This window comes from Rhinatrema bivittatum, chromosome 2 (genome assembly GCF_901001135.1).
Source record: "Rhinatrema bivittatum chromosome 2, aRhiBiv1.1, whole genome shotgun sequence".
NCBI lineage: Eukaryota > Metazoa > Chordata > Amphibia > Gymnophiona > Rhinatrematidae > Rhinatrema > Rhinatrema bivittatum.
This window is the reverse complement of record NC_042616.1, coordinates 634608229-634847639: the sequence shown is the minus strand read 5'-3', so window position 1 is coordinate 634847639 and position 239411 is coordinate 634608229. Positions and strand designations below refer to the sequence as shown.

General features: G+C 43.6%; 1 protein-coding gene across 3 annotated transcripts; it reads left to right on the top strand.

Moving 5' to 3' along the window:
- The first annotated feature begins 19895 nt into the window (after positions 1-19895).
- On the top strand, positions 19896-194715 carry TCEA1 (transcription elongation factor A1). 3 transcript variants are annotated; one of them, XM_029591277.1, is made up of 11 exons: positions 20216-20294; positions 43032-43094; positions 45981-46070; positions 75719-75824; positions 114617-114704; positions 123178-123326; positions 142373-142429; positions 149719-149873; positions 155053-155199; positions 182018-182089; positions 194418-194715. In XM_029591277.1, exons 4-11 carry the CDS (start codon positions 75734-75736, stop codon positions 194424-194426), a joined length of 768 nt encoding a protein of 255 aa, XP_029447137.1. In that variant the 5' UTR covers positions 20216-20294; positions 43032-43094; positions 45981-46070; positions 75719-75733; the 3' UTR covers positions 194427-194715. The 3 variants fall into 3 exon arrangements, with proteins under 3 accessions (XP_029447135.1, XP_029447134.1, XP_029447137.1); XM_029591274.1 differs by lacking the exon at positions 45981-46070 and having other exon boundaries at positions 19927-20294; XM_029591275.1 differs by lacking the exons at positions 45981-46070; positions 182018-182089; positions 194418-194715 and adding an exon at positions 150489-150679 and having other exon boundaries at positions 19896-20294; positions 155053-155189.
- Positions 194716-239411: the final 44696 nt, after the last annotated feature.

Here is a 239411-nt window from a genome sequence, read left to right as displayed (position 1 = left end):
AGGAAACCATGCTCTCTGGAGTTACTCTCAGAACACTGCGCCAAAGATCTCAAACAAATAGACCTCTCAGACGCCAACACAGCCACCACCTCATGGATCAAACTCACGAACAAAATAGCGGATCAACTCTGTCCAACCTCCTCAAAAGTAATCCAATCGGCACGAGACAACAGAAAACCATGGTTCACCCCGGAACTCAAAGCCCTAAAACAAAAATTACGAAACAAAGAACAAAGCTGGAGAATCAACCCTACACCCACATCCAGACTGGACTACAAAGCCACACTCAACACCTACAGAAACGCCATACACAAAACAAAAAAGGACTTCTATGCAAAAAGAATTCATAACTTCATCTTCGACTCTAAAGCGTTATTCTCTTACGTATCATCTCTCACCAAACCGACACCACCATCCATTCCAGACCAACTAGCGCTCAGCAAGGCCAACGAATTAGCCACCTACTTCAAAACAAAAATCTCAAACCTCACTAGCTCCCTCACAACCCATCAAACTCTACCAATACCTCATAGCTCATACCAACCCACTCTGAATTCTAGACTAAAGTCATTCGAGCCCACATCCGCCATGGAGATTGAAAATTTACTTAAAAAAATTAAACCATCTGCACATCCATCGGACCCACTCCCTACCAATCTGCTCACTGCCATCCCTAGCACCGTCGCAAAACCTATTGCAGAAATCATCAACACCTCTTTGGCCATGGGCACAGTTCCTAACCAACTAAAACTCGCAATCATCAAACCCCTACTGAAAAAACCAAATGCATCACTAACGGACCCAGCTAACTTCAGACCCATTGCAAACCTGCCCCTGATCTCCAAATTGATGGAAAAAGCCGTAAACAAACAACTTTCCGATTATCTCGAGGAATACAACATTCTCTCCCCTGCACAATATGGTTTTCGAAAATCACTAAGCACAGAGTCTCTTTTGCTTTCTCTCACTGATAATTTACTTTTGAACCTTGAGAAAAAACAATCATTCTTACTGGTCCTACTAGACCTATCCTCAGCGTTCGACACGGTAAATCACTCACAACTCTTGGAACAACTATCAAACATAGGAATTAAAGGCACAGCTCTCAGTTGGTTCAAATCATTCCTATCAAACAGGTTTTACCAGGTCAGAATTAATAACAAGGATTCTAACCCCATCCTATCAGACCAAGGTGTACCTCAAGGTTCTTCCCTCTCTCCCACCCTGTTCAACGTCTACCTCCTCCCCCTCTGCCATCTGCTATCACAGCTTAAACTTACTCATTACCTCTATGCAGACGACATCCAGATCCTCATCCCTATCACAGAATCTATTCAAAAAACCTTCGCCTACTGGGAGAATTGTCTTCAACCAATTAAACAAGTACTCTCCAGCCTGAACCTGATTCTAAACTCCAGCAAAACAGAGTTGCTACTGATTTCACACAACCCGAACACCCACACACCTAACCTGACACAAACCACATCTTTAAACATTGAGCTCTCTGCTGACGTCAGGAATCTAGGAGCATGGCTGGACAATCAACTTAACCTAAAAAAATTCATAAACACAACCACCAGGGACTGCTTCTTTAAACTACAGGTCCTAAAGAAACTAAAGCCACTCCTTCACTTCAATGACTTTCGCCTCGTACTTCAATCCATTATTTTTTCGAAACTTGATTACTGCAACTCAATCTTACTTGGCCTCCCCTCCAACAGCATCAAACCCCTACAGATAGTACAAAATGCCGCAGCCAGAATCCTAACTAACACGAAGAGAAGAGACCATATTACCCCCATCTTGAGCAACCTCCACTGGCTACCCATCAAACAGAGAATCCTATATAAAACATTAACCATCATTCATAAAGCAATTCATAACGTCGCACCTATATCTCTACAAACCCAACTTCGTCCACACTTATCTTCCAGACCCATCAGAAGCGCCTACAAAGGCACATTAGCTGCAGCTCCTGCCAAATCAACACTAAGAAAAAGAGCACTCTCCACTGCGGGACCACACCAATGGAATGCGCTCCCACCAGACCTTCGACTCGAATCCAATCTACTAGAGTTCAAAAAAAGGTTAAAAACCTGGCTCTTCAGGCAAGCTTTCCAATAGGCACCTCCTCCTGACTTTCAGATCCAACCATTGCAGGGTATCACCAACACCTTGCCACTTAATTTTCATACCGTAATTGCTTATTCACAATTCTAACAGTCATTATTCACCTTTATATAACCGTCTACTGCAGACCATATTCGCTACTAAAGTTCCTTGTAAAAAAGGTTAAATCTGTTAAACGCTATTGTTACACTCTATGTTATTTGTAATAATGTTCAATGGTTTATTGTTATTGTTCCATGTTCTATGTAAAAAAAACCCAGGTCTAACTTCCCAGACCAGGGCAACCTCTTTCGTTACTTGTAAACCGGACTGATTTGTATTGCATACAGGAATTCCGGTATATAAAAATTTAAAATAAAATAAATAAATAAATAGTGCTCTATTTCAGTACTTATATGCAAAATTTTGTTGGTTTCAACATTTAATTTTGGGGTTTAATACCTGATCTATATCTAATATCCTAAGTGTTTCTTTTGGTGCATTCATCATGACAGGAAAGAATCACATGATCAATTTTCCTTGATCCTTTGTCAAGCAGCTAATGAAATCATCCCAAACATGGGAAACATCAAACAAAGCTGTAGTCACAGAAGACAAAACTCTTCAGAGGTTTAATGTAGCATCAAACTGTGCTGCATTTAGAATCAATTTTATAATTTTGGAATATAAGCTTTAAAAGTTTACATTCAAAGAGCCTCAACACTTGCCATTTCACTCAGAAATAACAAATGCTCTGCAAGTAAATTAGCCAAACACAAAATGACCAACTTGCATTAATTTACCACCAAAAATGCTTCAACATAAACAGGTTTTCACTATGCTCATGTCTTCTCTAGTAATACACAACTACTTGCAAACAATGCATTGTGGAATTGCTGTAAGAGAACATAGGAAGAACAAGATCTCTACTTGCAAAGAGAGGGGGACCATCAGAAGTTGTTTTAGATATCTCTGCATTTTTGGAATCTAGTTTTAGCGTCCAGACAGATGAATCCAGAACAAGTGGGTTATGCACCTCTACCAGTAGATGGAGATGAAGCAAACTGACATGTTGATATATATACTCCTGCAATGACATCAGCTTGCCAGTATTCTGTCTCTACCAGATGGTGGATGTGAATCTCCCTACTGGGTATTGCTTCACTTTGTAAAAGGAGAATTAAGAATATTATATTGCCCCGCTCTCTTGTGATAATATCAAAAGGTCCCTCCCCAGTTGAGAATTCTTGAGATGATTTCTGTGGTGCCTTGGGTACGGTAGCTGTTTTTCAGCCAGTGTAGACTTAGCTGCTTAAGCAGCAGGTGCAGGAAGCAGAGTACAGTGCTGACTGCATATGCCCTCTCCTGCCATGGCTGGAGACCACCTCTGTACTTAGCCAGGTAAGGCTGAGCTTAGGTGTTTAAAAAAAAAAAAAAAAAATTAGAGATGTAAAAGGCTTTTTGTAGTATAGGGCTTCCTATTTTTTTCTAGGTCTCTGCTCAGCATGCTGTTCTGATATTTGTCCTGCTCTGTGGGAGGTCAAGGGACATGGGCAGGTTGAGCAGCCTCTTCAGGCCATGCCCTGCTCAGGCTTTTTTGCTGCGAGGTAGACCGCAACGGCATCTCATGCACTTTTCTTAGGTTGCCCTCTACAGGATTGTCTGTTCGGCATGTGCATCTAGCAATGCATCCAGTTTTTGGACGCTTAGTCGGGCCTTGTATTCCATGCGTCTAAGCAGCACCTTAAGTGGCTGCATGCTTACCTGTGCACTTAAATTATTTTTACAGTGCTTAGTTTTGAGATGCCTAGGATGGATGCCTAATATTTTTGGACATACAAAAAAAAAGAAACCAACTAGAGGCACTGCTCTGGCTGCAACTTAAGCGCACTGTTGGCCATAATGGTGCCTATACCTAAGAAACCTAAGTGCCTTTCTCTTTGCACTGCCTGTCATATTTGGGCATCTCAGCCAGGAGTACCTGCTAACTTGTGTCAGTGCTGTTTGGAGGCTCAGGGAGAATTGCCTTATTTCACTAAACCTGGTTCTTCCCAGCCAGATATAGGCCTGAGTACAGATGGCTCAGGTGGGGTGCCTGACTTTGGACCTCCCCTAAAAGGTTCCTCAGCAGGGGATGTGGTAGCTCAATATGTATATCTCAACTGCTTCTCTAACTTTTGGTGGCTAGTTTGCTCCTGAAGAAATGATTGCAATCCTTGGACAATCTTCAGCCCTCTCTAATACTCTGAGCAGAGTCACAGGTATGAACCTTGCTGGAACCTACTGTTAAGTGTCAGAGTACTGCAAGTGTGGCAGCGGGACTTCATGATGGCCATCCAGATGGCACAGATGACACTGCCAAACCAGACTCCCTTGAGGATGGTGAAATTTCTCTAGAACTAGAACCGACTAGAACTATGCTATGATTCTGTCATAAAGATGAGCTAATTTCTCAGACCTTGAAAATGCTCAGAGTTCCTGGAGCAGACACTGAGCCAAAGAACAATCCCATTTTGGTTTCCTTGTGTAATGCCTCTAGTTTTTCCCCCGTGATGGATGCCATTCAAGAATTAATTGGAGTGGGGTGCCTCAGAGGCTAATTTCAATGGGGAATGGGTTTTGAAAGGCATGTACCCTTTGGATCCAGTTGCAAAAGAGGGTTTGTTTTCCAAAAGTAGGTGTACTTGTGTGTACAGTCTCCAAGTGGACTACTCCTCCCAAGGAAGGAGGTGTGGCCTTGAAGGATGCTCATGATAGGATTGAGACTATCCTTAAACAAGCATTTAATGCAGTGGCAATGACCTTGTAGATGGCTTCTTGTTGTTCCCTGATGGCTTGATCTTTACTTTTCTCCCAGGAGGTCAATGACTCCTGGGTGCACTCCAGGGTAGTTATGGAGCCAGGTGCTGCCTTTTTAGCAGATGTGGGCTGTGAGTGGCTTCCATTGTAGCGGCCAGGCTGAGAAATTGGTTGGCCGATGCGACCTTCAAGGCTAAACGTATCAAATTGCCCTTTAAAGGCTTGCTTTTGTTTGGGAGTGAGTTGGAAAAATTGGCCAGTAAGTGGGGCAAATCCCTAGTTTGTCTGCCAGAAGATAAGCAAACACCAAGCTCCTTTAACATGAGGTTGTACTAGAGGATCCAGGCATCTTAGTCCCTATTCAGGAGCTACCTTTTGGAGAACTCAACCTTTTTGGTAACATAGAAGTGACGGCAGAAGAAGACCAAGGGCCCATCCAGTCTGCCCAGCAAGCTACGCAGTTTATCCATTTTTTCCCCCCCCTTTTTTCTCCCTCCCACCCGTCTCTATTGGCTTCCAGCACCCTCTGGCCCCAATTCCCTTCCACCCCTCCACCAATGCAGAGAGCAGCGCCATCCTAGTGAACATCCAGCTCAATCAGGGGTAGCAACTGCCGCAACCAGCAGGCCACACCCCTGCCCCTTACCCACCCCTGTTTTGTTTGCTTGTTTGTTTTTTTTTTTATTTTTTGAGATGGCAGCCCTCCATCCTTCCGCTCCGTGAAGGTGGAACACCAACCACTGGCCACTGGCATCCCGCTCCGTGAATGCCTCTGTGGCTACTACCGCTCCGTGCAGTGTTTTGCTGCTTGAAGGTGGAACACCAACTACTGGCCACTGGCATCCCGCTCCGTGAATGCCTCAGTGGCTACTGCCGCTCCGTGCAGTGTTTGCTGCCTCCTCTCTATTTATGCCCACTAGACTTGATGGATCCACAGTGTTTATCCCACGCCCCTTTGAAGTCCTTCACAGTTTTAGACTTCACCACTTCCTCCGGAAGGGCATTCCAGGCATCCACCACCCTTTCTGTGAAGAAATACTTCCTGACATTGGTTCTTAGTCTTCCTCCCCGGAGCCTCAGCTCGTGACCTCTGGTTCTGCTGATTTTTTTCCTACAGAAAAGGTTTGTCGTTGTCTTTGGATCATTAAAGTTTTTCAAGTATCTGAAAGTCTGAATCATATCACCCCTGCTCCTCCTTTCCTCCAGGGTGTACATATTTAGATTCTTCAATCTCTCCTCGTACGTCATCCGATGAAGATCCTCCACCTTCCTGGTCGCCCTTCTCTGTACCGCTTCCATCTTGTCTTTGTCTCTTTGTAGATACGGTCTCCAGAACTGAACACAGTACTCCAGGTGAGGCCTCACCAAGGACCTGTACAAGGGGATAATCACTTCCCTTTTCTTACTCTATATTCCTCTCTCTATGCAGCCCAGCATTCTTCTGGCTTGCAGACTTCATATCATTAGACACTATCACCCCAAGGTCCCTCTCCTGCTCCGTGCACATCAGCCTTCCCCCCCCCCCCCCCCCCATCAAATAACAGTTCATTCGGATTTCCACTCCCCATATGCATGACTTTGCACTTCTTGGCATTGAATCTCAGCTGCCATATCTTCGACCACTCTTCCAGTTTCCTTAAATCCCGTCTCATTCTCTCCACTCCTTCCGGCGTGTCCACTCTGTTGCAGATCTTAGTGTCATCCGCAAAAAGACAAACCTTACCTTCTATCCCATCCGCAATGTCGCTCACAAAGATATTGAACAGGACCGGTCCCAACACCGATCCTTGCGGTACACCACTTAAAACCGCTCTCTCTTCAGAGAAAGTACCATTTACCATCACACATTGTGTTCTGTCCGTCAACCAATTTGCAATCCAGGTCACCACCTCGGCACTCACTCCTAAGCTTCTCATTTTATTCACCAGTCTCCTGTGCGGAACTGTATCAAAGGCTTTGCTGAAATCCAAGTAGATGACATCAAGTGCTCTTACTTGATCCAATTCCTTGGTTACCCAGTCAAAAAAGTCAATCAGATTTGTCTGACAGGATCTTCCCTGGTGAATCCATGTTGCCTCTGGTCCATCAATTCTCCGGACTGTAGATATTTCACTATTCTCTCTTTCAGCAGTGACTCCATTACTTTTCCCACCACTGAAGTGAGGCTAACCGGTCTGTAGTTACCAGCCTCCTCTCTGTTCCCACTCTTGTGAAGCGGGACCACCACTGCTCTTCTCCAATCTCTCGGTACCACTCCTGTTTCTAGGGATCTATTGAACAGGTCACACAGCGGACCCGCCAGAACATCTCTGAGCTCCCTCAGTATCCTTGGATGAATCCCATCAGGCCCCATGGCTTTGTCCACTTTCAGATTCTTTAGCTCTTCCCATACATTTTCTACTGTAAAAGGATTTTCATCTATTCCACTTCCCTCCAGTTTCTTGTTGTGTAGAGATGGTCCTTCTCCAGGGTCTTCTTTAGTGAACACAGAACTGAAGTATTCGTTTAATATTTCTGCCATATCTTTGTCTCTCTCCACACATTGATCATTACCACCTTTTAATTTCACAATACCACTATGGACTTTTCTCTTTTCGCTGATGTATCTGAAAAAGGTCTGTCCTTTCAGCCCTGTCAGCCAAGAAGGGGGAGTGGGTTCAGGTAGTGGAACCTTCTGACCCTCCCAATGAAAGCTTGCCGAACCTCCACTAGGAACAGGAGATAGGGGGATGCCTCTCTTATTAGAGGTGGGCCTAGATCACATCGGATCAATGAGCCCTGGAGGTGATACGAGAAGGATATGAGCTGCAGTTTCACAGTGTTCCTTGGTGTCTCCCTGCAACTCACCACAAAAACAAGCAGTAGAAACATTTACAAGGCTCCTCAGTCTGAGGGATGTTGTTCCAGTGCCCAAGTCTCAAGAAAATATGGGTCTAAATTCCACTGATTTCATTGTGCTCAAGAAGGACTCCTTTCATCCCATCTCGATCTCAAAGGTGACAACTATCATCTGCGAGTGACACATTATCGTTTGGAAACACTGTGCTTGGTAATAATGGCTGTGCAGTTGGAGTTTGTGACCATCTCCTTGGATCTGTCCGAGGCATACTTTTCATATTCCCATCAGACTAGAGCATCAATGCTTTCTGCGGTTGGCAGTTCTGGGACACCATTATAGTTTTGGGCGCTGCCCTTTGAATTGGCCACTGCCTTAAGGAGCTTTTCCAAGGTAATGGTAGTAGTGGTGGCAAAATTGACAAAAGAATCCTTGTACATCCGTATTTGGACAACTGGCTGATTTAAGCCAAGTCTCTGGAAGAGAGCTGCAGAGTGACTCTCAAGGTGATATCCCTGATGCAGGAGCTTGGCTGGGTGATTAACTTAACCAAGAGCAGTCTTCAGCCTTCTCAATCATTGGAATACCTTGGGGTTCGGTTTGACACGAAGCAGGGCAAAGTTTTCCTGCCAGATGCGCACATTCAGAAGTTGATGTGCAACTCTGTCTTTATTAAACACTCTGCGCCTGACCGTTTGGTCCCAACTGCAAGGACTTGGCTTACTGGTGGCAAACCTGGAAGTGGTCCCCTGGGCAAGGGCACATATGCGTCTTCAGTGCTTCCTTCTGTCTCTGTGGAACCCACAGTCTCAGAACTATTCAATTCAGCTCTTTCTGCTGATGGAAGTCTCCTCCCAACTGCAGTGGTGGCTGTAGATGGATCATCTAAGGAAGGGAGTTTCCCTAATGCCACTAGACTGGCTAATACTGATAAGATGCAAGCCTTCCTGCTTGGGGAGATCACCGTCAGGAGCTGATGGCGCAAGGGCACAAGAATACAGAGAAGTCTCTCTGGAGCATCAATGGTCTTGGAAGCCAGGGTGGTCAAGTTGTCATGTGTGCAGTTCTGTGACAGGCTGCAGGTTCAATCAGCCTGGATAATGTCTGACAATGCAACTAGTCTAATATGCAGCAGTGAAATTTACTATGGATCAGTTTTGATGCTGAAAAAGTGTTTGATAAAGCTGATTCAATTTACTTGATGAAATCTGAAACTCTGGTTTGAAGGTTAATTTAAGTATTAGCCCTTTATTCTTCTATAATTGCCTCAGTTTTAGTTAATGATTCTTTTGCTGGAGAGAGTTTGTTAAAATAGAGGTATTAGACAAGGATGCTGGTTTTCCTATTTCTTCTACTCTTAGACCCTCTTAAATCTAGCACCAATTTCATGTTGGATGTTTTCCTTTGAAATGTGTTGGGTGATGCATTTCATGCAGTGGTGCTTGTCTGATTGCGCTTCACTGCGTCGGGGCTCTTACGGGCATACCCATGTTTCATATCTTCTGCTTTGGCCTTCGGGAATATTATGGACTTACTGGGAACCAGTTTCAAGGATGCCTACTTCTGTTTCTCTGATCTGCTGGGTTCTCGTCCCAGCAGAGCACTGGGTAGGGACATAGGAACCGGAGGCTTTCAATTCCCGCAGTCTGGCGATCTTCATCATTCTTTGCTGCTGGGCTCTTGGTGACATCCTGCCACAGTCCCAGCAGGGTGCTTGATCGTTGTTTGGCCCAAGACATAAATAACAGTGGGTATGTTAATCTGAGCCTGACATGATTTTGCTGCATTAGCAAAATTTAAACCCAGGAGCTTTAGGAGCCATTAGGGTGCTGAAAAGTGCCATTTGGGTTTCACTCAAGTGATTTTGAGAAAAAGAGAAGAAATATAACGAGAGAATAACATAAGAACATAAGAAATTGCCATGCTGGGTAAGACGAAGGGTCCATCAAGCCCAGCATCCTGTTTCCAACAGAGGCCAAAACCAGGCCACAAGAACCTGGCAATTACCCAAACACTAAGAAGATCCCATGCTACTAATGCAATTAATAGCAGTGGCTATTCCCTAAGTAAAATTGATTATTAGCCATTAATGGACTTCTCCTCCAAGAACTTATCCAAACCTTTTTTGAACCCAGCTACACTAACTGCACTAACCACATCCTCTGGCAACAAATTCCAGAGCTTTATTGTGCGTTGAGTGAAAAAGAATTTTCTCCGATTAGTCTTAAAGGTGCTACTTGCTAACTTCAGGGAATGCCCCCTAGTCCTTCTATTCGAAAGTGTAAATAACAGTCACATCTACTCGTTCGATCTCTATCATATCTCCCCTCAGCCGTTCCTTCTCCAAGCTGAACAGCCCTAACATCTTCAGCCTTTCCTCATAGGGGAGCTGTTCCATCCCCTTTATCATTTTGGTTGCCCTTCTCTGTACCTTCATCGCAACTATATCTTTTTTTGAGATGCGGCGACCAGAATTGTACACAGTATTCAAGGTGCGGTCTCACCATGGAGCGATACAGAGGCATTATGACATTTTCCGTTCTATTAACCATTCCCTTCCTAATAATTCTTAACATTCTATTTGCTTTTTTGACTGCTGCAGCACACTGAGCCGATGATTTCAAAGTAGTATCCACGACGATGCCCAGATCCCTTTCCTGGGTTGTAGCTCCCAATATGGAACCTAACATCGTGTAACTACAGCAAGGGTTATTTTTCCCTATATGCAACACCTTGCACTTGTCCACATTAAATTTTATCTGCCATTTGGATGCCCAGTCTTGCAAGGTCCTCCTGTAATGTATCACAGTCTGCTTGTTATTTAACTACTCTGAATAATTTTGTATCATCCTCATCCGCAAATTTGATAACCTCACTCGTTGTATTCCTTTCCAGATCATTTATATATATATTGAAAAGCACCGGTCCAAGTACAGATCCCTGAGGCACTCCACTGTTTACCCTTTTCCACTGAGAAAATTGACCATTTAATCCTACTCTCTGTTTCCTTTCTTTTAACCAGTTTGTAATCCACGAAAGGACATCGCCTCCCATCCCATGACTTTTTAGTTTTCGTAGAAGCCTCTCATGAGGGACTTTGTCAAATGCCTTCTGAAAATCCAAATACACTACATCTACCGGTTCACCTTTATCCACATATTTATTAACCCCTTCAAATAAAGAAGCAGATTTGTTAAGCAAGACTTCCCTTGGGTAAATCCATGTTGACTGTGTCCCATTAAATCATGTCTTTCTATATGCTCTACGATTTTGATCTTGAGAATAGTTTCCACTATTTTTCCCGGCACTGAAGTCAGGCTCACTGGTCTATAGTTACCCGGATTGCCCCTGGAGCCTTTTTTAAATATTGGGGTTACATTGGCCACTTTCCAGTCTTCAGGTACAATGGATGATTTTAATGATAGGTTACAAATTTTAACTAATAGATCAGAAATGTCATTTTTTAGTTCCTTCAGAACCCTAGGATGCATACCATCCGGTCCAGGTGATTTGCTACTCTTCAGTTTGTCAATCTGGCCTACTACATCTTCCAGGTTCACAGTGATTTCGTTCAGTTCTTCTGACTCATCACCCCTGAAAACCATCTCCGGAACTGGTATCTCCCCAACATCCTCATTAGTAAATATGGAGGCAAAGAATTAATTTAGTTTTTCTGCAATGGCCTTATCTTCCCTAAGAGCCCCTTTAACCCCTCTGTCATCTAATGGTCCAACCGACTCCCTCACAGGTTTCTTGCTTTGGATATATTTAAAAAAGTTTTTATGAGTTTTTGCCTCTATGGCCAACTTCATTTCAAATTCTCTCTTTGCCTGTCTTATCAATGTTTTACACTTACCTTGACAATGCTTATGTTTTATCCTATTTTCTTCAGATGGATACTTCTAATTTTTGAAGGATTATTTTTGCTAAAATAGCCTCTTTCACCTCACCTTTTAACCATGACTGTAATCGTTTTTGCCTTCCTTCCACCTTTCTTAATGCACGGAATACATATGGACTGTACCTCTAGGATTGTATTTTTAAACAATGTCCAAGCCTGTTGAAAACTTAACCTTTGCAGCTTCACCTTTCAGTTTTTTTTCTATTTTCCTCATTTTATCAAAGTTTCCCTTTTTTAAATTTAGTGTTAGAGCTGCAGGGCCCCTTCCAGTTATTAGTTTAAATTTGATCATGTTATGATCACTGTTGCCAAGTGGCCCCACCACCGTTACTTCTCTCACCAAATCTTGCATTCCACTAAGAATTAAATCTAAAATAGCTCCCTCTGTTGTTGGTTCCTGAACCAATTGCTCCATGAAGCAATCATTTATTACATCCAGGAACTTTGTCTCTAGCAAGTCCTGATGTTACATTTACCCAGTCAATATTGGTGTAATTGAAATCTCCCATTATTATTGCACTGCCAAATTGGTTTGCTTCCCTAATTTCTCTTGGCATTTCATTATCTGTCTGACCATTTTGTCCAGGTGGACAGTAGTATACTCCTATCACTATACTCTTACCCAACACACATGGGATTTCTACCCATATAGATTCTACTGAGCATTTACTCGCTTGTATGATCTTTATCCTGTTGGACTCTATACCCTCCCGGACATAAAGTGCCACACCCCCCACCAAGTTGATCCTCCCTATCATTGCGATATAATTTGTACCCTGATCTAGCACTGTCCCATTGGTTATCCTCCTTCCACCAAGTCTCTGTGATGCCAATCTCATCATTTGCTGCTAAACACTCTAACTCTCCCATCTTACTTCTTAGACTTCTGGCATTGGCATACAGACATTTCAAAGTGTGGTTTTTGCTTGTTTCAACAACCTGCTTTTCAGTTGTTTGGGATAATTCGGAAATCATTAGCTTTGGTGATTTTTTACATATAGGCATATGAACTATGTTTGCTTTTAAATGGAACCTCTCTGTTGGGATACCCTAACTCTCCTATTTCATTAGTATCCTTCCAGGATACATTTCTCTGAACCATGCACTGCTGAGTGACTGTCTGTTTTCCCCCTTGTTCTAGTTTAAAAGCTGCTGTATCTCCTTTTTGAAAGTTAGTGCCAGCGGCTTGGTTCTGGTTAAGGTGGAGCCCATCCTTTCGGAAAAGTCTCCCCTTTCCCCAACAGTTTCCCTAGTTCCTTACAAAGCTGAATCCCTCTTCCCTACACCCTCGTCTCATCCACGCATTGAAACAGCAACCACTGCTGTGCAGGAACACGAAAAACTGAAGAGACACAGTCAATCGCATGGGAAGGCACTGCGCAGGTATACAGGAGTAAAGTTTGAACCTTCTAGGACAAGTTCCTGCACTAGGCCAGGGCACACACCCAGAAAGCATGGCTAATTCAGCCTGCTTATCTGACATTTTCCGTTTTATTCACCCTTCCCTTTCTAATAATTCCCAACATTCTGAATTTGTTTAGATTGCACAGAATAAATGTATTGTTTGCCAAATTATTCAGCTTAGCAAATGTCCCAAACAGATTTTGGAACAATGCCAGCCTTGTATTTTTTTTTATTTTTTTTTAATATTGGGAAGTCTCAGAAAAACACTGCAAGATTAAGTGCCATGAAAAAGTGGAGAAATTACTTACCTGATAATTTTGTTTTCCTTAGTGTAGACAGATGGACTCAGGACCAATGGGTATAGTGTACTCCTGCTCGCAGTTGGAGACGGAGCAGATTTCAATCTGACGTCAGCCCCTAGTACATATACCCCTGCAGGATGTGCAGCTCTTCAGTATTCTCCTCGAAAAGCATTGTGGATATATATGTGACTGACTGACTGATTAACTTAATAATTTGAGTAACTTCATAACTTGGTTAAAACTTGATTAACTTGAACTGGTTGATTGACTGTAGCTGGAGACCGCCAGAGCATTCAACCGGAAAGCATAGACACCCATCAGGGTGGGTGCCCTAGGTAAACAAAAACGTGGCTTAACCTTGAATCATTTGAAAGACCATGCGTAATGGCAGCCAAGGGTGGGATGCTGAGTCCATCTGTCTACACTAAGGAAAACGAAATTATCAGGTAAGTAATTTCTCCATTTCCTAGCGTGTAGCAGGTGGACTCAGGACCAATGGGATGTATAAATGCTACTCCCGAAGCATGTGGGAGGCTGCCCGTGACCCACTTAGAATTGTCCTTGCAAATGCCATGTCCTTCTGGGCCTGAACATCCAGATGGTAGAATCTGGAGAAGATATGGATGGAGGACCATCTCGCCGCCCTGCAGATCTCTGCAGGCGACAGCATTCTAGTTTCTGCCCAGGATACTGCCTGGGCTCTGGCTGAATGGGCCTTGACCTGTAGAGGTGGTGGCTTGCCAGCTTCTATGTAGGCCGCCTTGATGACTTCCTTGATCCAGCGGGCAATAGCCTAATAGGCTGCAGAAGCATTTATGTAATCCATTTCCAGGTATCTGGATAGGAGTCTGCCGAGGTTGAGGTGGCGTAGACTACGGGCTTCTTACGAATTCGTCAAGCCATCCATTGGTGGTAGCGAGATGCTCTGGTTAAGGTAGAAGTGTGAGACCACCTGGGGGAGGAAGGAGGGAACCGTGCATAGTTGAATGGCTCCCCGGCAGGACGGTTCTTGTAGTTCTGAGAGGTGGCGGGCTGAACAAACTGCCAGCAAGAACACAGCCTTTAAGGTTAACAGGTGGAGAGGCAGTCCTCGGAGGGGTCTGAAGGCGGTTCCCGCTAGGAATTCCAAAACGAGATTGAGATTCTACAGAGGTACTGGCCACTTTAGGGGTGGACTGATGTGTTTGACTCCTCTTAGGAAGCGTGACACGTCCGGGTGAGAGGCTATGCTGTCTCCCTCGCTCTTGGAGCCGTAGCATGATAATGCGGCCACCTGTACCTTGATGGAGTTGAGGGACAGTCCCTTCTGTAGTCCATTCTGTAAGACTTCCAGGATCACGGGAATTTTAAATGAGCGTGGCTTGACGTTGTGGTCTCCGCACCAGGCTTCAAATATTCTCCAAATCCTTATGTACGTTAACGATGTGGAGAACTTGCGTGCTCGGCGGAGGGTGTCGATTACAGCCCCCGAGTATTTGCTCTCTCAGGCAGGCCCTCTCAATGGCCAGACCGTAAGAGAGAATTGAGGTCGGTCCTCGGGGAGGATCGGACCTTGTTGTAGTAGGTCCCTGTGTGGAGGCAGGGGTAGGGGGTTCCCTGCCAGCAGTCTTCTCATGTCTGCGTACCAGGGTCTTCTTGGCCAATCTGGAGCCACCAGAAGAACTAGCCCTCTGTGTAGTTGTATCTTATGAATGATTGTGCCCAATAGGGGCCACGGCGGGAAGGCGTAGAGCAGGGTCCCCGGTGGCCAGGTCTGTACCAGGACATCGATTCCTTGGGACTGCGGTTCCCGCTTGCGGCTGAAGTATCTGGACACTTGGGTGTTGGATCTGTTTGCCAGAAGGTCAATGTCCTGTGTCCCCCACCGATTCACTATCATTTGGAGGGCTGCGGATGACAGCTTCCATTCTCATGGGTCTAGACTTTCCCTGCTGAGGAAGTCTGCCGTGATGTTGTCTTTCCCGGCGATGTGGACGGTGGACGTCTCCTAGAGATTTGCTTCCGCCCATGACATCAGGGGGTCTATTTCCAGGGACACTTGTTGGCTTCTGGTTCCCCCCCTGTCTGTTGATGTAGGCCACCGTTGTGGTGTTGTCTGACATTACTCTGACCACTTTGTCTCGAAGTCTGTGAGCGAACCGCAGACAGGCTAGTCTGACTGCCCGCGCTTCTAGGTGATTGATGTTCCATCCTGCCTCTTCTGCGTTCCACTGCCCTTGGGCGGTTAACTCCTCGCAGTGTGCTCCCCATCCTCGTAGACTGGCATCTGTGGTGAGAAGGGTCCAGGTTGGAGAGGATAGTCTTGATCCTCGGCTCATGTGGTTGGCCTGCAGCCACCACTGTAGCTGGTCCCGGACTCTGCCTGGGAGTGATAGGCGTATGGTGTAGTTCTGGGACCGTGGGCTCCACCCTGATAGAAGTGAGCGCTGTAGGGGTCTCATGTGGGCTTGCGCCCATGGCACAACTTCCAGTGTGGATGCCATCAGCCCAAGGACTTGCAGGTAATCCCATGCTGTGGGACGAGGATCGTTCAGCAAGGTCTGTAACCGGTTCCACAATTTTGATCTTGTGGGGGTCAGGCTGACCTTGTCTTCTTTGGTGTCAAATCAGACTCCTAGGTATTCCAGCGACTGTGAGGGTTGTAGGAAACTTTTGTTTGTGTTAACCACCCATCCTAAGCTCTCCAGTAGAGTTATCACTCTGCTGGTTGCTTGGTGGCTTTCCTCCGATCAGCCAATCGTCTAGGTAAGGGTGGATGAGGATTCCTTCCTTCCGCAGTGTTGTCGCTACCACTACTCTTACCTTGGTGAACGTCCTGGGTGCTGTGGCTAACCTGAAAGGTAGTGCCTGGAACTGGTAGTGACGGTTCAGAACTTTGAAACGTAGGTAGCGCTGGTGTTCCTGATGAATTGGGATGTGTAGGTAGGCCTCCAAAAGATCCAGGGATGTGAGAAACTCTCCCGGTTCTATCACCCTTATTACGGATCGCAGGGTTTCCATGCGGAAACGGGGAATCCTCAGGTGGCGGTTGACCGACTTGAGGTCCAGGATGGGCCTGAATGTTCCCTCTTTCTTGGGGACGATAAAATAGATGGAATAATGTCCAGTATTTATTTCTTGTGGAGGTACTGGGGTTATGGCCTCGAGGGCCAGTAGTCTGGAAAGTGTAGCTTCCACTGCACCCTCTTGGAGAGGTTGTGGCAGGGGGACTCCACGAACTTGTCCGGAGGGGTGCGTAGAAAATCCAGGTAGTACCCCCTCCCAAATGATGGCTAGGACCCACTTGTCCGAAGTTATCTTGACCCATCTGTGGTAGAATAGGGCTAGTCTGCCCCCTATGGCTTCTTCCTTTGGATGGGTCAGCTGAATCTCATTGTGGGGTGCAGCTGGGGCCTGTACCCGAGCTGGTACCCCTCTTATTGTGCTTGTTCCGAAATGACTGGTTCATGCTTGTAGGGCGGGGTGCTTGATAGTTGCTCCTGTAAGGATTGAAGCGCTGTGAACCTCTGCCCCTGGAGGACCTGGGAAAGGGTTGCTAGTTTCTCTTCGTTTTATCCTCTGGCAGGCGTGGCACTGGGGACTCGCCCCATTTGTCGGCTAATTTCTCTAGTTCACTACCAAACAGGAGGCATCCTTTGAAGGGCATCCTTGTGAGGTGCGTTTTGGAAGATGCGTCGGCCGACCAGCTTCAGAGCCAGAGTTGCCCTCTGGCTGCCACCGCAGATGACACTCCTCTGGCCGCTGTACGCACGATGTCGGAGGCAGCGTCCGTGAGGAATGATACTGCTAGTTCCACGTCTTCTCCCGGGGTGCTGTTCCTGGTTTGGGATAAGCAGGTACATGTTACCACTGTGCAGCAGGCCGCAATTTGTAGAGACATAGTGGCTACCTCAAATGACTGAGGATGGATTCTAGATGCTGGTCATGTGCATCTTTGAGCGCTGCTCCTCTCTCTACTGGAATAGTGGTGCGCTTAGACACCGTGCCGACCATGCCCTCAACTCTTGGGCATGTGAGAAGATCTTTGGTGGCCGGGTCCAGGGGGTCTATGGCTGCCAAAGCTTGGCCCCCTTTGAATGTAGACTCCGGGGCATTCCATTCCAGGTCGATCAGCTGTTGTGCCGCTTGTAACAGACGGAAATGGCGAGAGGTCTGATGAAGACCCTCCAGCAGGGGGTTCGGTTTAGGTTCCCCTGAAGTACCTGGGCCCGTGATAGCGAGCTCCGTCAGACATTGGGTGACCAGGTCCGGGCGCTGGTCTTCTGTGAAGCGTCTCATGGTTCGATGAGGCTCTGTCCCCGGGGCCTCGGCTTCCTCTTCAGAGATGTCTGTGTCCCCATAGGTGGGGCTTCTGGCTAGTGGAATCCTGTACCTAGTTCTTGAAGGGCCTGGGGCCCAAGGGTCCTCCGGTGGAGCATGTGGCTGACCAGCCGGAGGTTCAGTTTGCCTTTGAACAAAGGTGTGAATCCCCTTGAAGAACTCAACACATGAGCTTGACGCTGGATCCAAGCTGAGGGGCGCTGGGTCCCTGGGGGTCCCCGTCTGTGGGGAGGGCCCACTGGGATCTGCTAGGTGCGGAGTACTCCCTGAGGAGCTAGTACTCGGCCCTCGGTGGGACTGGCCCTGAACTGGATCTCCCAGGGCCTCCTCACGCTGTGTGCACAGGGCATCGGCCTCCTCGCTTTGTGCCGCTCTGATGTAGCATGCTGGCCAGAGGCCTTGAGCTTTTATCCCTGTTTCTGCTGGTGCTATGCTTTCGGCACGTAAACTCTGAGTTGTGTGCGTAGCTGTGTGTCCAGCCATAGATATGCGCGCAGCTGTGTGCGTGCAATTTATGCGCACAAAGTTTTATGCGTGTGTAAGTCTATGCGCACAAGGGCTTTGTGCACTCGGGCCGGATGGGGAACTGCGCGGCGAAATGGGGACGGTGGGCAATAGGGTGACCCCCTTTGGAGGGTCTCCATGTGCGTAGACCCTTGGAAATAACCGGGGCCTGGCCCTGCTAGGGCAGATCAACCCGGTGGCCCCAGCCCCTGGCTTGTGCTTCTCCTCTATCCTCGGAGACCGGATTAAAATAGAAGATTTCTACCTTACCTTGTTTTTGGGGCTTCCCGGGTGGTCTCTGGCTGGGGGGAGAGGGCAAATACCTTCACCGCCGTGCTCGAGGGTGCACCCGCTGCCTTTCAGCCTTGCCCGAGGATCGGGGGGGCTAGGTCCTCGCCGTGATTCGGCTGCCGGACCGAGGCTTACCTCAGAGGGACCATGGAAATCACCTTGGGAATCTGGGGAGGGACCCGAGGGTATCACCGCTGGAGAGCGGGGCTCGTCTTCAGGTAGGTTTCTCCTTTAAAATTTGGTTTTCTTCTTTGCATTTGGTTCTACGCTGTGAGAGCGTGCAGATAGTCCCTGATGGCGATGGAGATGGAAAATACTGAAGAGCTGCACTTCCTGTAGGGGTATATGTACTAGGGCCTGACGTCAGATTGAAATATGATCTGTCTCCAACTGCTAGCAGGAGTACACTATACCCATTGGTCCTGAGTCCATCTGCTACATGCTTGGAAGTTCTCTTTCCACCCTGTTGGAAAAGGAGCATTGTGGTTTTTTTTATTTATGTAAAGGTTTTTATATACTGATAACTGCACATCGTATCTGTTTGCAATTAATGTATAAGGAAGATACATCGAGCAATTTGGTTACAAGGCATGATAAGGGAAAGGTGCATAACATAGTAAGCAGCGTGTACAGAACTGTAGAGGGAGAAATATCTAAGTATGTGTAAGCGAAGCTTTGTACATACACATTGGTCATATATGAAAGCAAGTTAAAAGTTATGAGATACATGGCCTAGTAAAGGAAAGTACATAACGTAGTCTGCAGAGAGTACATAACTGATGAGGGAGAAATATATAAACACAGACCTCAGATGATAACAGCCAGTGTAAAGTCATCCCATCACCTTGAATGGGCCGTGCTCACAGCACTCACCAGCTGAGCGTCCTAAACCAGGGCAGGTCATAGGAGTGGTACACATTGTAGCCGATCATGATAATCGGGAAGCATTTGATCTGAACGCACATCACAATCATCATGCCTCGCTGATCTCAATTGTGCTCCTTAACTTCTACTAGGCAGTAGAAGACGGGTTACAACTACAATCCACCCCTTTTTTGCTTTAAAATTAAATAGTTTTCATTCAGCAATTCTTATGAATTATACCAATATTATAGAATCTAGGCACATCCGTGTAAGTTGTTTGATTTATATTCAGCTTCTCAGGAATTTCAAAGCGGATCACGTTCAGCTACAGTAGTATTTCAGCAGCTGTAGAGGGTGTTATGGTTGCATCTCCCCGATTCCTGACCAGCTGCAGATAGAACCCGAATACAAGACCTTACGCTGTGGGCTTTTATCTGGCCACATCTACTTTTTAAATAAATTATCGCCAGTTCAAAATTTGTATATTTTCTCCTATTTGGGGTGAGGGCAGTTTAACTTAAGTAAAGCGACATGCTACATGTCCCTCCCCGAATGAAAATGGCCCTGCGGCAGTCAACACCTGTCACTGAAGCACAAGAGTTCTCTCAAGGACTATTCAAACGCCACACCAAAGAGCTTTTTCGAGCACACCCAGTCTTTCTCGTGCCACGCAGGGGAGCCCCGGCTGGGCCGCCCCTTCACTCAATTCTCTGATCGAGCTGCAGGGCTTAACTAGTGCGGTCTGTTTTCACAAATGGGTAATTGATTAAGGCTGCCTGCCGGAACTGCAATTGCTGCTGCTACCGCCGCCGCTCCGGGCTGGGAGCGCTCCTGGGCTGTCTGCTGCTGCAGCTGTCCCCACGCCGCCCTTCCAGCTACAACCCCGGCCATGAACAGCAAGGAGGAAGAGGAGATCCTCCGGATCGCCAAGAAAATGGATAAAATGGTGCAGAAGAAGAACGCGGTAAGGACAGCGTGCGGACACGGCCGCCGTTTTCGTTTCTCCCCGCAGTAACCTATGGCCTGGGCAGAGACGCGTTGTACGGACGGGCACGGTTCTTGCTATTGCTGCCCGAGCTTCGCACTTCTGCGCCATGTCTGGCGTGCAGAGACGTCCAAGATCCGCTACTAGCTGCCGCTGGCTTTCTACTTGGCTGAGGGGGGCCCAGCGTCTGTCTCGCGCGCCGCAAGCACTGCGCATGCGCGGTGCGTTCCGGCATTGAGTTTGCGTAGGAAGGCTGTGAGAATCGTGCGACCCTCGAGTATGTTTTAACTTTACCGCCCGTCGCGTCTAGTGAGTGTCCCGGGGATGCTTGTGATGATCTTGGAATGATGTGCTGTTGGGCCAAACGCCGCTCCTCTTGTAGCGCAGGCACAGAGGCCTATTTGCAATAAGACATGAGTGAAAGAGATGTGCTTAAGTGCACATTTTCATTACTTGCTTTGTAATAAATAAAATGAACTCTCGATGCAGTAAGTTAATAGCATACAAATACATCGAGCGTTAAAAGAAGCATTAAACTTAAAAATATGCAAAAAACAAATTAGTGCTTATAAATGATATTTAAGGTACACAATTAAACATGATTTATGCCCATCCCATGATCTAGGGTTATAAACATGGTTAGTGCACTCATATAATATTTTATGCAAAAAAAACTATAAAATTTTATGTAAGGGCTGATGTAATTAAACCTACGCTAAAATTGGAGTTAAATTTTAGTACTGTTTTTATGTAATACGTACATTAAAAATAGGGGTCCCCGCAGGATTCATAAGCTAATGGAATCAAATCAAACAGGAGTTAAAGCACGCTAAAATTCAAGTAAAACTGAAAAATCTGCACTAATGCAGAAAAGTATTTTAAAACAAAATAAACCAGACCCAAAACGTGCAGAAATCAAGAACTCAACAAAAAATAATAAATATTCTGCTGGTAATGTGAGGCTCTTATCACATCTCTTAAGAAAAGTATAAAGTGACCTTCATATAATGTCTTTGTGCTAACGGCTTATGAGGAAGCCTTAAGATACAGAGACTGGTTTAATCATTGGTCACTTATACTATGTTAATGAATTCTCTTGACTGTGGCTGAGAGTGCTGTACCTCTGAGTGGTGCACAATTATTGAAGATATAATATAATGTGCCCTTATGCCTTTGAGTAGTGCACAACTATTGAAAATATAGTGTGCACTTATCTCTGGCAGACTTTGATGGTCCTGAAGACTGGCCTTCAACAGTGCAGGGTTTCGGAGTACACAACTCCTTCTTCAGGGAGCTTCAGGAATATGGTGCTGCCTGTGAGTAAAAGTTATTCTGGTGTGGACAGCTCGCCTGTCAATGCTGTACAGAAAAGAATAAAGATGGGAATGAGCCTGTTGCTGTAGCATAGGTGCTTACAAGTTAATATATGGCTGTAAGTAGGAAGGAAGGCACTTACAAAGTTCATTGGATATGGTCAGCTATGTGTGCCGGTCTCAAAAGTTATCCTCACTACATAAATACAATACAGAGTCCTTATAATCATCTGCAAAGAGTTAAATGCCAAAAGGTGGAGCCCTTTTGTAAAACTTACGTCTGCTGAATAGCATGCTGTGTTTCTCCAGTACCTCTTCTACGCAGCTGACAATTTTTCCGCGTTGAAAACGCCGTATTTAAGGGGAATCTATCGATGGTTTCGTGACAGTAGGAAATGACGTCTGCCGGGGCATATCTTGCTATTATTGATGGAGTTGCCATATGAATGCTTGATAATTTTCCTGAATATACAGAACGTTTGAAATTCTCAGTGGATGAGAGTTTTATCCTGCACCATTGTGTCTGGGTAATTGAAGTCTCCCATTATTACTGCACTACCAATTTGGTTAGCCTCCCTAATTTCTCTTAGCATTTCACTGTCCGTCTCACCATCTTGACCAGGTGGACGGTAGTATACCCCTATCACTATAGTCTTCCCCGACACACAAGGGATTTCTACCCATAAAGATTCAATTTTGTATTTAGTCTCATGCAGGATGTTTATCCTGTTGGACTCTATGCCATCCCGGACATAAAGCGCCACCCCTCCTCCCGGGTGCTCCTCTCTGTCATTGCTATATAATTTGTACCCCGGTATAGCACTGTCCCATTGGTTATCCTCTTTCCACCATGTCTCTGAGATGCCAATTAAGTCTGTCTTATCCACTGCTATACATTCTAATTCTCCCATCTTACTACTTAGACTTCTGGCATTAGCATACAGACATTTCAAAGTTTGTTTTTTGTTTGTATTTTCATTCTGCTTTTTAATTGATAGGGATAAGTTAGAATTTTTTAGCTCAGGTGAGTTTTTAGTTACAGGCACTTGGACTACTTTTCTAATTATTGGAACCTCACTGTTGGGATGCCCTAATTCTAATGCATCATTAGTATCCTTTGAAGATACCTCTCTCCGAACCATGCGCTGCTGAGCGATTGTCGGCTTTCCCCTTTGTTCTAGTTTAAAAGCTGCTCTATCTCCTTTTTAAAGGTTAGCGCCAGCAGTCTGGTTCCACCCTGGTTATGGTGGAGCCCATCCCTTCGGAAGAGACTCCCCCTCCCCAAAAGGTTCCCCAGTTCCTAACAAAACTGAATCCCTCTTCCTTGCACCATCGTCTCATCCACGCATTGAGACTCCGGAGCTCTGCCTGCCTCTGGTGATCTGCGCGTGGAACAGGGAGCATTTCAGCGAATGCTACCCTGGAGGTTCTGGATTTAAGCTTTTTACCTAAGAGCCTAAATTTGGCTGCCAGAACCTCCCTCCCACATTTTCCTATGTCGTTGGTACCCACATGTACCACAACAGCCGGCTCCTCTCCAGCACTGTCTAAAATCCTATCTAGGTGACGCGTGAGGTCCGCCACCTTCGCACCAGGTAGGCATGTTACCAGGCGATCCTCACGCCCACCAGCCACCCAGCTATCTACATTCCTAATTATCGAATCACCGTCTATGACGGCCGACCTAGCCCTTCTGGGCAGTAGGCCTTGGGGAGATATCCTCAGTGCAAAAGGACAATGCATCACCTGGAGAGCAGGTCCTTGCTACAGGATCCTTTCCTGCTGCACCTGGTTGGTGCTCTCCCATCATGAGATGTTCTTCCTCCAAGGCAGCACCAGGGCTGTCAGTCTGAAGTTGGGACTTGACTACTATGTCCCTGAAGGTCTCATCTATATACCTCTGTCTGCCACTCTAGCCTCCAGAGATTGGACTCGTTCTCTGAGAGCCAGGAGCTCTTTGCATCACATGCACATGTACAACTTCTCACCGGTGGGTAAAAAATCATACATGTGACACTCTGTGCAAAAGACTGGGAAGCCCCCCTCTTGCTGCTGGACTGCTGCCTTCATCTCAGTTTTGATCAGTTCCTAGTTAAGTTTTAGGTTGCTATGGGAGTAGGAATGTGTCTAACGTCCTTTAAATGTATTAGTGAATTCACTATGTGTCTGGTAGTGGTCTACCGGGGTCTGATCGAATTCTCAATAAAGTTTTTATTGATGGGTTTTTTTATTTTTTGTGAAAGTGGCACCTACCTATAAATTAAGGGATGAGCTAGGGGTGGGTGGGTTGGCAAATACAGTCTAACTTCAGTTAGTCAGCCAGAGTGACTCACTGCTCTCTTGATTAACAAATGTTGGTCCCTATGCAAACCCAATCACACTACCTCAACACCTTTCCAAGGTGAGTAACTGAGCTGAACTATTCAACTTTTTTACTTAGGTATACACTGCTCCTAGCTTATTTCTAGCTTCTGGCTACTTTTGCTTTGGGGGGGCATTTTTTGTGGGGGTTTTTTTTTTTAATACAAACACTCAGTTCTTTAAAAGTCTGCAGAACACTCAGTTCTGCAGACTTTTAAAAATAAACACACTACCTACTGCTTACTAGCTCCCTTATTGACTGACTATTTAAAAATACAAACAGTCTAACTTGTTTATTCACTGCCTTTCTGACTATTAAAGGCACAAACACACTAATATTCCCAAATAGTTAACTTTGCCCCAATACTTTTAAAAAAGACAATGTCCCAAGCAAAAACTTACTGATTCCTTTCAGCCACCAGCAAGGTGATCCTCTCCTCTCAGTGTTCCCACTGGAATAATACTACTGTTCAAACTGGAAGTAATTATGGAATAATATCAATTCTGTGATGGTAATGAGAAATTCTGAAGGGATGCGTTGAGGTCTATTTCTACACTGGAAAATTTCTTCGGCTAGAAGAAGCGCATCTTTTTATGGTACATTGGTGTATAACGGCTCTACATCCAGACTGACCAAAAAAATGACGATCGTGTATGTCTTCTAATTTAGAAAGCTTGTTGAGCATGTCAGAAGTATCTTGGATGTAGGAAGATGCTTTGCGAACTACCGGCTGTAAGAACGTATCAATGAATTTGGCTAATGGCTCAAATATGGATCCATTGGCAGAAACTATGGGTCGGCAAGGAGGTTTTGATAATTCTTTTGTGGATCTTAGGAACTCCATAGATGACAGGTGTATGTGGAGATGATACATATAGGTAGTTGTGTTCCTTTGTGGTGATGAAACCTTCTGTCTGTGCGTCTTGTAGAATTTGATGAATTTTTTGAAGTAATTCTATTGTGGGGTCATTTTGTAATGGAGTATATGATATGTGCGATCCTCTAATTGACGCAGTATTTCTGATAGTCACTGGTGTTCATGATGACTGTGGCGCCATCTTTATCCGCTGGCTTTATGATAATATTGTCATTTGCTGCTAACGATTTCAATGCTCTGTTCACTGCTGAGGGTAAGTTGTAAAACGTATGATGTGATCTTGATTCAATTTCAGCAATTTCTTGTAAAACTAGAGTTTGGTAGGCTTTAATTTGGTTGTCGACCATCCCTGGAGGTTGCCATCGGGACTTCTTTTTCACTATAGATATGTCTGGCAATGTTTCTGAATGTGAGGAGAAATAGAGCTTGCTCATCAGGAGTCGAAAAAATCTGTGTAATGCTATTCGACATTGGAATAGGTCAGGCTTATTGGTGGGAACAAAAGATAACCCGTGATTTAAAACTTGTGCTTCATGTACAGAGAGATTGTAATCGGAGAATTTTTGAGGTTGGAAGGAAGGTTTGTGACCAAAATGACCTTGAATGCAAAATTGGCACAGGGCATCCCGACTTAGGGACAATTTTGAATGTAAGTCCATTTTGTTCACACTTCTTCCAACTTCAAGTGCTTACCTCCATACTCCTGGTTTAATACATTTAAGTGGAGTAAAGGTTAACTCACATTTCTGGTATTCATAATATCCTGTTGCTGTGCTCATGTGATGGTGTCTTTTTGCCAGACTGGATGCAGCAACAGAATAACTTTGGCCACCAGAAATGTGAGTTTGTTCAGACCAAAGAAGGCATAAACTCTCTTGTGCTTGTATCTACAGCTTCACAAAACACAAGGTCTTTTGGGAAGGCACCTTCAGATGAATAGTATGCACATGGTATTGTGCATCCCAACTTTGAAGTACCATTCAGCTGTAGGTGCCTGCCCCAGAGAGGTAATATTGGAAATGTAAGTTCCCCTGGGTCTGAGGTGGAGTACTATACTGGGCACAGCATTTGCCACCAGAAATGTGAGTTTACGCCACCTCAGCCCAGGAGTTATATTTCCAATGTAAGCTCTCTTAAGGCAGGCACCAGTCACAAGTTTTGTTTTTCTGGATAACACATGCACATATAGTGCTAAAGCGTGTATTGTTTAGCTGTTTTTCTTGCCCAGACAGCCTATACTTTGTTTATCTAACTGTAGGTGTGTTCCCCCATAGAGCTTACGCTTTTATTTTACTTGCCATTTCTTGTCAAAATGGTCTTGAATGAGAGAATGTACCCACAGGTTGGGATGCACAGAACCAATCTCAAATGCAGTACCATTTTGGCAAGGCATGACAAGTCTAATCAAAGCATAAGCTCTCTGGGGAAGGTATGGTCAGCCAAACAGCATACACTTTGGTGCTGTGCATCCAGTTTTGGCATCCTGTTCAGCTTTAGGTGCCCCTCCCCCCAGAGAATTTATGGTTTATTAAGCTAGCTGTAGTTGACCACCCCAAAGAGCTTATTCTTTGATTTAACTTCTCCTTTGAACCGCCAACTCAGATATTAACCAAACCTAGACAGTGCTTTCCCTTGAACCACACTGGCTCCCTAGCTTCCTTTCGTCCTCTACCTATTCTACCCTTCCACCCCCTGCGCCTATCGTTTTTGTGCATATTTGTATATAGCTATTCCAGTTATTACTTGCCCTCTGCATGTGTTATTTAGTATTTTAAATTGGTTATCTGTCTCCTTCTCCTCTTACTCTCATTCCTTCCTCCTTCGCTTAACTGTTATTTGCCCTTGCCCACTCCTCCCTTTTCTAGCCTGCCCCTTCTCCCCCTTCCTCGTTCATTGTAATTTCCTTCCTTCTTCCAGTTAATTGTAAACCGGTGTGATGTGTCCTACAAATGCCGGTATATAAAAGTTCATCAATACATAAATAAAAAACTTGACATTCTCTGCCAAAAGGGGCTTGGATGCAAGAATTTTCTCTTTGGAGTGCGCACTTGCTGCTAGCTGAACAAAGTGTAAGCTCCCTGGGGTGGGCATCTATAGATAAACAGTATGCCAAAGTTGGAAGCATTGTTCAACCATAGGTGTCCTCCCTGAGAGCACCGGAAATTAAATTCTTGGTTCCGAGGTACAGTAAACTCACACTTCTGGTGGCCAAAGTTATTCTATTTTTGTGCCTAGTGTGATAGAAGTAGCAAGATATTACCACACTGGCATCAGCAGACCACCAGAGTGGCCACCAGAATTGTGAGTTAAATTTTACTCCTGCTCTGACCAAAGAGTTAAATTTCCAGCATTAATAAAATGTGCTTTAAGCTGTCAGCCCTTTAACGTACCTCCCTGCATAGTTGAGAAGTAGCTAATGCCTTCTTTTACAAGGGATTTGCATGCATGTACTCTTAAGATTTGAACACCCAGAACATAGGTTAGAATCCAAGTTTACTCATAAACATTGTGCATGTTTTATGCATCAAGTACAGGTTCAGTCCCATAGACTATAACACTAGCAGTAGAAAAGTTACTTCACCTCTGATCAGGAGTTAAATTTCCAGCATTAAGACATGAGTAAAGCATATCACCTCTGCACTGGGAAGTAATAGTTAATGTCTTCATTAACATGGGTTTCGCATGGATGAGTGCTAATTTGCGCACATTTTTTTGTGCATAAAATGCCTTGTTTCATCTGGGTATGGTCTACGCATAAGAATGTATGCAAAACCACGTGCTGATGTGTGAACGCAGCCTAGTGCACCTTATTACATCAGAGATTGAATAAGTAGTCCTCGCCTGCTGACCACTGTTGTGGACATTCTTGGCCTACAATAGGGATGTGCACTGTACTGTATCGGCCTGCAAGAGAGGAACAGGTCTGGGGGCAGGCTCGAACCGAGCTTCCCAATGAGAATGGACCGACCCATCTACAGGAAGAGGAAATAGGGGGTCGACTTTCCCTCTTCTTCCAACGATGGGTCGAAATCATGTCGGACAAATGGGTACTAAACATCATTCGAAAAGGTTACTCTCTGGAGTTTCGCAGCATCCCTCGGGACAAATTTATGATATCACCCTGCCATTCCCATTCCAAGAGACTGGCAGACCCATCTTGGACCTCAAGAACGTCAACCATCATCTGCGGATACTACACTTCCGCATGGAGACTCTCCGCTCCCTAATAATGGCAGTACAACCAGGAGAGTTTCTAACCTCCCTGGACCTCTCCGAAGCCTACCTTCACATCCTAGTCCATCAAGACCACCAGCGTTTTCTACACTTTGCAGTACTGGGACACCATTACCAGTTCCGAGTGCTACCTTTCGGCCTGGCAACCACCCCAGAACATTTTCCAAAATGATGGTGGTCGTGGCAGCAACATCGAGGAAGGAAGGCTTAGTGCACCCTTACTTGGACGACTGACTGATCAGGGCAAAGTCTTCGGAAATGAGCCTGCAGGTAACCAGCAGAGTCGAGTACCTACTGCAGGAACTCGGTTGGGTCGTGAACACGGTCAAGAGCAGTCTGCAGCCCTCTCAGTCCTTAGAGTACCTGGGGGCCTGTTTCAACACCAAACAGAACAAGGTCTTCCTCCCTCCCCCGAGGAGGAGAAGACTGGAGCAATTGCGACGATTGATGACCCCTACGCGCCCCAAGGTATGGGACTATCTACAAGTACTCGAGCTCATGGCATCAACCCTGGAGGTCGTACCACGGGCAAGGGCTCACATGCGAGCACTTCAATGCTCCTTACTGTCACGCTGGAGCTCACTGTCCCAAGACTACTCAATTTGCCTCCACCTATCAGCAGAGGTATGTTCTCAGCTTCAGTGGTGGCTACAGGAAGACCACTTAAGCAGAGGAGTAAGCCTATCCCCACCGAACTGGATCATGCTCACCACAGACTCGAGCCTCCGAGGGTGACCACCCCTAAAGTGGCCAGTTTCCCTATGGAACCTCAATCTTATATTGGACTTTCTAGCGGGGCTTTATTCAGACCAATGCGCAGTCTGTCACTACGCCTCTTAACATTGAAGATGGTATTCCTGGTGGCAATATGTTCAGCCTGTTGCATCTCTGAGCTACAGGCACTATCCTGTTGGGACCCATTCCTTAGGTTCACTCCAGGAATGATACAGCCTTCTTCGCGATCTAAATTTTGGCAGACTGCTAGTACGATACTTGGAACAATCTGAACCGGTGCGCAAAACGGATCGCTTATTTGTTCTCCTCAGCGGGAAGAATCAAGGTGAAGCAGCCTCGCGAGCGACCATAGCTCACTGGATCAAGGAAGTAATCAAGGCAGCCTACATAGAGGCAGGAAGGCCCTTACCCCTGCAGGTTAAGGCTCATTCTACTAGGGCCAGGCAGTATCTTGGGCAGAAGCCAAACTGCTGTCGCCCATTGAGATCTGTCGAGCGGCGACGTGGTCCTCCCTACACACCTTCTCCAGGTTCTACCGCCTGGATGTCCAGGCCCGAGAAGACGCAGCCTTCGCAAGGGCAGTACTAGGTGGGCCACGGGCAGCCTCCCGCCCTGTCAGGGAATAGCTTTTGTACATCCCACTGGTCCTGAGTCCATCTGGCTATATGCTAGGAAATGGAGAAATTACTTACCTGATAATTTCGTTTTCCTTAGTGTAGACAGATGGACTTGGCATCCCGCCCACGGCTGCCCAGGAAAAGCACCAAGGAAGAACCTGAAAAGCGAACCTCGATGCTATACAAATACGGGTAAGCTAACTCCTACCCCTAGTCCAGGGCACCTGCATTATGACTGGTATTAGCGTTACGCTGGTTAAGAGCACTGGCGGTCTCCACGTTGAATCAAGTTTTAATCAAGTTTGTTGTAGTTAGCCAATATATATATGTCCACGATGGCTTTTCGAGGAGGATGCTGAGGTCACTACAGGGGTATATCCAGGGCAGGAGTGGGCAATTAATTTTCCCATGGGGCCGCATGAGAAATTGGGATGGTTTTAGAGGGCCGGACTAATATAATTAACTCAGTTCTCAATAGCCCTACTTATGAAAAGACAGCAGTTTACCACCAATGCATGTCCTCTGAGAAAACGCAACAAATAAGACCGATACAAACGCTTACATGCTAGCAAACTATCTCATCTCGGTAACAGACACAGAACCGACCTAACATACTCCCAGGATATGTAGTAATGCACATAAACTAATCCGCACACAGTTACACCTGTATTATGGAATACACTCAAACAGGAGCAACCCTATCTATGAAAAGGCAACACTACAAATATTAAATCAGGTCCTAAAAACCAATACACCTCTTATTAGGAAAACAGAACTAGCAAGCACTATAGATCCCCACACAGAAATAATTGTAAAACTATACTAATAAGCAGAATAAATGTTTCAAAACAGCTATGAACAGAATAACATCCAACAATTAAAAACTCATAAAAACTATTAAACATTCTCCAAACACCAATAAAATATTTCAAAAAAGCAGACATCACACAATTAAAATGGCAGTCAAGAAAAATAAACTTAAAGCCACCTTTACTTACCCCCTCCAGCAGCTCTCCTACTCCCCTTCCCTGCAGGCCGTGGCACACACCAGAAGCAGCAGTAGAAGCTAAGCTCTATACTTATGGTCCTCTTCCTTAGTGCCCATGTCTCTCACACACACACCATACCAGTCATGCCCCCATGACCAGTTTCTGTCTCTCACACACCAATCATCTCCCAAACAGTCTTTGGCACACACACACACCAGTCACCTTCCTGAACAGTTTCTCTCATGCCATACACACACAGGCTTCCCACGCCCGTGTTCTACTTACATATATGGTCTTCTCACTCTCATAATCACTTTCTCTGTCTCTCTCTCTCTCTCTCTCTCTCTCTCTCTCACACACACACACACACTCACTCACCAGTCTCTCACTCCCATGCTTGTTCTCTCCACATGCACAGGCTTCTCATTTCCATAATCACTTTCTTTCTCTCTCTCACACACACACCAGTCTCTCACTCCCATGTTCTCTTTCAGATATACAGGCTTCTCCCTCCCATGATGTGTCTCACACACACCCAGGTTTCTCACTCCCATGCTCACTCTTCACATGCACAGGCTTCTCATTCCCATAATCACTTTATTTCTCTCTCTCTCACACACACACACACACACCAGTCACCTGATCTCACTCATGCATACACACCCACACAGGCTTCCCACTCCCAAGTTCTCTTTCAGATATACAGGCTTCTCCCTCCCATGCTGTGTCTCACACACACCCAGGTTTCTCACTCTCATGCTCACTCTCTTCACATGCACAGGCTTCTCATGCCCATAATCACTTTCTCTCTGTTACACACACACCAGTCTCTCTCATTTCCATGCTCACTCTCCACGTGCACAGGCTTCTCATTCCCTGAATCACATTCTCTCACATTCACACACACCAGTCTTTTTCTCTCACACAAACAGTCACCTTACCAAGCAGTCTCTCTCTCTCATGCATGCACACTCACCCAGGTTTCTCACTCCCACAACTCCAGGCTTCCTTAGCTCATGCTTTCCCACATACCCAGACTTCTCACTTCCATGCTTTTTCTCTCTCTCACACACACACATCAGTCACCTCCCTGACTAATGTCTCACACTCTCACATACACATCAGTCATCTCCCTGAGCAATCACTTTCATTGTCTCTCACATACACACACACACATCAGCTCTCTGACCAGTCAATCACACACAGGCTGGCTGGCTGCTTCTCACTCTCTCTTACTCACTTCCTCTTCCCCCCCCCCCCCCCCCCGAGCACAAATGGGAGCTGCAGCAGCCCCCGCAGGCCAAGAAAGAAGAATCCCATCGGTCGCGGGAGGCTCATGCTGCTGACTTCTTTCTCGATTACAGGCTGCTTCAATTGCTCGGGGACCGACGCTGCAGCCGACGCGGCACGGCTCCGTGTATCACTTCCTGTTCCGGGTCACGGGAGGGGGGGGTGCAGGCGCGGGAAGAAGAAAAGGCCAGCCGCGGGTGCCACAGCTTCTAACACCGCTGCCGTTACCGCTGGGCTTGAATGTGCTGACAGCCCAGCGGCAACGGCAGCGGGAGAGACCGGGAGCGCGCGCCGCGGACCGGCAAAAAACTCCCACGGCCCGGTCCCGGTCTGCGGACCGGTGGTTGGGGACCCCTGAAAAAAGACCACGAAAGGCGGAACTGTGACATACCATATTTTTCGCTCCATAAGACGCACCTGACTATAAGACGCACCTAGGATTCAGAGGGGGAAAATTAAAAAAAAAAAAATTTGTGCTAAACTGGCTCTGCGTCTGGGCATCTTATGGAGCAAATTAGGGGAGTGCATAGTTTTGTTTTTTTTCTCCCCATTTTGTTTTCGGGTCTGGGGAGGGCCATTTCGGTCCACTCCCCAGATCAGAAAACTTTTCTTTCTCTGGGAACCCCTCCCCCCCCCAAAAAAAAACCCCATCCCAACCCTTTAAATTAACAACCCCCACCCTCCTGACCCCCCCCCAAGACCTGCCGACTTAATTTACTACAACCCCCCACCCTCCTGACCCCCCCCAAGACCTGCCGACTTAATTTACTACAACCCCCCACCCTCCTGACCCCCCCCAAGACCTGCCGACTTAATTTACTACAACCCCCCACCCTCCTGACCCCCCCCAAGACCTGCCGACTTAATTTACTACAACCCCCCACCCTCCTGACTCCCCCAAGACCTGCCGACTTAATTTACTACAACCCCCACCCTCCTGACCCCCCCCAAGACCTGCCGACTTAATTTACTGCAACCCCCCACCCTCCTGACCCCCCCAAGACCTGCCAAACGTCCCTGGTAGTCCAGCTGGGGTCCAGGAGCGGTCCGGGAACGATCTCCTGGGCTTCGGCCGTCGGCTGCCAGTAAACAAAATGGCGCCGAAGGCCCTTTGCCCTCACTATGTCACTGAGACCGACCAATAGCAGCGGTCGGTCCCAGTGACATAGTGAGGGCAAAGGGCCGTCGGCGCCATTTTGTTTACTGGCAGCCGACGGCCCACGCCAAGGAGATCGTTCCCGGACCCCCGCTGGACCACCAGGGACGTTTGGCAGGTCTTGGGGGGGGTCAGGAGGGTGGGGGGGTTTGTTAGATTTTTTTTTTTTTTAATATTCGCTCCATAAGACGCACATACATTTCCCCCCCACTTTTGGGGGGAAAAAAGTGCGTCTTATGGAGCGAAAAATACGGTATGTAGGAAAGAAACTCGAGCGAAGGCATGCTGTCCGATTGGCCGGTGCTTGCCCAGCACCGGCCAATCGGGCAGCGTGCCTTCGCTCGAGTCACTCCCTCCCCCCCACCGGACGCTGTAAAAAAAAAAAAAACCAGTTCATTCTCCGCTCCCTCGCTCCCCGATTGGCCGGCCAATCGGGGTGCGAGGGAGCGGAGAATGAACTGCTGCCTTCCCTCTGCAAGGGAAGGCAGCGTGCCTCATTCCCCGTCTGCTCTCAGCAGTGGGCGGGCCGGTCACAGACCGTAGGCGGGCCGGATTCAGCCCGCGGGCCGCCCCTTGCCCAGGTCTGATCTAGGGTGATGTCAGCTTTGAAATCTGACTCCATCTGCTAGCAGAAGAGCACATAACCCACTGGTCCGGAGTCCATCTGTCTACACTAAGGAAAACAAAATTATCAGGTAAGTAATTTCTCCAGTGTAGGATAGTATACGCTGAAATGGGAAAATGTATGTTTTACTGTGTGTTTTATTATGTAAACCGCCTAGACGGATAGACTACTACCCCATGGTGCGGTATTTAAAAACTTTTAAATAAATAAATGTGGGCTGATTTCATAGAAAAGCATTTCATGTAATAATATTTGTGATGTAAGGATAGAGAAAGAGATTGTAGAGTTATGGGTATTGATGCCACCATAACACCGAATATCCTGATTATCTGTGAATTTTTCTTAGACCCATAAACTTCCCTTAACCTTTTTTTGTTTTTACAGTAATCTTGGGAATTTTCACACAACTATATTCCTATAATTCATTTTTTGTGAATTTCTACCCTTACAGTGCATCTTATCAAGAAATTGTCTATAATATTTTTTTTATTTGTGTACTGTTTTGGTGGCCCTTTAAATATAACAATTACTCTGGCAATTAAAATACCATTAGTAAGTAATATGAACATAATATGTTGATATCCATAATGGGGCGGATTTTCAGAGCCCTGCTCGCCTAAATCTGCCTAAATCCGGGCGGATTTAGGCGAGCAGGGCCCTGCGCGCCGGTGCGCCTATGTTCAATAGGCCTACCGGCGCGCGCAGACCCTGGGACTCGCGTAAGTCCCGGGGTTTGGCGAGGGGGGCGTGTCGGGGGGCGGGCCCGGTCGGCGCGGCGTTTTGGGGGCAGGCCCGGGGGCGTGGTTACGGCCCGGGGCGGTCCGGGGGCGTGGCCGCGCCCTCCGTACCCGCCCCCAGGTTGCGTCCCGGCGTGCTAGCAGCCCGCTGGCGCGCGGGGATTTACGTCTCCCTCCGGGAGGCGTAAATCCCCCGACAAAGGTAAGGGGGGGTTTAGACAGGGCCGGGTGGGTGGGTTAGGTAGGGGAAGGGAGGGGAAGGTGAGGGGAGGGCAAAAGAAAGTTCCCTCCGAGGCCGCTTCGATTTCGGAGCGGCCTCGGAGGGAACGGGGGTAGGCTGCGCGGCTCGGCGCGCGCCGGCTATACAGAATCGATAGCCTTGCGCGCGCCGATCCAGGATTTTAGCGGATACGCGCGGCTACGCGCGTATCTACTAAAATCCCGCGTACTTTTGCTTGCGCCTGATGCGCCAGCAAAAGTACGCCATTTCGCGCGGTTTGAAAATCTACCCCTAAATTATAGATTTTTGCTGGAGTTTTTTGGCAGCTAGTTAAAGCTAGATATCAGGCTGTCCATTTGCATTTCTCTTCATAGTATCTAGTATCTTTGTGGCCGCTCTTTTATAATTAGGAAAGGCATGGTTGCTTGAAGGCAAGTTACATTCACTTACAGTAGATATTTCCCTAGGGCTTACAATTTAAGGGCCTGATTTACTAAGCTTTTTCCTGTAGACACAGAAAGGGAGAAATACCTTAGTGAATTCAAGCCCTGTTTGACCTTGAATCAGTGGAGACTGACATGACTTGCCCAAGGTGACAAGCATTAGTAGCAGAAGCAGGATTTAAACCCTGGTTTTCCTAGCTTATAGCCAGATGGACTCAGGACCAGTGGGTTTATGCTCCCCTGCCAGCAGATGGAGATGGAGCAAGCTGATGTCACAGTATATATAACCTTGCAGTGACCCCAGCTTGCCAGTATTCTGTCTCCGCAACACTCTACATAACAAGGACACTGCTCGTTATGAGGACATTTGTGCGGGCGCCGATCCTGAAGCAGTCTTATGTTCTGACTGCTCCCCTATGGTCGGCTCCCGTGTTTTATTCTTTATTATATATTCAAATCCGTATTTTATTTAGTTTTTATTATTTTACTAAAAAGGCCACTGCCCAATTCCCTCGACAGTCTCACCCGTGTAGCAGACCGACCCTTCACCTTAAAATTGTTTAAATGTTTATATACACTTGCTGAATGAGTTTTAACAGCTAGATCCAGTGAGGTTCAGGACAGGTCTGCCAGCCCGACACGGTCCATGTTTCGGCGGTTGCCTGCTTCAGGGGCTGCGGGGACTGGACTGGAACCGGGACTTTCTATAGACCTGTGGATACCATTATTATTATCTCTTAACTAAGAGATCTAACTAAGACTACGGCATCATACAGAAGGGGCTCCGCTAGTTGATCACTGGCGGGAAACTGGGCACTCTATACAGGATTTAAAAGTGGCAGTCATCTTTCAAATTAAAAAGCATCCAAGGGGAGGGGATCTTAATTTGAAATTGGAACAAATGGAACAGAGGTTCATTCATACGTGGAGCACAGTGGCCCCTCAGGGTTTGAATAAAGAAATAAATTGGTCCATTCTATGATAATGTAAATAATGGTTGGGCACGGCACGGACACGGACTTGGGCGAAGGTAAAATTGACAATCCGAGTTATTTACCCCGTAGTACAATCAACACAGCAGATCCGGGGGGTAGTCTCTTCCTTAGAGACTAGCGTGACTCACCTATAAAAGGCTGGGGTTGGTCCATAATGAAAATTAGGAAAATCTATCTCACCAGTAATGATAGTATGTACCACTCCAGCCATAGGTAAATAAAGTGATATTGTATAAAATATAAAATATACTATAAATTTTACAAATTTACAGATTTAGCAACAGTCAAAATAAATACATGTTTCACACCATATTAATAGTGATAAAAAAGCAATATCACACTTTTGCAAGCATCCTAGTGGAGCTTTCAATAGCTTCAATTATATGAAAAATTCGAAGTTCCTATATAGGTGATGTCACTTCCCCATGGCAGTAGAGCACCCTTGGTGGTCACACCGAGGATCGCAGGGAGACATTGTGATTGGCCCACGGTTTGACGTCAGAGGGTTATAAAACAGCTGTGTAGAGAGAGACGCCGGATTCGTAAGTGAAGGCGCCGCTCACAGGAATGAGATCACGGAGAAAAAACAGTGAGTACTTGATATAGCTCAAGATTGAGGTACCGAGATATTCAAACAATTGTGCATGAATTTCTTAGTTAAGAGATAATAATAATGGTATCCACAGGTCTATAGAAAGTCCCGGTTCCAGTCCAGTCCCCGCAGCCCCTGAAGCAGGCAACCGCCGAAACATGGACCGTGTCGGGCTGGCAGACCTGTCCTGAACCTCACTGGATCTAGCTGTTAAAACTCATTCAGCAAGTGTATATAAACATTTAAACAATTTTAAGGTGAAGGGTCGGTCTGCTACACGGGTGAGACTGTCGAGGGAATTGGGCAGTGGACTTTTTAGTAAAATAATAAAAACTAAATAAAATACGGATTTGAATATATAATAAAGAATAAAACACGGGAGCCGACCATAGGGGAGCAGTCAGAACATAAGACTGCTTCAGGATCGGCGCCCGCACAAATGTCCTCATAACGAGCAGTGTCCTTGTTATGTAGAGTGTTGCAGAGTCATTACACAAGGCAACGAGGTTAGTTGATATATAGTATTCTGTCTCCAGCAAATTGTGGACGTGCATCTCCTTATGGGGATTGCTTTGAGCTTTTTGAAAGAAATTTGAAATTCTAAATTCAGGAAAAGAAAACCCCAGCTCTCCTGTAGTGATACCTAAAGGTCCCTCCCACAGTTGAGAAATCCTGAGGCGATTTCCATGGTCCCTCAAAAGTGTTTTCCCAGTGTGGACTTAGCTGCTAGCTCAACTGAAAGGCAGCAGGTGCAGGAGGCCGAGCGCGGTGGTGTCGACAGATGCCCTCTCCCCCCCTGCAGCCGGAGACCATCTCTGTACTCGGCTGGTAAGCACTGAACTCAGGTTTAAAAAAACAAAAACAGCGTTTTACCTGAATTAGACAGAGGGGTTTTAGGACTTCCTCCAGTCTCCGTTCCCAGTGCGCCGTACCGACATTTGTTCCTGCTCCCATTCGAGTTAGGGAACTGAGCAGCCTGGCGGGTTGAGAGGCCCCTGGTGGGCTAGGCCCCATACTTAGGCTTTTTTCTTGCACACTGTGTGGTAGGCTACGGCAGCCATTTTTGTGCGCTCTTGTACGTGTTCTGCTGGCTGTCTTGTGTGTGCAGTGTGTTGGCTGTGTGCATGCATTGTGCGCTCATTTTTTTTGGGTGCACGTTTTACGCGCACAAACATTTTTACGTGCTTAACTTGGCGCACAGGTTGTGCATGCGCATTGCCGTGCTTTCTTCTAGGTGCTTATTTTTTGGGCACATTTTATTTTTGAGTGTGAGCTGTTCCAAGACTCGTTTACCGCAGCGATGGCGCCGGTAAGCAAGAAGCCTAAGCATCTTCCTATTTGTGTTGCCTGTCATATTAGGGCTTCTCAGCCTGACCTGGCTCCTAACCTGTGTCAGCACTGCTCAGATGCTCAGGGAGAGTTGTCTTCCTTGGATTTTGCTAAGCCTTGTCTCTTCCCATTTTGATGATGGGTTGGTCACTGCCTTGACTGAGGGAACGCCAGATCTTGGTTCTCCTTTGACTGGCTCCTCCACTGACAAGGGCAGTTCTGTGGGACCAGCTTCAGTTCCTTCTGGGCTTGGTCTGGACCCAGCTGCTTTTCCTTGGGTGGAATGTTTTCAAGGCTTACAAGCTTTTCTTCAGGCGCAGTCCTCCGCTTCCCCCATTTCTGTTCGGTCAAACCCTCAACTGGTGGCTCCTACCTCTTACAGTCCTTTGCTTAAGCACCAGGGTTTGCCTCAGCTCCCTGCAGGTGTTCCCGTCAGGAATCCGGATGGCACTAATGATGAGGTTGATCCTGATTCCCTGGAAGATGGGGAAATTCTTCCAGAGCTGGAACTGTATCGAACCATGTTGTGGTTCTTTCATAGAGATTTATTTGTTGAGTTTTATATACTGTCATTCGGTGCAGCCATCACAACGGTTTACAAGATTCAAACAGAATACAGATAATTAAACATTTGCTGATCATTGCAAAAATAACAATGGGAGGGATGTTGGGGGGGGGGGGGGAACTGGGGAAGAAATGGAAAGAAAGGGAAGGAGGATAGTAACGGTATTGAGATTTATTAATCTTAGAGGCAGTCTCTTTGTGTTGAGATGAACTACCGGCCCTGATTTCCCAGACCTTGAAACAGCTGGGTGTTCCTGGTTCAGAAGTTATGTCAGAGCTGAGGAAGACTCCCATTTCGGTTTCCTTACATAAAGCCTCTTGGTTTTTTCCCGGTGATGTATGCTGTCCAGGAATTGATGGATCTGGAATGGGATGCCCCAGAGGCAAATTTTTAAGGAGGGTCGGACATTGGAAGGCCTGTACCCCTTGGATTCAACTGTGAGAGAGCGTTTGCTTTTTCCCAAAGTGGATGCTCTGGTATGTGCCATGTTTAAGCAGACGACTATCCCCGTAGAGGGAGGAACAGCCTTGAAGGATGTACATTATAGAAGGACTGAGACTATATTCTTAAGCAAGCCTTTGAGGCAGTGGCACTGAATTTACAGATTGCCTCCTGTTGCACCCTAGTGATGAGATCTTGTCTGCTTCTCTCTCAGGAGGCTGAGTCTGGAGGGAATTCTGGAGCAGTTATGGAGCCTGCTGCCACCTTTTGAGCAGATGCAGGCTGTGATTTGCTCCAGACCTCGGCCAGAGGAGTAGTTTTGGTGATAGCAGTCAGGCATCAACTCTAGTTGCGAAATTGGTCAGCTGACACAGCTTTCAAAGCCAATCTTACCAAGATGCCCTTTAAAGGCTTACTCTTCTATGGGAGTGAGTTGGAGAAACTGGCCAGTAAGTGGGGCGAGTCTCTGGTGCCTCGGTTGCCGAAGGATAAGAAACAGTTACAGCGCCCCTTTGGTATGAGGGTTTGTTTCTGGGGTTCCAGTTTTCATCCATTTTGGTCAGTCTCAGGCCTTTTGTCCCCGGCAGCCCAAGAGAGGAGTGGGCTCGGGTGGTGGACCTTCCCAAGCTTCCAAATAAAGGTTTTCCGACCGACCTTCTGGAACAGGAAATAGGGGGACATATCTCTCTCTCTCTTATTGGAGGTGGGTCGAGATCCAGTGGGTCCTGGAGGTGATACACAAAGGGTATGTACTGGAATTTTGCAGTGTTCCTTGGGACATGTTCATGGTGTCCCGTTGTCACGCCCCACAGAAGAAGCAGGCAGTGGAGTTCATGCTTCAAAGGCTGTTCAGACTGAGGGCTGTGGTTCTGGTGCCCACATCTCAAAGTATGGGGTGATATTCCATTTATTTTGTTGTGCCCAAGAAGGAGGGCTCCTTTCATCCCATCTTGGATCTCAAGAGGGTCAACCGTCACATGAAGGTGACTCATTTTTGAATGGAAACCTTACACTCTGTAATAATGGTGGTGCAGTTGGGAGAATTTCTGACCTCCTTGGATCTGTCAGAAGCTTACCTTCATATTCCCATCCGATTGGAATACCAACACTTTCTACTCTTTGCGGTTTTGGGGCGCTATTCGGGTGCTGCCTTTTATTCTAGTCACCACTCCCAAAACATTTTCCAAGATTATGGTGGTGATAGCGGCGGCCTTGAGAAAAGAAGAAATCCTGGTGCACCCGTATTTGGATGACTGGCTGATTCGAGCCAAGTCTCAGGAAGAAAGCTGCCTGCTGACACTCCTTACTGCAGGAACTTGGTTGGGTGGTGAACCTGACCAAGAGCAATCTTCAACCATCTCAGTCACTGGAGTATTTGGGGGTCTAGTTCAACAAGAGACAGGACAGAGTTTTCCTACTAGAAGTTCGGATCCAGAGATTGATGTCTCAAGTGTGTCAGTTGATGAACACCAAACGCCTGACAGCGTGGTACAGGTACTCTGTTTGATGGCAGCTACCCTGGAAGTGGTGCTGTGGACAAGGCCCCATATGCTTCCTCTTCAGCGCGCTCTATTCTCGTTGGAACCCACAATCTCAGGATTATGCAGTTCAGCTCCATTTGCCGATGGAAATCTGTTCCTGCCTCCAGTGGTGGTTGCAGGAGGATCATCTGAGAAAGGGAGTTCCCTTGACCTCTCTGGTCTGGTTGGTTCTCACAACAGATACGGGTCTCCACGTTTGTGGGGCTCACTATCTGGAGTTAACGGCTTAGGGGCGCTAGAATGCCGAAGAGTCCCGCTGGAACATCAATTGCCTGGGTGCTATGGCTGGCATGCTTGCAGTTCAGCCACAGGCTGCAGAATCAAGCAATTTACGTGATGTTGGACAACATGACGACAGTGGCCTATATCAGTCGACAGGGAGGAACCAAGAGCCAGCAAATGTCGCAGGAAATAGACCAGCTGAAAGAATGCATAGAAGGTAATCTGCAGATGATCTCAGCCTCTCACATTGCAGGAAAAGACAACGTAAGAGCGGAATTTCTCAGCAGGAACAGTGTGGATCCAGGAGGGTGGGTGTTGTCAGCCGAGGCATTTCAATTGATTGTGGATCGCTGGGGCCTTTCATTCCTAGACCTGCTGGCGACTTCTTGAATTGCGAATGTTTCTCGCTTCTACAGTTGCAGGAAAGATCTGTGGTCCCTGGGAATAGATGCTCTCGTATAGGTCTGGTCAGAAGGTAGATTGCTTTATGCCTTTCCTCCGTGGCCCTTGCTGGTCAGGATAATTCGCTAAATCAAAGGCCACAGGGGGCTAATACTTCTGGCAGCCCGGACTGGCCCAGGCATCCATGGTATGCAAATTTGCGATAACTCCTCGTGGAGGCCCCCCTTCGTCTTCTGCTGCACATGAATCTGCTTCATCAAGGACCGGTTCTTCACAAGGATCCTACTCGATTCTGTCTTATGGTTTGGCATTTGAGAGGGCTCACCTGTTAAAACGGTTATTCCACTGCGGTGGTTGCCACTTTATTAATCCGCACTCACAAGTTCTCACTTCCTTGGCTTATGTGCAGGTTTGGAGGTTGTTGAGGCCTGGTGTGAGGAGCGGGGTGTTCTTCCTCATTTATTTAAGATCCCTCTCATTCTGAATTTTTTGTAAGATGGATTGAATAAAGGCTTGGCCTTTAATTCCTTGAAGGTGCAGGTTGCGGCTCTTGCCTGTTTCAGAGGCCTGGTGAATGGTGTTTCCTTGTCATCTTATCCTGCTTTGGCCCGTTTTTTGAAAGGAGTGAAGCACCTTAGGCCTCCCTTGAGGTTGCTGGTTCCATTGTGAAGCATTAATTTGGTGCTGGACATTTTGGCGGGCCCTACATTCTGACCACTGCGTAGCCTTTCCTTACGGTTGTTGACCTTGAAGACTGTGTTCCTGGTGGCTATATGTTTTGTGCATCAGATTTTTAAGCTACAGGCCTCGTCTTGCTGGGAGCCGTTCATTCGGGTGACTTCAGGGGCGTTACCGCTGCATACTGTTCCATCCTTTTTGCCCAGGGTAGTCTCGGACTTTCATTTGAATCGGTCCGTCTCCTTGCCATCCCTGGATAAGGTCAGAGATGAGGAGGAGTTTTACCTTTTGCACTCCTTGGATGTTAAGTGTCTTGTCATGCAGTATCTGGAGGTCTCTGAGTCTTTTCAAAAGACGGATCGCCTGTTTGTTCTCCATGGTGGGTATAAGCAGGGTGATCCGATTTCGCGGGTTGTATTAAGGGGGTGATCACGGCCGTGTGTTGGAAAACTGTTGCCTACATAGGTTAGGGTTTAATCCACTAGGGCTCAGGTAGTGTCATGGGCGGAGGTTAGTCTGTTGTCTCCTGTCGATATCTGCCGAGCTGCTACGTGGTCCTCCTTACATACTTTTTCCAGGTTTTATTCGTCTGGATGTGCAGGCCCGGGAGGACGCAGACTTTGTACATGTGGTGTTGACTGGACCCACAGGCAGCCTCCCACCCTGTTGGGGAGTAGCTTTGGTACATCCCACTGGTTCTGAGTCCAACTGTCTAAACCCTAGGAAATGGAGAAATTACTTACCTGATAATTTGGTTTTCCTTAGTGTGGTCAGATGGATTCAGATTCCCGCCGTCTGTTGCTGCATGAGTGTGTCAATAGTCCTCCTGTGGAGCTCTGGGTCTCACTGGTAAGTGTTCATCCAGTCCCTAGCTTGGGGTACCTAGAATCTTATGTGAGTTCAGTGTTTATGGTTGGTTGAGTACAGTTCTGGTTATCTGTAATCATGTTTTTAATCAAGTTTTTTTTGCTAGTCTGTTCACAGTTGCTTTTGAAGAGAATACTGGCAGGCTGGGGTCACTGCAGGGTTGTGTATATATATATACTGTGAGGTCAGCTTGCTCCATCTCCATCTGCTGGAAGGGGAGCATAAACCCCCTGGTCCTGAGTCCATCTATCTACACTAAGGAAAACGAAATGATCAGATAAGTAATTTCTCCAATCCCTAATTCTCAGCCTGCTGCAGTAACCACTAAACTACTCCTCCATGGGAATACTGTGTTGAATACTGGAAACCAAAGGGAAAGATGAGGTTACTTAGAAGACCAGTGCAAGGACAAAGCTTGAGAATTTTATTTTATTTCTGATTTAAACAGTTTCTATAGTTTACTAACATCTAATCTATGGTTTACAGGCTGGGGCTTTGGATCTGTTGAAAGAGCTTAAAAACATGCCCATGACTCTGGAATTACTTCAGGTATGTCTCTGTTTTGCTTATTCATTTGATATACAGACATGATTGTACCTGTGACAAAATTTAGCTCCTGAAAAGGGCTTTGATCTCCTTTTGAGATAGCTATTCAGCATAGACCTGCAAGGCCTTTTGATACATTGTCAGTCTGGTTCAGAATCTTGCAAAATGCCTGATGTCCATCCCCTTCCCTCTGTCTATCAAGTCTTCTAAATTTCCATCATGTAAACATTAGTTGAGGGTTCTAAGGAGCAGGACCTCCACCAAAGATTAGGAAGATTAGGTGATTGCCTAGGAAGGCATAAGTTTCTGGGGGCTGCAAAGAGCAGCAGCTACAGCAAAACTTCCTGTGGTCTTGACAGCCACATAAAGTTCCAGAACTATTAGCTGTTTTAATCACTTTGCCATCACATTTTTCGGTGTACGATGACTTTGTTTATTTTTGTGTTTTTAGGTTTTATGTTTCTTTTGAAGTGTAGACTCTCTTAGTGTCTATACCTCTGATAGGACCTGAACTTTCAGCTTTGTTTCCAGGGTTTAGCCTGTAGTACGGGAAACAGGAGGGGAAGGGGTGAGGCTGGAGCTGACAAAGTAGAAAAGCGCTACTTTTCTCCCTAATCCAGCCTCTTCCCTTCTGATGTTTCCTCTCTCCTCCTAGGTAGTAACAGGGAATAGAAGGGGAATGGGTGTGGCTGGAATGAATGACAGAACAAAGAAGAATTCACTTTTTGTCTGCAGATTTGTTTCTAGCTTGTGGTATTTGGTTAGGATTTGTCTGTATTCTGTGTGTAACCCTTACATGTGGGGCAGGGGGAGGCTAGGTCCCAAGGGCACACAAACTTATTTGTTCTCTTCAGGGCATACATCTGGCTAGCACCTACTCCCATGCTTAACTCCCTATCCCAGGGTAGACTCTTTCTGTGGGGGAAGCTTTTGCTTATGGCCCAGACAATGGTGTGATATTCCCCATGTGATGTAAGTAGCTGCATTCCAAGGCAGGTCAAATACATACACAGCAAGGGTTTTTTATACAGGAAATACTAACAATAGGTAATAAATCAAATACAAAACCTGTGTATATATAGTATTTTATCGTTTTTTTTTATTTTAACAATATCAAAAGACAATTCATTAAACATTCCACATGGTTTGTAATCTGCTAAATGTGGAATTTGTCATCTGTAATGTCTTTATGATGAGTATGAATGATTTGTAGGTATGTTATATTGTGTATGACATTATATTAACAAAGTTTTTTAGTGAATTGTCTTTTGATATTGTTAAAATAAAAATCGATAAAATACTATATATACACAGGTTTTGTATTTGATATATTACTTATCAGGCAGGACCAGGCTCTGGGTGTTAAAATAAAGTTTACTGATTTTGCAACACATAAGTTAAAGTCCAATTTGTCCATAATATTGAAGTTATAGCTGACTTCAGATGTACAGATGCGAGTTCCTTTTTAGGTAGGTGTCCTTTATTTCAGGCTTGTGGGTGAAACTTCCCATGGTGGTGGTAAGTGCACCCAGTGGCTAAAGAGGAATCCTATTGGAGGGGTCTCCCTCAATCACAGAGAAAACAGTCCTTCCTGAATCTATTTTATTCTTGGACACCCAGCCTATCCTGGTCCCATAAGCGGAGATCCGATTGAGGTCTCTCCATCTTGATGATCTTCTTAGTTTTGTTGTTGGGGACTTCTTTTGCAGGAAAAGTCATTAGAAAAAGGGGACCAGACTATTTCGGCTTTGGATTCCCTGGGGGAGGGGTGAGTCAGAAAAAATCTCCACACGAAATAATTGTTCAAAATAAATTTCTTAATGAAAAACTGGATACTTCTTCAGCCATCAAAATCTCTCTCAAAACAAGCTGTCGCTGTTCTTGCTCACCTAGAGAAGGAGAGTGGATCTTCCGGGTTTTCAGTCCTTTGAATTGAGAGCCCCGAAGGGGATGCTGGCCTAAAATCTCTCTAACTAATAGAAGAGGAGTGCACGATGAAGGTTCTCTTCAAATTTATGGTGCATGATGATGCTGGAAGGCCTTACCAGAGAGTTGTAAAAAGACATCCTCACTGATAGACTATCTAAAGCTGACCACCCAGGATACTAAAATGGCTGCACTAAATAGGATAAAGAGTGCAATCCAAGCCTTCCAGGTTGGGAGGGGCAGAGAGGGATGTGAGGGCTCTACACAAGGACCTAGGGCTATCTAGTTGCTGACACAAGGGGGCGCTACGTGTGTGTGTGACTGAAGTGAGGTATTCTGTTAATATGTTTCTGCCCCTTACAAGCATGCAAAATGTGGCTTTAGCTGGTCTTGAGTACCTTCAGTATGTCTGGGGTCTCACCAGACAGCTCTTTGATGTCAGGGTAGGGTCAGTGCGACAGAGGAACACCATTCCCCATTCGGGAGGAGTAAAGTAGCAGTATTAAAAATCTCTGCTCCCAAGAAGGTGAACTGCTGAGGAGGAGTAAGGATTCCAAGCCCTGGACTCCTGGTAGTCTTAGCGTCCTCTCCCATTGCTCTTGCTGAGAAGGTCTTAGAGAAGTTGAGTTAGAGGAGAATTCCAGGGTGGAAGTTCCTGGGAGAGCTATACAGGGGAGAGAAGATTCTTGCAGAGTTTGGTGGACCAGCTTACTGGGAGGTGCCATGACTCCATTGAGGGATCAAAGAAAGAAAAAAATATTTGCAAAGGGAAGGATTACAGCTGTCAGTCAGGTACTGGGAGGGACCAGGGTAGAAGAGGGTACCTTCCACGAAGAGCTGACCTGTTTGAGGGAGAGTTGGAAAGAGACTATGATTTTTGTGTTTGTGCTGTGGACTTTTGTTACAGTATTGGTGCGCTATCCTATGTGTGCTGATTTTTTGAACTTTGTGTTTTGCCACCAGTCTTGTCAGTAAAGTTTTTCGTTGAACAACAGTGCTGGACTGAGGCGTGATTTTTGGTGTGACTGACTGGTGTGCAGAAGATCCCCCAGAGTGAGTAAATCCTAAGGGCCTTGAAAACTTGTGTTCTTCCCCCCCCCCTGTGCGGGAACCCTGGGATGGTCATGGAACCTTGCATGGTGCGTAGCCCTCCCCGAGTGCCCCCAGGGCTCAGGACCAGAACGGGATGGGGTCTGCATGTAGTTTCTGTGTAAGGATCTGTAGCAGTCTGGCTTTTTCTGTTTTCCTAGTAGGAAGTGTGCTACACATACACTGAGTGTGTTTATTGCAAGGTTTTTATGTTACTTCACAGAGTACATGGTAATGAGATGAAGACAGGATCCATTTTAATTAAACTTCACTTATTAATCCTCCTTTGATACTTTAAATGTTTTCCTTCCTTCTCCCCAAATGCTTATTTGTCTCTGTCTTGACTAGATTGTAAGCTCCTTGGAGCACAGACTAGAGGTTTCCAGGATAGGAATCCCATTTGTATATAGCAGATTCCCAACCTTTTTGGAAGTGTGGACCCCTTTTCAACCTCCACAATTTCCACAGTCCCCCACATGGTTCTGTTTAATTTTTAACCACAGTTGTATGGCATATATAGAAAAGTTATTTATTTATTACATTATATTATGCACACCAGACTCATTCATAATATATAAAGCATTAAATAATGCTTACTAATATAAAATGAATACATATAGTTGCAAAGCACAGCGGTAAGTCTGCAATAATGTACTTGTGTTCAGTAACGTATGTGGTGTAATTACAAGCAGTCTACCCCTTGGGATCCTGCTAAGTATTTGTGACCTGCATTGGCCACCATTGGAAAGCAGATACTAGGCCTGATGGACTTTTGGATCTGACCCAGTATGGAAAATGTTAGATTCTGATATACCAATCACAACACAGAAGTCAAACCTCCTCTCCCAATATATAAATGATATAATATGGAGAGGGAAATTGTATTCCTAAAAATATTAAAAACAATTACCGTATTTTTCGGACTATAAGGCGCACATAAAAATCTACGATTTTCTCAGAAATCGGAAGTGCGCCTTATATATGAATTTTTCTGCTGCCACTCCTTTTATATTGTCTTTTTTTTTTGTTTCTTTTCTCTCCAACTTCTTCCCTCAAACACACAGGTTCTCATTCTCACATGCATTTCTCTCTCTCACACACACACAGGCTCTCACTGTCACATGCTGTGTCTCATACAATCATTCATATACTCAGTCTCTCACTCCCACATGCTGTCTTGCTCAAGCACAGGCTCTCACTCACCTCTAGGCCTCCTCTTCGCGGGTCGCCGCAGGATGGGCTCTGCAGTGGCCCTGCTACCGGGCCTCCTCTTCTTCTCGGGCCGCTGCGACTTGAGATTCGCAGCGGTCCGTAAACGCAAGTGCTGCTCCACGTCTGCACACACTGATGCTTCCCCTCCTTCCTGCCCACGCGGCTCCAGCAACGTTTACTTCCGGGGATGCACAGACAGGAAGGAGGAGGAGCATCAGTGCGTTTAAACGCGATTTTTTTCTTGGCGGCCGCCCACCCCTCGCTACGCCACTGCTGCGCCTTATAATCCGGTGCGGCTTATATATGAACCTGGACGCCTTAGCAGGCGCTCATTGATAATGCGCCTTATAATCCGGTGTGCCTTATAGTCCGAAAAATACGGTAATCAATATATGTAAATAAGGAGTAAGGTATCATAAGTAAAGTGCCTACTAGTGTCAATCCACCGTCTCCCGCCCACATAGGGCCACAAACGGTATCAGCTCTTATGGCACCATTAGTTGTAATCACGTACCCACTCTCTTATACATATATATTTTTGTTTTTATTTTTATTCTTAATCTTTTATATTATTTTATCTATGAAATCTCTAAAATTGCTCAGGTATAAAGATATTTTTCTTCCACAAGATACTTAGCTCAATCACTGGCGTATCGGTATCATATTTTCCGCTACTGTATCATAAATTATAGGTTGTTCCCAACACGGACCATGTTTCGGCTAAAAATAGCCTTCATCAGGGGATTTTCTTTCATCCAAATATTACAGCCTCGCCGCGATCCCTTCGTATCTCCATACCCTAAAGCAACGAATTACATAATTCATAACCAGCTTAAAATCACCACCACATAATAGTACCACAATCAAACATTCACACACAAGAGAAAATATATCACCAAAACAACTGAATAACTATATAGCAAACCGGCAGCCCAATAATCATGAACACAAACAATTTCTTACCTTATGCGGAGCACAAAAAACTCTCAAGACAGGGCGAACTTTCCAATGCTGGTTTATCAATGGCGCCAAAACGCTCGATGTTGCCCAGCCTTTCTTTTCGATTTAAAACCCAACCTAACCGGAAATTGTACGTCACTATTCATGTCAGTCCCACAGCATATTTAGCCAATCAAGAAGCCAAAGCGCTCAGTATTGCCCAACCTTTCTATTCACTTTAAAGCCCAGTCAAACCCGAAATTCTACGTCATCACCTCCTGTCAATCAAACAACATATTTGGCCAATCAGAACACTGACCAGTCCAATTTCTTGTTCAGCCCCTTAGGCGCCACAGTATCAAACCAATAAATCCATCTAAGTTCACGCTGTAACAGATGTCTGTCAAAATCCCCTCCCCGAGAAAAGGGTTTTGGTTGCTCAGTTACAGCAAATTTTTAAATCCTCAAAAACATGCCGCTGATCTAAACAGTGTTGTACCAAAGGTGCCTCTAAGCGATTTCTGACAATCGCACTACGGTGCTCAGTCATCCGTGTACGTAAACATCTTTTAGTTTTTCCTATATACAGTAATGGACAAGGGCACCATAAACCGTATATAACTCCTATTGAAGCACAATTAGTGTTTACTAGTAAATGAAATGTACCCACCTTAAAATGGGGAAGAATAGCTCCTGAGAAGGATTGTTCAGAAACCGAGCATATACCGCATGGAAAATGCCCAAGTTTAGTAGAGCACACAGATGCACCGTCACGAGTCTCTTCAAAAACTATGTCTCGTATGTTCTTACCACGTTTTAGAGCAAAAATCGGTAACTCAGAAAAGACATCATGTAACCCAAGGACGTGCCAGTGCTTTTTTATACTATTTATTTTTATTTATTTTATTTGTTTTGCATTTTTATATACTGACATCCATTTGCACATCGTATCTGTTTACACATAACTTGTGTAACTCTGACAGGAAACTGTCAGTTAAGCATAGCCTTTACAAGGAACCAAGTTAAATATGAGAAACATAACTTTTATACAGGAGCAGGATAAGCATGAGATAGGAGAGAAGATTAAAGAAATTATCTGGATAATACTATTCTGAAAACGATAAATAGAAGGGGGAAAAGGGCAACACGCATACTGGGCGATTAGTCTGATTATCCAAATTCTTCTTCTTATTATTAGGCTTCAACAATAGAGACTCGTGACGGTGCATCTGTGGCACCTAAGGGGCTGAACAAGAAATTGGACTGGTCAGTGTTCTGATTGGCCAAATATGTTGTTTGATTGACAGGAGGTGATGACGTAGAATTTTGGGTTTGACTGGGCTTTAAAGTGAATAGAAAGGTTGGGCAATACTGAATGCTTTGGCTTCTTGATTGGCTAAATAGGCTGTGGGACTGACATGAATAGTGACGTACAATTTCCGGTTAGGTTGGGTTTTAAATCGAAAAGAAAGGCTGGGCAACATCGAGCGTTTTGGCGCCATTGATAAACCAGCATTGGAAAGTTCGCCCTGTCTTGAGAGTTTTTTGTGCTCCGCATAAGGTAAGAAATTGTTTGTGTTCATGATTATTGGGCTGCCGGTTTGCTATATAGTTATTCAGTTGTTTTGGTGATATTTTTTCTCTTGTGTGTGAATGTTTGATTGTGGTACTATTATGTGGTGGTGATTTTAAGCTGGTTATGAATTATGTAATTCGTTGCTTTAGGGTATGGAGATACGAAGGGATTGCGGCGAGGCTGTAATATTTAGATGAAAGAAAATCCCCTGATGAAGGCTATTTTTAGCCGAAACATGGTCCGTGTTGGGAACAACCTATGATTTATGATACAGTAGCGGAAAATATGATACCGATTCTCCAGTGATTGAGCTAAGTACCTTGTGGAAGAAAAATATCTTTATACCTGAGTAATTTTAGAGATTTCATAGATAAAATAATATAAAAGATTAAGAATAAAAATAAAAACAAAAATATATATGTATAAGAGAGTGGGTACGTGATTACAACTAATGGTGCCATAAGAGCTGATACCGTTTGTGGCCCTATGTGGGCGGGAGACGGTGGATTGACAATAGTAGGCACTTTACTTATGATACCTTTCTCCTTATTTACATATATTGATTAATTGTTTTTAATATTTTTGGGAATACAATTTCCCTCTCCATATTATATCAAATCTTAGATTCTTACATCTGAATCTGACTGGATCTGGAGCGACTGAGGGGGAGAGAGAGAATGGCAGGGTGGGAGAGAGAAACAGAATAGCAAGGATGGGACTGGTGGAGGTAGGGAGAGATACTGACCAGGATGGACTGGTGGAGGGAGGGGAGGCCAAGAGACTGGCAGGGATGGACTGATGGAGAGAGAGAGACTGGCGGAAATGGACTGCTGGTGGAGGGAGGGAGATGGACTGGTGGCGAGAGATAGCAACTGATGGGGATGAACTGTTGGAGGAAGACAGATCGTGACTGGCAGGGCTCTACTGGTGGAGGAAGAGAGAGAGACTTGTGGGGATGAGACTGGTTGGGATGGACTATGGAGCAGAAAGAGAGAGTCTGGTGGGGGAGGAAGGATATTTGAGGCAGGTTCACATCACTAAAAGGAAGAGGTGGAGAAGATTGCTTCGCATATTCCTTTTCTCCCTCCCCCTACATACATGCATGGTGTTTGGTTTTTTTTATTATTTATTTATTTGTTTATTTATTTAGGAAAATCGCCTGTGATTGGATAACTGCCTTGTTAGTTCAATCTTGGTAGGAGTCCAATGGCTTTCTCCACATCTGCCTCTTATCAAATTCCATGCACACAGAGACAGGACATCCCTGCTCATAAAGTGAGAGGCACCACTACAAACATTTTGTACCATTGTTGCAAGATTCTGGGCGTGCATGTCACTGTCTCTAGAGGGAAGAAACCCCTGGCCAGTTTCAACCATCTAATAAAACTATCACTAAAATTATTCAAGAGGATCAATCAATAAAAGTTCTTCTATATGGGAGTGAAGTCTGGAATCTATACAGGATAAGACAGAATCCCAGTATAAAACCTTTACCTCAAATTCTGCAATACCCTGCATTCACAGAAACTCCTGCAATAAAGTGTGCAGAGCAGAATAAGGACATTTCCCCTTACCGCTCACCATAGAAAAATAATATTCAAATTCTGATGTCACATCCATAATAGTAACACAAACTCCCTTCACCACCAGGAACATTGGATAATACAAAATGTTGCAAAAAATGTACTCAGTATCTATAGAAAACCTGCCACACCATAACACGCTAACTGTCAAACACAGTCACAACCAGACACAAATATTACACAAGAGCCTAAAACACCAATACGCCTCATTTTAGGACAACATAAAAAATCAGGTTGCTGTAGACCCTACATATAAACTACACACTATCAGGATATTTCACCTTTGTCACACAGACAGAGCTTCACCAAATGCAGAATAAAGAGACCACAAAGTAGAAACACAAACATACAGACAAACTGAACTTGAAACTTCAAGAAGCCAGATTTTGTATGCAGTGGAAACACAGTATTACCATTCCTCATAAAACATCAAACAATACCAACAAGAAAAAGACAACATCAATCATAACAGTAAAACCATACTAATAAAAAGAATAAATATTTCAAAGCAGCTGACAAATAGAAAAACATAAATAAAAACTCAGAATTTTTAAAAAATTTGCCAAACAACAATAAAATATTTCAAAACAACCAGACACATCAAATAATAATTAAAAGTAATAGGAATAAAAAAAAATCCTCCACTCTCTATGCCTGGGAACGTTTGATTTCTAGTCATCCTGAGGTCTTTTGAATTAGTGCTGGGGGGGGGGGAGAGTGGGGGGCACATAAACTTTATCCTCTCTCTCTGTCATATACATACATTCTGGAACCACACATGTTCATTCTTACACTCACTCCCCAATCTTTCTCGCACACACACACTCACATATGCTCTAGATTCCACAGTCTCACACACACTGTTACACACACTCTCTCCCACAGGCTCCCTCACACAGACACACACTCAAGTGCAGGCTCTCACTATCACAGGCTCCCCCCCACACACATATTCTCTCTCTCTCTCTCACACACACACACACACATACATATGATCTCAAACCCACAGGCTACCTTAGACACACACACACACACTACACACACGCTTTCAACCCCACAAGTTCCCTCTCTCGCACACATACATAGGCTCCAACTCTCCCACATACATTCTTTCTCAAGGGTTATCTTACACATACACACATTTTTCTCTCTCACACATACATATACAAGTTCTTACTTTTACAGGCTCACACACACATATGCAGGCTCTTTCTCATTCACACACACATTCACACTCTGGGCCTTCCCCTCTCTTCTGATCTCTTCAGCCACCGTGGCAGCCTGCAGGCCTTTTGCTGCTGCTGTAGAATGGGACCACCGTAGCAGCACAGACAGGCTTTTGATATGGGGAATTCCCTTCACTCCTCCCCTTTCCTTGGGCCATCTTAGTTCAGAGCTCACTTTTTCTGAGCAGCTGCATTTCCTACAGACCCACCTACTATGGTGTAGTGGGAACCACTGTTGTATAGCAAAGTCCCAGTCATGCCCCTGTTGTGTATAGCAAAGTTCGTAGTTGAGAGTTCAGATAGCTGTGAGTCTCTGATTGGAAGGCCTCACTGAAAAGCCATGCCTTGTGGGGGGTTTTTTCATTTTTTTTTTTCGTTTTTTTTTACCTTAAGGTAGCATGGTTTCAGGCACGGGATTAATGGTACTTTTTGTTCCAAATTTTTGGAGTGTAATAGCTGAAAATATTAAGTCTTGTCCAGGAGATCTGATCGAGGTCAGAGGAGGAGGAAGACCAGCGTTCAATTGAGGGAGTATAAGGAGAAAGAAGTTGGGAGACATACTTGGCCTGTTTATTCAAGTATTTGAAGACAAAGCAGATTGTTTTAAATGTTATCCTCCTTTTGACTGGAAGCAAGTGAAGTGGATGTAGAATAGGTTTAATGTGGTCACTTGTTTTTGCCCCTTTACTGTTATTGGAGTTGGAAGTGCTTTGTATTGTATTGTGAGTTGCAGTAGTCGATTCAGCTGGATTATTGTGGCAAGTTTGTGTTTAAGGAACCTACGAAATTGATGGATTTGATACATATACATGAAGGAGGACCTTACAACTTTAGTAATCTGAAGTTCGATTGTGAGGTTTTAGTTAAGTTGGATCCCTAGACTTTGTAGTGACTTCTTAGGATGTAAGGGGGTACCTGCTAGTGAGGGAAGCAAATCTAGAGGATAACCTTGGCAGCTGAGCCAGAGGAGTTTAGATTTTGAGAGGTTTATTCTAAGTTTGAGGCATTGTATGCAGATCTATCTCATGCATATTCATTATGGATATCCTGAATACCTGACTGGCTAAATGTGTTCTGATGACTGGATTGAGACTCCCTGTACTAAGCCATTGAACTACCTCTGTAAGACAGTTGTTGAGGTTGGTAACGGATGAAGTTTGGTCAGATCCCATTTTGATGCAGAGTTGGACATCATCCGTAAATACCGTGTTTCTCCAATAATAAACCCTACTCCAAAAATAAGCCCTAGCTTTTAAGTAGACGTGCGGTTCCACCCCAAGACTTGCCGAAAGTCCGGGAGGGGGGGCAGACGGGAGGTTGTAAAAAGAAAAAAGAAAAAAACATAAACCCACCCATCCCTTCAAATGTAGTTCATTGCATTCCCCCCCCCCCCCAAAAAAAAAAACTTGCCGAAATTCCCTTGTGGTCCAGCGGGGGTCCCGGGAGCGATCTTCTGCTTTCGGGCCATTGGCTGCCAGTAATCCAAATGGCACCTATGGCCCTTTGCCCTTTCCATGTGACAGGCTATCGGTACCATTGGCCAGCCTCTGTCATATGGTAGGAGCAATGGGTGGTCTGTTTTTTACAACCCCGTTGTAATTAATCAAATTTGAAGGGGGTGGGGGCAGCCAAAATAAAATTGGCCCAATCGGCCATGTGATAGTACCGTGTTTCCTCTGAAAATAAGCCCTAGCCATTTTTTTGGAGCTAAAAAAGAATATAAGACCTGTGTTATTATCGGAGAAACACGGTAGGTGGCATTTGATGTTGAAGGAATGGATGAGTTTGAAGATTGGATGCATGTACATTTTGAACATGTAAAAAGGCTGACCCCCCCTGACTAATTGACTCCATAAAAACCAGCTCTAAAAGCTCATAAAAGTGAGAGGTTTATTTATGGAGGAAGGCGTGGTTCCTCCAGGAGCAGAAGCAACACAAAACAAGTGGTATATAATTCTAAGCCTGATCAAAGATCTGTTCAGCAATTTAAGGGTTTCGTTCAGCCAATCAACATATGTCTGCAAATGCCCACCCATTACCTTATAGCCAATTAATACATTTTAGCATGTGTACGTGCTCTGTTACTATGAACAGGTACCTCTGGTGTAATTTACAGGAATTGACAGTATCGGAGAGAAAACGGAGTCCTGGGGTACTCCATAGATGAGTTCTCTAGGGTAGAACAGTTTGTTGGCCAATGTAGTTGATTGTGTTCTGTTGGAAAGAAATGATTCAAATCACTTTAGTATAGTGCCATCAATGCCAATGTCCTTTAAGTATTGAATCAGGAGTTGAAGATCAACAGTATTGAAGGCAGCCAAGGAGGGAGTCACCACCTTGGTCCGCATGAAGGTGAAAACTGTTAGTGATGTCCAATAGGACCAATTCTATTGCAAGATATAATATCCAATTATGTGTCACTATGACTGTTGAGTTTAATTATCAAAATCTCAGCTGAGGGGGAACACAAGGCTCCGGGTTCACCTAGGGTGCCTAATACCCTTGCACCGTAACTTGAGCTAAAACTTATGAAAACATAGTGATTAATGAAGTGTAGGAATCAAGGAATGGGACATGAAAGAGACTGAGTTGGTGCATTGCTTAGGAGAGACTAGTGGTAAATACAATTGATTCTCCTTAGCAAGTGAAAGTTTGTGGTGGAGAAGTGCATATTGAAAATGTGAAGTTGCCCATTAAGTATGGTGCAGAGAAGGGAAAAAGGGCCTTTCTTTTCATCACCAATGGCCCTGGCTCTTTGGACAGATTTTCAAAGGAGAGAAACAATGTAGAGTTTGTAACTTAGCTCTTATGCCTTAACTCGGCTTTGTTGTGAGTGAGAGGCTTAAGGTCTTTATTTTCTAAAGGTTGGCATTGTGTGCTCTAGGTTTTATGGCAGGCATGCAAGTATGGGGAATTTGTGGATGAATAGTAAGTGGTACATTTGGATATTTATTGTGATCTGGCTTTCCCTGTTACTAATAGCTATCTAGATTCTTTTAGAATGGGGAGTGGGAGGTTTTTGCTTTTTGCTTTTCAGAGCCCTCTCCTGGCCATGGATGGCCCCACCTCTTTGTGGGCGTTTTTAGTGGGGTGTAAAACCCTCTGGAGCATGCTTAGAAGTCCGAGGGTTAAGAGTTACTGCAAGGATTGAAAAGGGTCTTCCTCCCTGACAGCTGACCCAGGAAGGAAAAGAAAAGGAGTAGGAGCTCTTTATTTGAAGGAGGATAAGATTTTGCTCCTTTGAATATACTTTTGAAGAAGATTGAGCAGTCTGGAATGAAGGGGGTTTCCCTGGCATCCAGAAAGGCTGTATCAGAGATCGTTTTGCCTGAGCAAACAGACACAACAAGAGTAAAAAAAATTAATGGATTTTTGAGAAAAAACTCAAAATGTTTAAATAAACAAATAAATAAATAAATAAATAAGATACTTGAATACTTTTAAGAGTTTGAATTACGGTTTGAGGATTTTTGACCTACTGAGTTTTTTTGCAGGATTTTTGACCTGGGGAACTGTTTCCATTTTGCCCAATTTATGCTGGGGCTGCATTCTATTTTCCCTACCCTTCAAGGGAAAGGGATCTTAAACTTGAATTATGGTCAGGAAGGAATGACACCTGCCGGCTGGCATATTTAAAATGGAAAAAGACAAATCATGCTACGTTCTCTAGTAGTTAGCAATTCCAGCAGTTCATGAAGTTTCTTCTCAACGAATCAAATTATTAATTTAATCGGCTGAAGTATTTTCCCCTTTCTGCACTTGTGATCCAGATATCAACAGATGGTAAGCCTTCTGAGGATAGGGAAATACCTACAGTACTTGAATGAAATCTGCTTTGAAGTGGCTGAAAAGCAGAATATAAATCAAATAAAAACTTATCTACTTATTTGGCCACTTTTAAGATCATCAAATTCAAGCACCCCCAGATCCCGCTCTTGTTTTATGCATATAAGAGCTTCATCCCCTATACTGTACTGTTCCCTTGGTTTTTTGCAATCCAAGTACATGAACCTGTATTTTTTAGCATTAAATCTTAACTACAGGCTCTAGAGCAATCCTCAAACTTTACTAGATATCGCCTCATGTTCCCTGTACCTTCCAGGGTATCTATTCTTTCACAGATTTTGGTATCCTCTTCAACAAGGCAAACCTTTCCTGATAACCCTTCCACAATATAGCTAACAAAAATGTTGAATAGAACTTAATAGAGGACCAATCCCTGTGGTACATCACTGGTAACCCCCTTTCCTCGGCGTGAGCTTCATTTACCACTAAACTTTGTTGCTCCCAGTCCGCCAGTTTCTAACCCCATCAGTCACTTTAAGGCCCATACCTAGGATGCTCAGTTTTATGTATAAGTTGCATATGCAGAACCATTTCAGAGGTCTTACTGAAATCTAAGTACATTACATTTAACATTCTCCCATGATCTAACTCTCTAGTCACTCAGTCAAATACATTGATTAGATTTGACTAAGATCTTTACCTTTAGTAAAACTATGCTACTTTGGATCTTGTAATCTGTTGGATTCCAGAAACTACACTGACCTCTGTTTTAGCAGCAGTTACATTAATATACTTACCACCAAGGTCACCTTAACTGGCCTATAGTTCTTAGACTCCTCCTTACTTCTACTTTTGTAATGAAGAACCACATCTACCTGTCTTCAGACCTCTGGAACTACTCCCAACTCTGTAGAAACATTGAAAAAGTCAGAAAATGGAGCCACCAGAACTTCTCCAAGTTCCCTTAATAATGTCTAATGTAGCCCATCTGGCCCCATTGCTTTATTTACTTTTAGTTTTGTTAACTCTTTGCACATACAGACTTCTGAAAATTGATTTTAGGTCTACCTCACAGATCGATACTCTAAGGCCGCGGTAGAAACAGTGCGGCAGGGTCAGGCGCACCCTCGTTCCCCGCACGCACAGTTCTCTTCACCTACCACTCGATACTCTCTTCAAATTGCATGCAAATGCATGTCGCGGCTGCGAAGCCTTAGGCAAGCGTTAGGCCCGCGCAACCCATTTTACTGTATAGAGCGCCTATACAGTATCCTGGGTTCGCGGGCCTAACGCTTCACTGCCGCGCTGGTATCTGTCATTTCAAATGTCATTTCAAATGACATTTGAAATGACAGGTACCAGGAAGTGGACAGTTATGTTCCCCGATGCTCGGCAAACTTTCCCCGCTCACCTGCCCTGGCCCCATCCGGTCTCCGGTGCAGCCCCAGTCCTGTCTCCTCCTCCCGAAGCAAAAAAAAAAAAAAACCCGAAAAAGTAGCAAGGCTCGGGCCTGCTACGGTAGTCCCTTCTCCCTTCTCTCCTCCCGATTTCGGCGCTCAAGGCGGCCGGGTGGGCGTGCATTCATCCAGGCAGAGGGAGCTGGCGGCGAAAGCGGCCTCCGGCTCCCTCTGCCTGGATGAATGCACGGCCCCCGCCGGCAGTGAATGAATGCCCGTGCGATTTCAGCGCTCAAGGCGTTTTAAGAAGCGCTAAGGACACGTGAAACTGGAGACTGGATCGCCTTACGCGTCCGAATTGTGCGCTCCCAGCACGTTACAGACGGGAAATCTTCAACCGCACGTTACAGTATCGACCTGTAACATAGAAACATGACAGCAGATAAAGATCATATGGCTCATCTTGTTTGCTCATCCAATACAATCCCTACCACTCCCTCTGTCATCCCCTGTGCTTGTCCCATGTTTTCTTGAATTCAGATACGGTTCTTGTCTCCACCTTCACTGTGAGGCTGTACCATTTAGCTACCACTCTTTCTGTAAAGAAATACTTCCTTAGAATACTTCTCAGTCAGTCTTCTTTCACCCTTATCTCATGACACGTTGTTCCAGAATTTCCTTTCCTCTTGTGTATTGATGCCTGGAAGGTATTTAAATGTCTGTCATATTTCTCCTGTCCCATCTTTCCTCCAAGGCATATATGTTTACATATTTAAGTCTGTCCCCATACCTTTTACAACAAAGACCAGTGACCATTTTAGTGGCAACCCTCTGGATTGACTTCATCTAGTTTATATCATTTTGAAGGGGTGATCTCCAGAATTGTATACCATATTCCAAACGAGGCCTCACCAGGGACAAAATCGCCTACTTTTTTTTATACTGACCATTCTTCTCCCTTTGCACCTAATCATCTTTCTGGCTTTTGCTGTCACCTTATCCACCTGTTTGGCTACCTTGAGATCATCAGCTATCCCCAGAGCCTGCTCTTGATTCATGCACAGAAGAATTTCACTCCCTATACTCTAGTGCACTCTTGAGTTTTTGCAAGCCAAGTTATTACTCTGCACTACTTAGCATATAATTTCATGCATATTCATTAGGGGTATGCTGAAAACCCAACTGGCTGGTGGTCCCCAAGGACTGGTTTGTGCACTCCTGGTCTAGTGTGTAGACTGTAAAGTATCCTGCTGCATTGGCTACAAACGATCAGACAACTAAAAGTAATTACGTGAAGGATTTGCTATGATATTACTAATTATGCTCCTCCTGAACTTTATTTAAGTTTTCTGTTTTCACAAATAACTAACAATCTAAATTACTTCCTTATGTTTTTCTGCCAACCAATGCCATGTTATTCTGTGTAATCCAGCTTTCTAATTAGTGGGTTAGTCTGTATATTAAGGATGGAAGGTGGGGTGGGTGGGAGTGGGAAAATCAAGGACAGAAAAAAATCAAATAGCAAGGCCACCCTTTCCTTTCTAAAATTCCTCTCTATAAACTAAGTATTAATAATAACCCAGAAAAAACATGTAAAAAAAATCCTTTTTTCAAAAATAAAAACTGAAAAGCAATGAAGAAAAAATATCCCTTTTTCAAATCATTTCAATCATAAGTTGAAAAAATATCTCTGTAATTGAGCTCCATTCCTAATTGTGACAGTTTTCTGTGGCCTTAGCCTCTACATATTCTCCCCTTTAACTTCAGGTCTTAGAATCCCATTTTTGCACTTCCTCTTGTCACAAATATATCTTAGACTTGCCTCCCTCTTTTACTGTGTAGCTATTTTTCTTCCATTTGTGCCTTCTCGTTCCTGACTGCTTTCCCAGTTTCTCTTAGTTTTTCCAGATATTGTTACCTGTCTTTCTTTTTCCGTTATCTGCTGTAGTTCTGAATACTAACTTTTTCCCTTACCTTTTTTTGGCCAATTTTTTTATTTATTTTCCTAACAAATATCTCCTTTTAGTTTTGCCCACCACTCTTTTACTTCCCATAGTTTTTCCCATCCAGTTAATCCTTCCTTCAAGTAATCCCCCATCTTAAAAAAAAAAAAAAAAAAAAGTTAATTTTCCTGAATTCTAGGACGCTCATGGTTTTTGAATGAATCGCAGCTGGCTGTGATCTAATATTGAACCATACCATCCTGTAATCAGTGTATCCCAGGTAATCCCTCCAATATGACATCAGAAATACTATTTCTATTTGTAATCACCAGATCTAGCATTGCCCCCTCACATGTCAATTCTGCTACCAGTTAACAGAACAGTTCTTCCTGCTGACAATCCAGGACTTCCTTGATTCTAAATGATACCACATCTGGAATGTCCCAATCAACATCCAGTAGATTGAAATAACCTAGCTATGGCACCTCTCCTGTCATAGTAAGTTTGTGAATATCTTCAATTAAATATCTATTCATTTCTTCTCCCAGCAAAGGAGTTCTGTATATCGCACCAGTATAAATGGATGTTCTATTCCCTCTTTCCAGATTAATCTATGAAGAAAGTCTGTATATCACACCAACATAAATGAATGTTTTATTCCCTCTTTACAGATTAATCCACAGTACCTTCTCTCCCTGTAAGCCCTAAGAGTACCACTGCTGCTCTCTTTTTCTACTGTCCTTCCTGACTAGATTTATTTATTTATTTATTTATTTGGTGGTTTTTATATACCGATAACCGTTTACGCATCGTATCTGTTTACAAGGAACATTGAGATTATAACATATTGAGTTACCTTATATTCACAATGTTCCTTGTAACACATAAACAGATATAGCATATGAAACATTTACAATAAACATTGTGATTATATAGTATTGGATTACAAGAAACAAAGATGTGAGGAGGTCTAGCATAACTGAAATATAATGCAAACCATTTATATTTACATAGGACATTTTACATTTATATTTACATAGGACATTGGTAGCATGAAAGGAAACCAATGTATATGTATTGCGCTAAGCTACAATCATATTAAGAGGCGAGGAGAAGGAGGAGAAAAAATTATAATGGGCGCGAGGTAGAAAGAAGGTAGAAAAGGAAGGAAGACTAGGGCTGCAAGGCATGTTTAACACATGTTTAGGGTGAGGGCAAGGGGCATAAAGCAGGACAGGGAGGGGCAGGGAAGCAGTGAAAGAGCGGGAGGTAAGGTTATGGAGAGGCGAACAATAGTAGGAAGTCCAATAAGGGGGGGAGAGACTAACACAACATGAAGGGTGCTTAATCGAAGGCTTGTTTGAAGAGCCATGTTTTTAGCTGCTTCTTAAACGTCTGCGTGGATGGTTCGATGCGGAGGTCGGGTGGCATGGCATTCCATATGACGGGACCTGCTATTGAAAATGCTCGCTCCCTTGTTGAGGAGAGATGAGTAAGTTTAGGGGATGATATGTGGAGTGTTCCTTGGTAGGCGGTTCTGGTGGGTCTGCTGGATGTATGGAAGTGGAGGGAATCGTGTAGCCATTGTATGTTTTCGTTGTATAGGGACTTGTGAATTAGTGAGAGGCTTTTGTAGCGAATTCTTGAGGAAATAGAGAGCCAGTGTAGATTACTTAGGATGGGAGAGATGTGATCATTCTTGCGTGTATTGGTGAGAATTCTGGCAGTTGCATTCTGTAGCAGTTGTAGGGGTTTTGATGGTGGAGGCAGGTAGGCCCAGGAGAAGGGAGTTACAATAGTCGATCTGGGAGAAGATTATGGTCTGGAGGACGGTTCCGAAGTCATTGCCATGTAGGAGAGGTCTTAGCTTCTTTAACTACTGTATATCCCAGTCATGGTTCTGTGTGTACTATGTCTCTGTGACTGCCAAGGTATCCAAGTCCAGTCTCTTTCAAGGTTGCTTCTACATTTCCCCATACTGTGAGCATTAATGTAAATAGCTTTCCACATGTTGCCCTTTTTCCCCCATTTCTCTAACGGGCGGATTTTCAAAGCCCGGCTCGCGTAAATCCGCCCGTAAATTCCATAGGCCGCCGGCGCGCGCAGAACCCTGGGACGCGCGTAGGTCCCGGGGTTTTCGGAAGGGGGCGTGTCGGGGGCGGGGCCAAACGATGCGGCGTTTCGGGGGCGGGGCCGGGGGCATGGTTTCGGGCTGGGGCGTTCCGGGGGCGTGGCCGCGCCCTCCGGAACCGCCCCCGGGTCCGGTCTCGGCACGCCAGCAGCCCGCTGGCGCGTGTGGATTTACGTCTCCCTCCGGGAGGCGTAAATCCATGGATAAAGGTAGGGGGGGTTAGATAGGGCCGGGGGGGTGGGTTAGGTAGAGGAAGGGAGGGGAAGGTGAGGGGAGGGCGAAAGAGCGTTCCCTCTGAGGCCGCTCCGATTTTGGAGCGGCCTCGGAGGGAACGGAGGCAGGCTGCGCTGCTCGGTGCGCGCCGGCTGCCCAAAATCGGCAGCCTTGCGCGCACCGATCCAGGATTTTAGAAGATACGCGCGGCTACGCGCGTATCTTATAAAATCCAGCGTACTTTTGTTTGCGCCTGCTGCGCAAACAAAAGTACGCGATCGCGCAGTTTTTCAAAATCTACCCCTAAGTGTTTAGAAATTTACTTACCTGAGTATTTCTGCTTGCCTTAAGGCTTTGTCCACCCATCCACTTGGACCTGAAGAACACTGAATAGTTATAACAGCCACATTATGAATTCATAGAAGTACAGAATTTGAGGGCAGATCAGGACATTATGGCTAGTCTAGTCTGTCTAATTTTGCTTCTTTTTGTAATGCTATGGATCCTATTTTATTTCTTGCTTTCCCTTTTCCCACTTCTCAATTAAAAGCCCTCTGTGCTTATTCCATGCTTTCTCGAATGCTTTTGCATTCAGCACCTCTACTGGGAGGCTGTTGAATGTGTCCACTATCCTTTCCATGAGGAAATATTTTCTGATGTTTCTTCTGAGTCTACGCTCTGAGTCTCGTTTCGTGACCTCTTGCTGTAGAGCTTCCTTTTCTCTGTAAAAGGCTTGCTTCTTGTGTATTATTTGTACCATTTGAGGGATTTGAATGTCTCTATCTTATCTCCGTTCTCTCTTCTCTCCTCTAAGATATAAATATTTAGGTCCTTGAGTCTCATCTCGTAGGGCTTTAGGTGCATTTGGCACTTGGCAACTCTTATTTGATAATAACAACCTATAGTATTTCCCTGAACTGGATATTAGACTAATTGCCTGGTTCTGTTTTATAATAGCTCATAGAATAACACTTTCATTTCTTATATGCCTTTCCACAATTTGGGTCTCTTAAAACCTGGGATATTGATGTCCATACTTCTGAACTACACTTGCTCTAATCAATTCCTGAAAAGCTGAGTACAGTGGTTGTGCAGTTACCTCTGTTCTTTCCCATAATATTCTTAACTTTTTAGTTTTTATTAGTGCCTTACTAATTTTGCCCAGTTTTACAATTTGTACTTACTGCTTTTGTTTTAATACAAATTTAAACATGAAAGAAAAGGTGCAAGTTAAAATCTGTCCCTTCAGTATGGGGCCAGCTGTTTGCATACTGCTTCTACTGAACAGTGGTGTGAATGAAATCTGCAGCCAATGGAAATAGTTTAGCTGGGTATACAAAATTAAAGGAAAGCTGTACAGTGCAATTCAGTCCAGAGAATGGGCAGGGTTGAAAAGTCCTCCTTTTGTGCTTACAGTATTAGGTTGCAAATTTCCTACTGTAAATTATATTGTTAGTAGAATTTGTATTTGCTTCTGTCGACCTAGAAAATGTATGAATATGTACTAGATTACATATTTGCCGATGTGAATTGTTGACCTAGATTATGGATTTGAACTAGAATTTGCATTTTCTGTAATTTTGACCTAGAATAGGAATGTTGACAAAGTTTGTGAATGTTGACTCAGAATTTTAGTGCTGATTTTGTAAACTATTGTGATCTACTTTTGGAACAATGGTATATAAAATGCCTAAATAAATTATTGCATCACAATCATGACAAAGCCAGCTTTCTGCAGTACAGTATCAGTTATGCATGATGGTATTTTTGATGTGAGGCTTCTTCCTGTTTCCATCATCTGTTGACAGGAAGAGAGTATAATCTTTCTGTAAGTAGCTGGCACAGGAGGCAGAATTGCACATCCCCCTTGCCACCCGAAGGCCTCGTCTCATCTCCTTCCACCTCTCTCTCTGTAATCTCTTATCCACTTCTATCTTTTTCCCCATGATCTCTCCAAATCTTTCCCTCTCCTCTCCACATTTTCTCAGGCTGTCACTTCCCCTCTTTCCCTTTTGAATAGTAGGAGCCCATCTGTATCATTCCTGACACCTCTTCCAGCTCTTGCCAGTACAGAGTGCTCTGATTTTCAGTTGCTGCTTTCAGCAGCACAGGCAGTGCTGGAACATGATTTTTAAAAGTGAAAACTGAATTGTAGAGGTGTCAGGAGGGATGGGGGCAACCTCCACGGAATAATAGTTACTACCTAAAAAAAACAAACCTTGCGGGGCAGACTGGATGGACCACTTGGATCTTTTGTTGCCGTCATTTACTAATATTCAGAAAAGCAGCAAATGGCTAAGTTATCCAACTAAATTTAGCCAGATAACAGGTCACGGATATTGAGTGAGACAAGTCTCCCATGGAATACACTTGGCTAAATTTATGTGCGTGGGGTTACCCAGATAACTTTAGACTTACCTGGCTATATGTTAACATACAGCATATATTGAGAGCCACAGACCTACAATTCTTAAACCCGCTGAAAATATTCTATCAATATGAAATGCGGGTGTCAGTAAGCCAAAACATGTGACAGCTTAAAAGGTAACCACTGCTTTTCTTGGTCATGCACCTAACAATATATATTTTTTAGCCTTTGTTAAATGCAAGTAAAATACATTGTCCTCTTTTTTTTTTTCTCAGAAACATCCAGCCAAACGCTAAGACTGCAAAACCAACCCGATCGTCAGCTGATGTTCAGTAAGCACAAACTGCTTCAGGAGCTAGAAATAGTGAAACATGTAGCTTGAGCAGTGTTCTATATGAACGCCGGAATCTTTCAGTCTTATGCAGTCTCTTTCACTTAGACTCCGGTGTCTGTAAAGAACACCATTCAAGCCCTACTTCTAACCCCTGAAGCAGTTTGTGCTTACAAAACAGTTTGTCGGGTTACTTTTGCAGTCTTGGCATTTGGCTGGACATTTTTGAAAAAGAGGATAATGAATTTTATTTGCATTTGAAAAAAACTGAAAAGTATATATTGTTGGGTGCATGACTGAAAAGACCAGCAGTGACTGATTAAGGTCTCATGTGGTTACGGCTTGCTGACACCCGTATTTCATATTGTTACAATATTTATGGTGGGTTTAAGAATTGTAGGTGTTGTGGCTCTTAGTATATGCTGATATTGTAGTTTGAGGTTCACTCTTTTTTTTTTTTTTTTTGGCTTATATGTTAACATAGCCAGTTAAACAAAAAAAGAAAAACCCACACACAATTGGAAGACAGTAGGCCTGATCCCTCCAACCCCTGCAAAGCAGCAAGTTTAAAATAAATAAAAAAATAAATTTGGAACTGTGGTCCTTTGTCCCACTCCGAACACTTCATAATTAAAAGAAAAAAAAAAAAGGAAGTCCTGTAGGGTCATGATCCTTCTCTCTGCCCCTCCCAATAAGGTCTCCTTGTGATCCCCACCCACACCCCTCCCATGCTGGCAACTTATCCTTAGAGTCACCCAGGCAAAAGCTATTAGCATTGCCAGAGCAACGCTAGGATGCAAACAGGCAAGAGTACCAGGGTGTCGTCTTGCTGGCCTGCCTGTGAGACACTTGGGGGTGAGTTTCAGCATGGAAGGGGTGAGGGTGGGGATCATGAGGAAGGGGCAGTAGGAAGGATGGGGTTTCGTGACTCCGTGGGATTGTTTAAAAAAGATTATGGAATGTCGGAAGGGGGACAGGGGAATTGCAACTTTTTTTTTTTTTTAACTTGCTAATTTGTGAGAGTTGGGGGTGGAAATGAGGCCACGCAGCTTGTGTTGCTTTTTTAATTTAACTTGCAGGAATTGGGTGGGAATCAGGCCACCAGGGTGTGTTTGGGTTTGCTTTTTTTTTTTTTTTTTTTAAAGTTTCTTGGCTAACTTTAGGATTGCTCTCTGGCACTTATCCCTGTCCTGGAACGCCTCTAAGTTATCCAGTTAACAAATTAGCTGGATAATTAGGAGGCGCTACCAATGGCAGGAATTTTAATTCCATGTGAGACAATATATTTAAAACTAAATAATATCACTTTACTCTAGAGCAGAGGAGGGGAACCTCTGGTCCTCAAGTGATTGCCCACTGATTCGGTTTTCTAGATATCTCCTATGAGATAAATTTCTATGCAGTGTCTTAAGTGCATACAAATCTATCTCATACATACTCATTATGGATATCCTGAAAACTGATTGACTGAGCATCCCTCAATGTCCAGAGGTTCCCCACCCCTGCACTGGAGGGGTAGAATGGCATTGATTTCTAAATCATATATCCCTAATCAAGCTTGTTTGACATATGCTGTCCACCATCCTATACCTTTTACCTCCAGTGTCCCTTCTCTCCTTCCCTTTTGTCACCCCTCACTCACTATCCAGACACAACCCTTCTCCATCTCACCATCTCAAAAACACCTAACTCAGATACCAACCCTAAATACTCCTATCCACTATAGAAAACCCTGCCCAAGCGATGACCTCATCACAGCCATCACAAATGACATCAGCAAACTAGATTTAACTGACTCAGAATCTGCATTCTCATCCTGGCACCAAATAACGAGTAATATAGCTGACAAACTATGCCCATTACACTCCAAAAAAATCAACCTCTCACCTAACCCTAAGAAACCCTGGTACACCCCAGAATTAAAGACACTGAAATGTAACCTTAGAAAATTAGAAAAAACTGGCGAAAAGACCCTTCTGCTACACAACTCGCCAAATATTTATTTTTATTTTTTCTATACCAACATTCCTGTACAAAAATACAAATCATATCTGTTAACAATGAAACTTCAATTTCGCTCGAGGGCGGTACAAGGAACAATGTTGCCAGTTAAACAGTTGAAAACATGTCAGAACTCGTCTAAACCTAACCTGAAAACTCATGAAACTCATCTCAACATGAGAGAATTAAATACAACAAATAGATCATATCGGGAAACAGAATAAACTGGAGGGATGGTCGGAGGGGCAAAGAATGGAAGGAGTGGAATTGGGTTGACTGGTTGGAAAGTTCGTTTGGGGGGAGTTAGGTTAAAGGAAAACGGCGATTAGGTGTCCTGAAAGGCTTGGCTAAAAAGCCATGTTTGTATTTGGCTAAAAAGCCAAATACAAACAAGCCCTGCACATATACCATGAAAACATCTTAAAAAAACAAACGGGACTTCCACGCACAATGCATACACAAATTCCACTTTAACCCCAAAGCATTATTTGAATACGTAGCCAACCTAACCAAAACCTCCCCCCCACCTATCCCTGAGGAAGAAGCTGCAAACAAATGCCAGGACTTAACCTAATTCTTCCATGATAAAATAACAAAAATCATGACACAATTCCACACAACCCCGTCTTCATCATCTCCTAACACACCCAAGACCCACACACTAGCAACAAAAGCAACCATGAACTCCTTTGAGGACACCACCCCCTCTGAAATTGAATCATATCTAAGAAAAATGAAGCCATCCTCACACCCATACAACACAATACCCACTAAACTCCTCCTCGCTATCCCCATCCTTTAGCCCAAATCATAAATATATATCTCTCCCAGGGTCAAGTCCCCTCTGCTTTAAAGCAAGCAGTGATCAAACCCATTCTTAAAAAGCCCATGCTAAACCCAAATGAACCTACAAACTACCGCCCAGTCTCCAACCTACCTTTCATATCAAAAGATATGGAAAAAATAGTTAACCTCCAGTTTACGGAATACCTAGAAAGCAACAATATCCTATCCAATTCACAATATGGTTTCCGCAAATTCTTCAACACAGAAACCCTCCTCTTATCACTATCCGACCACCTACTCAAAGGATTAGATAAAGGCCACTCATTCATACTTGCATTTCTAGATATTTCAGCGGCCTTAGACACCATTAATCACAACGTACTACTCGATCGTCTATCTGAAATCGGTATCACAGGAACCCCCCTCCACTGGTTCACCTCTTACCTAAAAAAACAGACAATACAAAGTCAGAATAGGTAACCAAGAATCCAAGGCTTTCAATCTACTACAAGGAGTCCCCAAGGCTCCTCTCTGTCCTCTACCTTGTTCAACATTTACCTCCTGACCTTCTACAACCTCCTCTCAGATCTCGGCCTCAAACACTACATATACGCAGACGATGTACAAATTGTCATCCCAATCACAGACTCATTTCCTAAAGCCATCAAAACATGGGAAGCCTCACTTGCAACCATCAGCAACTTCCTCTCAAGTCTCAACCTTGGTCTCAATACCGCAAAAACAGAAACCTTAATAACTCCTCCACACAACTATCTCATCTCTAACCAACACAACAATCCTCTAAATTCAAATCTTACATCTCAACCTCCCATAAATTCAATTCTTACATCTCAACATGCAAGGAATCTAGGAATCATCATAGACGATCATCTAAACCACAAAAAATTCATCAACAACACCCTCAAGGGATGCTACTTCAAGCTGCAAACCCTAAAAAAACAGAAACCACTATTACATTTCAACGATTTCCGGACAATACTTCAGTTAACAATATTCACAAAAATAGACTACTGCAACTCGATACTCCTTGGCCTTCCAAAAAACACCATCTCCCCCCCTCCAATTGCTGCAGAATGCAGTTGCACGCATCCTCACCAACACGGGTAAGAACGAACACATAACCCCAATCCTCAAAGAACTACACTGGTTACCTATCCAACAGCTCATACAATACAAAACCCTCACAATAATACACAAATCCCTACACAACACAGATATAAACTGGCCCCATAGCACCTTCTCATTCCACGACACAAACAGACCCACCCGTTCACGCTACCAAGCAATCTTAAACATTCCCTCACCCGGAATCACCCACTACAATGCCACCAGAGAACGCGCCCTATCCATTGCCGGCCCCACACTCTGGAATTCTATGCCCGCTAACATACGCCAAGAACACTGCCTGAACAAATTTAAACAAAAACTAAAAACTTGGCTCTTCACACAAGCATACCCATGATCTCAAGGACACCACACTGCATCCTACTACACCACCCTGCTTCTTATAACACCCTTCTCCCTGCCCTCACAATAACCTACGCCCCCTCACTTACCTTATCACCTCACCACCACAGTAGCTCTCCTCTCGGAGAATACTAATCTCCACCTTATCCTAGTTTATCCTACTAAAAATGGTCCAGTCCACACTCACAATGATGATATGACATTATTTATACCAGTCACTTTAGATATATGTGTACATTATTATTAAATTATTTAGCAACCCTGATTGGTTAAATTATAAACCTGTTAATGCTGCATGAAGCAAATATATTCTGCTTAGCTGTTTTGTTAAAAATGTTACACTGTTATTATAGTTACTCTGTAAAAAGCTGTTAAATGGGTTACAATGTAAAGCTATGTTGCTGACTCCATGTTGACTGTAAACCGATATGATGTCCAACAACGAATATCGGTATAGAAAAAAAACCTTAAATAAATAAATAAATGCCTCTTTTATTAGTTGTTCACCCTTTCTCAGTCTCCGAGCCAACAGAATGGGATCTGTGGCTCACATGAGAGCTGTCCTTCAATGAGTGGATATTATCTTGAAATCCTCTGTTCAATGTGCAGTTGCAGCCAAGAAAGCAAATAGAATGCTTGGAATTATTAGAAAAGGAATGCAGTATTGTGTGTAGTTCTGGTCATCGCATTTCAAGATATAGCAGAATTAGAAAAGGTACAGAGAAGGGCAGCCAAAATGATAAAGGGATGGACAGACTTCCCGTTGAGGAAAGGCTAAAAAGGTTAGGGCTCTTCAGCCTGGAGAAGAGATGGCTGAGGGGATATTTGATACAGGTCTATAAACTGAGTTAAGTGGAATGGGTAAATGCAAATTAGTTGTTTACTCTTTCAAAAAGTACAAAGACTAGGGGACATTCGATGAAGTTACTAGGTGATATATTTAAGGCAAATAGGAGAAAATATTTTTTTTACTCCATGCGTAATTAAACTCTGGAATTCATTGCTCGAGGATGTGGTGAAAGCTGTTAGTGCTGCTGGGTTTAAAAAGGGTTTGGACATGTTCCTGGAAGAAAAGTCCATAAACCATTATTAAGGTGGACTTGGGGAAATCTACTGCTTAGCCATGGGATAAGCAGCTCGGAATCTACCATTTGGGATATTGCTAGGTACTTGTGACGTGGATTGGACATTGTTGGAAACAGAATATTGGGCTTGATGGACCTTTGGTCTGACACAGAATGGCAATATCTTATTAACTTATGCTCTTAATTGACTCTGCCAGCTGCAGAAACATCTTTCCTTCATTGGGGATGGGCTTCCTCTTGCACTTCCCTATTTGGGAAATGCCGACCTGTAAGCTGCTTATTAGTGAAGAGAAAAGCCTATTAAATTTTCAGCTGTTTCAGAGAGGCATTTCTCAGCAAATCTGTAACCATAGCAGTGTGGCGAAATGAAAACTGCTAAAACATGGGGATTTATTTATGCAGTCCATGAATAAAGCTTAATAGAATCTGTAACTAAATCTAAAGCACTGCTTCCCAAACTTTTATCCAGTATGACCTCATTTTAACACTCGAAAATTCACATGACCCCTGATGTTCTCCAAAATAGAAGACCACTCCTCAGTTTCTCCCTATCCTCGCTCACCTGAAGTGGGCATAAACTATCCAAAACACATGGTTGACATCACCCGACAGCAGTGACACAGACCCAGCCCTCAGAGCTCAGGAAATAATTTACTGAGCATGTGTGAGTATATCCGCACGCACACTTGCCTTGTGTGCCCCTCAGTCATTCTTCATCCGAGCTACTGCATAGATGTGTCCCTAGTCTCTGTTTAACAATTGCCCTTTTATTGCCTTGTGCTGCCTTTAACTTTTCTGCCTTTGCCTCAGTAGCCCTTCAAGCAGAACTTTTTCTTAAAAAAAAAAACAAACACAAAAAAGCCAGACTTAAGAATTAGAGTGTATGGAAAAGCTCAAGGCCAAGAAGTTTGCATCTGTGGGTGCTGGATGTTCATCACAAATATGCAGTCCGTCTGCTGTTGCTGCCTGGGCCCGAATCGTCATGACTCCTCCAGCTGCTGCAGTGGTAGTTGGATGTTTCCTAGGGCACAGCAACATCGCGCCTGAAGAATGGATGCCCTAAGGAAGGCACTGGCAATTAAGAGACCAAGTCCTTGGTGTGTAGCTGATCAGTGGAGTCACTCCTTGTCCAAGAAGTTGTTTGGAAATAGAGGCTTGAATTTTCCCGTCTCTCTCCTGAAAGCATGGGGAAGCTCCCCTCCTTGGCGCCATTTCCCATATCCATTTCAGGTCAGGGTTTGAGCATGGCATGAAAGCTTGCAGCACCAAGGAAGGTACTGATAAGAGCGGCTAAAAGTTGCAAGGCCCCCCCTTTAAGGGATATCTCCCTCAGAGCTGAAGAAAAGACCAACACCGTTGGCATAGGACTCTGCCGGAGCAAGACCTTTCTCAACCACAAGGTGGGAGATAGTCTTATTGGCGCAGGTCCCATCATACTATGATACTGAGCTATTTATTTTACCCTGACTCGGTGCCAATTAAGGTGCCCATGTCATTGGCATAGAGCTCACATTCCATGGTGCAGTCTACACACTCTGTGGCATGTGAAGGTGCAGTTAATGGTGTTGGAAAGAGCATCTCTGAGCACATGTCCGAGTCCCACTTGCTGGTGCTATGGTATGGAAAGAAACACCGCCAGTGCCATCCAGGGACCAATGTGCTATTTGGCAGTAGTTGGTGATGCAAATGCAACCACCACAGCATTAAGTACCACATCTGTGTTGCAGGCAGCCCTTAGTGAGGATGACCTGATCTGGATGTCTGAAGAGGATTTCTGATTTCCAACTCCAGGGCAGAGGATTCCCTAACCAGCAGGAGCCCAGCTATCAAAGCTAGTGAAAAATTCTTTGCCTCCTTAAGCCCTGAAGACTGGAGAGGGAGGTTGGAACCTCTCGAGTCCAAAATGCATGAAATTTTCCCATACTGGCACATATCTCTCCTCCAGAATTTTCAGTGTTGTCAGTGAGTCATCGTGAAATGGTGGATTCTCCTCCTCCAAGGGTGTCCCTTCATGAATTGGAAGGGGAAAAGTGGGATCAGTTTATTCTGAGTTCCTACTGGATGTTTCTGCCTCAGATCAGGGGAGATCTCCTCAGTTGCTCTCATCATTGTCAGGGTCTTGGCTCAGTGTTCTCCTATGGTTGTGGTGGTGGGGGGGAAGAGAAGGTTTCCATGGGGATTTCCTAAGCATACCTTTGTTGCCTCTGTTCTGGAAGATTTGTGCTACTCATGGTTTTTGGATAATCTGGCAGATACTGCATATCAGTGTCAGGAAGGGAAGAACAGATGTCTTTGGGCTTCTTCAGTTTCTTCAGCCTACAGTAGACTCTGTGACTTTACTTGTTCACAAACTCCTCAAAAATCTATAAATTAGGATATGGCAGACTTTGACATTGTTCCTTGTAGTATCAGAAGCTAGACCAGACTTATAAGGTCCAAGCCTCCCTGGGGTTTGGAGTGGTCCAGCTATCACACCATTTGTGATAGTGGAGTTAACATTGAAACATGCACTCATGATCGCCCTAGCGCATTCGTGAGAAGGATCCAAAAGCAGTGGATGTGTTTGGGGAAAAAGGTCTTTCAGGGATCTATGCTGAGTGCCTGAATTGCGACTCCCCACCTGTACATGATGCAGTATTTGCATGAATGCGTATAGAGCTAAAACCTTTAAAGGCATCATCAGACCTAAGACAGGCGGATTTCCATTGGGCAGTGGAGGATGTGAAGGAAGGCGAGAAGCATCTGATCTGTTCCATATATGAATTTTTGATACTGGGCCCAGGACTTCGGCTGCTTCTATAGAAGCCTGAAGATACTTGCCGAGTACTTGTAACTTGGATTGGCCCCCACTGTTGGAAACAGGATGCTGGGCTTGATGGACCCTTGGGCTGACCCAGTATGGCAATGTCTTATGTTCGTATGCATAGTTGCAAGTGAGTGGCCTTTTTGAAGATGTGCATGATCGGCTCACAGATATACCCTGTACAGGGGAAACTTGTTTAGCAACAAAGTTCAAGAGATGGTGGCTTTGACTAAGAAAAATCAATCTGTCTCTAGTCATTATCAGATACAGCGATGGATCAGTTGGCCCCCATTTGACACCACAAGCGTCTAGTCTTCCAAAGACGTCCCTTCTGCTCTTTTCAACATAACTGAGCTTCTCCCATTCCAGTAGCTGCCCGCTCAAAGTCAGCAGAAGTAAAAGCGTCAGCAGCAGTCACAGCCTAAGCCTGGGACTTGCCTCCTTTGGTGGGTGGGGAAGAGTACAGTCCTTCCTCCAAATGGTCCATATCACCAAATGTTTTAATTTAAAAGTTTAGCCCGCACAATCTGTAGTTCTTGGTAGCTTACAATGAAACATACATAATTCTAATAACATATAAACTAAATACAGTAAAACCAAAATAAAACATTATAGCAATTATAGTCCTGAAACTTGTGGCCTGTGACTACCACTTGTGCTTCTCTTCCTCCTCCGACCCAACAGATTTCAGTCTTCAGCTCCAACCTTTATCAATCTGCCCAGCTGCAGCTGGGAGGTAGTGTCACTCCTTCAGAAGACAATCAAGTTGTCCCTTCACAGGATTGTGGTTAGAGATTCCATTCTTGGTATTTTGTAATCCCCCAAGAAGTCAAGGAAATTGAGACTGGATTTGCAGAGGCTGAACAACTTGTTGGCTTGGGAGAGGTTCAAGATGAACTCCTGCCAGGCAATTCTGCCTTTCATTCAATTGAGGGATTGGATGTGTGCCTTGGATCTGAAAGATGCTTATGCACACATTCCCATTCACCCTGCCAATAGGAAGCTCCTCAGGTTTGTGGGTTTTTTACTTTTAGCTGCCTCACTGTTATGAAATGTATCTTAAAAAAGATAACCAGATAGCCTAATTAAACTATAAAGGTTATACTTAATTCATTTCAAACCTTTTATAGTATTTGTCAGGTAAAAAATTGTGTATTGGATTTCTTCCTTATATATAGATCAATGCTTTTCAGAACAAGGTGGCTTCTATAAGGACATCTACAGCCGTTTCTGCCAGCCGTCACTCCCAGTATATTTTGTCAGTATCCCAAATAATTTTAACTGTTTTACATTTGTTTACATTGACATCAAACGGTACATGAGTGCCAGTTTTCTTTTAAATACCACTTTGTAAATAAGTTCTCTCTCATTTAATCTTCAAAGATCTTTGAAATGAGAATTTTTTAAAAATTTGTGCAGGAAAAAAAAAAATAGCATTTGCATGCATAAAACAGCATATATGCGAGGGAATGCGATTTTAAAAACTGCAACATACACTTGTAAATCAGGGTCTGTGAGTAAATTTGCATGTGCTAAAAAAGGGGCAGGCTGAGGCATTCCAGAGAGGGGCCAATATTTACATGAGTAAGTTGCTGTTTTTTAACCTGTCAAAGTGATGCGCACATATTTACACTGGATCATTATCTGGCATGTGATCATAAACATTTTAAAAGTGAAAAAATGATTAGGTGGAGGTCAAGGTGAAATTGGGGTCTTCAGGCTGAAGAGCCAGGAGGGTCTTCATGAGCTGCAGATGGACTGGGTGAACTGGTAGACTAATTGGTAAAACTGGTTATTTCATACTTGCAAGCAAGTTAGAAAATCCCCTAACTTTAGTGTGTAAAACCTGACCTACAAGGGGGGAGAGAGGTACATGTGTCTAAACAATGTGAATAAAATCTTCTGTCATATTTCTTTAAAATTTGAAGGTCAAATATATGGTTATATCATTTGCACATACTTATCTGGCTAAATTACGACTTATCCAGCTAAGTAGCACCTTTGCTGTTACATGGATACATTTGAACTTATCCAGATAAGTAGTGCTTTTTTGTTTTAGACTTATCCTGATGACATATAGTAAAAGTTCGAAAAGCACTACTTAACCAGATAAGTCTGAAAAGCGCTACTTGTCCATCTAAGTGCTGCTACTTAGCCGGATAAATTGGAACTTATCCAGTTAAGTCCAAACTTGAGCAGCTTGTGGTTTTTACATTCATGAGCATTTGTGCATGAATATGTACTAATATATTTTATAACCCGTGCATATCGTATCCATGCAGGTTGTAAAATACAGTACAAAATTTGCATGAACCCATTTACACACGTAAAAGGGGGCATGCAAGCAGTTTTGAAAGTTATCTTACTTTTGATTTTATCAAGTTGCTCAAGAATGACCACAAACCCACTAGACTTTCACCTGTCTTTCACCACATCCCTGCTGGTGATTCACATTCCTTTTGCATTTATAGGTGGGCTGTGGTGGACAGATCTGAAGGGCACTGATAAACAATGTGTCTACTATAGTAACATCTTCCTTATTTCCTTGAGAGTCCTCTCCACTGCACATGTTGGGGTTTTTTTTTGGGGGGGGGGGGTTTTAATAGCTTTGCAGTGTTTGGTTAAAGTATGCAGGATTTCAGAAAGTGTTGACTAGATAAATAAAATCTGTATATTTTGTTGCATGCAGTCTGTTGATCATTGTGAAAATGTACTATGTGATACTTTCTCTTCTTCTGTTATAGTCTACAAGAATTGGAATGCCAGTAAACGCAATCCGCAAGCAAAGCACAGATGAAGAAGTCACATCATTAGCAAAGTCACTAATCAAATCTTGGAAGAAACTACTAGGTACAATTTATTTTGTGTGTTTGAGTATATTTTTTGTGTATGTGCAGTGCTTATGCTGAGATTCTGCAAACAAGATCCAGTTTTGCTCATCCTGGGAACATACATCACTTTCACTTAATTTTGACATTCAGCCCTGCTTAGAATGACCACTGTGTGTTACACAGTTCGTAAAGGTCACAAACAGGTTTGGTGTTCAGGGTAACCATGCTATGCACATTGACCTAGTTCTCTATCAACAAGCAGGTTTAAATCAGCTATAACCAGTGCAGTGTCATCATCCAACAGCACTGACACAAACCCAGCTCTCGAAGCTGTTAAGTCTTTCTGAGCACATACTGGAATTCCTGCATATGGATGTTGCCTTCTCAACATCCTAGCTATCACATGAATGGATTCCCACTCATTTATTTTTAGTATTTTCACTATTTGTCAGATTTGCAAGGTGTTTTTTTGTGATGCTGCCTTGGCAGTTTTCAATAAAAAAACAAAAAAATGAGATGAAAACTGATACAGAAAAATCTAAGTGTGGTGCCATATGTCTATTACGGGCACCCACACCATCTGCTACTGCTGACTGGTCCCAATCCATGATGTTTCTATTGTTTTGAGTTGCTGCAAGATGTTCCCATGGGTGCTCCAGACCAATTCCTGGAAGATGGAAGACCTGCAGAAGTCTGCATCGGATAAGGCCCCAAAACCTCAGCATGATGGTGGGCAGTGTAGCCACTCTGCCTCCCAGAGTGAGGCCCCTTTTGGAATCTCAGCACCAGAAGAAGCATTTTAGAGCATGCTGAGAGCTGACCTTCTCCTCTTCCCATACCTGGACAATTGGTTAATGATGGTCCCCTCCCCAGTAGGCATCTTGAAGTTCTTCCCCACAGGGATTCAGCTTCTTCAGTCCCTGGGATTCATTTTCTAAAGTCCATCCCAGAAGATGGACTTGCTTCAGGAGAAAACCTTCCTGTCAGTTGAAAGGGCCAGGACTTTAATGAGCCTTGTAAGGTCCCTTCTGCAATGGCACCATAGGTTAGCAAGATCTGTCCTTGTCCTGTTAGGCTACATGGCGGTGGTCCATGTTGTTTCTCTGACTTGCCTTCTCATGCAGTGGGGTCAGTTACTTTGACTGTTATCTCATCAGATGTTTGTCACTCCTGAGATGTGAATGTCTCTGCAGTAGTAGATAAATCTGGAAGTTCTTGCTTTGGGACATCCATTGCATGTCCCAGTGCATCAAATGGTACTGTTTACTGATGCTTCCACCAGAAATTGGAGTGAGCATACTGGCACTTCTTGGACTTAAGGAGTGTAATGTAGAAGGTCATCTGGAGATCAAGCTTGTAGAACTATGGGCCATCCCGAATGTATTGAGAGCTTTCGCTCACCTGCTCTCAACAAGAGAATCTTGATCCAGATGGACAATCAGCCATATTTTTATGTAAACAAACAGAGACACAGGCTCATGCACCCTCTGTGAAGAGGCCCTACAGATCTGGTCATGGTCCTGTCATGGCTATTACTTCCAGGTGACTTATCTCTTGGACATTCAGAATATGCTAGTGGACCAGCTCAGTAGAACCTGCAACCTCATGAGTGGTTTTTAGATCAGAGAGTTATAGACAACTTGTTCCTTCTTTGGGAAACCCTGACAATTGACCTGTTCGCATCAGAGGACAACTGGAAGGTCATTTGGATTTAGTTCGAGACTGAGCAGCTATAGATCAACTCCCAATGTTTTTGTGCTAAACTGGAGCATTTGTTTGCTCTATGCATACCCTCCAGTTCCACTCATTGCCAGAACTGTCCAGGAAATTCTACAGGACAGGGTGAGAGCTATTCTCATAGCCTTGACTTGGCTGCCTTAAGTGTGGTATCCTACCCTCTGACTGGATTTCCCCCAATCCAGTTGGTGGTGTCTTTGACTTTCATCACCCAGGAGGACTGAAAACTCTGCCACCCGAATATTCTATCCTTTGCCCTCATGGCATGTATTTTGAGTGAATAGCAGTATCCCCTTTGATTTTTCCCAGGGCTGTAAAGGACATTCTAATCTGAACTAGAAAACCTTCCACCAGGATACCTTACTGTTTCAAGTGGAAGAGATTCTCTGCATGATATGAGACCAGTCATCTGGACCCCTTCTCTTATGATCCAAGACACCTTCAATATCTCTTCTTCTTGTCGTCAGGCTTCAGCATTTCTTTATTCAAGGTACATCTCTGAGCCATTGCTGCTTATCACCAGCTGGTGAACAGAATTCATACCTCTTTCCTTCCTTTAGTGCCCAAGTTCATTAAATGACTGTGGCATACCAAGCCTCCAGTCAGTAAACCACCAGTACCATGAGACCTCAGTGCAGTTCTGGCTCTATCCATGAAAACTCCCTTCAAACCTTTCTTGGCACGGGCTAGACAATGACTGAGTCCAAAAGTCTATACAAAGACCAGGCTACGGCTGAAGACCAGGCAAAGACAAGGCTGATGACAGAAGCGGAGTTGAAGACTGGAGCCAGGGAGAAGCTGAAGACGGGAGCAGGCGAAGACAGGAACAAGCTGGAGACAGAAGACTTGAAACGAAACAATGAGCAGAGCTGAAGACTGGGAACCAGAAACAAATCTGAAGACCGAAGCAGGTTAAAGACAAGGATCCAGGCAAAGGCAAAGAAACAGGCAACCTTGCTGAGGCGAGGCTAAAGAGCCCTTTTATGGCAAAGATGTCATCTGATGGCACCAAGGGTCCTTTAAAGCTGGCAGTGTTGAGTGGGCGTGCCTAGAGAGCAGAGGAGTGGCAGCGGCTATGGATCGACAAAGTTTCCCTGCGGCTGGGAGCAGCAGCATCGGACTGGTGCCGTTGGAGCAAGTAAAGCCGTTTGCAGGTCCGTCACGCGAACGGTGAGTCTAACCGACATCTCCAAAGCTGCTAGTTGATCATAAAGTCACACTTTCACTTCCCAATGCTATCTAGACAACGTCTCAGAGTATTTTTGGACAAGCAGTCATGTGCGGGATGTTCACCCAATAGTAGTACACTCTCCACTAGGTGGAGTTCGGTTTTTCTGTCAGCTTTCTTGATCATCAAGGCAACCCTCTGCTTGGGACTTCCTACTGGTTATGGCTGACTTGATTTGGTTGACATATTTCCAGCCTGTTTGATAGCCACATATAATGATGCTCACCTAATATTGTCATTTTTGAGACTTAAGTACAGTTAAGTCAATTCAATAAATGTCCATTCTGCTATAGGAACTAGCACACATCTTCTGAGTAAGGACAGGGGTCACCTTCTGCTATTAATATGAAAACTACTGATATCCTTCTGCTGTCCAGAATTAGCTACACAAGAGTTATGATAGAGAAGTGGTTGTGATGCTGTCGAATTGATATAATATCATAGTAGATAGGTCGGCACTGTCTCATGCAAACAAGTAAAACAGACAAACAAAATCTTGTATGGATAAAAGGGCTATGCAAAAATATAGACTTGCAAAACTTCCAAAGAAATCTAAATAACTCTAATTTAAAAAGAATGTAATTGGACAAAGAGCTAAAATTACAAATTTTCTCAAAGAGATTTTATAAAGTAGGTATAAATTGTTCTGTTAGCACTATCAAGGATCCCTTGGGATGGATATTTTCTGTTGTATACCTCACCTTGAATACTGTTTCTGTAGAACAAAGAACAGGAACATTGGTGGACTATGTTATCAACACAGCTACTAAAGTGGCTCAATCTAACAGGAAGCTTCTGAATTATTTGCAAATGGCTTGTGAAAAAATCCTCTAAAATAAATTAAAGTACGGTAGTTTCTATCTGGGCAACAGGGATGATTCAAAGATAAAAAATTTAGCACATCATAGTCTTAATTAGGGCCTAGCCAACATTGTCCAGCACCAGCCATAGAGTGGCAAAGGATATTTTCCAGTTCCCTGTAAAGAAGAAAACTATATTTTTTCAGAATAAGTAACATTTAAATTTCTCATATGTTGTAAGTTTTGCATGTGGCCAGAGACTATATGCCGGTGCTTTTCACCAGACCTGAAGCCAATATACAGATTAGTAGGAGCCTTCTAACATAAGAACATGCCATACTGGGTCCATCAAGCCCAGTATCCTGTTTCTAACAGAGGCCAAACCAGGTCACAAAAACCTGGCAAGTACCCACACAAATACATCCCAAGCTCCAGGAACTTATCCAAACCTTTTTTTAAACCCAGCTACACTGATGGCCTTAACCACATCCTCTGGCAGTGAATTCCAGAGTTTAATTGTGTATTCAGTGAACAAGAATTTTCTCAGATTTGTTTTAAATGTGCTACTTGCTAACTTCATGGAGTGCCCCCTAGTCCTTCTATTATCTGAGAGTAAATAACCGATTCACATTTACTCATTCAAGTCCTTTCATGCTTTTGTAGATCTTTGTCATATCCCCACTCAACCATCTCTTCTCTAAGCTGAACAGCCCTAACCTCTTTAGCCTTTCCTCATAGGAGAGCTCTTCCATGCTCTTTATCATTTTGGTCGCCCTTCTCTGTTTCTCCAGTGCAACTATATCTTTTTTGAGATGTATCAATCAGAATTGCACACAGTATTCAAGCTGCAGTCTCACCATGGCGCAATACAGAGACACTATGACATTCACCGTTTTATTTGTCATTACTAAATAATTCCTAACATTCTGTTTGCTTTTTTGACCACCACAGCACACTGAGCCGACAATTTCAATGTATTTCTTAGCATTCAGACAGGTTAATCTATGACCAGTGGGTTATACACCTCTACCAGCAGATGGAGATAGAGATGCCCTTTAGTCACACTTGTATTCACCTCTTCAAAACTGACATCATGGTATATATAGCCGTGCATTGGCATCAGCCCGTCAGTATTCTTCATCTCCAGCAGATAGTGGACATGCATCTCCCTGCTGGGGATTGCGTAAAAAAAATTTTTAGAAGGAGAAAAGAAGGAAACTAATTTGCCCCATTCTCCTGTGTGGTGATACTTTATGGTCCCTCCCTCAGTCGAGTTTTCCTGAGGTGATATCTGCGGATCCCTCCCTCCGTAGAGTGCCTCGGTCCAGTAGCTGGTTTTCCAGCATGGACTTAACTATAGAGAGAAAAACAGCTGAGAGGCTAGTGGGTTCAGGAAGCCAAGCGTGGCAGTGAAGGCCTCCCCCACCCCCACAACTGGAAACAGACTCTATATTCAGCTGGGGTGGGCTGAACTCAAGGAGACTTTCATTGTAAATTGTAAATTGTTTTGGTTATGACTTTCTTGTTTTCCCTATCCTTCCTACTGCCCCTCTGTTCTACCCCCCGCCCAGTTACATTCTCCTTGTTGAAATGTATTTTCCAATCTTTCAGTTATTATGTGAACCGGTATGATGTCCCCACTAATACCGGTATATAAAAGTTTCTAAATAAAATAATAAAATATTAAAAAAAAAAAAAAGGAAGTGGAGATAATTTTAGGGATTCCATTCCGCTTCTGGTGTCTGAGCCTCGGCATGCCGATCCGTCATCCATTCCTGCCTCTGGGGGAGCTTGGGGAGTTGTGGCAGAATGGCGGATCGATTAGTCTTTTTTGGCTAGGTCCCACTCTGGCTTTGCTCAGACGCTGCTCGGCGTTTGTGCAGTTTTTTACGTGCAAGTCTGCCGAGAAACAATGTCTGACTGGTTCATTCTTGCATGCCCGAGAGGCATACAAGAATGCCTCTAGACCGCATATTGTGCACCTAAATTTTGGGTGTCCGTAATGTGCGCTTATTGGACAGAGCTTGTTTTTGGGGGCCCTGTCTAGGCTCACTTGTGCGGACATGCAGTTGGGCGCACAATTGTCAGACGCCTTTGGGAGCGTACTGCTAGTGTGTTTATCCATGGTGCCGGTGTCAAAGAAGCCTAAGCACCTTACCCTTTATGTTGCTTGCTGTATTCGGACCTCTCAGTCTGGCGTCCCTTCTAACTTGTGTCAGCACTGCTTGGAGGCTCAGGGAGAGTTGTCTCTGGCTCATTTTGCTGAGACCGACCCTTCCAAGCAAGATGTAGGAATGGGACCGGAGGGGGACCTGTCGGAGGTTTCGCCTGTTTTTGGGGCTCCCCTAACTAATTTGTCAGCATGGGAGGCAACTTAGTGGGCGCAGGACTGATGCCCCCGGTTTTGGTATGGATTCTTCTGCCCTTTCATGGGTGTAATTTTTTTCAAGGGCTACAGTCCTTTCTTCTAGCACAGTTGGCGGAGCTGGCCAAACCTAAGAGTTCAGGATCACAGACTGCAGATCCACGCATGCCTGTCCATTGGACAGTGCTGATTCTACATTTGGACACTGGACATTGAAAGTTTCTTCTGAATGTGTCTACCTTTAAGAGATGATATATATTGTAGACCCAGTGGTCCATAATAATTTTTTGATGATGTGATTTATTTGATTTTTTGTTTAGATTATTTAGGCTATTTGCACATGATATTGTTTACAATCTAGTGATATTTACTGCATTTTTGAACTGCATGTCCATGTTCATTTTTGATTAATGGGTTAATATGCAACTAAATATTTGTGGGTATTATGTAATACATTATGTGGTATTTTAGTGGTTGTGATTGAATGGTGTGGATGTGAATGAGTGTATGAGCTAGATAGTATTTATTGTCTAGTTAAAATTTTTATCATGTGGTCTCATGAATAAAAAATGTTTGCACAGATGTGTGATGTGGTATAAGATTTGTGTGTTCTGTTATGTAGATGTTATTGTATAGGTATAGGGAACCTATTGTATGATTTACCCTCCGTGAGTATTACCTTGGTGGTTCCACATGTAAGCATCTGAGTATGTCTAGACCTGCGGGTCATGCTGATAGGGCCCCAGATGGCACAGATGATGAAGGCGATTCTTACTTATGGGAGCATGGGGAAATTCCTCTGGGGTTGGAGCCATATAGAACAATGTTGTGTTTCTTTCATAGAAATGAGCTGCTGGCTCTGATCTCCAAGACACTGAAGATGCTGGGGGTGCTGGGTGCTGATTTCATATCTGAGCTAAAGAAGAATTCCATTATGGATGCTCTTCAAGAATTGATTGATCTTGAATGGGGCACCCTGGAAACTAATTTTGAAGGGGGACGAGCCTTGGAAGTGCTGTACCCCCTGAATCTGGTGGCAAGAGAGCAATTGCACTTTCTGAAAGTGGATGTGCTAGTGTGTGCTATCACTAAGTGGAGGACTATCCCTGTAGAAGGGGGGGTGGCATTGAAGGATGCGCAGGAAAGGAGAATTGAGGCTATCCTTAAGCAGGCCTTTGAGGCAATGACAGTAAACTTGCTGATAGACTCTTGCTGCTCCCTTGTGGTTCGTTCTTGCTTGTTTCTTTCTCAGGAAGTCGATTAAGACTGGTTTGAATTCCGGGGGGGTGATGGATCCGGCAGCCACTTTTTTTTAGCAGTTGCGGGCTGCATCCTGGTCCGCACTTCTGCCAGAGGGGTGGCTTTGGTGAAAGCAGCCAGGCATCAACTGTGGCTGAGGAATTGGTTGGCCGATACAATTTCAAAATCTAATCTTATGAATTTACTTTTCAAGGATCAATCTTGTTTGGGAGTGAGTTGGAAAAATGGCCAGTAGGTGGGGTGAGTCCCAGGTTCCTCTGTTATCAGAGGATAAAAAGCAGGTGCTGTGCTCATTTGGCGTGAGAGTTCGTGTTAAGGGTTTCAAATATTTTTAACTCTACAGAGGAGCAACTTTTCAGAGGGCTGAACCTTTGGATAGTTCTCGGTCCTTCATCCCAGGCAGCCCAGATGAGGCACGGGCTCAAGTGGCAGTGCCCTCGATCCCCTCAATGAGGATGTGCCGACTCACCCTTGGGAACAGAAGATAGGGGGGGGGGGGGCGCCTCCCTCTCTTTATCAGAGGTGGGTTGAGATCACATCAGACCAGTGGGTTCTTGAGGTGATAGGAGACTGCTATGCTGTGGAGTTGCTCAGCATTCCTCGGTCCGTTTTCATGGTGTCTCCCTTCAGCTGTCCACAGAAGAGACAGGCAGTGGAGTGTACGTTGTCAAGGCTCCTCAGCCTACTGGCCATGATCCCAAGGCCATGTCACAAGAACATACAGGTCGATATTCCATTTATTTTGTTGTATCCAAGAAGGAGGGTTCCTTTTGCCCCATTCTGGATCTCAAGGGAGTCAACCGTCATTTGCGAGTGACTTCTTTCCTCATGAAACTCTTAAATTCTGTGATAATTGCAGTATAGTTAGAGTTTGTTTACATCTCTGGATTTGTCAGAGATGTATCTGTATTTTCCCATCCAGCTGGAGCATCAATGGTTTTCTGTGTTTCGCAGTTTTGGGGTGACATTATCAGTTTTGAGCGCTTTCCTTCGGTTTGGCCAATATATGCCCAGAACCTTTACCAAGGTCATGGTAGTGGTAGTGACAGTGTTGAGAACGGGTAGACCAGAATGCCATCTTTTTAAATGATTAGCTAATTCAGACCAAAAGCATGAAAGAGAATCTTCAGGCCTCATGCAAGGTGATCTCCTTGCTACAGGAACTAGGTTGGGTGGTGAACTTGCCCAAGAGCAATCTGCAGCCATCCTAGACACTGGAATATCTTGGTGTTTGGGTGTTCCTGCCGGAGATCTGCATTCAGAAACTGAAGGTGGCAGGTTCGACTATTGACAGAAACAATACGCCCATTGGTGTGGTCTTATCTACAGGTGCTCAGGTTGATGACGGCCACCCTAGAGGTGGTTCCATGGGCAAGGACTCATATGCGTCCTCTTCTGCGCACACTGCTTGCACATTAGAATCCACAGTCTCAGAACTACTCGATATGGCTTCAGTTACCGGTGGAGAACAGAATCCAACTGTAGTGGTGGTTGTGGGCAGATCATCTAAGAAAGGACTTTCCCCTACGAACACTGGACTGGCTAGTACTCACAACAGATTCGAGCCTCCATGGTTGGGGGGCTCACTGTAGGAGTTGATTGCACAGGGTTGCTGGAGTACAGAGGGAGTCTCTCTGGAGTATCAATCATGTTTTATTTGTTTTCCTGGACTGTAAAATTCAATGTTGATTGCTGTCTGAATCTAATTCCCCTTTTCCTTTTTTCCCCTGCCATTGAAGCAGAGGGCAATGTTGGAGTTGCATCAACAGTATGAAGGCTTATTGGTTAAGGTTAGTAACTGCCACACCAGCAAGTTACCCCCATGCACTCTCTTCTTCATTTCCATCCTTTAGCCTTTAGGGATCCTTAGTGTTTATCCCATGCCCCTTTGAAATCTTTCACTGTTTTTGTCTTCATCACCTCCTCCATAAGGGCATTCCAGGCATTCACCACCCTCTCCGGATAGAAATATTTCCTGACATTGGTTCTGAGTCGTCCTCCCTGGAGTTTCATTTCATGATCCCTAGTTCTACTGATTTCTTTCCAATGGAAAAGTTTGTTGTTGATTGTATATCATTAAAACCTTTCAGGTTATGATTACTATTGCCAAGTGGCCCCACCACAGTTACCTCTCTCACCAAATCCTGCACTCCATTAAGAATTAGATCTAAAATAGCTCCCTCTCTCGTCTGTTCCTGATACAATTGCTTCATAAAACTGTCATTTATTCCAGCCAAGGAACTTTATCTCTTTAGCATGTCTTGATGTTACATTTACCCAGTCAATATTTGTTTAATTGCACTACCAATTTGGTCAGCTTCCCTATTTTCTCTTAGCATTTGATTATTTGTCTTATCATTTTGGCCAGGTTTATAGTAGTATAATCCTATCACTATACTCTCCCCCAATACACATAGGATTTCTTCCCATAAAGATTCTATTGTGCATTTAGTCTCTTGCAGGATCTTTATCCTGTTGGACTCTATGCCATCCTGGACATAAAGTGCCACCAAGATGCTCCCCTCTGTCATTGAGATATAATTTGTACCCTGTAACCGTTTCCATTGGTTATCTTCCTTCCATCATGTCTCTGAGATGCCAATTAAGTCTGTCTTATCCACTGCTATTCACTCTGATTCTCCCATTTTACTTCTTAGACTTCTGGCATTGGCAGACAGACATTTCAAAGTTTGTTTTTTGTTTGTATTAACATTCTGCTTTTCAGTTGATTGGGAAAATTTGGAATCTTTTAGCTCAGGTGATGCTTTATGTATAGGCACATGGACTGTTTTTGCTTTTATTGGACCCTCTCTGTTGGGATGCCCTAACTCTACTGCTTCATTACTATCCTTCGAAGATACCTCCCTCTGAACCCTGCAGTGCTGAGCAGCTGTTGGCTTTCCCCTTTGTTCTAGGTTAAAAAAGGAGATAGAGCAGCTTTTAAAAGTTAGTCCCAGCGGCCTGGATTTTAGTGCAGCAGGCAACATATTGGTCTCATAATCCGAAGGTCACAGGTTTGAGCCTCAGACAAGGCAGTCTCTGCATATGATTTTTTTTTTTAAATATGGTAACAAACTTTAAGAGAACATGGGCTAAGCATAAAGAATCCATCTAAAAAATGAAAAGATAGAAGAAGCATGACTTAGCAATAACTGTTTAATTGTTCAACGTGCCCTACTCAATCGATTCATCCACTAGTTTTGAGATTGCCAGAATGAATGGCAAAATGGGAACTAAGAAACATTAGATGTCGTAGCTGAAATACAGTCAACCAAACAGCCGCCACTCTCTTGCAGGTTGCAATGATAGGATTTGCTAGCAGCTGGGTATATCTGGCAATGTAAATATTGTAATAGCTAGAAATCCTAGGAGACACTCACTCATTTGTGTACATGCGTTTGTCCAGCAAAGTACAAGAGGGGACCTAGGAGGCCAGCTGCTTGAGCGACAGCCATGCTTGTATGAGTAGCTATTTAATTTATTATGGATTGATATAGAAAAAGGTGGGAAATTGGGTATGAATGAAGTACCTAAGATGTTGGAAAAAGACATCAAAAACTGTCCTGGACAAGGAGAGATATCTTATATCCTTATCAGTGTGAACAGGAATAACTGGGCAGACTGAATAGGTCATCTATGATGTTACTTTGAATTGGACAGTGTGTAGAAATGTGGAATAGTTCTATTTGTGTAAAAGTGAAACATGCAATCATTTTATTTCTACATTAACAGACTGCCTTAAAAAAAAAACCACTCAAAATGGTTTATAACAAAATAATAAATACTATAAATACAGTTAATAAACATAAATCCTCCACCCAAATCCCCACTCACTAGGGATAGAGAAAATTTACATAACATAATAAAGCAAATACAAATACACAGTGCAATAGAATCAATAGAGTGGAGTGGTAGCCTACTAGTTAGAGCAGCAGTTCTGAGAACCAGGAAAACCAGAGTCCAAATCCTTGTGACCTTGGATAAATCAAACCCCTTCAGATGGTCCAGAATGCTGCGGCAAGGATACTCACTAACTCAAACAAGAGAGCCCATATCACACCCATCCTTCATTTCCTTCACTGGCTTCCCATAAAATCTAGGATCACCTTCAAAGCTTTAATGATGATCCATAAGGACATTCATGGCATCGCCCATCTCAAACTTAGCTCTCAACTCCGTCTTCATACATCCAACAGACCAATCAGAAACGCATACAAAGGATCATTATACGCCCCACCAATCAAATCCTCACTAAGAAAGCGTTCAATTTCGACAGCGGGACCCACCCTATGGAACTCATTGCCACCGGAGCTCCATCAAGAACCATGCCACAAATCATTTAAGAAACTCCTAAAAACATGGCTTTTCAGACAAGCCTTCCCGGAACCCCTAGACCACTCGGACACTGGTTAAAGGATCTTATAGGCCACAATTGGGAGCTAATATCCCTCTCCTTCTCCCTTTTCTTAGCCTATTCCTCTTTCTTCGCCCTTCCAACAGCACTCTCCTATTTTCCTGCCCTCTCTCCACACTAACCTTCCTTGTCTTTGCCCCCGGTGTCATCTTCCTGCCAAAGTATCCCGAACCACTCTTCTTAAGCAGGAAAGTTAAAATCCACGGATCATGTGTTTGTTTATTATTATGCTTCAAACTTTTAAAGTGCCATTGTTCTTTAGGACCCCCTTTATGCTATATTAGCATTTGTTCATATGTTCGCTTATTTATACTCTTTTAGACACTATAGTTCATGTTACGCCTTAGCAGTGATTGTATTATATGTCTTTTTTTTAGAAGCTAGGATATTAGACGCTTTGTTTTATGTTTCAATGTAACGCCTCTGCTGCGATTGTTCTGTTGTATTGTAAACCGACATGATTTGTATATTTTACAAGAATGTCGGTATATAAGAATCCAAAATAAATAAATAAATAAATCACTTCACCCTCCATTGCTTCAGGTTAATCCTCTGGAAATAGGGAAATACCTACCATACTTGAATGTAATCCACTTTAAGTGTCATAAAAGACGGAATATAAAATAAATTATACATTTAAAATATGCAGTCAAAATACCAAATGTACCTTGTTGTTCTAGAAAAATCCCTTTCAACAGCAGGTAGTTGAAAAGGAGAGAATTATCAGACATCCAGGATTAAAAAACCCAGAATCAGTCTGATAACAGTAGGTTCTGGCAGAAAAAGACCTGTGACTGTCAAGCAAAGGAAAAATAACATAATCAGCACAAAAAAAATAGAAAATGTTCTTAGGAAGTGCAACATAGCAAGGGAGAAAAATTGGAAAGCTATGACTACAAATACTCATAGTTTGGGTAATAAAATCCCAGACCTGCAGGCCTTAATGGTGGAGGCAGACTTGGAAGTTGCTGCTGTCACGGAGACATGGTTCACGGATTCTCATGACTTGGATATGGCCATACCGGGCAATAACTTGTTAAGGAATGACAGAAAGGACAAAAAAGGGGGAGGAGTAGCACTTTATGTAAAAAATAATATCCAAGCAACTGAACTGCAAGGAAAGTGGGGTAGAGAAGAGGCATTATGGGCAGTCCTAAAAAAAAAAAAGATGACAGTACATCCATTTTTACTGGAGTGGTGTACAGGCTTTCAACTCAAACGGAAGAGCTAAACAGATCTGATCAAAGACATTATAAAGCTGGGAAAGAAGGGGGAAGTGTTGATTGTTGGTGATTTTAATCTGCCAGATGTGGACCGGAGAATCCCTTCTGCAGAATCTAACAGAAGTAGAGAGATAGTGGATGCCCTGCAAGGGGCTCTGTTCAAACAAATAGTAATGGAACCCATGAGGGAGGGAATTTTACTTGACCTAGTGCTCACTAACTGGGATAATGTCTCTAATGTCTGGGTGGGTGCCCACCTCAGCACCAGTGATCATCAAACAGTATGGTTTGATATTACAAATAGGATCCAGAGAAGTTTTGAACTTCAAAAAAACAGACTTTGTCAAAATGGGGAAATATCTGGAGGCAGAACTTGAAGACTGGGAGACAGTGGGCCAAACTAAAAGGAGCAATTATAAAAGCAACAAATTTGTATGTTAGAAAAGTAAACAAAAGTAAGAGAAATAAGAATCCAACCTGGTTCACAAAGGAAGTGGCTGATGTAATAAAAGCAAAAAAAGCAGCTTTTAAGAAATAAAGAATCCCAAAAAGTAGAACACAGGGAGGATTATCTGGTAAAATTGAGGGAGATGAAAAAAAGTAATCAAGAAAGCAAAAAGTCAGGCAGAGGAAAGGATTGCCAAGGAGATAGAGAGGTGACAAAACATTTTTCAGATATATCAGAGAAAGGTACATAGTAGTATAGTGAAATTGAAAGGGGATAAGGATCAGTGGGTGGAGAGAGATGAATTAGCAGAAATATTAAACAAATACTTCTGTTAAATGTTCACAAAAGAAAGCCCTGGAGAAGGACCATCACTTGTTATCAAGACTGTAGAAGGGGGTGGAGTAGATGAAACTCCATTTACGGAAGAGAATGTATGGGAAGAGCTAAGAAAACTGAAAGTGTTCAAAGCCATGGGGCCTGATGAGGTTCACCCCAGAATATTGAGGGAACTCAGAGATGTGCTGGCAGGTCCACCGTATGACCAGTTCAATAGCTCTTTGGAAAAGGGTGTAGTGCCTAGTGACTGGAGAAGAGTGGTGGTGGTCCCGCTTCACAAGAGTGGGAGTAGGGAAGAGGCTGGAAACTACAGGCCGGTTAGCATCACCTCTGTGGAGGGAAAATTAATGGAGATTCTGCTGAAAGAAAGGATAGTGAACTATCTACAATCTGGTGGATTGCTCGATCAGAAGCAGCATGGATTCACCAGGGGAAGGTCCTGTCAGACTAATCTAATTGATTTCTTTGATGGGTGACTAGAGAACTGGATCAGGGAAGAGCGCGCGATGTAATTTACTTCGATTTTAGTAAAGCTTTTGATACGGTCCCACACGGAAGACTCAACAAAATGAGAAGCTTGGGAGTCAGCTCCAAAGTGTTGGCATGGATTACAGACTGGTTGACGGATAGAAGACAACTGGTGATGGTAAATGGAACCTATTCTGAAGAGAGAATGGTGGAGTGCCACAAGAATCTGAATTGGGACTGGTTCTGTTCAACATCTTTGTGAGCGACATTGTGGAAGGGTTAGAAGGTAAAGTTTGTCTATTCGCAGATGATACTAAGATCTACAACAGAGCGGACACGCTGGAAGGAGTTCAGCGAATGAGACGGGATTTAAAGAAGCTAGAAGAGTAGTCTAATATATGGCAGCTGGGGTTCAATGCCAAGAAATGCAGAGTCATGCATCTGCGGCGTGGTAAACCAAAAGAACTATATGGGGGTGGGGGGTGGTGGTGAAGGGCTGATGTGCACAGAGGAGGAGACCTTGGAGTGATAGTGTCTAATGACCTGAAGCCAACGAAACAGTGTGACACGGCGATAGCCAAAGCCAAAAGAATGCTGGGCTGCATAGAGAGAGGAATATCTAGTAAGAAAAGGGAAGTGATAATCCCCTTGTACAGGTCCTTGGTGAGGCCTCACCTGTAGTACAGTGTACAGTTCTAGAGACCGTATCTCAAAGGAGAGAGAGAGACAAGATGGAGGCGGTTTAGAGAAGGGCGACCAAATTGGTGGGTGGTCTCCATCGAATGACTTATGAGGAGAGGTTGAAGAACCTGAATATGTATATGATACAGACCTTCAGATACTTTATTTATTTATCAAGTTTTATATACTGTCATTCGGATTCGTCATCATAAAGCCATCAGAGCGGTTTACAAAAATACGAAGGGTACAAGGTTAAGGGGGGGATAAACAGGGTTTCAAAAAAGTTCAAACTGTTGTTAAACTTAGGGGTATCATATGCTAGTTAATTACTGTTATGTTTTACATTTCATTTCTTAGTTATAATCCATAGTTGTGATAAGTTCATTTATTCATTTATTCTTCAGGTTGGAGTGGAGGGTGATGTTGTTGTGTTGTTCATTGGGTGAGTTGGTATGCTGCTTTGAACAACCATGTTTTTAGATCTTTTTTGAATATTGTTAGGTTTTCTTGAGTTCTGAGTTCAGTTGGTAGGGAGTTCCAGAGTTTTGGGCTACCTAGAGATATTGCTTTCTTTTGGGTTGAGGTGAGTTGATTGGAACGCGTCGGTGGTGTTTTTAGAAGTCCCTTATTTGCTGATCTGAGGTTTCTGTTTGGGGTATGTAATTTTATAGAGGAGCTTAGCCAATTTTCTTGTTTTTCATATATAATTTTATGTAGGATGGATAGTACTTTGTATTCAATCCTGAATCTTATTGGTAGCCAGTGTAGTGAAATAAGTGTTGGGGTGATGTGGTCGTGCTTTTTTGATCCAGTGAGGATTCCTGCAGCTGCGTTCTGTAGGATATGGAGTGGGCGAATAGTGTTTAGAGGTAAGTTGAAAAGGATTGAGTTACTGTAATCTATGTTGGAGAAAAATTAGTAATTGAAGGACTGATCTGAAGTCATTGTTGGAAAGAAAAGGTTTTAAGTGACGGAGTGTAAGTAGTTTATGATATCCGTCTTTGATTTTTGTTGTGATATGGGTTTTGAAAGAAAGTTCCCTGTCAATTATTAGTCCGAGGTTGCGAGCATGATTGATTGGAGATATAACCGTATTTTGGTTCATTAGGTTGAGTGGTAGAATTTGAGGAGAGTTGTTCCTTCTGTCTAATAAGATCATTTCAGTCTTGTCGAAGTTGAGGATGAGTTTTAAGTTGGTTAGTATTTCCTTTATATTGTTTAGGTAAGTTGCTGTTAATTTGTATGTTTCTTCTAGTGATTTTTTTATTGGGATTAATATTTTAATATCATCAGCATAGATGAAGTGGGTCAGATTGAGATTTGATAGGAAGTGGCATAATGGAAGCAGATAGATGTTAAAGAGCGTCACTGACAGAGTGGATCCTTGGGGAACTCCAGTGTTTAGATTGATTTTCTTTGAGAGGGAATCATTGAGTAGCACTTGGTAGGATCTTTGTGATAGGTAAGAGGAAAACCATTTTAGGGTTGTTTCTTTAGCTCCAATTTCAGATAGACTGTCAATCACGATGGAGTGGTTTACTGTATCAAAGGCTGCAGATAGGTCGAGTAGGATTAGAAGGTAGCTGTGGCCTTTTTCAAAACCCTTCAGCACGAAGTCGTTCATTGCTAGTAGTAGTGTCTCAGTGTTCAGTTGTTTTCTGAAGCCAAATTGAGCGGGTAGCAGGATGTTGTTTTTCTTCTAGGTGGTCAGTGAGCCGTGTGTGGACAACTTTCTCAATAATTTTGGTAATGAATGGCGGGTTTGAAATGGGTCGGTAGTTCAGTGGGTTTTCTGGATCAAGATTATTCTTTTTCAGAATGGGTTTGATGATTGCCGATTTTAGGCATTCTGGGTAGTTTCCTTCCGTGAGGGAGAGAGTTACAATTTCAGTTATCGTCTTAGTTATTGGTGGTTCGAGATTTTTTTATCGTTGTAATGGGTATGGCGTCAATAGGGTGTTTGGCTGGGTTCATTTTTTTAATGATCATTTGGACTTCCAAAGAAGATGCTGTCTCAAAGTTGGGCCAGCTTTTTGTTTGAATGTTTGGTATTTTCTTGTCTTGTGAGTCATTTTTTAGGTGGTTCTTTATGAGGATTTTGATTTTTTCATTAAAGAAGTCTGCGAAGTCGTTACCAGTGATCTTTGGTGTTGATTGTGGCTGATCATCGTAAGATGATTTGGTTAGGCTTTTTACTAAGAGCATCTTAGGGTTTTGTTGGTATTTGTTTATTTTGTTTGTGTAGAAGTCCTTTTTTTTTTTTTTTTTTTTTGTTTTATGGATGAGCTTTTTGTATTCTGCTAGTTGTGCTCTGTATGTGTTTAGTAGTGTGGTTGTTTTGTTGTTTCTCCATGATTTCTCTTTTTTTCTGAGTTTCCGTTTGGCTGCTTTGATGTTTTCATTGTACCAAAGGTTCTGATTTTTTGTTTCTTTTATAGTTTTCGTTATCATGGGATTTATCTTATCTACTACAGTTCTAGTTATGGTAATCCAGGATTACTTGAAAGGTTTTAATGATCCATGGTCGTCAACAAACCTTTTCCATTGGAAACAATTTAGTAGAACTAGGGGTCACGATTTGAAACTCCAGGGAGGAAGACTTAGAACCAATGTCAGGAAATATTTCTTCACTGAGAGGGTGGTGGATGCCTGGAATGCCCTTCCGGAGGAAGTGGTGAAGACTAAAACTGTGAAGGATTTCAAAGGGCCATGGGATAAGCACTGGATCCCTAAAAGGCTAGATGATGGGAATAAATAAAAAAGCTAAACCGGCATGGAGCAGCAATTACTGCCCTTAAGAGAAACATGGGGGTAACCTGCACGGAGCGGCAGTTACTACCTTGGGAAGCTTGCTGGGCAGACTAGATGTCCTAAATCAGCAGACCTTCAAAAAGGTTCTGAGACCGCATTACCCTATTCTTATGCACCGTTCTCACAATTGCTTGTTTTTCTAAACTTTTATTTCTGTTAAAGCAACAACAGACCTTGCATTGCCTGACAATCCTGAGTTAGCATTCACAGCTGACAGACATCAAGTACCTTTTGAAAGTATGTTCCTGGCCACCCATGTCTCTTATTACATAGTGTATCACCAACAGAGAGCTGTATACTTATGCACACAGCTGGCTGTGTTTTCTCATATAAATGTTTGGAATGTGTTATTATACTCCTACGCCCAACATGGTGTTGAAATGTACTCTTCTGTCACTATCATCTCTAAGTTATATTATAGTATTTAATTCTCTGTCACTAAGCAACTTTTTTGTAAGACTTATCAATTTGGAAATGTGTTCTCTTTATCCAGCAGTTTGCAAATGACTTTGCTAACAATATTATAGTAAGGTTTAATTATTTGCAAGTGTTTAGTAAACAGATGAACTGTACAAAACTAATATGCACCAGGTTTTCTAAACAAATGTACAGAAATTTGCATAGGACATTGTTTAATTTAGGTTTTTTTTGTTTGCCTAAGTACATTTTTCCTTTTGTTTATTTGAATAGACCTTATTTCTGATATTTTAAGGAAAACAAAATACATGGTAACAGATAAATATAAAAGCAGGACATGCTTTAATGGGGATTAAAGTGGGTGTTTGGAAATGGGCTCTTCATCTTACTGTGTGTGGCTGTCCTGTGACCTTCAGCAATTAGCTGTTCCTTTTAAGGGGGCTGTTTTCAGACTCTGGATCTGCAGACTAAAGGGAAGCGCTCTGCAGAGTTTCCCTTGGAAGACCTGTTGGCTTACGTGCTGTGGGTGCAAAGTTTGCTTCAGAATGTAAATGTCTCCTGGATTATCTCCATATTGTGTATCTACACTCTAGCCCACGCTCTCCGCTCATCTAGTCAATATCTGCTAGATGTACTTCCACCAAAAGCTGCTCACTTAATTGCTACGCGTGAGCACTCCTTTTCAATACATGGCCCTATCCTCTGGAATTCTCTTCCTCTTTCTTTACGGCTCGTGACTGATCCAAAGTTATTTTAAAAATCGCTGAAAACGCACTTATTTATTGAGGCGTTTCAGTAAATTTGATACCCTCTCCCTGAGGGTCAGATTTTGCTCCTTCTGTTCAAGCCTTCCACAAAGAGCTTTGTTGAGTTTAGTTTAATCTTGTATTGTTGTTTTATTGTTTCATTTGCTTTTAAGAATGTTTTACTGTACCTAGCCGTGAACTTTAGAGGGGTGGATGCTAAATGTTTTTAAATAAATAAAAACCCATGGACTTTCCATATGCTTTGCAGCAGGTGCCAGTTATGCACTAGAAAGTTCATGGTATGATTTCAAAATGAAACCACTGCATATAATCTGGCAATAAGCAGGGCTGAATTAGCCATGTCATCTGCTGGCAGCACCAAACTGACTAATCTCTCCTAGCTAGTCAGGATTTAGCTCTACCGAGCATGTGTGGGAACTCTGGCGTGAGTTTTGCCGTGTGAGCAATGTTCCTTCTGATTTTTCTCAGGGTGTGTGCAAGCACGCACTATTTTTGGACATGTAATTCTGGCACATGAGTGGGGTACGGGGAGGAATTGTGATCTCCTCTCCCTCTCCACTGGCTTATATTAATGCCAAGAAAAATATAAAAGAGGTTTTTTTTTTTGTTTTGTCTTTTTTTAAAAAGCAATGCAATATTTATTGGAACAAAGTATATTAGTGAAACAAGTAAACCATTATGAATAAAATACAAAAATAACCAACAGTCTAAAATAAACTCAATACTTAGCACAGATTTGAAATAGAGACCTTCAGACAAAACTGCTGGAAAAATTTCACTTACTAATGGTTATTTGGTACTAAATACCTAAACAAACCATTTAGGTGACCCAGCTTACAACATAATCATCGGTCCCACTAATTCTTTCATGTTTTTAAAAAGTTTTTTCTCATTTTTGTTTGCACAAAATATATCCTTTTATGTATTAGTACAGTTCATTTCAAAGAAGGCATGAAAAAAAAGCCACACCAATTTTGTTTCATGAAGGTGGTAGTCCTTTTCCATAGTCGTGCAATGCCACAAAATGGCCAAGCCCGACATGATTCGTTTTTTGTTTTAGAAACTTCATCAAGAGGCAGTTAATGGAGGCATTCAAGCAAAGTAAATTCTGTCGGCAATATAGAAAAGACATCATGAGTGTTCCAAAGAAAGCTATAAATCTTGTGCCTATAAACTTACCCATTGATGTTGGGACTTGTATTGGAATAAAAAAGCTGTGTAAAACTTTTGTGGTGAAGCACAAGCGGTTGATTTACAAGAGGACGCCCATTCGGCAAAGAGAAGACTGGTGCATGAATGCCGTTTCAGTTAAGTTAAGTATTTTGCTCTGACTGTCATTTGAGGCACCCTTTTTTAAATCATTTAAGTCTTGTATGATTTTGAGTGTTGTCACATCTTTAATATGGCATGGATTATCACTTAATTACAAATTTATAAAAGACTGCACATTTAAAAAAGATTGGCACATGATAACATTGGATGGAGTTTTTCACCAAAATGTCTGTTGGTGAATCTCCAAGTTTGATGCCTCAATAAACCAAAAAAAAAACCAACAACTTTTTCATAATAAAGTTTCTGTTTTCATAAGTCTCGTGTAATTGAACATTCACGTTTGTAACGTTTTTCAGTTGCTCCTTTGTATTTTGACAAATGCTTGTGAGACAGGATCCTTGTGTGTTTGCTGATAATGAGATTGATGTAGCTATCTTGGCTTCCTTCCTCTCCTTAAAAAAGGCTGTTCCACACCATGGGAGGGAATACTTGAATGCCTTATATGAGAATCATCTGAACCACTTGATTAATTCTCATTTGAATCGTCAAAGGTCACTCTAACACGAGAGTTGGTCTGTTCTTTCTTGTTTAACCAGCGATAAACATTATTGATTGAATAATCTTCCTCATCTCTCCTTAGTTTTTTAATCTTCAGTTGTTTAAAGTGATGTTCTAAACTGCTCTAAAGATGATTTACATTCATTTAATATGGTTTGAAAAGACTCCAAATAAATAGTCCTTATTTTGATTCAATACTTTCTCAATCTGTGATGTGTTTTCCAAAAAGTACTTTTTTTTTTTTGTATAATCCACAGTTAATAAAATCAGATTAGTCGAATACTTGTTCAATACATTAATCCATTTCTGGATGCATGTTTCATCTTCTTTGAATAAGAGAAGTGGTTTATTAATATGTAGACCCTGTGGAATGATTTTTTTGTCTTAAATATTGAACAAACATTGCTGAATGTAATTCTGATCTGATTACATTTTTCTACAAACTCATATAATCAGTCCAAGAATGATGATTATTTGAAATATGTTCATCCTCCAAAAGTGAAGTCTTTTGTAATATCCCCACTAAATGGTCAGTAGTATAGCTAAACGTTCATTTCAAAAGTGACTGATCCGTGGTAGGTAGGGAGATGGGAAGTTCCTTTCTAGTCTGCTCCTTAATTGGAGCAGACTGGAAGGGAACTGGGCAAAGGCCCGATCACATCGCTGCACGTACTTTAAAAAAATTCCTCCCCCACGTGTGCAAGTTGTGAAGCGCCCGCACATGCCGATATTAAAATCGGGCACGTATATCGTATTTTATAACATGTGCATGTTATAAAATCGGCGCGTCCATGTGCATGCGCCAGGAATTGTGTGCACATGGACACGTACGCGCATGTTTTAAAATCTACCCCATAATTTTGAGACATGGCCTCTATACCATAACACCCTATGACTCTCTGCCACAACTTCCCTCCATAGCGGCACATATAAACATGCAGAACCAATCCAAAGCACGTAATTTAACCTGTACAATTTACAACCAAACAATGTTTATTTAGAATAAGATAACTGTTAACAAGCACATTAATTTTTGATCTCTCTGTTAAACATCGAAACGTTGTAAACCGTTGTGATGGCGAAACCGAACGATGGTATATAAAACTCGATAAATAAATAAAATAAATTACCAACTTTTAGGCATGTAGTCTATCATACAAATTGCAGCCGTCCAGAAAATGCTTCAAAGAGGAGGAAAACTCATTATGGATCTGCTTCTATTCTGCTGCCTTCTTTAACTAATTTATTTATTTATGCATTTCATATTCTGCCAGTCCATTTTATTCAGCATGGATCATACCAAAAATACGTAAAAAGCATTAACACACAAAATATTAAATCAACAAATACAAAAAAACATTTAAATAACCTAAAGATAAAATATAATATATAAAACATAAAAATGAACATAATGTAAAAGAGCATAACCAGCATATCACATATTTGCAATCTGAATCAAAGCAGCTTATCTGCAAACACTTCCCTAGATTCATCAAAATGCTATATATATTACGGAAATAGCGCCCGCAACAACAAAAAAAGGAAAAAAAAATGTGGTTAGGTAAATTGTAGTGGTACTGCATATTTCATAAATATCGCAATGCACAGCAAATTATTTGTTTTAACACATAACCGTAGCTGTTATCGAGAGACAGAATCTCTGTGTGTGTGTGTGTGTGTATATGTGTTATATATGTGTGTGTGTATGTATGTGTGTATATATATAAAATCAGTGTAAGAGGTGTATATATATATATCAGTCATATCAAATTTGCAGTTAATTCCTCTGACTGTGTATTTAAAAGCACCCCACAGCCTGCCCCGAGTTGAATGTGTCCCCTCTTACATTGGCATATGTATAGTATGTCACATTGACTCTCTCTCTCTCTCTCTCTCATATGAATGACCCAGACTTTCTCAGTAAAAGAAACAGTAAATAATCCTGTATCTGCCTTATTTCTAATGCTAAAGTATTCAAAACATTGGTCCAATAATCAAGAAAGCTTTGGTTCTAGTTGACTGAAGACAGTATTCAGTCAAGTGCAATGAATGAGCTGTTATGTATCACTGATAGGAATGTGACTCCATTTAAATGGCATTATACATTAAGTAAAGCCATACAAGGGGCCAGTGGGCACAGGCTGTTTCTCTCTCTTTTTTTTTTTTTTTAAATTTAGATTTAATTACTCACTTTTCAAAATTCAAGCTCAAGGCAAGTTACAAACTCTGGTATGGTTGGTAGGTCCCTGCCATAGAAAAATTGGTAGGTCCCTGCCATAAAAAAACAAGCTGAGACAGCTGGAAAGGACTTGGCGTAAAGACCCCTCTCCACAACACGCCTCCAGATACAAATCTGCACTTCATCACTATAGAAAATCAGCATTCAACTCTAAACGCGACTTCTATGCAGTCAAAATTCACCAGTACGCATACAACCCTAAGGCTCTCTTCGCCTTTGTATCAGATCTTACTAAGTCATCCCAACCCCCCATCCCAGATAATGAAGCTTCTTCTAGATGTGAAGAAATTGCCCAGCACTTCCTTACAAAAATTTCCAAGATTCTGCTCAATTTCCAGCACACAGCCCACTTCAACCTCACCTCATCCCTCCCTAGCCCATACCTCATCACCACTACCCTGGAAGCTCTGGAACTCACTTCTGCCAAGGAAGTTGAATCTATTCTCAAAAAAATCAAACCCGCCTGCCACCCTCAGACACCATCCCCACAAAAACCCTCCTCTCTATTCCGAACACCATTGCCAAACCCATTGCCAACATCATAAATCGCAAGCAGATTGTGATAAATTGCAGGAAGACCTTGTGAGACTGGAAAATTGGGCATCCAAATGGCAGATGAAATTTAATGTGGATAAGTGCAAGGTGATGCATATAGGGAAAAATAACCCATGCTATAATTACACAATGTTGGGTTCCATATTAGGTGCTACAACCCAAGAAAGAGATCTAGGTGTCATAGTGGATAACACATTGAAATCGTCGGTGCAGTGTGCTGCGGCAGTCAAAAAAGCAAACAGAATGTTGGGAATTAATAGAAAAGGAATGATGAATAAAACGGATAATGTCATAATGCCTCTGTATCGTTCCATGGTGAGACCGCACCTTGAATACTGTGTACAATTCTGGTCGCCGCATCTCAAAAAAGATATAATTGCGATGGAGAAGGTACAGAGAAGGGCTACCAAAATGATAAGGGGAATGGAACAACTCCCCTATGAGGAAAGACTAAAGAGGTTAGGACTTTTCAGCTTGGAGAAGAGACGACTGAGGGGGGATATGATAGAGGTGTTTAAAATCATGAGAGGTCTAGAACGGGTAGATGTGAATTGGTTATTTACTCTTTCGGATAGTAGAAAGACTAGGGGGCACTCCATGAAGTTAGCATGGGGCACATTTAAAACTAATCGGAGAGAAAGTTCTTTTTTACTCAACGCACAATTAAACTCTTGAATTTGTTGCCAGAGAATGTGGTTCGTGCAGTTAGTATAGCTGTGTTTAAAAAAGGATTGGATAAGTTCTTGGAGGAGAAGTCCATTACCTGCTATTAAGTTCACTTAGGGGTAGATTTTCAAATAGCGCGAATTGGCCTACTTTTGCTGGCGCATCAGGCGCAAGCAAAAGTAAGCTGGATTTTAGTAGATACGCGCGGAGCCGCGCGTATCTGCTAAAAACCTGGATCGGCGTGCGCAAGGCTATTGATTTTGTATAGCCGGCGCGCGCCGAGCCACGCAGCCTACCCCCGTTCCCTCCAAGGCCGCTCCGAAATCGGAGCGGCCTCGGAGGGAACTTCCTTTTGCCTTCCCCTCCCTTCCCCTACCTAACCCACCCACCCGGCCCTGTCTAAGCCCCCCCCCCCTTACCTTTGTCGGGGGATTTACGCCTCCCTCTGGGAGGCGTAAATCCCCGCGCGCCAGCGGGCCTCTTGCGTGCCGGGACGCGACCTGGGGGCGGGTACGGAGGGCGTGGCCACGCCCCCGGACCGCCCAGGGCTGTAGCCACGCCCCCGGACCCACCCCCAAAATGCTGCCGACACGCCCCCTAAACGCCGCGACGACCGGGCCCGCCCCCCGACACGCCCCCCTCGGAGAACCCCGGGACTTACGCGAGTCCCGGGGCTCTGCGCGCGCCGGTAGGCCTATGTAAAATAGGCTCACCGGCGAGCAGGGCTCTGAAAATCCGCCCCTTAGAGAATAGCCACTGCCATTAGCAGTGGTTACATGGAATAGACTTAGTTTTTGGGTACTTGCCAGGTTCTTATGGCCTGGATTGACCACTGTTGGAAACAGGATGCTGGGCTTGATGGACCCTTGGTCTGACCCAGTATGGCATTTTCTTATGTTCTTTTGTTCTTATCATCAACTCCTCCTTTGCTTCAGGCACTGTCCCTGACACCCTCAAACAGGCAATCGTCAAGCCCCTGCTTAAAAAACCTTCCCTCGACCCTAAAGACCCTTCCAATTTCCGGCCCATTTCTAACCTTCCTTTCATTGCTAAGATTATGGAAAGGATAGTCAACTCTCAACTCTCTGAATATCTTGATAACAATAACTTTCTGCATCCGGCCCAGTTTGGATTCCCTAAGCATCTTAACACTGAAACTCTCCTACTCACCCTTTCTGATCACATTATCAAAGGCCTTGACCAAGGCAAATGCTTCCTCCTAATCCTCCTTGATATATCTGCTGCTTTTGATAATATCGATCACAACCACCTAATCTCCCGGCTTTCTGAAATAGGCATCTCAGGTCTGGCCCTCCTATGGTTCAGATCCTACTTATCCAACAGAAAATTTGCCGTTAAAATTGGTAACTCGAACTCATCCCTCTACCCTCTCTCCCAAGGCGTCCCACAAGGTTCCTCCCTTTCTTCCACATTATTTAACATTTACCTTACTCCCCTCTGTCGATTACTAACCGACCTTGGCCTTAAATTCTATTTATATTCTGATGACGTCCAAATAGTCATCCCCATTCATGACTCCCTATCGGATGCCTTGATGCACTGGAATAGATGCCTCACCTCCATAAACAACCTCCTCACTAACCTTCATCTCTCCTTAAATACTACCAAAACCGAACTTCTACTCATATCTCATCACCAACCCCCCCAAACCTCTCATTTCCAATGACCCGGCTTTTACTGCCTTTTCCTCCCAGCCATGCGTAAGAGACTTGGGGGTCCTCCTTGACCTGCAACTAAACCTAAAAAAATACATCAACGCTATCCTCAAAGAAGGCTTTTTTAAGCTCAACATTCTCAAAAAACTCAGACCTCTGCTCCATCATCATGATTTCCGGACCGTCATTCAAGCCACTCTCACCTCCAAGATTGACTATTGCAATTCTTTGCTGCTGGGGCTTCCATACTCCACCATAAAACCCTTGCAAATGCTCCAAAACGCAGTTGCCAGGGTCATTACCAACACACGGAAATCAGCACATATCACCCCTATACTCAAAGACCTCCACTGGCTCCCCATTCCCTCCCGCATTCTATTCAAAACCCTCTCCATAATTCACAAGTCCATCTACTCCTACAATTCCAATTGGCTAGATGATCCCTTCCACCTCTCATGCTCAAACAGACCCACTAGGACCAACAATAAAGGAACCATCCAAGTTCCCTCACTCAAAAAGGCTCATCTCTCATCCACAAGGGATCGTGCAATCTCCATTGCAGGTCCTAAACACTGGAATGCTCTACCTGCTCCTCTCCGCCTTGAACCCTGCACCTTAAAATTCAGAAAAAAATTAAAGACCTGGCTGTTCAGGCAAGCTTTCCCAGACTAGTATCACACACTGCGCAGTTACCTAACTCCTTTATACCTTGTATAGCCTTGCTGCATCCCCTTTAGTTCTATTCCTTTAGTTTTTCCCCTGTACATAGCTTAACCCCTGTACATACTTTTACCCCATACCATCCCACTATATATCTGTACATATTGTTATTCTTCATTTTATATCTTACGTTGCAGTTCAATGTTTCACCTCTTATTTCTCTCTGTCTTTTGGTTCAATTCCCCCTACCCCACCCCACCCCACCCCACCCCTGTTCATTGTATTTTCCTACCTGTCAGTTCAATTGTAAACCGGTATGATGTGGTGCACTAATGTCGGTATATAAAAATTTGAAATAAATAAATAAATAGAGAGCTTACAGTCTAAGTTGGCACATGAGGGAAAGGAGGGTGACTTTATTTGCCCAAGGTTATAAAAAGCAGCAGCTCTGTCAGCAGGATTTGGAGCTTGGCTTCTCTCTTTCTTAGTTTTCTGTCTCGTCTTTTTTCCTTTGTCCACTCTTTGATTCAGTTTGTGCAGGCTGACTCTGCCTTAGAAATAAAAAAGTGTGTGATCGCAGTGGGCACTGCATTTGGTAGGGTGGGTGGGGAGGAGGTCTGCCACTGGTTGTGGCAGTGCCTTAGCTGATCACATTCCACAATCTCCCAATCCAGCTAGTCACGCTTACTCCCACCTGCCACAAATGGATACCAGCACCAGCTCACGCTCTTTGGTTATGTGTTTTAAGCCCTTTTTCAGCTAACTCCCTGTCCAATTAGTTAATGCCTATCTTAATTCCCCCATCTGACTGGCTTCTCCCAAAAGCTTTTCCCCAGCCAATCCTAAAGCCACAGCCAGTCCCATCCCCTTAAATACACCCCCCCACCCCCCCCACCCCCCCCACACACACACACACAGACAAAGCTTTTTTTTTTTTTTGTACTTACAATGGCAGTATTGTCCTTTTAAATCGTGATTCAGTTTCTCCCTGGTCTAAGAGAAAGCAGGGCACTGCAATTTTTGAGCCGTGGATCATCTCTGGTATTTGGTTTTTTTTTTTTTTTCCCATATGGCACTAGGAACTGGTCTTTTCTCCTCCACTCCATGACTTTGAAAATACCATCTTGTATTCTATGGTACGTCTGTCTGTGGCTGTTTCTCCAGGGGAAAAGTAAACACCAGCCCCTGACTCCACAGAGAGAGAGACATTCCTGAAAGGAGGGAGGAGGGAATCCGCTCCCAGAGTGCTGCCTGGGGCTTTACTGGGCTTTGCTGCAGGTCTTTTCTCTTCTTGCATCTGCGGGGCAAGATGCCGATGTCCAGTCTGATGGTCTTTTCTCCTCTCCCTCTTTTCTGTTGCATGGGTCAGCACGGGGGAGAGGCAGGTTGCGTGGCGGGAGTGTGAGCTATATGCAGTTTACAGGGAAAAGTGCTCATGAGCCGCCTCAGTCGTTATTTGAGCACAGTATGGACATGGGGGTCCATATTCGGTAAGCCAGTTAGCGGACAAGTTATCTGGCTAATGTTAGCCAGATAACTGGGCCCATATATTCAGCAGGATGAACGTCTTGCTGAATATGACCAGTGTAAAGTTGTCTGGCTATATCTAGCCAGATAACAAAAACCTTACCCGCTTTTGTGTGGCTGGATAGCATTCTGCTTAGCCACTATCTTTAAAAGATAGCCAGCTAAGTAGCATTGTCATTACCCTATAAAATAAAGGTTAAGACTAGAGGGCGGCCAATTCTCCGCCCCCCTCCCCCCCCCCCCCAAAAAAAATGTTGTTGCTAAAGACTTGCCAGGCTGTAGTATCCTACCCCCACCCCTTCCCCAAACTTTTTTAAAACTTGAGAAAATGCCCAGCATTGTATGCTGGGCCCCGGTCTCCAGTCCGTATGTTAAATACCCATTCAGCTGTCTCCCCGCCTTCTTCCCACTCACCCACAATGAAGATTCATGGCACCTGCCCCCCCACCCCCCCCCCCCCCCACCCCAATCCACCCCATCTCAGCCAATACCTTATTTATTTGTGCCAGGAGCGAGGGACCCTCTGCCTCTTTCCTGGTGCTTCTAGCTCTGCTTTGACAGTGGCACTTGAACAGAACACTATACTATTCCAAGAAAATAAAGTAGCTTCTGCTAGTGAGGGATGCTTTTTGGTGGTAGAGGGCATCTTGTTTGGGGAAATCCATAGTATTTCGTAATCTTTATGCTCCAAATAATTATGAACATTACTTTTTTGTGCTGCTGACTAGAAAATTGCCTTTCTCCACCAATATTACCTTAATTATAGGAGGAGATTTTAATTGTGTTTCAAACCTCCAATTAGATTGCTCTTTAGTCATTGTTGGAACACTAAGTCAGTCTGAAACAGGGGTGGGATTTCTTTATAATAACCTAGATCTGATAGACTCATGGAGAGCTCTTCATCTCTTAGGAAATTTACCCATGTGTCTTGGGTATATAACACAAATCCCACATTGACTATCTCCTGATTAATCGTGAGGCATTTTCAAAAGTCATAATTGCAAGAAGTGCCGAGGGACGGAACCTCTCTGAAGGGCTTGGCTCCGTGGAAATGGAGGAGAATACTGGCCTTGAAAAGGGTGGAGGAGGGGCTCCTCGAGTGCAGGAGGAATCAAAACTGTTGAAGGTCGAGAAACCTCCTGGGGAAATATCCTTAACAATGGTTTGGGGAGCACTACAAGCTTTGGAAAAAGCGATTTTGGGGCTAACAAAAGAAGTTATTAAGGTGAAAAATCAAGTAAAATTAAATGCTAATGAAATAGAACAACAGAAACAAAATTTGTTAAAAATGGAGAACCGTGTGACTGAAATTGAAAAAGTACATTCAAATGTGATATTAACTCATAATGATACAAACAGAAGGTTGGAAAAACTTGAGAATAACATAAGGGTTCATAATCTACGCTTCTTAAATTTTCCGGTTATAAAAAATGTCTCACCACTTGATGTGTTTAGGCTTTATGTTGCTCAGGTTCTCAAAATACCTGATGAAATAAAACCAGTGGTGACTAAAGCCTATTATCTATATGCTAAGCAAGGAAGCGCTGAGGCACAAGAAGAACAAGCTTTACCAGATTTATCCTCAATATTGGATTCGTCACAAGAACTGGAGATTACTGTGAGAAGACCTCTTTTAGTCACTTTCGCTTTGTTGATGGACAGAAATAATATCTTCAAAAATTACTTTAGAAGCGCCCATGTATCATTCTTTGGACAAAGAATCTGGTGTTACCCAGACCTTGTTAAACAAACTCAGATTCGAAGAAAGCAATTTCTCAATATGAGTCAGGAGGTGGTAAAGATTGGAGCTAAGTTTAAACTTTGTTTTCCTTGTAAATGTTGCATGCAATATCAACAACAGATGTATATATTCATGGAACCTATACAGTTAAGGTCCTTCCTAAACTCACATAGCGCCCCTCAATAGCCCATTATGGCGTCTTTTGAAATAGAATGGGGATCTGAATTCAGAATGCCACTAATTTGAAATATTATTTCCTTTTTTGCTCTTTATATTACATGCTCTCCCATATTTCCTTTATTATTTAGGTACATAAATTTAAATATTGCCTATTGAATATTTTGTTTCAGTATTCTGGTTCCAGAATTTTTGTTGGTTATTTATGTACTTAAAAATTTCAATGCAAGTGTTCTTGTATAAATTGTTTAAAATGCAATAAATTAAAAAAAAAAAAAAAAAAAAAAGTCATAATTGCTAAAATTGGTCCAGTTGTAATCTCTGACCATGTGCCAGTATGGTTTGATCTAGACAGTTTTCGCCCTGTAGGAGGTGATCAAACTTGGTGGTTTCCCAGGAATCTCTACAGTGATGTAGATTTTTGAGACTACTTGATGAAATATGGGAATCTTTCTTATCATATAATGCAGATCTCCAAGACTCGCCAATATTATTTGGGGAAACCGCAAAGGTGGTGCTAAGAGGTAATGACATATCCTAATCAGTGGCCAGATGTGAGGCCATGACTTCAGATATAGTGGCTCTGGAAAAATGGGTATACTCTGATAAACAGCAATATGAGTGAGATCTTTGTAAAAAATAAATAAACAAATAGAGATCAGCTCATTGCCTCTCAAATTGCTCTAATTATGTTGCTCTATCAAAGGGCAAAAAAAGGTATCATGCACTATAAATGTAAGTTTTACTAGCATGGCAATACATTTGGCAGTTTTGTTAGCCAATCTAACAAAAAACTGAGGGTGTGCTAATATATTGCCACAATGTGGGATGGAAGGGGCAAACTTGGTGAATTCAAGAAGGGATATTAGTACGGTATTTAGAGATTGTTACCAAGCCTTATATATAGCTACACCTGGAAGCCAACAAGAAATTATGAATTATGTACACTCTGTTCCTATCTCTAAAATAATGCCGAAACAATCATGGGCATGAAACCCATCCTTACAGCTACAATAAATTGTGCAAGACATTAAAGTGGCTAAACCACTGAAGGCCCCAGGCCCAGAGAGCTATTCAGCTGAATTTTATAAGCTGTTGGCTCTTAAAGTAGTTACACCACTTGGGAAAATCTTTGTGAACCTGATTGAACTGGGGTATTTCCCGTTAGCACCTAACCATGTAATGATCATTGTGCTCCCAAAGGTGGGCAGAGATCTGACTGTCCTTGCCTTGTATTTGCCAATTTCCTTATTAATCTTTGATATCAAGCTTTTAGCAAAAATAATGGCTAACAGTTTAGTAAATGTGCCTTCTTTTGATAGTGGGCTTCGGCCAAGGTCAGTATTCAATAATGAATATTCGTCGAATTCTGGTTTCTTTAGAAAGTAGTAAATGGTAGCAGATACCATGTATGTTGCTTTATTTAGACCAGAGAAGGTGTTTGATAGGCTTGAGTGGGAGACTGTTTCAAACACTACAAGCCTTTGGAATATCAGGGTATTTTATCTAAGTGGTGTGCACACTCTATAGTAAACCTCAGGCATATATAGAGGTTAATGGTTATAAGCTGATGGATATTCACTTTAGTAGAGGCACCAGGCAAGAATACCTCTTGTCCCCGTTTTTTATTTTATTTTTAGAAACACTTGAGCATTGGGGAGAACTATTTGGTTAAGGGTATTCCAATAGGGAGGCGTGCCACACAAGTTTTTAAATTGGCTGTTTTTGCTGATGATATCCTCCTTCATATTGCAGATCCAGAGTCCTCACTGCCAGCCTTACTGAGTGAATTTGCCTCATATGGTAAAATAGTGGGTCTAAAACTAAGCTTAGATAAATGTGAGGCATTACCTACCTCAAATCAGGTGAGACAGGGAGTGGATTTCCCTACCAGATGGATGACTGAGTAATTTAAATACCTGGGGAGAATATTGCCCAAATATTCATCTCTAATACATAAACTTAATTTTCAGAGGCTTCTCAGGGAGACAAAAACATTGTTTAGCAATTGGAAAGATTTTCCATTATCTCTAGCAGGCAGGATGAATCTTTTTCAAATGATTCTACTACCTAAATGGCTCTGTATGCTTCAAATGGTTCATTTCTATCTGCCAAAAAAAAGATGAATGCCAATTTGAAAATCTTTTGCGGAAGTACCTATGGAAGAATATAAAACCAAGAATAGCTTTGGCCAAGCTATTACGCAAATGGGAAAACGAAGGGATGGGGACAGCAGATCTGAAGCTATATAATATAGCTTGCAATTTACGACATGTTACTGACTGGTTGTTGTAAACTCACTTTTATACCCCCTATAGCCCTAGAAAGAGATCTTCTTGCTCCACTTAATTTGGGTTATATTTTGCATTATTCACTGGCAGCTTTGGCTCCTCACTTCAATTAAAGAGCTCTGTACTGGGCAACTGAAAATTTTTACCAAGAAATCGGGATCAAATTTTTGCACTGTAGATTGCCTGAGACTTGAGGGTGATTGCACACGTCTTAAATGAAGAGGGTTACCTGAAATCCTTTCCCGAGGCGCAAGCAGAATTTGATTTGACCCAAAAATATTTTTTGCATATTTTCAAATTTGGCATTATTTTAAATCTCTTAAGGTGCAAGATTGGGCGCATGTCATTTGTCAAGGGAACGCTAGGAGAGCGATCCCATTTGAGGGGATTATGTGCCCTTGGGCCTCGGCACAATCCCAGAAGACAAAGACCCTGGCCAAACTTCCAAACTCACCTGGACTAAGCCGGACCTTCGGCGTGCACGGCTTAGGTGTTGCGCTGGCGGCGTCAAAGCGCAGCTCCACGGCAGAACTTAAAAGCCATGGCCACGCCCCCTCTGACGTCGGCAAACGCGCCTCCTTCTCACCGCAGGTGTTGGACGAATTCGGGGCCTCTCTTTCAGCGGAAAGTCTCAGGGTTCTCACTGCAGTTGGTAAACGAATTCAAGGCCTCTCTTTCGGCGGACAGTCTCGGGGAGAGGGGCCGACAGTCCTCTCCTTCTCCTTCTCTCTCCCCAAAGGTGGTTTTTAAATTTATTTTTCTTGATTGACTGCCATTTTAATTATTGGGTATTATGCAATGTCTACTGTTTTGAAATATTTTATTGATATTTGGACATGTTTTAATACATTTTGAGTTAATTTTTGGATATTATTCTGTTCAGCAGCTGTTTTGTAACATGTTTAGTATAGCTTTACAATTATTTCTGTGTGGGGCTCTATAGCAGCTTGGCTTCTATCATAGAGCAGACATAGGCAGCTCTGGTCCAGGAGTACCACAAACAGGTCTGGTTTTCAGCACATCCTCAACGAATATGCATAAGATATATTTGCATACATTGGAAGCAGTGCATGCAAATATACCTCATACATATTCATTGTGCATATCCTGAAAACCAGACCTGGTTGTGGCATTCCAGGACCAACTTTGCCTATCCCTGTTATAGTGGATTGTCATCTGGTATCCATTGATTGCTGGATGGGGTGGTTCTGTATTAGAGCACAGGTGATCATGGTTCATTCTAAGTTGAGGGTCCTATGCTTCAGGAAAACTTTGTTAAAATGGAGAAGTACCCCCAAGGAGTCAACTGGATTGGAGAATCTCCTGGAAGTAGAAGCATAATGGGTGACAAAAGGTAATATTGTAATGTGAAACGCTGTGTCAACAGTGAGGCTGTTACGGTTTTGCCTGCTGCACAGCCTCCCCTCCATCAGGCGTCCTCAGCAAGCACCACTCACAGCTGCACAAGTTATCTCCTCGTTGATCAACTGATGCCCCAGCCTACTTAACCTAGCCAGTCCATTCCCTTGATACCTGTTTATTGAGTCACCTCGGCTCTCTGACTTCCAACCTTGCCTTGTTGTTCTACCTTGCCTGTGGCCTATCTAGGCCTCCTACCTTGCCTTGCGGCCTACCTAGGCCTCCTGCCTTGGGCCCTTCCAGCCTTCTGGCTTACTCTGTGGCCTTCCAAGCCTACCTGCCTTGCTCAGTACCCTCATGGGCTTTCCTATCCAGCGTTGTGGCCTTTGGGCTTTCGAGGTTCACCTAGTCAGCCTTGTGCCTTGTGGGACTTTCCTGTTTATTGTTGCTTGTTCTGCCTAGACCTTGACCAGTCCTAGTCTTCTTATCTTATCCAGTCCTTGATCTGCCCTACCCTATCCAATTCAGTTCCTTGTCTGATTCCCAAGCCTTGCCCTTATCTTTTTGTCTCTGGCCTGCCTCCTATCTCCAGCCCAGCCTCTAGCCCTACCTGTATCCAGTTCTCAGTCTGTGCCTAGATCCAGCTCCCGGGCAATACCTGACTCCAGCAACCAGCCTGTACACAACTTCCATTCTGTGCCTGATCCAGCCATGATGTTCTTCCTGAGATGAGTCCTACCGGCCCCCAAAACACAAGGGACAAACCTGTGGGGGAGGGACCTGGTTAGGCAGAAGACAATCTGCAGTCCTGCCCAGCAGTCCTGTACTGCCTCTGCAAGGATGCTTCCTGATTCCAGTCTTAAGAACCATGGCAAAGGCCCATCCCATGGCCAATGCAACTTACCTCAGCAGGCCCAGGCTCAAGACACCACACAGATGATGCTGGCAGCCTGCACCAGCGCACCTACTGTTTGAATTCTTAAAGGGCCACCAGCGGGAAATCCCTTGAGGTACGCTCAGATGACATCACAGCACCAGGTCTGGGCTTCACTCCTCACTTCAGCAACATATCCTCTTGCATTAGCTAGTGTTAATTGTTGCTCATTCCTGTTCCATGCTTTGTTCCAGTTCTGCTTGCCTTGCTCTTCACCTTGCTTCTGTACCTGCCTTGTTCTTTCTTTACTCCGTGCCTCTGCAATTCCTGTCTGCCTCCCTCATTGCCATGTTCATTCCTTCCCTCATTCCTGCCTAGTTCCTTTGTCCACTAAGGTTACTAAGGGCCAAGAGTAACAGATAAGTATGAGAAAAAAAGTGTGAAAGCTTGCTGGGCAGACTGGATGGGTCGTTGGTCTTCTTCTGCCGTCATTTCTATGTTTCTATATGTTTCAACGTAATCCTCTCTGGCCATGCCCCTAGTTTTCCTTGTTCCTCTGACTCTTGTTGCCTGACTTCTACCTGGATTCTGGCTCTGTCTTGACCTCTGCTTGCCTTGACCCCTTGCCTGGATACTGATGCCACCTGACCGCCACCTGCCTCAATCCTTTGCCTGGCTCTTGACTCCATCTGACTGGTATGTGCCTGATACATGAATGGCACTTCCTCTGGTGGCTATTCATCTTAATTCTCTAGCCTCTCAACCCAAGGGGCACAACCTGTGGGGGAAGGGGCTGGTATAGATCTACCTGCTGTCGGTGTGGGCCCAGCCATTTCCATGAGTTGAGCCCACACCGTACCATTGCCCAAGGATTTCACACTCCGTGACATAACAGCTACCCTTTTTGTTGGGAAAAGTAATTAAAAGGAAGAGAAAAAAGAGGTCACTATAGTTTCCTGAAGAAGCAATTTGAAAGGCAAGGGGAAAAAAAGGTTAGTGTTCATAAACTACAAAAGATCTCAGACAGAGGAAAACAGGCAACAATATCTGGAAAAGCTAAGAGAAGCTAGGAAAAGTGGCATTGTGAGACTCTGAGGTGAAGGGGGAGGAGTATGTAGAGATTTAAGAGGAGAAAGAGAAATTACTTATCAAATATTTTTGTTCAGTGTTTATCTAGGGAGAGCTACGAGTATGACCACAGAAAGCAGACACAAATAAGATTGGAAGTGTAGTAAATATCAAACGATTTTCAGAAGACACTGTGAGAATCTAACTAATAGATAAAGCAATGGGGCCAGGCAGGATACATCCAAGAGTTTTAAGGGAACTTAGAGAAATTCTGGCAGCAATTGTAAACCTCAGGATGGACCCTGATTTAAGTCCCTGCCTGGGATTCACCTTAACAGGGAGATATAATGAGGTAAGTCCAGTAGGAGATCAGATGGGGATCCCTGTCAAATCCTCCTTTTGACCATGGGGGAATGCTTAAGCCCATGACCCCGATGATGATGAAGGCGACCAAGGTGGAGACCTGCTGGTCCAATAGGGACACGCCTGGAAGGAACATAGTGGACGGATCCCACTTCTTTTTCTTCTGATTCTTGAAGGAACTCCCCTGGAGTAGGAGAATCCATTACCTTCACCTAAAGTTGGAAGCTCTTGTGGAGAAGTACACATCTGCTTGGAACTTGGAGCAGCTCCGCTATGTGGGAAATTTTCCTTCATCTTGAATAGGAGAAATTCTAATCTCCCACTTCAGTCTTCAAGGCCTAAGCAGGCAAAGAAATTCTTCATTAGCTCTCAGCTGGGTTCCTACCTACTGTGCCGGAGATGGAGACATCCTCTTCAGATGCCCAAATCGTTTTATCCTCATTCAGGGCTGGCAGTAATGCTGAAGAGGAACCTGGTGTCATGTCAGCTTCACCTGCTGCCAGATGACAAACTCTTATGTACCCGTACAAGGTACACTCACGGGGTAGTCTGAACTATTTTCTCTATAAACTATATCATCACAACTAATAAGAGAAAAGTGCAAAACTTTATTATCACAATTATCAAGATATTTTTAGAAATGTGTCCATACAAATTAAAATCACACATACACTCATTCACACCTTAAAACATCACAGAATGCACACAAGTGCCAGTATATAAGACTCTGTTGAGCCTATGTAAATATACAATACCCTTTTAGATGTAGCTCAAATTCCCTGTGGGATTTTCCACTTACAATCTATGTATTTCTAACTACTCCTCCATTATCCAGTTTTCATAAACAAACTCTATCAATTCAAACACATTAAAGAGTGTATATTAATAATAACACTGGTCGCTCGTGTGAAATTCTGATTCCTGATCCATTTTCAACTTCTGATACGTGAATTTATATCAGAAGTTGAAAATGGATCAGGAATCAGAATTTCACACCAGCGACCAGTGTTATTATTAATATACACTCTTTAATGTGTTTGAATTGATAGTTTGTTTATGAAAACTGGATAATGGAGGAGTAGTTAGAAATACATAGATTGTAAGAGGAAAATCCCACAGGGAATTTGAGCTACATCTAAAAGGGTATTGTATATTTACATAGGCTCAACAGAGTATTATATACTGGCACTTGTGTGCATTCTGTGATGTTTTAAGGTGTGAATGAGTGTATGTGTGATTTTAATTTGTATGGACACATTTCTAAAAATATCTTGATAATTGTGATAATAAAGTTTTGCACTTTTCTCTTATTGGTTGTGATGAAAACTCTTATGAGCTCCATGCTGGCTATGTCAACAGCTCCCATGGATTAGCATATTGCTCCACAGAATGCTCTGGTAGTTCCTTCTGTGCTATGATTCCCACTGTGAGACTCTTGTATATACACATCAAAGCCCTCCACTCTGACACCACTGATGGCATCACAGTCTGCTGTGCCTGCTATGTTGATTGCATTCTAGAATGTAAGCTCCACACTGATGACCTTGACAGTACCCTGACCAGGTAAGATACATGGCTCGGTGCCATGGGTATCATCTGACTATGGGACCTGCACTGATAAGTCTATATCCCCCCCCCCCCCCCCCAGCATCAAGGAGGGGCCTGTTCCGACAGAGCTCTCTGCTGATGGTGCCAATTTTCTCTTCCCCCAAACTGCTTGGGTTCTGCTCTTGGCTCTTGACTTAGCACCATGGGCTACTGCATCCCATTCAACTCCTGACCTGAGGTGGATCCAGAGGCAGACACCATAGGGGAAACCTTCCCATGCCTATAGGACTGTGAGGGAGAAACTCCCTACTTTGACTTCTTGCATTGCGGGTTTAACGCTTCTATCCTTAATGAAGAGGAGCTCCATTGCTCGAACTTGCACTGAGACATTGGTCTCTTGCCTGCTGGTGTTTTTACTACATCATCCAGATGCAATATTGCACCCTAGGTGAATTCTAACCAAAGCTGTAGCAGTTGAAGGAGGCATATCTGGACCCAAGCAAATATAGCAGATGGAGTACATATCCATGATGGGCATCTGGCACCCACAGATGCAAGCTTTGAAGCTGCTTATTGCAGTTTTTTTGGCCTTGGACTTCTAAGACTACATATTGTTTTCTTTATTTCTTTTTTTAAAATTAAAAATTTATTTTTAAGGAACTGCAAAGGCAATTACAATAAAAATTGGAATCAACAAGGCAGATAGGAACACTAGACCCCAAAAAGCAGTGAAAAATTTTTAAGAAAGGCATGGATACATCTGTGCAGTAATTCAGACGAAGAAAGACTGTGGGGCTAATGAGGCAGCATGAGTGCACAGGAACTCCTAAAATGTCAGTAATATCTTTACTGAGCTCCAAGAGCTGAGTCAGCGTCAGCGCCATTGGATAATGTCACCCAAGCACTATAGCTAATTCATGAATGCTGGTCAGCAGAGAATTACTTGTGCAAGCGTTAATCCATGTTTTCTTTGTTGTTCATGGACTTGTACTGTATGCTGATTGTATGTATTTAGATGTAATATAGTACATTCAATTCATATTTTCAAGTACTTGCTATCCCAGATGATTATACATGTCTGTCTTGTTTTAAAAGTGAATATAAAACTGCATTACAAACATTAGAACCTCGCTCTCTCCCACCCCTGCGCACTCATATATTCATAAGGTCATAAGTTCTTAACTTTTCTCTGTTGGTTCTCTTATGTTCAAACTATACCATCTGCTTTGTGACAGAATGAAAGTTCTCCTGTAATAGGTAATCCTTTGCATTGCATTTTCAGATGGGCCTTCGAATGAGAAAGAACCAGAGGAAAAGAAGAAAGAGCCTCTTTTGTTATCACAAAACAGCCCAGAGGCAAGAGAAGAGAGGTACCATACATTTTAGCAGAGAGGAACTAGTTCTAGCAATTGTAAAACTTTCTGTATTTGCCTACGGTCTAGTCCCACAAGCACATAGCACTTGTATTTCTGTCTAGTTGATGAAGCTAGAGAAATATTGACAGCCTTAATTTATATTTGGGAGAAACTTTAAAAAGCCCTTTATTCAGAATATATACTGACACATCTCATTCAGAGCCAGCATTTATTTTCTTCTGATTTTGAATGCAGTGACTTAGGTGTCTCCATGCCAAAAGCAAGTTGTTACAATATGAAATAACCCTCAGAAAGTTTGAATTGGAAGTTCATCTTCCCCAGAATAAATATTTTCAAACTGGCTTCTGAATGGAAGTGAATTTTAAACAATGAGGTTTTCACATATCGAAGAGTCTTTAGACATTGGGAGACATTGCAAATCTAATTTAAAAAACAAACCACCTAAAAATCTCTCTCTGTAAGATGCATTTTGGTTTAATTATCAGGTTTGATATTCATTACCTCTGTGGTGGTACAGCAGCACGTTAGGCCGCTGTCTGGGAGGCCTGGCATTAGGAGAAAGTGGGCCGTGGTCACTCTGGCGACGACAGACAGGCCATTGCAATATCGGTACGCGTTAAACAGGTGTTCATGATTGAGCACGCGCGCCAATCAACCTCTTCCGGGTGCCCGATTTAATATTTAAATCGGGTGCTGGGGTAAAAAGGAGGAGCTAGGGGAAATTACACGCCCCTAGCACCTCCTCAGCAGCAGGCACCGGGAGAGGTGGCTGTTAGCCGGTTAGGAAAAGGGACGCTCAATTTTAGAGCATCCGTTTTCCTAACCTATGCACAGCCACAGGTTAAGAAAATGGACGCTCATTAATTGAGCGTCCCTTTTCCTAACCTGATTGTTGGCACACTTTTTTTTTTTTTTTGGGACATTCTAATTTTTTAGCTCTTTCGACTTAATATCGCCACAATATTAAGTCGGAGGAAGTACAGAAAAGCAGTATTTTATGCTTTTCTGTACACATTTTGGGCTCCACCAATATTAATTCCTGCCCATGGCAGATATTAATTTTGGTGAGTAAAAATATGTGCATTGGGCGCACTGGTTATTTATTTATTTTATTTTTTTTTGCATTGGGGGGAATAGATAACCTCGTCAATTTTCATTTGCATGTGATTACACGTGCGTATTGGAAGCGCTAACCCCCGTTTTGCATCAGGGGTTATGGACGTGCATGTTGCATAGACTTAAGAATGAGGTGTGCTGAACCCTGCTAACCTATGATGGAGAAGCAAGGCTAGCCACCCCAGAAATAGATTTGCAGCTCCTGTGTCACTGTCTTATGTGCTTAGAGAATGTCATGAGAAAAGGACCAATTGCATGTCAGTGAAAATTTGGATGTATGTCTACAGTAACTGCTCTTTATATTAAGTTTTGCTTGAAGCAGTTGTAAGGAGAGCTCATGTTTTCTGTTCAAAATATGTTTGCAATGGCTTGGCCTCTGAGTAGAGCTATAAAATCTTGATTTCCTTAATTAAATGATAAAACTGTAACACCAAAAACTAGTTTCCCCTCCTTACAGAAAAGATGGAAAGGCTGTCCAATGGAAATGCCATTCCTTATTTTGTGTGGGGGAGTAATGCTTTTCCACCATAAAACACTGTGTTTTGTGCAGACATAGAGTTTTATAAAATTGGGTAACCTTAAGCGTGTATGTCATGTTCACAGGTAAGTTTTCCTGGATCATGCAGAGACGTTCCTGGGAGCTGGGTTGGGGTGGAGTTTTCTCCTATGTGCATAAGTGTTGATTTTTAAAAATCCGTGTGTAAGTTTGCACAGGAAATGTGCCTGCAGAGCAGGTGTCATCTAATATGGGTGCTTTTCAATAGGATAATTTTCAAAGCAAACATATGCAAACATGTTCCTTTTGTAAATGGGTGTAATGAGTATATTTACCTCAAAAGTTACCTGCAGTGTTCTAAAATTACCCTCCCTGGGCAAAAAGCCCAGGTTGGAAAATCATTGCAAAAATGTGTGCACTTACTTTAAGATCTGTGCTTAAAATAATTCTTGTACATAGCTGTCCAGGTTTGCTATACAAAATATTGTTCTAACAGATATGTTTTGTCTACTGCCGGTCCATTTGTTAAAATCCAGGTAACTGCTGCATCTTTTTTTTCACTGTAGCTTTGCTCCCTCCTTGGCTGTACCTTTTAAACCAACTCCAAGGTGGCTTTTGTTAATTGTACAGGTGATGATAAAAGCCAGCTATGAAGTAGGCAACTGCTACAATATACATTTATTCCATTTTATTTGTATCTTTTAATGTTTTATATAGTTGTGGAATATGGGCTCCCAGTCAGAGTACTGATATCAGTACTACTTGAATAGAGAATTTCCTAGCGTGTAGTGTGCTCGTGCTAGCAGTTGGAGACGGATCTGACGTCAGCACGGGTACATATACCCCCACAGGAAGTGCCGCAAATCAGTAATTTCCGTCTCCAAAGCAGTTTGGAGCTACCTCACGCTCGCTGAGCGTGTTTCCAAATTCTAACGACTAAATTCCTAGAAGAAACCTATTGAAGACGAGCCCCGCACTCCTGTGGTGAGGCCCTCACCCAGTTGAGTTTTCCCGAGCTGACTTCCGAGGTCCCTCGGATGTAAGTGCCTCGGTCCGGTAGCCGGTTCGTGGCAGGGACCTAGCCCCCGAGTGAGAAGGGCTCGGGCGCGGCTTGGCCCCCGAGCGAGACTAGTTCGGGCGCGGCCTAGAGGCAGCCTCGGTCCCGGCGTGGACTTGGCCCCCGAGTGAGAAGGGCTTGGGCGCGGCTTGGCCCCCGAGCGAGACGTGTTCGGGCGCGGCCTAGAGCCAGCGGGCGCACTTCCTTATGCGCGGCGGTTGAAGGTATACTCCCCCCGCAGCCGGAGACCGCCCGGGTTGCAACCGGGAAGCGCCGAAGACAAGGTAAGGCGTATATCTTTACTTGGTCTCCGAGGAAGTGTGGATTCGCTGGGCCTGCCTACGGGGCAGCACGCCAAGGAGGTTGCCATTTTGCATGCCTACTCAACTTTGCTGCTGAGCGCTCGTTACTGAGCTAAGCGCACGCGATAGGCGCATGTTGTTAGCGCACGCGATAGGCGCATGTTGTTAGCGCACGCAATAAGCGCACGTTGTTAGCGCACGTGATAGTCGCATGTTGTTAGCGCACGTTGTTCGCGCACGCGATAGGTAAGCCACCCGTATATAGGCGCACATTTATAAGACGCCCGTGGATAGGCGCACGCTGTTAAGAGCTCTTGTTAGGCGCACTTATTGGGCGACACCGGATTTCAGGCGAATGGAGCATAAGAGAGCCCATGCGGCCGCAGGGCTGGCACCTCCAGAATCTGGCATGAAAGCTCTAAGCCTCTGCTCAGCATGCAACCTCAGAGCTACACAGAGTGAGGGAGCAGACTCACTATGTGCCCAATGTGAGGAGGCCATGGGAGTTACAGGACAGGACCGGCCCCAGCCCAGCGGTTCCTCAGGGAGCACACCGGACTTAGCGGTCCTCGGCGAGCAACCAGGGAACCCAAGAGACCTGGTGCCCCTATGGCCAGATCCAGCTTCGCTTTCCTGGGTGGAATTATTCAAGGGGATTCACGCCTTTGTCCAGATGCAGTCTGCTCCCCGAATGGATCTTTCCGTTCCGGTGGATCTGGTACCTGGTCCCTTGAGACCTAGGCGCAGCCACTCGCCTCCCGACAGCCCCGATTATGGGGATTCGGATTGCTCCCAGGATAGTGAGGAGCCCCCCGAGGAGGGTGAACTTCCCTCAGAGATAGAGCCATATCGTACTATGAGGCGCTTCTTTCGGAAAGAGGATCTTTCAGGCCTGGTCTCACAATGCCTATCGGAATTGGCCATTCCGGGCCAGGAGGCTCCAGGGGACCCTAAAATGAACCCCCTGTTAGAGGGCCTGCGCCAACCGGCTCACCATTTTCCCCTCCTACAAGCAGCACAGCAGCTAATCGATCTGGAATGGAAGGCACCGGAGGCCTCATTCAAAGGGGGTCGGGCGTTGGTAGGCATGTACCCTCTGGATCCAAGGAGCTGTTGGCGTGCCCCAGGGTAGACGCCATAGTTAACGCAATAGTGAAGCACACCACCATTCCGGTTGAGGGGGGAGCGGCCCTCAAGGATTTGCATGACCAACGCATGGACACCATTCTGAAACAAGCTTTTGAGGTAGCAGCCACGTCCCTACGAATCGCGACCTGCTGCACCGTGGTGACGCGTTCCTGTTTATCACAGGCGAGAAACAACACCCAGGGAGCAGACATGGAATCAGCTCTCGCATTTCTCACTGACGCAGCCTCCGACCTCGTCCGTACGGCAACCAAGGGAGTGTCCTCCTCAATGGCAGCCAGGAGACAGCTTTGGCTACGCAATTGGGCAGCCGACTCGTCCTCCAAAACACGACTCACAAGAATGCCCTTTAAGGGTTCCTTACTGTTCGGCAGCGATCTCGAGAGCTGGGCTACTAAATGGGGTGCCTCCCCATTACCCCATCTACCAGAAGACAGGGCGAGGAGGAGCCAGCGTTCTTTTTCTAGACCATCTAGAGGTAGAAATTTGCAGTGCTTCAACCCTTACAGGACTCGCTATCGAGCACCTCGTTCCCAGGCCAGGAACCAGTCCTTTCGGACTAAGCATAACAAGAAGAGAACCGGCTCGGGTTCCGGCCCCGGCCGCAACCCACAATGACAATCAGCCGACCCATCCGGAGGTAGCAGCCATAGGGGGCAGGCTAACCCTCTTCTACTGCAGGTGGGTCGAGCTTACTTCGGACCAGTGGGTCCTCGCCATCATCCGAGAGGGATATTACCTGGATTTCTTTCGGCTTCCGCCGAACAAGTTTGTGGAATCTCCTTGTTCACCGCTCAAGGCAGCGGCACTAGAAGTGACCTTACAGAGGCTCCTGGCCCTAAAAGCCATAATCCCAGTACCTGTGGGAGAGGTAAATTCTGGGCATTATTCCATTTATTTCATTGTACCCAAGAAGGAGGGCACTTTTAGGCCCGTCCTGGACCTCAAGTCAGTCAACCGACACCTACGGGTCCCCAGCTTTCGCATGGAAACTCTACGATCGGTCAAGAATTCGGTACAGCCAGGGGAGTTTCTCACCTCCCTAGACCGGTCGGAAGCCTACCTGCATATCCCAATCCATCGGGATCACCAGCGCTATTTACGCTTCAAAGTCCTGAATCAGCACTTCCAGTTCCGAGCTTTACCCTTCGGGTTAGCCACCATGCCGCGGATCTTTACCAAGGTAATAGTAGTAGTGCGGCGGCACTCAGGAAGGAAGGAATTCTCGTCCATCCCTACCTGGACGATTGGCTGATCAGGGCAAAGTCACCGGAGGAGAGCCACCGGGCAACCAACAGAGTTATAGCTCTTCTGGAGAGCCTAGGATGGGTAGTCAACTTAAACAAGAGCTCCCTACAGCCGTCCCAGTTGCTGGAATACCTAGGGGTCCAATTCGACACCCGAGAAGACAAGGTCAGCCTGACCTCCAAGAGAAAAACAAAACTCCAGAGTCATCTGCAGGCTCTGCTGAGCGCCAGTCGGCCCACAGCTCGAGATTACCTTCAGGTCCTCGGCCTCATGGCGTCCACTCTGGAAGTGGTGCCCTGGGCGCGGGCTCATATGAGACCGTTGCAACGCGCCCTTCTATCTCGATGGAGCCCACGATCACAGAACTACACCGTACGCCTACCTCTACCGGCCAGAGTGCGGTATCAGCTACGATGGGGGTTGCAGCCCGGCCACATGAGCCGGGGGTCAAGAATGTCCTCCCCAAACTGGATTCTGCTCACCACAGATGCCAGCCTGAACGGATCGGGAGCACACTGTGAGGAACTCACCGCCCAAGGGCGGTGGACCAGAGAAGAGTCGAGGTGGAACATCAACCAACTAGAGGCATGGGCAGTCAGGCTAGCATGCCTGCGATTTGCCCACAGACTTCGCGACAGAGCGGTCAGAGTGATGTCAGACAATGCCACCATGGTGGCATACATCAATCGTCAGGGCGGAACCAGAAGCCAACAAGTGTCCCTGGAAATAACGCCCCTGATGATTTGGGCAGAAGCAAGTCTTCAGGACATCTCCGCCGTCCACATTGCCGGGAAGGATAACACGACGGCAGACTTCCTCAGCAGAGAAAGCCTAAACCCGGGGGAGTGGCAGCTGTCGCCCACAGTTTTCCAGATGATTGTGGATCAGTGGGGGACGCCGGGCATGGACCTATTAGCAGACAGGTCCAACGCTCAAGTACCCAGATATTTCAGCCGCAGGCGGGATCCACTATCCCAGGGGATCGATGCCCTGGTACAGCCGTGGCCTCAGGGAATCCTGCTATATGCCTTTCCTCCATGGCCCCTGCTGGGCGCCATTATACGCAAGATTCAGCGACACAGAGGCCTAGTTCTTCTAGTGGCCCCGGACTGGCCAAGAAGACCCTGGTACGCAGACATGAGAAGACTACTGGCAGGAAATCCTCTACCTCTGCCTCCACACAGGGACCTGCTGCAGCAAGGTCCCATCCTCCACGAGGATCCGGCTCAATTCTCTCTTACGGTCTGGCCATTGAGAGGGCTAGACTGAAGAAAAGAGGATACTCGGAGCCGGTTATAGATACACTCCTCCGAGCACGCAAGTTCTCCACATCCCTAACATATATCAGGTTCTGGAGAGTTTTTGAAGCCTGGTGCGACTCTCACGGCACCAATTCGCATACCGCTAAGATTCCTACCATTTTGGACTTCCTACAAGATGGACTTCAGAAGGGTCTGTCCCTCAGCTCCATCAAGGTCCAGGTAGCAGCGCTGTCTTGCTACGGTCCCAGGAGTGACGGCAACACCATTGCCAAACACCCAGACATCTCATGTTTCCTGAAAGGAGTCAAACACATTCGCCCGCCACTGCAGTGGCCAGTGCCCTTGTGGAACCTCAACCTAGTATTGGAATTTTTTGCGGGATCAGCCTTCAGGCCCCTTCGAGGCCTGTCCCTCCGTTTGTTAACCTTGAAGATGGTGTTCTTGCTGGCTGTATGGTTCAGCACTCCGCATCTCAGAGATACAAGCACTATCCTGTAGTGATCCATTTCTCAGAATCACTCCAGAGGCTATCCATCTTAGCACAGTTCCATCCTTTTTACCGAAGGTGGTCTCACACTTTCACCTCAACCAAACCATATCCTTGCCTACCACGGAAGGTTTGAAGAAGTCTGAGGAAGGTCGAATGCTACGCCATATTGACATCGGCAGACTGCTGTCCAGATATCTGGAAATGTCAGAAGCAGTACGAAAGACGGACCACCTGTTCGTCCTGCACAGCGGGAAGAAGCTAGGGGAAGCGGCCTCACAGCCAACCATCGCCCGCTGGATTAAAGAAGTTATCAAGGCAGCCTACATAGAGGCGGGAAAACCACCGCCTCTACAGGTCAAAGCTGTAGAGGCGCACAATCGGCCTCTTGGGCAGAAGCTAAGCTGCTGTCGCCTGCAGAGATATGTAAAGCAGCGTCGTGGTCCTCCCTCCATACCGTCTCCAGGTTCTAGCGTCTGGACGTTCAGGCCAGGGAGGACACAACATTTGCGAGGGCAATCCTAAACGGTCCTCGGGCAGCCTCCCGCCCAGTCCAGGAGTAGCTTTTGTACATCCCATTTGTTTTGAGTCCATCTGCTACACGCTAGGAAAAGTAGAGATTACTTGCCTGATAATCTCGTTTTCCTTAGTGTATGCAGATGGACTCAGCATCCCACCCGACTGCTGGCATATATGGGGATTCACCGATTCACGGTAAGCCATGTTTTCTTATAATAGGCCATCCACCCTGCCGGGTGTCAACGCCTTCCGGTTGTGAACACTGGCGGTCTCCAGCTACTATCAGTCGGTCAGGGTAATCCTGTTCGTTTAATTGATCGGTCAGCTACAGCTTTTGTAAGGAAGATTACTGATTTGCGGCACTTCCTGCGGGGGTATATGTACCCGTGCTGACGTCAGATCCGTCTCCAACTGCTAGCACGAGCACACTATACCCATTTGTTTTGAGTCCATCTGCATACACTAATGAAAACGAGATTATCAGGCAAGTAATCTCTACATTGTTTTAAAAGCAACAGAACATCATTCACACAAAAAAAAACATAATAATAATTAAAAGCCATGTTTCAGTGTCTGTAATCTCAGAACTCCAATCAAGAGTTCATGGTCAAATGTAAAACACAAGTTAGAAAACAAAAATGAAGCTGTGGAAATTAAGTACTTGAGTATTGTATCGAGTACCTGCTTCACAAGACCCCGCAGAAAACAAATTCTGTCTTAGGTTGCTGGTCTTGTTTTTAAAGTAAGAACGAGGTTTCTTTCTGCTCCTGATGCAGTAGATTTGAAGGCAGTTGCAGTAATATCATATGTTTCCTCTGATTTTACCCATTCTAGCAGTTCCAGTAGCAATTTTAGCAGCAGAAAGGAAGTCTGTGCTGCTTTCTCAGATAACTTTCTAACCACGTTACCTCGGGCTCCGATCACCTCTGATTCAGTGCGTCTGAAGTGCAGAGAGTTACTATCTGCGGCTCTGAAAACAGGAGGTGAGCATCATATTTTCTTTACTTTACAGTGTCAGAGATTTCCAGTCTGATTTATGGAGCTGAGATAAAATGAGAGGGTAGGCTTGAAAGATTAGGATCCAAAAGCAGATGAAACCCTCAGCAATCCACCGTGTTATTCCTTAATGTTTCCCAGCCAGTGCAGCTTCAGATCTGATCAGATGAGGCATGGAAAAATCACCACTGCTTGATGCTCAGGTTCAGATGAGCACCAGGGCTCTGCTCTCAGCATCTCACAACAACAAGAGACACTAGTGGTGGCTCTTAAACATATAGAAGCTTCTTTTTGAGAATATATGTAATCGTGCATGCCTCTCTTTTCTAACTGCAGCATGAGCCCTAAAGAACGGTTATCAATGCGCAGAATGCAGGGCATGGATAGCTGGGCCTAGCTTTGTGCGGCACACACAGTGCACCCAGTAGTTCTTCATCTTCCCCATTCTGAGCTTCCTCCTTTGAGTCCTTCCAGCCCCAGGCTGACTAAGATAGGGAGAGTATGCATTGAGCGGTGATCTCCCTTCCTCTGCACTTAACATGTAGAGGGAGTTTGACCATTCTGATGAGTTCATGTGTGTGTCTGCCCCCTCTTTCCCTTTGTTTTAAAATTTGGAAAAGAGATTTCAGTGCTTCCCTAGCTCTTTTTTTTTTTTGGCCATATGAGTCCTTTTTATTGGAGGTTAGTGTACGACACAACATTTTTGTTAATATAGGTGTGTATTGGGCTTGAAAAGGTTGAGAAACACTTCAGTAGCTCACAGCACTTAATATTTATGCAAGACAGCGAGTGAGGGTCATTCATCTAGTGTAGTCAAAGCCATGCCTTGACCGATATATTGAAATCTGCCTCTTAAACCAATAGGACCCAGATATAACTAAAATAATGGTTATTTGGCAAAGGGAGGCTTTTGATTGCTATTCTATGAGGCTGATTGATAGGTTTAATATTTCAGATTCTTATCTGAAGAGTGTCTTGATAACTCCTGGGTATTGTCACCAATCAGAATGTTTTATGGTTGGCGCTATTTGTTAGATATTAGTTTTTCCAGATATTGTATATTTTCTTATATTTTTAAATTTAATTTGTTTTGATATCTTTGTGAAAATTATAGTGTTTTGTATCGTAATGTACTTTGCTGTTATTTGGGTTTGTTCCTAAAAGGGCAGAATACAAACTTGTACATTTTATCTTATTTATTTATATTCCACTTTTCAGGCACTTTAAACTGGATACATTCAGGTACTAAAGGCATTTCCCTGTCCCTAGAGGGCTTACAGTCTGAACCAATGGAAGGTGATGTGGCTTACCTAAGGTCATAAGGAGCAGCAGCGTTATTTGAACCCAGATTCCCTGGTTCATAGCCCACTGCTCTACTCCTACCCAAATAAGATTAAATTATTTGTTTAATGCTCCTGCCAGTCAAAATGAAGCCATTTAGACAGTGGGGGAGAGAGTGCTGGGGACAGATGCAAAGAAATAGGCAATAGATAGTCTACCAGGCTTGTCAGAATTTTAAACAATAAAAGCAGTTTTTGAGCACTGCATACCATCCTTTACCTTTTATTCCAAAAATTAAAAAAAAAGGCTGTTGTGAATGTATTAGACTGGCTGAGGTCTGAAATTTTGATTAAAATGATGTGGAAAAATTAGGGACTTTTATTGAATACTTTGTTTATTCCCCAGTTTTTCCAGATTGCTGTCAGATTTCAGGTTGTGGTGTCTTGTTAATGGTATGCTAGAATTTATTTATTTTAATCGTGAGATGTCCATATTCAGCTGCTGGCCAGTTAGGAATGTTATCCAGCTAAGTTAGCTGGGGATATTCAGCAGCACGGGCATACCACTGAACAAACCCAAATATCTTAAACTTATCCGGCTAACTTTAGGACTGCTCTTCGGTAGCCCTAAAGTTATCCTGCTCCCATCACACACAAAATACAGATATAACTTTGTGTGCACATATTTATGTGTGTATGTGCTAACTTACATACATTGTTAAAAATTACTCTCGCAAAGAATTTTTAAGTTTTCTCCAAGTCTCTGGATCAGCAAAGAGGGAACTATCACCAGCAAAGGGACCATCTAAATAAAAAAAGGCAGAGTCCTCTTATGCAAGGCGCTATAATTCTGAGAAGTCTCAGCGTAGGCCCCATTTCCCTTCTAGCAAAAAGGGAAAGAAGTTGCGCTCTTCGGCGCGAAAGCATGTAAAGCCAAAGCAGGCCTTGTTGGGTTCCAGTCACACATGGGTACATAGGAAGACACCTTTGTCACCATCATTCTTTATCACAGAGTTTTCGCTGGTGCTATCCACAAGTTGAAGTACCATATCCTTATCAGCACCAAAACTCCTCAGCACTAAGATGCAAATGACAGCACCAATCAAACAAAATAGTTAGTTCATTTTGAATCTACTTCTGCCAAACAATCAATGCTGATTCAAGTTCCAGAATCAGATAGTTCTTCTATTGGGATTCTCCACCTCCTCCATTCCAGTGAGAGCAATATCTCCCATTTCGGAGTCTATGGCTCTAAACCTGAAACTCAATCTATTATTCTGCCATATCAAGCCAAGCAAGAAATCATGCAAACCAAGTCACACTCTAAGTCTCATGGTTCACCTTCATCCAAGGATAGGACAACCTCAGAAGAACCATGCGTAGGGTTGTCTGTTTCACAAGGATCACAATTGTCTTATAATTCTCAGGCATATCATTCCGATGATGAAGAGTCTACTGGTTTTCCATTGAATATTTCTCCACAACCTCCCTGAAGTACATCTTCTCTGAAGGATATGATTGACCAAAAAATGACAAAAGAAATTCCATTTATTTTACAGGAGGAGGCAGAATCTTGAGAAACAAGTAGGAGCTGTTTTGGTTTACAGAGCATTACAGGAACTCCAAACAAGAATGTCATAGATGCCCTTGTCTACATTACCAGCAGCAAGGAAGTTGGATCTTAAATACAAAGTTCAGCCTGGTCCTGATTATTTATTTTTTATTTAAAACCGTTTTATACTTATCTCAACATAAGATATTCTAGACGGTCACAGGATTAAAACAATTAACATCATAATAAAGACAAAAGCAAGATTACAATACACACAAAGTAAAATGCTATACAAAGAATATCCTAACATACCAACTGTTTATGACTGCATAATCAAAAGTTGCAATATCTAAATCCCTGTCAGGAAAGCCTGTTGGAAATAGAAAACTTTCAATTTCTTTCTGAACAAACCATCATCATCACAAACCATAGTTAACATTTGAACATACTATTACCCATCATCAAAAGGTGTACATCTCCCTGATGAGTCTGTACTAGTGCAATCAGCTTTGAAAAATGGCAAAGCATTCCAGATTGCATTCCAGTACCCTTCCAGGTAAAGATGACTCTGTTAAAATCTAGGATAGCTGCCCATCTTATATAGTATAATACATGTACAATGCATTGCGAAAGCTGCAAGTGAAGACCCAGCTGCTTCCTTCAAACTCCACAAATTTTCTCTTGTGTACTGCAAGAAGTAGAAGAATGCGGGGAAACATTTAATTCGATCACTTGTGATGTACTTGATACTTCTTCTAGGATATCTGCAGTAGCCATTGGAGCTAGAAAGCTAGCATAGCTGAGGGCTTCAGGTCTTTGTGAAGATGTTTACAATAAACTTGCTGATGCCCCAGTGGATATTATTAAAGATCACTGCTCCACTTTCCTTACCCTGTCAGGAGACAGTACTGCTATTCAAGAAGAAGGCACCAAACCTACTCTCTTCAAGCGACCTCATCTGCAACAGCAGCAACAACAAGTTGGTTAGATTAGTGGACTGAGAACCAGGAAAATCCCACTGATTCTCCTTCTCATCTTGGGCAAGTCACTTCCCTCTCCATTGCCTCAGGTACAAACTTGGGGAGTTGTTTGTCAAGCCATGGTATTTTCCCCTGAACCAGAAAAATACTGAGGGGGGTCGTTCAAAACAGCGGCACTCAGTAGGAATCCGCATGGTATTTTCTCCGGTGATAAAATTCCACAGGGAACAATAGCACTGGATAAAAGACCAAAATGAAAGTGACGGCAGCCCTTTTGCTTGGGGCTGCCATCTTCTTAAAGGGCAATAGCAGCCTCACAACCCTTCCCCCCCCCCACGCCCCAAGAGGTTTTGTGAGACTCCCACCCATCCTCCTACCACTTTTTGAGGCAGCGTTCATGTCCAAAAATTAAAAAAAAATAAATCTGGGGGGTGGGAAGAGGGCGAGGTACACATTTTTCAAAACTTTCCACCCCAACCTATGCTAGCCTTTCCCTCGTTCCTGGATATACCTGATGGTTTAGTGGGATCCGGAGCACCCCTTAGGCTGTAGGCTTAGCAATCTTTGCCTTCAAATTTGTGCCAGCCCGCACAATACAAGATATGGCCCTATCAAGTGATAGGGCCATATCTTGTATTACGTCATTTTGAATACAGTGATCACTGGGCCTGAGAGAATATAAACACAGTATTTAAAATATCATGCATTATTGTTAGGCATTTACTGCAAGATAAATACCTAATGCAGCTTAATAAATAATCCCATTAGGTTGAAAGCCCACTGGGACAGGGAAATACCTGCAGTACCTGAATGTAACTTGCCTAACTATGAAAAGGCGTAAGCTAAATAAATAAAATAACAGCAAAGCAGGCCATGTGATAGAGTACAGCCCAAACCTCTCCAATAAACCCAATCAAAATCTAATTCTACCATTTGACTATAATATCAGAAAAGCTTCCTGATTAGGTTTAAATAGCCTTCCAGTGAGGGGAAGGCTTCAACATTTCAACTCATTATGATCTTTGATAACAACAGACAGTTGGGTGTTATGTATTTAATTATGTTTTGTGAAATTTAAAATTGCAAGTCAAAGAAAGCTTGACATTCAGAAAATTAAGGATAATTACAAAGGAAGCAACAACAAAGAAAATATTCCTAATTATCAGACTGCATATTTGGAGGGGGATTAACAGAAACAACAAACAAGGTAGGAATGTCAAAGAGAAGGAGCTAATGGAACTCAGGATTTGGTGAGAGAGATAATGGTGATGGGGGCCTCATGGCAATAGTGATCATAACATGATCAAATTTGAATTAATGACTGGTAGAGGTAAATAAGTAAATCTACAGCTCTAGCACTAAACTTTCAAAAGGAAGACTGATAAAATTAGGAAGATAGAAAAAAACTGAAAAGTGCAGCTACAAAGGTTAAAAGTGTACAACAGGAGTGGACATTGTTTAAAAATACCATCTTAGAAGTGCAGTCCAGATGTGTTTGACACATTAAGAAAGGTGGCAGGAAGGCCAAATGATTGCCAGCTTGATTAAAAGGTAAAATTAAAGAGGCTATTTCGCCAAAAAATATTTCCTTAAAAAATTAGAAGAAAGATCCATCTGAAGAAAATAAGAAAAAGCATAAGCATTGGCAAGTTAAAGATACAACATTGATAAGACAAAGTAAGAGAGAATTTGAAAAGAAGTTGGCCATAGTGGCAAAAATACGTAATAACATTTTTTAAAAATATATCCGAAGCAGGAAGCCTGTGAAGGAGTTGGTTGGATCATTAGATGATCGAGGGGTTAAAGGGGCACTTAGGAAAGATAAGACCATCACAGAAAGACTAAATGATTTTTTTGCTTCAGTGTTTATAAATGAAGATGTAGGGGAGCTACCCATTCCAGAGACTGTTTTCAAGGGTAATGATTCAGATAAACTGATCCAAATCACGGTGAACCTGGAAGATATAGTTGGCCAGATTGACAAACTGAAGAGTAGTAAATCGCCCAGACCAGGTGGTATATACCGTAGATTCTGAAAGAACTGAAAAATGAAATTTCAGATCTATTACTAATAATTTGTAACCTATCATTAAAATTGTCCATTGTATCTGAAGACTGGAAGGTGCTCCAGGGAAAACTGTAAACCGGTGAGCCTGATTCAGTGCCATGAAATATCATGGCAACTATTCTAAGGAACAAAATCACAGAATATATTCGATAGATATGTTTAATGGGACACAGACAGCATGCATTTACCCAAGGGAAGTCTTACCTCACAAATCTGTTTAAATTTTTTGAAGGAGTTAATAAACATGTGGATAAAGGTAAGCCGGTAGATGTGGTGTATTTGAGTTTTCAGAAGGCATTTGACAAAGTCCCCCATGAGAGGCTTCTAAAAAAAATTAGAAAGTCATGGGATAGGAGGCAATGCATTTTTGTGGATTGCAAACTGGTTAAATGTTATGATCCAGTGTGATATGCCTTCTCCCTGCTACCAGAAGTCCCCATGGAGCTATACCTTGCTCTAGCCATAGTCAGCAGGGCTTGGCCTATTTAGTCCTGCCTCTTGCGATACCTGAGGCCTTATTGAGTCTGCTTGGCTCCCTGCTTAGCCCTATTCTACTTTGTCTTGCTCTGTGGCCTCTGGGCCTTCTTGCTCCTTGTGCTTTGCTCTGTGGCCTAACCTAGGCCTTACCTTGCCTTGCCTTGTGGCCTCTGGATCTTCCTGCTTCTTGCCTTGTGGTCTATCTAGGCGTTACCTTGCTTAGTGGCCTTCAGGCCTCCAGCCTTGCTGCCTTTGGGCTTCTTTGTTCTTACTTCTGTGTTTTTCTTGTATGCTCCTATCCTTGATTGCCTTGTCTAAGTCATGCACTAGTCTGCCTTGTCTGGTCTTGTCTTGTGCCTGCCTTGCCTCAGTATCCAGTCCTGCCTTGCCTCGATATCCAGTCCTTGTCTCCAGCCCTGCACTACTCTGAAGTTCCAGCCTGTGTCTTGGTACCAGCTTCAGTCTAAGTCCTGCTGCCCGCCAGAACCCAAGGGCTCAACCTTCGGGGATGAAGATCAGGGACGCAGTAGCCAGATGCGGCTGTTGGCTAGTACGTCCGACCCGCCATCCTCTGTCAGAAAATCCTCACGATAAGGCTCGAGGAAATCCTTCTATCGCCAGAAGAAATATTATTCTCCCGCCTCATGGGCCCACACACACTCCACGTTGGTTGCAGGGGTCGTTCCCTTCAGCAGTGGACCCCCAGGCCTCAGCCAGGCCCCCCCAGCAGAGCCCCGCCATGGGGTTTTGATTGGGAGCAAGGGAGCATAAGTCAGATTGCCATACCCTCGCTATCCTGCCCTCCGGTCAGAGGTAGGCTGCATCATTTTGCGTACTGCTGGCCCCACGTTACGTCAGACCAGTGGGTTCTTACCCTAATTTGCCGAGGGTACCCGGCTGAACTTCAGGGACGTCCCTGTGGACTCTCTCCCATGTCCATTATGGGCTTCATCTGCCCCTCAGGAAATACTTCTGACATAGCTCTCTACCCTTCTTTTTTTTAAATTTATTCTTTATTGCATTTTTGCTTTAAATTACAAGAAATTTTTCCAATGTGTAATCATATTCCAGATATACAAGTACTAATCGAACATTTTTGGTAAAGAAAAATATATTATAATACAATATCATCTGGTCATATGCACATTGAAACAACAAAAACAAGAAATGTGGGAGACCAAGGGTGAATTTAGCAGATAGATAAAGAAATCTTAATATAAAGAAAATACATGCTAGAACTCTGTTAGTGACACCTACATTTTCTCTCCCTTTCCAACTACCTTTGGATTCAACCTAGGATCACGATGAAGAGTCTAAATAGCTACGCAATTGCATCGGATCTGTAAATACATACTTTACATCCCCATAGAATAAACATCAACAACAGGGAAAGCGTAGCATCAACTGTGCACCTCCTTCTACTACCTCTCCTCTCATTTCCAAGAATTTTTTCCATTTTATTTGTGTTATCCTTGCAATATCTGGAAAGATTCGGATAGGTTGGCCATAGAATTTCAATTTCTGAAATCTGAAATATTACTTTAAAACATTATCTCTATCAGACCTTGAGAAAAACTGCACAAGTAATGTGGCTCTTGAGGAAATTTCCATTTCAAAAGATTTTTCTAAAAAGTCTGTTAGATCCAAAGTTTCCTCTCCTTGATTTTCTTGCTGCTGGAAATTTTCTCCCGCTGCTGAGCGTTGTGATTGATAGTAAATTGTTGCTACATCAGGTATTTTTTTCCAATGAGTATTTTATTATATTCACGAAATAACTTCAATAAGTCCTTGGGAGACTGTAATTTAGTTCTAGGGAAGTTCAGAAAGCATAAATTGGTCCTCTTAGATTGGTTCTCATAGAACTCCATTTTGTTCTCAAACATTTTCTCCAATTTTCTCCATTTTTTTCACTTTCCCTTCCAAAGTAAAAGTTCTTTTCTCAATCGATATCACCATTTCTTCCAGCTTATTAGATTTACTCATTGTTTCCTTCACAGTTGTAGTAAGTGTATTAATAGATTTCTGCATTACTATTAAAATATTCTTTATTTCCTCTAAAGATGGCACGAGAACAGAGGTAGTATTAAGAAGGGGTGTTATTCATCGCAATTCCTACCTCCAAAAGGCCTTCACCATTTTCCTTTAGTTGTTCGGGGCGATGTTAAGCCAGAGTCTCATGGTTTCTGGAACCCATTTCCATCAGGTTCTCCGAAGAGAGTTCCTCCTCTCTTCTCTGGACACCACATTTTACAGGTAAAGATTTCTGAAGCAAATCCACACTGCTAGACTCTCTCATAGGTGGATCCGGAACAGTTGGATATCCCGGACTCAACGATGGCTCGGCAGCTGCTCCATGCCTGCCCCAGCGACTACAGCTTCCGGGTTCTTTGTCGGCGTCCTCACAAAGGCTGCGTTGATCTTTGGTTGTCTGAAATCATCGGGTGTCTAGGTAAGTTTGCGTACCCGAGCTTTCCTCTTTGTATGAGGCATGGTTGAAAATTCTTGAGAAGGAAATTATCTTGAGGACAAGCTCGAGAGAAATTTCAAAGACCAGGAGCCGCAGCCCGCACGTCCTCACAGGTCAGCGGCCATCTGGGTCTCGCTCTCCGCCCTTCTAATGGCCGGAGCGGTAGAACCTGTTTCTCTCTGCCAGCAGGACGAATGGGTTCTACTCTCGGTATTTCCTGATTCCAAAGAGAACTGGGGGCCTACGCCCTTTTCTCGACCTGAGAGCCTTGAACAAATTCCTTCAAAGAGAAAGGTTCAAGATGGTTTCTCTGGGCACCCTGATCCCGCTCCTAAGAAGAGGAGATTGGCTCTGCTCCCTCAAGCTGAAAGGGTCACAGGAAGTATCTTCACTTTGTGATGGGAAAGGATCACTTCCAGTATAGAGTGTTGCCATTCAGCCTTGCGTCAGCTCCCCAGGTCTTCACCAAGTGCCTGGCAGTGCTGGGGGCACATCTCCAAAGTCGGGGTGCACGCATTCCCCTAGTTGAACGATTGGCTGCTCAAAAGTGCCACTCAGCAGGGGGCGCTTTGCTCCTTACATCTGACCATTCAGGTGCTGCAATTTCTGGGGTTTGTCATCAATTACCCCAAGTCCCACCTCAGCCCGTCGCTACCCCTGGGCTTCATAGAGGCCAGACTGGACACAGTTCAGGCCAAGGCATTTCTGCCCTGCAATGGAGCGCTTGCCTTGTCGCTGGCTAGCTTGATCCACAGCCGTCAACTGTTTTCTGCTCGTCTGCTGCTTCATCTTTTGGGTCACATGGCTGCGTCTGTCCATTTCACCCCTTTGGCCCGTCTGTGCATGCGCAGGGTGTAATGGACCTTGCAGTCACAGTGGCAGCAGGCATTCCAGGACCTTGGGACACGTGTCTTCATCATGCCACCACTCCAGGTCTCCCTGCCATGGTGGGAAGATCTATCCAACCTGGAGCAGGGGTCCCTTTTCAGGTTTCCCCGCCTCAGGTGGTGCTTACCACCGATGCCTCCCCCCTAGGTTGGTGGGTGCATGTGGGCAACCTCCCATTCGCAAGGTCAGTGGACGGCTCGGGAATCTCTGTCAGATCAGCTTCCTGTAGCTTCGAGTGATTCACTATGCCCTTTGGGCGTTTTGAGACCGTTTGTCCCACAAGGCAGTCCTGATCTGGACATACAATCAAGTAGCAATGCGATACATCAACAAACAGGGAGGCAGTGGGTCGTTCCTCCTCTGTCAAGAGGTGATGCAGATCTGGTCCTGGGCTCTGTCACAGAGCATGCTCCTGAGAACGATGTACCTAGCCGGAACAGAGAATGTAGTGGCGGACCGTCTGAGTCGAGCATTCCGGCCACACGAGTGGTCACTAGATCCAGCAGTGGCAGCCCCGATCTTGTGCTGGTGAGGAACTCTGACGTGGATCTCTTTGTCTCCCCCTATAACTGCAAGGTGAGCAAATTCTGCTCCCTGTTCAGGACAGACTGACTTCTAGCCTCTGATGTCTTTGCCCGACATTGGGGCACGGGTCTCCTGTATGCATATCCTCTTCTTCCGCTGGTCATGAAGATTCTTTTGAAGCTCCAGCAAGACCGGGGGACCATGATTCTCATGGTTCCTTACACGCCCAGACAGGTCTGGTTCCTGCTTCTTCGGGACCTATCAGAGAACCCATCCATCTGGGGGACCTCTCCCGATCTCACACAGGATCGGGGCAGACTGCACCATCCAAACCTCCGAGCATTAGTCTTGACAGCCTGGATGTTGAGCGCCTAGTCCTGCAGGCCCTGGCCCTCTCTGACTATGTGTCTCGAGTGTTGGTAGCTTCCAGGAAGCCTTCCACCAGGAAGTCTTATTGATTGAAGTAGAGGAGGTTCTCTGTCTGATGCGAGGGTCATGGCTTGGATCCCTTCGCCTGCCCCACTTCAAAGTTGCTCGACTATCTGTGGCACCTTTTGGAGGCTGGGTTAAAAACCAACTCGGACAGAGTACACCTGAGTGCCATCAGTGTTTATCTTCAGGGTGTGGCTGATACGCCCATCTCTGCAACCCATTGGGGGGCGGTTTCTGTGGGGTTTGCTTCAGCTGAAGCTTTCCCTTCAGCCTCCTATTGTATCTGGGACCTCAAGGTAGTATTGGCGCGGCTCATGTGTGACCCTTTTGAGCCTTTGCATGCCTGCAATCTTAAGTTCCTGATGTGGAAGGTTCTCTTCCTGGTGGCGGTTGCTTCGGCACACGAGGTTAGTGAGCTTCAGGCATTGGTTGTGTATCCGCCTTACACAAAATTATTTCATGATAGGGTGCTCTTCCATACGCACCCTAATTTCCTGCCTAAGGTGGTGACTGATTTTCATCTTAATCAGTCCATCATTCTGCCCACTTTTTTTCCGAGACCTCATTTCACCAGGGCGAACAGGCTCTGCACAGTTCAGACTGCAAGAGGGCTTTAGCTTTCTATCTCGAACACACAGCAGGCCACAGGCAGTCCTCACAACTCTTTATATCCTTTGACAGGAACAGGCTGGGTTTTGCGGTGGGCAAGCAAACTCTGTCCAACTGGCTGGCGGATTGTATCTTTTTCTGCTATGAGCAGGCGGGCCTTCAGCTTGGAGACCACATAAAAGTTCACTCTGTGAGAAGAACCATGGTGGCATTGGTTGCCCACTTGCAAGTGGTTCCCATTGCCAAAATATGCAAGGCCGCAACGTAGAGTTCCCTACACACGTTCGCTGCCCATTACTGCTTGGACAAGGATGGTCGACATAACAGCTTTGGCCAATCTGTCCTTTGCAATCTCTTCTAGGCTTAAACCCAACTCTCCTTACCTAGGGCCCATTGTTCAGGTTTAGGCTATCTCCCTATTTTACCAAAAGCACTGCAGTTATTTTTGTGCCTGTTGGCACCCAGTTTTGGTGCCTGTTGGTCATGGTTGTTGCCAGGAGCCTGTAGCTTGGTATTCATCCATCTGTGAGAACCACCATCCTGCTTGCCCTAGGAGAAAGCAGAGTTGCTTACCTGTAACAGGTGTTCTCTTAGGATAGCAGGATGTTAATCCTCAGGAAACCCGCCCACCACCCCGCGGAGTTGGGTTCTCTTGCATTTTGTTGTTTTATTTTTTCGCTCGTGAATTCTATGTTATGACATTGAAGAGGGACCCCGCGTGGACACGTGGATAGTGCCATGCTGGGCATGCTCAGTGTGCCAGTCAAAGTTCTTGAAACGTTGACAAAGTTCTAGAAACTTTGAGAAAAGTTTTCCATACTGGGCTCTATTTGTCACCCATCTGTGAGGACTAACATCCTGCTGTCCTAGGAGAACACCTGTTACAAGTAAGCAATTCAGCTTTATCCATTACGCTTGCATCAAAATTAACATAGCTAATGCTCATGCATGACCCTCGGTTGTGGGTATTGCTCTATTTTTTGAAAGAAAACCCTCAATTTAGTCATAACATTGGGTAATAAAAAACATTTTATTATCCCACTTAAACTATTTACAAGGAAATCTCAAGGAAAAGCTGGCAGCAAGAGAAATACCATAGAAACAGAAATGATGGCAGAAAAGGACCAAATGGTCCACCCAATCTGCCCAGCATGCTTATGATAGTACCCCCCATGGTTATCAATTTCTCAGACCATAAAAGTCAGAACCCTCGGTTGCTGTCTGAATCCAATTCCCCTTTTCTGCTTGCTGTTGAAGCAGAGAGCAATGTTGGAGTTGCATCAGCAGTATCAAGGCTTATGGTTACGGATAATAACAGCTGCACAGCAAGTTACCCCCATGCACTCTTTTCTTCATTTCCATTAGGAATCCACTGTGTTTATCCATTAGGAATCCACTGTGTTTATCCCTTGTCCCTTTGAATTCTTTCACTGTTTTCGTCTACATCTCCTCCTCCAGAAGGGCATTCCAGGCATTCACCACCCTCTCAGTGAAAACATATTTCCTGACGTTGGTTCTGAGTTGTCCTCCCTGGAGTTTCATTTTGTGACACCCCCTCCCCCCTAATTCTACTGTTTCCTAACATCTAGACAGATGGATTCAGGACTGGTATTGGGGTGCTGCTTGGGATTGTTTCAAAATTTAGAGGAGAATTAATTGGAGATTTGAGTTGCCCTGCTCTCCTGTGGTGATACCTAATGGTCCCTCCCTCAATTGAAAATTCCTGATGTGATTTCCGTGGTCCCTAAGATGAGTGCTTTGTTCAGGTAGCTGGTTCTTCAGCCGACATGGACTTAACCTAATTAAGCAGCTGAAAGGTAGCGGGTGCAGGAAGTCAGGCGCAACAGTGATAGTATATGCCTTCTCCTCCTGCAGCCGATTATACACCTCTACCTGCAGATGGAGATGGAGCAAACTGACATCACAGTATATATACCCTTGCAGTGACAAAGCCTCCAGTATTCTCTTCAAATGCCAACTGTGGACAGACTAGCAAAAACTTGATTAATAACAGCCATTTCAGGATTCAACCAAGCAATCCCCAGTAGCACCCCACCACTGATCCTGAATCCATCTGCTTATATTAAGGAAAAGGAAATTATCAGGAAAGTAGTAATCCATGCCATACAGGTCTCCCCCTTAAAGGTATCAGGGGGTGGCACTGGCATGATGATACCTTTATGGGGGAGATCTGTATGGCACATCTGGTCTACCATACATTTGCTGGGCAGACTGGATGGACCATTTGGTCCTTTTCTACCAATATTTCTATGTTTCTGTGTTTCAATTTCTTTCCAATGGAAAACGTTTGACAATTGTGCATAATAAAACTTTTCAGGTATCTAAAGGTCTGTATCATATCTCCCCCGTACCTCCTCTCTTCCATGGTATACATATTCAGATCCTTCAGCCTCTCTTCATAAGCCTTCCACTGCTGACCTCACACCATTTTGGTTGCTTTTCTTTGGACCGCCTCCATCCTGTCTCTATTCTTTTTCATATATTGACACCAGTAATGCGTGCAGTAACCCAGGTGAGGTCTTACCAAGGACCTGTACAAGGGCATTACCACCTCCTTTTTCTTACTGGTTATTCCTCTTTGTGCAGCGTAGCATTCTTCTAGCTTTAGCTATTTCTTTGTCAACTGCTTCACCACCTTCAGATCATAAGATACTATCACTCCAAGGTCCCTCTCTGTCTGTGCACATTATTCTTTCTCCACCCATCAAATACAGCTTGTGGTAACGAGCAGTGAATCCCACAGGCTTGGAGACAAACTAAACTTCTTAAAACAGTGCTCTTTATTATATCTTCACATATGCACATCCATAGACTGTCTTCTCCTCAGACAGTATATACTCTTTACTTACAGTGTTGCTTCATCTCAGCTCAGTATTTGGACAGTGTTGCATACAGGAGCTGCCTTCCTTCTGGAGACCTGACCTGGTCTGGTTATCCCTGCCTGGTTCTCAACTCTTGTTCCCCAGTTTCTGGTTGCGCCCTCTGAGCTGCAGGAACCCGCCCATAGAGCATATTCTCCTTAAGGCATTTAAGGTGAACCTGGTGTCTTGCCTGGTCCTGCACAGGTAAATACGGGAATACTAGGGGCACTGCCTCACACAGCTGTTTTGGATTACCATTTGCATGCACTTCTTGGCATTGAATCCCAGCTGCCAAATTCTCGACCAGTCTTCAAGCTTTCTTAAATCACTTTTCATTTTCTCTACGCCTTTGGGTATGTTCACTTTGTTGCAGATCTTAGTATTATCCGCAAATAGACAAACTTTACCTTCTATCACTTCCACAATGTCGCTCACAAATATATAGAACAAAACCAGTCCCAAAACTGGCACTCCACTTAACATTGTTCTTTTGTCACAGTAGGTTCCATTTACCATTACACATTGTCTCCTGTCAGTCAACCAATTTTTAATTCACATTACTACTTTGGCACCCACGCCCAAGCTTCTAATTTTGTTCATGAATCTCCTTTGCGGAACTGTATTGAAAGCTTTACTAAAATCCAAGCAAATCACATCGAACACTCTTCTCTGATCCAATTCTCATATTTGTCTGACAGGACCTTCCCCTGGTGAATCCATGCTGCCTCGGGTCAAGCAACCTACCGGATTGTAGATAGTTCACTTTCCTTTCCTTCAGCAGCACCTCCATCACCACCGAGGTGAGGCTAACCGGCCTGTAGTTTCCAGCCTCCTCTCTGCTCCCACTCTTGTGAAGCAGGATCACTATTGCTCTTCTCCAGTCTTGCGGCACCAATCCAGTTTCCAGGTATCTATTTGAATAGGTCTTTCAGCGAACACGCCAGCAGATTTCTGAGCTCCCTCCAGTATCCTGGGATGTACCTCATCTGGTTTCATGGCTTTGTCCACTTTGTTTTCCTAGTTCTTCCCATACATTCTCTTCTGTAAACAGGGTTTTGTCTACTCCACCCCCCATCTATGTCTTTTCAACTAGTGACGATCCTTCTCCAGGGTTGTCTTTGAACACCGAACTGAAGTATTTGTTTAATATTTCTGCCTTTTCTTCATCTCTCTCCAAACATTGATCTTTGTCACCTTTCAGTTTCACTATACCACTTTGAACCTTTCTCCTTTTTCTGATATATCTAAAAAATATTTTGGCATCTTTTTTTACTTCTTTGGCAATCCTTTCTTCTGCCTGACCTTTTGTTTTCTTGATTTCTTTCTTTGTCGCCCTCAGTTTCACCAGATATTCTTCCCTCTTTTTAGGATTCTTTATATTTCTTGAATGTCCTCTGCCTCTTCATTAGAAGTAACTTCTGTCTTTGCTGGGTAATTGTAGCTACATCTGGAAAAATAGCTACTTTGTGACCTAAAAATTACTTTTTAATTTGCAAAAACAATTTCAGGGTCCATACTTTATCTGGATCAAGAGCAAAATTTACTAATATAGTTTCCCATGTTGAAACTTCTAATTGAGAATGTTGTAAAAAGCTGTTTGATCTAAACACTATCAAGTGTTAAACATCATATAACAGGGATGATATTTACATTTAAAATTCTCTCCCCCAAACAATCCAACAATGAATCATTTCATAAATGCAAAACAGCTCCAGCTCCTCCAGCAAGAGCCGTCCACTCTCTTAGCTGCAAATGTGGTGGAGCCAGACGCAATCCTGCAAAGGAACACAGGATTCTCTTCCAAGTACTTCCTCTTTCCAAAGAAAACTGGTGGTTTCTGCCCCATCTTGGACCTCAGATGTTTCAACAAACACCTGAAGAAAGAGAAGTTCAAGCTGAATTCTCTAGGGATCATCCTCCTTCAAATGGAGATCAAAAACTGGCTAACCACTCTAGACCTCAAGAGTTTTCATACATATTCCGATTCACAAAACTCATAGGAAATCTATATTTATTTATTTTATTTATTTATGAAACTTTTAATATACCGACATTCATAGGGCATATCATGCCGGTTTACAAAAAACTGAAGCAGGTAGAAAATACAATGAACAGGGGGGGGGGGGAGAGGGGGAGCAGGCAAGAAGAGGGTGAGAGGGGGCAGGGGAAGAGCAGCAAGAAAGGATAGGGCAGAAGGAGAGAGAGTAACAATCAATAATTGAGCAATATAATAAAAAGGAACATAGTTGTAACTGGGTTCTAAAATTATAAGTTAAGGCGAGGTACTTATTTACTATAACCAACAATTATTACCAGTATTGTGTTCTCCCTCTACATTGTCCAGAGTATTCACAGAATGACACACAGTGGTTGCTGCTCATCTAAGAAAACCATGTTTGTTTTTCCATATATACACTGGCTCATATCCAACCATACCCTTCATGAAGTTCGTTCCTCCACACTCTGTACAATGAACATCCTTCAGTCCCCAGGATTCATCTTCAATTTCCTCAAATCCCAAAATCCAATATGGAGCGGACTCATATTATAAACTTCATAGGAGACTTCCTGGATACTTTGTAAGGGAAAGTGTTCCTCCCTCAGTAGAGAGTAATCAAAGTAATCCGAACTCTTTCGGATCCAAAACGGGTTTCTGCCCCTTTCTTCATGAAAATGTTGGCCCACATGGCGGCAACAATCCATGTTACCTCTTTTACATGTCATAACATGAGACAGTCGGCACCTGAAGTTTCAGTGGAACAGCATCTACAACCATTTTTGCACAAAATTAATATATTCAACAGTCTTATCCATTCTCTGGCATAGTGGCTGGATCCTTCAAATCTGTTGAGAGGTCAGTTTTTTCACCATCCTCAATTTAAAATTACGATAAGCAAAGATGGCTGTAACGAAAGATGGGGAGCTCAACTGAACAATCCTTGCTGTCAGGGAATTTACTCCACATAAATCATCTAGAGCTGACAGCAATAGTCAAATGTTTTAAAAGTAGGAGAAAGTGGTGTTGATCCAAGCGGACACTAAACAGCGATGTTCTGCATCAGCAAACAAGGATGAATAAATTCTTTTTACGAAGAGTATACAGAAGAATGTGACTCCTATATGTGTTCTTCTGTTGGTTTGTCTCACTATAAGGTGCTTATGGGATATATATATTTTTTTATTTATTTTATTTATTTATTTAAACGGTTTTATATACCAACAACCGTTTGCACATCGTGTCGGTTTACATGTAACTTACAACCAATGTCTATATAGGCATTGCCTTTACAAAGAACAGGAAACAATAGAACGCAGTAACAGAGCAAATACTAGATAAATTAGATAAATTAGAAAGGAGGGATTCAACTAGGAGTGACATAGGTGGGGGCGGGGAAGGAGTAAAACAACGACACAAGGGAAAGGTTATGTACAGGGTTTAACGACACATTCGTTATATACAAGGTTATATACAAGGTTATATAACCCTGTATACAACACCCGTTAAAAAGGAGGTTATATACAAGGTTATATAACATTCAAACATATACAAGGTTAAGAGACTTTGCTTTTTTTATGGGAGTGAAAATAGATTTGAGCTTGCTCAATCAGCCATTTTCAGCAAAGTGGATTTTTAACCATCAGAAAATATGTGCTTACTGTCACAACACCTTGTATTTTTAGGCTGCATAGAAAAGAAACGTTCTGGGGTGGAGGAGGTGGCACTTCAGCAGCATGGTTGGAAACTATCAGGCTGGTGCAGTATGTTTTGGACGCGCGTCTATAATCCCTTATGCAATAAGGGGATTAGCGCATCCAAACCAGAGCCCCTCAAGTTAACAAAAAAGCAGAAAATACAATATTAAGTCAGAGGAAGTGGGGAAAAAAGAGGTTTAAAAAAAAAGTCTTTCTGTTGGTCAGGTTAGGAAAAGGGGCGCTCACTTAACGTGCATCAGTTTTTTCTAAAACTGTGGCTGTGCACAGGTTAGGGAAACAGATGCTCGTAAAATTGAGTATTCCCGTTTAAAACTGGGTGCCCGATGCTGGGGAGGCACTAGGAATGCACAATTTCTCCTAGTGCCTCCGTTTTAATGCAGCAGCTCATTTGACTTCTGCATCGTGCACCCAGGAGAGGTGGATGGGCACACATTAGGAAAATGGGCACCCGGTTTGGATGCACAGATTTAGCCCATCCGTATTGCATCGGCCTGTTTGTCTGTACATTTCAGTTGCAAAAATATATGCTGACTCACGAACTTTAAGCCTCTGTTTAAAACCATGCAAGTGTAAGCACATACTTTTATCCACTTATCAAGCCGCTTGTCAAACTGAATGTACAGGGGTAACCTCATGGATGAAAATGAACTGAGATTGTGCGTGCTGCAAAGTATATGCATATGTTGCTAGTGCAGCACCTTAGTGAAAACGTGCCCCAGGGCATAAAGGGTTCAAAAGCAGTGAGAACATTCTGAATAAAATCACAAGTTTCTATTGCTTTGCTCTTAGTGGTGTGAAGAAAATAATTTTCCTCTAGTTATTAAGTGCTGTGAGAGGCTTATTTAATGAGGGAAGAGGTGTTGTCTCGGGGAGATTATGTAAGAGCAGGAAGCAAAGCTGCATTCGGCACACCTTTGTTCATCTGACCATGCTGTAATCATCTATTCTGGATTCCAGTTATAAATAAACTGAAAATATTATCTCGCTTTCATGGGTGCTGGTTACTTAGGATGCTCCATATCCAGCATGTGGTGTACTGGATGTGCTATAAATGTAGTAACGCAGGTCAGGCAAGGTTGAAGCCAACGCCTGTCGGTTATTTTTTAAGCAAATAATGTGGCTCATTCAGTAAAGCCACAGCACTTGTGTCTTTCTGCAGATGATTACATTACCATTGGTGCCGACGATGAAGAACTGGGTGCTCAGATTGAAGAAGATATCCTTTACTTATTCCGAAGTTGGACACATGAGAAACATCCATGTTAGCCTGTATTGTTAAAAGGAGTTAATCATCCTTCTCTGCATGACCTTAGATGGGCCAGCTGCTGTTAATTTGGTTCCATTTAAAGTGAGCATGGATGCGCAGGCATGCAAAATCTGGTTTAACCAGGGGGGAGATTGCAGATACCTGCCCGTTGGAAGTGTATGTCTGGCCTTTGCATTAAGTATGATAACATGTCCCTTAAAAAATATTATATTGCTCTGCTTCAGTGATGATAGTGCTATATAAATATTTCTAGATTAAACTGCTGTTCTTTCCAGGCAGATTTCTTGCAGGTTCGCCTGATGATTCCTAAATAGAGAAGTGAAAAATGTGAGGCACATGGAAGTAAAGGAAACTGTCTATCTCAGTTGGCTACATGTCCACCAACCAGCCTGCTTCTGTATTTTGATGTGCCACAGTTTGTTCACTTATGGGGTTGCTTAGATTCTGGTGGTGCAATTTAATTATTTTGTAAACCAACGTATAATTTTACAGCTGGTAGTTTGTGTGCAGAGATTTTTTGGGAAGAATTATACACACAGTTATGAAACTGCAAAAGGTATGTGGGAATGTAAATCCCTGTCCAGCCCCATGCCCAGGAAGTCCTCTATTCAGCCTGAGTAAACTTCCACGCATGCAGGCTCTATATTAGCTTACCTGCATTTAGGGAGAAGAATTTTGTAACGAGCCATTTCTACTTCATAAAGTTCTGATTTACCTACATCAATTCCTTGGAAAATTTCCCTTTTTATGCATATAAATGGGCTTTTGAAAATTACCTGGTGGGATTATATGCATAGAAGCAGTTTTATGAGCACTTTTATGTGCACAGAAGAGTTATTCTGGGAGACAGAGTTGGGACAAGGGTAGCATTTACACGCAATCCCCTTTTTTTTTTTTTTTTTTTTTAAATTTTGAAATTTCTTAGCGTACAGACAGATGAATTCAGAACCAGTGGATTATGTACCTCTAACAGATGGAGACTGAGCAAAGCTGACATCATAATATATTTACTTCTGCAATGACATCAGCCTGCCAGTATTTTCTGGCTCCAGCAGATGGTGGACATGTATCTCCCTATTTGGGTTTGCTTCAAGTTTTAGAAGGAGAAAGAAAGAAGGAAATTGAATTTGCCCCGTTCTCCTAAGGTGATACCAAATGGTCCCTCCCCAGTTAAGAATTCCTGAGGTGATTTTCCATGGTTGCTCAGATGAGTGCCTTGGTCCAGTAGCTTTTGTTTTTCAGCCAGTGTGTACTTAGCTGTTGTAACAGCAGGTGCAGGAGATGGTATATGCTCTCTCCCCCCAGAGCCAAACACCGACTTTGTACTCAGCCATGACGGGCTGATCTCAGGTAAAGTTTAAAAAAAAAAAAAAAGCATAACAGTGAAGGATTGTCCTTTTTTTTGTAGGGCTTCCTCCTTCCTCCGGTTTCCGTGCTTGGCATGCTGATCCGACATACGCTCCCACACCTGAGGGAGGTTAAGGGACGTGGGCAGCCTGGCAGGTGGAGCAACCCTTTTGGGCTAGAGCCTGCTCTTAGGCAGAGTCTAGCCCAAAAGGCTAGACTCTGCCTAAGGGTTTTCCTGCCCTCTTCAGGAACAACATCAAGCTGCCGTCTTCAGGACCGTCGTGCGAGTGCATCCAGATTGTGTGTCCAGTTTTTGGAAGCTTAGTTGGATGCCTGCTTGACTGTCCAGGTGGTAGCAGCATCTGTGTTAGGTGCACGCTTGCCTGTACACACGATCTGGGCTGCATTACGGGCATTCATTTTTTTTTTTTTTGCGGGGGGCGGGGGGGGTGCTCATTAAGCACAGGGTTATGTGCCTAAATGTTGGACGCATGTATTTTACAGCGCAAATTCAGCTAGATGCACACCTTTGTCACCTGTTGAGCATACTGACAGACTGATGGCGCCTATAGCTAAGAAACCCAAGCGCCTTTCTCTCTCTGCTGCCTGTCATATTCTGGCATCTCAGCCTGGTGTTCTCTCTAACTTGTTCCAGTGCTGCCTAGAGGTTCAGGGAGAATTTCTTTTGTCTGATTTTACTACGCCCAGTTCTTCCCAGCCTGGGTAAAGACATGTCAGAAGGGGGCGTCCAACCTTGAAACTCCCTTAACTGGTTCGTCAGTGGGGGAAGGTAGCTCAGTGGGCTCAGAACAGGTGCCTTCTGGTTTTGGCATGGATTCTTCTGCCTTTTCTTGGGTGGAAATTTTTTCAAGGATTGCAATCCTTTCTTCAGGCTCAGTCCTTGGCCCTGACCAATTTTGCCAGGACAGAGTCGCAGGTGGTAATCTCTCACGTCTGGTACTACTGTTAAGCGCTGAAGTACACCTAAATTGGCAGCCGGTCTTCCCGATAGGGGTATGGATGGCATGGATGATAAGGTCGATCCTTACTTTCTGGAGGATGGGGAAATTCCTCCGGGACTGGAACCGTATAGGACCATGTTGCGGTTCTTTCATAGAGATGAGTTATCAGCACTGATTTCCCAGGCATTAAAGATGCTGGGAGTACCTGGGGCTGATTCCATGTCTGAGCCAAAGAAAAATCCCATTTTGGTTTCTTTACGTAAAGCCTCTTGTTTTTGCTGGTTATGGAGGCCATTCAAGAATTGATTGATCTTGAATGGCGCACCCTGGAGGCTAATTTCAAAGGGGGTTGAGTCTTGGAAGGTCTGTACCTCCTGGATCCAGTGGCGAGAGCAGTTGCGGTTTCCGAAAGTGGACATGGTGGTATGTGCCGTCTGCAAGTGGACGACTATCCCCGTGGAGAGAGGAGCGGCCTTGAAGGATGCGCACGATAGGATTGAGGCCATCCTTAAGCAAGCATTTGAAGCAGTGGCAATGACCTTGCAGATAGCTTGATGATGTTCCCTGGTGGCTTGCTCCTGTTTACTTCTGTTTCAGGAGGTTGATGAATCTGGAGTGAATTCCAGGACAGTTATGGAGCCAGCAGCCACATTTTTAGCAGATGCAGGCTGCGATTTGGTCTGCATCACATCCAGAGGGGTGGCTTCGGTAATAGCAGCCAGCCATCAGTTATAGCTGAGAAATTGCTCAGCCAGTGCGACCTTCAAGGCTAAACTTATGAAATTGCCTTTTAAAGGCTCGCTTGTGTTTGGGAGCGAGGTGGAGAAAAATTGCCAATAAGCGGGGCGAGTCCCCGGTTCCTTGGTTGCCGGACGATAAGAAGCAGATGCTGCACTTCTTTGGCATGAGAGGTCTTGCTAGGGGATCCAAGCGTTTTCAACCCTACAGAGGAGCGACTTTTCAAAGGACTTGACCTTTTGGTAGGTCGCAGACAGCCTAGCTGAGGCACAGGCTCAAATAGCGGAATCTCCCAAGTCTCCCAATGAAGGTGCGCTGACCCACCCCTGGGAACAGGAGATGGGAAGTCGCCTCTCTCTTTTATCAGAGGTGGGTCCAAATCACATCAGACTAGTGGGTCTTGGAGGTGATACGAGATGGATATGCGCTGGAGTTTTGCAGTGTTCCTCAGGACGTGTTCATGGTGTCTCCTCGCCACTCCCTGCACTCAATTTCTGACCTTGGATCTGTCCGAGGCATATCTGCATATTCCCAGCTGGCTACAGCACCACCGTTTTCTGCAACTAGTGGTTTTGGGTTGTCATCATCAATTTTCGAGCACTGCCTTTTGGTATGGCCACCATGCCCAGACCTTTTTCCAAGGTTATGGTGGTGTGGCGGCAGATTTGAGACAGGATGGGATCCTAGGATACCCATATTTGGACGACTGGCTGATTCGGGCTACATCTCCGGAAGAGAACCTACTAGTGACGCACAAGGTGATCTCTTTATTGCAGGACCTCGGTTGTGTGGTGAACCTGGCCAAGAGCAGTTTTCAACCATTCCAGTCACTAGAGTTTCTCTGTGTTTGGTTTGACATGAAACAGGGCAAGGTTTTCCTGCCGGAGGGTCATATACAGAAGTTGTTGGGGCAGGTGCTTCTGTTGATGAACATAATACACCTAACAGTGTGATCCTATCTAAATGTGCTCTGTTTGGCGGCAACCCTGAAGAGGTGCCATGGGCAAGGGTGTGCATATGTGTCCTCTTGAGCGCTCCCTGCTGTCTTGTTGGAGTCCACAGTCTCAGGACTATTCGGTTCGGCTCTACCTGCCGATGTAGGTCTGCTCTCAACTACAGTGGTGGTTACAAGTGGATCATCTAAGAAAGGGGGTATCTGTAAAATCACCAGACTGGCTAGTATGCATGACAGATGCGAGCCTTCAGGGTTGGGGAACTCACTGTCAGGAACTGTTAGCGCAAGGGCACTGGAGTGCAGAAGAATCTCTCTGGAACATCAATCAGCTGGAAGCCCGGGCAGACCGATTGGCATGCTTTACACTTCAGCAACAGGTTGCAGGGTCGAGCGGGCCAGATAATGTCTGACAATGCAGTGACAAGTGGCTTACATCAATTGGCAGGGAGGAACCAAGAGCCAGGAAGTGTTACAGGAAATTGGCTAACTTATGGAATGGGCGGAAGTGCATCTGCAGGAGATCTCAGCCTCGCACATAGTAGGAAAAGACAATGTAAGAGCAGACTTTCTCAGCAGGCAGAGTCTGATTCCAGGAGAATGGGAATTATCAGACGAGGCATTTCAGCTAATAGTGGATCGCTGGGGACTTCCGTTTCTGGACCTGCTGGCAACTTCTCGCAATGTTAATGTTCCTCGAGAGATCTAAAGTCATTGGGTATAGATGCTCTTGTGCAGGAATGGTGTGAGGACAAGTTGCTGTATTCCTTTCCCCTTTGGCCCATGTGGACAGAATGGTTCAGAGGGTCAAGAGTCACAGAGGGATGGTGCTTTTGGTGGCACCAAATTGGCCCAGGAGACCATTGTATGCGGATCTGTGGAGGTTCCTGGTAGACTCCCCCTCCTGTTTCCGGCTCAGGGATCTGTTGCAGCAGGGGCCTGTTCTTCATGAAGATCCAACTTTTATTTTGATTTACGGTATGGCCCTTGAGAGGGCTTGCCTGCTGAAGTGTGGATATTCTGCTGCAGTGATTGCCATCTTGCTACGAGCAGGAAAGTTCTCCACTTCCTTAGCCTATGTGCGGGTTTGGTGAGTGTTTGAGGCTTAGTGTGAAGATCAAGGGTTGCTTCCTCGTTCAGTTAAGATCCTGCTCATATTACAATTTTTGCAGGATGGATTGAATAAAGGGTTGGTCCTTAATTCCTGGAAGGTACAGGTAGCGGCCCTTACTTGTTTCAGGGGTCAGGTGAATGGTGGACCCTTGTCAGCTCATATAGATGTGGCCTGTTTATTGAAAGGAGTGAAACATCTTCGCCCTCCTTTGAGGTTATTGGGGCCTTTGTGGAGTCTTAATCTAGTTTTGGATTTCTTAGCGAGCCCTACGTTTCGACCGATGCGTAGCCTTTCCATGCAGTTGCTGACATTGAAAACGGTGTTCTTGTGGTGATTTATTCTGCGCGTACAATATCCGAGCTGTAGGCCTCGTCTTGCTAGGAGCCATTCCTTCGAGTGACTCCAGGTGTGATACAGCTGTGTACTGTTCCTTCTTTTTTGCCAAAAGTGGTCTCGGATTTTCACTTGAATCAGTCCATTTCCCTGCTGTCTCTGGATAGGGGAAGAGATGCAGAGGAATATCACCTGTTGCAGCCTTTGAATGTCAAGGGACATATTGTGAGGTATCTGGAGGTTTCTAAACCTTTCCGGAAGACACATCGCCTGTTTGTCCTCCACGGTGGGGGTAAACAGGGTGAGCTTACTTTGCGGGATACAATAGCTCGCTGGATTAAGGAGGTAATCACGGCCACATGTGTGGATGCTGAAAATCCATTACCTAGTCAGGTTATGTCTTAGGCAGTGTCATGGGTGGAGGTTAGATTGTTGTCTCCTGTCAACATTTGCCGAGCTGCGACAGGGTCCTGCTTACACTCCTTTTCCTGGTATTATCTGGATGTACAGGCCAGGGAGGACGCAGCCTTTGCACATGTGGTTTTGACTAGACTGCGAGCAGTCTCCCATCCTATTCGGGAGTAGCTTGGGTACATCCCACTGGATCTGAATTCATCTGTCTGGACGCTAAGAAATGAGAAATTACTACTTACCTGATAATTTTATTTAGACCAGACAGATGAATTCAGCTTCCCGTCCTTGGCTGCCAAATGATTGTTAGTGCAGTCCCTAGGGTTCACGTCCCACTGTCAATCCTTGTGACCTTGGGCAAGTCACTTTACCCTCCATTGCCTCAGATACAAACTTAGATTGTAAGCCCTCTGGGGATAGGGAAATACCTACAGTACCTGAATGTAATCCGCTTTGAAGTACTGAAAAAAGTGTGAAAAGCGGAATATAAAAATATCTAAATAAATAGATTAGTGTTGATACATTCTTTGTCTGAGCTCAGTGTTTTCTGTTGGCTGAGTACTGAGATGGTTATCTTTTATTAGCCTGTCCACTGTTAGTGTTTGAAGAGAATACTGGCAGGCTGATGTCACTGCAGAAGTATATATACAGTGATGTCAGCTTTGCTCCGTCTTATCTTCTGGTACAGGTACATAACCCACTGGTTCTGAATTCATCTACCTGGTCTAAAGAAAAGGACATTCAGGTAAGCAGTAATTTCTCAGTATTGCACATAAATACCATTTACAGTTGCTAACGAGCCGGTGTAAATGTGTGTATGTAGGTCACATTTGGTTTTGTGCACAGTGGCTAATTTTCAAAGCAGAATTATGTGTATGAATCCACTTAGAAAATTTGGGATAAAGTCTGCACATACTTTGTACCACTGAAAATTATTCTGAATTTGTGACAAAAAATGACAGAAAATGAAAGAAAATATTTTTAATTGCTTATGGTAAAAAAAAACAAAAAAAACCCCAACAATTTGTAACTGCTGATCTTTACAGTTCCTAAATATGCACTCAAACCAGGAGAAAAAAGTAGCCACTGATGATGATGATGTGCAGGTATTGTAGTAACTCCAAGTTGTACTTTCCCTGTTTTATTGTAACTGTAACTATTCAGCACCTATTATTTACTTCGTTCACTAATCCTTTCATCACACCCTTGTTTATTGTAAACCGGCATGATGTGATACTCTCACGAATGCCGGTATAGAAAAAATAAATAAACTAGAGCATTTCACCCAAGTGTCCGTCCTGAGGTAATTTGATTACAACAATGTGCTCTGTTAGCCAGTGTATGCTCCTCATGGACGATGGCTTCCTTAATTCCTGTCTACCTATATTTCAAGACTTCAAAAACACAGACATGAAGTATAAGAACAGGATACGGAGCCGAATATCAAATCTCAAGGATGCAAAGAACCCAAATCTGAGGAGAAGTGTGCTTTGTGGAAATATAGCCCCTGATGTGTTTGCCAGGATGTCAGCAGAGGTAAGCAAGCAAGAACTCAAATACATGTACCCTCTGGCTCAGTGCAGTTCTTGAACTAAAATGACAAGGAAAATAAGAGAGTTCCCAGGACTTCATTGTTCTCCTGGCAACTTTCCTAGCCAGAGCGTATGATTATAATGCTCTTACCCATTTCTACATTCTCTGGCATTGTATAAATGCTCAGATTAACATGCTTGGCTTTTTTTGATTCCTAGAAGCACTAACAGGCAAAATACTAGTGCAGGCGACATAATTTGGTTACCTGAAACTTACCTTTTATTTAGACCAGAAGAATACAAGCCTGGCTATACAATCGTTTAAAAATAAGGACAACTTGGGGGAGGAAGTCTGTGCTTTTATTTCCGAGACTAAGGGCTCTGATTCAGGTTGTGGTAAACATGACAAAAAAAAAAAAATTCAGGCACGTCCTGGGAATAGACTGACTTTTTTCACAGGGCTTGATTATGACCATGAACAAGATCTGGAATACTAAATTGAGAGGTAATTAAGGCATTCAAGTCATGGGTACTGACTCTTCATTTTCCGCTTTTTTGTATGTATTTGTTTTACTTCATCGGTAGCACAAGGAACTCAAGTCCCTGTATTTATCTATAGAACAGGTACAATTTTGGCAGGGATAGTGAAGCTTTCCGTTATCCTGTGCTATCGGCGGGCCTCAGCTCTGTTCTGGAGTGGCAGTTGCTAGCGTTTCATGTCTCTTCAAGCTATGGCCTCTCTGCTGAGAGTATCCATTGGAACTGCACTGACACCACCAACTTCGCCAGCAATCATTAATACATCATCAGGTACATTGCAATAAAGCAAAAAGGGATCCGTTACATAAATATTACAGCTGGCAGATTATATGAGACATTTACATTAATGAAATGGTTGAACTAAAAAATTAAGCAGCCATTAGTATGCAATATCTTAGTATCAGATACACTGCAGTTAAAAGAATATCAATTACCGATCTGTTTTATGTGACAAAGTATTTATATATTTTAGATGGTGACACAGGCACATAATCAATACCTGACCGCCACAAACCTGCTGGCACTGATCTGGTTGGTTTCTGCTGAGTTCTAGTCTATTGATACCAACCTGGTTACCCCTTTACTATCATTAGATTAAACTGCTTATTATAGAAGTCTTTGTTCCTATTGGTGTACTTAAAGTATTTGGAACCCGGGGTGGATACTTCCTTTTGCAGCCCCCCAAAGTTCACTTACCCCCTCCCCACCCCCCACCAGTGATCTCTGGTTCCCCTCTCCCTCATACAGACTCCCTCTCTCTCTTGCACACAATGTCACACAACCCTGCACACAGGCTCCCTCCATTTTCCTCCCTCAGACTATATACTCCTTCACACAAGCATCCTCTCTCACACACAAACATGTGCCCTCATTCCCATACTCACACACACACATGCTCCCATGCTCTTACTTATATATACACACACCCTCACTCCCATACAGCAAACACAGGCCCCCAGTCTCTTAATCACATACATACACATACTCATCCCTTTCTCAATCACATAGGCTCACGTGTGGTCTTTCTGGACCTCTCCCTCTTCATCTACCTGTGGCTATCTGGCTGCTCTCTTAACTGTCTTCCACCAATCGCAGCCTGGTGGCCTTCGTCATCTGCTGCGAGTAGGATAGACTCTATTTGCGGTCACCGGCCTCCCTCTTCTGCCACGAGTAGGATGGGCTCTGCTCGCAGCCGCCGACCTTCCTCTCGATGGCACCATCCTCCCGGCTGTCACCCCCTGTTGGCAGTCACCCAGGGCGAACACACCCCACCTTAGTACGCCACTGATTGTTCCTGGTCTTCCTCCTTGGGCCCATTGATGATGGCCTATTCATGCAGCAAGCTGTGAATCGGCTTGCAGCAGGCCCTAGATGAACATTGTCTCCATCTAGAGAGAGAGAGAGAATGAAGGGGGTTTGGGAGGGTGGGGAAATAAAATGAAGCATGGGAGAAAAGCTGTTAGCCAGATAAAAAAAAAAAATGTGATGAGTGATTTTCCCCCCCCCCCCCCCCCTCACTGACTGGTAAACTTCAAGCATAGATTCTGAGCCTGGGTTATTGTGCTTATGCCCGTAAAGATACAGGAACAGAGAAGAAATAGAATTGTAAGGAAGTTTCTCACAAACATGGACTGTCAAGGCAGAGTGCTGATGTGAAAGTACAGTTTCTCTTGTTTAGAACTGTTGGTGATGGTTGAATTTGGGCATTTTATTCTGCTATTTCATTACATACATTCTGGTTATAGCTGTCATACATGAGTTAAAAAAAAAACCAAACAAACAAGAAAACCTATGGGAATTTCATTAGATTTTGGGGTGAATTTTCAAAGCACTTACATGCATAGAATTAGCATATACAAGTATAGCTTGTACAGGCATAATCTCTATTTTTATAAATATTGAAAATACATGTGCACTTTAAATTTTGCATGCACATATATGTAAAAAAAAGGGGTAGTCTAGGGGCATTCCAGGGTGGGGCCAATAGATCTGTACACAACTTGCTATTTTATAAGAGGCACACGTACATTTTCCAACTTATCTGCGTAATTTTATACCTGGTAATTACCTTGCATAATCGGATTTATTTTCTACTGTTGGCTGGGTTGGAGCTCTGGATGAACTGGGGGAGCTAGGGCTGAAGAACCAGGAGGGTCTCGACCTGGAGAAGAGGTTTTTGTATTGCAGCTTTTGATCAGTGGAATTCTTTGCCATTAGATGTTCATAATGAGCAGAATTATTTGCACTTTCAGAAGCAATTAAAAGCTGTACTCTTTGTTCAGGCGTTCTCTCACCATTCAGCAGGTATTTGAAAGTGTATGTGTTAATTTGATAATTGTATACTGTATTTTAAATATGTTTTAATACTATTTTATTCAGTGTTAAATTTTAATTGAATTGCATATGTTTTATGTGATCTGCACTGAACATTATGGATATTGTGGAATATAAGATTTAATTAATAAAGGAGTGGGCGAACTGGAGGAATCGGAAAACTGATAATTTCAATTATGCTTACATTTTTTAAAATGTACCCACTTTCTGCCTGTAAATCAGGAGTTATGCAAGCAAGTGCTACTTGTTTCCACACATAGGGAGGATAACGTTTGAAACTGCTTGCGCACACCCATTTACGTGTGTATATGGATGCACGCACAGTTGCTACTATATTTTATCAACTGCATGGAAACGATAGGCGCAGGTTATAAAATACATGTACATATGAGTACACAAATACTCCCGCATGTGTAAACTATGCACTGAGCAAGTTCAAAATTATTTGGCTGAATGCCAATTTATTTGGCTAAGTAATGGCATTTATCCAGATAAGTACGGAAAACACTATTTAGACGGAAAAGTAGCACTTTTCAGACTTATCTGGCTAAGTAGTACCTGCTGCTACTTAGCCGATTTCGGAGCGGCCTTGGAGGGAACGGGGGGAGGCAGCGCGGCTCGGCGCGCGCAGGCTATACAAAATCGATAGCCTTGCGCGCGCCGATCCAGGATTTTAGTGGATACGCGCGGCTCCGCGCGTATCTACTAAAATCCAGCGTACTTTTGCTTGAGTCTGATGCGCAAGCAAAAGTAGGCTGATCGCGCTTCTTTTAAAATCTACCCCTATGAATTTATTTTGCCATTTTTCTAGATCAGGTACTGATACTATTTGTGTGATGTGCATTGAAAGATGTTTTTTTTTTTGTAACAAGTGACATGTTTAGGGTTTTCCTTTATATCATTGTAGTTTGGTGTACAGCACTACTGTGGGGCTGTTAGTGCTGGGTGTTTGTAGGCATCATTTCAATATAACACTGTGTACATGTTGTTACTTCTGCTCTTCCTCCTGCTGGTTGCTGCAGGATCACACTGGAGATCAGCTTTGGGAAGTTGGAGTCATGCTGTTTATGGACAGGACCTCACTATCACGGAAAGAACGAGCCTGAATAGCAGCACTATTTTTTGTCCTTTAATTAAAAGTTGTCTTTGTAGCACTTGAAAAACTGTTTTCTTACTAGATGTTGAGTGTGATGTATGTACTCATCTGAGAGGAAGAAAATATGAGGCAATGGATATATAATTAAGATTTATTTCTTTAGATGATTGGGGGTGTCAATTTTCAGATGGATTTATGGGCATAAACTTAGGTTTTAGGCATATAAATGGCCTTTAGAAAATTTCCCAGGGTGTGCAAAAGCAGCTTCATGTGTACTTTTACATACTAGGCCGGATTTTAAAAAATTGCTCGAGCGCGTACTTTTGTTCGCGCAGCAGGCGCAAACAAAAGTACGCTGGATTTTATAAGATGCGTGCGTAGCCGCGCGTATCTTATAAAATCCGGGGTCGGTGCGCGCAAGGGGGTGCACATTTGTGCACCCTGCGCACGCCGAGCCCAGCGCGCGCTGCCTGTTCCCTCCAAGGCCGCTCCGATTTCGGAGCGGCCTCGGAGGGAACTTTCCTTCGCCCTCCCCCCACCTTCCCCTCCCTTCCCCTACCTAACCCACCCCCCCGGCCCTATCTAAACCCCCCTTACCTTTGTTGCATGATTTACGCCTGCTAAAAGCAGACGTAAATCTGCGCACGCCAACGGGCTGCTGGCGCGCCATCACCCGACCCGGGGGCTGGTCCGGAGGCCTCGACCACGCCCCCGGGCCCGTCCCAGAAGCACCGCGTCACGCCCCCTCCCACCCCTTTTTTGAAGCCCCAGGACTTACGCGCGTCCCAGGGCTCTGCGCGTGCCGGCGGCCTATGCAAAATAGGCGCGCGAGGGCCCTGCGCGTAAATACGGCCGGATTTACGCGCGCAGGGCATTTAAAATCCGCCCCACTCTGCCTAGTCGCATTCTGAGGGAACAGTCTTGCATGCATGCTTTTGATGTTCATAAGAATAAATGCACACTTGCACCTGCTCCGGAGAAGGCATAACTTTCTGCATGTATGTTCACACCCATTAAGCACAAACACAACAATTTATAGTGGATTTATGCATAAATGTGGTTTGAAAATTCTGTGTAAAGTCTGCAGGTAGAAAAGCACTCACAGACTTCAGCCTTTGTGGGCAGATTGAAAATCACTCTGCATGAGATTAAAGAATCGGCACACGCCAGCACAATGTGGACAGAGCACTGAGGCATTCTTCTCATATTCTAGGAAATGGCAAGTGATGAGCTCAAGGAGATGCGCAAAAATCTGACCAAGGAAGCCATCCGAGAGCATCAGATGGCCAGGACAGGCGGCACCCAGACTGACCTCTTCACCTGCGGAAAGTGCAAGAAGAAGAACTGCACCTACACACAGGTACGTGCCTTGTTGTGCACAGCCCTGCTGCTGCAATGCCAGAGCAAACATGCTTCTACCCGTTTGCTTACTTTTCCTTTTTCTTGATTCGAGCAGCATATGCTGGTAAGTTGAAAACAGCTATTCAATGGATAATATTAAACAGACTTTGAAAAAAACAAAGTAATTGCATTTTTATTAGAGTAGTTTCATTAAACAATGTTTGCTGAATTCCTAAATTTTGTAGTTGTCTCTTTCATGGCTGAGTTGCTTTTATTTTGTTCCTAAAACCTACGTTTTTTTTCTGTTTTAATATCTGTTTCCTAGCATGTAGACAGATGGATTCAAGACCAGTGGGTTTATGTTTCCATGCCAGCAGATGGAGATGGAGCAAGCTGACATTACAGTATATATAACCCTGCAGTGACCCCAGCCTGCCAGTATTCTCCATCTCCAGCAGATGGTGGACTTGCTTCTCCCTATGGGGATTGCTTTGAGATTTTTGAAAGGAGAAATTTGAAATTCTAAATTCAGGAAAAGAAAGCCCCGCTATCCTGTGGTGATACCTAAATGTCCCTCCCCCAGTTGAGAATTCCTGAGGCGATTTCCATGGTCCCTCAGAGGTGTGCCTTTGTCCAGTAGCTGGGTTTCCCGGCATGGACTTAGCTGCTAGTTCAGCTGAAAGGCAGTGGGTGCAGGATGCTGAGCGAGGCAGTGACGGCAGATGCCCTCTTCCCCCCGCAGCCGGAGACTGTCTCTGTACTCACCCGGTAAGCGCTGAGTACATAGGTAAGTTTAAAAAAAAAAAAAAAAGAGGAAGTATTTCCTAAATCAGAGAGAGAGGGGTTTCAGGACTTCTTCCAGTCTTTGTTCTTGGCGCACTGTGCTGCCATTTGTTCCCATTCTTGTTGGGGTTGGGAAACTGGGCAGCCTGGCGGGTTGAGCGGCCCTTGGTGGGCTAGGCCCCGCATTTAGGCTTTATCTTGCACATCACATGGTAGGCCATGGTGGCCATTTTCATGCTGTCTTGTGCGTTTTCTGTTGCCCTCTATAGGCCATTGGTGTGCGCAGTGTGTCTGCTCTGCACACGCATTCTCCCAGGACAAGCAGGATGGTAGTCCTCATATGTGGATGACATCAGCAGATGGAGCCCTATCACGGAAAACATTTCTGTCAAAGTTTCTAGAACTTTTGACTGGTACACTGAGCATGCCCAGCATGCCATAATCCCTGTAGCCACAGGGGTCTCCCTTCAGTCTCTTTTTTTCCGCACTGCAGTTTGCCTCACGGTTAGGAGCTCTGTGAGAATTTTCTCACTACTTTTCCTCATGGAAAAACTTGAAGCTTTCTTCTCAAAAAAGTTCCCTCATAGGGGTCTCCCATCGCGACATCATTTTCTCGTCGTTCAGTGAGTAATTTCCACTCTTTGGTCGGATCCTGTTACCCTATTCTCTGTTCCTGCAGGCCACCGACCGTTTTTGCAGCCCCATTTTTTCCATCATGGCAACAGGCTTTAGAAAATGCCCGGAGTGTCCTCGTACCATGTCAATTAGTGACCCGCATGATGTCTGTGTGTTGTGCCTCGGCTCATCACACAATGTTCGTCGATGCCCAAGCTGTGCTCAAATGATCCCGAAGGGCAGGCGTGATTGCCTGGACAAGATGGAATTCCTCTTCAAAATAAAGCTAACTCCATTGACCACCCAGTCGTCACCGGCAGGAACATCAATAAAATCCATCGACAGACCTCGCCGGGAGCAGCAAAGCAGCGGTGACCATCCATCACTGACAACATCCAGGGCATCGTCTTCCTCAGTGCCGGAGAAAGACCGGACCAAGCACCGAGGGAAACACCGGCACAGACGCAATTTCACACCCAGTGCCGGCATAGACACCGCATTGGCTTCGATGGCTATTAAGCCAATTGCGAAGAGGACACGGGTAGAGGAGCCTCCAACCTCCTCTCCACCCGAGGCGATCCCCACCAATATCGGTGCCGAGTACTGAGCCCCCGCAGACTCCTGTGGGGGTGTCAGTAGCGCCTAGCCTGCCTCCCCCTGCAGCTGTGTTACCTATACCAGCTTCCAGGGAGGAGCTGGACATACTTGTCAGACAGGCGGTCCTCGATGCCCTCCGGGAACCTTCAGCCATCTATGCTTGCCCCCATACCGGCACAGACACCAGAGCCATCATTCTTCACACCGTTGCTCGACCGCCTGGATACACTCTTCTGTGCCCTTCCAACCCAGCCTGGGCCATCAGTACCAAGACGACTTGCTGAGTCTCCGAAACCCACAATACCCATTCTGGGGCCCTTGGAAGGCGAAGGCACGGACTCCAGTCCTCTTCCAGCTCCGCTTCCACCGATGCTGGAACCGGTTCCTGGTCCATCGGGGCTCTCGGGATCGATGCACCCACGATTCCCATCTATGCAGCCTAAGTCTCCATCGGTGCCGCCACATCCTCCGTCGACGGATCAGTCTATGCCAACACGTCCTGGCATACCAGGTTTCTTCCCTCCCTCGGGATCTCAGCCAGAGACCCCGTATGATCCATGGGAGGATGTTGACACCGACACTTCTACAGAAGACATACTCTCAGAGCCATCTCCTCCAGAAGAAAGGAGACTGTCTCCTCCAGAAGACTTCTCCTTTGCTAATTTTATTAAGGAAATGTCAGAGACCATCCCTTTTAACTTAGTCACTGAAGAGGACACACGTCACAAGACATTGGAAGTCCTTCAATTTGTAGATGCCCCCAAAGAAATTATGGTCATTTCCATCCACGAAGTGCTCTTGTATCTGCAACATCGCCTATGGGAGCATCCTTGCACTGTCCAACCAGTTAATAGAAAAACAGATGCAACTTATTTAGTCCAGCATACTCCAGGGTTTCAGAAGCCACAACTACTCACCAGTCAGTAGTAGTGGAATCTGCACAGAAAAAGGCCAAGAGGCTGCGCCCCCATTCTTCAGTTCCCCCTGGAAAGGACCAAAAATTCTTGGATGGTTTGGACCGGAAGGTCTTTCAGGGTTCTATGTTGGTGTCACGCATAGCTATCTATCAATTATACATGACACAATACCAAAGAAACCTGTGGAAACAGGTTCAAGAGATAGCGGACTCTCTGCCTCAACAACAAGAAAACCTCACTGCCATTCTCCAGAAAGGCCTCGAGGCAGGAAAACATGAGGTCAGAGCTGCATACGATTCCTTCGAGAAGGCGTCTCGCTTATCAGCAATGTCTCCAGTAAGCAAGAAGCCCAAGCGTCTTCCTGTTTGTGTTGCTTGTCATATTAGGGCTTCTCAACCTGATCTGGCTTCTTACCTGTGTCAGCGCTGCTCAGACGCTCAGGGAGAGAATTGCTAAGGCTGGCTCTTCTCATTCTGATGATGGGTTAGACACGGCCTTGACTGGGGGCTTGCCAGATCTTCCTTGACTGGCTTCTCTGCTGGCAAGGGCAGTTCTGTGGGACCACCTCCAGTTCTTTCTGGGCTTGGGCTGGACTCTGCCCTTTTTTTGGGGTGGAATTTTTTCAAGGCTTACAGGCCTTTCTTCAGGCGCAGTCCTCCGCTTCCCTCATTTTTGTCCGGTCGGACCCTCAGCCGATGGCTCCTCACTCTTCCAGTCGTATGCTTAAGCACTGGGGCTTGCCTCTGCTCCCTACAGGTGTTCCTGACAGGAACCCGGATGGCACTGATGATGAAGTTGATCTTGATTCCCTGGAAGATGGGGAAATTCCTCCAGGGTTGGAACTGTATGGAACCATGTTGCGGTTCTTTCATAGAGATGAATTGCCATCCCTGATTTCCCAGACTTAAGACAGCTCGGTGGTCCTCGTTTGGATGCAATTGCAGAGCCAAAGAAGAATCTCATTTTGGTTTCCTTATGTAAAGCCTATTTTTTTTTCCTCCTGGTGATGGATGCCATCCAGGAATTGATTGATCTGGAATGGGATTCCCTACAGGCAAATTTTAAAGAGGGTTGGACATTGGAAGGCCTGAACACCTTGGATCCGGCTGTGAGAGAGCTATTGCGTTTTCCCAAAGGTGTGAATGCTCTGGTATGTGCCATTTTTAAGCAGACGACTGTCCCCATAGAGGGAGGAGCGGCCTTGAAGGATGTACATGATAGAAGGATTGAAGATATTCTTAAGCAAGCCTTTGAGGCAGTGGCGATGAATTTACAGATTGCCTCCTGTTGCTTCTCTCTCAGGAGGCTGAGTCTGGAGGGAATTCCAGAGCGGTTATGGAGCCTGCTGCCACCTTTTTAGCAGACACAGGCTGTGATTTGGTCTGGACCTCTGCCAGAGGAGTGGCTTCGGTGATAGTGGCCAGGCGTCAACTCTGGTTGCGAAATTGGTCAGCTGACACAGCTTCCAAAGCCAATCTTACCAAGATGCCCTTTAAAGGCTTGCTCTTATTTGGGAGCAAGTTGGAGAAATTGGCCAGTAAGTGGGGTGAGTCTCCGGTGCCTTGGTTGCTGGAGGATAAGAAACAGTTAAAGCTCCCCTTTGGTATGAGGGGTCTTTTCCGGGGTTCCAGGCGTTTTTGTCCCTACAGAGGGATGACCTTTCAGCGGACTTGACCTTTTGGTAGGTCTCAGTCCTTTCGTCCCCGGCAGCCCAAGTGAGGAGCGGGCTCGGGTGGTTGACCTTCCCGAGCTTCCCGCTGAAGGTTTGCCAACCCACCTTCTGGATCAGGAAATAGGGGGACGTCTCTCTCTCTTTTATCGGAGGTGGGTCGAGATCACGTCGGACCAGTGGTTCCTGGAACTGATGCGCAAAGGGTATGCACTAGAATTTTGCAGTATTCCTCGGGATGTATTCATGGTTCCCCTTACCACTCCCCACAGAAAAGCAGACACTGAGGTTTATGCTTCCAAGGCTTCTCAGACTGAGGGCTGTGGTTCCGTGCCCATGTCTCAAGAAAGTACGGGGCAATATTCCATTAATTTTGTTGTGCCCAAGAAGGAGGGCTCCTTTCATCCCATCTTGAATCTCAAGAGGGTCAACAGTCACTTGAAGGTGCCTCATTTTCAAATAGAAACCTTACGCTCTGTAATAATGGTGTAGTTGGGGGAATTTCTGACTTCCTTGGATCTGTCAGAGGCTTACCTTCATATTCCCATCTGATTGGAACACCAACGCTTTCTATGCTTTGCGATGTTGGGGCACCATTATCAGTTTCAGGCACTGCCTTTGGTTTAGCCACCGCTCCCAGAATATTTTCTAAGATTATGGTGGTGATAGCAGCGGCCTTGCGAAAAGAAGGAATCCTGCTGCACCATATTTGGACGATTGGCTGATTCGAGCCAAGTCTCAGGAAGAGAGCCGCCTGGTGACACACAAAGTGATCTCCTTATTGCAGGAACTTGGTTGGGTGATGAACCTGACCAAGAGCAATCTGGGGTCCGGTTCAACACAGGACAGGACAGAGTTTTCCTACCGGAAGTTCAGGTCCAGAGATTGAAGTCTCAAGTGCATCAGTTGATGAACACCATACGCCCAACGGTGTGGTCCTACCTACAGGTAGTCGGCTTGATGGCAGCTACCCTTGAAGTGGTGCTGTGGACAAGGGTGCATATGCGTCCTCTTAAGCACTCTCTGCTATCTCATTGGAACCCGTGGTCTCAGGATTATGCGGTTCAGCTCCACTTGCCAGTGGTGGTTGCAGGAGCATCATCTGAGAAAGGGAGCTCCCTTGTCCTCTTCGGCCTGGTTGGTACTCACGACATATGCGAGTCTCCATGGTTGGGGGAGGAACCAAGAGCCCGCAAGAGTCACAGGAAATAGACCAGCTGATTGAATGGGAGGAAGGTCATCTGCAGATTTTCTCTGCCTCTCACATTGTAGGAAAAGGCAACATAAGAGCAGACTTTCTCAGCAGGCAGAGTCTGGACTTAGGAGAGCGTGTGTTGTCAGCCAAGGCGTTTCAGCTGATTGTGGATAATTGGGAACTTCTGTTCCTAGACCTGCTGGCGATTTTTCAAAATGCGAAGGTTCCTTGCTTCTACAGTCGCAGGAGAGCTCCGTGGTCCCTGAGAATAGATGCTTTCGTACAGGTCTGGACGGAAGACAGATTGCTTTATGCCTCTCCTCCGTGGTCCTTGCAAGATAATTCACAAGATCGAAGGCCACAGAGGGCCAAACTTACCCAGGCAACTGTGGTAAGCGGATTTGCGATGACTCCTGATGGAGCCCCCCTTCATCTTCTGCCACAATGATTCTGCTTCAGCAGGGAATCGGTTCTTCATGAGGATCTGACTCTATTCTGTCTTACAGTTTGGCCCTTGAGAGGGTTCGCCTTTTAAAGTGTGGTTATTTTTCTGCAGTGATTAACCCTTTACTCTATGCTCGCAAGTTCTCCACTTCCTTGGCTTACGTACGGGTTTGGAGAATTTTTGAGGCCTGGTGTGAGGAGTGGGATGTTCTTCCTCGTTCAGTTAAAATCTCTTATTCTGGATTTTTTGCAGGATGGATGGATAAGGCTTGGCCCTTAATTCCTTGAAGGTGCAGGTTGCGGCTCTTGCCTGGTGTTTCTTTGTCATCTCATCCTGATGTGGCCCGTGAAGCACCTTAGGCCTCCCTTGAGGTTGCCGGTTCCATTGTGGAGTTTTAATTTGGTGCTGGACATTTTGGCAGGCCCTACCTTCCGACCACTGTAAAACCTTCCTTAAGGTTATTGGCTTTGAAGATTGTGTTCCTGGTGGCTATATGTTTTGTGCATCGGATTTTTAAGCTGCAGGCCTTGTCTTGCCGGGAGCTGTTCCTTCGGGAGCGTTATAGCTGTGTACTGTTTCGTTCTTCTTGCCCAAGATAGTCTCAGACTTTTATTTGAATCAGTCCATCTCCTTGCCATCCCTAGATAAGGTCAGGGATGTGGAGGAGTTTCACCTTTTGCGTTTCTTGGATGTTAAGCGTCTTCTTGTGCGATATCTGGAGGTCTCTGAGTCTTTTCGAAAGACGGATTGTCTGTCTTTTCTCCATGGCGGGAGTGAGCAGGGCACTTCAGCTTCGCTGGCTACTATAGGAGGTGGTCATGGCTGCATATGTGGATGCTGGAAAACTGTTGCCTACTTAAGTTAGGGCTCATTTCACTAGGGCTCAGGCAATGTCATGGGCAGAGGTTAGTCTGTTGTCTCCCATTGATATCTGCTGAGCTGTGACATGGCCCTCCTTGTGCACTTTTTCCAGATTTTGTCTGGATGTGTAGGCCCAGGAAGATGCAGCCTTTGCACGTGTGGTGTTGACTGGACTGCGGGCAGCCTCCCACCCTGTTGGGGAGTAGCTTTGGTACATCCCACTGATTCTGAGTCCATCTGGCTATATGCTAGGAAACAGAGAATTTACTTACCTGATAATTTTGTTTTCATTAGTGTAGACAGATGGACTCAGCTTTCCGCCCTCAGCTGCCGCATGAGTGTGTCAATAGTCCTGTGGGGCTCTGGGTCCCAAGGGGTTACTTCATCCAGTCCTTTCCTTGGGGTACTTAGAATCTTATGTGAGTTCAGTGTTTATGGTTGGTTGAGTACAGTTCTGATTAGGTATTTTTAATCATGTTTTTAATCAATTTTTTGCTAGTCTGTCCACAGTTGCTTTTGAAGAGAATACTGGCAGGCTGGAATCACTGCAGGATTATATATACTGTGACATCAGCTTGCCCTGTCTCCATCTGCTGGCAGGGTAGCATAAACTCACTAGTCCTGAGTCCATCTGTCTACACTAAGGAAAACAAAATTATCAGGTAAGTTATTTCTCCAGTCTGTTTGCATTCTTTAAAAAAAAAAAAAAAAAAATCTGTGCACATTATTACAGACATATTCCCTGTTCTTTTTTAGAGCCCTTTCTTGCTACTCATTCTACCATTGTGTGCGCTTCATTTGTACTCTGGGAGTATTTACTCCGGTAAATGGCTTTTGAAAATTGCTCATCCTATATGCAGGTAAAAGTGCATACATTATGCCACAATGCCCATACTTCTACCCTCATTTTCCTGGCAGGGTTTCCGGGCTGTGTTTAAGCAGGGAGAGGCAAAAATGCACCCATAGAAAAATGGGGTGCAGATTTCTGCAGGATCTTTGTCCTTGAGCAGTTTTCAAAGGGAAAGTGCGCGCATACTCTCCTGTGGAAAACTGGAGTACCTTTGGACTTTGTATCAAAAACACTCAGTTTTTAAAGTTGCCTTAATCCTGTATAGCTGTGGTACCTGCATGGAATTCTGATGAGGAATCAGTATAGAAAGTCCTTGATTTATTGTGATTCATTCTAGTTACAGTGATTAAGTAGGGGGAGCTTTCAAGAACTTTAAAACTAATATCTCCTCAGGAACAAAATTAAAAGTGAAATATTAATGTTGGTTTGTTTTCGTTGTCATTTTTCAACATCTGCTGCAAGAAAAATCAGCACCTGGATTTTGACTAATTTTTGTGTAGGTACTCTCTGTAATCCAGCTCAACAGCTGTGATCATCGGCACCTGCTCATGGGTCTCTAGACTGGCATTTGGGTGACAGAATAAAACATCATTGCAGATGCATGAAAATGAGTAGAACAGCAAGACAACACTTAAAGGTTAATATTTAGAAAAGCAGTGACTGGACAAGTTATCTGGCTATAGTTAGCTGGATAAACTGTCATGGATATTTAATGGAATGTCTCTGTCACTGAATATACTCCCCCAAAGTTATCTGGGTAAAGTAACCCAGAAATCTTTCAAACCTAATCAGCTATGATTGAATATAACCACTTAGGTTTAAAGATATCCAGGTTTGTTTATCTGAATAACTTTTAGCTTAATCCACTATATTTGAAATATAACTGGTTAAGTGGAAGAAAATTACAAAATAAAAACCATGCAGGCCTGTATGCCCAATCCCCCACCCCGTTTAAATCTATTTAAACTGATGTTAGACTTAGCACCCAAAAGCACCTCCCGCCAAGCCCCCCCCCCCAAAAAAAAAAAAAGATGTTTTAAAAGTTGCGGGCCTCTTGGGCCTCAGAAACCTCACCTCCAATTCAAAAAATAAATCTGGCTTCCAGGCTGTCTCCTAAATCCCACCTGTAACCCCAATTCATAACCTCATCTCCACCCAGCACCCCCACAGCCTCTGGGAATGCATTGCAATCATACCATTCCCAGCAGCATCCAGCGTTGCTGTCAGATAATACTTTGATTTTGAAGCAGCGCTGGATGCTATGGTGAGCGCTGTAGTTTCTACTTGCTTCTGGTGGCTAGGGGGGTTTTGGGAGCATGCTGGATGAACAGGCGTTTTCAGGTTAGGATTGTGGGTGGGAGGGGGAAAGTGGGGATTAGAAAGGGGGCCTAGAGGCTGGATTCATTTTCTGAACTTGGGGTTAACGTGGTGTTTGGACTCTGCCTGACATCAGTTTAAATGATTTAGCGGGATGGGGATCTGGTCTGCTGGCCCATAAGCATTTTTATTTTTATTTTTTGTATTTTTTCTGTCACTTAACTGGCTATATTTTGAATATAGCTGATTAAGCTAAACATTTTCTGGGTACATATACCCAGGTAACTTAAAATCTGTCTGAGGCAGGTCCAGACTTAGCCAAATAACTTAACCAGATAACTGAGCATCAGAGTTAGCTGGGTAAGTTATCTGGATAAGTTAACTCTGCTTTAGAATGCTTCCAACTTATCTGGATAAATTTTTTATCCGGGTAATAATTTGCTCGGATAAAATGTATCCAGTTAGAGGAGCTGGAAATATAAATCCCAGCCTTTGCCTGGGTAACTCCAAAAATAGCCAGACAAACCCCTTTGAATATGGACCTCCTCGTCCCAAAGCAAAAAATGTCAAGCAGCAAAATCTGAATTATCAAGGAGGCTCCTTCACCCAGTAAAAATATTGCTAGTAGTAATTTGTTATGGGTTTGACAGTTGCTTGATTTTGATTGTTAATATTACTACCTTTATCATAAGGCTTGGGGAGGCAGTTACTACTCTTAAGAGAAACATGGGGGTATTCCTCATGGAGTGGCAGATACTACCATAAGATGCTTGCTGGGCAGACTGGATGGGCCTTCTGGTCCTTTTCTGCCATCATTACTATGTTACTATCAGGCTAATACTGTAAAGTGTGCTCAGCTGAGCATTCTGCTTAACCCTCTGTTGGACGAATGTTTTCGATGCACTTCCACTACCCCTTATACAGTAAAGGGTTTAGCAAGTTGAAAACGCGTGTCCAACCCCCCCTCCCCCAAAACTAATTGCGCTCATCACATGCAAATACATGTTGATGAGATTATTACTCATTCGCCCGAGATACCAAAAAAAAAAAAAAAGAGTGGCTGATCTGCATATTTTATGCTCAGAAAAAGTGTACAGAAAAGCAGAAAAATACTGCTTTTCTGTAATCCTCTGACTTAATATCTTAGCGATATTAAGTCGGAGGTAAAAAAAAAAATTAAAAAAAAAATGTGCCAGTGGGTCAGGTTAGGAAAACGGATGCTCAATCTTAGGTGCATCTGTTTTCCCAACCGTAGCTGTGCAGAAGTTAGCCATTGGTTAGCCATCTCTCCTCGGCCAAGGAGATGCTAGGGGCATGTAATTGTCCCTAGAGCCTCCTTTTAGCATGACCCCTCATTTGCATTGTGTATTGTGCACCCTGGAGAGGGGGTTCTGTGTGCATTCTGAGAACGAGCGCCGAAACGGATGTGCTTTTTTTTTGGCACGTCCGTACTGTATTGCCCTGTATGTTAGTACATCCATGCATATCTCCAGCAGTTAGATTTTGAAGAATGCCATATTTTGATATAGATTTTGAAATCATTTTTTTCCTGTGATATGTTCTGTGCTGTTTGTTGCTGCTCAAAAGATGAGTCGTAAAGTACTGTTTGGTCTTCAGAATAACTTTTTCAGGGGTGGCTCAGGTGGCATGTGCCATGCACTACTATGCGGAGGTCCCCAGTTCAATTCCAAAATTGGCTTGGGATGCTTAGGAAACAGGGTTCACAGCCCCTGGGGCTTGGGGTTGTGGGAGTCGTGGTCATTGCTTAATAGTGTTCAAGCTGACACCTGATGGCTAGATACAGGATCCATAATTGCAGGGTTCTGGAAGGAGCTCTGCTGCACAGCCCTCTACCCAAGACCATCAGTGCAATGAGAGAGAAAATAGGGGAAAAATCCCCAGATAGCTGTCAGTGAAGGCTCGAGGTGCCAAATCCCAGCCCTGATTCCAGTTGAGATGGACATACTGAGGAGCCAGGAGAAAGCTGCCAGGTCAGATTAAAAAAAAAAAAGAGTGGCTTTTTCATTAGGAAGGGACAGAAGGATGGATCAGAGGCCTCTGAAGCAAAGTCCCAAAGTGTGGCTTCATGGTTTCTGTGGTCACCCATCTACTGGGACCCTGACATTTTAGACCTTTTTGTTCAGAGAAGCCAATGGAGGACAGTTATAAATGCTGAAAATGTTTTATAGTGTAATGGAAAAAAATAATTTGTTACTGTATGTCATAAATTTATGTATGTTACTTGTAATTTCTACTGGACAGATTTCTAATGTGGAAGCAGCGGAATAAATAATACCCTTAAATTCCCCTATATTTCTGATTTTGGCTACCATTTCAGGTGTGGAGAGATCATTTACAGCTATTTGGTCCGCCACCACTATGGTTCTTGCTTCCCTCAGCAGAAGAGCAGATTTCATCATCCTTGGCATACTAGATTGTATCCCTACCCTTTGAAGCCCAAGGCACATCTAAATTACCAAAAATGTTGTGTGGTACACCAGCCTTCACAGAGTAGGAAGTGCAGACCTGGAGAAGACTCATATGGTCAAAAAGAAGAGCTAGGGAAGTGATGAATGCCCCATTAGTCTCCCAAGTTTTAAAACAAAGTGAGGAGAGTGCTAGAGGGCTTCACCAAAGATGGCTGCTCTTCTCATCCATATTTGGCTGCAGTCCCCTGAAAGGTGCTCTCTTCAGGGCCCTGGATTGGTAGAATGAATTTCCCTTGCCGTGAGGTGTCTAAATAGCTATTTGGGCCCTAGGTACACTGTGCTAGGAGATTGGATGCAATGAGAAAGGAAGTTGATGTTGCTGAGAATGCTGTGCTGAGCACATAGCTCTTAAAGGGCCAGGCTATGATTTGACCCAAGCAATCTGGAAAATGTCCAGCAGCAACTGGCAAATCTCCAGCCATTTTTGAGAGGATAAGAAGCTGAAGAAGAGGTGTTGAAATTCAATTAGCAGTTTCCTCATTGTGCTGTGAGAGGCAAAGTGTATGCCCAGCAACTGAGCTGGTGTGTGCTGCACGTGGTGAGTGCAGCTTTCGAGAGAACAAGCTGAGGCATATAACAGCAGTCGTGGGGGAAGACCCAAAGGTCTTATCTAACTATCTACAGCTCGGGTGGTGGAGAACTGATAGTTATGGTCCCAATTGTTAGTAAAGAACAGTGGTGAAGTTATGAGCATAAACTTTCCTTCTCATTTATGTGTTTTGTACCCCTGGCAGAAAATTACTGCAAAAGAGCTCCATGTAGATTTCACTATCTACTTATTCTTATATCATTTTTGTTTTTGGTATGTGAAGAGAGTTTTGATATATATATATATATATAGCATACTGAGAGGTATATTTGGACTGTGATTTTTTGCTTTTTTTTTTTTTTTACATAGCTGATTTTCTTTTTTTTTTTGTCATGAAGTGGAGAATTGACGAGATGGGGGATTTCCCCAGCAGGAACAGGGTCATACTCTCTAAAAGCAGAACAGAGTCTTCTGCCTGACCGGCCACCTTCCCCTTGGGTTCAGCCCACAGGTTCTGATGGCTAGTAGGTCTTTGGCTGGAACAGGAGACAAGCTGGGTCTAGAGGCAGGACAAGTGCTGGAGACAAGGTAGACAGACAATGAGAAAGAAACCAGACTATGCTGGAGCTGGAGGTAGGGACTGGAATTGGAGGCACAGACGGGTAAAGAAGGCAGGCAGGGGCTGGAGACAGGGCTGGAACAAGGCAAGGCTTGGGACTGGAGAAGGGATTGGAACTGGAACTGGAGAAATACAGGGAGAAGGGGCCAGAGGACAGGACAAGACTAGGACTGGACAGGACCATGAGAACAGGGCAAGGAATGTACAACGTAGACTAACAGGAAATTAAATAAAGCAAGGTACATATAAAACAAGGCAAGAGAGAAGCAGACAAGGAGGCCTAAATAAGCCACAAGGGAAGGCAGAAAGAAACTAGTGGGCCCCGAAGGCTGCAGGGCAAGGAGGCCAAGAAGACCAGAGGACAAGGCAGGCCTGCTGCATCATGGGAGCAGTAAAGAGGTGGCTAGCACAAGAAAGAGAGTGGCTCCGGGAGGACCTCTGCTGGTGGAAAGGCTGCCTAGCAGCCAGGATCATGATATTTTTGAGGGTGTCTCTTCATTATAGCTACCACCATGGAGCAGAAAACTTTACATACTGCGATTCTTACAAAGTTCAGCAGAGGGGCTAGTAGTATGTCAGAACATAATGATTCATTTTCAGAAGGGCCTGTGGAAAGGCTCCGACTGGCTCTCCACAGAGTTTGACATTACAGTGCGATGGAGAAGATACAGAGAAGGGCTATCAAAATAAGGGGGCTGGAACAGCTCCCCTATGAGGAAAGACTAAAGAGGTTAGGACTCTTCAGCTTGGAGAAGAGACGGCTGAGGGGGGATATGATAGAGGTGTTTAAAATCATGAGGTCTAGAACAGGTAGATGTGAATCAGATATTTACTCTTTCGGATAATAGAAAGACTAGGGGGCACGCCATGAAGTTAGCATGTGGCACATTTAAAACTAATCGGAGAAAGTTCTTTTTTACTCAACGCACAATTAAACTCTGGAATTTGTTGCCAGAGGATGTGGTTAGTGCAGTTAGTATAGCTGTGTTTAAAAAAGGATTGGATAAGTTCTTGGAGAAGAAGTCCATTACCTGCTATTAATTAAGTTGACTTAGAGAATAGCCACTGCTATTACTAGCAACGGTAACATGGCATAGACTTGGTTTTTGGGTACTTGCCAGGTTCTTATGGCCTGGATTGGCCACTGTTGGAAACAGGATGCTGGGCTTGATGGACCCTTGGTCTGACTCAGTATGGCATGTTCTTATGTTCTTAGTCTGTTATTAGTGATCTTGTCAGGGAAATTAAATTGCTTTGCTCTGGTGTAAATAATGTCATCAGTTAACTCAAAGCTGAAATCAAAGGCCTAACAGTTTTTCAAAATGAGATTCATATTGGAGAGCAGATTGATTATATAGTTGATTTTTATAGATGCTTGAAGGGTCTGTAAAAAAAATAACTAAAAAAATTAAAGGAGTGCCAGCATGAGCTAAAGAACCATCAGCGTCATAATATAAAAGTCCTCAGAGTTCCAGAGTTGGACAGAAATGTTATAAAATCGGCACATCCATGTGTGCATGCCTTTTAAAATCCACCCTTAAGGTTCTCCTCTCCAGAGCAATCAGATGGGGAAATGGACCTGTCAATGCTGGACATGCTGATTCATCCTTGGTCTACTGTGTCTTGCTAATGGCTTTATTTTTTCTCTCTTTTTGGGTGTCTTCTATTGTTCTCTGAGTCCTAAGCTGTTCTCTCATCATTTTGTCTCTTATAGGATAATGTACACCCGTTTATATTTGTGAGCTTGAATGATGATTTCTGTCTATTCTCTTCTCTTTCATTTCTACAATAGTTCCTCCATTTCCTGCATCTTAAAACCTAGAAATTTGAAGTTTAAAAGAAAGATGAGTCAAACAAAAAGCCTAAATTGCAAATCTCTTCCTTAAACTGAATTGTGGTATCCAGAAAAGAAATGGAGTGTAAATTAATCTGAGAGAGAAAATTTGAATTTTCAGAAAAGCAAATTGCCCTCAGTCTTCAGGTTTTTTTTTTCCATTCATTGCTTTATTCAATTTTCAGCAATAACAAATTGAGCTATTCATAAATATTCAGAAAGCACAGAATTGCAACAATTCCCCCCCCCCCCCCCATCCTGCTCAATGACCTATATTTGGATGAAAACAAGGAAAGGGTGAAACCACTTATCAAACATATTAGACTGTCCACATAATTGGTTTCAGAAATACTAGCGCTTTCCCATTGTCATCATTGTTCAAAGATTCAATTATTATGACATAAGACCTCTTCCAGAAACTCAATAAAAAGTTTGTAATATATTCTCACATGGAGTCTGAAAAAGTGTCCCAAAAGCCTTGCCAGACACTCAAGCAGTTTGTCAGAGATTCATTTGACTTGTTTTTTGCAGTCATATGTTTGAAATGCAACAGTTTGTTTAATTGCAACTTCCACTGTTCTTTCCTTTGCTTTTCCAGAGAGATCCATAAGGCCAAAATTGTCTGGATCGCCAGTAAAAATGCCTTTCTTAGGAATATCTTCTTATGCTTGGAGAGGGCATTCATTGGGTCACCAAAGAGACCCAAAAGACACATTTTTGGTGACCTTGGAATAAACCGCTCCAGCATCTGACCCAATTCTACCAAAATCGCATCCCAAACACTTGTAAATCCGATCACATTCCCAGAAACAGTGAAAGAAGGAGCCCTTTTCATCTAAACACTTCAGACATTTATCCAAATAACACAATTTGGCCGCAAACATCCAGGTCAGAGGGATAAACATACAATGAATTGGTTTATAACTTGTTTCTCTTAGAGCTACATTCTCTACAAGTGAATAAAAATCCTGTGATCTAGCCAGGGTCTCTGATTTCTCTAAAGTAATGGCAGCTTGCTTTCCCATTTGTCCAATGGGAAAACATTGTCATTACATATGCTTTGAATAGCTTTATTAAGCGATGAGCAAGATTTGCTTTTCCCTCCTTTTTTCGTGAAGATAGCCTGCACAGCAACATAATTATGAAACTGCATTGGACTGGCAATGCGATTGTATATAATGCCTTGTCTGCAAATCTTTATCTTTATTTGGATTTGTGAATCACCTAAACACTTGGTTATATACAAAAATATAAGCATAAAAGTTACAACACAGTTGCAACACACAAAAATATAAAAGAAAATGGGACCAGCCCCATTAAGACTACTGAGAACAATGTTTGAAGTCAAATCCTGATACCTAGTCGTATGCTTGCTTGAATAACCAGGTCTTCAACATTGCCATGCTTGAATAACCAGGTCTTTATGCATTGCCATGCATAAAGCCTCTGGCAGAATGTTCCATAAAATCGGGGCGGCTACAGAGAATGTGCAATCTCTGGTGCAACATAGTTAGGCATGGTGCACAGAAGGTACATCCAACAGGCCCCTTTACAAGAAATGCAGTTGGCATGTAGGGCAGTACAAGTTTAATAACACATTGCCCCATGGTGTCATTGCTGAAGAGATCAATTTAAAAGTAATAGCGATTTTATATTTAATCTGTTCCATAATGGGAAGCCAATGGAGTTCCATAAGCACGGGAGTAATGCGGTCATATTTTCTGCGACCAGAGATAAGACGAGCAGCAGCATTAAGCAATAATTGCAAAGGTCTGAATATCAAAGCAGGTAGGTATAGAAATCTTTAGAGAATAAACCCTAGATTTATCAAAATGCTAAAATAAGGCATGGATAAAACCTGCAGTAAGAAAAAGGGGTGTGATTATGGTAATTTTACAATTACTGCACCACGTACTTACGTAGCAGTTCGCATAGGTAGTGTATCATGGGGTGCAGTAAAGTTTTCGCACCACGCAATACTTCTGTTTCGCAGCTTGCGAAGTGCCCAGACACGTAGCTGAGAGAGAGAGACCGTTTATAAGGCCTTTGTAGTACTTAACTATTTATATCTCTATAGGGGGGGCCAGCTAACAGCTTGAGGTGAGGTGTTGGTGGTGGTTTAGGGTCCAGTTTTACATGCAGAGTGAGACGTACAAACAGCACAGTACACTTCTGTGAAGATGTGACGTCATTTGAAGTAAGGAAAGTCTCACAAAGTTAAGAACATAAGAAATTGCCATACTGGCTCAGACCAAGGGTCCATCAAGCCCAGCATCCTGTTTCCAACAGTGGCCAATCCAGGCCATAAGAACCTGGCAAGTACCCAAATACTAAGAAGATCCTAGGCTACTGATGCCATTAATGGCAGAGGCCATTCTCTAATTCAACTTGATTAATATCAGTTAATGGACTTATCCTCTAAGAACTTATCCAAACCTTTGTTAAACCCAGCTGCACTAACTGCATAACCACATCCTGTGGCAACAAATTCAAGAGCTTAATTGTGAGTTGAGTGAAAGAATTTTCTCCATTTAGTTTTAAATGTGTTACTTGCTAACTTCATGGAATGCCCCCTAGACCTTTTATTATCTGAAAGTGTAAATAACCAATTCACATCTACTCGTTCAAGACCTCTCATGATCTTAAAGACCTCTATCATATCCCCCCTCAGCCGTCTCTTCTCCAAGCTGAACAGCCCTAACCGCTTCAGCCTTTCCTCATAGGGGAGCTGTTCCATCCCTTTATCATTTTGGTTGCCCTTTTCTGTACCTTCTCCATCACAACTGTATCTTTTTTGAGAAGCGGTGACCAAAACTGTACACAGTACTCAAGGTGCGGTCTCACCATGGAGTGATACAAAGGCATTATGACATTTTCCGTTTTATTCACCATTCCCTTCCTAATAATTCCTAATATTCTGTTAGAATTTTTTACTATGTTCTCCCACCCGTACCCCTCCCCAATCCCTCCCCTTCTAAAAAAAATAAAAAAATAAAAAAATTTGCATTTGTGCCATGCAGTAATGCATTTTGATGAATGACTCTATAAAGTGTGTGTCTTGCAGCTCCTGAAAGCTCTTTATTGTGTTGGAGTTTCCCCCCCAGAACTGATATAGACCTACAATGCTATATGCCATGTTTGGAACAATATGATTTCTATCCCCGGCAAGAACTGAGAGCTGCCTTGTAGAGTCAGGAAGGGAGTACAGCCTCCCACCACACGCAGTTTTATTTTACATTTAAAAAAAACTCCACGCACGACCCCCTGACTGTATCAATAGGCTCTGCTTACAATTAGGAGGTACTTTTGAAGAAGGAATTTGAATAATATTTCTGGGCCAATATGGGAATAATCACTCTCTTATAAATTCATATGGCGAGAAGAAACTTGTCCTTAACGCGCCGTAAAATACAAGCTAGATTATAGTCTCTCCAATTTGGACAATTTAATCCCCCTGGATTCTTATCCAGCATTAAAGAACTTAGCAGGAGCCTAGCTTTATGACTCCCCCCATAAAATTTTCTCAGAAAATGATGAAGTGCTAGCTCTGATTTCTTCAGCCAGATTGGAATCTGTTGCATGACATATAACCATTTTGGCAGCTACGTCATTTTAATCAGAAACATTCTTCCCATCAAAGACAAAAGGTATGGAGAACTACTTCTTCAGTTTCTGTTCCATGGTTCTAAGAAGAGGTATAACATTGGCCTCATACAATTTATCTATATCCTTGGTGAGTTTAATCCCCAAATAATGTGATACAGTAATCTGCAGAATCTCAAAATTATTAAAAAAAACAAAAAACTTCTCTTCCTGAGAACTACCACCCAATCTATCATCTAGATATAATTGTTCATAAAATTTTCTAAAAAAAAAAAAGGCACATTTTATTTATTTATTTAGGTTCTTTTTTTATACCGAAGTATAGCAAGAAGCCTTCACTCCGGTTTACAATGAACAACTTCATACATTGAAACATTTAGTAACATAAAACATTAGTATTATAATTAACATCTCGGCTAAAGCAGAGTTATAAAGAACATCGTTATATAACATAAATCAGGTACGAATAAATGGGTTTTCTGATGTATAAGGGGATAAAAGTTTAAGAGTAAGGAGAAGTCAGAATGGATGTGAGGAGGGGTGAAATAGAAAAATTATAAGTGTAAGGGCAGGGTAAATAAAGAGAGATGGAAGGTTAAAGGTAAGAAAGGGGAAGAAAATAAAGAGGGGAGGAAAGAGTGGGGAAGATTTAAGCGAAATGGAAGTAAAGATAGGAGGAGAGGGTTAGGGTTCTTACAAAGGCAAATTACCACTGAATGAGGGTGGACATCAAGTTTAGACTGTGAATGCTTGCATATATCAGTACTCTTCGTTAATAAATTCTCCCATCATCTTGTAACTTGTCAGTATAAGTCTTCCCACTATTCGGCCTTAGCAAATTTGTCAAAAGCTTCCCAGCCTTATTTCTGAAACGAAAGAGTTTATGATCCTCACATTGAAACGCATGTTGCGCTCTCTGGTGTAGTTGATAATTTAAGGCAAAGAGGATAGACTATATTCCTCCTGAGCTCTAGCTGTATTATTCTGAGCCAGGTTTAATTTTGCCGCTTGCAACTTTTCTTCCAAGCGTATAATATTATGTAAAGCCTTGGATCTAGCAATCATGAAAGATGAAATCTCACCTCTCATAACCGCCTTATTTGTTTCCCAATATAAACAGGGATCTTCCTTATGCATGAGACGAAGGCTTTCAGACTCTTCCCCAGTTATCCTGTAGGAAATTTTTAAAATACTTTTTCTTAAGCAGGTGACTCGGAAACTTCCTAAGCTTGGGGCTCTTCACATCGATTATAATATAAAAGTATAGCCAAATCAATGCATGTTCAGATATTTCAATTACACCAATTTTGGCATGTTTTACTTTTGGGAAAAGAGAATCAGGGGCCAATATATAATCTAACTAGCAAATAGAGGAATGACCCTTCGAAGCATAAGTATAAGCCCTCTCACTAGGATGGAGCATTCGCCATACATCTAAGAGATTTAGTTCCTTACAGAGATACCTTATTCCCTTCATCTTTCCCTTCATACCTGGTTGTCTAGAAGCTGATCTATCAAGTGTGGGGTCATGAACACAATTAGTTTCTAATATTACCAATGGCCCCTGAATAATCTGAACCAACTTCTAACCCTGTAAAAAAAAACAAAAAACCCCCCCTAATCATTTGGTCCGTAGACATTACAAATAGTAATTTCTTTATCTTGCATTTTACCAACCAATAATACAAATCTTTCTGAGGGGTCACAGAATTGCTGAGATAGTTGAAAATGTAGTTGTTTGTGGACTAGGATAGCCACCCCTGCTTTTTGCCCCACTGCTGGAGCATAAAAACATTGGCCCACCCAGCTTCTTCTCAATTTTTTACTCTCCCCATCCAATAAGTGAGTTTCCTGAAAACCAGCAATAGTCACTTTATGGCCTTGTGTTCAACAGGCATGGACGTTGTTTAAAAATACAATCCTAGAGGCGCAGTCCATATGTATTCCCACATTAAGAAAGGTGGAAGGAAGGCAAAACGATTACAGTCATGATTAAAAGGTGAGGTGAAAGGGGCTATTTTAGCCAAAAAAAATCCTTCAAAAATTGGAAGAAGGATCCATCTGAAGAAAATAGGATAAAACATAAGCATTGTCAAGTTAAGTGCAAGTTAAGTTAAGACAGGCGAAGAGAGAATTTGAAATGAAGTTGGCCATAGAGGCAAAAACACATAATAAAAACTTTTAAAAATATATCCGAAGCAAGAAACCTGTGAGAGGGTCAGTTGGACCATTAGATGACTGAGGGGTTAAAGGGGCTCTTAGTGAAGATAAGACCATTGCAGAAAGACTAAATTAATTCTTTGCTTCCGTGTTTACTAATGAGGATGCTGGGAAGATACCAGTTCCGGAGATGGTTTTCAGGGGTGATGAGTCAGACGAACTGAACAAAATCACTGTGAACCTGGAAGATGTAGTAGGCCAGATTGACAAACTAAAGAGTAGCAAATCACCTGGACCAGATGGTATGCATCTTAGGGTACTGAAGGAACTCAAAAATGAAATTTCTGATCTATTAGTTAAAATTTGTAACCTATAAGTAAAATCATCTATTGTACCTGAAGACTGGAGGGTGGCCAATGTAACCCCAATATTTAAAAAAGGCTCCAGGGGCGATCCGGGTAACTATAGACCAGTGAGCCTGACTTCGATGCTGGGACAAATAGTGGAAACTATTCTCAAGATCAAAATCGTAGAGCATATAGAAAGACATGGTTTAATGGAACACAGTCAACATGGATTTACCCAAGGGAAGTCTTGCCTAACAAATCTGCTTCATTTTTTTGAAGGGGTTAATAAACATGTGGATAAAGGTGAATCGGTAGATGTAGTGTATTTGGATTTTCAGAAGACGTTTGACAAAGTCCCTCGTAAGAGGCTTCTAAGAAAACTAAAATGTCATGGGATAGGAGGCGATGTCCTTTCGTGGATTACAAACTGGTTAAAAGACAGGAAACAGAGAGTAGGATTAAATGGTCAATTTTCTCAGTGGAAAAGGGTAAACAGTGGAATACCTCAGGGATCTGTACTTGGACTGGTGCTTTTCAATATATATATAAATGATCTGGAAAGGAATACGATGAGTGAGGTTATCAAATTTGTGGATTATACAACATTTTTTTAGAGTAGTTAAAGCACAAGCGGATTGTGATACATTACAGGAGGACCTTGCAAGACTGGAAGATTGGGCATCCAAATGGCAGATGAAATTTAATGTGGACAAGTGCAAGGTGTTGCATATAGGGAAAAATAATCCTTGCTGTAGTTACACTGTTAGGTACCATATTAGGAGCTACCACCCAGGAAAAAGATCTAGGCATCATAGTGGATAATACTTTAAAATCGTCAGCTCAGTGTGCTGCAGCAGTCAAAAAAGCAAACAATGTTAGGAATGGTTAATAAAACGGAAAATGTCATAATGCCTCCTTATCGCTCCATGGTGAGACCGCACCTTGAATACTGTGTGCAATTCTGGTCTCTGCATCTCAAAAAAGATATAGTTGCAATGGAGACGGTACAGAGAAGGGCAACCAAAATGATAAAGGGGATGGAACAGCTCCCCTATGAGGAAAGGCTGAAGACGTTAGGACTGTTCAGCTTGGAGAAGGGGGGGGGGGGATATGATAGAGGTCTTTAAGATCATGAGAGGTCTTGAACGAGTAGATGTGAATCGGTTATTTACACTTTTGAATAATAGAAGGACTAGGGGGCATTCCATGAAGTTAGCAAATAGCACATTTAAGACTAATCAGAGAAAATTCTTTTTCACTCAACGCACAATAAAGCTCCGGAATTTGTTGCCAGAGGATGTGGTTAGTGCAGTTAATGTAGCTGGGTTCAAAAAAGGTTTGGATAAGTTCTTGGAGGAGAAGTCCATTAACTGCTATTAATCAAGTTTACTTAGGGAATAGCCACTGGTATTAATTGCATCAGTAGCATGGGATCTTCTTAGTGTTTGGGTAATTGCCAAGTTCTTGTGGCCTGGTTTGGCCTCTGTTAGAAACAGGATGCTGTGCTTGATGGACACTTGGTCTGACCCAGCATGGCAATTTCTTATGTTCTTATGTAAAGCACTAAATATTTTCTGTCTTTTAATTGGAGTCCCTAAGCCTCCAACATTCCAAGAGATACTCTATACTGTCTATCCTTCCATCATTATCATCATTTTAACCATGGCATACAAATTGCCTTGCATAACTGATAGTCTCCCAGCCTGGACCACCAGCTCCTTATCCCTTTGAACCTGCTTTTGGACTTTATACTGCAGATGGCAAGCATTCTTTCTAATGTCCTGGTAAATATCCTTCCCCCTCGCTGTTAAGGTCAATAGTAATTGTTTCCCCCCCCCCCTCCCTTACATCCTGAATCCTACTGAAACTATCCCCCTCCCCCTCCCGCCTACCCACTCCACCCCAAAAACCATTAATCGCATGGAAGCCCCCTAGAAACTGGGGATTGGGATCTGTGAAGTTGTTTGGGTGCCACAAACAAGTAAACCTTCACGCTATGCCTCCCACATCCCCAGTACATATAAACACACAGATAAATGCTTCAATAATATATTGTCCCATTTATTGTAACAGTTATCAGTCTAATGTGCCTACATATAGGAATCGTAGAGTTCAGGCGGCATTCTTGACAGACAAATATTCCTGACTCGTCAATGTTGAAAACGGTAAACATAGGCACGTTGTTTATCATCCCATATTGGAGTGGACTGTGCCATTCAGATCAGACTAGCCCAAAAGGCATAATAGCACTTACTTTTTATAAGTGAAAAATAAGTCAGATCTGTTCCAGTTACTTCAGGAGTTTGGATCAGACATCCTGCAAATAACTGTGGGAGAAAAAAAAGAAAAACCACCGTGGGGAGGTAGAACTCCATGTGCCTCACAATGACAAAGTACAATAAACATTTGTGCCCATTCAAAATGTACACCACCACATTACTCAGCGGTCTCACTTAGAGCTCCATTTTCCAGCAAGAAACTGTCACTTTTTCGGGTGAATCGAGGATAAATACCTGCCCGACTTTCCAAACTTTTAGTTTTGCAGGGTAAAGCATGGCAAACTGGATATCTTTATTGAATTAGTTACTGCATACTGAAGAGAAAGCAAGCCTTTGTGCTGAGACTGCTGTTGAAAAATCCTGAAAGATCATAATCTTGTTGTCTTTAAATTTCACGTTTGTGCTTTTTGTAAGCCATGAGCACAACCATTTTTTGTGCAGAATTAAAAAATTATGCAATAACTAATCTTGGCTGATCCTCCAAGCTCCTCCTAGGCCTGAGCCTGTGAGCCCTTTCAGTGATCAGTTTACTTTCTAAGTCAGGTAATTTTAATTTGCATGGCAGCCAGCCTTCAATTAGACGGAAGATCCCCCTCCGATACAGACTCAGACAAGCCTAGAAAGTGAAGATTGTTCCGTTGTGATCTATTTTCTAAATCTTCCAGCTTTTCTTCAGCAATCTTAAGTGATTTTTCTAATACACTGACTCAGTGTTAGTGCCGAGATATCTTCCTCTACCATGGAAATTCTTCCCTCGGCAATATCGATGCGGTTCCCGATGTCTGTCATTGTTTCTTTCAATTCGGCAAAATTATTATGAATACACTGGAATTTTTGTACTAAAACCATCACGACAGCTGCTATAAACTGCATGACCATCTGCTCATCCATGATGCACCTCCTAGGGACTCGAGGTATTTGGTCATTTCTGAATCCACAGCTTTATCTTTTTCTTTGTCTTTCCTGACAAACTTAGTAGACATTTCCAATTTACCCAGACCAAGAAGGGAGAATCCTTGCCAGTCTCTGGTATCAGACTTTGCAACGGGAGTCAAAAGATGAATTATATGAGTGAGAAAATATGCTAAATTGGAGGGGTGGCACTTGGAGTGAACATGTCTCACCAGGCTCACAGCATCACATGATCTCAGTTTTCTTTAGGTTTAACATAAATTGTCATCCAAGAATGTATTAAAGAGAGATTTTCAGAAATGACGTAATACCTGGCCCAAGTTACTTTTTATTGGGAAAAAAAAAAGCTAAATGTCATCAGCATAAATTCTCCTCGAATAAACACAGTGGTTGCAGGTAAGCATTCAAAAGGGCCACAGAAAGACTAGAGCTCTGTGGTATTCTCGAGGAAAGCATAAACCAATCTGAACACGTGTCACCAGAATGAACTGCTTGTATTCTTGACTCCAAGTAGGACTGGAACCAAGAATGAACTGCCCCCAAGTTCCAGGTCTTTAAACCTGTTCCACCAATATAGAATGGGAAACAGTGTCAAAGGCCAAAGAAGCATCAAGAAAAATAGCAATTACAGAGGTACCCACATAAAATTGCTTAAGAAGAAAATTGGAAACACATTAAAAGGTGAATTTTAAGAGATGCGTGCAGCCAAATCAGGAGCTGTGCGCGATTTTTAAAGCCGCCTACATGTGTACACAAGTCCCGATGCACGAATAACTCACTTCATACAAAAAAAAAAGGGCATGGTGTGGGTGAGGCCATGGGCATTTCGGGACGGGGCCAAGAGATGTGTACATAAGTAAGTATGCGCCTGAGCACGCACGCAGGTCTAGCGCCGCATAGCTTTACTTCTGCTGTAGAGGAGGTGTAAGTCTAAATAAAACTGTTTGTAGGCATCTCTCAGATGTTTGAGGGGTCTGAGTTAACTGGGGAGGATGCAGGCTAACCAACCAGGGGGTTTGGAGGACTTAGCTGTAGACTGGGAAAACTGGTAGGCGAACTGGTGAAACTGGGTGTGGCATGGATGCGCGCCTGTTTTAAAATTCCCCTACTTGTGCAGCTCGAGCCTGACTTTATGCGGCTGGGTGCACCCACTTGCAGAATTGGACGCACAAGTATGTGCGCCGGGGCTATTTTATAATATGTTATAAAATGGCTGCATCTCTGGGCACGTGCTGACGCACACGCATATGTGTGCACCCATTTGAAAGTTACTGTCCCAATATGAAGGGGCTAAACTCCCCTAATAAAAAGGATTTGCTTCTTAGGAAGCTGCTAGGAAAAAAGCTCGGCTTTTTTCAAGAAATGCATTTCAAAAAAGAGGGAATTTAGTCTTAGGAGCCAAATATACTTTCTCTTCTTACTTTGCCTCCAATGTTGTTAAGAAACGTGGAGTGGGTATACTTTTTGCCAGACGCTTGCTCTTTGCCATAAGTAAAGTTTGGAAAGATCTGAGGAGATATATTTTTATTAAGGGGATGGTGGCAAGGTGTCCAATAACTTTGGCATCTATTTATTCCTCAAATGTTGATCAAATTTGGAAGAGAGATTTCACTTTACTAATATCCTTGTCTTGAAATACTTGCAACTTAAGGGCTGGAGTCTCAAAACTTCAAAACGTCATGTAGCAAGGGGCTTAGTGTTAATAATGTATGCACCTGTAATAAGTCTGATAACTACCATTTATTATTGGATGGAAATTCCCAACCACTGAATAATAATTTGGGTACATGGGAAAGGGATCTTGTCTTCAAGATAGGTAAAGAAGGTGGGCAGATATCTTTCTCGGAGTGAGCAAATTTGATCCGTGCATCTATTCAGGAGAATGGGTTTAAGATTTTTTATCTTGATATTTTACGTTGAACAAGCTGTGTAAAATGGGTCAGAAAAAAGACCTTTTTTGTTGGAGTGGTTGTGGAGAGCAGGGAACTGTTTTCATGTTTGCTGGTCTTGTTCCACGGTCTCCTCATTTTGGTCTGAAATAACTCTCTTGGATTTACCAAATAACAAAGATGACGCTCCCTTTGGATCCTTTGTACTGTTAGTTTATATCGACAGGAGTCGACTGGCACCATAGACTAACCAATTTCTTAAAGCATGAGCTTTCGAGAACAGAGTCCATTTTGTTTTTCTTTTTTGTTATTATCTGTGGCTCTCTGACCTTTTTAGCAGGCCATGGGGCTGAAATAATAAGACCGATGGTGAAATTGGTGCTATTTTTCAGCAAAAGCAGGAACCTCAGCGGGATGTAATGAGAGGCTAAGTAGGATGGGTGAGGTGGGGTTTAGGGTGGGGCCCAGGGACAAATTGGCATTTTCTGAATTAGGAGGAGGAGAGGGGGCAGGGATGCTTCTTGGACTGCTATGGCCCCTCCAACTTATTTTCATTCTTTTGGGGTGTTGAAGTGGAGGCATTGGGCACTGTGCCCTGACATTTTTTATTACTATGGAGGGTGGGAGAATAGGCCTACTGGCCCAGAAGATTGGTCTGATAACTTAGCCAGATAATGCTGAATATGGCATTATCCATCTAAGTTATCCAGCTAACTTTGCTCTGCCCAGGAAAGACCTCAGACTGTCCCCGACTGTTAACCCATAACAATTTAGCCAGATAACTCAGGGATGGTCAAACAGTATGGAAAAATAAAGTCTCTGGGTTTGTCTGCTAAGTGTCAACTTAGCTGGACAAACCCGCTTTGAACATAGACCTCTGGATTAATTAGAAATGATAGTACTGAAAATTCTTTTTTGTGTTTGCAGGTTCAGACCCGCAGTGCTGATGAACCTATGACTACGTTTGTTTTCTGTAATGAATGTGGCAACAGGTGGAAGGTAAGGATCCAGAGCCACATTTCTATTACAGCTAGTCAGTTTCTAGGATAATGACGGTAGGTAAGATCCTCTGGCGCTTATGAGTCATGTTCTTTTCAGTATCCAAACCACTCAGGTTTGCCTTGCAGATCTCTTATTGAACGGATGTGCGAGAGGGCCAGTCTTATAAAAACAAAAAGAGGTCTTGTGTGTCTTTTCAGTGCGAGAACCCTGAAAGTTAGTGCTTTTGACATTGAAACAGTACAAGGGAGATGATTCTTAAATACCATAGAGTGGCCTCATTAACTTTCAATAATAATTTCATGACTCCTGGAAGTAGCGTAGCCTGTGGGGAGGATAGAGTCAAAATTCAGGAAATTTTATGCCAGGAAATATTTAAGTAGCTGTATTTTGTCTTGTTTGGTTACCCTCTTGTCCTTTGTGATGACACAAGGCTCTGATGGCATTCCAGGTATAAAAATCTCGTGCAGATTGGTAAAGGCAGCTGATTTGCTGAGTCCTTCACCATAAGTTATAATTTTCTTTATAGCATGATAATCTATGATTGCGTTTTTAACTAGAAATTGTTCAGGAAACATAAAGAAATTATATTGTGAACTGGAATTGGGTAGGGTGCTTAACTGAGCCTTTGCTGTGGCTCATGGCCCCTCTTCTCCATGTTCAGCTGGAGCAGAGAGAGCCAACTCCAGTCCTCCGGTGCTGCAAACAAGCCTGATCTTCAGGATATCCACAAATGAATATGCACGAGATATATTGGCATATAGAAGAGGCATGCAAATATCTCATGCATATTAATTATGGGATATCCTGGAAATCAGCCCTGCTTTGTGGCACTTGAGAACCAGAGATGCCTACCCCTGAGCTAGAGAGACCAAAGTTGTACTTTGAGGCAAGAATGTTCCTCTTTTGGAAACTCAGCATTCTGAACAGTAGGATTACTTGTATTCTGAGGAGATTATTACAGTTCAATAAAGCAACACTTCAACCAAATTGGACTTGGCTTGGCTGAAATGCTCACCTCTTGCACTTTTTTTAAGTTTTATTTTTTATATTCTGCTTTTTTAGGCAGTTCAAGGCAGATTACAATCGATTGATTGGTATATTAGAATTTAATTGCTAACCAGTTAGCTTCAAATCACACTTCCGGCCCTGAAAGAAATAAGAAAAGAAAATAGGTGTTCTCTTGGTGGGAATTTGTCCAAATCACAAAACCACTGCTTAATTGAAAATCTCAAGAAATGACCAGGAGTAGAACAGCAAAGATACAAGTTAGCTTTGTGATTGATGTGTGCCAAGGTATGCCCACCATGCATCCAGGCTATGCTACAGTAAATGCTGATTACCCTCAATAAGTGAAATTTTATAACAGCCCACATAGGGCTGAAGTCTGTGTGTAGAAAATATATTCGAACTTCAGCTCTAATTTTTAAAATGGACTTGCAAGTCTGCTTTGAAAATTAATGGATATGTTTGTATCTCTGGGTGGTCTACGCACACACATTTCTGCCTATTTATAAATGGCTTCCCGATCCAATATCCAGCCCTAGGAATGCCTTTTTTTTCAAGTACGCGCAAAATTGCTTCTCCATCAGCAAACAGACATGAATTAACCGTAACGCATGGGATGACATCATCCGAAAGTGCTAATACAACCCAGATCTCAAGAGCTCAGTAAAGACTACTGAGCATGCACAGGATGTGCATGCTGCCTTTTGAGCCCCACAGCCTTTCTTCATCTCAGCTACCTCAAGGACATGTCCCAGTGTGTCTCTTCTAATTGTTCTACTTTTTGGGCCTTGTGCCCCTATCTGCCTTGTTTGTTCTAATTTTTCTGCTGCTAAGGAAGGCACTAGTGGGTAAGAGCCTGAAGCCTTTGCTCAAGGCTGAGCAGTGGAGCCATTTCTCATCAATGAACAAAGCATCATTGGACTGTCAGTGCAAGAAACTGAGGTGGGAAACATCTCCTTCATGATCTGTTCAGGAGTTGAGTTGGCACAGAAACCTGTGGCATCAGGCGTGAGCAGTGGCTTAGAGCCGTGAAGAAGTTTGTCACCGGCAGCGGCTCTCTGCCACTGAGGAAAGGCCAGGGCTGTGCCGGGTGAGTGTAACTGGCCGCAGAACACTGCAGCCGGCGCACAGAACAATACCCCCTCCTATGAGTCCCCTTCCCAAAGGTTTAGGCTTCTTAGAATGAGAGGCATGGAAGCGTTTGAGTAGATTCTTATCTAGTATATTGGAGGCAGGTTCCCAAGTATTTTCCTCAGGGCCGTATCCCTCCCAGGATATTAGATATTCCCACTTCTTATTTCGATGGCTGACATCCAATATTTCTTTTACTTGATAAACCTGGTCCTCCTCTGAGGATACCTTCTGGGGTTCCAAGATCTTCTGGGAGGGCCATGACAGGACTAGTGATTTGAAGAGGGAAGCATGAAACGTGTTATGGATCTTTAGAGACACGGGCAGATGAGCTGATATGTAACGGGCCCTATTTGTCAGATGATGGGAAAAGGTCCAATATATCGGGCTGCAAGTCTCATAGAAGGGCACCCTGATTCATGTGTATTGAGTGCTTACAAACTTTATGTTCTGGTTTGAAATGAGGAGCTGGTTGTCTGACTGTTGATGGCTTTCTTGGCCTTCCAAGTGGCCCGCTGGATCATCGCTTCGGTTCGAGCCCACCGTTGTTGGAGCTCTTGTGCTGTCATTTGAGCTGCTGGAGAGGAGACGGACAAGGGAAGTAGTAGCGGTGGAAGTGGTTGTCTCCCATAAACGATTAGAAATGGAGATGATCCCATGGCGCCATTGCTATGTGAATTGTGGGAAAACTCTGCCCATGGGAGGAGAGATGCCTAGTTGTCCTGACGTTCGTTGACGAATGCCCTCAGGTTTTGAGTGTACGATTAGTCCGTTCATCCAGACCATTGGCTTGTGGGTGATAAGCCATTGTTACATTTTCTCATCATTGACCGTAAACTGAGTACCGTGGCCCGAGGTGATGTCATGGTAACCCATGTAAGTGTAAAATGTAGATGGTGACAACCTTGCCAGTTCTGGTGCAGAGGGAAGGCTTGGCAGGGCGATGAGGTGAGCCATCTTGGAAAAATGGTTGACAACAACCCAAATAATCCGACAGCCATCAGAAGGAGGAAGGTCCACTATGAAGTCCATGGACAGATGAGTCCACGGTTCCTTGGGAGTTGGCAACGGATGCAGTAACCCCCAGGGTCATCCCACCATAGGTTTTTGCTGGGCACATGTAGGGCAAGAGTCCACATAGGCTTTGACATCTCCTTATATCTGGGGCCACCAATAATATCATTGGAGCAAAGCCAGAGTCCGAGCCCAACAAGGGTGCCCAGCCATACGAGAGTCGTGGGCCCATTCCAAAACGTTGTCTATATTTGTGGGGAACTACCATCTTCCCAGGGGGAACTGTCTTTGTAACAGCCAGAAGAATCCTTGCGGGATCTATGATGTGCCCAGGAAGGTCGGGTGTATCCTGTGCTTCAAAGGATTGGGAGAGGGCATCTGCCAGGGTATTTTTGGTAGCTGGTCTATATTTTACCATGAAATCAAAGTGGGTACAGAATAACGACAAACGGGCCTGTCGGAGGTTCAGTCGCTGGGCGAGATGGAGGTGCTCCAGTTTTTTATGGTCAGTGTATATTGTGGTGTGATGTTGCACTCCCTCCAGCCACTGTCTCCACTCCTCTAGGGCCATTTTAATGGCTAGAAATTCCTTATAGTTGATGCCATAGTTACGTTTGGCGGGCAAAAACGTATGGGAGAAGGAGCATGGGCCGAGTACCCTTGTGTCAGAGTGTTGGTTTAACATGGCTCCTACTCCAGTGGTAGAGGCATCAACTTCTAGGATGAACAGACAATTGGGAGCCGGATGGCGAAGGCATGGTCCCTGGAGGAAAGCTGAAGGCAGCGACTGCCCCAAGAGGCCATTCTTTATTTGCTCTTTTCCTGATTAGAGCAGTGAGGGGAGCCATAATCTGAGCATAATTAGGAATAAAATGACTATAGAAATTTGTAAGCCCCAGGAACCTCTGTAAGGGGTGAAGTCCAGAAGGCTGGGGCCAGTTCAGGATGCAGGTCACCTTCTCTGGATCCATGCGAAAGCCATCACTAGAGACAGTATATTCCAAGAAAGGTAAACTTTCTTTCTCAAAGATGCATTTCTCTAGTTTAGCAAACAGCCTGTGGGCCCGTAGACGCTGAAGAATTTGACAGATATCTTGGCGATGGGACTGAAGATCCTTAGAAAAGATAAGAATATTGACAAGGTAGATTGCTACACTGATGTACAGAAGATCCCTGAAGACCTCATTCATCATATTCTGAAATACAGTGAGAGTGTTACACAAGCCAGAGGGCATGACCAGATATTCGTAATGGCCGTCCCGTGTATTGAAGGTGGCCTTCCATTCATCACCAGGCCAATTGCGAATGGAATTGTAGGCTCCCCGAAGACCTAGCTTTGTAAAAATCTTAGCTCCTTGAAGCCAGTCTACAAGTTCTGAAATAAGCGGCAGAGGGTAGCGATCCTTTTTTGTTATGGCATTTAGACCTTGGTAGTTTATACACGGCTGGAGCGTGCCATCCTTCTTTGCCACAAAGAGGAATCCTGCCCCTGCTGGGGATGTGGAGGGCCAGATGAATCCTCTCTCAAGATTTTCTTGGATATATTGAGACATGGCCTTACTCTCAGGAAGGGACAAGGGATATACCCTCCCTTGTGGCAGAGTAGTACCAGGCAGAGATTAATGGCACAGTCGTAAGTACGGTGTTCTGGTAAGGTCTCTGCCCTCCTTTTGGAAAATACTTCGGCAAACATGGCATATGGTGGTGGTAATTCTAAAGATGTTGAGGCCAGAGGAATCGGTGAAGGAGGATGGACCTAGAGAAAACAGGAGGTATGGCAGTATGGGCCCCAGCTGGTCAATTGAAGGGTTCCCCAGTCGATGGTGGGGCAGTGGAGCTGTAGCCAGGGTATTCCCAAAACAATGGGGTGGACTGCCTTATCAATGACGAAAAAAGTTATTTCTTCTAAATATAAGATGCCGGTACAAAGCTTTAGAGGTGCAGTGGTCATGTTGATTCGACCTGGGAGAGGTTCTCCATAAATGGAAAAAATAGATAAGGGTGGATCCCTGGAAACCATAGGTAGGTTTAGGTGGAAAACTAGGTTTTTTCTGGATGAAATTTCCCCCAGAGCCAGAATCTATGAAAGCCAGAGTAGGAAATTCAAACTGTTCTGAGATGATTACTACTGGCAGAGTAAGTTGGGGAGCGGGAGTGGCATAACCTGGGGTCATCTTCCTGCTGACTCCTAGGCTTGGAAGTTTCCCTGTTTCACAGGACTTTGCGCTAGCAGGTGGCTCTTCCTAGCGCAGTAGAAACAAAGCCCTTGGGTACGGCATCTGTGCTTCTCTTCAGCAGTAAGGTGACTATGTCCCAGTTGCATAGGTTCATCAGATCGGGTGGGTCTGGGCTCAGTCACAGGGCTCAGAAGCAGGGGATGGGAGAATACTGGAGTGAGCATAACCAGCCTTTGTGAGATCCGTAGTCCCCGAGACTGTTGCTGGAGATGGTGGTTTATTCTCCCAGTGAGGTCAAGGAAAGCATCAAGAAACTTGGGAAGTTCCCTAGCTGCCAATTCGTCCGTAATTCGGGGAGATAGTCCCTCCAAGAAAATGTTTTGAAGGCTGTCTTCCGCCCAGTCTAATTCAGTAGCCAGGGTCCGGAACTCTATGGCATAGTGCATCAGCGGTCTAGCACCTTGCCGGAGGTGCAAAAGCTCGGATCTGGCAATGATGGACCTACCAGTCCCATAAAAAACTTGTTTGAAGGTTTGAACAAACCGCTGTAGGTCCTGAAGAAGAGGGTCTCCTTGTTCCCATAAGGTGGAGGCCCAGGCCAAGGCCTTCCCATCAAGGAGGGAAAGGATGAAAGTGATCTTAATGGTGGTGTTGGAGAATTGTGCCGGTTGTAACGTGAAATACATTAAGCATTGATTCAGGAAACCCTGACACTGACTAGGATCCCCAGTGTATCGGGGTGGTACCGGAAGATGGAGTGTGGTTGAGGTAGGTGCAGGTACAGGAGTCTCAAAGAGGCACCAGGCTAACAGTGGTGGTCACATACAGACGGGTGCTGAGATGTTCCATCTTACCTGCCAACAACTTTATTCTATTTATTTAAAACAGTTTTATATACCGATGACTAGAAAAAAATCCATCTCAACAGTTTACAACAATTCAAACTAATAGAAACCAAAGAAAAAAGAAAAACATGAAATTATATCTTGTCATATTATAAAATATTAAGAGCTACATTCTAAAAACTAAAGAGATTCCCAGAATTAGGAATAAAAATACTACAATTTAAAAAGCTTAAGAACAGTATAAGTTAAGTAAAAACCAATTCCAAAAGACTGCTGTTTATCCAAGATTATTATATGCCATCTATTCCTCTGTATAGGCTTGCTGGAACAGCCGTGTTTTTAAGTCTTTTCGACTTCAAGAAGTGCTGCTGCTGTTGAACTTTGAGCCAGGCCCAGAATGGCCTGGAGCCCTGAGAGTCTGCTGGGTCCATGGTCTCTGCAACACTCTACATAACAAGGACACTGCTCGTTATGAGGACATTTGTGCGGGCGCCGATCCTGAAGCAGGGATTCGTAAGTGAAGGCGCCGCTCACAGGAATGAGATCACGGAGAAAAAACAGTCTATAGAAAGTCCCGGTTCCAGTCCAGTCCCCGCAGCCCCTGAAGCAGGCAACCGCCGAAACATGGACCGTGTCGGGCTGGCAGACCTGTCCTGAACCTCACTGGATCTAGCTGTTAAAACTCATTCAGCAAGTGTATATAAACATTTAAACAATTTTAAGGTGAAGGGTCGGTCTGCTACACGGGTGAGACTGTCGAGGGAATTGGGCAGTGGACTTTTTAGTAAAATAATAAAAACTAAATAAAATACGGATTTGAATATATAATAAAGAATAAAACACGGGAGCCGACCATAGGGGAGCAGTCAGAACATAAGACTGCTTCAGGATCGGCGCCCGCACAAATGTCCTCATAACGAGCAGTGTCCTTGTTATGTAGAGTGTTGCAGAGTCATTGCACAAGGCAACGAGGTTAGTTGATATATAGGGTCCATGGTCTCAGCAAACTGTTACGAAGGTGGACCCTGAGACCAAGACGAGGTTGTCACTACCTGCAGGAAGGAGGCCTTGCAGGTTCTCATCGTCAGTAGGCAGAGCTGGCTGATATGGAGACCCAACAGACCTTCACCAATACTAGCCCTCGTTCCCTGGAAGTTGAGCCCTTGGATACTGGGGGTGGCTGGACTTAGCAGCAGGTCTCCAAAGAAGAGCAACTCCACGAGGCAGCAAGCCAACGGAGTCCAGAACGAACCAGAAATCAGGGCAGGTAGCAATCCAGCAAAGTCCAAGACCGTACCAGGAGTCTGGGCAGGCAGCAATCCAATGGAGTTCAGAGATGTACCAGAAGTCGGCTGGCAGAGATCCAATAAAGTCTAGAAGTTTACCAGAAGACAGGGCAGGTGACAATACAGCAAAGTCCAGAACAATCCAAGCCAAGACCAGAGAAGCAATCCAGAAGATGACGACATCAGACAACTAGCAATCCACAAGGAGCACGACCTGTTGCTGAGGAAAGGCATTGCAGGCAGGAGCGGGCTTAAGTAGGCAGAAGTACTTATGTCATCAGAGGACCGCAGGAACTTTCCTGCCGCGGTCCCTTTAAGAACAGTGGAGAGGCACTTAGGAAGTCACTGGTGGGGAAGGACGTCAGCGGCATGAGCAATGACTCTGAGCTGCGAAGATGTTTTTCGCCAGCAGCAGCGCTCTGCCACTTCAGGTGAGGTCAGTACTGAGCCAGGGCTGTGCCGGGTAAGAGCAACTGGCCACGGAACACTGCAGCCAGCATACGTAACATTTAAGATCACGTCCCTCCAGACAATTCTCCCTTTCATCCAAAGGAGGGATTAGATGTGTACTCTGGATCTGAAAGACACTTATGTGCTCATTCCCATTCATCCCACCCATCAGAATTCCTAAGGTTCATTATTAGTGACATGTACTTCCAACATAAGGTGCCGCCCTTTGGCCTCTCAGTGGCCCCGAGGATGTTCACAATATGCTTCATAGTTGTGGTGGCACATCATTTGCAAGTCTGTATGTTCCCATACCTGGATGATTGGTTGGTGACGGGTCCATTTCCATCAGGTGTTCTAGAATCCCTTGAAAAATCCATACAGGTCTTTCGCTCCCCCGGCTTTCTGGTTAACTTTGCCAAATCAAACCCGATTCTGGCTCAAAGAATTCAGTTCGTAGGAATCTGGATAGACTTGCTTTAGGAAAAGACTAATCTCTCTGTTGAAAGAGCCACATTGCTCATGGACCAGAACTGAGCATTTAGCAAGATCAGTCCCAATCCTACTCAGATGCATGTCAGCTGTGGTGGATATGGTGCCTCTGACTCATCTGCACACTCAGGGCCTTCATTGGGGTTTCCAGAGCCAACAGGATGAGTTTTATTAACCATTATCCCACCAAATATCTGTTATTTCCAGGATGTGAATATCTCTTTGGATGAATCTGGAAGTTCCGCAGCAGGACCCTCCATACCGTGTGACTCTGTCTGCAAACACCTCCACCAAGGGAAGGTGGCACACACTGGTGTGACATAAGCTTAAGATGTGTGGTCCCAGTGGAGTTTCATCTGCAAATCAGCAACCATTAGCTGTGAGTCATTCACTAATCTCTGAGGGCTTTCTCTCTCCTCCTCTTGGAAAAGAGAATCTTAATACAAATCGTCAACCAAGAGGCCATGTTCTACATATGCAGTCGATGAACTGTGTTCCTACACACCTAGCGAGGAAGCTGTCCAAATCTGGTCATGTTAAGACATCACAAGGCCCATTTGCAGGCACCCTAGCTGCTGGGAATCCAGAATACATTGGCAGACCACCTCAGCACAGTAATACAACTGCACGAGTATTCCTTGGATCAAGAAATAACAGATGACTTGTTCAGTTGCTGAGAGAAGCTGGTAATCCACCTGTTTGCCAAAGAAACCAACAGGAAAGTAAAAAGGTCCTGCTCCATGCATCCAAAAAGCTACAGTTCAGCTCCCAATGCTTTTCTACTAAATTGGAGCATTGGTCTTCTCTATGCATACCTACCAATACCTCTAATTTCCAGGACTGTCCAGAAAGTCCTTCAGGACAAGATTGGGATAATCCTCATAGCGCCAGTCTGGTCTGGCCTGGCTATTCAAATATTATATTATATAGAGATGATATTCTTTACTTTCACCACCTTCATTATACACCAGATATCATGTCTCACTGTTAGAATGCTGCTTATAATATCATCAAGCCTGCAGAAGAATGTCATTCATGTATCAACAAACACATGAATGAAATTAAATCCTCCTGAGGTACTTTTGATGAGATGAGAGACTAATAACAGCAGAGTATGGAGAATATATGTTTCAGTGATTAGGTGGATACCTTGAGGGTGTTCAAAATATATGTAGACGACATACAATTCCTCCTTCCAATCACCTCTTCCTTCACATATGCATTTCAGAAACTCTCAGCTTGTTTGAGATCAAGAATTGGCTTTTCGACAACAAATTATTACTCAGCATAAAGAAAATAGAAATTGTATTTCTGTCTTGGGTCCCTTAACTGGACATCCCTGTGAGCCTCTTGTTTGAAGGGCATTCCATCCCCATCTCATTGACTGCTCTCGATTTGAGGGTTATAGTGAACTCTACCTTATCTTTGCATTCCCATATTAATTTTCTAGTGCAATCAGTTTATCACAAACTCCAGACTATCCAACACCATAAAGCCCATTTTATGTCCTCAGGATTTTTGCACCGTTGTTCAATCTTTTATTCTGTCTGGTCTGGGTTATTGAAATATTCTGTTCCTAGGAATTCCTTCATCACACATTCAAGCGTTGCAGCTTATACAAAATTCAGCTGCCAGGCTAATCTCCAATTCTTCTTTGCGTGATCATATCTCCCCCCATTTTGGAAAACCTGCATTGGATCCCCTTGGTTTGGAGAGTAAAGTTTAAAGTACTCACCACGGTTTTTAAGGCCATGCATGGGCTTGCACCATCTAGTATTGAAGACTCCATGTGTGCATACCTCCCCTCAGACCTTATGCTCTTCCTCTTAACACCTTTTAGAAATCCATTCTTTCAAGCAAGTCTGTTTGGCCACCTTACGTAATAAGAGATTCAGTATAGCTGGGCCTAGTTACTGGAATGACTTACCTGTGGAAATCAGAAGTCTGGGGGATCTGCTTCAATTTAGGAAGCTGCTTAAACTTACCTTTTTTTCTCAAGCTTTCCCTGCCTATTAAGGCCTCTGCACTATTACATCCTAGGCATTCATTCTCTGGTTTTGCAGGTTAATTGTGTGCTTGCTGTTTTTGGATGCTCCTTTTTCTATGATTTGTATTACTGTTTATAAATAAATTGCTTTACTCTGTATGTATATTGTACCCTGCCAAGATTTATGGATTATAAATGATTAAATAACTAAATACATTTTTCTGATTGCGCTATGTGTTGCATTATGTGTTTATAATGTGTCTGTAAGTATTTGTGTTTGTGATTCTTTATGCATACTTGAGAATATTGTAAAATTATTTTAGCAAGCATATCTGTTTTGATGACTACTTGATATATAGTAGAAACCTTTTAATGTTGGGAAAATATGTAAAATAACTACATTATGATATATAGTTGCTTTTGTTGGTATCTATAGATGTAATAGGGACCTTTTTGTGTTACAACCTTCAATTTTACCTTGCCACTTCTATTGAAGACATTTCTAAAGCTGCTGCTTGAACATTTTTTTCATGCCTTCACATCCCACTACTATCTGAACAAGTCATGAGAAAACAGTAATTTTTAGAAAAGCAGTTCTGCTCAGCCTTTTCACCCAGTAGTCCATTCTCCACTGATGGGTTTAAGTTATCTATAAGTAGTTCCACTTATGCAACCCTGAGCTTGGGCCTCCCCACATATTGTGGCTAATTCATGCCTGCTCATCAGCAGAAAAAGCAAGTTTGCTTACCTCCATAGACAAAAGGATGAATTAGTCATTCTTGACATTTGCATGCCTAAAATTTGAGCTCTGGAAGAGACTGAGGGGCTCACAAGGCAATGTGCAAAAATAAGTAGATCACTGAACAATGTGATACAAAACGTTTTGTACTGTGTTTTACTTAGATCCTATCCAGAGTTTTACATTTTTTAATCAGTCACTGTTAGTGAACTCTTTTAAATTTAAACCGTTTATTAGGTAAATAAAACTGCTTCTCTTTACATTTTTTAATATTTTAATGTAGTATGTGTTAGTGTAGTTGCCATGATAGTCCACTTGAATGCATGAACATAAAGGTTAACACAAAAAAAAAGAATATATAAGTGAAAATTTTGTTTTGGAGTAACTGAATACATTTCTTGATTAGCTTTCTGGAAATAATGCTCCCTTCTTCAGGTCCAAACAGAATGAGCAAGTCAAATCAAGATTCACTTGTGTTATAGAATGCCATCTCTTGCTCTGACTTGTTTATTCTGTTTGGACCTAAGGAAGGGAATGTTAACTTCCAAAAGCTAGTCAAGAAATGTGTCGTCAACCTTCATTTTCATAATGCAATACTGTAACAGTGGTAACTTGGCTTCTAGTGTTACTACTGACAAAAACATTTTGTGGTGACATTGCTGCATTCCTGCTGCATTCCTACAGTGCCATCAGTAGCTCAGCTCCCATTGATACAGTACTACTGGAAGAAGTGTAAGCACCATGTGAAAAAATGCACAAAAGGGAGGGCTGACTTTTCACACAGGATAGTAGGTGATTGCTAGGGTTCATTTACAATAGCAATTTTCAACCAGATTGCTCAGTAGTTGTCTTTTAAGCCTATCTGTAGGGGGTCTCTATTAGATTAAAAATGAAATAGGCTTGCCAAAAGCAATTCTTTGTTCATCAGCCAGCCCAAGCTGTCAAAACCCCCAGTGGTAAGTAGAAGAATTGGATAATGGAAGTTAAGATAAGAGCAAGGCTGGGCTATAACTGATTAGGACTGCCAAGGGAGGGAATATAGAATTAGAGGAAGTCTACCTGCACAGGCAGAAAAAAAGTAAGTGTTAAAGTTGAATTGTTGCGTCAGGTCCATTGGTTCAAAGAATGCAGACATGACTAACACACAGAATATATGAAAAAATTCCAACTCAGTTTTTTCTTTTTTTCTTCCACTTTTACAGTTCTGCTAAAAGAAGAGCTAGTGATGAAATCTGGACCAGAATTTATGAGAGAAGATTTTTTTAAATTAACTTTAAGGAATTACTAGACTAAGCATCTAGTTTTCTGCAACAATGAAAGGATTTTAAGCAGGATGCACCCTCTTTAGCCTGTGGGTTTTATCATAACCATCATTCTCCTAAATGCCTTCCTGTAGTTTCTAACAAGTAGGAGGAATATGCTCGATTTTATGGTGTGTGTAAAAAAATATTTTTTCATTTTTATAAGTGAGTCAACATTAAACTTTTATCGATTAAAATTGTTGTGGCTTGTGTTTTTAAAAAATGTCTTGCATAGATAACATATTGGCTCATAGTCCATGAAAAACAATTTCATTCATGTAAATATTTTACAAATGGACTTTGTTCCCTTGATATTTTCCAGGGTTTTTTGATCCCAGTTACTTTTTATTTTGACTGAGCAGTTGTCCATTTTTATTGCTGTTGTATGAGAGGTACTTTATCACAGACATTACTGTAAACCTAAACATACTTGCTATCATAATGGAAGAAGTAATGTGATTGTCATGTTGGCTGATCCTTAAAAAGCCATCAGGGCACCAATAGTATATGAAAGGCTTGAGGCATCTATTCTGGAATCCAGCTCTTCCATAAAAGGTGCCCGTCTGATTCTCATAGCAGTTTCCATGATCTGTAAATAAATCTCATTATTGAAACTAATATAAGTCATAATGCCATTTTTTGAACCAAAATCATATGCAGCAACAAAATCTTATGCAGCAACTCTTGACACACAGATTTCAAAGTAGATTACTCTATGGAGAAAGCAAATTTTCTTGAACATTACAGTCTCAAAAAAATGAAGAATATTTTTATACAGAAAACTGACAGACTAATGCAATTACCTACATGGCTTCCATTTTTATCTTTGAATAAAGTAGGGTGCTTGCCATGTTAACCCACTTACATGCATAGAAATAAAGTTTAAAAAAATATCAAATGATAACTAACTTAATACACTGACATCGCCGTTTGGATGTTCTGCTGCCACCCTAAAATTAACGTGGCCAAGACGGAATTTCTTGTTCCCCTCCCCCCTCCCCCCTCGTTTTCTGTCTTGTGTGGATGGTGCTTTCCTCCTCTCGGTTCCCTTGGCCTGTAACTCTGGGTTATTGTTGCCTCATTCACCTCTCCACAGCATGTTGTTTCTTTGCTATAGACTTGCTAAAATCCATCCCTTTCTGAGCATGCTACCAAAATACTCATCCACTTTCTTATCACCTTCTGCTTAGGCTTGTAACTTCTTCTTTGAGGACCTCCTACTGCAATATATTAAAAATTCAGCTGCACAACTTATCTTCCTCCCTTACCTGGACAGCCAATAGCTCAGTATGGACCTTTTAGTTGCTGAGTTTTACTACTATGTTTTCCTGTTTTGTTTGTTTTTATTTTATATAGTTGAATATGATATGTTTTTTTTGTTATTATCCATGTTGTACACTGTTTTGAATGGCCTTTATATCGAGAGCCAGGAAAGTGGTTTTATAAATATACTAAATAAACGTTGCTATGTCCATGTAACCCTTCTTCTCAAGTCTCTACATTGGCTCCCCATCCTCTTCCACACAGTTCAAGCTACTCTTACATGCTTGCAAATATATTTAACTCTTCAGCTCATTACCTACACTTTCTATTCTTCTCTCCTCCTATTCCCTTCATCAGGCAGATCGCTCTTATCTGTGCCTTGAATCATTGCTTTCCAATTTGCTGCTCTGTATTAGGGATGTGAATCGTTTTTTGACGATTTAAAATATCGTCCGATATATTTTAAATCGTCAAAAATCGTTAGGGCCACGATACAATACCAATTCCCCCGATTTATCGTCAAAAAATCGTAAATCGGGGGAAGGGGGAGGGCAGGAAAACCGGCACACTAAAACCCCCTAAAACCCACCCCCGACCCTTTAAATTAAATCCCCCACCCTCCCGAACCCCCCCCAAATGCCTTAAATTACCTGGGGGTCCGTAGCGGCGGTCCGTAGCTTAAATTACCTCCGTAGCCTTAAATTACCTCCGTAGCGGCGGTCCGTAGCTAAATCGGGGGAAGGGGGAGAGCAGGAAAACCGGCACACTAAATCGTGTAGTCTTCAGCCGGCGCCATTTTGCAAAATGGCGGCGGCCATAGACCAAAACGATTCGACGCAGGAGGTCGTTCCGGACCCCCGCTGGACTTTTGGCAAGTCTTGTGGGGGTCAGGAGGCCCCCCCAAGCTGGCCAAAAGTTCTTGGGGGTCCGGGAGCGATTTCCTGCCGCGAATCGTTTTCCGTACGGAAAATGGCGCCGGCAGGAGATCGACTGCAGGAGGTCATTCAGCGAGGGTTCCGGACCCCCGCTGAACGACTTCCTGCAGTCGATCTCCTGCCGGCGCCATTTTCCGTATGGAAAACGATTCGCGGCAGGAGATTGCTCCAGGACCCCCGCTGGACCCCCAGGAACTTTTGGCCAGCTTGGGGGGGCCTCCTGACCCCCACAAGACTTGCCAAAAGTCCAGCAGGGGTCCGGAACGACCTCCTGCGTCGAATCGTTTTGGTCTATGGCCGCCGCCATTTTGCGGCGGCCATTTTGCAAAATGGCACTGGCTGAAGACTACACGATTTAGTGTGCCGGTTTTCCTGCTCTCCCCCTTCCCCCGATTTAGCTACGGACCGCCGCTACGGAGGTAATTTAAAGCTACGGAGGTAATTTAAGCTACGGACCGCCGCTACGGACCCCCAGGTAATTTAAGGCATTTGGGGGGGGGGTTCGGGAGGGTGGGGGATTTAATTTAAAGGGTCGGGGTGGGTTTTAGGGGGTTTTAGTGTGCCGTGTCTTAGTGTGCCGCTGAACCCCCAGGTAATTTAAGGCATTTGGGGGGGTTCGGGAGGGTGGGGGATTTAATTTAAAGGGTCGGGGGTGGGTTTTAGGGGGTTTTAGTGTGCCGGCTCACGATTTTAACGATTTTCACGATACTTTACACACCCAAACGGCAACAATACGATTCCCTCCCCCTCCCAGCCGAAATCGATCATTAAGACGATCGAGGATACGATTCACATCTCTACTCTGTATGCCTGGAATAGACTTTCTTAGTCTGTATGTCATGCTCCCGCTCTGGCCATATTTAAATTCAGTCTAAGAAATCCACTTTTTGAGGCTGCTTTTAAATCCTAACCATTTTCCTACTCTTGTTTGTCATAAATGTTTGTCTTGTCTAGACTGTGATTTCCATGGACCATGGATTGCCTTTTATTTGTATCTGTACAGTGCTGCCTATGTCTAATAGCACTTAATAAATAATGAATAGTAGTAGTACATTTCTTAACTTGCTTTCAAAAGCTAATAACTCCCTTCCTCAGGTTAGAACAGAATGAGCATCAGTCCTCCTTCCCTTCCCTCTTCACACTATCACTGGAATATTTTTTATGATTTACTTATATTTTCTGGTAGTGTCATCTTTTCCTCATTCTGTTCTGACCTGAGGGAGAGAGTATTAGCCCCAAGGGTAGTCAAGAAATATATTAAATTAATACATTATAAAAGTATTTGCCTTCTATTTTGTTTTTATGTGTTAATCTTTTTTTCTATTTTCATCCTTGACATAGTTAAGTGCATAAGATATTTTATTTTTATTTATTTATACATTTTTTATATTCTGCCTTTTCCCAAGTTAGTCTCAAGGCAGATTAAAATTACAATCTGTCCCTTCCACTTTCCCTAGAATCCTTGGATCTGTCTTAACTCTTTCCCTTTCCTGTCCATAACCTTTTAGCTATACCCCTCCCTCCCTCCTTCTCAATCTTCTATCTCTGAACTTATCTCTCGTCAACCCTCTGCAACCTTCTCTTCTTCTGACATTTTCTTACTCCTGTCTCACCTTCCCTCCATCCTCCTTCAGCTTTCTCTCCATCCACTTCCTTTTCCTGCAACCTTCTCACTCTCTGTCCATTCTACTTTCTTTTCCTCCTCCCTTTTTCACAACCACCTCTCCCTCCACTCTTCACTGATCTTGTAATCTTCCTCCAATCCCCTGCATCATTTTCTCTCCTGCCCATCCTGCTCTCCTTTCGCAGTCTTCTCCCAACTCCTCCTCCTGCAGCCTTTTCTTTCTAACCATTTCCTTTCACCTCTCCCTCTTCAACCTATTATCTCTGTTTTTGACACAGCCATCTTCTTTTGCAGGTCTCCTATACTGTTGCACTTTTTCTTTCAAAATTCCCACCTCTTTCTGTCATCTTTCCACAAAGAGAATCACAGTCTGGTTATAATAGATGCAAAGTGATTTAACGGCAAATCTAGTGGGTCTTTTTGTTTATGTGGCTGTCAGAGACTTGATGAACTTTTGAAGTTTTTCTAGGGCTGCTGCCCTAGGAGGAAGGGAGGAGAACATAAAAATTTCTATGCTGGGTCAGACAAAGGTCTATGAAGCCCAACATCCTATCTCCACCAGTGACCAGTCCAGGTTGCAAGTACCCAACAGATCCCATAAAGTAGATTTAATTCCTCTAACTCCCAGAGATAGCAATAGTTTTTCTTTAGGGGAGGGGAGAGAATGAAAGGAGATAGGCAGAAAATGTAGAGAGAAAGGAATCAAGGAATCGCTGAAGAAAAGAGAAAAAAGAAATGTAACTGAAAGCAAGTAATTAGGGCTTGATTTTAAAAAGTATTTACGTGGTTAAACATTAGGTTTTACACATGTAAATGCACTTGACCCGTGAAAGTGGGCTTTTGAAAATTGCTACAATATATACCATTGAATTGTGTATAGGATATTCACATATAAATGCACTTTAAGCTTGTAAATGGCTTTTTAAAATTTCTACGATGGTATTTTACATTTCTGTAACGCCTTTTAAAATTCACCTGTAATTGCATAACACATAAAAGGCAAGTTTCAGCTTCTTCCTCTTGCTGTTCTGGTTTCCCTGCTCATCATAAATTCATGCTGACTTCATTTTCCAGACCCCTCAGTTGGTCTTCCACTGGACCGAAATCATTGAAGTTTGGCCTGAGTAGTGGCATCTTGGAAAGACACTCTGCCATCAAATTTCAGAAAAGTCTGTTCATGGAGAAGGTCCCCTGCAGCATAGAGATGAACTCCCAATAGGTGCTCTTTCATTAGCAAAACATGCCTAAAATAGGGAAGAGAACAAAGACTAGAGAATGACAAGAAGAACCCATACAGAGAGAAGTAGATGAGAAGATATGAAACATCAAAAAATAAAACCTGATTCATCAAAACTTTAATGACTATTTTATTTTCTGAAAGATAATGTTAATTATGTAGTTCAAGGCACTACAGTATACATGTATATCACACATATAGGATTTATCATATCTGAATTTTGAAAATGTTTATTGCCTTATTTCTTTTCTAATAAAAGTATTTAAATGAAAAAATAAAGTTGTTTGCTAACTGTTGATCTATTTAGGAGACTGTGCAATGGTAGGACAACCTCTAATGGGCAATCTTGTGACAAGGTAGCAGATTTGACCAGTCTTTCATGTCCATCCTAGATTCCTTTGGATATTTGTATCTCCTTCTGTATTTGAATTTAAAGAGTTTTATATTTTCAGCTTTGTATGTTGGACCATTTAATTTCATGGAGAGATCCCCCCTCTGGAAATAGAGGACCCAATATTTAAAAAATATCCAGTTATCTAAATTATGTCAGGCAGAAGAAAGGATTGCCAAAGAGGTAAAGTGAAGTGACAAAACATTTTTCAGATATATAAGGAAAACCTGAAGTGGTATAGTGAAATTGAAGGGAGACGAGGAGCAATGTGCCGAGACAGACAAGGAAATGGCAGAAATATTAAATAAATTCTTTAGTTCTGTGTTCACTAAAGAAGACCATGGAGAAGGACCATTGCTGGTTGACAAGACTGTAGAAGGGAATGGGCTAGACACAACTCTCTTTACAGAAGAATATGTATGGGAAGAGCTAGGAAAAATGAATGTGGACAAGTCCAATGGGCTGGATGAGGTACATCCCAGGATACTACAAGAACTCAGATGTCCTGGTGGGTCCACTAAAGGACCCGTTCAATAAATCCCTAGAAACGAGAGTGGAGCCGCAAAATTGGAGAAGAGCCTTGGTGGTTCCACTTCATAAGAGTGATAACAGAAAGGAGGCTGGAAACTATGCTGGTTAGCCTCACTTCGGTGGTGTGAAATTAATGGAGACGCCACTGAAAGAAAGGCTACTGAACTATCTACAATCCAGTAAGTTGCTGGACCTAAGGCAGCATGAATTCACTAGAAGAAGGTCCTGTCAGACAAATCTGATTGATTTTTTTGATTGGGTGACCAGAGAATTGGATCGAGGAGGAGTGCTTTGTCATCTATTTGGATTTCAGCAAAGCTTTTGAAACTGTTCCACGTAGGAGGCTTATAAACAAAATGGGAAGCTTCGGCGTTAGCGTCAAGGTGGTGGAGTGGATTACAAACTGGTTGACTGATAGGAGACAGTACGTAATGGTAAATGGAACCTGCTCTAAAGAGAAAGCCGTGTTAAGTGGAGTGCCTCAGGGATCAGTAATGGGGCTGGTTCTGTTCAATATCTTTGTGAACGATGTTTCGGAAGGGATAGAAGGTTGCAGATGATATCAAGATCTGCAACAGAGTAGACATACCAGAAGAAGTGGAAAGAACGAAAAGTGATTTACAAAGGCTTGAAGAGTGGTTGAATATTTAATAGTTGCGTTTCAATGCCAAGAAGTGCAGAGTCATGCATTTGGGATGCAGTAATCCAAAAGAGTGCTATGAGTTGGGGGGACCAAGAGCAGGATCTTGGGGGTGATAGTTTCTGGCAATCTGAAAATGGCGATGCAATTTGACAAGGCAATGGCTAAAGCCAGAAGAATGCTGGGCTGCATATAAAGAGGAATAACCAGTAAGAAAATGGAGGTGGTGATGCCCTTGTACACGTCCTTGGTGAGGCCTCACGTGGAGTACTGTGTTCAGTTCTGGAGCCCTTATCTCAAAAGGGATAGAGACAGGATGGAGGTGGTCCAGAGAAGGGCTACCAAAATGGTGTGGGGTCAGGACAGCAAACCTATGAGGAGAGAATGAAGGATATGAGTATGTATACCCTGGAAGAGAGGAGGCACAGGGGTGACATGATACATACTTTCAGATACCTAAAAGGTTTTAATGAGGTGCAAATGTCAAACCTTTTCCATTGGAAAGAAATCAGTAGAACTAGGGGTCATGAAATGAAACTCCAAGGAGGACACATCAGAGCCAGCGTCAGAAAATATTTTTTCACAGAAAGGGGTGGTAGATGCCCTTCTGGAGGAGGTGGTGAAAACCAAAACAGTAAAGGAATTCAAAAGGGCATGAGATAAATACTGTGGAACCCTAAAGGCTAAAGGATGGAAATGAAGAAAAGAGTACAAGCAGTAACTTGATGGTCTGGCGGTTATTACCCTTAACCAATAAGCCTTGATACTGTTGATACAGCTCCATCATTGCTCTCTGCTTCAACGACAGGGGGAGAAGGGGAATTGGATTCGTTGAGCAACAAGACTGTTACAGTGATGTAACTCAAACATTGTTCTCTGCTTCAACAGCAAGGCATAACAGGAAATTGGATTCAACAGCAATCAATCAGGCCGATACAGTACAGTGCGCTCTGTACAACTGCTTTTCTGTACACCCTCTGACTTAATATCATAGCTATATTAAGTCGGAGGCCCCAAAAGTAAAAAAACAGTAAAAACTAAAAAAAAAAAAATTAAAAATCAGCCCGCGGGTTGGAAGACGGACGCTCAATTTAGCCGGCATCCGTTTTCCGAACCCGTGGCTGTCAGCAGGTTTGAGAACCGAAGCTGGAAAAATTGAGCGTCGGCTGTCAAACTCGCTGACAGCCACCGCTCCTGTCAAAAAGGAGGTGCTAGGGACACGCTAGTGTCCCTAGCGCCACCTTTTACCTCGGACCCTAATTTGCATAGGCCACCCTCCTGAATCACGTGCCCAGGAGAGGCCTGTGTGCGCACTGGGAGAGCGGGCGTTTTTCTGTATCGGCCTGAATGAGGGCTAGTGTGGGAAAGTGATAAGCACTGGTGGGGTGTGTGTGTGTGTGTAATGGGGAACTGGATTAAAATAGCAACTGAGGGCCCTGACTTTTATGGTCTGAGAAACATATAAGCATGGAGTAATCTACATGGCACAGGCTTAGTGGGTAGATGGATGCACCATTTGGTCCTTTTCTGACATTTCTTTTTCTGTGTTTGTTATCCGGATAAAACTTATCCAGACAACTTAAAAGGGATATTCAACAGCACAGCTATGCTGCTGAATATAACTGATAAGTTCTTGTTAGCCAGATAAGTTATATCTGGATAACTTTAGACCTGCAGGTCTAAACTTGTTTGGTTAATCAAATAGTCTGAATATAGGCACTTATCCAATTACAATAATTGGATAAGTTGCCTGCCTCATTCCACCCATTGCCTGTCCAAGATATCCAGCTATCTTCTTAGCCAGATAAATACATGGCTGGATATTCAGGGGCTGCCACTTAGCCAGATAAGTCCCTATTTAAGTATTTTTACATGCTTTATTTTGAAACCTAGCAGCTTGAACATCCTTTTACGTGATTGTTATCTGATTGGCAATATGATATCTTGCATCACTGACCTTAAAAAGAAACATTATGTAGGTCCCCCCTGGTATCTCTACAAAAATGTAGCTATGTAGAAGTGCCATGCATTAGAATAGGAGAGAAGAACATAACATCTGTGCCTCAGCACCCCCAAGGCCCTTGGGGGTGCTGAGGCACACTCACTCCGAGCAATTGCTCACTCCGAGCAATCCCGGGCCATTTATCTAACAGACTTACTGAATTAGCATGGGGCACATTTAAAACTAATCGGAGAAAGTTCTTTTTTAATCAACGCACAATTAAACTCTGGAATTTGTTGCCAGAGGATGTGGTTAGTGCAGTTAGTATAGCTGTGTTTAAAAAAGGATTGGATAAGTTCTTGGAGGAGAAGTCCATTACCTGCTATTAAGTTCACCTAGAGAATAGCCACTGCCATTAGCAATGGTAACATGGAATAGACTTAGTTTTTGGGTACTTGCCAGGTTCTTGTGGCCTGGATTGGCCACTGTTGGAAGCAGGATGCTGGGCTTGATGGACCCTTGGTCTGACCCAGTATGGCATTTTCTTATGTTCTTATGTTCTAATGCACTAGTAGACCTTCTCCATATAGATTTCCATCCTCTCAGATGGTCTCGGACTACATGTGTAGCGAGAAAAATCTTCTAGCGCTGAGGTCAACTGACCTTGCCCTCTGCGTCTGAATCGAACCATACGGTGGACAGATTCTACTCCCTACGCATGTCTCGAATGCGTTCTCATGGATGCCTTTGCTGCAACAACGGCCTCTTATATGTGTCTCTTTCAATGCCTCTCATAGCCAGCACTCTTATTATTTATTTATTTATTTAAAAACTTTTCTATACCGTCGCTAAGTTATATACCATCGCAACGGTTTACAAATAGCCACATAGACTAAGGTATTTAATGTAGGTTATTGTACATTCTAACAGGTGCCAATAAAGTTCGGTTACAATTTCATAACTAAAATCAATATTTGAGCAAGGTTGGTCTAGTCCAGGTATATTATTGAGTTACTATCTCTTTGAGATATTACTTCTTAAATGTAGGATTGCATAAAATCATTCTCATCTGCATTTCCATGTACTTTCATTCTCTACCCTCCAGACTCTTTAGTGAAGGTTTTTTTAAAGAACCATGTTTTTAAATTTTTCTTAAAAGTTTTGAGATTATTCTGTAATCTGAGTTCAGGGGGCATCGTGTTCCATAGTATGGGCCCAGCCAATGATAAAGTCCTTTCTCTCACTTGGGTTAGTTTTGCTGACTTTACTGAAGGGATTGTTAGTAGTGCTTTGTTTGCTGAGCGGAGGTTTCTTTGTGGGACGTGTACTCGTAAGGCTGTGTTTAGCCAGTCTGCTTCTTTATCATATATTAGTTTGTGTATGGTACATAAAGCCTTGTATTTTATCCTGTATTCGATGGGCAACCAATGTAAGTCTGCTAGAGTTTCAGTTAAATGGTCTTTCCTCTTTTTTTTCCTGTCCCACCCCATCGGGATGGGGTTCACTATTTCTCAGACCCACGTCCTAGCCGAGACCAGTATGCTTTTCCCATTCTTCTCAATCTATCACACCAGTAACCAATTTGCCTTCTCACAGGTCAGTCTCATATCATGGACTCACTGATGTTCTCAGGTACTGGCAGTGTCACAAAAACCTTCCACACATAAATCTTATCATTCAAAATGGCATGATTTACCACATGGCGCATACAAAAGGGTATTACCCCCTTTTTTTCTACACCACTCTTTTCTCTTACTCCTTCGGATTCTGCTCCCCAGACATCTTCCACATGGGTACACCTGGTTCCAACTGGCGTACCACTTGGGAGTGGGGATACCCGATTAACGGTTCAACCCCTTCTGAGTCAGCTTACCATGGGTTATCCACTGATTAAGCTGCCTCTATTTTTACTGGTTACGGAATGGGGCCTATATTTAGTGCTTACAAGACTCATACGTTCCCTGTTCAAGCCTTGCCATTCCTCTCACTTAACAATCTGGCATTGGAAATTCTTTCCCTCGTAGTCATTACTTCTGCCAACAGGGTCAGTGAGTTCCACACCTTGTTGCATACTCACCCAACCCTGCATTCCTCCGTGACCAAGTGGTCTTACATATTCAACTTCATCTTAAGGTAGACGCAGCATCTCACCTTACTCAGAATATACTCTGCCCACTTTTTCCCAACACCTCTCTCTCACCAGAGCGAGAGGGTTTTCCACTCCTTGGACTGTAAAAGTGCACTTGCATTCTATCTAAACCGCACTACACTCCATAGGAATTACACCTAACTCTTTCCTTCTGTGGCAAAAGCCAAGCTGCGAGTTCCAGTGGGCAAACAGACCTTTTCCTCCTAATTGACGGTCTTTATCACTTTTTCCTACCAACAAGCAGGCATTTCACTACAACACCATGTGTAACCACACTCTGTTAGGGCCGTACCAGCCTCAATAGCTCACCTTTGGCTGGTGCCGCTTGTACATATTTGTAAGGCTGCAACCTGGAGCTCTCTCCATACCTTCACAACCCATTATTGCTTAGATAAGACTGGCCAGCATGCTTCCATGTTTGGCCAGTCAGTTTACTCATCTTCTTTTCGGTTTAACTACCCAACATCCTTCCACCAACCCGTTAAGGTTTTCAGGATGCCCTCCTTACCAAATTCCACCCCCGTCATTGCGCCTTTTGCACGTCTTTATAGAAACATAGACATAGAAACATAGAAATGACGGCAAAAGAAGACCAAACGGCCCATCCAGTCTGTCCAGCAAGCTTCGCACTTTTTTTCTTCTCATACTTATCTGTTTCTCTTGGCTCTTAGTAACTAGTAATGTAGAGAGCAGTGTTGGAACTGCATCTAAGTGAAATATGTAGCTTAATTAGTTAGGGGTAGTAACCGCCGCAATAAGCAAGCTACACCCATGCTTATTTGTTTACCCAGACTATGTAATTCAGTCCTTGTTGGTTGTTGTCTGTATATAGATCCACTTTTCTTCATTCCCCCTGCTGTTGAAGCAGAGAGCTATGCTGGATATGTGTGAAGTATCTGTCTTCCCTGCCATTGAAGCAGAGAGCTGTGCTGGATATGCGTGAAGTATCAGGCTTATTTGGTTTGGGGTAATAACCGCCGTAACAAGCAAGCTACTCCCCGCTTTTTTGTGAATGCAAATCCTTTTTTCCACATTTCCTCTTGCCGTTGAAGCTTAGAGCAATGTTGGAGTCGCATTAACCATGTGTATGTTTATTGAATAAGGGTATTATCTCCAGGTAGTAGCTGTCATTCCCGCAAGCCACCCACTCTTCATTCACGTCCTCTAGACTTTATGGATCCACAGTGTTTATCCCACGCCCCTTTGAAGTCCTTCACAGTTCTGGTCTTCACCACTTCCTCCGGAAGGGCATTCCAGGCATCCTCACCCTCTCTGTGAAGAAATACTTCCTGACATTGGTTCTGAGTCTTCCTCCCTGGAGCTTCAAATCGTGACCTCTGGTTTTGTTGATTTTTTCCGACGGAAAAGGTTTGTCGTTGTCTTTGGATCATTAAAGCCTTTCAAGTATCTGAAAGTCTGTATCATATCACCTCTGCTCCTCCTTTCCTCCAGGGTGTACATATTTAGATTCTTCAATCTCTCCTCATAAGTCATTTGATGAAGACCCTCCACCTTTTTGGTTGCCCTTCTCTGGACCGCCTCCATCTTGTCTGTCTCTTTGGAGATACGGTCTCCAGAACTGAACACAGTACTCCAAGTGAGGCCTCACCAAGGACATGTACAAGGGATAAAGGTGAACCGGTTGATGTAGTATACTTGGATTTTCAGAAGGCGTTTGACAAAGTTCCTCATGAGAGACTTCTAGGAAAAGTAAAAAGTCATGGGATAGGTGGCGATGTCCTTTCGTGGATTGCAAACTAGCTAAAAGACAGGAAACAGAGAGTAGGATTAAATGGACAATTTTCTCAGTGGAAGGGAGTGGGCAGTGGAGTGCCTCAGGGATCTGTATTGGGACTCTTACTTTTCAATATATTTATAAATGATCTGGAAAGAAATACGACGAGTGAGATAATCAAATTTGCAGATGACACAAAATTGTTCAGAGTAGTTAAATCACAAGCAGATTGTGATAAATTGCAGGAAGACCTTGTGAGACTGGAAAATTGGGCATCCAAATGGCAGATGAAATTTAATGTGGATAAGTGCAAGGTAATGCATATAGGGAAAAATAACCCATGCTATAATTACACAATGTTGGGTTCCATATTAGGTGCTACAACCCAAGAAAGAGATCTAGGCGTCATAGTGGATAACACATTGAACTCGTTGGTTCAGTGTGCTGCGGCAGTCAAAAAAGCAAACAGAATGTTGGGAATTATTAGAAAGGGAATGGTGAATAAAACAGAAAATGTCATAATGCCTCTGTATCGCTCCATGGTGAGACCACACCTTGAATACTGTGTACAATTCTGGTCGCCGCATCTCAAAAAAGATATAATTGCGATGAAGGTACAGAGAAGGGCGACCAAAATGATAAGGGGAATGGAACAGCTCCCCTATGAGGAAAGACTAAAGAGGTTAGGACGTTTCAGCTTGGAGAAGAGACAGCTGAAGGGGGATATGATAGAGATGTTTAAAATTATGAGAGGTCTAGAATGGGTAGATGTGAATCGGTTATTTACTCTTTCGGATAGTAGAAAGACTAGGGGGCACTCCATGAAGTTAGCATGGGGCACATTTAAAACTAATCTGAGGGAGTTCTTTTTGACTCAACGCACAATTAAACTCTGGAATTTGTTGCCAGAGGATGTGGTTAGTGCAGTTAGTATAGCGGTGTTTAAAAAAGGATTGGATAAGTTCTTGGAGGAGAAGTCCATTACCTGCTATTAAGTTCACTTAGAGAATAGCCACTGCCATTAGCAATGGTAACATGGAATAGACTTAGTTTTTGGGTACTTGCCAGGTTCTTATGGCCTGGATTGGCCACTGTTGGAAACAAGATGCTGGGCTTGATGGACCCTTGGTCTGACCCAGTATGGCATTTTCTTATGTTAAGTAAGGGGATAATCACTTCCCTTTTCTTACGCTATATTCCTCTCTCTATGCAGCCCAGCATTCTTCTGGCTTTAGCTATCGCCTTGTCACATTGTTTCGCTGACTTCAGATCATTAGACACTATCACCCCAAGTTCTCTCTCCTGCTCCGTGCACATCAGCCTTTCTCCCTCCATCGAATACTGTTCATTCGGATTTCCACTCCCCATATGTATGACTCTGCACTTCCTGGCATTGAATCTCAGCTGCCTTATCTTCGACCACTCTTCCAGCATCCTTAAATCCCATATCATTCTCTCCACTCCTTCCGGCATGTCCACTCTGTTGCAGATCTTAGTGTCATCCGCAAAAAGACAAACTTTACCTTCTATCCCGTCCGCAATGTCGCTCACAAAGATATTGAACAGGACTGGTCGCAATACCGATCCTTGCGGTACACCGCTTAAAACCGCTCTCTCTTCAGAGAGAGTTCCATTTACCATCACACATTGTCTTCTGTCCGTCAACCAGTTTGTAATCCAGGCCACCACCTCGGTACTCACGCCTAAGCTTCTCATTTTATTCACCAGTCTCCTATGCGGAACCATATCAAAAGCTTTGCTGAAATCCAAGTAGATGACATCGAGTGCTCTTCCTTGATCCAATTCCTTGGTTACCCAGTCAAAAAAGTCAATCAGATTTGTCTGACAGGATCTTCCCCTGGTGAATCCATGCTGCCTCTGGTCCATCAATTCTCCGGACTGTAGATAGTTCACTATTCTCTCTTTCAACAGTGACTCCATTACTTTTCCCACCACTGAAGTGAGGCTAACCGGTCTGTAGTTACCAGCCTCTTCTCTGTTCCCACTCTTGTGAAGCGGGACCACCACCGCTCTTCTCCAATCGCTCGACACAACTCCCGTTTCTAGGGATCTATTGAACAGGTCACACAGCGGACCCGCCAGCACATCTCTGAGCTCCCTCAGTATCCTGGGATGAACCTCATCAGGCCCCATGGCTTTGTCCACTTTCAGTTTCCCCAGCTCTTCCCATATATTCTCTACTGTAAATGGAGTTACATCTACTCCACTCCCCTGCAGTTTCTTGTTAACTAGCGACGGTCCTTCTCCAGGGTCCTCTTTAGTGAACACAGAACTGAAGTATTCGTTTAATATTTCTGCCATTTCTTCGCCTCTCTCCACACATTGATCCTTTCAATTTCACTATACCACTTTGAACTTTTCTCTTATCACTGATATATCTGAAAAATGTTTTGTTACCTCTCTTCACATCCTTGGCAATCCTCTCTTCCGCTTGACTTTTTGCTGTCTTGATTAATTTCTTCGTATCCCTCAGTTCTACCAGATATTCTTCTTTGTGTTCCTCCCTTTGGGATCTTTTATATTTCTTGAATGCTGTTCTTTTGGCCTTTATTTTGTCAGCTACCTCCTTTGAGAACCAGATAGGTTTCATTTTTCTTTTGCTTTTCTTTACTTTTCTAACATATAGATTAGTTGCCTTGGTAACTGCTCTTTTTAGATTGGTCCACTGTTGATCCACATTTCTCTCGTTCTCCCAGCCTTTTAGTTCTTCCTCCAGGTACTTCCCCATTTCATCAAAGTCCGTGTTTTTGAACTGCAAAACTCGGGTCTTTGTGCTTCTTTTCCATATCCTTTTTGTGATATTAAACCATACCGTTCGATCACTGCTGCTGAGGTGGGCGCCCCCCTGGACATCAGAGACATAATCTCCATTAGTGAGCACTAAGTCGAGTATAGCTCCTCTCGTGGGTTTCATTACCATTTGTTTGAACAAAGCTTCTTGCAGGGCATCCACTATTTCTCTACTATTAGATTCTGCAGATGGGATTCTCCAGTCTACATCTGGTGTATTAAAGTCTCCAATGATCACTAATTCTCCCTTCTTTCCTATCTTTTGGATGTCTTCAATCAGATCTCTGTCCAGTTCTTCCTTTTGGTTTGGAGGCCTGTAAACCACTCCAATAAAAATGGATGCCCCATCTTTTTTAGGTCGGCCCATAGTGCTTCTTCATTGCCCCATCTTCCTTGCAGCTCAGATGCTTGGATATTGTTTCTGACATAAAGAGCCACTCCTCCCCCTTTCCTATCCTCTCTGTCCTTCCTTAACAAGTTAGAGCCTGGTATTGCCATATCTCAGTCATGAGATTCTGTAAACCACGTTTCTGTGACAGCAACAACGTCCAAGTCCGCCTCCACTATTAGGGCTTGCAGATCTGGGATTTTATTGCCCAAACTATGAGCGTTTGTGCTCATAGCTTTCCAGCTTTCTTTGTTCCTGGACTCCTTTTGTGACCTCTTTAGTTGAGTTTTGTTATCCACTTTTCCCTTTGCATTTGTGCAAGGGAAAAGATTAGTGCCTCTGACAGAGTCATCCATCACAGTGAGCTTTTTTCTTTGGTTTCTGATAGGAATTTCTGTATGCATTGGGTTTCATTTCTCTTTTCAGATAACACTTCACTCTTTTTCTCAAGAACTTCTTCAGTATTTAGTACAGAGAAGGAATTTTGTACTTGTTGCACTTGATACAGTGTGTGTTTCTGGATCACAGGTCTAATTCTTCCAGAGCCCACTGTAATACTGATTTTTGAGTTCCTTAATACCCTGTGTGAGGGGGGGGGGTAGCGTTGCGGGCTGCACAACTGACAATAATGGGTGTCTGTGGGTCACAGGTCTTATCCTTCCTGAGCCCACAGTAAATCTCTCTTTCCTTGACTTTTGGTTATTCTGTGGTAATGGGTAATTCATTCCTGAATAATGTAAAGTGGCTGGGACTTTCTTTATTGAAGCTTGGTCAAAGTTGCTCTCAGGACCCTGTATCTGCTATTGCATTTGACAATAGCCTCCCCCAGATTGGCTTACTATGTTAAACTTTTTTACGAGGCTGGACACAAGAAGCTTTAGTATTTCCTGTGTTCTGGCTGAGCACAGCCCTCAAATGATCTAATTGCCCCCTGCTGGTTCTGTGAGTCTGCTGCCCAAGCTGGTTACAGCAAGGCTGTTTCAGTAATGCTTTCAGTTTTGCTTTAAAACTCACTCCACATCAATTTTTGGCCCCAATGTTTAAATCTAGATAAACAGTGATTTTTAATAACAGCTATATGTAGTTAAAGATAGAGATTAAAGTGTAGAGTGATTATAGAGACAGGAGTACCTCAACAGGAATTTTTTTTGTTGGTTTTTTTTGTCTTGAAATAATTAACCCACAGCAAAATTAATATACAATCTCAATATCTAAAAGCAGAGAGAGAGAGAAAAATATGAAGTGCAGACAGCAATATATTCTATCACAAAAGCACTTTGGGTGCATTTGGTGCACTCTCGGGCATCCTCAGCTCGGTACTCACCCATATGTGAGGACTACTATCCTGCTTGTTCTATGAGAAAGCAAATGTTGCTTACCTGTAACAGGTGTTCTCACAGGACAGCAGGATGTTAGTCCTCATGAAACCCACCTGCCAGTCTGCAGAGTTGGGTCTACATATGTTTTATTATTTTAGTTTTGCTTGCGCTTTTTGCTATAAGACGAGACTGAGGGGAGACACCTGTGGTCACAGGGATAATTGCAAGCTGAGCATGCTCAGTGCACTCAGTGTGCCAGTGTCAGTCAAAGCTTTATAGAAACTTTGACAGAAAAGTTTTCCATAACAGGGCTCCGTCCACTGACATCACCCTTATGTGAGGACTAACATCCTGTTGTCCTGTGAGAACACCTGTTACAGGTAAACAACATTTGCTTTACTTTCATTCACTGATGTATAATCGTCATATAGCACCTTCTTAGATTGTATCCTGTGCTTGTATTTTTGCCCCTTTGGAATTTGGGTTCTCGCACTGTTTTGTACCCGTGAGAACGTGAATCTAAAAAAGAAGAAGATTGGTCAGGATCACATGAACTATTACTGTCCCCTTCTTTAAATCTTGCATGTCGTGGATCTCTTTGATTTTTATTTGAGGACCCCTCAAGTTCATCATTAGATTCGTCCAAGGATGAAAAATCCCCTCTTTTTTCCTTGTGATTTTTTATTAATCTGCATACAAGGATAAACGTAAATACATACAAGGACCCACTATTATAGTCCTTTTCATCCCTGCGAAATATACTCACTTTAACATTTTTTGTTTCTTTCTTATATTTGTCCAATTGGCATTGCAATTTGGTCATGTGATCCTCCAACACTTCTTTAGGAAATTCTTCCTGAATTTTTTCCAGTTCTATATTGATCTGTTTGTATATTTTCAATTTTATTTTTATTTTCAACAATCAATATCATTAAATCGTGTGAGCACGTGTTAAGAATAGCATTCCATTTTTGTATAAAACTCTCATCAGTGAATAAAGACGGTTCTTTGTTTAATCGTAACCCACGTGGTATGCGTTTGACATGACAGTATTCTGCCAGCGTAGATGCGTGGAGTTCCATTCTTATGATTTTTTTTTTACGGTTTTTAACATAATTATCCCAGTTTCCTGTTTTGCCTTCAACAGCAACCAAATCGAATAAGTGCAAGCCTGACAAGATCTGACTAGCTGCCTGTTCAGTATAGGATAACATATCCTCCATCTTACTCCCTTATATTGGTAACCTATAATGTGTTAAAACATCTCCCTGCGTGTTTTGTATACCTTTTGCTACAAGCAGGCAGGCCTCCACTAGCTGGCAGATTAAAGGCTCACTCTGTGCAGGCGATGTCGGCTCATTTACATGCAGTCCCCATCATCGAAATTTGCTGAGCTGCAACCCAGAGTTCCCTTCACATGTTTGCTGCTCATTACTGCTTGGATAAGGACAGGTGCCAGGACAGTGCCTTTGCTCAATCTGTCCCGCACAACCTGTTCTATACCTGAACTCAACTCTTCCTGTCCATGCTTCGTGGGAACCAGACAGTCCTCAGCCAACCTACAGCATTGCAGTGGTTGTGCCCGTTGGCACCTTGTTTGATTACTGTTGATCTCTTATGTTAGTGAGGATGGTCCGTAGCTTGGTACTCACCTACTTGTCCTAGAAGAAAGCACAGTTGCTTACCTGTAACAGGTGTTCTCCTAGGACAGCAGGATTTTAGTCCTCAGGAATCCCGCCCGCCTCCTCATGGAGTTGGGTTCTTCATCCAGTTTGTTTTATTTTTTTGCTCGTATTTTCATCTATGTTACGAGACTGAAAGGGAACCTCGCATGGATGTGCAGATAGCAGTAGCCTGGGCATGTTCAGTGTGCTGGTCAAAGCTTCTAGAAACTTTGACAAAAGTTTTCCATGCTGGGCTCCATCCGACGATGTCACCCACATCCTGTTGTCCTAGGAGCACACCTATTACAGGTAAGCAACTATGCTTTCCCCCATCAAAGGAAATAGCTCATATTCGTGGTGAAGAACCATCACCTCCAGTACTGCATACTGCCCTTTGGCTTAGCATTAGCCCTATGTGCCTTCACCAAATGCCTTGCCATGGTGGCAGTACATCAACACAGCTGGGGATTCATGTGGTCAAAAACACATCACAAGGCAGGTGCCATAGAATTGATTTGCAAGACCATCCAAGCATAGAGTTGCTAGAATTCATACTTAACTATCCCAAATCCCACTCGAGTCTGTGACTTCAGTTGGAGTTTATCGGAGCTCTGCTGAACATGACTCAGGCAAAAATCTTTCTTCTACAACAAAGGACTATCACTTTAATATTCACAGTACAAAGAATTCATCACCATGGGATATGTTGAGGATATTGAATTTTATGACCCACTGTACATATCATGTTGAGGATTTTGGGTCTTATGACCCACTCTACATATCATTCCCTTGGCACATCTCCCATGCAGAGAACCCAGTGGTCCCTCAGATCTCAGTCACTACAGTCAAGTGTCTCTGGTTCTTTTAAATGCGCTTGGTAATTGATACATTTAACACCTTGGGATCCACATGATATCAGCCCCCTCAATGAAGAAACTCCTGAATGGGAATTGAAATGAGTAGACTGTAACTGTGTATATGACTTAGTTCTGATATCTTTTTTGTGACTGACCATGTGAATCTGAAAGTATTCCCTGAGTTCAGAGTTACACATAGCTTGTGCCAGCAGGTAAAGGTTGTAAGGCCCATCCGGTCTGCCCATATCCCATCCTGTATACTGCAAATCTTAATAGATCTGTGACATTTTAATTTTTTCCTACTCTGAGATCCCCTGAGCTATATCCCACAATTTTATAGGAACATAAAGCAAAAAGTTAGGGCTATAGGTGGCAGGTTTCAAATCTGCATGAGAAGACTCAAATGGATTTTTGGTATATCACCTTAACTTCTTAGCCTTGGCCAAGCCTGGGCAATACTAAAAGTTATATAAACAGACTTTTATGTTTTTTTCTCCTGCAAGGCTCTTTTTTTTAACACATACTCTTTGTTTAACACATTCTCAAAATAATTTTATGTGATGGTTACGGAGTTGATTTATGTAAGCAATATTTCAAGTCAACATACAGAATCTAAATCATAGGATTTCAATGTATGCTCTGAAGCAGGAAGCACAGGTGTCTTCAGCATCCAGGAAGTATACTGAAAATCTTTAATATACATCCTGGAGTGTGCAGGTACAGACCAAAAACGTTTTGGGTTTTTTTCCAAGTGAAAAGGTAACATTTGTTTACTGTTTATCAATGTCCATTGAAATATCGGTGAGACTCCATTACATTGATGCCATAAATCATTATTTCATAAATCTTGTTGCTTTCTGTATGAAGTGTTCAGTTGTGCTAAGAAGATTATTAACGCATGGCCACAGACACTGTTCCACAAGCTACACTTGATTTTTCTCAGCTGTTTAAAAAATATATAACCAAGTTAACAAGCTGGGTCAAGGACAGGCTGAAGTTCTCCAATGAGTAGTTCATGATTAATTCATTGAACACATGAAGTGACACAGTGAAAAATCTAGCTTTTACTGCAAGGCATAAAGCGCAACAGGAGCAGTCATTTAATTTTAAAATTAAATAAAAATCAGGCTTTGAAACCTCTGCAAAATTCAATACAGTGGTTTTTAAACAGGCTGCTTGGTTCTGCTTCACTAGATGTGGGGTGAGAGAAGGCAGTAGGCATCCATGGCTGAAGTAGTAATAAGCTATCCTTCACGCAGAGTCTTAAACCTACTGCAATAAATTATTGAAAAGCTTCCAAGATATACTTGTGGAGTTTTGAATAATTAACTTGTTGCAATATATATGCGTTTCTTTAAATATAACAATAGCTACTTAGACCACCAATATGATACTTATTTTTATAATTTTTTAATGTGAATTTAATGTTCATAAAAGGTGATCGGTTGATAGTACTGGTAACTAAGTTCTCTCTGCAGCAGAAGTAGCTCATAGGCCATGACAGTTTAGGCTTCTACCCCTCTTCCCTGTCTGTTAGGCCGATACAGAAAAACGCGTGGGAGAGACTGCGAGGGCACAGGCCACTCTTCTGGGCGCGCGATTCAGAAAGCCCAGGTATGTAAATTAGGGCCCGTGGTAAAAGGAGGCGCTAGGGACACTAGCGCGTCCCTAGCGCCTCCTTTTTGACAGAAGCGGCGGCTGTCAGCAGGTTTGACAGCCGAAGCTCAATTTTACCGGTGTCAGTTCTTGAACCCGCTGACGGCCATGGGTTTGGAAAACGGACGCAGGCTAAATTGAGTGTCTTCCAACCCATGGGCCACGGGCAGATTTTTAAATTTATTTTCTTTTAAATTTTTGATTTTTTTTTTTAATTTTGGGGCCGTTTTTTCTGCTTTTCTGTACACTTTCCCGGTGCCAGCCAAAATTAACGCCAGCCTTTGGCAGGTGTTAATTTCTGAAAGTAAAATGTGCGGCTTGGCTGCACATTTTACTTTCTGTATTGCGCGGGAATAACTAATAGGCCCATCAACATGTGTTTGCATGTTGTGGGCGCTATTAGTTTCGGGGGGTGGCTGCGCATTTTCGAAGCGCTATTATCCCTTACTGTATAAGGGGTAAAAATAGCGCATTGAATACGTGCGGCCAAACGCGGGCTTTACTGTATCGGCCTGAATGTGTGTCAGTCTACACTGGAGGATTCTCCTCTAAAGGCAAGAAGAAATAACTTAGCCTCAGCCGCCAAACATTTCTCAGCATCTCTGCTGGGGCAGCCAAAAGGGGTGCCAGTGCCAGCTGTGAGGGTAGTTTTGAGCAACGATGGTACCTGCTCATTGGCAACGGAATTGAGACCTGCAACTCATTTCAGGTAATCCATGGAACAGGTTGAGATGGGAATGACTTTTGAATACTATTGACCTCAACGCTGAAATGGGAGTTCTTGGGTTTCATGTTTTTCTGTCTTTTAAGCATTAACCAGAAGATGTGTCATTCTTTTCTCTCTTATTTTCATTGTTTGTAAGACAGTAGAGAGACTCTATATTAACACTTCTGAGTAATACTGTAGGTTGGGAAAAGGAAAGGCAATAGTCAAGGAGAGTGACAACAGTAATGCTTCAGGAGGCTGCCTGACCGGATTGCGATTCTGAGTGGAGGAAGATTATTTTTCTCAATTAGCTGTTAAAGATGACATTTCATGATAACTAGCCACATTTTATTTCATGTTCTTTGTAAAAGTTTCAAGGGGCTATGTTGCATAAGCACCATAGCTGCTAGCTACTGATAGTATCTGAAGAACCAGCCATCCCCTCTCTAAGAAATCTGGCATCTTGGATCCACGGTCCTTTATGTTGACATAAACAAGATGCCAAACACCAGAGAATTTGGGTCGTACTTTTTCCTAATGTCAGGGCTGACTCCAGGCTAACTGGTGCCCTGTGCATAAACTGAAAATGGCACCCTTCTACCCCTGGTGAAAAATACCAGCTTCGGTAATGCCACTGCCTGCACCCTCGTTCCTACCCTTCCATCTTTGCTCCCTTTCTTTTCATACTTCCATCCCTGCTCCCATCTCTTTTCATCCTCCCCTCTTTGCTCTTACTTTCCATTCCTGGTCTGGCACTGCCCCACCGACTAGCAAACAGCACTGGGGCTCTAAACGCTGCTTCCTGCTGCTGGCATCTCTCTCTCTCTCTCCCGTGCAGTTACAACAGTGCAGCGCGCCGGGGAAGAGAGGTGCTGGTGGCAGCAAGCAGTGTTTAGAAGTGCCAGGCCCCAGCATTGCTCTCCTGTAGGGAGGGGGGTAGGGTTGCGGTGGCAAACAGCACCAGCACTTCGGCCCTGAGGGCTGCAGAGTTCGGAGTTGACGTTGGGCAGGAGCCGTTCTTCCGCCCCCATGGGATCTATCTGAAGCTAAGCTGTGTTTCTTCTTCAGTCCTGCAGCTGCAGCAGGAGATGGCGCTGGCACCCTTAGTGCTTGGCGACCTGTGTGACTGCACAGATCTCACACACACCAAAAGCCAGCCCTGCCTAGTTTCTTGGAGTTAGTTGTCAGGCACAGTGGCTCCTAACTGCCTAGTTTAGAGATGCTCCTTTGCAAGCTGGATTCCTGTTTAGGATTTAACTGAGCCGCAATGATGGGCTGGAGAGGGAATATAATATTTTATGAAAACAAAGACTCTCTTACTATGTAGAGCAAATTAATCATCTGCTAGCACATTACTGGTGAGCATGTTTTATTTTACATTGAGCATGTGAGAATGTGTGAGGTTTACTTAAATTGATATCCCAAAAAGCTATTAGAAGAATTGAAAATCAGACCAGCCTGAGGGCTCAGTGGCTGCGCTATGCACAAGCAGGTGGGAGCCCACCTTCTGTTCGATTCAGGATGCTGTGGAGATAGCAGTCACAGTTCCTTGGGGGGGGGGGGGGGGTTAGGGATGAAGGAGACCCAGTTATTTACAGACATCTAGCTGCCAGATGCAGGGTGTAGCGTGTAGCAGGATCTGGAGGGAGCTGAGGCCTGATACCACCATGGCTGGGAAAGAGGGCTAAAAATATAGAGCTGTAAAAAAAAAAAAGGTGCAGGGCTTCATAGTTCCACCAAAGGTCAGTTCTAATTGAGCTGGAAGCCCAAAGAAGCAGGAAGATACAGCTGGGGGCATTTCACAAAAAAATGAATCTTTGCATAGTGCTCTGAATCCTGGAAGGCCGGGCACTTGTTTATAGAGCACCGGGGAGGTTAAAAAACTGGTCCCAGGTGTTGCTGACGACTTGCCTGGTAACAGCCGCCTCCCTTGGCATGGCCTGGTGTCAGAGCTAATTAGTTTTTTTTTTTTTAAATAGTACTAATGGGGTTTAGGACAATGTCAGAGGAAAACATCTCTCTCTTTTCTGCTGCAGTGAACAATCAGGTAAATGAGCGGGTAGGCGAACTTGCCCAGATGCAAGGGATTCTCGGTATTGTATTGTGTTTGTGTAGTGAAGAGGCCATCTGGGAGTGCTGATGATATGCTGAAGGAGGATTACAGTCTCTTCACTGGAGGAAAGAATTCAGATTTTTCAGCAGCTGTCTGTTTCCTCTTTTTACGAGAACTTTTTTTTCATTTCATATCTCTTCTAATATATACATATATATATATATTTTTTTTTTTTTTTTAATTTTTTTTTTAAAAGAGAAATAAACCTAAGATAGCTGCTGGATCTGTGCTATAGTTCCAGTTTAAACAGAAGAGAAGAGAGATGTTTTCTTCTTGCAGCGATTGCATGCACATCCTTTTTATTTTAAAAATTCCAAAAAACTATAAAGATAAAATAGTTGGTAACCCCTAAAAATTTTATAATAAGATAAGTAGCAGGAAAGCTAGTTTGAAGTAAATGATACCTACAGACCTTGGGTTTCAGTTGTTATTTTATTTTCCTGAGAATTTCAATGCTATAACAAACAAACAAAAAAAACCCAATGGGAAAAAAAGACTTTTCCACTGATTTTTCTCCTGTTTGTTACAACAAAGTCATTTTTTCACTGATTTTTTTTTTGTTACAACATTGAAATTCCCAGGAAAAATAAAAACTGAAAACAAAGATCCCTACTGATACATTTACATGCTAAGGAAGAGAGTAAAAGACATAGCCGGAATTGAAAGTTTAAAATGAGTGGATACCTTGGCTAGCCCCCCCATACCCCCATCATATGTGGGTCTTCACAACAATAGCTATAAAACCCTTTTAAGTTCTGGCAACACTCCAGCTCTTGCCTCTGCTATTTCTTAGACTCCCACTTTATACAAGCCTTAATCTATCAGACTGCTGATGAGCAATTATGTAAATAGGCTTCCACTCAGCCCAGGCATTCCTGTATTTAAAGAAGTTAAGGGGGGGGGGGGGGATAAATTTTACCTGCCAAAAGTAAACAAAAGGCTTTGATGGCCTCAGACTTTTACATGTTTAGCCCCAAGGGCAGTGCTGTTTGCCATTCAAGTTAGGCCTCTTTAAAGGCACAGGGGATTATTGACTGGCAATGATTTCAAGGCTCCCAAACCCTCTAACTCCTGCACCTTTGAGGGGGCTGACTCAGATGGGACATGACTCTGCTGCTAGGGTTATGAGGGGACAAACCCCCTGAGGCCCACAGGCTCAGGCTATATCTCTTGAGAGAGAGGTAAATAGCTGAATAAGTTCTTTGGTGTCAGCGCATTAGGTATTTGAACATAAGAACATAAGAAATTGCCATGCTGGGTCAGACCGAGGGTCCATCAAGCCCAGCATCCTGTTTCCAACAGTGGCCAATCCAGGTCACAAGTACCTGGCAATTACCCAAACACTAAGAAGATCCCATGCTACTGATGCAATTAATAGCAGTGGCTATTCCCTAAGTAAAATTGATTAATAGCAGTTAATGGACTTCTCCTCCAAGAACTTATCCAAACCTTTTTTGAACCCAGCTACACTAACTGCACTAACCACATCCTCTGGCAACAAATTCCAGAGCTTTATTGTGCGCTGAGTGAAAAAGAATGTTCTCCGATTAGTCTTAAATGTGCTACTTGCTAACTTCATGGAATGCCCCCTAGTCCTTCTATTATTCGAAAGTGTAAATAACCGAGTCACAGCGGGGGCCACCTTCCCAGTATCGTCGTGCTTGGGACTCACAAACTCTAGGTGGGGAAATAGTTCTCAAAAGCCGAAAGCTGGGAGCAGGTCGTCCTGAAAGGCCAGTGCTGGGCCGAGAACATTCTAGGTAAATAAGACACTCTCCAATCTCTAAATGTGCTAAAAAATATATAGTTTAATTCAGTTTCTTCAGGAGAAAACTTGCTAACCATCTGAAGGCAGGCAGATATGCAACTCAAAAGAAAACACAATCCAGGAAAGCTTTACTCCTGGTTACACAACTTCCACATTTAGAAATGGCCTCTTAGAAGTACACACAGGGTCCCTTTTAACTTTGGTACTTTTCCTCCTCTTATCCCTTTGTGGAAACCTCAGCCCCTCTTTTCCTTCACTCCTCTGTTATGGATAGATTGACAACTTACTTGAATGTCCTGTTCCAGCTCAAGGAAAAACCCTTCAGAAGTAACTTCAGAGTCCTCCAAGCCCAGCATAAGTCCCCACTGACCCAGTTTGGCTTCCTGGTCCAGTATAGTCCCTGTCCTGGTTAGACATAGGTTCAGTCTTGTAAGTCCTGGGCAATATTGCACCCTTACTTCTCCTTCTTAGGCTTCTAGGGATTTTAGGGGAAAATCCTTGCCTCTCTCCTTCTTCCTTAGGCTTCTACGGATTCTAGGGAAAAATCCTTGCCTCTCTCCTTGCTGCTCCATGCTGTCAATCCTGGGAGAGGATCACAGCTCCAATAAATTCCCTTCATTGCAAATCTGAAGCAGCACCTCTGATAACATTAAGCCCCCCCTTGTTTGTCAAGAGGGTAAGGAACACCCCTTGACACTAAAGATGACCCTGGGCTCTGGAAGATTCTTATGCTTCATAAAGATTGTACTCACCCTAGCTTGATGGTACCCTGTTACAGAGTTCATCAAGCTAGGGTGAGAGAATATAGTAGAAATCTCATCTTTGGGAGACTTTCCTCACTCCAAATGATGTCAAATCTTCACCGAGGTGTACTGTGATGTTCGTACGTCTCACTCTGCATGTAAAACTGGCCCTAAACCACCACCAACACCTCACCTTGAGCTATTAACTGGCCCTCCCATAGTAATATAAATAATTGAATACCATGAAGACCTCTCCAGAGGTGTTCTCTCACTCTCTCTCTCCTGACGCCTGGAAATGGGCAAAATGCAATTTTCAATATTTATCACAAATTGTGTTATGGGCATATCGCACAGCTTAATGCCAGGAAAAAGGTGTAGTTATTTCCAGCATTAAAAACATGTGATATAACCCCTCAATTTAATTAATCCCACCCAAACCCCTCCACAATCCTGCCCCTTCAAAAAATGTGTATTCGTGCTGTGCAGTGCCATGATTATCACATGTGTTATGGCGTTAACGCGTTATCATGTGCTTTAATGCCATAACGCATTTTGATGAATGACCCTATTTTCTCCCCTACCCCCACTTGTGCATAACCATTCTTTATCCAATATCATCATGACCCTGGATGCTGAATTTTGGAGGGTTAAGGGACTAAAATTTCTAGCTCAGATATGAATGCAGGCATCCTATAAGTCATTTGAAGATCTCAGATTAGAATATGGTAATCCAGTGCATACTCATTTTCTTTATTTACAATTGCATAGAGATGATTTTCAGTTGAGGAGATTGGATGAATCTTTAAGGGATATAGACAGTTTCAAAAAGATATTATTACAACACTTTTAAAAAATGTATTTCTCAAGTATACAATAAGGTTACATTGTTGATATGACAGTAGCTGATGAGACTAGAGGTTCTCTGATGGTAAAATAGAATTGCTGCATTGTACTTACAGATATCCTATTTATTTTGCTAAATTCAGTGTATCCAGCCCTTCGTGTTGGCGGGGTTGTGGGAGAGAAGCTTCCTATCGTCATATTTGGTGGGAAGATTAGTTGTGGACTTTTGGTCAGAGATAAATAGACATGTTCACTTAATCATTCATCAGCAACTGGTTCTCTCTACTAAGCTATGTTTATTGAAAAGATGGGATCAAAGCAGAAGTGCAGTTAAAATCTGTGTCCTAATTTCACATATGTTGCAAGCTGCATGTCTGATGATTACATATTTTTCGAAGTCTACATCTAGTCTAGACTACTGGAGTACTACTCTGTGGACATTGCAACTACTCTTAAGGAATGGGACAACTGTCTACATGCGATAAACCTCCTCCTCTCCGGCCTTAACTTGGTACTCAATGCTACCAAGACAGAACTCCTTCTTATTTCTCCTGAAAACTGTGAAACCCATCAGCAGTCATACACTAACACTCCTATCACACAAGTAAGAGATTTGGGAGTAATAATCGACCATCATCTGAGTTTAAAGAAGTTCATCAACAACACAACCAAAGATTGCTTCTATAAACTACAGGTGCTAAAAAGACTCAAGCCTCTACTGCACTTCCATGACTTCAGATCCGTTCTCCAGGCCATTCTGTTTTCTAAGGTGGACTATTGTAACGCTATTCTTCTAGGGCTTCCAGCATCATACACCAAACCCCTTCAGATGCTACAAAATGCAGCTGCTAGAATCCTGACAAACACCAAAAGCATAAATATTTGGCATAGGTTGCAATATCATTGTACCTTGTTAATGCCTGTATGTTTGTTACCAATAAATAAATACATTCCTGTTTTCCCTATCCCATTTCCAATTCTTTTTGCTTGCTGGTTGGCAATAAAAGTTTAGATTTTCTTTGCTTGTGTACTATTTCCTGAAGTACCCTGTTTATTGGATAGGGTGAGTCTAGAGAAGAGAAGGGAGTTCTTTCCGTGCAAAGAGAGCGAGGAATCCCGGACACAGTCCTCGTCTCCCCTCGTGCTGGCCACACCACTCACAGACCCTCCGTTCTGCCCCGTAGGTGTAGGTGGGGGTTTCTTTCTTGTTTCAGCCTCCCCCTCCCTATGTTAGCTGCTTCTATGCACAGCTTTAATGCAGTTTGTTTCCCCGCAATAATCAACAAAGACATTTATTATTTTTTCACTGTGTTGCTGGTTTACAGGGGCAGCTCCCTTCAGAAATCTGTTCATGGGGGGGGGGGGGGGGAGTTATTGCTGCCAGTCCTCAACCCTGGGTGGGGCTACACTACGATTTATGCAAAGAATGTACGTAAGATTGAAGGACAGACTGCATTCCACTGCTCCTGGTTAAAACACAAGCTGATTGTAGAAAACTGCAGAAAGATTTAGAAAAATTGGGAACCTGGGCATCTAAATGGCAAAAGGAATTTAATACAGACAAGTACACGGTGATGCCCATTAGGAGAAACAAATCCCAGCACACAATACTGGGTCCACGCTGGAAGCAGATCAAGAGAGGGATCTTGGAATTACTGTGGACCATACGCTAAAACCATCAGCACAGTCTGCAGCAGCAGTCGACACCCCCCCCCCCCCAAAAAAAAACCCCAAAACCAACCAAACGCATGTTAGGAATAGTTTGGAAAGGCATCAATGACAAATCTGAAGATATCATCATGCCTTTCTATAGAGCTCTGGTGGGTACAGTTCTGGTCTCCCCATTTCAAAAAGGATAGGGTGGAGCTTGAAGATACAGAGAAGGGCAGTCAGAATGGTAAGAGGATTGGGGCTACTCTCATAAGAAGAAATGGTAAAAATGTTAGGGCTTTTTAACTTGGAAAAAAGAGGATTGAGGGTGGGACATGATAGAGGTCTACAAGATCATGAATGGAAAAGAACAAACCACAAGTTAGTGTAGCTGGGTTCAACAAAGGTTTGGATAAGTTCTTGGAGGAGAAGTCCATTAATGGCTATTAATCAATTTTACTTAGGGAATAGCCACTGCTATTAATTGCATCAGTAGCATGGGATCTTCTTGGTGTTTGGGTAATTGCCAGGTTCTTGTGGCCTGGATTGGCCGCTGTTGGAAACAGGATGCTGGGCTTGATGGACCCTTGGTCTGACCCAGCATGGCAATTTCTTATGTTCTTACAAGCAATCATTTACACTGACCAAAAATACAAGGACTAGGGGGGATCCAATGAAACTACATGTTAGCAGTTTCAGGATGAACACAAGAAGGCATTTCTTTAATAAACAGGGAGTTAAACTGTGGATTCTGTTACCACCAAATGCAATCACAGCAAGTAACATAGCAGGGTTCAAAAGGGGTCCTGGATGCATTCTTGGAGGACAAAGACATAAACATATATTAGAGATTGGGTGGAGGCGAAGTGGCTTCACACTTTTATAGATGTAATAGCGCCTCTTGGCACATCACCATTAAGCCCTGGGTGAATCCCTAGTTCAGCTAGAACTGTGTGGGTTGGAGAATGGGGAGGTTATCATTCTGTACAGCCTCTCTTTTTGAGGGTGCTGGAAAGGCTGTCCCCCTGGGAAGGTTTTTTTTAAGTGGCTTTCTACAGAGAGAGTGTGGGCGGTCCCTTTGCTGAGAGGTAGGTGGCAATAGGAGCGTTGTTTGATTTTGGATTTTCAGGCCCAATTTAGGGAAACCAGGCATACCCTGCCTGGGGATCCTGATCAGGTTTGGGATGTGATTCCCTCCAGTTCACTCACTGGCTGGCTGGGATTTCCCTCTTGGATAATTTTTGGGGGTTTAATACTTTTTTTGTGGTAGGAGCCTTGCAAGACCTTTTGGTATCACCTGTGCTCAGGGCCCAGGGCCCGGGGAACCCTGTATCTAGGGTATCCTTGGTAGGGAATACCTGCTTTTCCACACCCTCAGTCAGGAAGAGGTGTGGTGGTGACCTGCTGCAAGGAAGAACTCTGGTGTTAACTTCAGTTGAAGGGGGAAAGAGTTTAATTTGTGAGACTTGGAAGGAAGAGTTTTGGCTGCCCCGCCCTTCCTGCATTGGAGCAGTGGGAACTGATTTTTCTAAGTGGTTCCCTCCCATCTGGGATCCAGAGAGAGAGAGGGGGAAAAATGTGAAGAAAGATCACCTAACCGTGAGTAAGGACAATTGGAAACTTTTGAGGACACAGTCAACTGGAGTCTTTACCCCCTGAGGAGAGAGAGGATTGGGAATCTCTGTGCAAAAGATTGTATTTCACCATTTCGGAAAGGGGATTTCCTGTCCACCAAAAGGATACCTTGTTCACATAAGAACATAAAACTTCCCATACTGGGTCAGACCAAAGGTCCATCAATTTCAGTATCCTGTTTCGAACAGTGGCCAATCTAGGTCACAAGAACCTGGCAGGATCCCAAGGGGTAGATTGATTCCATGTTACTTATCCCAGGGATAAGCAGTGGATTTTCCCAAGTTCACCTTAAGAATTGTTTATGGACTTTTCCTCCAGAAACTGGTCCAAACCTTTTTATATAGAACTACATTAATAGCTTTCACCACATCCTCTGGCAACAAATTCTAGAGCTTAATTATGCATTGAGTAAAAAAATAGTTTCTCTAAGTTTTAAATATATCACCTAATAACTTCATTGTGTGTCCACTATTTTTTTCACTTTTTGAAAGAATATACAACTGATTAGCATTTACTCATTCCACTCCACTCACTATTTTATAAGAATTCTGTCATATCTCCCCATAGTCGTCTCTTCTCCAAACTAAAGAGTCCTAATCTCTATAGCCTTTTCTCATAGGGGAATCTTTCCATCTCCTTTTATCATTTGGGTTGCCCTTCTCTATACCTTTTCTAATTCTGTTATGTCTTTTTTGAGATGTGGTAACCTAACCAGAACTTCACACAATACTCAAGATGAGGTCACACCATGGAGCGATACAGAGGCATTCTCCATTCTTTTCTTAATAATTCTCCATTCTTTTCCTAATAATTCCTAGCATTCAATTTGTTTTCTTGGCTGCTGCTATAAACTGAGAAGAAAATGTTAATGTATTATCAATGATGATGCCTAGATCCATTTCTTGAATGGTGATTCTTAATGTGGAACCTTGCATGTGTAGCTATAGTTTGGGTTACTCTTCCCTAAGTGCATCACTTTGCACTTGTCCACATTAAATTTAATTTTCCATTTGCATGCCCAGTCTTCCAGTTTTGCAATTTCTCACAATCCTCTTGTGATTGAATAATTTGGTGCCATCAGCAAGTTTGATCACCTTACTTGTTGTCCCCATTTCTAGGTCGTTTATAAATATATTAAAAAGCAGTGGTCCCAGAACAGATCCCTAGGGCACTCCACTATTCACTTTTCTCCATTGGGAAAATTTACCATTTAGCCCTACTCTCTGTTTTCTATCATTTAATTAGTTCACACTCCACAACAGGACTCTAATCCGTATCCCATGAGTTTTTAATTTCTTATGAAGTTTCTCATGAGGGACTTTGTCAAATGCTTTTTGGAAATCCAGATATACTATATCAACTGGCTCATCTTTATCCACATGTTTATATCCTAAAAAAAATGTAGCAGATTGATGAGAAGGGACTTCCCTTGGCTAAATCCATGTTGGCTTTGTCCCATTAAACTATGCCTATTTATATGTTCAGCAATTTTGTTATTTATGATAGTTTCTGCCATTTTGCCTGGCAGAGATGTCACATTCACTGATCTGTACTTCCTGAATCACCCCCTTGAGCCCTTTTTAAAAATTGGCATTATGTATGTTGGCACCCCTCCAATCTTCAGATACTGCAGTTGATTTTAGTGATAATTTACAGATTACTAATAGCAGGTCTGTAATTTCATTTTTCAGCTCTTTCGCACTCTGGGATGTATACCATCTGATCCAGGTGATTTGCCACTCTTTAGTTTGTAAATTAGCCCTAGTACATCTTCCAGGTTTACTGAGATTTGAGAATCATCACCTTTGAATATCCTTTCTTTTATGGGGATCTCTCTTACATCTTCCTCAGTGAATACTGACGCAATGAATTCATTTAGTCTTTCTGCTATGGCTTTGTCATCTATAAGTTCCCTTTTTACCCCTTGATCATCTAATGGTCCAACTGATTCCCTCACAGGCTTTTTATCTTGAATATACCTGAAAAAGTTTTTATGAGTTTTTGCTTCCATGGCAAGCTTCTTTTCAAATTCTGTCTTTGCCTTCCTTATCAATGCTTTGCATCTAACTTGCCAGCGCTTATACTGTTTCCTGTTTTCTCTATTTGGATCCCTTTTCTATTTCTTGAAAGATGTTCTTTTAGCTATTATTTTCTCTCTCATCTCAACTTTTAATCATGCCAGTAGTCATTTAGCTTTCCTTTGACCTTTTCTAATGCATGGAACACATCTGGTCTGGGCTTCCAAGACTGAATTTGTAAACAACGTCCATGCCCAATGTAAAATCTTAACCTTTTCCACCTGGAACTCTACTTATCCAAGTCCTGGAGAGTGGATGTTTCCCTTGCCCTGGTATAGAGATTCATGCACAGATAAAGGGAAAAGAACTGTAACCAAAGCAAAAAAATCAGTGGTGCTGTGGACTGAGTTTTATAGTTAAATACAAAAAAGAAGGTAAAAATCACATCTGTTAAATATGAGAAACATACACAATGTGATGAGAAAACGCCACAATACATACTATACATAAAACAACTTCTATTAATTTTTGATATCTTTATACAAACGTCATCCACAGTAACAATCACACAAATAATGTTTCCATTATTTTTATACATATAAAGCCAATTCCAAAATGCTAAACAATACATAATGAATTTATTTTTTCACATTTAAAAGTTATACACCAATTGCCTGAAACTTTTCATAATCAAATCCATACAGTCACACATTCTCTCATAATTCCACCTCATGCATATCTCCCACATCCATGCTGAACATTCACATTAATAAAATCACTCTATATCAATGCAAAACACCTCTGAAGTAAAACTATCCAAAATATATTGCTATTAATATGTCCTTTCTAATACTTAAGGATTTGTTAGGAATTGATGGCTCTTTCAGTTGTCTTCAAATATTATCTTGAATATTCATGCAGCAGTTGTCTTCAAATTTTGTGTTCTTATAGATACTCATATAGAAAAATAACTACCCCAACAAGGGTCCCTCGTTTCACCCTGAACGGGTTTCTTCAGGAAGAATTCATGACAAAATCCACATGTGTCTGTTTGCCCCAAACTGGCTCTATTTCCATAATATATTTTCAATGCTCCCAACCGAATGCCATCACCAAGTCAAAACTTCACTAGCGTTACTGCTGCCCCGATTCATAAATCAAAGGAAATTCCATATCCAAAGAGGGAATCAATTTGAAGACAACTGGGGTAGTCGTTTTTCCTGCATTAGTATTTATAGTAAGATAATATTTGAAGACAACTGAAGAGCCATCAATTCACAGAGAATCTATCTAACTAGATAAATGATGCCTGACCGACGTGCCACAAATGCGCAGTAGAGAGCAGCTCTACTGCGCATGTGCGGGTGAGCACGTCGGTCTTAGGCAGGGTAAGGAAAAAAAAACATGGCGGCGGGCGGCGGCGGTGGTGGCAGCGGGCGGCGGTAGTGGCGGCAGCGGTAGCGGGCGGCGGTGGCAGTGGGCGGCGGCGGTAGCGGCAGCGGGCTGTAGCGGCGGGCAGCGGCAGCGGCCAGTAGCGAGGGAGGGACGGACTGAGTGAGAGGGAGGGAGGGAGGGAGTGGGAGGGAAGGAGAGAGGGAGTGGGAGGGAGTGACTTAGTGAGAGGGAGGGGACTGAGGGAGGGGAGGAGGGAGGGATTGAGGTGAGGGGGAGGGACTGGGAGGGAGGGACTGAGGGAGGGAGAGGGAGGACCTGAGTGAGAGGGAGGGAGGAGTGGGTGAGTGTGTGGGAGGGAGGTAGGTAGGGGGTGGGGGAAGAGTGAGGGGAGAGGGAGAATGGAGGGAGAGGTGAGAGACAGGGATGTGAGTAAGTGGAAGGGTAAGAAGTTGTGGAGCAGAGAAAAAGGGAGTGGAGGAGGGCTGAGGGGGAGGGGATGGGATTGAGAGAGGGTGGGGAGTGACTGAGGGAAGGGGAGAGAGGTGGGAGTGACTGAGGGAAGGGGAGGGAGGTGAGAGTGAGGGGAAGAAGGCAGTGGGAGACAGAGGGTGAGTAAGACTGAGTGGAGGAAAGGGGAGGAGTGAACGAGGGGAAGGGGGAGAGAGGGAGAAAAAGTGTAGAAGGGTGCTGTGTTAGAAAATGGACTGAAAACAAAATGTAATGTAGCCCGTTTTAACGGGCTTAACGGCTTGTATGTATTAGAAAAGACACATTAATAGCTTTACTTCATTGGCGAAGAGGTATTTTACATTAATATAAAGTGATTTTATTGATGTGAATGTTGAGCGTGGATGTGAGAGATATGTATGAGGCAGACTTATGAGAGAGTGTGTGAATGTATGGATTTGATTATAGGAGGTTTCAAGCGATTGAATGTTTCCACATTTAAAAATTATACCTTATTCATTTTGTATTAACATTTTGGAATTTGCATTATGGCCCAGATTTTTAAAAGCCTACGTGCGCCGGGCCTATTGAAAAAAGGCCTGGCCATGCACGTAAAGTCCCGGGATGCGAGTAAGTCCCGGAGCTTTGGAAAGGGGGGGGGGGGGGGGGGGGGGGGGGGCGAGGTAGGGGTGGGGTGGGGTGGTCCACGGGCGCGGGGTCAGAGGATCCCTGCACAGTGGCCATTTGCCGCTGTGCTGGGGGATCGCATGCCAGCAGGGTGCTGGCGCGTGCAACCTGCGCCTGCCTGGAGGCAGGTGCAAAAGATTAGACAAAGGTCGGGGGGGGGGGGGGGGGTGTCTAGGTTAGGGCTAGGGGGTGGGAAGCTTAGGGAAAGGGGGAAGGGAGGTTAGTTTAGGGGGTTGGAAAGTTCCCTCCCAGGCCACTCCACCACCACATCACCTTTCAACCCAAGGAATAAACAGTGAGAGGTGGAAGGTTGAAATACTATGCATGATGCCTTTTTCTCCCCAACACTTACAATATTATCTCTGAGGTATCCCTTGTCACGAGTGGAAGCACAGGATCACTTGTGTCCCAAGCCAGTGTGTGCAAAAGGGAAACGCACACACACTGCCTGGTCTGGGGTAGGCATAGGTGTGGTAAGTGAGGGAACAGTGAGGCCAACAGCACTTCCAAGACACAGCTATAGACAGATGCTAACTGGCACTTCACTCACCCAGATGCACACTGACACATATATCTGTTGGGCCAAAGTTGGGTACAGACTACCTCCAGCACTTGGTGAGCCTACACATGCCAATGTATTTGCTCCTGGTCTGATTATCATGAACCATACTTGATGTCTGTGTCAACCTGGTCCCTACCTGATAATGAGGGAGTCTTGATTCCTAGGTCACAAGGAAGATTCTCTATACCTGGCCGCATGACACACATCTGTCAGACGTATTATATGATAAGCACTTTGTCTGAGGTACTGACCTAAGTCCCACCATCTCTCAGGTGGCACTAAATGCATGTCTTGCAAGAGACCAACTGAAAGACTGCATAAGCCATTATTCAAAACACATGAGACATAGCCAACAGCACAGCAAGTCTTCCTTGTTGCCTATAAGTCATGGCAGGCGTGTGAACTAGCAAGGCCCTCAAACCCTATAATATCTGAACAGTTGTGATTGTGTTTGGGAAGTGACCTTTCTGCATGTTGTTTGCCCCAGAATTCCTTAGCCAAATGTACTTTAAGGGTGCTCATAGAGAGCATACGGAGTGTAACAGATACTAGCTATTGCTACAAACAAACCCCTCTGCATATTATCTCAGTAGGTACATACATATAAACAGCAGCACAACGTGACTAGCCCTGAGCTGGACCGGCCAAGGGCTAGCACTGTTACATCTCCAAGGACTTGAACCACTAAGGGTTTTTCCCATAGACAGAAAATGGTTGAAAAACGTTAATGAGTCTGGATCCATATTGGACAAAGGCTACCTGAGATATATCTGGCTAGGCAAAATTTTCTAATACACCTTAGCATTGAGTTCAATGAGGGGAACCTTTTCCTAGCAGACATGTGGATGCAATTAGAGTCTGGAAAAACTATACTTTGACATTTCAGAGGTGACTTTCCAAAAATAATGAAACTAGTACACCATCTGATTCACAATTCTGCATTCACACAGAACAGCATCCAGGTGTATCCTCCCTGAGAAGCAGACATAACCAACAGGACATACTAACAGCCAAGGCTGTCACCATCTCGACATGATAGTTGACAGACTAGGTTGGTGTAGCCAGGTGTATCAGTGTATGGGTGCATGCAACCACAAAGAGGTATGGTAGCTTGCAAATACCTGTGAGCAGTGTGGGAATGCCACAATCTTTGACAGGTGCTTTATTAAAGCCTGTAACTGAAAGGCTGCTAGGTGAGCACTTTAATGTCAGCACTGGCTCAGAAACTGCTGAGGCAGTGCTGCCATTAGGATATTTGCAGGCCCATATGACTCAATGCATCCAATGTATCGGTTCATTGCCTCAGAGGCACATGAATATCAGCTATGGAATGAGGCAGTAAAATAACAACTCTGTGATTGATAATTTTAAATGTCAACCACTAGCTTCAGCCTGTGCCTTTAAGCTTCACAGCTACTTGTGTATTATATGATTTCTGGAGCCTTTGGCTTTCAGATTTAAGACCCTGCTGTAATTCTCTCAGACCTATGCCACTATCTCACCCACATGTGAGGGATAGGTCCGCCCAGCCAAATGCTGCCAGCTAGGGCAAGCTATGTACACTGTGTGGCAGTCCAAAGGGAACACTATGTGGAGGCATGACTCTTTTAAAATCACTATAAGGCAACAAACGTTAAGCCAACCACATGTATTTGGTGTTATCTTTACTTGGAGAACACTTTTGGCAGTACAGTCTATTGCTCCTTTGTGAAGAAGAGGCATAAGTAAGCCTAAGTGGGTTCTGTTACACACTCAGCCAGACAGAGGAGGCTTTCATAAAGCTGGCTGCCAGTCAGTGTGTTGTCCTCTGGTTCTGCGGGTGGACATGGCGGATCCTGGGGTAGACCTGGAAGCAATATGACAAGGTGATAGCTAAAGCCTGAAGAGTGCGGGGCTGCATAGAAAGAGGAATAACCAGTAAGGAAAGGAAGGTTCTTGTTGAGGCCTCACTTGGAGTACTTTGTTCAATTCCTTAGTCCATATCTCAAGAGGGACAAAGAAAGGATGGAGGTGGTCCAGAGAAGAGTGACCAAAATGGTGTAGGGTCTGCATGAGAAGACCTTTGAGGAGAAGCTGAAGGATCTGAATATGTATACCCTGGAAAACAGGAGGTGCAGAGGAGACACGATACAGACCTTCAGGTACCTGAAAGGTTTTAATGATGCACATTTGACAAACCTTTTCCACTGGAAAGAAATCAGTAGAACTAGAGGTCACAAAATGAAACTCCAGGGAGGAAGACTCAGAACCAACATCAGGAAATATTTCTTCACGCAGAGGGTGGTGGATGCCTGGAATGCCCTTCCAGAGGAGGTGGGTGAAGATGAAAACTGTGAAAGAATTCAAAGGGGTATGGGATAAACATTGTGGATCCCTAAAGGCTAGAGGATGGAAATGAAGAAAAGAATGCATGGGGGCAACTTGATGGGGTGGCGGTTACTACCCTTAACTAATAAGCCTTCATACTCTTGATACAACTCCATCATGGTGCTCTGCTTCAATGGCAGAGGGAAAAGGGGAATTGGATTTGAACAGCAACCAACAAGGGCCCCTTTATGGTCTGGGCTTAGATTTTTCGGGCTTAGATTATTGCAATGGTTTATATTTAGGATTACCTGAAGCCAGCATCAAGCCATTGCAGCTAATTCAAAATTCAGCTGCTAGGGTTCTTACTGGCACTGCCTTGAAACAGCATATCACACCCATTTTGCATAAGCTGCACTGTTTACCAATCAGATATAGAATAATGTACAAGATTGTGCTGACAATATACAATCTATTAAATAATGTGGATTCCGTCTGGCTGTGTACGTCCTTAAGGTTATATAAGCCATCAAGAGAGCTTAAATCCAACATTAAGAATCTACTAGAGGTCCTGTCAGTATGACTAGCCCGACTGAACGTCACCAGAGAAAGAGCAAATAGGAGTGAGTTCAACAAAGCAAATAGGAGTGAGTTCAAGAAAGCATTAAAACTTATTTTTTTAAAGAAGCTTTTGGAAACACTGAGGTTGCAAAGAACACTAGCAAGTAGCAATTGAGAGTAAGTATATTGTATTAATTTTTGCTCACATACTTGTAGATAGGGTTTATACACTTTTATTTCTACCTGTTCTTGTTTTATTTAAATAGTAATTATTTATTAGTTATATCTATTTTGAGGTAGCTATTAACTGGTAAACTTTTATTTTTGCATTGATCATGACTTGATTGTATTTTTCTCTTTCTATGTTTTTATTATTTTTCTTTTAATTTATTCAATAGTTTAGGGCAAAGGTCTTTGATATTATTTTATTTTACTCTATTATTTTATTTTATAATTTATTGTAAACCATTTTGGTCTACATTGTTTTGTGAAAAATGGTATATAAATACTTTAAATAAATAAAATAAAATAAATAAATAAGTAGCGGGGTAACTTGCTAATTCGGCAGTTACTACCCTTAACAACTTCAACATTACTCTCTGCTTCAGTGGCAAGATATAATGGGGAACTGGAATCAAACTGTTTTATTGTAACTTTCTCTCACTTTTTCTCTCTGTGCCTATGGTTCACTGTTAATTTTTAATGTTAATGCCTACTGTTTATGTTATTGCACCGCTGTTTATTGTAAACCGATACGATATGATTGGTATCATGAGTGTCGGTATAAAAAAGCCCTAAATAAATAAATAAATAAAAACAGCAGGCAACAAGGGCCCTGACTTTTATAGTCTTGGAAACTGATAAGCATGGGGGTAACATACACGGTGCAGCAGATACTACCATAAGCTTGAGGGTAGACTGGATTGACCATTTAGTCCTTTTCTGCCATCATTACTTTGCTTCTGTGGTTCTATCTCTATTGATATACCAAGGCATATAGCTAGTAGGGATGTGCAGACCAAAAGTTTAAGTTCATAAGTCCATAAGTCGAAAGGGGGTCCCATTTGCGGTCAATATGGACATATGGAGAATTCCATAAGTTGAGTCTATGTCCATATGTGCAAATAAAAATTTAAACCCCTCACCCGCCTTAATCCCCCCCCCCCCCCAAGACTTACCAAAACTCCCTGCTGGTCCAGCGGGGTCAGGACGCCATTCCTGAACTCCTTTGCAAGGAGCACGTGACGTCGGCGTCACGTCGGAGTGACGCGGCGTCACGTGATTCCCCTCGGGTTCGCTCCCGGACCCGAGGGGAATCACGTGACGTTGGCGCCACGTCAGAGTGACGCGGCGTCACGTGATTCCCCTCGGGTTCGCTCCGGGACCCCTCGTTGGGCTCAAAAGGAACTTTTGGCCAACTTGGGGGGGCCTCCTGACCCCCCAAGCTGGGGGGGGGGGGGCAGGAGGCCCCCCCACGGGGGGGGGGGGCCTCCTGGAACCATCCCGGAACCCCACTCCCCACTCCCGGAACCCTCGTTGGGCCCAAAAGGCACTTTTGGCCAGCTTGGGGGGGTCAGGAGGCCTCCTGACCCCCCCAAGCTGGCCAAAAGTGCTACAAATGGGTAGCCTTAGCTTGGTAGTGCTACAAATGGGTAGCTTGGTAGTGCTACAAATGGGTAGCCTTAGCTTGGTAGTGCTACAAATGGGTAGCTTGGTAGTGCTACAAATGGGTAGCCTTAGCTTGGTAGTGAGTGACAAGCACACATGAGGTTGCAACACCAGATGCAGTTTCCCAGTCCAGAAGATCAGCCACAGATAAAGCAAGTGCTGTAGTGTTCATACAGTGTGACCAAAAAAGCTTGCATGGCCTTGGGTTTTGGAATTTAAGGCTCATATTAAACTACAGCTTACTTTCTACTGTTGTACAGCATGCTGTGGGATGTTAGTGATCTGTCAAAGTCATGATTTATGAAGCCATGCTGTCTTTGCTGCAGGAGATTCTGGATATGGGTGCTGGCCCTGGCTCCTCACCCCCTTTGCTATTCCCCATACACTGGCGGAGATGAGGTACAACGAGGCCTTATGTTTTACCAGCTGTGTCATAGAATGCACCTTTGGAGTTCTCAAAAGTAGATTTCGCTGTTTGGACAAAACGGGGGGGAGCTTTAATGTATGCCCCACCCAGAGTAGCTGACATAGTGCTGCTCTGTTGTGTATTCCATAATCTAGCTATTAGGGGTGTGCATTCGTTTTGAACTTAAATGGAAAACGCAACTTTTTTTTTTTTTTAACTTAAAAAAATGATGAGGCGTAAACGATCGGATTTCCAACTTATTCAACATAGCTATGATGAATACGTTGGAAATCGCGATTGTTGATCTAAATAAAAATTTAAACCCCTCACCCTCCTTAATCCCCCCCCCCCAAGACTTACCAAAACTCCCCAAGCTGGCCAAAAGTGCCTTTTGGGCCCAACGAGGGGTCCCGGAGCGAACCCGAGGGGAATCACGTGATGCCGCGTCACTCTGATGTGGCGCCGACGTCACGTGATTCCCCTCGGGTTCGCTCCCGGAACCCTCGTTGGGCTCAAAAGGAACTTTTGGCCAGCTTGGGGAGTTTTGGTAAGTCTTGGGGGGGGGGGGGGATTAAGGAGGGTGAGGGGTTTAAATTTTTATTTAGATCAACAATCGCGATTTCCAACGTATTCATCATAGCTATGTTGAATAAGTTGGAAATCCGATCGTTTACGCCTCATCATTTTTTTAAGTTAAAAAAAAAAAAAGTTGCGTTTTCCATTTAAGTTCAAAACGAATGCACACCCCTAATAGCTAGATTATGGAATACACAACAGAGCAGCACTATGTCAGCTACTCTGGGTGGGGCATACATTAAAGCTCCCCCCCATTTTGTCCAAACAGCGAAATCTACTTTTGAGAACTCCAAAGGTGCATTCTATGACACAGCTGGTAAAACATAAGGCCTCGTTGTACCTCATCTCTGCCAGTGTATGGGGAATAGCAAAGGGGGTGAGGAGCCAGGGCCAGCACCCATATCCAGAATCTCCTGCAGCAAAGACAGCATGGCTTCATAAATCATGACTTTGACAGATCACTAACATCCCACAGCATGCTGTACAACAGTAGAAAGTAAGCTGTAGTTTAATATGAGCCTTAAATTCCAAAACCCAAGGCCATGCAAGCTTTTTTGGTCACACAGTATGAACACTACAGCACTTGCTTTATCTGTGGCTGATCTTCTGGACTGGGAAACTGCATCTGGTGTTGCAACCTCATGTGTGCTTGTCACTCACTACCAAGCTAAGGCTACCCATTTGTAGCACTCTTCAAACCCTGAAGCTGACCATCACAGGTGCTACACATTTCATAGCCAAAAAAATCAGACTTGTGGTATGATTATGCAAGTCCCTGGATGCTCTGCAGTATGTCTTCCAGAGATACATATTGGTGTGACCTCACTAAGTGAATATGCCAGGCTCAATATTGCACTGGCTGCAGCTTCAGTGTTACCAGTGTGATGCTCCAGACCAACTGGGCCTGACATCCGGCTGAGCCATCACTAACAAGGCACAGCAGATCTAGCAATCCCAGCAGTATGGACACAAACAATTTGTGATGAACGCATGATATTTGAATATTTCCAAATGGGAAGAATGGAAATGGCAAAGGTTTAAAGTGAGGCCGAAGGAAGTATGAATTGTGGCTGGATGACATCCCCCGCCTCCCCAACCTTAGTGGCAAGTGCATTGTTTGGCCACACAACATTAGCAGGCCTGTCCAGCATGGAGAGAGAAAGGTAGGGCCTGCCAGAATGTCATGTAGACCTAACTGTACAAGGCAATTGTCATGTAAGCAATGCAGTGACACCCCCCATAGCCCCCACCCCCACCCTGTGGATTGCTGCTTGATACAAACACATAGGCAGAGAGGGAACAGAGAAAGAGGCAGCTGTCTTACCTAACAACCAGCCATCACCAAAGAGCCATCCTCAAAATTTTCAGAGGCCCGATTGCCTGAGTATAAAGGAATCGTGAGTGGATCCCAGGTTCATGGCCACTACGATGAGGATGCGCAGTCGAGCATCACACATCACTTGCATGTTGAGGGAGTGGAAGAATTTTCTGTTGCAGTAAATTTCCTTCTATTCCATGGTGGGATGATGGCTACGTGAGTGCAGTCAATAGCTCCCACGACATTGGGAAAGTTAGCAATGGCATAAGACTCTCTCGTCACAACCATCAAGTCCTGCCTGTCCCGAGGGAATGCTATGTAGTGATTCATGTGGTCACCTACAGCTGTTATAACTGGCCCAGACAGAGGAAAAAATGCCTTGGAACATTCCCCCAACAAACCCTGGAAGGAGCCAGATGCCATGAAATGCAGGGTGGTCAATAGTTTAGTGAGGCCCGGTATAGCGTGGGACCTTTCCATAGGCAGATCCAGATCTCTTTGGATTTCCTCATATAACTCCAGGATAGCCTGAGAGCTGAGGCGATACCTGCTAACCACATAATCTTCTGACGTGCCCAGCAAGGAGGTTCATGGTGGAAAGATGCACCCCCCTGTATCTCCTCCATCGTGATTGCCTGTGTGTCAAGTGCAGTGGTGGGACCTCAACCTCTCCTTGCAGGGCCTGTAACTCAAGCTCCAGTGTAGACCCTTCCCTAGGAGAGCTTTGAATTTCTCTTCCTGGTTGTTGTTGGTGGTGTTGTCTGCAGTGAGCAGCCTAAAGCATCCAGTTGCCCACGACAAGTAAACTTGCCCCAAACATAGTAGCTTTAGGAAGACAGGGCAGTTAATAAAAGCTGTTTTTATTGGCCCAGGAGGCCTTGGTAGGTGTGCCAATAAGTAGTCCCAAAATATTTCGTTCTGCACTAATAGCTGCAATCTGCAATAACCGTGGGTATGGCACATTAAAAACTTTTCCCCTCCATACAGCCAAAAAAAAAATAGGTGTAATTAAATCCCACATGAAATCCCATGTTACTGTGTATTAACATAGTAACATAGTAATGATGGCAGAAAAAGACCAAAATGGTTCATCTAGTCTGCCCAGCAAGCTTTCCAAGGTAGTAACTGCCGCTCCGTACAGGCCACCTCCATGTCTCTGTCAAGGGCAGCAACCACCGCTATGTGCCGGATAAGCTTTTTTAATTATTCCCATTCTCTAGCCTTTAGGGATCCACAGTGATTATCCAATGCCCCTTTGAAATCCTTCACAGTTTTAGTTTTCATCATTTCCTCCGGAAGGGCATTCCGGGCATCCACCACCCTCTCATTAAAGAACTATTTCCTGACATTGGTTCTAAGTCTTCCTCTCTGGAGTTTCAAATCATGACCCCCTAGTTCTACTAAATTGTTTCCAATGGAAAAGCTTTGTTGACGATCATGGATCGTCAACATTAAAACCTTTCAAGTATCTGAAGGTCTGTATCATATCACCCCTGCTCCTCCTCTCCTCCTGGGTATATATATTCAGGTTCTTCAACCTCTCCTCATAAGTCATTCGATGGAGACCACCCACTATTTTGGTCACCCTTCTCTGGACCGCCTGCATCCTGTCTCTGTCTCCTTTGAGATACGGTCTCCAGAACTGAACACAGTACTCCAGGTGAGGCCTCACCAAGGACCTGTACAAGGGGATTATCACTTCCCTTTTCTTACTAGATTTTCCTCTCTCTATGCAGCCTAGCATTCTTCTGGCTTGCTATTGCCGTGTCACACTGCTTCGTCGATTTCAAGTCGTTAGACACTATCATCCCAAGGTCTCTCTCCTGCTCCATGCACATCAGCTCTTCACCCCCCCAATGCATATAGTTCTTCCGGATTACCACACCCCAGATGCATGACTCTGCACTTCTTGGCATTGAATCCCAGCTGCCATATCTTTGACCACTCAATCCCGTCTCATTCTCTGTACTCCTTCTGGCATGTCCATTCTGTTGCAGATCTTAGTATCATCTACAAATAGACAAACTTTACCTTCTATCCTTTCCGCAATGTCACTCATGAAGATGTTGAACAGAACTGGTCCCAACACCGATCCCTGTGGCATTCCACTTAACACCATTCTCTCTTCAGAGTAGGTTCCATTTACCCTCACCCATTATCTTCTATCCATCAACCAGTTTGTAATCCACGCCAACACCTTGGAGCTGACTCCTAAGCTTCTCATTTTGTTGATGAGTCTTCTATGTGGGACCGTATCAAAAGTTTGCTAAAATCCAATTAAAGTACATTGAGTGCTCTTCCCTGATCCAGTTCTCTAGTCACCCAATCAAAGAAATCAATTAGATTCATCTAT

Coding starts and splice junctions, on each gene's coding strand:
- TCEA1 (XM_029591274.1), top strand. CDS start 20,220: ATGAACAGCAAGGAGGAAGAGGAGATCCTCCGGATCGCCAAGAAAATG. Junction 123,327..142,372: donor TGCGGCTCTGAAAACAGGAG/GTGAGCATCATA, acceptor GTCTTTCTGCAG/ATGATTACATTACCATTGGT. Junction 142,430..149,718: donor GGGTGCTCAGATTGAAGAAG/ATATCCTTTACT, acceptor ATTCCTGTCTAC/CTATATTTCAAGACTTCAAA.